Below are 288,358 nucleotides of genomic sequence, written 5' to 3'. Positions count from 1 at the left end.
TGTAGGCAGTCAGTAAAGAGCATTATTTCTATATTCTTCATGGCCTCAAAGCCAGAGAACCCTGCTCCGTTTGGATCACTGAACATGTCATTTCTATTTTATTTATAACCTGGTCAACAGGAAGCTCAGCGAAATGCTCGGACATGCATGTTTGACCAGTGCATGCCAAGCAGTTGGTGTAATTTGTGTGTTTTTTTTTTATTACCACCTCATCTTTGATGCCACACTCTCCTGGTCAAAGAGAGAACCGGTCTCAGTGGCTTCTTTTATGTCGACTTGAAAGAGAACAAGTCCGAGTGGAAGCATTATTAAATATGGATTCTGTTTGGGTCCCACGTTGGCTGCTTCCTTTCTCCCACCGACTCTCCGCCGGTGTCAGTGTCTTCATGTAGGAATCTGTGTAAGGGAATGTTTTTGTAATGTGAGGGCTCAGGAGTGGAGGGGAGCTTACCTTGGAAATGCTGTCTTATTAGCCAACAAACACGTAGGTCACACACACGCACACACACACACACACACACACACACACCTACACACACACACACACACACACACACACACACACACACACGCACGCACACACACACACACACACACACACACACACACACACACACACACACACACACACACACACACACGCACGCACACACACACACACACGCACACACACACAGCAATGGTAACCTTGGCCACACAGAATGATTCTTTGGAATGGGTGAGGAGTAAAATGCGAAATTCCAGTGGGTGTCTCTGTGTGTGTTTAACCTTGTGAAAACACAGAGCCGTGAGTTTGATAGAGTTATTACACATCTGTGCTTCTGCCTTTTGTGCGGCTGAATCCATCATCAGAGGGAGAGCGGCCTGAGCTCAGCTTCTGCTGGGACGTCTCATCTCCTTCGTGGCCCAGGTCAGCCAATTGAGGCACGCGCTGTTTGGTTTTCATTACCCAAACACAAACTTTAAGGATGCCTTTCTGTTTTCTTAACAGAACATTGTTTACTCTAGCAATGATTAGAGTGGTAATATTTCTGCTGTGCCTTTGAGAAATGACATTTTTGAAGCCGAGTAGGAACGTGTTGGCTTTTGTTCCAGCAGTGTGCAGCAGGTTCATTGTGGTTATGAGCGGGAAGAAAATAATTAGCAGAGCCCATGTTGTGTTTATTAAGTACAAGCTGCTCTAGCCTGGTCCCAAGAGGACATATCTGTTTGTGATGCACAGGTCTTTGAAAACGTTTTTAAGCACTACTAATATCTTTCTGCATTGCTTCCAAGCAGCCAGATATTTTTGAAATCCTTTAACGCTCTAAAAGAGTAATAATTCTCCTTATTTTTAAATTATGGAACATTTTCTGTCCACTTGTCAGGAAGCTCTGTCAAATGGACGAAGCCTTCTGTAAGTTCTCTCCTTGCATTACGTAAGTATTTTTTTTTCCATCATCAGGAAGTCTGTGGATATGAACCCAAACGCACCAAATGGCAGAGAACCACCAGTAATCATGGGGCCACTGTGGCACTACAGCACTCAAATATGATAAACAACAAGAAACAAAAGACAATGACAGAAACAGTGAAACTTCTCCATCAGCACACAGTGATGTAATGTCTGCACATTCCACCTTTATCTACTGCTTTTTATGCCTTTTTATATCACAACTTCCTCCACTTATGCCATGTTTGCTTTATCTAAAAGCTATGTTTGAATTTGGAGGCTAACTCATAACTGCCATCTGGTGGAAATAGTGCCTAACAGTCACTTTAATGAACACATAAAAGCATAAGGGAAGTGATGCTTAATAATGCAAACAGGTTGATCCATGCATAAACTGATCATAATTAGCATTTTTTCCCCCCAATTTTAATATCTCAGTCAACTTTCTCCTTATTGTTCCAAGTCATTCATATTTAATGATGTATGTTGTCCCTCCTTAAATTTCTGGGGATGCTTCGAGGTTTTCCTCTGGATGTGTGCAGGAAGCATAAAGGAGACGCATGAATCACCCCAGTTGACTAGTTTCAATGTGTATGTTTATGCTGAGACTACTGTCTTTTCAGTTCCTTGAATCTAGGATGTCAATTTTTTGGTAATGATCTGTGTGTCTTGACCTTCTGAAGGGGTTGAAGCATAGATAGACAGGGAAATCGACTAGCAGCCTCTCCACTCTGCACCTTTCTTCCCCTCAACAACCAACACCTTCATAACTGCACAGGAAACTTCAATTCATCCCCCAAAACACGGCATCCTGCCATTTCTCATGAACTCCACTGCTTACCCACAATTTAGAGAGATCTGTACACTCAGGCTCCCCGCTAACTCTTATTGCTTATGGCTACTTCTCGCATAGCTTCAAACAGCTCCACTAAACTTTAAAAGTCATGACTTGAAGACACAAATAGAGCCACATCATCTCTAAATATAGGTAATCCTGGTGAAGTCCTGCCAAGTAGATAGTTCTAGCATGATAGCTAGTTAAACAGCTAGCTAGATAGCTGTTTAACTTGCTATCTAGTTAAACAGCTATCTGTTTAACTAGATAGCTATGTAGCTGGCTATGTAGCTAGCCAGCTACATAGTAAGCTGGCTAGCTACATGGAGCAGAGCTAAGCAACCAACATCCAAAGCAAAGTTTAGAAGGATCTTCAAAAAGCTTACAGAGCAACTGATTAAGATGATGCAGAGATTGTATGAAATTAAAGAAAATGTGAATAAAAGAGAAATGAAGAAAGGTTTTTGCAGAGTGTTTCAAACAAAGCAAAAGCTATTTCTTTCCATTTTCAACTTAACACAAAAAAATTCCTCTAAAAGGAAATGTTAGGATGCTTTACATACAGTTAAGTGACATATTTAATTATCTTATGCAACAATCTCTTCCAAAGTATGTTGCATTTCCATAAAGGGAGGAAATGGAATGCTGGGTATCGGTGCTTGAGCTGATGGGACAACTGTCCAATTATGTCTGTCCCACTCTGCCTACTGTTTGCACTAGAACTAATCAATAAAGGATGTGGATGAGTGCACACACATTTTGGTGGAACCAAATGCATGAAACCTTCATCATTCATTGGGATGGTGGGGAATCAAATATAGGTGTGGAACAAGTCATCTTCACGAGGGGAAGCACTGATTAGTGATTGTAGCCTCAAGTTTGATTTGGTGGGAGGTGTTCTCTCCTCACGCTGCTAATGGAATGGATGACAGGTGGGCACGGGAATGAAAAGGCGATCCTCCGTTTCATGAATAAATGTAAACACAGCACAGTGCAATTACTGCAGCTGGTCATCTCTTTTGGGTTAGAGTGAAAGAGGGGGGAACTAAACCTGGGGCTACATCTCTACACGTCCAATCTGATGAAAATGTGCAGGTTACTGGGGCGTTTAATTGTATATACGGTAAAGCTAATACTAAGGACTGTCGTGGTTTGTTGCGGATGAAAGCCTAACCCCACAACTGGAAAATTTGATTCAGTTTAAACATAGCTTTTCATTTATCGATCCGCTGTGGAAGGTGTGATTATCACAGGAACGCAACCTGAGCAGATGGATTCATTTGAACATGTCATGAGAACACATGGGTCTTGTTGCTCTGCAAGGTGACCTGTTAAACAGACATGAATCAGAATTTGAGAAGGCATTGATTTCATTAACATTCTGGGTTTTAAGTTTGTTTAATCAAGTTTGTTTCCAGCAGTTCTTTGTTTTTATACATGTCCAGCAGATCATTTAGCTTAAATTAAAGATGTACTGCAGAAGATAAGGCAACAATTAAGGTAGAACAACACAATAAACCTTTTTTGATGTTTGCATTGACAGAAAACTGGTAAATAATTGTAATATTTGTAAAATGCTCGCGTCCAAATTCCAACTACACCATCATAGTGACAATAATATTACTTAAATTGACTAAGCTTGATATCTGTTCAACAGGATTGAGTTTTAGCAAACATAGGAGGTCAATTCCAACCCCAAACATTGGTTAACGTGACGGCTGTCTGGTGTTCAGAATACCAATGGTGGGTAGAACGCAAAATTAATATTCATTGCATTCAAATTTCATCAGGTATTTCATTGAGCTCTCTTTCTCCCAGAACAAACCTACCTTGGTAGGAGTTCTCCAACGAGCCTAATTAGCCAATTAAATGTGGGCTTTGGGCAACAATTTCATTTTTTTATATCACATTCTACAAATTCAATCCATCCATCCATCCATCCATTGTTGATATTCATATGCATATATTCTTGCATCTCATCACAAGGCAACAAAGAAACAGAAAAAACAGCCATTCAGACACAATCAGACATAAAGGACTGGTTAACCTAATGGCAACGTTTTTGGACTGTGAGAGAAAGACAAAGAACCCAAAAAGAACCCATGGGAGATGGGAGAACATGGAAAGTCCATACAGAAAGACCAGAATCACAAAATTTAAAATAGATTTATTTCCAAAAATGTATTTTTGAAACATTGGCTTCATGTATTGAGTTTATGATCATGCAATTAGTCAAAGTGTGAATGTTGAACTTAGCTAACATTAGCTTGTGCTAGCAATTTAACTGGCAAAAGTTTAGTGTCATCAAAACATTGTTTATGAACCAAAGTCATTAACACAACACAGTAAAATTAAAGTAATTCTGCTGCACTTTTTCACCGTCTAAAGATTATATTTTGCAGCTGTGAAAAATATTCATCAAAATCAGATGATTAGTTAAATTTGTTGATCTTTGAAGAATGATCAGACTACTTCTCTTGCCCAAAATACTGGGTCATCATTTTTGATCTGATGTTCAGCATCAACTTCACGTTAAATAACAAATAACCCAATAGTTTTCTGTCTGCTGGTTGCAGTTAGATGAAGTATTGACCAATGTATAATTACAACTAACATAGCTATTGTAAATTAATATTTGTCAATTATTTTTAAGTCCAAATAAACCATTTCAACATATTATTGTTTATAAGAAAGTCACTCCTTGGGGGACACCTGCTGCCTTTGGGGTCTTAAGTCACAGCTTAGCTCTCTTATGCCTTGGGCTGATTCTGTCTCTGAAAATATAATGAAATCACATAGACCAGCTTCAATCGTGATCCAATTTGAAATAATTCTCATGAAATCCTTCATGTGTTTATGCATATATGTTTTATATTAAGACTTATCCACGATGGTAGGCACAGGTCAAAGCACACCACACCTATATCTTTTCTATTACCAAAGTTAATTAATAATTCATGGGTCACAATTGGAGGCATCGGGAGTCAGGGGGAGGAGCAGTGACACCCTAAAATCCTCTCAGCAAAGCAGGCCCAGCCTCAGAAACAGCAAGAAGAAACGAGAGCCTAAAATTATCTGGCACAGAAAAAAAAACACTGCAAGTTAAAGCGAATTCACCCTCATCACCATTGACACCACAGTGTCTCTTCAGGCTTTTTTTCACTCAGGCAATAACCTTTTCTATCCTCTCTTTCCTTGCACTAGTCTCTGAGTACCATCCACGCCATCACTTAGGGCATTAATCAAAAAGCAAATGCCTAATGGCTCCTGACAGGCAGCACCCATAATGGGCTGCAGTCCAGGCCTGAATTCTCCTTGAGCATCTGGTAACACTGACAGCCGTGCAGCTGCCTGACCGGCCAGGAGGAGATTGTTAATAGCAGTGTGTACGGTCTTACTCACCATAAAACACTTAGGGCCCCGAGATGTTACCGCATCACGCATGAAGAAAGCTTTTTGATAGTATGCTAATCTCAGCCATTAGAGGGGGATGATTTACAATCACTTAAACAGCACATGAGGCGGCTGTGGAGACACTGGCTGGCTGGGATAATAAAGACGCTGCAGCTTGTTGATCATTAGAGAACTCGCTCTCTCTTCCTCTGTGTGTGAGCATGCACTCTGGATGCAGTGGCATTTGGTTTAATCACTCGCTGATTTTAGCACAGAACACAAAACGAGGAAACCGTGCAAGGCTTTGTTGTGGTGCAGAATTTTATGTTATTTTTTGTTTTTAAATGTGTCCCGGCTAGTAGTGTAGCAGTCAGAAATGTTGTCTGAATGCCAGTTAGAAGGCTTTACCTTCACAAGTGGTTCATTACAGCTTTCCCTATAATCTTCCACTTGACTTTTATAAAAAAATAAATAATAAAAATTCCCTTCTCACCCTCCACCTTTCATATATATGAAAGGTGAAAGTTCACTCGCCCTACATAGTAGAAGCTCAAAGTTGCACAAACTACGCAGGTCGCCCGGCTGAGAACAGGCAATTGTTGCCTCATCGCACAAGTTCCATTGAAATGAATGAAGAGATACATTTCTAAATTACTGTTTAACACTAAATGATTTCCTTTACACTTTCCTAAATATAAGGAGGCTGAACAGCTGCATAGTCATGAGAAAACCACCAATCATTGATGCTAACTGGGGAAAAAAAGGCTAAAATTCAAAAGGATTGGACTCTGCAGTGATGTAAGAAGGTCATGTGATCTAATGAGTCCAGATTTATCCTCTTTCGGACTGATGGGTGCATCAGGATGAGAAGAGAGGACGATGAAGTGGTGCACCTATCATGTCCAGTGTCTACTGTAGCAGCCTGTGGGTTCAACGCTCTGACCTGGGGTGCAGCAGTAGGTCAGGTCAAAGTTCAGCAACATTATGAGGTCAGCGGACTTCCTGAATATTCTAAATGACCAGTAGATTCCACCAATAAATTGTTTGTTCCCCGATCACACAGGGATATTCCTAGATGATATGCTATGACCAAAGAGGTGGTCCAATAAAATATTAAAGTGTGTGACCTTTTTTTTTGAAGCAAGTCTTATTTTAGGCAGGAAGTGTCTATTTGATCTATTAATTAAATGTTTCTTCTATAAAACCTTCAAAAACTTCTGTCTGATCATTCTTACACCAATGTGTTATCAGAATAAGATTTGTGACAATCTTTAGAATGTTTTCTATTCTATTAACAATAGTTGGTGTCAAAGTCATATCTAACATGAAGAGCCCACCGTCTTTCCAGAAAAGCGTGTGGTGGTTTGTTTAGCCAATGTTTAACAGTCTCACAGTCTATGTTAACATGGGAGATCCATGCAATTCAGCAACCTGCTGCGGGCACACAATCACACCTGCATTTCTGATTGCTTCTTCAACATGTAAAGCCAAGAAATGTCATGAATATTTCATAGGAAGCAGTATTTCATTGCACACAGATTCAATGGGCAAGGAGATAAACAGCTGAGTATTAATAATGCAGTGCGGTGACACTGACCTTATTTTGTGCCTTTCAACCTGTGCTGATATTTTGATGCGCCGTGCCCCGCCACTCTCTGGCACACAGGAGGGTTTTCGCGCTCTTTCTTCAAAGCCTCGAAATAACAAAAAACTTCCTGTTTGACAGAGGTTACATCACTGCCTCAACCACCAAGACATTAATGAAATTGCTGGGGCTATGTGCTGTTTTTTTGTTTTTTTCCTACCGATTCACAGTGGAAAATACACATCTTCATTTTCACAGAAACAATGTGAATGCAAAGTGTCGGTTTGACAACTGGTGCTGACAGCTGAGCAGATGCCTGGAAGGTGAACTGTGAGAGGCTTTGAAACGGGACTGAAAAAAAAAGGCAGAGCTGCAACCTCTTCTTCTCTGCAGTCAGACAAAAACGATAAGCAGTCAGGAGTGAAAACATTAGTCCAAGTCAGGGCACCTGTTTGAATAAAAAGTATTAAACCGAAATAGTCAGAGAAACACTTTCCTGTTTTTCACGCTGGTTTGTAGATGATGCAATTGCTATTTTCCAGTTTGCATAATAATTATTTGTCTCAATGTACACAAGAAGTGATATTCTACTGCAAATAATATTATATCCAACAGCCTGGACACATTTTTTTAGATATCTTACATTGGCCGTGTATGAAGAATACAAAGTAGTGAGAAATTCCAAAATTATTTTAGATATTGTAATAACTTATTAAATTTCATTGGATATTTTTACATTTATGACAAATATTACCATAAATAATTTAATTTCACAATGCAATGAATGACAAATTAATTGTCTGGTCCCCAGATGGTCAGGAACAAAGTTGGCATAAGAAAAGCATCTTTTAAAATATGTTGATGGCTGTTTTCTCTCTATTTATTAAATGTATGTATGAAATGTTTTCTGAAGACCTTGTGTTACACCTCGTTTACGTTGGCTGTTGTTCTGGTCTCCATTTGACATCTATAAGATATGAGATTAACCTCCTGATAGATGAAATGGAGATGAAGTTAAATGACCCGAGAATTTATTTGTTTACAAACAGGAAAATGGAGTTACTGCAACAAAAAAAAACTAAAATAAATGAATTAACTCAAACAACAATGACTAAAGCAACCAATCGAAGGAAAAATAATCAAAAACGAGTATAGCCTACGGAGTTTTAGGTTTAAAGTAGTTTCTAATTTCACCGGCGTTGCTGTCTGGAAGCTATATTCATGTTTTGGAAGAGTCCAGGCAGAGTCCCATCCTACATCCTGGGTAATCTGTGGAGGGATCTAAAGATTAGGGTGATGGTAAAGAGGACTTCCAGCCTCAAAGACTTGGGGCTCATTACAAAATATAAATCTCAAATTACAAGCTGGTCAGCAATTATAATTAGCATCTGATTACTATAATGTCAATATCTGAATGGTGTATCTCAGAAATAAGTATGAAAATAACCATAGTGTTATGTGTTACTATCTGGATAATAACAAAAAGTATAAGAAGGACTTAAAAATAAGAAACAAACCTTTTTGGTTGATTGAAAATGAAACAAAATCTGAATCCACCAGGACTCTGAATAATTTAGGGATAAACTGTATGCTTTAAAAGTGAATGATTTCCATATACGTAGTTGTTGGAAAAAGAAAGTACACCAACAAAGTTTCTGAGATCTTAGGGGTGCACTTACTTTTTTTTCAAACTTTTCCATGTTGTCTTCATCTTATTTCAACAAATAATGATTGCGACATCTTTTTGGGTTTGTTTTCATGGATTCAAGGTTAGATTTAAATAATTTTAGAATCAGGTGAAGAACAGATTAATTATTTATTAAATCCTCAGGATGGACAGAGGCTGTTTGTGTTGAATTATTAGAGATTTTGCACGAGTTTGTGACTCATCCTAAAGAAGAGGCTGCCTCAGAGACAACATCCCTGAGTTTGTGTTTCTCCTGCCACGTTTAGCCCCTGGTTCACAAATTTACAAAGGTGACAAACAATGACTAAGTCTCACCTGCCAGGAGCTTTTACTCTGAGTCTTATAACAACCAATAATAACTGTAAATAATAAATGGACCGTTTCTTTCCATCAGGGGGGCCTTGGCTGCTCTGCTAAACTATTTAAGGTGCCTTGTTGATGGGAGTTATTTTTTGCTGAGGGGTTGTGGAAATTCTCTGGCTTCCCAGTAGAGTTTTGGCCTGACAATAAACAACAGTTTAATACTTTATCTAATCCCTGCCAGGAGGTAAGTCCAACTGCAAGCTCTTGCAGATGTTCACATCCAATAATCTATCCATAATTGATGAAACAGGGAGGTCAGATGTAATGGCTGCTGCCAGTCCAGCAGCAAATAAATGGTTATTGACAAAACAAGCCAGTGTGGCACTGAGTGGGCTGTGAGATGACAGGCACGGAGAGGCGTGGAGACGGTGCAGAAAGCAGGGCGCCGAGGGTAAATGTTGAAATCTGCAGCTTCTGGGTACGTGAGGGGGGCACCAGCGAGGACGGAGAGCGAGGATGATCCTCTGGTGTAAAGCGGGGGACACACCCATGAGGGGTTGTCAGAAGAGCGTAAACAGGAGGGGAAGATGAGAGTGGAAAAAAAGGAGGGGCGGGACGCTGAAGGTGTGTGTGGAGGGGCAAGGGGCACGGCATGGTGAGAGCAACTGCATGCAGTGTGCTGAGTGCAGTGGGCCAGCTGTCCGCTTCCCTTTCATCTCCAGGCTTTATGTCAGATACAATCTACCTGGCTGTCAAGCCTCAGCAACCATCTCACAGCGCCGCCCGCCTCCTCCTCCACTCGCTGCACCCACACCCCTACCTCATGGCTTTCCCTCTCTTTCTATCACTCTTCAGTTCTCTCTTTATCTCTCCAGTGGCTGCACAGAGGCATCCACCTCCATGTCCTCTGATTCTTTGGGCTAAATCACAGAACAGTCTGCACCTTGCTTCAATCTCTGCTCTAAAAATCCCTGCCGCTCCAATTCGTAAAGGAACATTTTCATTTAGAAACTGGAGATTTTGCAAATAGTTCAACAACATTTTTGAAGATTTGTGTGGCAAGTGCATTAGCGAGGCAAATTTTTATTTCCAATAAAATCATGTCAAATAACGTTAAAACACATGAGTATTTTAGATTCTCTAATCAAAGATTGGAACATATTTCAAACAATTAGCACAGATTAAAAAGGGAGAAGCAGGTAAAATGTAGATAAGCATTTTAGATAATGGATGAACATTTTGTGGAAATAAAGAATAAAGTTTAAGTGTTCAGGGGATTGTTTTTAACTTCTTAAAGCTGAAGGAGGGAGTTCTGAGAAAACAGTGGACTTAGTGTGAAAATATTAATAAGTGCACTTTGCACAGCAGCTCTCACTCAACTCTTCTCTCCTCTAAAGTTGGGTCTTTTCTCTGCCATTAACACAGCGACAGGTCGACGGCAACGTTGAACTTGGACGACGAAACTCACTGAATCAGTAAACCAATCGTGATCGGTTTATTTATGTAGCACATTTCAGCAACAAGGCAATTCAAAGTGCTTTACACCATAAAAATACAAAAATACAAAATCATAGAACAAGAATGTGAGCAGAGTGTACATCAGCTTGTTTGACAGCGCTAAGACCGTCCTCCTGGCTCTGATTGGTTGTTTCTGAACGGGAGCAGTGCATTTCTGCCAATGGCAGTGGGAGGAGCCAAAGGAGCTTCATTTTGTTTCACAGATTATCTGTGAGTGATAAAAATTTGCAAAATACATTTTAGAAAAATTACCTAACGCAGCTTTACGACTCAGCAGCCAATTTACAGAGAAGAAATTAATCATTTTGCATTCGGAATGTCATTATTTATTTTTCTTACACTTCTGAGCAAGAATTACTTTTCTGTGTTATCAAATTTGAATTTGTATTGGGTAAAATTTTCATCAGCATCATTTGATCTTGTTACATGACAACTTAAAAAAATCCAAGCAGGGAGAAAACAATTCTGTATCTTAAAAACTACAAACTATTATTTACAGTAAGTCTGACTGATCAGGCGAAAATTTCAGAGGCTTTTCATGAATAATTTCCTAATATACATTTATGAATTGTAAAAGTTACATGTGATTTTATCAGAATGGGATTCAGATACACAAGGTGTAACAATCCAAAATAAATTTTTATTTATTGTCATGTTATTTTAATATAATTTTCTGATTATTTTTTGCATAAACTTAGTATGAATGAGACAAATGCACAGATACTGAGCATAATACTCAAAATCCTGGTATTTCTACTGAAACTTTTGTAATGACAGGTAACAACTGATGAGGTGCAGATGAAAATACCATCTCCACGTCACACTGTTGGCTCTGTTAAGTGAGAAAAGTCTTTCTAGCAAAACAGCTTTTATTTAAACCTCATTAACTCTTCCCCAGTCAAGTGGCTCTATGATGTAAAAAAGCACACAGAAAAGTGGAACCGCTTAGAAGAAATTACAGAGAAAGCAAAAGGACAACAAGCTCCTCCGCTGCAGAAACACGGCTGTTTTTAACTCCGACAGAGGGGTAGTGACTACCATGCAGACTTCCCTTCCCTATCGCTTAATTACTGCATGCAGTCATGAATATTTCAGGCATATGCTTTCCCACTTTGTCATTGGAGTTCAGAACTAAGAGAAACAAGTTCATATGCATATTAATGGGGGAGGACAGGGGCTGTGGGCGGAGGGGGACAGGAGGACTAAGGGTTGCCAGTGTGCTTGTGACAGCAGGAGGAAATGGCACTCATTCCCCAGCAGCTGCTCTTTTTAGATCCCCCTCAGAGGGAACTGCCCGAGGAGGGCTTCTGCCACAAAGGGGATAAAGGAGATGAGGGCTCTTGATGGAAAACAGGCAAACAACCACTGGGACCCCTCTCTACCCCTTTTCTTTCCCCCCCAACTCTAATGTGAGCTCACATTCACACACACAAACCCTTGGCCCACACTTAGCCGACCCCCAGGAGTTGTCAGGACCTCTTTAGCATTTTTCCATGGTGGCTGCTAAACTGTGCATTAGTAGGTGGCTAACGGGAACCGCTGTAATGACAGCCTGAGAATGAGCAGTTTTGTTTTGTTTTTTTCCAAGCTATGTATCATGACAAATGGGATGCAGTTTTGAGTTAGGGGAATGAGCTCGGGCCCTCAAAGCATCTGAGGCCCCTCTCAGATAAAGATGGGCACACTATTAACGAGACAATATAAATGTAAATCCTGTGCAATAATTCTTAAAAATGGTTGACACAAACCCTCCCTGCATCACGTGCGTCACTGCCATCCAGGGGCGGCGTTAAATATTGTTTAATTGAATTTATGGACCCTTAAAATACCACTCAGCACCCAGAAGAGCATAATGACATGCTTTATTTAACATATCTAAACAAAGTCGATTACAGCATTGTGCAGGTTTAATGGAGCACAAAATGTTCCCTTTCCACTTGATAAAGGGGGCTTTTAGCTCTCATCCTTTGCACATAAAACTCTTATTTATTTGCTTACGGTAATGAGAATACAACAGAAAAGCTCATTTAACACTGGTAAATGTATACCTTCTTAAATTAGCATTTCTGAACGAAAAAGTTAATATTTGGCAGCACATAGGAAGCCCTTGATTAATTTGAACTCTGTCAGTCTGCATGGAGACGCCATGAGCTTTCAATGGGAGGTTCAAAGGGAGCGCTAATTAGCTTGACCTTTCCTGTCATGATTTGCATGCCCACTCAACCTCCTACAATTTACCAGGAAGAACAAAAGTGGAGACAATGAGGGTGTGTTTCTGGGTGGAGAGCGTTCTCTTAATTGATGTCTTAAAGCATATATGACACTCTGTTGGAGTCACACACACCCCATTGGCACAGATCTTAGCAAAATTGTGTATTTCAGCAGTTAGGTGCTTCAGAAGGCTAAATTAATGCAATACTTAAAAGCATTCCTGCAATTTTAAAGGACAGATGTGGACAAAAATTCAGTCACCACTTTCAGAAACTGGGGATTTATCCACTGCATTCATGATAAATGATTATATGGATAAACACAATAACTATTTAATCATTTTCTCAGGATTAAAATGAGAACTGTGTAATGTAACAACTGCAAAGCCTACAGTTTAATGCAGTGATAGGATCATTAACCCTCTTTAAGGGATCTGAAGAGAACCAGCAGCAGCCTATGGTCAGGATTAGAGCTCGAGCCTCACGCTCATATCTGCAAACACATCAGAACGACTGCCACTGCTACAATAAACCCTTGTGATCTGTTTCAGATCTTGTTCTACTTAGCCATCAGTCATCATCACAGCCCTTTTAATTCCCTTTCTTAGCGCCAGGATTTTGCCGTCTTTCTTTCTTTTCTTTTTTTTTTACCCTCAGATTGAAGGCACAAAGAGAGTGGGACGGAGACGGGTGGCTTTTGTTTTGGTACCTCTGTGTCTTCCCCCACTCTTTTTCCTCTTCTCTTCCCTCTGCAGGGCTCTGGTGTGATTATTACTTTCAGTGGAGGATTTAACCATGGGCCAGTTGGGCCATCGCCTCGGGGAGGCCCCCATTTCAATGCGTGTGTGCTACTTTTTCCCCCAGTTTATTGCCTTGCCTTTTATTCTGCCAGGCAGTCCCACTGACATCAGGGGGCTCTTAGAATAACTTGCCTGAGGCTATCAGATCCCTTAACCTTAAATCCGCCACTGTATACTGGTATAGATTCCAGATCTGGAAATGAGGCGCCGCTAATAGATAAAGATGAGTCAGATATTATTTAGGATGAAATTATTAATTTATTATCTACATTTTTATTTAATAATATATTGAACGCTACAAATTGTGGTTTGATCCAGATTGGTTTTGCCAGGCATGGCCATTAGATGCCAGTGCATCATCACATTTTCAGTAACTCAGACACTCAGGTAATTTCAGCATTTAGAATAATATTTTTCCCCACAGCAGCTCAATAAATACTTCTTTCTAATAATCCTTTATAGTCCCAGGGGGAAAAAAATAATCTGTCTGCTTACAAACTTGCTACATTTCACGCCGTAATACACAATTTTATGCAATTTTATGCACAATTTTTCCCCCCCTCCACACAAATATGTTGTGAGTATACAGAAAAAAGAAATGTCTTGCGATTAAATCAGTTGTAGACTCAACGTTAAGTCCTGATTAGCTATAGCTAAGACTAAAGTAGAGTTTCTTTTGCATTGATGTTCCTCACTTTCTTTCTACTGTGTGAATCAATGTGACAAGATCAGCTCAGATCAAGAAGATCCCAGCCAGTAATCACAGTAGAAATTAGGAGCTGCATCTCTTTATCATTTTTCCCCATCACCATTTTCTGCCAGAAAAGTTGCAAAACATTTGGTTATATCATGTTCAACATGCTACACTATAGAAGATTAATGACGCTGCCACAGAGTCTAAAGAAAGGTCTGCAGTCGCATCCCCTGCCCTCCGGTCCAGTTTATTTTTAATGTGAATACCCAGGCACAATAAGAGGTTCTAATGTCTTTCCCATTTTGAAGCTCAGCTAGGGGAAATAAGTCTCTATATCACATTATATTTTTTTCCTAAGGAAACAGAAAGTTAGTATTACTATTTGGTAGTTTCCCTGTTGCTCTAATCAGCCTAAAAAAAAAATTTTTTTTAAAGCTTAATACAATGATTTTGCACTAAAGCAAAACCACAAAAAGTACATCCAATTGTTTTTTCCACTTTGAAAAATGTGTTGAATCTTTTCAGTTTAGTTGATTGGAACAATTTGCAAAACACAGTATGTCAGTATGCAAATATTAACCTTTATCAGCTCAGTAAAAACAGTAGTTCATGGTCAATGTACCTGCTTTTGAAAATTAACTTATCACACGTATTATAGTATGTTTAGTCACTATGAATATGGTTGTATTTTTGTTTAATTTTTTTCTCTGTTTTTTATATTTTTCTGTTTTCTGTTGTATGATGTTTTCTGAACAGGTCGTTGTTTAAAACTGAGAATTTGTTCTCGAACGAACGAAACACGGTCTCATCGGAGTTCTGAGAATTTGTAGCCTGTTTGAATACAGGAAAATTAAATAGCTTCAGTTTGTTCAGACATCCGTAATGTGGTGGCCAATCAAGAGTGGTGGATTTTAAAGAATAGGTTCATAATCTCAAATGTATAAGAAAATGCAATCACTAATCCGTCAAAGAAAATCAAGACAGACGACATCACAACTTTCCACAGGTGTAGGACGATCAGGTCCTAAATGTAAATCAGTCAAATTAATTCAGAGACACAAATTTGTTCAATCACATGCAATCACCCCGATATGCATTCAGTTTATGACTGCATGCCAGAGCTTGTGTGGTTGGTGTATATAGTGCAGAGGCTCGTCTCTCAGCGGTGAGCGGTGCTGATCAGCAAATCTCTGAACTCAGCAGGACGCTGTAGCACCAAGTCCACCGCTGGATCAACTTCAGTCATTTGCTGAGCTCCCAGGTCTCCTTGCTAAAAGAAGTTTAGCATGTGTGAAATTGATGGTTCCCCCCTCCAGGTGGAGGTGTATCAGGAGTCAGAGCTCTAATAAGAAGTAATTGTACTCTCGCTTCACCCTGGCACCCTACAAGGGATGCAGGTCAACAGAACAGTTGGAACCTGGAGACTGTCGAAAACAAACACGATAGCTTGAGGTTATTTTGTAAATTGCCTTCAGTGCGAGATGAATAGACTGCAAGTTTCTTTCAAAGCAGGGGGAGGGTGCAGTTCACAGCAAAAGCCAAGACTTTAAATCTCTGATTGCTGTGGGGTTGAGAAGTTTTGCATAGAGAAGAATGTGCAGTTAGATTCTAATGACAAAAAAAGAAAAGCTTTAAAAAAAAAAGAGAGCAAACATTGAATCATTGTCGAGATGACGTTGGGTTAAATTCATCAATATTGAAGCCTCGGCTTTGTTGAGGCAGTTTTAAGTCACAACATATCTGCTTTCTGCATCTGAAGTTGGGTTTTTATATGCAGTTTATGCACGCAAAAAGAGGCCTCCGCCACATTGAGCTTTTGCCTCAGTCCTTATTGAAAGCTTTCTTAAAAACGACGGATAAAAGCCAAGGGCGTCTTTAAGAATTGACACACTCTTTAAAACATACATCTCATGAAAAAGACTTTAAAAGGGCCAGTTGCAATTTTAATATTACTTGGGGGATGCAGCAGTGCAATACCATCAGTGTGTGCAGGCTGCGGCTGTTCACAAAGTAACCGCCTCGGTCTGAGAGAATACTATGCTCACATCACATCTGAAAAAGCCAAACACACTGGCAGACAGAAGCGAGGCGGGCAAGGCAAGGCTGATGAAGAGTGAGGAGACAAGGCAGGCTAAATTGAGCTGGAGAGATATCCCCGTATTTCACCTTTTTGCATCATTTGCTTTTGTACAATATGTCCATTCTGACAAAAGCCTTTTTATGGCATGAGAGTGAGAGTTTGATGAGTTCATCTAAGTAAATAACCACAAAAAGACGAGAATGAGAAAAAAAAGTTTCATCATATTCCTTCAACACCCACCAAAAAAAAAAAAAAAAAAGAAACAAAGACAGAGAGAAACCTGGACAAAGAATTCTCAGTGTTCAGAACAAAACAAGTTAAAGGCTTCTAAAACATGAGAAACTTCAGTGTAATTCTCTGCACTCCTATTTTGGTGCACTTTTTTTTTCTTACCTCTTAATTATTTAATGAGAACGGCCTAAACTAAAGTCAAACAACTTTCCTCCGTAAATCAGGCCATCTACATTATGGTTGTGATTTCATTCACCTAAATAAACACAAACTAAACACTGATGACTGAGTGAAAAAATTGGGGTTGTCCAACAGCAGCATCCCCGCAACGTGGTTCTCAGTGGTTTTTGAAAGGGAAAAAGTCCAGAAGTGGTGGACATTGCCAGACAGCAAAGAAAGAAAGATAGACTTGTTGTTGGGGAAATTCTGCATCCCCTCACATTTTTAAAAACTTAGACTTGAGCTCCTTGAAAAGTTTATACGTTTACTTGAGGCATTCTGCAGGCATTGCAGAGAGCTATGGGTATGGCAAGAAACATAAAATAAAAACTGTTGAACTGCTGGGAGTATGCCATTTGAAACTATTCTTAATGCTGTAGAAACACAGTGTCCAGAAAACAAATATCTTACAAATTACTGCCGCTAGTTAAACTGCTGTGATTTTTCTGTGGCAAATCTTGAATGGATAGTTCAAGATTTAAAAACTTGCTTGAAGTTTTTCATTTAGTTAGATTCAGATTAGTTTCTCTCTGCAGGCTAAAGCTAATAGCTACTTTGAGAGGAACCGAGATCAAAATGGATTCCTCACAAATAAAAAAAAAAAGAAACTCAAGTCTCAAAAGAACGCTATAGCTATTTCTACAAAATGTGTTTTATGAACTTTAAACTATACTGTCTTAGCTGCCATATTTATGGTTTATGTTGGATGGTTAAGGTAAATTAGAATAAAAGTGATGATATTCTGGAAGGAACACGTTACTTTTGCTGTGAGTTCACATTTTCCATTTTGTCCTTATGCTTAATCTTATATGGGCCAGAGTTCAATACCTTATGCAAAATATATGAATGGAAGTGCTTCCATATTATGAAAAAATATTTTAAAGCAAGTCTGGTTTGACTGTACAAAGGCAAGATAATAACAGCAAACAATGCAAATTGGAGAGCAGTAGAAGAAAAAAAGTGAGAAAAAGTGGTCAGTTTGTCCTCCAGTGAACTAAGCCAATAGCAGCTTAACTACAGAAATACTAGAGGATAACTTAAGCCAGTCTAACTAAGCTTTATCAAAAGCATAAAGCTTAGTTAGACTCTTGTCACTTGAAGTCCAAATAAGCTGCTCCTGGCCACACCCCCACACTTGCATAGTAAAGTATCTCCAAACAGATGCACAATTATGCAACTGTACATATTTGAAAAGGAGAAGTGGGGCATCCTGCACAACTAACAAGAATGCAGCAAGTGGTTTCTGAAAGGTAAGTCAACAACAAAACACTTGTCCTTTCCAGCAGTCATTGTACAGCGCTTTCAGCTGTAAAACCAGCTGACCAAACATGCTGGAGCTCTGATTGCATTGGTAGGTGTTGGGCTGAGATTACTAGGTAACAGTGCCTCAACAATCCGGCGGTTTTGGAAACTGATTATTTTTCAGACACCATAAAACATGAACTTATTACCAGCAAACAGCTGGGTGTTTTTTATTGTTAGGCATTTGGGCTGTTTTAAATCTAATTGAGACCCAAATGGAAGTATAAAAAAGTACAAAAAGAGTTCTACATGACATGTCCCCTTTACATCTCTGCAATTTTGAGTTCATTTGCAACTGGCAGGACAAACTATTTCAAAGACACTTCAGGTAAAGATAAATTAAAGTACAACTACAAATGGACAAGGACTTCAGCAGCTGCTTCGCTACTGAAGACAAAGTCCATGGCTTCAGGATGGGCCTCAGGCATATCCCAGCAGGAAAAGTTTTGGAGCAGACACAATTAGACAACTTATTTCAGCCGCAGAAAAAAATTGTCAGCTCAGAGAGGCACTGTACCTGAAAAGTTGAGTGGAGCAGAACTTCGTCTCATTAAAACCTTCGGCTATCATTAAGGTCTTCGCCTGAAAACTCTTTATGTCGGTCAGTTCTTCTCAGATCTCCACCGTGGGGCCGCTTTCTGATGAAAGTTAACATAAACATGAATAAATAAGTTTCCCCATCTAATCCCGCTGCTGAAAGAATTCCCCCACACTCCCACCTTCCAGCCATGTTTTATTCAAACAAAGGACATCATAAATGAATGATAAATAAAGAGCTACTCCATGTGAATTGTTTTAAAATGTTAAGCCATAACTACAACCTAATAATGAAGCTGATCCGCAGAGACCAAGGTCAAAAGTAAAAATCATTTTGGTAATCCGATGTACAACTGTTCCCTCACACAGTGGCATAATTAACTTGAATATATTAATTCTTTAGTACACTGCTTATTGAATTATACATTCTCAATTTGCCTTCCTCAATAAAGAATAGTGAGCAATGCTGGTGGAAGAGGAGTTGTTGTTAAGACCTGTTGGCATTTCTGGAGCCCCTGAGCATGAATTATTATCTCCCACTCACTGAAGGACATCCTCTCAGGTTCAGGAAAACCATGAACTCCATCTGAACAGGCCGATTTGTCGGAGTGAGCTGTAATGGATTTCCTTGTATTTGTAGTTTGATTTCAACTTTTATAGGAAAAACTGTCAAGTCTGAGTAGATGATGAACAGATTCCTGATTCTATTTCAAGGATTTTAAATTACTGATCAAAGCTACTGAATATTTTTCAAACGCTCCCTTGAAAAACATTTTCAGACTCGGCTGTCGGTATCGGTCCATCACAGTTTAACTTTTGGAAATGAATCCAAACATAGGTAAAGCAGTTATTCTTTAAAAGTTATTTTTGATCCGGCAAAAATGTAATTCTCCACAGCAGAAAAACGTCAGAAGGTGAAATCAAAGACACCTAGAACTGAGTTTAATCGACACATCAGACTGTTTCACATATCTATGAACCAAGTGGCACCAACATACTTAATGCATGTAGACATGAATTTCCAAAGGACCAACCAGAGAAAACATTGTTTCCCAGCCTTTAGTTGGTAACATGTCCACAGCTGCAAAGTCAATTTAAACCGTCTTAGACTGAATGAATAAATAACAGCTTAAAGAAAAGTGAAATATATATTTTTTATGTCACCCAAAACCAAAAGTACTCACAAAACCAAGAATTATGTCAGGTAAAATTAATAATCTCCTTTATTGCCTAAGGCAATAAAGGCAGAAAAGTCAAAATAGAATAGAGCAATATTTGATTTTGAAATCATAAGTTAAATTTGGTTTTGTGATTCTTGTTTTGTAGATTATTTTCTTTATCTTTGACTTCAAGTTGGAGAAAAAAATAGACACTGAAAAAAATACAACATGGAAGACATTAGTTTAAGGCTTTAACCAGTTAATTATTTGATAAAGACTAAAAGATTTTATTGATTTTATTTTTTACACTATGTACTTATTCATTTAGGAGATAGCCCCCAGCACCTCTTTGGACCCCATAAGGCACGAGCATGTTGGATAAGGGATGGATATTTATTCCTTTATCTTTTTAGCTTGTCTTTAATTTATCATCTTTTTTTCTCTTTAGCTCTTAAAATGTTATTAATTATCCACTTTTTGTAGTTTATGTCACTTTTGGTTGACTGTGGACCCAAATGTGGACAGTGGAGAGGTGAAGTATAGATGATGAAAACATTTAATGAACAACAAAAATCTTACAAAAAAGTGCAGACTGTAAACATGATCCAAGGAAACAATAACATCAGGAGACACGAGGGGCATCGAGGGGAACAAGTGAGGAGTGACTGAGAAAGAGGTGAGTAAGTACTGGGAGGGCTGACCTGGGCTGATGGGCAAACGGGTTTCAGGAGTGAGAGAAGAAAGCAGAAGGCAGCCTGAGGAGAGAGAGAAACAGGAAGTGACATAGGGGGCGAGGGAGAAAAAATCCAACAAAATAACTAAACAAAGAAACACAATAGAACTAGAGTAACTTAAAAAGGGCAAGATACAAGAAGTTAACATAACAAGAATCACTGAGTCGGAACTAAAGAAAACATAGAAACAAGACAGAACTGATAAGAATAAGAAATTAACACAAAACACTACAATCACTAAGGAAGCACTGAACCAAAGTGAAGCAGAAACACGGCCGATCTAACAAAGGAAAAGGAACAAAGGAAAACAGAAATAAACAAAACCCAACTAAACAACCAGACATCTTAACAGTTAATTTTTTTCTTTGTGATGTTGATATGCCTACTTAGTGAAATTTTATTTCCTGGTATTACTTGTTTCTAACTAATGTCATAATTTTATACCTTGAATTTAACAGTTTATCTGACTGTTATTTTCCTCTTCTGATGTATTTCCAGAGTCTCAGGTTGCATTTCTTCTGTTTCCCGAAGCCATCAGTGACTCTGTGAGTTTATCTGAAGCCTCTGTGGATGTGAGTTTATCTGTGGGTGCTTTTTTTTTTTTAAGTATGGGTAAAAAACGGCTTGTTTTTAACCGTTGCTTTTTCTTGGCTTCTGTAAATCACTTGCCAAATGTCTTCAGACTAATTCCATCCATCCATCCATCCATCCATCCATCCATCCATCCATCCATCCATCCATCCATCCATCCATCCATCCATCCATCCATCCATCCATCCATCCATCCATCCATCCATCCATCCATCCATCCATCCATCCATCCATCCATCCATCCGCTGGTGCCCATCTCCAGCGAGACATTTCAGGCGAGAGACGGAGTCACCCTGAAACTTAAAGTCACTTCTGACACATTGAACTTGAACTAAGCTGTCCTGACAACACTCTGCATTGTGGAGTGAATGAAAGATATGACAAGTAATTTTTAGGCAGAAAAATTTTAAGTTCTTTGAACATAAAAGTCTCATTTTGATGCCCCTTCACCTCGAGGTTTTTCATGTGCGTCATGCTGGAAGAGACTGACTCAGAACCCGGATGGATGGATTTAGATTTCGCACCTTTACCAAGTTGAATTTATCAAGATCCAGAAGCCATATTTGCCTTTATTTCAATTAAGTGAGCCCCTGTTAAACTATAGTCCCATCAGTCTGAATGTTAACCATCAGATAACAAAGCCAGCAGTGCTGTAAAACTTCCCCCATTGTCTTGTCAGTCACGCCTGAAGAACTCACGCTCACATCTCTTATTCTCACTTTTTGTTCCACAGAAAACTGGCAAAGATTCTTTTATATTCAAATGAGAACATTAACATTAGACATCTAGCATCACACAGTCCCTCACTGTTAGCATCTCATTTGAATATCTCATATCTTCAAGACACGGCTCAGTTAGAGTCATGTGGGCTTTTGTCCCCAGCACAGGACACCACAGGCAAGTCAAAGAGGTGTCACACATCCCGCCTCGTAATTTGTCATGAAAGAACCTTTTTCTGGGATGAAGGTAACGAGCTGCCAGGCTTATAATGACTGGCATAAACACAGCTAATTAAATAGAAACCAACAGAGGCAGGGCAAACCCGCACTGCTGAGAGAATCTGTAATTAGCTAATATGTTACATACATATTATAATGCTAAGAAGACAAAACAGTTATATCAGTGTTGATAATGACAAGGAGATACTCATACGAAGCAGCTTCTCAGTGGCACCTGTTACAAGCTCAAAGAGAACATGCATTATAAATACAAAAGGCAAGACATTCTTTATTAGAGATGAAGACCGAAAAGGGCCTCAGACAATAACATGTCAGCATCTTTTTAAGTGCACACCAGCTCCCTCAGACGTGTCAAACCTGCCAAACAAAATGAAAATGACATGGTTGAGCACAAAAACTTGCAAAAACTGGAAAACTTTCAACAATGCTTTTCTCTGACGACTCTGTTGGGCTTTTTGAGTTGTGAAAAAATGCAGCCAATTACATACAGCTATGGAAAAAATTAAGAGACCACTTAACATGATCAGTTTCTCTTTTTATGGGTATATGTTCGAGTAAAGTGAACAATGTTCTTTTACTCTATGGAGTACTGACAACATGTTTCCAAAATTACTGGCATTTATTTGCAGAAAATGAGAAATGGTCGAAAAAAACGAAAAAGATGCAGTGCTTTCAGACGTCAAGTAATACAAAGAAAACAAGTTCATATTCATATAGGAATAACAATGCTAATGTTTTAACTCAGAAAGAGTTCAGAAATCGATATTTGGTGGAAAAACCATGAGGTTTTCAATGGGGTTCAGTGTAGTAGGCTCTTAATTTGTTCCTGAAAAAAAAAAAATATATATATATATATATATATATATATATATATATATATATATATATATATATATATATATATATATATATATATAACATATACATATATATATGTTAAATATATATAACATATAACAGTGGTGGGAAGTAACGAAGTATAAGTACTTCGTTACTGTACTTAAGTACAATTTTCGCGTATCAGTACTTTACTTAAGTAGATTTAATAATGGGGACTTTCTACTTTTACTCCACTACATTTTACAGTAAGTATCTGTACTTTCTACTTCACTACATTTCTACAAAACTGTCTCGTTACTCGTTACATCCAAGTCGCGTTGCGCTTTTTGTCCGTTAAAATGTGAAGTTCAGGGATTTAAGGTGGCGCCGTGAAATCCAAGCAATAACGTGACTTAGTGTCTGTTGTCACCCATCGCCTCCACCTTTTTTCGCACGCGGCTCTGACACATGCGCAGTGGTTTCCTCTGAGCGGGAGAATATGTCTAACTAATCGTCAGTAATATAATAGCGCTGCATAAATCATAAAATATGGCGACATGTAAAATCAGCAGCGCTTCGTTTCACAGTCGGTGGGACTTCATCCAACTTTTAGCGTCACTTGGAAGGAAAGCTTAAAGAAAGGTAAGATCTGTGGACGTGATGCTAGCTAAGCTAGCTGTACTGAGACACATGTTGCATCCACGATGAAAAAAAGTTGTCACTCATGCGCTGAATTATTGTGTGGAGGTTTTGACTGAGGTGTCGCAGATATGGAACAACGCTGTGACCAAAAGTCTCCATTGATGTGACATTCAGCAACAATCCGATTCTTCTGGACGCATCTTTACTGATTAAATTTATTTTAGCTCCAAGTATTTAATATCTAGGTGTTTTATGGGAATGTGAATCTTTAAGATCAATTTGAGAAGCAATTTTGATAGGTAAACTTAATTTTTTTGTGTCACGTAGCGCGGGGTGCTGGTCTTGACTTGGTCTTGGTCTTGACTACAACACTGCTATTGGCTCCTTGGTTGCCTGTCCTCACCCACCTTCTTTCCATCCCCTTTCTGTTGGATTTCTTTATAAATAAATGCCACTAGTGGCAAAAAAAAGTGAAGTTCATGCTATGTTAGGACAAGAGACTCAATGTTTCCATCCCTGAAATTATGATGCATAGAATCACATATCTAAGTCTAAACTATGTTACAGAGCGTAAACATAATAAAAACATGCTTTATCTGTGGCATTGTTCATTAAAATGGCACATTTCTAATGTATTAAAATTGAATACGATCGGTTCACTTAATGATATTGTATTAGCGATTAGGTAATCCATTCAGCAAGTACTTTTACTTTTAATACTTAAGTATTTTTAAAAGCCAGTACTTTTTTACTTTTACTTAAGTACAAATGTTAATGTGGTACTTTGACTTTTACTTGAGTACATTTTTGTCTGTATATTTGCCTCTTCTAGGCATTTTTGTCTGTATATTTGTACTTTTACTTAAGTACATTTTTTGAGTACTTTTTCCACCACTGCATATATATATAAAACATATATATATATATATATATATATATATATATATATATATATATATATATATATATATATATATATATAACATAACAGTTGTTGGTGCCATGTGTGGTCCAACCAGTTGCTTGGTTTATGGTCCAGTTACTACATTTTTTTCCTCAGTGAATGAAACAATCATGAATAAGTGATGCTAAAATGTATTTGTGGACTTAAAACTTTAACCATGCCACGAAGAAAGAGCAAAGAGACAATAAATTAGTTAAGCAGCAAATAAATATGTATTGTAGATCATTTCTGACCTATAAAAAAAATAAAGAAAATCTCTTTCAGTTAAATGGCATGTTCTTGTCTTTACCTTGAGAAATGGACCTCTGTGCCATGAGTCATTTATATCCCACTGTGTTTTAGTAGATAACTAAATCAAACTCTCCAGATTGAGGCGACCTTAAAATTATGAAAGTATGCACTAAGAAATCTTCTAGGCAAATTTATTTTTTATAAACTTTATCTGCATTCTGGAGTAATTCACTCCAATTCCCCACTAAAACAAAAAAGTCCGGGACACAGAACTGATTTTATCCTGCAGATAAAATAAAATCTACACCCAACAAGTTGTCAATGAAGTTCATCAGAGCTGTGGCAGCTACGACAATATTTTCCTCAGAAGTGCAGATAGCTCAGATGAAGCCATTTCCATTTTTCTTCCCTCAGGCTCCTAATGTTGCTGCCACTTTGGGGAAGTCTCCTCACCCGTCTCCCCCCTCATTTACCTGCTCCGTGGTGCAGCCCGGGCCACGGTCAGGAAGTGTTGAAGCTGATCCAGCTTTTCAGACTTGCTCCTTCAGGGGCTTCAGCTACCATATGGCTGACCCAGGCCCTGCAGCCTCCCCAGGGGTGACTTGCGCCTGGATCAGAGTAAAGATTCTGGGTATCCGGCTGTCCACATTAGCCCTCCATCCCCAGCATGACTACACAGATGTTGTTTCAGCAATTTGGAATCACAAACCTTTCAACATTTTGCATCACCAAGCTGAAAAGGGAGAGTTGTCTGTTTTTATTGGATTTTATGGGATAAAAAAATGGAATAGATTAAAAAAAAATGTAACGCATAAATGGTGCAGAATGCCGTACCTGTGGCACTATTCAAGGTAATACTTGCAGGACTATGCGGGAGATGCACTTTCCAACTGTTCCACTTTTCCAGTCAGTGCCCTGACATTTTAAATAGGCTTTCACCAGTGGTTTCAATAGTCCTGTGCCAATATTTGCATGCCTTTTTGTCCCCAAAGGCAACAAAAGAGGGTAGAAAAGAAATAGAGGGGGAAAAAGTCAACAGTTTTTACACTGGCCAAAGCTGTATCTCAATGTGTCTTACATCTCTGCACCCTGCCAGGCCCCCCCATCTCTCTTATCCCACGTTCCTCTCGCCTCCTGGAGGGCAGAATGATTGAGGAGTGCTACCCCGGCCTTTTATCCTGCCAGCGAAGGTCTACCTCTCTCCACGGTGAAAAAAAATCAACCATAGAGGCGTGGTAAAAACGAGGAAGGAGACGGGGAGAGATGTGAAGCGTCACGTACTCCCCTGCAGCACAATAAACCATGCACAGGTTAGATGTAAGGATATGGAAAGTCATTATTTGTGGGCCTAAAGGGATATAGTTGTTACAGGAGCCAGATGGTATATAAACAACAGGCAAAAAAGACCAACCTATAGGAATCATCTTAACATAGTCATGTCCTATCAAAGACCTACGATGAGCCACATTGTGGCAACCTTGTTATCTAATTTGTGTTTGTTTATTTATGTGCCAAATACTCTGGTTCCCACGGGAGTTTGAAGATGTAATTTACATGTTGAAGGAAGATTTCAGCTGGCTTTCAATTACAGGCCTGCATGAACATGTGAGTAAATGGAAATGCAGACAGAATTTAGTGACACATACGAGGAGCACACCATGGAAAACCCGGCACAGGTGAGAAAATATCAGGCGATGTTGCAGTTTTATTGTCAGTAGATTTCTAAAGTCAAAATTCCCAAATCCAAGTGACCAGGTAAAAAACAAAGGAAGAAATGTTGAGTTCCTTCCAAAAATATTCATACCCATTTATCCTCTTGCATGAGAGCCCCCCTGTTTGCACAGTTGTAATAGAAAGAGGATAGGTGTAACACAGAGAGGTGTGTGACGCCTATCAAACCCCTGCTCAGTTCGGGGTTTGAATTTGAGTCCTTGGGTAAAACATTTCACTCAATTTGCTTTCTGGTCAGAGAGTCAGATCAAATGGTAGCCCATCTTCTATCAGCTGTGGCTACAATGTAGCTTACCACTGTGAATGAGTGAATGAATGATTGAATGACTGATAGTTTAAAGCAATTTGGACTCTTTAAGGTGTTTTTGTACCTGACAGTCTGGAAGAATCTGTTTGATTGGGGACCAATGTTACCACATTTGTTATATTTTCAGCTGGTGCGGTTCATGGTCACACTGCAGTGTGTCAAACAAACAAAATGGTTTGAAAATCCTGTTCCCCTCGTTGCCTGTGGTGACCCTACCTCAAGAGCCACTGAAGGAACCAACACAAAAACAAGAAAACATGAGTGCGACTTCCTTCTTCATGAAATGCAAACAAAAATGGATTAGCGTCAGATTGGAATAGTTGTAGGACTTCACTTTTCTCATTGGCAAAAGACCATGCATCATTTCTCCCACTAGCTCTAGACTCGGGCATTTGTTTGGTTATATTTACCCAGAATGCCCTGTGCTATGTCCACTTCCCGCTTCTGGATCAGTCTCCAGTCTGCTTGTATCCACGTCTGCATTTAAACCACACAGGAGTTCGCTTCAATTGGAAAGTTCGATTGGACGTTCACATCTGTCCAATGAACTGAACTTTATAGGCAAATGAACTCAAGTTTGATTAAAGCAAACTAAACAGGGCTGAAGTAAATACACCATTAGACTTGATAAAGCTTTATACAAATGCAGGCCATTGTCCGTTTTACCATTTAGGTTGAAAACTTTAATTTAGGTGTCATCTCATGAGAGCACCATGTGGCTGTCTTGTCCTTCTTCCATGATGGTCAGTCAGTCAGGTGAACAATAATATTAATTTGGCTGCTGCTTCTCTGATTGTTGCTCTCCTTGCCTGATCATTCAGTTTAGGTTTAGGTTTAAAAGTGTTCAAATAAAATCTCCAAAGCTCTGGAGAATGTTTTATAACCTAACCCTGCTTTAAACTTCTCCACAACTTTTTCCCTGACCCATTTGTTGTGTTTGTTTTTCTCAAGCAAGTATCTTCAATTCACACATTTGGCCTCTTTTTGCTTATTGGAGTCCAATAAGTGATTATGAAAGTTAATTGGCAGCACATTTTATTTACGGATATCACAGTGAAGAGGACTGTTTAAATCTAAGTATCATTTTCTCTTTTTTCTATTTTGTGTCGTTCTGTTGCGTAAAATCCAAAACCTAATGTGAAAAACTTAACGGCATGTGACCTCTTTTGCAAGGAACTGCATACCATCTGTACATGCTTGTTGCTGGATGATTTCTGGCTTCCAAAGTAAAATCAAATATCACAGAGAGAGGGAGAGCAACAGTGAAAGCATGACGCCATTAACATAAAAATGCCCATTTCAGTTTTTGCTTTGCAGCCCATTCCAGTGGCTGTGAACAGTAAATCGCAGCGAGAAGACGCCGATTGAAGCATTAGCTCTGGGAATAGTTAACTGACAGGCGGACTGGGTAATATAACTGACAGATGAGATCTGGAGCCTGCTCAAGTTTTTAATAGGACGTCTGTTGTCAAATGACATGATCAGAAGTAATCCTTTGCCACTATGCAGAATTATGTCTCAGAGTTTAACTTAGCGAGTTCAGGACAACGTCATCTTCGAGATTCATTTGTGTTTTAGATTTATGTGTTTTCTTCCCAATGTTGTGCCTTTTCTATTGAACTGTACGATTCAGTTTAATATCATTCTGAATTTTTAAATACTGCATAATCTGTAGATTTATGAATTAATCTCATGTTTATTCAGTTTTCTCAGCAACAGTGATTTTAGGCTCGTTCAATCCTCTGATTGACTGTAAAGATACGCAAAAAAGAAGTTATGATAAACACATTAAATGTAGAAATTAAACAACTGGCCACTCTGGCCTCTGGTTCTGTCACTGTGAAAAGGTTGGTGCTGATTGTTTTGTCTACAGTCACAGCAGTGTGACGCTGCAGGCGGCTGCAGCGTTTCATTGGTTTGCAGGGACACCTATTGGCCAAACGTGACAACTACACTACATGGAGCAGATGCACACGAGATAGAAATGTCCTCCCTCCCCAATCAAGAGTGCACTGCTTTTAATTTGTGTGGTTCATTAACGTTGAACAACAAACAAGATTCATCATACATTAATGATAACAATTAAAGCGCGTGGGATGCTATGCTGCCTCGCTTTGAAAAAAAAGAAGTTTCGCTACTTTTAATGCAGAATGAAGTCACATATTAAACAGTCATGCGCTGCTTCCTTAGGACATACTAATGAATCATGTATAAAAGATAATCATTATTGGTTTATAAATGCAGGCATCTTACAAGCTGCAAGCACACATTTCTGTCCCAGGATATGCAACAGCGAGTAATATTTTAATTAAGACTAGAAACATCCCTGAAATTGTACGATTCCAGACAGCAGATTAGGAAAATAGCACTTAATTTCACACAAAAAAGTTGAACTGATTGTCTTTTTAAAGGCTGAATTTCATCCTTTTGACCTCTTGTGCCTCATTCCTTTCATTCAACCTGCTGGTCAGTTGTTTCTGTGCAGAAGTGGAGAGGAAAATTAAATGAATTTCAATCAATTTCTAACAAGATTCTTTGAAACGCGGACATTAATTAATGAATATAAATAGTTTGTGAACACATTTCATCAGCACAATAATCCCTGTGACATCTACTTTATGCATTAAAATGTATCCTGGTAAGTACCACTGTCGATTATTTAGAAAATAGCATTATAGATCAAAAATAATCATTGAAAATATTTTATTACTTGATGGAAATTAAAATGTACAATTTGAAAGCATTTAGTTTGAGAACATTTTTAATTTTACCCAAAAATTAAAATCAAGGAATAAATAACACAAAGTATCTCTACTTAAAATATATTTTACTGTGTAAAAATGACCTAAAAATGCTGTAATATTTATTTTGATGTATTCAGATTTTTCACCACAGTGAAAATGAACAAACTAAATGTTTAAAAAATAACAGAAATAAATCTATAGTCAGAGAAATCATCGACATACTTCAAGTTTGTTTTAAAACTATTAAACTATGCATCGTCTAGTATTTTTGTCATTGTTGTTATATTGCCAGAAATTAATATTAAATCTATTTGAAGGTATTTAAGATATATTATAATAGATTTAATGTTCAGTATGTAGTTGGCATTTTAGTTTTGCTCTTCAGCAAAAGGCATAAAAACACAACAAACACAGGCATAAAGTCACATATGTATTTAGTAGGAACCAATGGTGTGTGCACAAATAATTAATTTGAAATAATTTTTTTTAAAGCACAAAAAGCATCCAGACATAATATACGTGCATACAGTATATAAGCTTTAAAATAAATAAATCCGGGGTCTTACAGTTAGTTATTTGCCTACATGCTAAGCTAAAACATAAAATGTGGAGTGTTTACTTGTTCTAATATTTAACTATACTGACTATATTGCAATATTATATGTCATATTATTGGGTCAAAATTTCAAATGCTTAGTGCATTCATATTTTTTTTTGGTTTTTTTTACTGATGAAAAACATTAAAATTCACATAAACCGAGACAAAACACTGGTTTTTACCTTTTTGGCTACATGTTTTTGTGATTTGTAAAATGGCACAAACCAACTAAATGGTTGTTGTATATGTAATTTTTGCTATTTTATTAAGCTGGTTTCCAATATTTAACAGTGACACTGAATTCATATTGAATGTACTTTATACATTTGAGATACTGCATAGACAACACAGTAAGCATCTTGTCACTAAAATATGTTAAGAGAAAATGTTTACTTCTTGAGTGTTTCATTTTCAGTTGTTCTCCAGAAAAATATCAGTTTTTAGTGGCTAGAAAACCCAATTCTAGAGCTGAAAACGGGACAAAGAATAAAGGTTAAAGGTTAAAATGAGATCCAGCTGGAGTGTAGAGATGAGGAATTTAACACTTGCTGTTGCTGTTTCGCACTGTCCTTACCATCCTTGATTTAAAAAAAAAAAGAGATTTCAGAGGAACTTCATGTAAAACAAAAGAAGAAAAGAAAAATGTTAAAAATAAAATAAAACCCTTTAATGTTGCTCTCATTTAGCTCCTGCTCGTTTCTGCTGCACGCAACAGGTGTCATTTGCAGCCGCTAAGTCCTAGTTAATGGCAAGCAGACTTTTCTCCTGGTTCAGCTTCACCTTTCATGGACCAGATACCTTTGAAAGAGTAAGAGTACACAATAAATAGAATAATTCATGATTTTGTCATTAAAAATGAAAAGTTTCTTTTCCTCGTACTTGGGGATGTGTTTTGAGATTATACATAATGGACCGTGGATGTTCAGAAGTTTTCCAAACCTCCTCTAGCTACGTTGGGAGATGCACATAAGTCCTCCCTTGCATTTCACAGGAGAGGGGTAGCGGGGCTTTAATTATGTGCAGAGCTGGGATGATTAGCATGGATGGGGGGGCTTCAGCGCCAAGCAGAGTGGAGAGGGGCGCCCTCGTCTCCAGTCAAGGCAGCGCGCTCTGAGTCGACCACCCCCTCCTTTCTCCTCCTCCCCTCTCATGTAACAAACGAGCTCAACCTTGTTACTGAGGCACAGGTTAACAAGCTCTGGCACAAGTTCATTCTGATGAGCTGTAAATACGTGGAGGATCTGGGATAGCACATCTTACACGCAGTTTATTCAGAAGCAACTTTAGAGTTATTATCAAAGATGTTTCAAATAAAATAAATCCTGATTTTTAGACGCTACGACATGCACGTTTATAAAAATAAACATAAAGTACATAAGAAAGCATTTTTGCTATTGTATGCAGATGTTTCCCAAAACATTTCTTTGTTGAGACCATATATGATCAATCCACTTAATTCCACACAAAACCGCTGCACAGCTGGAAACATTCAAAGTATTACTGTGACACAGATACATCTGACACTCATGCACATTTGTCTCAACCCAGTTCTAAACTTTCTCAATTATTCATTAATATGAAATTGTGTTTGTCTCATGTGGAACAGTGCGATTTCCTCCTGCGACACGCGAGGCATTGTTTGGCCCTTCTCCAGAGCCACCGTCACTCCTTTGCCAATTTCTCAGTTGACACATAGTGTTCAGGAATCCATCTCCCTCCTGATAGTTTGGAGAGCCCTGATTTGTCCTAATCCGGGGCCATTTGTAATACAGAAGACTGGGATGAATTATGAATCGTGTGTGACAGAGTCAAAAGAACCCAAAAGAAAATGGAGCCGGGCGAACAAATGGTTTGCTTCATGGTTGGGAAATAAAATGCTTCTTTATTGTTGCATTATCAATACATGATATGTATATTCACAGCAGAAATGAATGAGAATAAGGGAAATGTTGGAGAAAGATGGAGATGGAAGATAAAATTACTGTCTGCCGAGATGGCTTCATAAGTGTCACTGTGAAGCAGCTGGGAGGAAAATGAAGGATTTTGTAGAAAATCTCGAGGTTAGAGCAACTTCTCAGGCTTCCTCACGAGAGACCGCATGACCGTTAAAATTCAGAAACCATTTTGAATGGATGTGAATGTTCATCAGTCTGTTTCTGAAAACTCTTATCATCCCATACGAGACAGCTTCTAATCATAGTCTGCACTTTCTCGGAAACCTTTTATCGGAACATAAATGATGAAAAAATGTAGTTCTACCCATTATCTCCCACTAATGGGGATGGTGCCTCTCTCTAATGGTGATTGGGCAGGAGGAAGGGAGGACGCTGGACACGTCGCCACTTCATCACAGGGAAACGGAGGACAGAAACCACACACACACACTCTAACCTGAATGCTATTTTAGAGAGGCTGATTAACCTCAGCCATGTTTTCGTATGTCGGAGGAAGACGGAGTACCTGGAGAGAACCCATACATTCAAATGGAGAACATGCAAACAGAGCTACCAACTGATTAAATCTAAAGATATTATTTTGTTACAAACAAAAAAGAGTGTAATTAACTGCGTTAATGTGTGTCTTTAAGTATTTTATATAATAATTTTGTTACATGTATCATATACTTGCAGATAATTCCTAGTAAACTAGAAATTAATAGAATAGAAATATTCTTTATTACAGAGGGATATCACTTATTTCTGTTTATTTGAGTGATTATGAATTATTACATGAGACCAATAGAATATATCTAATACAGAATTTCTTTATTTTAGCCTACACAATAGTACTGAAGACCACTGACTGAAAGTTGTTTAAAAGTAAACCACAAAATGCTACAGTCATTGAAACTGACAGCGTCATAATCAAGCATACAAATGAAAAGTTGCCTGGAAGGAAAAAGTTTGGTAGAAAATGCTGTACAACATGAATCTATTAAGTTTAACTCATTTAGTTGAACCACCTCAGTTATTTTTTTTTCTTTTTTTTGTTTCCCCTTATTTAAACTTTCTTTATAAAAACTGGATAAAAGAGAAAAATTAATCCAAACCTTCCAACAAAATCATATACTGAGATGCATCTGCCTGTTTTCTGTGATTTAAATTTCTGTGTAGAAATAACCCAGAGAAATTGAGAAACATTTTGCTTCAAATCATTTTAATTATTTTATCATCCAAACTGATCAAAATCTTGTTTGGTAAATCAGTCCATTTTTTGTTTTCGTTCTGAATCCGTCATAATCCACAATACAAAATGAACATTTATTCCTCCCACTTACTTTTATATCATGTAAGCAAAAACAGTGCAGATTCAGACAAAGAGCTCTAATTTTAATTGTCAGGTTTTTACACTATAGCCTTACAAATCTAAAGTGACAAAATTTCCCAGTAGCATTTTTATTTTATTTTATTTATTTTTTTGCCACGTATTAGAGCTTCAAGCTGGGTATTAATTCCTACTTAATTTGGAAACGCTCTTGCTCTGAGCTCATTCAAATCTCACAAAAGGCAGCAGAAAATCTTTAATAAAATGATCACGGATGCTAAAGACTCGCTCATAAAACAACACTCATTCATTTTAATGCTCATAAATTTCCATTCCCACTTTCTTTGTAATTGAGATTCATCTTGCAGAAACTAAATTAGTTTGAATTGTATGATTTGTAAATATATGTTAATTATCCCACTTTTTCCACCTCTTTTCTTTAGAGGTTGCAGAAGCCAAATTAAATTCAAACTTACCTGCAAGGCAAACCCAGGACATGTCGATGAATTTAGGCAAATAAAAACACTCTACTGCACAGTTTACTTTTTTTTTGCACACTCAGTTATTTCTAGGTAGGCTGAGGTTTTAATTACATTGTTTAATTGCTAGAGGAAATTTAGGCTGAGAAGCGATGCAGGCGTCCAATGTGTGTAAAACCTGCAAGAGGAAAACCACAGGAAAAGGGATGCCCACCACTGCTCCTTAATTTACGGAGAGATTAATAAAAGAGTTGCTAGATTTGCAGTTTGTTCTCCCTTAGGGTTGTATTAAGACTCTCAGAGAAGCAGAGTTCGTCTGTGGAGATCTGCCCCAGCGAAAGGCCGACACACTTAAAAGGCTTGTCTTAAAACATCACTGATCTGCTGCTGTTACTTGTCGTCCATAATTTACTTTTAGTTTCATGTAAATTAAATGTTAAAAGAGAGTCTATCGTTACAGTTTAAAACAGTATATGGTCTGGTGGATTATGCTGCAAAAAAAAAAAAATAAATGAGGGGTCTCTGGATGAGGCAGATGAAGTGATGTTAAAGCTGTTCTGGTTCTATATAAATTCATATAGAGATGATAGTGGAGAAGAAGTCCAGCAGCTTCAAAGACTGAGATGTCCTGTGGCTTTTACAAGTTCCAACAGCATGGGAGGAAGTTCGCCTACTTTAATTTGCAGTTTATACAAAATCATAAAAAAGACTGCTCAAAAGCAAACACACACTATGATTTTAAGACATTTTTCAAAATCACTTGATTTACTTTTGATCGGTCGGTTTGAGAAAAGTCCACCATGCGATTCTTTGGGAAGCTGCACTGCAAAAAGTGATTCTGGTAAGTGTTAATCCAATTGTTTAAATTACGTAATAGATAGTTGGAAAACAGAACTTTTTCAGATCATTATGCGTCAAAACCTATAATCAACAAACCTAACATTCACAACATAATGCTGATCACCAACAAATATCCATAGGAAGAGTGACATCTATCCGGTTTTTCATCTTTGCAGAATCATTCTTCTCTCTCTGCGCCTGCTGCAGCATCAGGAGAAAACACATCCAGGCGAACTCCAACTTCTCTGTCTGGTGTTTGATCCAAGGCTGTTTGTCTGTGAAGCAAATGTGCTGGTGATATTTATCAATTTACTTTAACTTCTGTAGACATGTATCAAACTGGTCTGTGAGACGTATATCAAACATTGTGCAATTTATATCTAAGTATCAAATGAAGCTTAAATCACTTCAGAAGCGTCATAATTATTGTAAAATCTATTTCAAAATAGCTGAAAATTGCAGCCAGTGTTGCTCACATTAATCGCAGGGAGCACTGGTAAATGGTTAAATGGAAAGTGCCCCCAGGTTTTACAATTACATTGTCATGGAAGTAGATATATCTTAATTTTCTTTTCTAGCCAAGAGTAGAAATGCTTTATCATGTAAAAAAAAATATTTAAAATATAATTTTCACATTCATAAATTTAGTGTTACTGTTACTTTTTATTTAAATGTAACTGGCCTGTTCTCCTTTTGAATGCATGAGTTCTCTCTGGGTACTCCAGCTCTCTCTCAAACTCTGAAAACACAACAGATTACTTGATTCCTATTAATTGCCCTTTGGTATGTGTGTGTGTGTGTGCGTGTGTGTGTGCGTGTGTGTGCGTGTGTGCGTGCGTGCGTGCGTGCGTGTGTGTGTGTGTGTGTGTGGTTGGTCGGTTGTTTCTTATTTGTAAATAATGACTCAACATGTTTCACTGTATTACCAAAAACCTTAGAGATGTTTTTGTAAAACTCTGACAGTCGTCACTGACTTCCCCTCAGATGGATTCCTGAATGTATGCTGTTGCCTTTTAGGATCTTTTGGCCGATGGCAGGTTGCATTTGTGTGGTTTTCTGATTTTACAACCAAGTAGTAATAATTTATTGGTGAAACTGAACCAAAAAAAATGCAGTTCATTATTTTATGAATTAACCAGTAGAATAATGACTTTTTCACATTGGGCCTGGTTGCATTTTACACAAATGATCTTCCTGGTAGCTCTGGGTCCAGGGTTAAAACCCAGCCATGTCCGAAACATGCATGGCTGTTTGTCCTTTATTTAACATTCTTGTCTGGAGGCAGCTTTATTTTAATGCGTTCCCAACCAGATTTCTATGAGTTGAAGAATACTGCATTTTAGTTTCTTCTTCATTTCAACTAGCCTGACATTGATTTAAATGACCAATAAACAAAAACAAATATTCCATTGCACTTCATTGATGAAAAACTTAAAGTTGATCACTTTGTGGTTACTAATGACAACGCTTTTCTAACACATTTTATAATAATTTCCACATTATATCAGTGTATAATGGCTGTATTATTTCTTTATCATAAAATGATTACATTTTTCCATTATTTGAAGAAGACAAATGACTAAATTTTATTACAAGCACCATCTATAAATCATGATAATGAGACCATGTTCACACATTGCACTTTTGACCACCTGTTAGGGTGCAGTGTTGAATATTTTAAAGCTTTTCTCATGTTTTTCCCCTTTTCTTTGGCCCTTTGATGTTTTTGTTCCACATTCCTTCCTCCTTTCTCACCCTAACTGGAAGAGCTGCGGAATAATCCTGCAGTTTTTGCCTTTCATGTTTGAAACTTTGCATTGGATTTTAACATTTGTCTAGAAAACTCCTTTTTTTTCCCCCTCCTTGGTGAAGGAATCATTTTTAATAATCACAGAGGACCACGATGAGTTGTGAGTCTGTGCTAACCCCACAGCACTGAGGTCTCAAGGAGACTGATTAGCATTTAGGAGACAAGATGTTACATCTTTATAATGAGACAAAAAAAAACATGCGTTGGTTTCATCAAACCTGTCTTGACCCTGATGCCATATTTCTGTTTGCCCTGGGTTTGTTAAATCCTCTTTTCCCCACAATATTTAACATGACAACAAATAATGCAAGCATTTCTTATAGGTTTAATTAAAAACAAAAAAACAAACAACAACCCCATCTGACACAGCGTACCACAAAATTAAGAGGGCTCAATAATAATTAGTGGTCACCAAATAACCACTGGAGATGGACCCAGCTGAGATCCTGCCAGAACAAATGGGTATAGACGGGACGGACGGACGGACGGACGGACGGACGGACGGACGGATGGATGGATGGAATCCATCCATCCATCCAACAGATGTGTTGAGATTGATTGCAACCAAAATGTCACTTTTTCTGCAGTTCTCTAACACAGATTTGTTGATTTTGCTTTAACTTCAATTAATAAATCATCATTGGAGGATGATAAGTCATTCGGCCTTTTTTGTTACATATGTCATAATCTTTGACACCTCCGACATTAGATAAGAGAAAATTTAGTCAAGTATTAATTTTCTTGTAGTCTTTTCCTGACTTATAAATACTTTCCCTTGCTTTTTCAACATTTTAAGAAGATGTACCAGTATTATGTTTGTACTCCAGGGAAAAAGGAGGCAAAACATTCCTCCATAAGCACAGCGTACAATCTGCAAAACTGCTTAGGTTAGCTTTGTCTTATGAAAGCAGATAAGAACCGTTGGAATACAGACTGCTACAGGAGATCATTCCATGGCCACAAACAAAATCTACGACGATGAAGAAAGTTGGATAATATGAGAAACAACAACATTTAATTTCCATTAGTGATTAATAAAGTATTTTTAAATTAAACTGAATTTAATATTAAATTTAATTTAATTTAATAGCGAGTTTGGAACTTCTTGAAAAACGGTGTATTTTCTGACATAATTGTCTATTTTGAGATGCTTTACTCGAGGTTTTGAGAACAATAGACAAATGCAGTTTAAAAAAAGAAGAATACACTACTGGGGCCCGGATAATAAATATTTAAAATTGATAAATGGAAAAAAAAAAAATTGTGATCTGTTTAAAACTGCGTGAGTGCAAAATCCAAGTTTTAAATTGGATTTTAAAATGAATTTTTAAATTTTAAATTGAATTTAAAATCCAGGTTTTAAATTCCTGTAGCTTTCTTCTACATTAGGTTATAATTTTTTATTCTTTTGTTTAACTGCCACGTGAAGTAGACTTTATTGTGAGCTTGACAGTGATTTTGATGCATCACTACACTCCGTTCTCAAGTCTTCTGCCCTGGTGTCAGGTTTGACTCCATGATGTAGCGCTATATCTGTGATTCCTTCCTTTTTTTTTTATTCCCCGGACAAAAAAAAGAAAAGAAGAGAGAGGGAAAGATCTAAACCTTTTCTTTTCCACTGAATTTACATCTCCTGCTCATTTCTCCCGCTTTCTTATCAAGAGAATTGTAATGAAGGGCAGAGTCGGAGATCTACAGGGATCCGAGAGGACCTGAAGACAGGAGAGAATGCAGCCACTGATGGTAAGAAATTTCCATAAAAGTACAATCAGGTTGGAATTTTAAAAGTGAATGTTTAAGTAGTCTAAGAGATGGGCTTTGATTCGCACTCTGATCAAACCCGAGACATCTCATTCTGAGAATAATGATTTTTTTTTTTCCCCCCTTAATTTTTCTCTGTTTCTGTCTCATCTGTGAGCTTACAGGTAGAGCAAAACCCAGTGGTATTGTTCTCCCTCCAGTGGTAGAGCACATGAGCCTTTCTTCTGCCGGATCAGACATGGCCAAAAAGAATGGCAAATGCAGATGTGCAACGTTATTAAAGGTTGGCAACACAGTGGAAATCTAGGCCCAGCCTGCTGAATACATTTGCTATTCCTGCCGACACTGAATTGCAAGAAAATAAATGTTTATTTTATACGCGGTCATTTGAAATGTAAAGAAAACTGTGTTTTTTGTGGATTTGTTTGTCTTGACTGGATTGTTGACTCAAATAATGGACAATAAAGGACAGAGATGGAAGAAGAGTGTGTTTGAATCTGGGCCACAGGATTAACAACCTTTATATCACATGTATAGGTAAAAATATAAATGAATATTACTTTTCTGCTGCTCTACAGCTTACTAATTTGGTCATAATTAAAAAGTTTAAGCAGGGATTTGAAGATGTTTTATTGTTTTGGCAGAACGTTGCATGATGGGTCTCAAAGGTATATCATTTTCCTTTAAAATGTATTTAATATCAAGTCACACCTAAATAAATTAATTAGAAACCATGCCATTTGACCATGGCACACTTCCCTTGTTAGAGGAAGCAGCTACGTTTCCATTACAAATGTAATGTCGAAATGATCCTACTGTTGAAAACACAGGGGTGTTTCTATATTAAATAAGAAATGCGATTAAAATCACATGTGAATAAGAAAGTTCACATGATGAGACATTAAAAAACATGATCTTCCTTCCACTTCCTGTCATCTTCTTTGTCTTTGTCGCCAGTAGCAGCATCCATTTGTTGATCGCGTGACTCGTGTGATGCAAAAAAGTGTTTCACTTGCAGTTTTGCTAAACATACTTATTAAAACCACCTTTATCCTAGAAAAAAAAACTTATCACAAAGCTTGAGTTTTTTTTAATTGCACAAATTCCAATTTGTGCATTTTTATGCTCAATAGACACCCAGCTACTGCCATCTGATTTGCTGTTTTATTACTCGATACAACAAATAACCCGACAAGCGTACCTAAAAAAGTGAGTGGTGATTGTAATGTCACTTCTGGTCGGGGAAAACATAGAAGGTTCTCAGATTTAGCTGGAACATGTTGCTGGTTGTCTAGGTTTCCCTTTACGACCCAGTTTCGGGAAGGCAGAATGCAGTGGATGGAGGTCATGATATTTCACTCTCAAAACGGCTCTAATGTGAATAAATGTTACTCTAAATCAGTATTTTGCCTTCACTTTCTTCTGCTTTCATTTTGGCATTGCTAATAACTTCACATTTAGTTTGTCTTATAAGAGACATAGAAAGTTTAGGATGTCAAGAGATCCAGATGAAACACTTTTTACCAGAGGAGAGTTGATAGAGTAAAGGAAACTTTTTAAACTAGGCATAAAATTCGCTGTGCACACTGTTTATGTCTGTACATATTTGGCTTCCAATATGGCCTGTCAGACATGCATGTTATTGCTCCAAGCTGTTATTCTTTCATAGTCCTTTTTCGTGGGAGAGAAAGTTCTCAGCCAATTATTTCTGGTCAGATGCAGAGATGCAGAATGACTAGAAGCATCAGGTTATTTTTTTCCAGATGATGCCTAAGGTAAGGGGAGAATGGCCAGAGGCTACAGCAGCCCTCTGGGGACAGAGAGGGCTTATAAACTGTAAAACTGACATCTCTCATCCATTACTTTACCTAAGTAAAGCTTTAAAAACCTTGACAGTCCTCTCTATGTTTTCCCAACTTGTACATATTTAGCATTAAATGAATTTGAACTCACTCCTGAAGTATCGACTATGTATAATCTTGCTATCCAACGATCGAATCAAAGTGCTAAAAACTCTGTGCACTTCTTCATTTGGAACCATTCATATATTTTTTACTACACCTTCTGTTACTTTACAGGGAGTGACTTTCCAATAAACTTTTAGGACAGACAAATGTATTTCTATCAATCAAAGCTTCCTGCACAAACCATTCTTTACATGTGATAATCAAAGTAAGGCAAGCCAGACCTAGCTGTAGTTGTTTGCTGCAGCAACTTTGATATAATACAAGAGCATAAAAAGCCACTCTTATTGCCACTACGCAAGTCCCCAGGCTCTCCTGTACCTAAAAGCCTTGCAGGATGCCTCCAGAAACGTTCCCGCAGTCACAGGGATGCCAGTCACTGCTCCTTCTCACAAGGTCAACGTGTCTGAATGCTGTCACCTCCACTTAGAGGCAAGGAAAACTCCCTGTAGCTTCCCTCTAACCCTAGCACAGACATCTTTGTGTTTGTTATAAATATAGCAGACATTTATTCAAACATCCGAAGATAAACTGTATCTTGCCTTATATTTGCTTGGTTGTTACATATCAGAGAGAAACTAATCGTCTGAATTGTTTTGCAGCCTTTTTTAAACAACAGGTCACTTGATTGACACAGTTTTGAAATACATTTAGCATAAATAGGACTGGGAAAAACTTGAAATTAATCATCCTGTATTAGATGAGGAGCCAAAGAACCAAAGCCAGCACCGATGTTATGCGATCGCGTTTTCTTGTAGCTGTTGGAAGACGAGTGACAGATTATTGACTGACCTGTAATGGGGGAACAAATCTAAATCCTTGAATAAAGAATTGCAGTAATCTACATGTGTCATAATAAAAGCTTGAATGATTTTTTGAAAGCCTTTAGAGAAGAAAAAGGACTTTACTTTAGCTTAAAGTGCTCAATAGAACAATATATTTGGACAACTGAACTGATTTGTCAAATTTAAGGGAGGTGAGAGAAACTATCAATGTTAGCAAAGTGCTTATTCTCAGTGATGCCAGCAAGGAGAAAATTAAAAGAGTTACACAGTTGGTAGGCCAGAGCATTTTCTGTAAAACAAAGGAAACAATCTTGCTTAAATACACTTCCCATGTCTGTAGATATTTAGCAACCCTGCAGAAAAACCTAGAAATGTTGGTTCCTCATATTTACAGAAAGCCCTAGTCTCAAACAGGAAATGGACCTATGATCTAAGTTCCCCTACATACTATAATGCTGCACTGTGTAAGTTTCTCTTCAACCGTCACTGTCATGTTATTCTAAAACCAAAATATGTCTAGAAATATAAGGTCAAAGGGCAACAAATGAGTATATGACAAATGAAATCAATGTAATCCATATATTACAATTTTCACAGTGGGTCTGGTGTATTTAAAATGATGCATTGCTGATAAGCCAGCATTGAAGAATGTGTTCAGGTCTATTAAGGAAATCCAGCAGATGGTATTTTGGGGATTGACTGGAATGTTGTAAAGTTGTTGACATGCATCTCCACTAAAGCACAAAACTATACAGTTTTGTGCTTTAGCCTTTAGAGCCTTTAGAGAAGAAAATTAAGCAACTTTTCTGTTTTATGACATTATTCTCTGTGTTACGTGCAGTTAGTGAACATTGTATTGGTGATCAGTAAGTTAAAGAAAGATACACAAACAAAGAAGTAAGGTGCACAGCTCCGCCATCTTACTACTACACTCTTAGCGTTTTGTGTAACACCCACTGTTGACGATGCATGTTTGGTTCCCCAAAAAGGTGGAAACAGGAATCTGCTGTCAAAGTATTGAAGTTTGAAGACAAACTATTCAGCAGCAATGGAAAAAGGTCAGTTTGTGAGTGAGTTGGTGTCTGAAGGTGTTCTTTTCAATTTCTTGACTCCTGTTGGCTGGCAAATGTCTGGTTTTGCTTAACTGCACTTAATATTATCTCTCCTAATCTGGTTCACATTCGAAAGCAATCTGACTCTTTGGTCATTTAGTCCTATAGTGTGTATATTCAATACTGGTCAAGTCTTACTCAGTTAATCTTCATTAATTAATTAAGTAGCTAATTAATTATTATTAAGCTTAATCTTACCTAATTTCCCTTTGGGATCAATAAAGTATTTGTGAATTTGTCCCATGTAAGATAGTTGTTGTCAGTCGAGGGTTACCTTGTTTTCCCTGTTTGTCAAGATAGTAAATACTAAGCATTATCTGTAATTACTACTAAATTTGACTGTAATGAAATACTTTTGATATCAATTTTGCTCATAACAGATTAAATGGGAATGTCTTGAATGTTTTTACCTTCATGAAAATGAACTTTTTTTTTCCTCAGGATGCACAGAGACCATAAAAAAATTATGTTTCAGAGAAATAGATGAATGGCAAAGAGAAGTTGTTAGGCAGGAAATCCTTCAATGTTTAAGATTGTACAGACAGAAACAAAGTGTTTTCTAAATGTGTTGCAATGTTTTTGTTTACCTTTTTGCCATTTAGACAGAGGGGGAAAGCATTTTAAAGTTTCACTTCTGTCTGTGAAGTTATTTTTGTTTCTTTGCCTCCAACCAGCTTGAGGAAAATAAAATAACATGTCCTATCTGTTTCTTATTTTATAACACAATATAAACTGAACAACGCAAGCAAACTATCAAAACGCATACACAACCATTCCTAATCAAAAAAAGATGAGTTGGTCAGTACACACGTCTCTTTGCTTCAGAAAAACTTCCCTCAGTGACTTGGACTGCAGCCTGCCTAGGCCACAAGAAAGCCCCTGGAGGCCCACATTTACGTCACCTGTCTATCTGTCACTCTTTTTTCCCCTCCGACTCGGAGACTCACTTTATTGTCTCTGTCAGTTGTGAGCCGGCGGTTTGCTTCCACTCACTGTCACCCCTCTGTCAGGCCCTGACCGATAAAGCGCGCTCCAGCGCCAATCTCCTTTCTTCAGCTCCGTTGGCTGTTCCTGGACTCCATTCCACCACTAATTAGCTCTTCAGAGATTTCTTTTCATGGAAGCTGGAGGTTGGTGGTGGGGTGTTGGGGGCTTGGCGGGTGAGGTGGGGTAAGAAGAGAGACACAAGAACGATGAGCAGTGGAGCCAGTCGTGTTGGATGCTGTGCTCCAATGACAAGGCACTGACACATGAATCTCACCGGGTGGATGGATAGATGGATGGGTGGATGGATGGGTGGATGGATGGGTGGATGCTCAGACATCCAAGCAAGTGTTTCACTAATGTCCTGCGTCTGTCAGGCCAGTGTGACCACTGCAGCTCTCCAGGTGATTATCATGTTGGCAGGGGCTTCTACATGAAAACACCCCTGTTTCTTTGTCTTCAGGTGTGTAAATATTGTGCTAGTGGAATATGAAAGTAGTGCAACTATAAGGTACAAAAACATAGGGAAAAAGATCAAGAGTGGGTCTCACATCAAGGAGGACCCTGAGGATGTCTTTGTTGTCAACTTCAGAAGGGGGAAGAGAGTAGCAGAGGAGGAAACTGGCAGAAGGGGGAAAGATGCCAGAGAGAGCTCAAAGGATTCGGTCTGGGCAAGGTGATCGGTATTCCTCGGCAGTCTGCCTTCTGGCTCAGATCAGTGGGAGTAAGCTGGCAGCCAAGCCAGAGGGCATAACAGCACAAACACACCTTCAGCAATACACTGCTAGAGGCACGGCTTCACAATCTGCAGAGGCGGGAGTTGAAGCCAGAGACACGAGGAAGAGCAGGAGAAAATAAACACGCTGTAATTACCTTCAGATCATCAACTGCTGACATCTTTTGTAAATATGTGGATGTGTAGAAAAGCGTCGGTTTATCACCCATCAGTGAGTCAAAGCAATAGTTCATCTTATGACAAACGGCCATGCAATGGCAGCGAGGAAGCAACCAGACAGTCAAGCTCTTCCTCAGGCCATGGATGTCACATCATCTCACATCATCACCTCAGACTTTGGATGAGATCCAAAGCAATCCGCAGCGTCTGCTATGTGTTGAGATGCTTCCGGCTCTTCAAGGACATTTTTCTGCCACCTTGCTGCGACACAGGCCTTACACACTCCTAGGATTAGATACCAAAATAGTGCCAGTCAATGCTGTTTCTGCTCTGACTAACAGTCTAAACAGGTACCTGATGGGTGGGCAGAACCAGGAAGGTCCTGCCAATGAGAAACTCTTGCGCACACACACACACACAAAATGATGTGACAGGTACCAGATGTTCTGGCAAGGGCCAGCTGCCTCTCTTAGTGACCACCTCCCACACACACACTTGTATGCACATTACATTTGGATGTAAGGGGTGTGTTTCCATGCAGAAGATGTTCCAAACAGCTGTGAGCTATAACACAGAGCCATGGTATTATGCTAAAATCCACAAATTATTCATTTTTTGCATTTATCAATCAAAAAATTAGGGGAAAAAAAGTATACTTCTCTCTTTTTTTAAATAACACCCTTAGAAAGAGAATAGAACTTTATCTAAAAGTCAAAAACCACCCAGCTTTTTTTGACAATAAATTAATGTTTTTTGGTGTCTGGAAAATTAATCTTATTAATATAACATCACAAATCAGCAGGCACACCCCCTCATCAAGCAACTCCAGTGAAACCTAGTCCCTTACCCAGTAATCCCAGCAGAGACGCCCGTCACCTAGCAACCCAAGCTGAGCTCCAGCACGTTTTGTCAGCTGGTCTTACTGTAATATGTGCTTTATAATGGCTGCTGGAAAAAACAAGTGTTTTGTCGTTGACTTACCATCCAGAAACCACTCGCTGCATTTTTGTTGGTTTTACAGGAGGCTCTACTTCTGCTTTTCAAAGATGTATGGTTGTATGATTAAAAATGTAACTGTGTTTTTATATTGATTTAGAGTCTATTTGATTAGGTGTTCAAAATCTAAATTGTATAAATTGGTCAAACCTAAGTGGATAATTCTTCACCCCCTTGGAACTAAAAAAAATATTACATTCAAGATTATTCTTAGAATATTTCACTATCCCAATAAAAACATGTTTTAATATAGAAATATTAAGTTAGGGGAAAGTATGTTTAGTACCTGCTTAACTGGTATTATTACCAAAGGCTATTTTTGATGGACAAGCAGATAAAAAATCCAGTAAAACCAACACAGAACCTTAAGTTATTGTCGACTCGTCTCTGCTGAAATGTATGTCATTTAAAACGTTAAAGCATTTTAAATGACTGTGTTTAATGCATTAAATGTTTGTACAGTTTTCACTGTAGCTTCATACTCTGTTTTACATCCTACACTGAAATCTGAGATATAGCTGGTAGCCACAAAATTTGCAGAAAAAACCCTAATTTCCTTTTTTTTCTCCATGATTTCAACACAATATCAGCTTTTCACAGGGAAACAAAAGGTAAATATCTGTTTTATGCTCTTCATGAAGATGTAGAAAATCAGCCAATGGTGACTCTTGGCTAGATCTGCAGGTATTTGTTAAGAATACTGCTGAAAAAAAAACCCTTTTTAGCGAGGTTGTTGCGGATTATTATTTTGCTGCCAGCATATCGAGGTTAATATAAGCGAAAACATATGAGCTAAATGTATTTGTGTAGAGTGTGAAGCTATGATTTTAGACAAATGTGAAGATTAAATTCTTAGAAGAACTACTAAATCTACACGTTCATTATTCATCCCAAATGTGATTCCAAAGTCAAGAGACCTTGAGTTTCATTTGGAACCATCGAGTAGAAAAACCAATTTAGGAGCTATGAATACATTTTTTAAGCCCTTAAATCCAATAGACCTTTAATGATGAATAATCTTCATTATTATTCTATATCTCTGATAATGTGGTGTTGTAGTTAATCAATACACAACCACCCTGAACCTTCAGAAATGTCCGTGGAGACTCTCAAGAAGATTGCTCTTCAAGGCTGTGGTATCATCTGATGCTGTCTCGGATCACATTGCCATTCTGCTGGTGCTCTCCAACCTCATGAGATCATAACTAACCTCTATCCTGCAAACTGAGAAAAAGACAAGTCCTTGCTATTTTAATTCATTAAGTAGAATCTCAATGTGCGCTTTTCCTGCAACAAACAACCCTTACATTTCCTTCAGGACAAGGTCAACGCATTTGTGTGACCAGAGATGGAAATAAATAAATAACTGCAAGAAACAATTAGCAATGCATCAATAGTCAGATCAATAGTGATGTTGGTAATTATCACTTCTGGGATAGGGGAGATGGCCTTTCCTTATTGATGCGCTCTAATTCACGGGTATAACCTCAGGGCCCGCAGAATAAATCAAAACACATCAAGGTAAACCACATTCCCAATTCCTTTATGGCAGAAGTGAATTAATATTGCCCTGTAACTTAAAATATTAAAATAGTAACTCAGGTTGTATGAAACTGGTATAAAAGTGCAGTCGTGGCCATGAAAGGTTAGTTTTAACATCAGTGTTGATTAGGTCTTTGGGGTACAAACACAGACTTCTGATTTAACAATAAGGAAAAATATTTAAAATTGAGCTTAATTATTTTTTATTTATTAGCTTAGATCAATTATCTTCTCTTGAAAAAAAGATACATTTTAGATATTTAATCACATTTAGTAAAGCTTGTTTTTTAAAACTTTCTCATTAAGTTGTGAAACACATTGTTAATTACACACATACCATTTTCCAACTTTTATTTCTATTTATGATGATTTTTCCTTTACAGCTATTGCTATTTACCGTTCTACGCATCGCTCGATAAATATGTGTGTGTTTGTAAGTGCAAATGTGTGAATGTATCTACTGTATAAAACACTTTGAGTGGTCAGTATTACTGCAAAGACGCTTTATAACTTCAGCCCATTTACCTTTTTTCTATAAATGAAAACAACATTTAGGATAAGAACAAAAACATTCTGCAAACAGAAATGGCATAAAAAGCATGTGTAAACTCTGCTTACAGGTTGTTATGGTGACATACTTTTAACCCGCATGCTCTATGAAGTTGAATGGAGCTGCATTTTAATTACAAATGTATGACTTTGTCAGTATTCCACTAATATTAAAAAACAATTTTGGAATTATGGTATTTCCATTAAATAAGAAACAAAATCACACATTAATAAATTTGTTTACCCAATAAGTAATTTAAAAACATGTCAACTTCAACTACTTCCTGTTTTCTTCTTCATGGTTGCACCAGTGGCAACATCTGGATGATGAACCTGTGACTCATGCGATGCAAAAAAAGTGTTTCGATTGCTGTTTTTTTATCAAATAAACCAATTTCAATACGACCAAAAAAATAAATAAAAAACACCTATACTAGCACCAAAACTTTTTATTGAAAAACAAGTTTTTTCAAAATTGCATGTTTCCATTAAGCAAATTTATTTTTGAAATGTCAAATTGCGCAACAATGGTCAATGGAAATGCAGCTATTGACAAACTGTGCAAATATTTAGTGAGATACCAAAACACAGAGTAGCTTTCTTAACCGAGCAAGCACCTGTCATATTGTTTAGGTTTGAGGTCCTCGTAAAGCAACAACTCTCGACAGTACGGAGAAGTCTGAAAAGCTACATGCAGGTGGATGAAGGGTCCCTCCAGTTACATTGGAGAAAATCATGAAGGTACTGAGGAGATTCTGGGAAGGAATATTGAGATGAGCCACAGCATTGAAATCAAGAAACAGAGAACATTTTGGAAAATGGTTGTAAAGCCTAGGAAAGCAGAAAGAGAAGTCGATGCCGGGATCATAATTCTGTAGAACAATCTGGCAGCTGCTGCAATTAATCTGCTCCTTTATAAGCTCCTCCTGATTGGACCTGATGAGCTCCAGCTGTGAGGACACCCCTGCTGGGCACACCCTGCAAACCGGCTGTAGACACACACGCACACCAAACTGCACCCAGTCCCGTGGCTGTGACAACACCATGCTGGAGAGCAGCAGGCTGTCCTGCAGAAACTCCTGTTGGGACAACATACAGTAGGGTTTATTATACCCGTTTCCACACTGTCTGTTGGATTCCAATCAAAAATGTTACAATCACATTAATGTGCCAAACAGGTAGAAAGAAAGACAGGATAAACAACATTAACTCAAAGATCCAGAACATGTCAAAAGATATGCTGGGTTAAAGATGACCGCTTCATTTGAAGCTGAGTTCAGTCAGCAGAGAGTCGACACAAAAATCTGTCAGATGAAGACTGGAGTCTGCAGGTGTGAGAGGAAACTGACTTAATTCACAGCCAGACAAACAGATGGCCTTTATAAGAAATCCTTCATGTTTATTATATAATTTGCATTGTTGTCTGCTAAGATATAAATATACTCATTTTTATTAAAGGCGTCCTTTAGAGTCATTTCAGAAACCACTATCAACCTCACAGCTCCACAAATAAACAATTTTTTTTAATTCTCAACAGGATACAACAAAAAATCCAACCAACACTTTCCAAGTCATATTCACTTGTAGAATAAATTTAACGTTTTTTTCAATAGGATTCCTTTCATTTTATTGGAATTGAGACAGAAATACTTGAATTCTTAGAAACAATTCAAATCATCGCCACCTGATGGTATGCTTCTTGTTTCCAACTGTTGCCCTTCTTTAAGTTTCCACAAGAGCTTTTAATAGTTTTCTGTAAAACCTTGAAAGTCAAGGTGTGTCCTCAGATTTACAGCAAAGAAATGGCAAGAATGAATCTGCCTTGGCCTCTGCTTTGCTCTTTCTGAGAAATAATGAGAATCTATTGTGATATTTAAACATAATGTCTCTTCTCTGACTTTAGCTGAAATAGGTTGTGGAAAGAAGTGAAGGAATCAGACTTACAAACAGAGCTACAAACGGAAAACAAATCAGTCGTTATGTTTTTACACTGCAGTGAAGTGACAGAGGTTGTTTGTTGGTCTATAATCACAGGTGATGTCTAGTTTTGATCTGAGCTAAAAGCTGAACCCTCCTAAGAACCAAACTCTCCACAGACATGACGGAGAAAAATGCTTGTGGTTCTTCTGAGCCTGAAGGCCCTTCTCTATCAATAATGCAGGCATGACCAAGCTGATTAACAGAGAAAACCAGTTTTTAGGACTAAGACCCAGCAGAAATCACACAAGTTCAGTCCACTCTCTGTCTGGTGATTTAACACTTTCTTTTTTTCTTACTGCTGACACAATTGCTTTGCTTTCTGCAGGAACTTTGCTGTTTTAGATGTTTTGCTGCATAAATGAGCAATGAGAGAGAAGCAAACACGCAGATTCAACTAATACACAGACTCAGTTAAGGACTGACACCATGTGTATACATAAATATGCATCTTTGTATACATTTGTATGCACATAGATGGATATCTTTCCAATGTCTGATGATTTGAGGTCATTTCCTGTTGACCTCATGATCCATCGTATTTTCTCAAATAAGGTTCAGCATCAAAGTCCCTGTTTTTGGCTCATATACAATCAAAGAAAAGATTTTCACCAGCCAAAATGATCAAAACGCAGCACTTGAACTCTATCACTCTGTATTTAATTAATTCATATTAAAAAGACTATCAAAACTTTAGCTGCACCATCTTGGAGGTGTTTTAATTCTTGAAATTCCTGCTGATGAAAAAAATGCAACGCTCCTTCCTATCAATTAACCAATCAATCAAATTTTATTTGTATAGCACATTTCAGCAGCAAGGCATTTCAAGGTGCTTTACATAATTAAAGAAAAAATAAAACATGTGACATTGAATAAACAGTAAGAAAGAGAGAGAGATTTTGAAAAAAAAAAAAGAAAAAGATAAAAACATATGTTTGTTACAGAATTCAAGCGCCTGTCGTCGCCGGACTCCGCCGTCCTAGAATCAACAAGCACATGTACTAATTTTTTGCATCACTCTGGGATCTGATTTTGGTGACACTATGAAAGAAGGTTGCCCTATAAAACCTGTTTGAAATAAGACTAAGTATAAGATTCTGCAAGTATAACATTGACACCTGGCTCAGGATGCATTTAGTGCCGTCATAAACAACTGTGCAAAGCAAAAAAATAAAAATAAATGGAAATGAAACATGCGATCAAGAGGGATTAGAAAACACTGCTGGGCTCCAGCTAAACAGTGAGAAATGTTCTGTTAAGGAAAATGCTGGCCATCTGAGCCCTCATGAATAAAATGTTCTCCGGCTACAATAATTTAAACTTGTGGATAGTTTTTGCTGTTTCTCAGTAGAATAGACAGGACTTTGAGTTCGTATAAATTGATGTTTAAGCTCATGTAAAATTCTGTCGTCCAGTCGGTGTTTCTGAATGTATTCACTAGAGGGAGCAATCACTTCACTCTTTCTTCTGTGAGAGAACAGGAGCAAAGCAAAAGCGCCCCAAAGAGTTATGGCGTATTTTTGAAAAAGGAATAAATAAATAAAGTCCATCAGAAATTTACAAATACACCTTTCAACCGGCTGAAAAGCAGAAAACATTCAATCTCTTCTCGGGTTTTAGACGCAACTTCGGCAACAAATTGCTGGTCTTTGAGAGTTTAGAAACTTCATATTGGACGCTGAACATTCACATAAAGCAATGTTTTCACCAAACCTCGTCCACTCAACAGCTGTGCCTCCCAAAGATCATTTAGCAAAGGGAGCACCGATCAATACTGCATGCTTGTCTTTTTTTAATCAGTTGATTTAGCAGTTTGTCCAAAAGCTGTGATGCCGATGATTACCGGATAGATGAATGAATCATAAAAAGACACTTTAGAAGTGTCTCCACTCAGGAACACGTCCACTAATCTACAGAGATATCCCTAATACATTTTTCACTTTTCTCTGAATAATTAGACATATTGATGAATATTAACAATTAAGTCTTTCAAATGTCTCATTTTATCTACTGCCAGATAAAGACTGGGGTTCTTAGTGAGTGAATTCCTGAGTTGCTCCTTGCAGAAACATCTAAGATCCACCCAGAAGTCTGTGCTCCGTTTGCTCCAGCCGTGTTGCTCTTGGCTTCCTACCCACCCTCCATGCACACATCCCTCATCCCTGCCACTTTTCCCCCCTTTCCTCTCTCAGTCTCCCCCCTCCATGATTTTTTTTTTTTTTTTTTTAACTTTTTACTTGTTTGATATATTTCTTTCCACCCTACCACCACAATATTCAAAGACTTATACAATATACATGTTCCATCTGGTCAAACTTGGTGAACTTAAATATACCTGTCAAGTGCAACTTTAAAGTTTCCCCCTCGAAACCTCTACTGGGTCTCGCCCAATCCACCAAGGCTTTAATTAAAAAGCAGCCCCAGTTCCAGGATGTGCTTCTAAATGAGGGAGTTTGCGCTGGCAGACGAGTAGCTGGGGTCTTGCAGTGGGACCCGAGCTTGTGGCTTTCATCACTTCCACTCCACGGCTCTGAAGTTCCGGAGAGGCATCTGTCTGACTTGAATTGGAGAGATGGAGAGATGAGCTGCAAGAGAAGTGTAGAGAGAGAGAGGGAAGAAATTGAGGGAGCAGGATGGAGAGGTGGAGGCAGAGGGGGGCTGAAGCCGAAGAGGGGGCAGATACCAAGCTTTTGTTCTGACTCTAAGGAAGAAGAGTTGCAGCAATAGAGACTTTTCTCCTTTTTTTTTAGCTTTTACACAGAGTTTGACAAACTGGTTTGTTAGTTACGATAACTGCGGTTTAATTCCTCCATATTTTTTTTTATCAATATTTAAGGTTATTATCTCTTTTATTGCTTCTAAAAGGCCAAATATGGCTTTTCAGTCCATTCAAAAAATTTCAGCGTAGATTCACAAGTCCCTTCATTAATCTTTAACGCTTAAAATGTGTGTTAAATTATGGAAAATATCTGTATTTTTAGCAAATAAATACAGAATTATTGTCATCCTTCCTGTACGGCTAAATAGGTTGCAGTCTATTTCAGTGCAAAACTAATAAACATTAATAAATTAATATTACATAAAATGAGGATTTTCAGTTCTGACACAACCAAAATAAAAAAGACACAGAGTTAGATGTTTTGTGCATTTAAATACTACACAGAACAATTTACTAGAAATATGTTCATTCAAGAGGAAGAGCTTTTGCTGCAAAATCTGAATCAATGCAACGGAGTTTCCTTGGTTGGAAAACCTTTTATCAATTAGAGTAATAGTTTTAATAATCAGGTTTTAACTTTAATGCATTTAGTTGAGTTTAAATCTGGATTTAAATTAAACTTTAAACTCATTTAAACTCATCTGTTTACTTAAAACAGATGCAGTTTTAAATAAACTGCTTCTGTTCGCTTTCTGATTATAGCGCTGATCTATTTTAAATTGACAATAAACTGAATTAACCTGGAATTAAATGAAATGCAACAAAAATTCACTACAATTATTTGCTAATTTATCTGCAGATTAATATTAATTTAGTCTTAGGCACTTTATAGGTTTAAGATTTGTAAAATGTGACACTTCCGACACAAAATTCTATTAAAGTTCTAGAAAACAGTTTCTGCCTTGATTATTGTTATTTTTTGTGTGTTTATTAGAAAGCCTGCAGCAGTGGGATAATACTGCCCGACTGTCTAGAAAACCAAGCAACCATGACATCTAGTGGTTATTTCCTGAAAACCAATCACCATGAAAAAAGAAAAAAAGCCTTTGCATCTGTTTGTCAGAACAAAACGAAACACACAAACACAGGAAACAACACGTTAAATGAGGCGTTTGGGAGAGAACGCTTAAAGCTCATTTTCTGAATGGGCTTCAAAACTGAACACCTACCAGGGAAAACAGGACAAAGAAAAAGACTAGAATGAGAGAAGCACGGTAGCTTTAATTTAAATAGTAAAAACAGTTTATAACAATAAATAAGATCTCTCTCTCCATGTATTATATTTATTTTTGTGCATTTTTCAGGACCTTTCTTCCAAACATTTAAACGGCCTGTCATGCAGAGCTTTGGGTTCCAGGCGGTGAGCCAAAGCCCACTGAACCCTGAGAGGGGTTAGAAAATTCTCACGCATGTCTTTAACCGATCTGCAAACAGGCCTTTTACTCAAGGTCTTTACAAAGCCCTGTACTTTAATGAAAATAACTGAACACAACACAACAGCGTTTCCAAATCTTAAAAGCACATCAGTCTGACGCACAAAAATAGTTCAAAATTATTCCGAACAGATTAACCAAAGAGAAGCTGCACAGCTGACTTTAAATAAGCTTGATGATTGACTTGTTTCTAAATATATGCATTTTATGGAAACGATGTGCTGAAAGCTTCATTACACATCAGCTGTTCCGCCTCCTGGGGAAAGCATCAAGGAGATCAGATTCCTCGGACCGTCCGATGCGTCCGCGGACATGTGGAGATGATCAGTGCTGTTGCTTCTGCATTGTTGTTTTTGCTTTGCTGCTGTTTTGGGGAAGAGTCCAGATTTTGACCCTGGAGCTGCTCTGTCAAAAGTAAATTTATTTCAGATGCCGGGACTCAGTTTACCCATGCTGAGGGTTTTCTTCTTTTATCTTTAGTTCCTTTGATGAAACATTAGCCACACAGGCTGTGAGGTTATTTATTAGACAGTTTCATTTTTATTTTATTTGTTTTCTCTGACAGTAAATCTGCAAACATCTTATATTTCAGAAATCAACCTCCCTCTCAAGATCACAAACTAAATTATCGAAAGAAAAATAAACAATTTTCACTTCCAGTTACGATTAACATCACAAAATAATATATCTGATATCTGCTACGTCTGTATCTAAAAACATATTATGACTCTGTTTGGATGCTAACACATTACATAAAATGTCAGCCCTTAGAGTTTTCTTTCCATTAGATGTCTTATCTTTAATCCCTGCAGTCGCTGGCCGAGCTCAAAGGCTTTACCGATTAAGTGCTGCCATGTGTAAGTTCAGGAGACTATCAAAGCTCTGAGATGTTTGTGATTACACTCTATGGGAGAAATCACACACTTAAGAGGGTTTTGAGGATTTCTGTTAGCAGGAATTTTGAAATGTGCAAAATTGTGGGAAAGTGATGTGTAAAAATACAACATGTACTAAATGTGTTCCTCAGAATGCAGTTACAAATAAAAACAAAAATACTGGGACTCCTGTGTGCTCATGGCTGGAAGAGATTAGTGGCTCGTGGATAAAAGTGATATTTTATCAGTGTCTGGACTTTTGAGCCTTTTTCTGTCAGAGTGCAGAGACTTGTTTTCACTTTATGAGCTCTGGGATTCATAACCAGCCATAACACTGACATGACTTTCTCTGTTTCATGTTTCACTGATTGCTCCGTGCACCTTTGTATTTTACGACATATGGAAAAATTTTAATGAGGATAAATTCATAAATAATAGGAAATAAAATAAAACCTTTTCTCTTTAAACTTATAATGAAAAATAAAATACAGAAATACATGTATGTGTAATATTTATGGGATATAAATATTATTATGATAGATTAAATTTGTAACATGCATCTCTTTGAGATACTGACGAGATTTTTTTTTCCATGTTCTAGTCATGTTTGTGTTTTAATATTTATTAGCTATTATCTTTCAACATTTTAACAATTAATGGATTATACAAAAATAACAGTTGAATTCTGCCTGATATTATTTTAAAAATTGATCAAGTGTTTTAATTTACCCCATTAGAAATACAAATATGTATTTATGTTCAAGGAAAAATAATAGGAAGCGGTTAAAACTTATTAATTTTGAATTTCTGAATGCATTAGGCAAAGTACTTTTGTTGTTTTTGTAATGACTATTCCTTTCTTCATATTGTCTACTCAATTGTTATATGTTGCACTAAATATGGTTTGGACAGTTTTCTTCTTTTTACACTGAGCTGGATAATTTTTCACAACAATGTGAAACCATTCTCCAGATTCACAGTAAAATTCTAAATAAGACGTTAAACTTTAAGGTCTAAATTACACATTATGAATGAGACAGGGTGCAGTAAGCAATTAAACAGGGTGCAGTTTAATTGAGTGGTTTTATTTTTATACATGTGTCCTTGTATTATTGCAGTTAGCTCAATGGTGAAGGAATGTCACCATTAAGTTTACTTTGTTTCCTAAGTTATTCAAAGTTGTTTAGTACAACGTCATGTTGGAGAGACATTTATCTGGTCATTATTATGAAGCCACAGCTAATATAAACAAGCTGTTATTAGCTAATAACATCCCATAAGCCACAATCATCATTGAGGATTATGACAACTGAGGTTTGGTCAATCGTCATAATCACTCTTAATTATGAGATAAAAACTGTAACAAAGAATTTAATCTCAGACCACAAGTCAAGTCTCAAGTCTTTATGGCCCAGGCCTCGGTCCAGTCTTTCATTTTAGCGACTTAATTCCAAGTTGAGTCACATTTTTAGACAAGTTAAAAATGTATCTTTAAGGCTTTATTTCCTGTAAAATGCTGACAAAATAAAAAATACATATATTTAAATTGCTAAATGTACAGAATTTATTTAAGCTTATGTGTATTTACCCATCAAATGTATTTATATTTAATTTTATCAGGAACTTTGTAGATGGCAAACGGAAAAATAATTCTGCGACTGACTGGCGACCTGTCCAGGGTGAACACCGCCTTTCGCCTGGAACGTTAGCTGGAGATGGGCAGCAGCAACCCTCCCGACCCCACTGAGCAGGACCGGCCCAAGCCTCCATGGGGCCCCAAGCAAAATGTGGTTTTGGGGCCCTCTAGTTCTGCTAACAATGTGGACTGGCTTCAATCAGCAGCCCCATCATTAGATCATTCACACACCTGCTATAAACTTATTGCATCTCTGACAGTCCTGTTTACATTATATACATATATAATATAGGATACATTTATTGGCCAACTGATTTATCAACCAGTTCATTTCTTGGCGACAATTTCCTTAATTTTGGGGGATCGTGATTGGCCGATACTTACATGTGAAGCCCATCTTATCCCCTAATCTTATCTTTGTCACCAAAGGTTTAAAAATCAGCCTCTGTCCTCTTTTGCTCTGCAATGAGAGCTTTGACTCTCAGAGCGGCACCACCAGGTCAGGTCTGCACGTCTGCTGTTGATAATATTCACCACACCGTTTCTTGTTATATTTAGCAACATTTCAGACAAAAAGAAATTCATATCAGCCAAAATCAACTCATTTAAAGTTTAAACTCAGTTTCACACAAACACAAAGACCCTAGCATAAATGTTTGGCTGCTGAACTGGACCGTTCCAGGTTGCTATCAAGGTAGCAGCTTTACAAATCTTTTACATGACATTACATTACCAAGGCTCATTAAAACAAACCTTTATCTTGGCTTTTTTCTATTCTTCCTCTTTCTTTTCTCCCTCCTTGAAGGATAAGTCCTTTTTGAGACATTGTTTTGCTAACTTAACTTCTGACCGGAGCTTTGGACGCTCTGCACATCGCACAGCAGCTCATGTTACCGGCAAAGCGTATGGTACCTACCGCGACCACCACAGGCCCCCCAAGAGCAATTCATTTTTTTATTTTTATCCATAAAATAATGATTTCTACATACATTATCAAATATATATTATTGTAAAAACAAATAACTTCACAGTGAAATTGTGTGTTTTTGATATTATAATGACATAGAAATTATTTTTTTTTAAAATAAAAAATTAGTTTTACTGAGGGGCCCCTTAGTGGCTCTGGGGCCCTAAGCGGCTGCTTAGTTTGCTTATGCCTTGGGCCGGCCCTGCCACTAAAGGTACAAGGGTGTACAGAAAATGGATGGATGAAATGAATGAAAAAAAAAATGTTAAAAACTTGTGTTATCCCTTTGTATAATATCAAAATTGTGTCATCAAATGTGTGTAAACTGAAACTTGAGATTCTATTATCATAGAACATTTACATTTCTTAAATCGTGTCTTTATTTTAGTCCATTTTACATTACCGTTTTTCTTTGGCAAGAACAAAAGCATAAAAGAAGATGAAGCAGTAGGTTATTGTGAGATGTTCACAATGACCCATGACTTTCAGTTGCATCAGCTTTGACTCCTGAGCCTCTTCTGAATGTCTGTTCTGTAATTACACACAGCAGACCAAGCTGCTGTACACACTCACACAGATTCTTCATCTTGATACAGTATTTATGTCACACTTCTTATTCATGTGTGCAAGTGGACTATTTGAAAATTAGAAGACACATGAAGAAGATGAATAGAAACAGGCTCACTTATTTCACACACACGGCCAAACTAAGGATGGAAAGCATAACATGGCTGCCGATGCACACACACCAATATATACACAGTGTTTTCGTAATGTAATTAAATCAGCCCATGCTTGGGCTCGGAGACATCCCCTGAGGATTTAAAAGCCCACACTGACTGTCCCTGCAGGTCACAGAGGTGCCTGTTTTTCTTGGACATATTTCATGAGACTCCATCTCTTCCTGATGGGAACTGAGCCTTTGGAAGAAAAAAAAAAAAGATTTGCTTTTGACAAAACCAGCACAAATGTTTTCTAACAAGCCAAGATCCTGATGCTGGAGGCAGAATGGAGTAGATTTACTTTGCAATGGGATAGAATGGATGATGCAAAATGACTTGTATCCCTTGATCTTTTTTACATTTTGTCAATCACAAGTATTGATGTATTTTTGCTGGGATTTTATGAGGCAGAACAATAACAATAATTTGAAGAAAAAGGGAAATATGCTGCACAGTTCACAAAAAAATAAATGTTGCATTCATAAGTATTGAGCCTCCATTTAGTCTACACTTTGTACAATACAACATCTTTTCAGGCCAAACATCTCTGCTGGCTTTTCACTTCCAGAAAAACATTTTGCTTATTTGTAAAATAATTAAATCTCAGTTGTTTTGGATGAAGAGAACTTTTTATCAACTACCACAGATTCTCAGTTGGGTTTGAGTTTGTCCTTTGACTGGGTAATTTTAACTCATACCATTGATCTTAACATCGTCACTCTGCTTGCATGTTTAGCGTTGTTTTCCAACCCAGCCTCAAGTATTTTCCAGCTTTAACAGATTTTCTTGTTGGATGTTTCTACTGAAGAAAAGCAACCCTTCATCATGATTCTTCCACCACAATGTTTCACGTTTGCGGTGGGGTGTTCACAATGATCTGTAGTGTTAGTTTGCAGCTCAACCAAAGTTGCCATGACCCAGAAAGAGGATTGTAGCAGCAAGGGTCTTGAAGAGGACTCTAAAACGTGAAATCATCCATTCTAATAGTGGACAAGTTGTGTCTGTTTAAAAATAAAAAAAAAAATAAAATAAACTACCAACAAGCACTGGAAAAAAGAAAGATGCCAACCAACGTCTCCAAAAACCCAAAATCTCATCACAAGACCTACAGCAAGCTCTTGCTTCTTCAATACAAAAATGAGTGCCTGCTCTTTCAGAAAAAACTTCACAACTCTCTTGCGGGAGGTGGGCAAGGAGGAAACTTTGCTAGCTAAAATAAAAAACTCTCTACCAAAGAACAGGACTTCTAAGTCTCAAATTGAATTATTTAGACACCAGAACAAAGGACTTACTTCATACAAACCAAACACAGCTTTCCAGGAAATGTCAACTGTGAAGCACAGAGCTGGAAGAGTCAGCTGTTTTCATCTACAATGACAGAGCTGAGGAAGAACTGGACATGACAGTGACTCAAAACTTACCAGTAAGTCTACCAAGGACTGGATGAGAAGTAAGACGCATACAATCCTTGGCAGAGACAATGCCTTGATCTTAAACTCACTGAGATGCTGTGAGGTGACTTAAAACAAGGTGAACATGCAAGAAACACCTCCAACATCCAGACGCTTTTCACAACTTTTTGCAGACAAATGTCAGAGACTGGTAGATGTCTACAAGTCTCTCAAAAGTTATTTCAAATGTATTAGAGGGTTGGGTGTCTTTCCTCAGGAAGAAAACACACCTTTGTAGATACATTCTGTTTAATAAAAACAAGTATTCATGGAATTAATAACTTAGAATTATTTATGAAAAAATTGCCTATTTGCAGATTTCTTTAGAATAATATTAAAAGAAAATGAAACTTAGAAAGCTGAGATACCCGAGTGCAATTCTAGGCATCTAGGCACCTGAGACGTTATTAGCTGGTGTTTGCAAATGAACCAATCCCGGAGCAGCATTCATTTTCTTTGACAGTGATTGGGTGTTCCCTGAAGAGCAGAGAAAACGAAAACCGTGGATTTTAGCTTCTGCCATTGTGCCAAGAAGGTTTCCACTATGCCCATTAATAAGTATCAAGGCATATTTGGTGTGTGAACTATTAAAATAGGCAGCTATAGGCATTTTAGAGGGGATGTGGATTTCAGCTGTTGTGGTCCCCAATATTTGGTCCAGGTTTTGCTACATTTTGGGTGTTCTCAATATTTGCCTAGTATTTTTTTTGTACAAGTGCAGAATTTAGACTGAGATTGACCCTAATCCAAAGGTATGTTGGATTTTTACATGAAACTTTTGTATAAACTGAAACGCTGTTAAATGTTATAGTTCAAACCAATTTGGACAATAACTGTCTTGAGTTTCAGACATGGCTGAAAGTGGACCTCCTGCTGGTACTAATCAAGTCCATCCTCAGGTCAGACGTATCGATAGCTGCAGCCTGTTTGAGCCGAGACCTTGCAGACTCGGGTCATTATCCCGGCTGCTGAGGCAGGTGGAGGAAAACGGCTGTAGGCTGTACTGTGATCCAAGACTTCTAAACACATAATCCGCTTTCCACTGAGGGTCCCTAACCACAGGAAGCCTCTCATGCAGCAGCTCCACAGATCTCCTGGCCTCAGCGCATCTCATCTCATCTCCCTCAGATAAACAGTCATATTTGATTGATAAAGAAATGACATCACGTTTTATAACAGCAGTGATGAGTGAAGTTTTCCTTGCACTGATGGCTTTTAGCATCTTTTGTTCTTTACGTCTGTGTTGTGTCTGTGACTGGAGTCAACGTATAGATTTTTCTTTTTCAACAGATATAATCACATTTCCTTTAGCTGGTCTATGTAACATTAGAGTTTTATGAGATTCAGAGCAGTTATGAGAAACAGAGTCTTTGCTTTGAGAAGCGCATGAAAGGGGTAGATTATGAGAATCCTATCTTTCACGTCAGTCAGACAATTTGTTTTGAATGATTGAACATTTTCTAATAATTCACTTTTAAGTTTCTGATTCCACAGATTACTTTGGAAACAATTACTCAACAGATGAATATAAGTAGTTTTCACAATAAACAATGGATGCATTGCATTGGAAATACATATGAACTGTGGCTTTGGAGGAACCCGGAGTATCCTGAGAGAACAAACATGTACACAGGGAGAACATGCAAACTCCATGCAGAAAGAGTCACAGCTGACCTTATTGCCTGAAGACTCGTCACATGGTTTCAGAGTATTTGTCTATGGGGCTCTGATGTTAGAAGCAAATAAAAAACAGATGAATTTTTAAACCAGTTTTGATGTCACTTTCATCATTAGAGCCACACAAACAAAAACACTTCTCTACAAATAGCAGTTTTCAATTCTCAAATAGCCTTCTTCTGTGCACCAGCTGCTTTAAGTAGTACAGTTGTACCTCCAACCAGCACGCAATAAATGATTCAGTAATACTTTAAAATGGATTTATATTTATTGAAGCAGTACTAAAATGTCTTTGGACAGAAAAGTAAAAATTTCAATCCATTTTTGGACTTTCTAAACATGATGATTTCCAGGTTTTCACTATAAATGACCACACAAACGCATGTAATGCAATCCATACTCTACAGCTTAGAGGTTTTCTTTTTGTTGGTTAGTTTGCTTGTATCAGAAATAACTAGAGGTTTCTAATAACTCACTATAAGGGCATTACTTTAAACTCAGCATGAGCCATCTATCATCATCATCATCAATGAGCTTTTCATTTTTATTTACTTCACCAAAACACGTGTTGCGATTGTACAATCAGTAGCTTCACCAAAAACTGCTTCTAAATTCTAAAAAACATTATTTTCACATCTGGAGTCTACAAGCCCCCTGATTGGACAAGCCCACTTTGCTCATCCAGCTGTTGTGAATCACAGACACAGAAACAAACAATTTGTGACAGACAGACACTCAGACAGCTTCACTTGAACTTGTATTTATAGGTAAACACTCCCTATGTACAAATACTAACTTGCACTCCTGTATAAAATAGACAGCATTCACATTGCAGCAGATACTTGAGCCTGTACAGCCCCAGACTGCTTACAGGTCAGTTCAGTTTGTATTCTGAGTCAGGTTACAGTATTTAATTTGTTGATTTGATGAATAGACAGAAATCTACCCGTAGAAATATGCAGCATCTAAGAAAATGGATTTCGGCCTTTTTAATCCAAACACATGTTGCTTGTGCTCGTCTCGCTCTGAGTTTACCACAGTTTTGGCAGTGGTGCATACACATCTCTGTGCATATGCTAAATGAACTTTAGCTCTGGAACCAGAGAAACAATCCGCTTCGCTCTCGGCTTGTCTTGGCACCGTCACATATGAACTCTAAACTGTTATCTGACATTTTTTAAACTCCAACATTTCTGATAATCACAGCAGCCGTGACTTCAGCTGGAACGTTCAGTGTAAACAAGCTCAGGAAATGAAGCTGACGAAGATGGTGATGTCCACTCGTTATTTTCTGGAACACCGTTTTGGGCGTAGGAGTCGTTAACCCTTTGTAAATCACTTGTTTTCTGAAATACCTGCCATTTAGCAGTTCTAAGACCTGTTGTAAATACTCATTCACTGATTGTTTTAATATAGGAAAACTATTTTCAGAGTTTGATGGTTTAAAATATTGTAGGAAATTGTATTTTGAGAAGATATCTGGTCTAATATATATACATACATTTAATACATACATTTCTAGCAACTAAGTTTAAATGTAATGCTTTTCACAGATAATGTTCTCATGATGGTGTTTGTTTTCTCAGATGTTTTTCTAATCAACAAACCTCTCAGAGAAGCCCACCCAGCAAAATAAATGTTGTATCATCCAAGTGCAACTTCTGCTCTTAATTACCCAAATCTCCAAACATTCTGTGTCTCAGTAGCTCAACCCAGGCGACGCCAATTTCCCATCCTTTGATGATCAACCACCGCTTGACGGGAATAACTGCACGAGTTTTGATCTAAATGGATAAAAATCAGTAATAAAGCAAAGCAAGCTTATTTCTGTAATAATATTTATAGACGACGTAACCCAAGATGTTTTGCAGAATAAAAAAAACACAAATTACAGTGAAGGAAAAACACACATTCAAGCATTTACATCTAATTTGTTGTAAGAATACAATGAAGATTAGACAGATTTACCTGGCAAAGAGGTTCGTCCTAACTGGTGAGATCCAGAGTCTAATGAACCGTTTTAGGGTTCAATGTGATAGAAATCAAATATAAAAAATATATATTTTTCCATTTTCCACAATAAGAAAGGCAGCAACTGTCTGACATATTTTAAAATACGGGAGAAATGTGTAATTTAGGAACAAGTAGTAAACCATTGAGGAATACAGAATGGGAGAAATCACTTTCCTAAACACTTCCTGTAGGTCCTGGCAAAAGCTTTTTATTTGTCCATGTAAGCACCCCTCAATGTGTTTCTGTTCAATGAATCAAAAGAGGAACATGTATAAAAATAGTAACATGTTCCAAACATCTCAAAGCTGCCTGCTAGACGTGTTACGATGAGATTTTGGCTCTTGTGCCTCAGTTAAAACAAGTTTCCTGTTTTTAATTGTCTTCACAGGTGGGCCTCTGAGTGTCCTTTGACCCCGAGGGGCGTTTAAGGTTCCCATTATAACAGTCAAAGGTCAGTTTTGCGCTTCAGGCTAATTGATTTTAGTGAGCTTACCTATGCATATGTGCTCATGAATCACAGCGATCGCAGCTCATCAGTGTGATTGCTTCTTTTGGATGTGAGCCCATCACTCCGCAACATTTAAGATTTTGTTGGTTTTCATCAATCCGATCATTAAAACAATGGATTCTGTAGAAACAGTGTAATGAGAAGGACGTAGTGAAGAGGCTTTCTCTGCCTGTTTATATTAACTATTAAAACTATTGAGTATGACGTTTCAGAAGAAACAAAACGTTCAGGCATTCAGGCAACACTGAGGATGAAATCTCTCTTTTCAGAAACATAATCAGAGCCAGATGGTGTCGATCTTCTCCCCTGCTAACCTTTGACTCCCCCTCTCTCTGCCTCCGACTCCTACACTCAAGGGAGAACAACACAAATCAAGCAGTTGCTCCCCGATCTGCTGAAGGAGTGAAAATCAGGAGTTTGCATCAGATGATGCAGGGAAACAACTATGACCTCTTGATTAAAAAGCAATAAAATGAAAACGAAAGATCGTATTAGATACCTGGGGGTGAAATTTAGAAAGACTTTGGGAACATTATGAGTTTTATGAAGTTTGAAATACAATATTCTGTGTTTTTATTCCTGCTATTTATCATAGCATAAAACCCTGCTACTTAAAAACTGATGTAGCTTATTGTCATCAGTTCCACTTTGAACAAGTTACTAAAATCAGTTATTATTGTTATATTTAACTTGATGTAAGTCAGTAAAGAGTAAGTAAAACCTAACATAGTACAACACTGCGGGTCATTTAGTTTGTCATCAACAGAACATGCCGTCATGGCAGATTTAATTCAAAAAGAAAAGTTTCCATGCGTGCCGATGTAGTCACTGGAAAAGATAACTACGTCACTTGATTATGTCATTTTTTTTTTACTCCTTAAGCATCAATAATTTGAATTTGTCATTTTTTATCTGGCTCCATCACACTCTTACATAATTTTGGAGGAATGTTTTCCTTTTTATTTCTTCCAGGCATTAAAGTGGAGGTTAGGGACGACAACCGTCCGTAAATAGCTAAAAATGCTTAAATAGCTCAGAGCCCCTTTGTGAAAATGCTTTCAACTGCATATTTTAATAGTTTAAACACCAAATATACCTCAATAAGCAGTAATGCACACAGCGGAAACCGTCTTGGCACTACTGCAGAATTTAATATCTTCAGTCTTGCCCATCTCTGCTCTTGAGAGTGCAGCCAATCTGCATCAAAAGTTAACTGTGCTAATGAATTGGCTTCTTTGCAAGCATCAGTCAATAGTGTGTCAAGTTTTTTTATGCCCCGTTATTTCATATTCCCTTGTGGCATTTTCACAGAAAGACACACAAATGGGTGAATCTGTGAATACTGGACCAAGAACAGGCCGGGATCCACTGCACTTCAGTTTGTCCAGTTTTCCAGACATCTGTTTGTTACCACAGACCTGAATGTTCTGGACCACAAAGCTGCCAAAGATCCTACTTTTAAAAATCTGAACCTACCAGATTTTCAAAAGCATAAGCATAATTATCAGTAAACCAAGAGCATTTCATTTGCAGTAGATGGTTGCTCATTTTCCTCATCACTGTACCTGCAGCAACAGTATTTTTAATTTTTTTCCGAGGCGGTAATATATGTTAGGACTTTTCTGAACAGCTCCACATAACATTTTATTTATAACACTTTATGGCACCTCAGTAATTTTCTTGTAGATTTACTTTTGCATTCGGAGTCAATAACCCAGTTTGTTCCAGTCTTCTATGATTTCATATTCGACTCACTGACTGCAAAGTGTTCAGGTTCTAAGACAAGTTTATTTATACAGAACAAATTATACATGAGGCAATCCAAGAGGTTTTACTGGACATTAAGCAAAAAGGATTGAAAGCAGATAAAGCATAAAAGCATTGTGTTTAAAACACAGATAACAAAGCCGTAAAAAATAAAACGCATCAAACAGTTAATTATTCAGATTGTTTGATAAACAAAGTTACAATAAACAAAACTGTTTGTTTCAGAGCAGAGGAGCAAAGAAACTAAATTATGAGAAAATCTTCAGTCCAACAATTCTGCTTGGCTGTTGTTATGAAGCATTAGAGCATATTATGTGCTGTGTTTGTTTATCAACCACAAAAAAAGTATTGTGTTGTGGTGAAAATCTGTTTCTGTCTCTCTAACGAACATTGTTTTGGAAGTCTTGTCACAATGTTTGCAACTTTGCAAGAGTAAGTTGTGCTGTAATGTCAATGTCAAATGTATTTATATAGCACTTTAAAACAGGTATAAAACTGCACCAAAGTGCTGCACAAGAACAACACAAATAACAAAACAGAGCACAAAACAAAACATCAATTAAATGCCAAAGAGTAAAAATGAGTTTTAAGAGTATACGAGTAAAACAGGTAACCCTTTGAGTCTAAAAAAGCAAACTGTTAAATTTAATATACTAACTGAGGTTCATAGAGTCTAACATGCAAAATTCAACTCAATAAAATACTTTATCTTGCAGGAAAACTAAATGTTCTTTTTGCTCACTGTACTATGATGGACTTCAGTTTATTTGAAAATGGCATCACAATTTTCTCAAACTGAATGACAGCAATGATGGTTGCTACTTAATTATTGTCAAAGCAGCAATAGAGTTTTTCTATGCTCTGATATGTATCGGGGATATTGAGCTCATAATCTGGCACCTTTAATTAATTAACAGATTATTCATGTTAATGTGTGCATTCTGGAAATAAATGTGGATTAAATAATTGTTATGATTACATTGTTCTGATAACAGAATAGACATTGTTCCCATCAGTTACACTTAGCTCACCACACTCTTTTTAACCACAACAAAGTTTTCTGATTCACTTTAATCAATATCCATACTGCCATTACAAAAAGCATTCCAAGCTGTTCTGCTTGGCGTTTGTAATAGCCATAAGCTTAAAGGGTAGATTATACTTATATTTGGGTTTAGATATATGCATCACAGCTGCAGGCGCCATACGCAAATTGATGTTACTATTCTTGTTCCCTCTAAGGGGATGTGATGACACATGGGCTGCTTTTTATCCGAGTTGAATGACATACTGTGTGAACATTATGAAGCAAGTGATTATTTTGGTCATATTTTCTAACTCAAAGCTGAATAAATTTGAATTCTTAATGATTTAAGCATAAAAATGCTGTGATGAGGGAAGATGTGGCCTAATCAGACCAGCACTCTATATCAAGGTTTGCATAATTATTAGGCAGCTTCTTTTAGGGCACAATAGACCAAAAATGGACCAGATGAACGGGCCTGTGCTTGGATAAGTAAAGGGCATCAAGCCTCACTTCAAAGCCCATTTCTGCCATGAAAGAAAAAATAAAATCCCAAAAAGAAGTCATAATTATTGGAATAAAAATCATAATTTTGAGAATAAAGGTGAAAATGTTGAGTTTTCATGTCATAATTACAAGAATAAAAGTAATAATTTCATGATAAAAAGGCATACATTTGGGAATAAGTCAATTTTTTGTTTTAAAGTGATCATTTTGAGTTTCAAAGTAATAATTATGAGAAGAAGAGTCCATTTTGAGTTTTAGAGTCATAATTATGATAATGAAGAGCATAATTTCAAGGATAAAAGTTAGAATTTCAAGAATAAAAGTAATTTTGAGTTTCAAAGTCATAATTATGAGATAGAAACTCAAGCTGCTTTTGTTCTGCTTCAGTATCTTGTATTTATGACTTTAAAACTCAAAATGATGACTTCCTGTCCAGCTTATATCTTTTATTCAGGGCAGAAATAGCCTAGTAGAAACAGCCCAAGCACCTAAAATAAATAATAAAAAAAGAAACACTAAGCCATTTTTGGCTATAAGTGAATGTGTTTTGGTGCCTGGAAAGTGAGGCGTTTCAAAAACTTCTAAATTATTAAATGACGATCTACACTGGCACATTACTTAGCAACCCCCAGCTGAGCTTCGCATGTCACCTAGCAACGCAAGCAAAGCTTGTTTGCTAATAATAATGAGACAATAATGTGCAGGAAAAGAGCAAAGTGGAATCTCATCTGAGAAAGATTTTGTGCAATCATGGAAAGAACATGAAGAAAAAAAAAACTTGGCTGTTTTAAGCTTTGGTGTTTCTTGATATTGATGAATACTGTTCCTACAGCAGTGCACTGTTTTCCAGCTGAACAGACGAACATGTCAAGAAGTTAACATTTCCATTTCTGTTCAGGTATTCAGCAACTTGTTAAGACAGCATCAATTAAGCCTTTTTTTATCTCACCATATACTTTTCACTGAAAGTACTGGCTTTTGAACCTTTTCTTATTTACTCAAGACATAAAAAGCATTTCCTTCAGTGGTTCCCTTTCTTCAGGCACACAAACAATCCAATCCAAATGGGCTCAGTGCCAAACGTCAAGCAGCAACAACAACACCGCTAGCAATCAAGGGAAATAAGTGGAGGGATTAAGTGTCCTGAAGAGAGGGGAGGAGAGTAAGGTATGAGTCTCTTCCAACCAAAATAGCAACTGGATCTGATGGCTAGCTGCAGACAGATATGGAACAAGACAAGAGGTAGGTGCAGGCTAACCTGAAAATAGAAAAAGACTAAAGGCACATTTTGATTTATTTTCTTTACCTTTCTGTACATGATATAGAAAAACTCATTCAATTCTGAATGTAGGCTTACAAAAAATACAAAAAAACTTTTTGATTTTAGTACATGAAACTGTGCTGAAATGTGTGATCTTACATCTCCATCAGGTGACTGAACTGAGCAACATCTGGAGTTTCATTGTGGAAATCTCTTCAGTTTTTCTTGACTGATGTTTGTTATCTTTGGTCTTGGCCGCTTGGCCTTCACAGATGTGTTTACAAGTAGCATGCTATGTTCAGATTGTCCACAGATGTTTTTAAAAAGCCAGCCCATCTGAGGAAAAGACTGCAAAGTGTTGATCACAAAATCAGTTAAGCGTATGTTTTATTCCTGAGAGATCTGAAAAATAACATTAAGAACATAAGAGAAATGAAAGATTTGTTAGGAAATGAAAGTCACTGAAGATAACTTTGTTCCACCCTCCAAAACAGTTTTTGCTGGTCCCCCTGATATGGAGATATTTTGAGACATTTTGAACATGCACTTGTGAACTTTGGGCTTGTGTAAAGCCAAGCGAGATGAACCGAGCGTCCTGCTGCCTATCAGTGCTTTCAGGGTCTGTCTGACGAGAGCCAGATGAGAACTAGGAATGCGTCAAGGCAGTAACTGCTCATGAGAGAACAACAGACACATATGATTTAGTAATAGGTTTGGAAATTATAGCAGTAGTCCTGCTCTGTATGTTTTCAAAAGTCGGTTTGGTTTATATTAACATCTATGCGCTCTCCAGAGAAGGTCTGAGAATGTGTCATAGCCATAAATTTGAAAGCTTAATAACCTCCACTGACTCCTCTGAAACAGGTTATGCAAACAGCAGAGATATTAGCTTCATTCCTCAGAGTATTTGACCTGAATGACATGAGTTTGGATATTTGCTTCAAGCTCCACGGGTCTCATTTATAAGTGTGATGTACACAGAAAACTGGCCCTGAAACTGACCAGTGAGAGGTAATCTATAAAAAACACATTTGACGTGAGAATGTCTGGCTCATGCAAACTGTGCTTAAAACATTTAAATACCGTGGTGATGACATTCATGCATAATGATAAAAAAAAAAGATGAAAAAACAAAACAACACAACAGAGCTGCTCCACGATGCTGTCGCCAAAGGTGGCGCAACTCTAGGATAACAGGCTGCCTGATAATTCATATGCTTTCCATTCATATATTTTAAAATATTCCTTCAACAGGAATCATAACTCCTCTTTTATTAGCTAATTATTACATTTTTCTTAGAGGTTCCTTGCACATTACCTTAAATTTTATATTAACAACACAATGCTTACATCCAGACTTGGCTCCTCCCTGATGTAAGATGTTGATAAAACTGAGTAATCAGTTATACCGGCTTGTGTTTTGGGGTTGTAGGAGGTTGATGCTTGGTATGCAGCTGAGATACGAAGCAGAAGTTGAATATCCTTTAGTGCAAAACGTTTCAGTGCCTTATAGTTTGCACTGCAGCCCTTTTACTGGTGGGAGGACACTAAAAAATACATACTGTTTATTTAAAACCTCTCTGCAGAAATAACACGTACAGACAGAGAGAGTTCGGGTGGGTGCTTCAAATACATGAAGATGCTTGAATTTCAACTAAATTCTGGGGTTCTGTATCAAGTAATTGAAAGTGATCAATATTCTATGGACACAGTTTTGTAATAAGGTCGTAATAAACATTTAGAGGAAAAGACTCTGAAGTCAAGTGATTATGTGCTTAAGAAAAACACAAACAGGTCTGTTCAATATAATTAATATTTATTGATTGTCATGGCTCAATGACTGATCTGTGTAGGTGAAATAAAGGTTGTCTTATATTTTATACATTAAAGTTACTGAAATTGGGGGATTCTTTTCTTAAATTTGTATTTTGTCCTCAGACCAGTCAGGTGTGTGAAGGAGAATTTTCAAAGCATAAAATGTTGTTATATTTTAGTTCGTCCCAGCTATGCAGAATACTATCACAATACATTGTCAATAGCAGTAATAAGTGATGTAATACAATGGCAACATTAGTTTATTTGTATTGTTTTTATCTCCATAGTGTGGTGCTGGAAAAGTTTGAAAACTTACCATGAAAATGCTTGAAGAGAGATTAAATTTTACGAAAGTGTATGAAAGTTGAAATGCTAATTGCTGACATGCATGCTCACTATAAAGAATTAAAAAAATGAACATAACCATTTATGACTTGTGATCCTCCTGAACAGGCATTTAGGCAGTTTTGGCAGTCATGTTGAACATTTTTTACTTCCTTTAGTTTATGGCCAATTTACTATTTCCAATGTTTCAGGCCTTTTGTGAAAAGTTTCAAACAGGAGGACAATCGCATCCAAAGGCTCATTTCATCACTTACAACTACATCATCTCATTGTTGTCAAGAATTCACTCCTTTTCTAACTAATCTGTTAATTTTATCTTTAATATTTCATTTTAAAATGAAGTGCTTGCGGTAATCAGAACATGAGGGAAAATGGTTCATGAAGACTCCCAGTTTCTGTTTTTGTCTGTGCTGTAACTTTTTGTTTGTGTGAGCCATATGTCCCAAATTAATGAATCCAGGCAGTAAACTGAGCCCTCTTCACTCTGTCACTGCTTCTTGTCACAGTAGGATTGGCCTCAAACTCTTTCTCTGAGCCTCCCTCTCCATCTCTTCTTCTCCTTACTGAGTCGCTCCCCGCTCTGTTCTTTCTGTTTTTGCGCAAGTGTCCCAGTTATAAAATTGCTTACATCCTACTCAGTCTGGGGCTGGATTGAAATTTCCCATAGGGTATGTACCAATATGCAGAGAGCACACTTCGACAGATGCCATCAGAGAACAAGCATATGAATTACCAGGCAGCCTGCCATCTTTGAGTTCAGACAGAATGGCATTAATACCTGATTGCGATCCAAACAACAACACAACAACAACATGAAAGCCAAAGCAACTGGGAGCAGGTAAAGGTTTCATCATTTATATATTAATGGATTAACTAACAAAGACTTTTCCAACCCCCCCACACCCCCCGAAAAGTTAAAATGTCACGGAAGCTGCCAGCATTCAGAGGACGTTTGGGAAAAAATAAAAAGGAAAGAAAACAGAAGAAAAAAAACTAGGGTTAAGTTGTCAGCAAATTACGTTCCAATAAATACAATATTTACAACTGCTGACCATAACTAATTCAAAGGCTTTGAGATATTCATGAATACAATTAAAGAAAACATGATTCCTTTCATTTCAAATAGTGGTAAATATAGGCATTACCTAATTACCTGAACCTAATTACCTTGAAGGTAAACTACTCTCATATTAACCAACGTGCAACAATTTTCTATTTATTATGAAAGAAACTATAAAATGCTTCATGAAAGAATAATTATCAAACAGAACTTAGTGAATTATGCAACTTAATAGACTTTCTATGCATCTTATGAAGTAGTTTTTGCAATGGGCTCTCCGGCTAAATCAGTCTGCCACAGATTTTATTGACAACAACAACAAATTCTTTGGCATGAGCATCACAACGTAAATATACCACACTGCTGCTGCTGTGGAGATTAACTCACTTCGGTGTGCTGAATGCTTGGAGTGGCTGCTATAGTAGGGGAGTTGAACTTAACCACTTGAGGGCATTTATGTGTATAAGGGTTAAATTCTAATATGCATCATCAGTCATACACACAATTGTTACTATATAAACCTGATGGACTTTTTTTCAAAAATATGCCTCATTTTTTCATGTTAAGATGAAGCTGGATCTTAGAGTTGCAAAATAAAAAAAAAATAGAAAGCAGCTCCGCAAACAAACCACTTCGTAATCTTAAAAGTTAATTTTAAGCATGACACTAGAAATGAAAAGACTTTATGAAGAGTTTGTGTTCATCATGAATGCATTCTTGTGTGTTTTTATCCCTGAATAATTCCAAATGACTTCACATAAAGTAATGCAAAAATGTGTGACTGTGGATCATTAAAGAAATATTCATGTTGTGATTGAAAACTTGTGGGTTTGATTCCAGTTTTCCTACCACATGACAGTATTTAACCCCAAACTGACAATGTGCTTTCTGCAAATGAATGTGTGAGCAAATATGACACAGTGAATGCTCAGTATGACCGGAAAAGAGCGGTTTAGGTTTTGTTGCACCAGCCTTTCAGACCACTCAAGTCTTCTCGTTCTGCTCTACATCCCCAGAACCAAACATGGAGAAGAAACATTGAGCTTCTAGCTGCCGCAAATCTAGAACAAACCTCAAGAAAACGGCAAAACAGCCAAAAACACAGTTTGTTTAAATTAAGATTAAAAATCTAGAACTTTTAGTCATAATAACTGGAACATTGATGTAGATTTTTTTGATGATTGTGACGATGGAATTTAACAAAAAGTAATGGTTATAGTTTTATAGTCGTTTTTGGTTTAAAGCACTTTAAACTGTCTTGACGCTGAAATGTGCAATACAAATCAACATGACTTGACTAGATTACATGGCATAGTCCAAACTGACACCAAGCATTTTGAAGTGTGAAAAATAATCATAATTAATTAACAAAAATAAATATGAAGAAATTGCAGCTTGTTTTCTTAACACCATTTGACTTTGACGAACCTCAGCCATTCGCAGTGTGCCAGCGTATGTTTGGCTGTGTTTCTTCCTTTCTTTTACATTTCTCTTTCATCATGTGTGGTCAATAATAAATATTACATTTTTATCACACCTTGTTTGGAAAGGATCTCAGTAAAGGCTTTGATGCATTGCTGTGTTCTGTTACAATTAGAGACAGACTTGGTAAAGAAAAGCCTTGAAATAAATGATTGTTTTTTTTTTTTATCATGCCATTTTCTTGACCATCCTGTCCACTGCCCCCGGTGTCACCCTTGAGTTTCACTTGTTTCCTAGTTTTCAGTGTGAAATAATTGGAATAAAAGATGAATGTATTTTACAGATTCCAGAAATAAGAGAGAGTACATTTAGACAAGTATGTTGATTTAAAAATTAATAACTTTATTCTGAAGGGGATTTGAAAAACGTACAAACGAATAGTAAATCCTGACAAGTGTTTTCATTTTTAAATCAATGGCTCCACTCATCCAGCATTTTGCTGCATCAGCCTTTTTGCAAAGCCAAAGACACATTGTAGTGAATCTGAAAGCCTGCTTCCTGCTCTCAGCTCCCATCAACATAGATGGTCCATTTTGAAATCCATAACGCTCGCTGATGTAAGAGTACTTGACATTTAACTGTTTTTTTCTTCCCATCCATCACTCACGGATCTCGTCATCTCAGGGAGCGCGCTCTCTGTTTGGGATTTGTTTGGCTTTGTTTGACATGTTCTTCTGTTTACTTTGGTTTGTTTTTGTTTGTTAGAAACTCGACAAAGCGGCGTAAACTGGTGTTGTAATTTGGCCACACATGGAGCGCGTAAGAGTGGAGACTGATCGATTGTGAGCTTCTGCTTTTTTGTTGCATTTTTATTTCCTCTCTCTCAAATGACACAAACATTAACTGAAAGTCTCCTTTTCTAAAAGTCTGACCTTTGTAGCCGTTTATGTGAGGAAATGGTTGCATGTAATGTATGCAACTCATAGATGTGAATGAGGAGGGGGGGTCAGTTGGGGAGGTACCAGGGATTTAAGGAAGGGGGCATAGTAGTGAAGCACTGGGCTCCCAAATGCCTCCCTATATCAGTGTGTCCATGTGTGTGTGTGTGTGTGTGTGTGTGTGGGTGTGTGTGTGCTGCTGTTGGATATGACTGTCAGCAGGCGGTGCCTCTGAGAAAAAGGGGAAAGGAGGGTGATGTTTCCAAAGGGGGCCCAGTCTGTTACCGAAGGGAGGTGGAGACTACTATCCCACCCAGTCAAAGTGTCTTGCTGGTGCTCTCACACACGCATACACACGCACACATATGCACAATGTTGCATACACACTTAGACATACTGCAAACTCTCCACAGGAAACTCTGAGCCATAATGTGAAGGCACCTCAGAGCAGACGGGTGCATTGCTCAAACCAAGTGGGATACGGCGCAGCTTTGATAGTGCGTTAATTACTCATGTGATGTGATACAGATGTCTGGGGGCTTCAGCTGAAAGTTTGCCTGACGGTTTCCAAGGGGGCCAGGCAGGCGTTTTAGAAGCGGTAGGTGAAAACCAAACGTATTTATTATTTATGCATGGATCAGTTTGCGTGCTGTCACAGATCCCAGCAGTGTCATGCTGATGCTAAACTGTGATGCTACTTGAAGGGCTGGCTGCTAAATAGTTCTTTGTGTACTTGGTGACAGCAGGGACTTTGAACAGGAAGAACTCCGGGCTATAAGACTTGCCTGCACCGTGACATGATGAAATGGGCTTCGGTGTGGATCTAAGAGTTTGAAACTTTAACAAGTCTTTACTAACAGCATAGTGTAATGAACTGCTCTGTATTTTTCAGGAAATTTGTTGACTTTTTTTTTTTTGGTGAAAAGGAGCGTAATCCAAGAGGAAGTTAAATGTGTTGTTTTTCTCTTTGTAATTTAGCCTGCTTTGTATTTGAACTTCAGTGCTTTTGTTGCTCAGCTTACATTAATTTGTTTAAACAAAGTCAGAACCACATGTTTAAACTTTTAAAATCAAAAACAGAGGGAGAATGTGGAGCAGTGGGAATCAAAAAGTGCAAACCCGAGAAATGGACATCCATCCAAACAGGGCATTACAGATTGAACTGAATTTTCATACAGGAATTAGTGAGAGCAAAATATGTGCTTCTTACACTCTGTTGATGTCTTATATTGAATGTCTGAGTATAACTATAGGTGGCATCTCCCATATGTGTGCCCCTTTTTGAAGTCTTAAATACGTTAACCTTCATGAAAACTCCTGATTGAGACAATAATGCTTCAACATTTATTCTAAATGAGTATTTGTATCTCTTAAACCTTCTTAACTTTTGTCTTTTTACATCACTGGAGAAGCTTTGGCCTTCTGCAGAAGAGAGGCTAAACTTAAGAAAAACCGTCCAACTCTATATGTGGTAGAAAACATTCACTGAAATGAAACGGATTATACTATTCTCACAGAAAAACATAGTGGTGGCAGTATCATGCTATGGAGATGCTTTTTTCATTAAGGATGTGGAAGCTGGTTGTAGGTGGAAAGTGCTAAATACAGAATGATTCTGGAAGAAAACTAGTTGGCCTGTTTGCCCTTCCACTTTACCACAATGTATGACAAGAAGATAAATTGATTTAATCAATTAATCAAATTTGCTGTTCCTGAAAACTTCATTTCTGAGAAAATCTGGATTTTTTTCATATATGCACTCCTTCAAATTCCATAGCTTAGAAAGGAATTGAAGAATTACAATCTTTTCTAGACAAACAGATTTACAGTTTCTATAAATTTCAACTCAGAATTTAGGTCAACTCACAGAAGGAATGATTGAAATAAAAGTCCGATTTGTAAGATATTGTCTGTCATTTGTATTTTTTAGTTACAGGAAAACAAAATCAATTAAATTCACAAATCAAAGTTTGAAAAAAAAAATGGAGATTTTATTTCTAGGCTATATCACGCAACCATTCCACAATGTAGAACTATTGTATTAAATACAATAGTTTGTGTTGACACATTGTGGAAAAGTGAAAAAAAAAGGGTCTGCACCTCAAATTTCTAATTACTTAGCTTTTAGTCTTTAGTTTTAATCGAAAATATAACCTGTTCTTCTCGTTTCTTTTTATTCCAGCTGTAACATATTGAGGCAGTCTTCCAGTCAGTGAAATCAAAGAGCTCGATGTATTCGATAATGGGGACCGCAGCCCGGCATATGCTCATGCTAATGGCCTGTTTGGCAGCCAGAGGAATGTGCCAGATAAAGGAAGCGGAAGCCCAGGACTCTCTGCCAGTCATCCACTCCACCCTCCAACCCTCAGGTCTCCACAGCACCGCCAGTCCAGATCTGCCTTCATTTGTCCCAGGAGCTCGGATGCAAGCTTTGGGATCCAGCTCTGCTAATAATACAGTCTTGAAGAGACCAGTGTCACCTCCAAAGTGCGTTGCATATCCCTCAATTAGCAACTATTTTAAGTACATCAACACCGTCATTTCAGTTATCGTCTTTGTGGTCGGCCTGGTCGGAAACGCCACCCTCCTGAGGATTATATACCAGAATAAGTGCATGAGGAACGGGCCCAACGCCCTCATCGCCAGCCTTGCCCTGGGCGACCTCATCTACATTTTCATTGATATTCCAATCAATGCGTACAAGGTAGCACTCTCACTCCCCTTGCTGTGTGTTTATGTTTGTTCTTAACTTTATCTCATAGCCAGACTGCTGAGTGACTGGTTGCATACTGTTGATATGATGAAAAGCAGCAACAATGAGGGAGACTTGCTCAGATAAAACAGGAATATTACAGACGGGAAAAGGAGGGGGAGGCGGTTAAAGGGAGACGGGAAAGCGTAATCAGTCGAAGGGTCGTTATCGGTTTCATGAAGTCAGATAAGTGATGAGAGGAGAACGGATATGACTGTTTAAAATAAACAAGAGTCAGGCTGGACTCAAGCATGCCGCTTGTCTTTTACTTAACTATCACACAAAGACTTCTGTTAATTCTTCACTTTCAGTACAGTAAAAATTAAGTAAAAAGTATTTTCACAACTTGCAGACTTTTTTTGTTTGTTTTTGGTTCTTATTTAATTTCTTATAGAGAACTTATTTTGCAAAATTCACAGTCCACTTCCATTTGGGTACCTACTGCTTCTAAAACCAAAAAGTTACATTTTTGTGGTGTCTGGATAATGATTAGTTTCATATATCTCCCAATTTTTGAGTGACACTGTGCCGTTACCCAAGAAGATATCCAGGAACCTCATCAGCTGGTTTTAATGCTGTACAATGGTTGCTGGAATGGTTGTCGTAAAATTACCATTAAGAAACCACTTGGAGAATTCTTGTTGATTGTGCAGAAGGGTTTACTGGTGCTTTTCAAAGTTTATGATTGCATAATTATGCATCTGTTTACACCCACTTACACTTGCAAGTGTAAAATTGAGTTAGCAAGCAGCAGCTTATTTGGATTCATAGTGAGACCCTATAATAACTCAATCTGAAAGGAGCCCAAAAGTGACAGAATTGGGCAGACTAAAATCTCATAATCAAAGAATGATTTTATGCAAAAAAAAATAAAAAATGCCATAGCCCGTAGACTAATCCTAACCTGTTCAAGAAAGCGTAATAGGTAATCTCTAAATATTTCAGACAATGAAACAAATCAGACAGAAATAACCTGGGTAAATACAAGAATAATTTTTCAAGACAGGTAACCTAAGCTGGACCTATGTTTGACCTAGGAATTAACTGATATGAGCCAAAATATTTGGTTCAATTTCACTAACAATGCTACAACCTAGCCTGTAGAATCAAAAAGTCACAAAATAGAACCTATTTTACTGCATGAAGTAGGCTAAAAGAGCTCAACTAGCGACACATCATGCCTCAGTCTGAAGAACTTCAAGTACATTTAATGAAGTCACTTACACTCATCTGGTTTTAAAGGCTTAAAAATAATTCAGGCTTTGGATCTCTAGCAAATCACAGTGAGAGCCAATATCCACGTGAAACAGCAGTGAACCTTCCCAGGAGTGGCTGTCCTGCCAAAATATCTTCAAAAGTGCTTCAGTCACTCCTTCAGGAGGTCACTAAAAAAACCAAGAAAATCTGAAGCACTGCATGCTTCACTGCCAGTGATCACCATTTGTGATGCAACAAGGAGAAAGAGACAGAAAAAGACATCCAATGGATGCTTCGTAGCTAAAACCTCTGCTAACCAACAACAGCACAAATATCTGTCTCACATTTTCCTGTAAAACATTTTAATAATCCCAAAGACATGGGGACATATTTTATGGACTGATGAGACCAATGTGAAGTTTGCTGGGAGGTGTAGCGTTACTTTAAAAAAGGATGTTAATGCTTGAAAACCCTCAACTGTGGCTGAATTCTCCAAAAAGTGGACAATAACCAGTTATTAGAGACCAATTACTTTTACGACCATGCTCTTTTTTCATAGCTTGAATTTTTGGTGACCTGAAACAAAGCAGAAGACAGAAATCTAGTTTTCTAGACTAGATTGTTTCATCTCCTTTTGTCAGTCAATAATGACTGACAAAAACACATGGCACATAAATTATGTGGAGATTTCAGTTAGTTCAGGCTGTAGTTCTTTTATTCCCGTGTTTGTGTAAAGTATTTACGACATAAACTTCAGTCATTTAAAGGCACTGATTTATTAGTTGCTAAGAATTTGCATGAGAGTAACAGATCAAATCAGTTTTTTTTTATTTAGAAAGGTTTCTTTGTGGTTTCAAGTGACTCACAGCAATGTTGTTTGCTTTTACAACCACTTGAAAATATGAAACATTGCGTGACTTATGTGCTAAACAGTTGCAGACCCTTTTCGGCCTAACTCGATTTATGCCAGTAAACACTGTCAAGCTTTGTGTAGTAATAAAGAGCGATGGCGGGATTGAGGGATCAGTCACACCAATCTCTGTGCAGCCACATTAAAAGAACGTCATTTTGCACAGAGAGAAGTCAGGAAAGCCACCTGGTTAAAATTAACTTGGGACTCTGAGGGGCACAGCGACTTTGTTGTCTGAGCAACACATGTGCAAAGAGGAAACTAAAAATCTTCTGGGGGGAGCAGTCTGCGCACAAACAATGAGTGAGCCACGTCCACAAGGTTGCAACCCCCCTGCCCCTTCTTCCTGGGGATAAGGACACCGTTTCCGAAAACTCTTCCTTTGTTTTTATGTTGAAGAGAGGAAAGTACCTGAAAAGAACAAAGGTAAAGTTTATATGAAGATGTCCTTGATTAGAATATAAACTTTAATGGCACAGAATGCAGTTGAACTTTAGATGTTAGTTTGGTCAGTTTGACTTCCAGATACCTTTGTTTCCCAACGAGCTCTGTAGTTCCATTCTCGCTTCTTTTACACCACTCCTTGAAACTTTTTTATTAACTTTACTATTTTAACCTGCATCAGTCACAAACTACAATGCATTTGAATGTAATTTTAGTTAATATTAAGAGATTTCTGAAGGCAGTGGATTGCCCTGAATCCTTTTTAGGAGGGGTCAGAGCATAAGGATCTAGTTACAATGCATGCAATTAAACGATTACAAATAAACCTTTACGAGTTTGAAAACCATTAAATTCCCCTTCATAATGATGCACTGCATTGTGCATACAATTATACAAAATGCATTGACATTTATAGTTGAAGCATGGCAAAATGTGGAAAAGTTCAATACCTCTGCAAGAAACTCTAGTCTGAAAGCCAAAAGAGAAAGTTTGAGACTAAAATCTGGGCCTGAATTCACAGAAAGAACAGTTTGATTCACCTTTCCCCAATTTTTCTGCTGAACCATTATCATTTATATAAGAATGTCAATTTAATTAGATGTATTAAAAAAGACTTTCCCTTCTCTATTAAACAGTATTTCACAGATCTCTAACTTGTCCTGACTTCAAACACCTTCACACACTACAATTGTCTAGAACAGAAAAGAACTGTATCTTTCCGACTGTTTCCGAATTTGTTGCCATCAGCATGTAACAGAGTGGCTCCGCTGCTATAGATTTTAATAACTACACATCAAAAATATGGTGCAGTGGCCCAACTCTTGGCTCATGTTATGCTACGCAGACAAAGGGTGCATTCACAACAGCCCAGTTTATTGCGCTTTAATCCAACTCTAGTTCATTTGCCTAGAAAGTCTGATTTGTTTGTGGAAGTGTGAATGTGAAATTTAACTAATGTGGGTCAAAAAAGTGAACTCTGGACCACCTAACTGCATATTTGAACACAAGCGAACCAGAGATCTATAACGTACAGATATTTGATACAGATTTTTTTCAGATCAGTCAATATGTGCCGAGAAATAACCAGCAGATTGTGTAGCGTTGTTTAAATAATGACTCTTTCCCACAGCTCCTGGCATCCCGTTTTCCCTTTGATGACCACTGGTTTGGCCTGTGTCTGTGCAAGCTGGTGCCTTTCCTACAGAAGGCCTCCGTTGGCATCACAGTGCTGAACCTGTGTGCCCTCAGTGTGGACAGGTCAGTGCTGTCAGACTCCTCAGTAGCACAAACATATGAAACATATTAACCATAATGTAAATCTGTTTGAAATGCAGGGAAAGTGAAAAGGAAATTAAGTTTAAGAAAATATATGTAATCCAAATGCCTTTATACTGTCATGGTCATGTCTCCTCATTTGTAAAGATGCAACATATTTTTTTTTTGTTCTTGAACAAAGTTACTAATTACAGCTCAGAATTGATGCTATAGAAGTCCAATTTTTAGAAACAAATTATAATTTGATTTATTTGGCATCCCTTTGGCATCTTTTTTTCACATAGAGAGCAAATGCTTTGCTCAAGATTTAGTTTTGCTTTTGGCTTATTTATACAAGAGACCACATGGAAAACATTCCTTAACAATGACAGGAAGACTAGATGATCGCTTTTGGGAAAGCCATCGACTCAGTACTACTTATGAGTTTGTTCTGCTGAATTACAAAATATCCCTTTGCTCCTGTTAACCCCTCTTGCAGCAGTTGTTTATAAGATCATCCGAAACCCATGGTAAAGAAGTGTACAATGCTTTAGAAATTAAATTGCCTTTATGGACACTTTGCTCCAGTTAGTAAAGAGATGAGCAGATATTAGTAGATACCCGGGGGGACGCACAACAAAACCAAAATTCAGAACAAAGGAAAAACAAATAAGTAAATAAATAAAAGTTGTAGCTTCTTGAAAAATATTGCAGCTTTTTTATGTGGGGATGGAGGTTTTCTGGAAATTAGCACGACTGGCTGGTGAGTCCAAGCTGCCAATCTGTTTCAGTTCACATCTTAGGGCACCAGAAACATGTAAATGATGAATATTTTGGAAAACTATTTATTAGTTTGCACTTTGTAATTTCCGTTAAACAAATGTAAAGCATTTTGCTCTAAAACTGTATTATCAACTAACATTTGTCATTAGCCATCTAAAATGTTGTTTTAAACATCTTCGGTGGGAATTTTGGTTTTGGTTTTGCAGGAAAAAAAGCATGCTCTCCTCTCTTTCCCATTTTAATTAGAATTCAACATAAATGTGTCTATTATATTTATATATCAGGAGTGAAATAATGAAAAGAATATTCTAATTATCTCATAAGCTCGGTTCATTTTTTTTCCCACATTATGCATTTATATTCCAATTAAAGGTTGCATTTTCTCCTTGTGTGAAGCTATGCTTCTGCACTATATGGCTTTACACATCTTTACATGAAGCGCTACTATGCAATATGTACACTTTGTGAAATCAACTTTACTTGCTGTGTTGATAGCCAGCATGCTAATGAGTTTGATAGTGCCTTAAAATATTTTTCTAATGAATAAGTTATGGTCCTGAAGTGCTGTTGTTCATTTGCATGTCACTTAATGCACTATCCAGCTTCGCAGATGCCGTAAGACATTCAACCTCATCCAAGAGGCTCTGAGGTTCAACCAGCCAGACAGTTTTAATAACTTCGATTATGAGGAAGGTCCAGGAACTGTTCGGTTGCATTCCTAAAGCACATCATCTCCATTTGTTCCTGGAACTGCATAGCAAATCTATTTGAGCACATATTACAATCTATCTTTGTCACCTTTGCATCATTTCACCGCTACAAGTAGAGGAAAAGGTGGATACATTTCCACTTAGTGAAATATAAATGCCGCCATGTTGTTCAACAGGGAAATTCAAATGTATCATGAAAAATATATTATTTTTGCCATAAAATCTTGATGCACGGTTTTACTAAAACATTTCGACAAGTGGTTTCCATTAATGAAACAAACAAGCAAACACAAGCCAACACAGAGAGACCTCGCTGCCAACATGGGCCAGCCTGTTTGGAGGCATCACAAAAATATAAATATTAGATATTAAAAATAAACAATTGATCATCTCGCCTCATAAATTCCTAAAATTCTGATTGTCTGCTGACTGAGCATTTTGTTGTGTTTGGCATGCTGGCAGGCAGGAAGTCACTTTTGTTAGCTGTTGCATTTAATAAACAAATGGCATTTTTCAGTGCCGTTCATGAATCAGTGACTGAAAACAAAACTGAGATTATTTGCAGCTAAAATGGACATAAAAATCAAATTTATGTAAATTTAAAAGTTAATGTTTAATCACACATTGTAGATGGAACACAATAATAGAATGGATATGTGAAGTGGCGCAGTTGGTAGAGCTGTTGCCTTGCAGCAAGAAGGTTCTGGGTTCGATTCCCGGCCCCGGTCTTTCTGCATGGAGTTTGCATGTTCTCCCTGTGCATGCATGGGTTTTCTCCAGGTACTCCGGTTTCCTCCCACGGTCCAAAAACATGACTGTCAGGTTAATTGGCCTCTCCAAATTGTCCCTAGGTGTGAGTGAGTGTGTGTGTGCATGGTTGTGTGTCTCTGTGTTGCCCTGCGACAGACTGGCGACCTGTCCAGGGTGACCCCGCCTCTCGCCCGGAACATTAACTGGAGAGGCACCAGCAACCCTCCCGACCCCACTGAGGGACAAGGGTGTAAGAAAATGGATGGATGGATATGTGAAGTGGTCACCCCAGGTTATTGAAACCTTATAGGAAGCCCACATTCTCACAAATAAATTTAATCTTAACCCTACATTTCCAGTATTCAAATTCGAAATATCAGATTTCTATTCATCCATCTATTATTTTTCACTCAATCTTGTTCCTGAATAATATATTTCAGCTAAATTAACAGAAGCAGTTAATCATGAATAACCTTTTGGTTATCCGTGCATCTGCCTGTCGCGCAGGTACAGAGCCGTGGCATCCTGGAGCCGAGTGCAGGGAGTGGGCATCCCTCTCCTCACAGTCATCGAGATCGTGACCATTTGGGTTCTGTCTCTCATCCTGGCCGTGCCTGAGGCCGTCTGTTTCGACATGGTCACCTTCAACTTCAGCAACACCACCATGCGCACTTGCATGCTTAATCCACAAAGCGATTTCATGAGGGTAAGCCATTATATTCCTTTTTTTCCTGTTTTCAATTCAACTTGAGCTTAACAGAAAAAGTGGTATTTTAGTTGGCTGGTAACTTGGCATACAGTAAGTGATCTGTGGGGTGATGTTTTACCAAGTTGATTTTTTTTTTTTAGATCTTTTGCTTTTTCAGCCCATTAATATGAATGTCCATTTTTTACATTAAAGAAAAATAATAAAAGCCCAACAGATAGTCATCATTTTGAGTTTTAATGTCATAGTTTAGACTTTTAAAGTCATAATTATGATATGAAGCAATAATTTTGATCTACAGAGACATAATTTTGATTTTCGAGGTTATAGATTCAAAGCCATAATTTTGAGGTGGAAAGTCATAATCTCAACTTTAAAAGACATAATTTTGACTTTCCACATCACTTATATTAAAGTCAAAATTTTTACATTTAAAGTTACAATTAAGAGAAAGTCTGTTTTGAGATCCAGCATCATAATTTAGACTTTCAAATGTATAATTATGAAATTCTAAGTCATGATAATGAGATACTGGAGCAAGCCTCCATAGAAAAACAGTGCGACTTTCTATCTTTGAAAGTTAAAGTTATGATTTTTACTCTTGCAATTATTACTTTTGTTCCTGTAAATATAGTTTGAAAAATCTACATTTTATGATTTTAAATCTTATGACTTTCTGTTGCACTTTTAATTTTTGTCTTTAGTGAAAATGGACAGTGTACAAGGAAAAACTGAAAGATTATCAGAAAACATTGAGAACTATTTATAAAAGATTACAAAACTATGTGGCTTCTTGGACGTAATTTAAAAAGAAATAGAAATGGCATAAATGCTAGACACTTGTCTTAAACACTTAATTAGTCTTAAGCTGCTTAGAAGCAAAGTACGCTGCACTTGCCAGTGGCGTAGAGTTTAATGCGTGGGAGAAGGCCACCCACCTCAAAATTGTGCCGAGGCTCTGTGGTTCTTGGTTGTTGCAGCAATAAAAAAAAGGGGAGGATTTTCTTCATACTGCAGTTTTACCTCAGCATTTAGCTTTCGGACAGAAGAGAAGCAACAGGAAACACCAAGTTCAGAGAGTTTAGGCTCTTTACCTAAAGGATATCCACTTCCTGTCTGTGCCTCTTGTTGCACTACAAAATAAAATTTTTAAATCCAGATTTAGTGTGATCAGCACTCAGCGATATGTTCACAAGCAAACAAACAAATTCAGATTTTGAGTGTTCTCAAATGACTGGTAGTACAAAAATATTAAACTAAATGTAAGTATATATTTAATTTTAAAATGTTTGCTACACTCAGAAGTATGTGTGGGCAAAGTTTTCTCCCTTCATAGGACACATTCACCAGATTTGGGTTCTACCACTTCCTATGTTACACAACCTCATGTTACAGATGGATCCACTTACACTGGCACAGTTCCTACTCTGAGGTAGAAACTAAAATAGACCATTTAAACACTTTTTATAGACCACTTTAGGTTGAAGCTGATTTAGTTAACATGCAAATAGGAAATACATTCTCCAACTGCTTTAAGTGCAGACTGCAGTAAACCACATTTCAATCTTCCTATAAGTTTAAATACTGCAACAATGACAGAAAAATTCACTTTCTTCAAACATCTGAATTTCTAAAAAGAAAAAAAAATCAAATAGCACAATATTTCAATAATTTTTTTCTTTGCTATTTGACAGTTTATGAAACTAAAAAGTCAAGACAGTGAACAATGGTAGATATTTAAAAATTTGGAAAATAGAACTGAAACATCACTGAAGAGACAAAAAGTCCAGACCTGCATTGAAACTACTTGAAGTGAAAGTTAACATGTTGAGTAATGTCTCCATCATCTCAAAGACGTAATATTTCTTTGAAATAAGTTTTTTTTATTTTTTTTATGGACAGCTGACATGTCCATCAATGCAACACTGAAGCAATCAACTCCAACATTATGCGGTTGTTCAATAAACAACTAAAATTATTGCTATCCATTGCAATTACATAAAGAACATGAACGAAAATGTGTAAAAAAGATATTTCAGTGTTGGAAAATAAACCAACTCAGCCAATATTTTGAGTAAAGTCTCACTTTCAGATTTGAACAGAGTAATGTTTCTTCCTTGTTCTCTCTCTTTGTGATTGTGGCCTTTCCACATGCCTGACACACATAATTGATTGCTGGCCAAGTGCAATTATGGGGGCCTTAGCCCTCAAGTAGCCACATGTGCTTTTCCACACACAAAACTGCTGTAATCTCTCCCAGATATGAATATAGTGTCAACTTCTGAGAATGTGTTATAGTTTAAATGCTCGTTTTACTTTTGAATTCTCTACACGCTGCATGATGTATGGGGTGGTGGTTGGGCAGTGGGGGTACTTTGATTTAGGATGGCAAAATTCCCCCATAATGATCGATTTATGAGTGGGGTTATGAAGTAAAACAACTATTGTGTGAGAAGGCCAGACCAGATCTTCTCGGTTTTGAAGATAGCACATTTATCGTACCTTTTCAGAACCACAGGCTTGTATTATACGCTGCATAATTGGAACCAGCTTTGTTTGCTACTTCTGACCAAAATTCCTATAAACTTCACTTCACATCAAAACAGCAACCAGATGGTGTTTTCTGGATAAAGAAAAGTGAGATTTATACTGTTTCACCATGTCACTGTGAGTAATGATCAATTTTGACTTAAATACAGTTTCAGGTATAAGCCATAGCTGCACCATGAACATAGTTCAGTTACGATGTATACACACCCGGCATATTTAGTCCTCTGTAAATTAATCAGAGTTTGTTTTCCCGTTGGGTCAAACCTTTTGTGCATGTGTGAATACAATCAAGCAAATCCTGGTGAGGACCAAACAACTGTACCACCTCCAAATGAATTCTAGTGCAGTTTGCTTTGGTTGTGAACACAGATTGGCCTTAATCCAGACCAACTACAGGAAATGTATGTCAGTATGGTCTTCACCAGCCACTGTTGCCATCTTTCCCTATTCAGCTTGCAGCTGAATTTGCAGATGCCTTTCCAAAATTAATATCACACCACAAACCTGTATTAGCTGTTCTTGACAAATATTGTTCTTCACAAATACGTGCAAAAGAAATGGGCAGCATGCAGGACTTCCGAAGTTAGGTTTTTCCGGATCTGTGATCTGTCCCGACCCCCGTCATTTCTGTCTAGCAGGAGCAATGTTTGTCATCTGTGTGGCTTTGCTTACAAATTTTTGTTCGGATGTTAAAAATCTCAATTTAAATGCAATCCACATTAAATTAAAAAAATAAAGTCCGCCTTTGGTCCTGACCAAAGGACTTTTCTAGTGTGAATATGCCCTTAGGTAAGGATTTGTGTAAAACATTGGCTGTTGAGATGCTTTCAGCCCCACAGATACTCTATTCTAAGGTGACCAAACTACTGTAAACCTTGAAATAAATGCAGTTCAAATGTAACAGAGTCCATCACTGTGTTTGCTTCTCTCTAGTTCTACACAGAAGCAAAAGACTGGTGGCTGTTTGGCTTTTACTTTTGTGTCCCACTTATCTGCACCGCCATCTTCTACACTCTCATGACCTGTGAGATGCTGAACCACCGGAATGGCACCCTCCGCATCGCGCTTAGTGAACACCTGAAACAGGTTGGGCAATACTTTGATTCCGTCTTCAAATAAACTATGACTCTACGCCTCCTCTTTACAAGGTGGAACCTCATCTTGCGTTTCTCTTTGCAGAGGAGGGAGGTGGCCAAAGCCGTCTTCTGCCTTGTGCTGATCTTCGCCCTCTGTTGGTTCCCTTTGCACCTCAGCAGGATTCTAAAGAAGATGGTCTACCGCCCGAAAGACAACATGCGCTGTGAACTACTCAGGTAATAACTGTGCTTAAGCCTGTTTTGGATGTCTTATGGCTGCGACATTGTTTTGCTTCTACCTTTTCAGGCAGTTGTATTGCATATTTTTTCCCTCAACAAAATTAATTATTCATTTGAAAACTACACTGTGTAAAAAAAATAAAATGATCCAAAACATAACCTGTCCAGGATGTACCCTGCCCTCTTCCAGTGACCGCTTGACTTTGCAAGGATAAGTGGATACTGATAATGGATGGATGGATCTAAAACACTTTCAGTGTAACAAAAACAAAACTGAAAAATGCGTGGGGGCAACTATGTTTTGACGTCACAACTTTCACAAAAAATGAGTTCTCCAAGAGAGAATACTTTATGATCTTCAGATATGTTTATCTTTTCAGCTTCCTGCTGGTTCTGGATCACCTCGGCATCAACCTGGCAACAATCAACTCCTGCATAAATCCCATCATTCTATACTTTGTCAGCAAGAAGTTCAAAAACTGCTTCAAGGTGAGGTTCTCTCTTATTACACATACACACATATATACACATACATGATTATGTTTAACACATAACCCCCACATCATGTTTGTTTTGAGCTAAACTGGTCTGTAGCACAAACAGTGAACTCAATCCTCTTGTCCATGACTCAGAGGCCTCGTAGTGATGACATGCCATGAGCAAAAAGCCAAAGCAGCCTGATGATATATGTAGTCACTTCACAGGCTGAGGTCACAGTCTGTAAATGTCTGTCAAGGGAATGTTACCCAAGATAAACCTTTGCCTGACTTTGGAGGTTAAAGGGCTTTGTGGGAACAAACAAGAGATAAGTCCACATATGGAAAAACCCATGGATAAATACAGCCATGCTAAAATGTACATTTTTCTCTCTTTTTATGTTTTCCAAGTCGTGCTTGTGTTGCTGGTGTTACTCTGACAACCAACTGAACAGCATTGGACTCGTGAATGGTACCAGTGTCCAGTGTAAAAGTCCAGAACCCAACAACCTCCACACTGACAAAAGTATCAGGAAAGACAGCAACTGATTGCTCTCTGGAGGTTTTAATGAGTTCAAAACGCAAGTATAATGTAAATATGAAAATACAAACGTATATGAAAGCATAATTTGTACTCTGAGGGCACAAATCCATCTGGAAGAAAGAATATTTGGAACTGGAATACAAGGAACCAACCATGGAGTGAGTTTCCTGAATCTCAGAGAAGGGCCAAGCTTCCTGAGAAACCCCACCCCTCTGTTCCCACACTCACAGGCAGTGACACAGCAGCCTAGGAGGAAGAGAAGCATGATGAGGAAGAGGAGGAGGACTCTTTAAAGGGATACAGCTGAACTCTATAAATTAATCTATCAGGAGCCAAGCGTGCTGTTCCTGTAAAGGGCAGCACCACTGGGAAGGATGCAACAAGAACGAAAAGGCCGTCTCCTGGCGGTCGGAGAGAACGATGTTGAGACACGTGTACATGCTGTTCCCAGAAGTTTACTACTCACTGGGATTAATAACCAGGCAGGCATGTTACTGACTCAAACGACAATAATCGTCAAGACAAGACTAAAGGTTTGCAATTTATTTGACCTATACTCACTGCATTTAGCTGGATACTGTTTCTTTTATATCCCTCAAGATTTTTACAAAAATAAAACTGTGCCAGAAGAACAATTTAAGTGTAATGTGAACACAGATCTGTGTATAGTAAAAGTAAAGGGTTACAAGATTTTGCAGTGCTAAGAATCTTTCCAAGGAACTGGCATAAATCTGTAAGATTATCAACTACAACCCTGTTATTTCTAAACTCTTTATAAAGGTCATGTATATGCAGTCACTTTTACAGCTTTTTATTTTAGTTTTGGGATTGTAGCTCATGCCAGTAATATTAATTTCCATGTATAAATCTGTGAAATATGTGAAAAAAGAAACGGTGCAGGTGAAAGTTGCTAAAGACAAAATCCTGGCAACATTTCTAGATTGAATGTGAGCTCATATGGTGATAAAATAATGCTTTTTAAAGCAAGTGCCCAGTACAAAGACGGAAGTTAGGATAACTATTTCGTGAGAGGCAGAAGCTTGGAGATCTAATAGACAGGCAACCTGCAAAGGGATTAAAAGTGCGCTATGGCAAGAGCAGTGCATCTATAATTCACCCTAATAGCAAATGGCCACTTGTGTCAAAACTAGCAAGTTTCTTCTGACTTTTTTACTTTAACCAGCTATGACGTGGTTGTGTAAAAAATATTAATGGAAGCAGAGTTACCATGTGCTTAACTCATGATTGTTTCAAGGGCACCACCAATAACACCACTCACACTCCATAAGTCCATCTACTTATAAACTAATGCTGGACATGTGATGGTTGAAAACTAGATCTGGAAGGAAAATACTAATAACAGATCAGATGGCCAGTACAGTCAAACACTCAGTCATTTAGCTCAGACATTGAGGAAAAAAAAACTTGTCAGTGTGCAGCTAATTTTCCTTAGGCATGGAAAATCTTTGGAGCAAGTGGTTATTGATTTCATTTAATAATGTAACTACGGTTTATTAGTTCATGTTTGTACTGAAAGCAAGAAAAAAGTAAAACAATTCTTCCTTTATTGAGAGAAACTTTATGCTAACAAACAACGCAGCTGCCTGAATTGTCTGGCTGCCGAGTCTCCTTGAGCTATCTAGTCCTTGAATTGACCTATACCAACTATCAGCTTTGGGTTGTTCCCTCTCTTGAATGTTGGCGTAAAAGGTATTTGAACCACTTTAGCTACTTTTGGTAGGTGACCTAAAACCTGCCCTTGATTCTTTCATAATTGTGCACCACTGTTCCTGCAACAAGAATCTCTGGGTAAAATACAAGAGCGAACTCTAAACGTTTCTCTCGGTTTTCCAAGAAATCAAACCATTTTCTGTTCAAATCGTTAAGAAATCTATACTGAAAAAAAGACACAAACTAGCTTTTTAATCACAACACTGTGAATTTTACCATAGAAATGCAACAGTAAAGTGTCATCTAAGCTTGTATAACCAAATGAACATCAATCTCTTTAATAGCTTCACTTTTATAAAGTGTTATATCATAGTAGTAATAAGTATTTTACTCAGGCAACATTAGCTTCATTACAATACTAGTATGCTACAGTCAGAAAGTAATTTTGCTTAAAATCCATACAACCACCAGTTGAAATAAAGACATGTATGGTAATTTATATGAGAGGAAGTAAGCTTAAATAAAATATGGGTGGGTTGTGTAAAAGGAAACAAATAGCTAACAGTTATCAACCAGAATCATATGTAAAAGTGAAGGATTTGACTAATTATCAATGTTGTGCACAATGTAACTATATTTTTGATTCAATACAAGTACAGTGGAAAACCGGTAAATCTTGCAAGGAGTTAGGGATCAAAACCAGCTGTAAATGGCTGAAACACTGGAAACCCTCTTTAAAAATTTAATAGTACAAACACCAAATATATCTTAATTTGCATTTTATTTTCTGCTCTGAGGGTACAGCCAATCACTGCCAAGGAAGATGAAAGCGGTTCCTGGATTGGCTGCTTTGCAAGCAAGAAATAGTGCATCAAATAGGTATTTCAGCTTCCCCAGTTGCACTTTTTTTCCAGAAAATTTTTTTCTACAAAAAAAAAATAAAAAAAAAATACAAGATAGCTGAATGCTCCATAAATACTTAGAGTTCCGTTCCATTGAAAAATCTGCGAGTAAAAAACCACAAATAGGCAGGGGTCCACTGTACTTCCTTTGTAAGACAAAATAATGGTAAAGCTTTACATTTTAGCCCCTTTAGCTACAATTTCAACATGAGACTTGGAACAAATACTCACCTACTTAACACTAAAGCAAAACATTAATGTTTTCTGTCAAAATAGCTTCCTTACACACTGTATATATACTTGTATTTTCTTTCATTGATATGTGAATAAATGCAAACCTGTGAGTTTGAATGTATACTTGCATGAACGTGCGCCATTACTTGCACACCTTGGGTGTTTTGCACACTTGTGTACAGAAGAACAAGCAAAGTCTTTTAGTTGAAGTATTACTTATACCACTATTCAAAGCGATTTGTGATAACCTGTGATCAGTAATGTGTGTTCATTGTTTTACATTCATGTCAGTGATGCTGCTTGAACCAATAAATCGCTTTTCTCTTCCAACAGTCTCACTTTTTATTTTATGAAGATGTCATGGTGGTTTGTCAAAGAAATCAAAGCGTCTTTTCAGTTCCTCATCTGTGTCTGTGTGAAAGAGGCGTCTGGGAGCGATTTAAAGCTCACTGTGACCTACTCCCAAACTGAGCCCTTAGGGTTGCTAATGTCAGCAGAGAGGATGTGAACCGCTTGGATGGTGGGAATTCGATACTTGTAATTCACTTCGCATTTCTCCCGCCCAGACCAAAGTTTGACCACAGAAAGGTTTGCATTAGTCTACTAATGTCATAACAGCATATTGCACGCCTCTGAAACCGAGTAACAAAAGAGATAAGAACCTTTCTTTCTAGAAAATAGTTTTCTAGACACTTTTTGAAAGTGTTAAGCCTATTTCTATATTATTTTTCTCTCAAAAGGAGACATTTAACAGCACCAAGTATGTCACCTATTGGTAAGCCAGCAGGTCGTTGTAACAGTGACTTTATCACACTTTGTTCTGGACATGAACCTCAGCCAGGTCACAAACATTTTGTTCATATTGTTCATATAAAGTCATTCATTTTTATCTTATCGCAACCCTGGAGGACCTGTTAATCAAAACACTGGAAATCACTGCTTTGTAGTCCATGATTAAAGGAGGCACAGAGGAAGAAAAATAAATAGACAAATAAATATTAGTAGACTGAAGCATTGGAACAAGGCTGGATAGAGGTGAAGGCGAATGCTCCGAGTGTGAGAAAAGCCTAAGGAGAGGGAGAATGATTTATTTCTGGAATTTGGTGGGAACCTTGCTTCCTGCCAACAATGAATTGAAATAAACCCAAAAACAAATAACAGGGGATCTCAAAAGGCCGCAGAGCTTCTCTGTACAAAGCTCATAGATTTGGTTGTTGTTATAATTAATTTGGACGACAGCAATGAATGACAGCTGAACAAAATAAACAATTAGGCCCAAATGGGGATGATGCTGTGTAACATGCCTATTTCAGCTCTTTATTTGGAAGATGTTTGGGGGGGAAAAGAAATGCTGTATCAGCACTTACTTACTTCACATTACCACAATCTTGGCTACAAAGAGCCAAAGGTGATGGAGATCATAATGTGAGGAATCATTTTCCTGTAGCATCTAATGCAGATCAGTTAAGCTTTACAGTTGCATTGTTTTTTTAGCCATTGTTATAAATATATTTAGTTGATAACATCAAAGTTTGAATGTGAAACATTTTGCTACTAGTCAGGAATTTGGCTTTTAGTTTATTTTAGCTGATTCTGGTGTAAAATCTAACATTAACCATAAATAATAATAAAATCATAATATTTTTTTGTAGTTTATTATTAGTTTATTTGGAACATGCAATTTGTATGTCATCTGAGCAACGTCATAATATTGTCCAACAGCTGGTTTGGTTTGACTGTGAATAACTAAATAATACTGAGGGAAAATATTAACAAAATTAGTCATTTCTAAAATGACCAAGTCTGAGCACCATCTGATTATCAGGTAATACCCAAATAGTTTGTTCATTTTTATGAATGATTGCTTGAAAAAGCGTAATTATTAAATAACAATACAATGAGTTTAAGTTCAACACTGGAACTTGAACAGCAAACTACTAAACTAAATACAAAGAGTAACAATCAATTTCTCTCAAAAATAGATGGATTCAGCTGTAGTTTAAGACAGTTAAAACTACAGCAAAACATGGAGAACAGCCTCACTTGAGATTAGCACTGACTGTAACGTATATATAGGACACAGAGGGACGTAGGGGGTCATGTTGTTGTGACCTAAACATCAGAGACACGAGTCTCAAACTTAAATGTTGAGGATGTGAAGCAGCTGGACAGAATGTGGTACGTAAAATAAACTGGGGATGTTACCTCTCTAGAGAACTAAAGAGGCTACATGGGGCACTTCAAGGACAGAAACAGAAAGTTTTATCCACATTCTATTTTTTCATCAGACACTTTTCACATACACCAAAATACAAACTATCATCCGCGGTCTTGTGTCGTCTTATAGTCTCTTCGGCTAACAGTTTAGGATTCATATCTGCGGACTGACTCTGCGGACTGACACGACCGTGGGAAAAGCTTGACTTTGTGTTTGAACCATTTCTGTCACAATTTGGCCAATCCTATCCTGCTGAAAAGTGTGATGAGAAGCCAGTAAAGTTTTTCTGGCACAATCTAAAAGTTTTATTTAAAATGTCCTGATACTTCAAAGGGTTCAAAATGCCATTCGTTTTAAAGCGAGGTTTCCCAGGGCCTTTGTGAGGGGAGGAGAGAAAAGATTATCCCCCCCTGCCCTTAAGTTAACTTATTTATAGAGCTAAAATATTTATTCATTTGTTATATTTAGGTCATATTTAAATTATTTATAATTTCAGACCTGTGTTATACATTTCATACTCAAAAATTATTCTATTTATATTTGCAAATATGTAACACTTTGGATGGGAGTAGCTTGTCAACAAACGAGCCATTTTTCCTTTGGGATCAACGGATGGATGTCACGTTACATTTTTACCCCCAGAAGAGGAAAGTCAGCAACTACTAAAAGCTCCTATTATAGATATTCTTCTGATCAGCTGAGAAATATATTACAGATAATCATATGTTAACAGTTAGAATGAAATACATTTAATAGTGCCGTTGTAACATTTTTATTTTTCATGTTCATGTTATGAGACGTGCAATTCATGTTAAGGTTTTTTACACTTAGTCATCCGACAGTAAACACATTTTCAAAAAATAAATCTCACATTATTCTGTTAAGAAAAATCACTTTCAAAGTGACAAGACTGATTTAGCAGAAAGGTAAGGATGTATTTTTTTTATTTAGCAACAATCACCTTTTGACATATTGACAAGATTCACCTCCCCGATTTCTCTTCTGCTTTTGTTCCAGAATAACATCTTGACTTTAACTGAAACATTCCCACTAAGTCGAAACATTTCCCAACCGAAAAAGGCCGACATCTTAAAAATAAATACACAACTGTTTAAAAATTGCTGCGTTTTGTAAATGTTTAAGGAAGGAGGTGAAATTTAGCTGATAGATTGTTATTTGATGTGTTAGATGTGTTATTTAGACAGGATGTCTCCTCCTTTTGCTCTATATTGATTACTGTTATTCTTCAGACCCATCCATTCTCTTTATCTATTTATGCACATTTCCTACAAGACCCGTCCTGCAGGAGCTCCTATATGATTCAGCCAGACGTGAAGGCTGCGACATCCTTCATGCCAAAATGTGCATGTAGGTTCGATCAAATGCAACATATGTTTATCTACCCTGCCCTTAACGTCGCTGTACACTGTGTGCCACTTCACACTGACAATCCCTCCGAGCAATCAGCCATGGACTTGTGGAAAGGACCATTTCTAATTTATAAAAGCCAAAAGGATCGATTCAAAATTCATGAACAATCTGTCCTGCAACAACCAGTGATTTCAGTGACTGTGGGGCTGAGGAGATGTGGTGCAACAGTAAGGAAAGTTCTGCCTCCCCTCATATTGCACAAAACTGTGCGAGCAAATGTATTTATGTATGCACAAAAAGGAAAACAGGCTGTCGGTATGTTCAAATTGCACAGTGAATGTTCTAGAAACCTGTATATTCTAAGCAAAACACTAAAAGTGACTAAAGAAGTCACAAAGTTGAACATTGTCATGTCGTCAAGTATATAAAAATATATATTTTTACTTCAGTTTATTATATTTCCAAACTTCTTGAAAACAACATTTAATTTTGTATTAATTTTTTAAGTTCTAAACCCTAAGTGCAAGCTAGCCAGTTTGATGAGTATGTCTGTGTAATTTCTTACTCTCTGTTTGTGCAACTGTACAATATCTTAAGGTTAAGATATGGGTAGTTTAATTGTCTCAGTTATAAATGAATGCTGACAGAATATGAGGCCAACCAATACAGTGCTGTTCTGATCCCGTCTTGGCCTTTACAGAATTATATTTAGCTATTAAAACGATATTTATTTAGTTAGGTGAACAGAAATGCTTTAAAAAATAAAATAAAAACTGCCATTTGCTGAAGATCATACTGGGCCAAGTGTTTTTTTTTTTTTTTTTAAAGATTTACCAATAAAACAAACAGTCATACTGTCACACAGATCTTTTAAGTAAGCAATACTCTTTTGTTGTTGTTGCCAGCTTTAAAAACTATTTTTAGGCATATTTGTATCCAGGTCAAGAATGAATAATAACAACAACAATAATAATAAATAATAACTGAAATTGTTTCTCTTCATACAGACAATTAACATTGAGAAAAGAAGTTTATTCGATGTGAATACCAGCATTTAAAAATATGCTAGAAACTTAGAACTGCCGGACGTTTTTTTACATGTATAAATACTGACATCACAGTGCCATCTAGTGGTTTCATGCAATAAATGAAGAACGGGTGCAACGTAACTTGACAAAATGACTGGGTTTAGTCCATTTTCTACAGCCGGTGTCTGAGCCGGTAAAAAGGGAGGGGCTTACCGCTAATGAAGTAGGAGAGGTTCACTGGAAGAAGGAGGCGTCATCTTCAATCTGAAGTGGATCAGAAACAGTCCAAGTTTAATATGACATTCAAGCAGCTGCTTGTAGATGTACAGCAACTGTCATTCTGAAGATTCCCTGATTTTGCTGAAATTGTAATGTCTGCAAATTACATATATCAAGTTGTCTCAGGTCACATAACCTCATTAAATCCATAATGAGGATATGTGAAAATTATGTATATTATAGACTGAAATAAAATAAGACAAGTACAAAAAAAGAGAAAAAAATCCAACATGAAAAACCCTTTTTCAAAAGTATGAATAATAAAGTTATTATTTATACCACCATGGCATGATGGTCAAGATGAACAGCGCCATGATCATCTACAGAAGACCCAAGTATCATTTGCAGGAATATTCTCAGTTTCATAATCACTGATGGTGCTATTTTCATAAAACTATTAAGTTTCAAAAGCATGGCAAAGCTTTATTGCTGAAATGCAGGAGGATTATTCTCATGATCATCAAGCACTCAATTTTTGTTTTGCAGCAATGCAAGCGTGTCTCTAAGGGTAGGTTTGGGAAGTGAATAAATAGTTTTTGGCCATCGTTAATGCTAAAATTAAGCTGACCGAGTGAAACCTTAAAACTTTTCAGAAGGCATTTTAAAATCGAGCTAACAAAGAGCACATAAGGCCATTCATCAGGCTGAAAAGAATTACAGTCTAAAAATAATACTGGAAAAGGAGCAGCACCCTTTCCTATGAACTTTCCACAGAAAAAGTTCTCCAAGTACACAAAAACAAAACCGCAAAATAAGCTAATGAAACTGCTGTCGCCATTTTGCCTGCCCAATAGACACAAAGTGGCCGCCAGCAACAGTTAAGTCGACCAGACTGGTTTGGCACTGCAATATTTGACAACTAACTAGTTATGTGAACCACTCCAGAAATAAGTACTGTCCGGGTTAACACTGGAAAAAGAAAAGAGAGCAGCAGATTTACCATGGAAAAAAAAGAAGAAAAAACTTCTGGCACACAATGTGAAGTCTAGGCGAGAGAAACTGCCGCCGCCATTTTGCCTACCAGTAAGTAAAGGAGACCAGACTTAGGTTGGTGCAGCAATATTTCACGATTAAATATGTGAACCACTATAGAAATAAATAAATAAAAATACGACTATACAAAGGAGTTCTTTGTAGTGCCTAAGGTTGTTTGGAAAGTTTTGTAAAACTACTTTTATAAAAGAAAGGAAAACGGTCAGATAACAACCAAACAATAGTCAGAAGTGTGCACTTTCTATAACAAGAACAAAAATAGAAATTTGGCAAATAAATAAATAATGACAGCTTTAAACGTTTCAAAAATATAAAAACTTTTGGTGAACATCAGGTCCGAATATTCTAGTTTGGACTTTCAGACTACGTTCACTGGACGTCTTTCAAAGATTTGTTTTGCTACCTGGGAAATAATTAATTGAGTTGCATTTATTATTACCCTTTTATAACACTTTCAAATATTTATATTTGATCAAATTTATTTGGAAAAAGGACAGACCGACAGACACTTTCTTCATTCGGCGAACCGACAACGAGCGGACCCACTCAGTGTCCAATCAAATTGAATGGCGGAACTGTAACCAGAGAAACCCGGAAGAGTATGTTTAGTTACGGTTACTTCTTGATAAGAAACTTTTAGTACCTACCAAGGTTAACTTGCTTTAAAGTCTGTTATTGCTAAAAAAGAAAAAAAAGAACGTATATGATGATTTTGTAGTCTTTAATCCGACGTCTTTATGAGTCTGTAGCTTTAACTCGTCCAGGAAGCATGGATCGTTGATGGGTTTGTTTACATGGTGAATCAGCTGACGAGCTAACGTTAGCAAACTTGAGTCACATGAGTTGCTAATAAAACACCAGTTGTATCTTCTTAGATGAAACGCGGAGTTAGAGAAGAACTTACCGCGTAGATGTAGAATAGAAAGATTTGCTAGGAAGACACTAAGTGAGACATTTTATGTATGTTAATGGGAGACTAAAGCTGCTACAGAAGGTAAAGGCGTTAGCTACAGGTTCCTGTGTTTGTCATCGGATCAGGGGACTGTTTTAAAGGCCCTGTGGGGACTTCATGACAAGATGCCTTGCTCCTGCGGGGACTGGAGAAGATGGATTCGGCCGCTGGTCGTTGTGTTGTATATTTTGTTGCTAATTGTCGTTTTACCGCTGGTCATCTGGGAGCTACAGAAATCTGGGGTAAGTTCATTTTCATTGTTATATGCAACACGTAATGGTTATTGCGATACAAAGACTTAAGAAACATATTTAATAAACACCAGATTAATTTAGTTGTATGTTTTTAAACATGGAATATTGTACCTTTTTACTGTTGAGTTCTTTATAGAGTAACACCGGTGTAATTAGTCAGGCAATCTGCTCAGGTAGTCAGCTCCTTAATAGACATGCTGTGTGTATTCTGTTGTGTTAAACACAATTAAGTCAAGTTCATTTGTACAGCACATGTCATCAACAAGGTAGTTCAAAGTGTTTTACATAATAAAAACATTATATTGTCATCAATTATTAAATAAGTAATAACCATTACATTTTGTCAAATATTGATCAATGATCTAGTTATTACTAATCAAAGATAACTCTAATCAGGTTTAGCCTTTGTTTTTGTTTTTTTGCAACAGGAAATATTCATAAACTTTCACATTTGTCTTTTTCTTCTGTGAGGATAAGTGTTGGAGCCCTGTTTCAGTCAGTTGATTGGCAGGCGGAGAGCTCTGCTGATTTTATGCTCCATACAGCCGAACAAAACTCTCTGGTTACACCAACTCTTTCTTTTGAATTTCATTTAAATGGTTTTAAAATTGAGGAAGATTATGTGTTAAAAAGCTTATCAATTTTTAATGTGAAAGTTTTCCAAAACTCTTTATCCTTTGAAGCTCGGTAATCAGCTGTTGGCAAGCTGTTGGGTTGCCACTCTGTATGTTATGAAAACTGACCCGAATGAAAAATTGACACACTGTTGTTCTATTTATGCATTTTTCTCCATCTAATAACAGGTTGGAACTCATAACAAAGCATGGTTCATTGCTGGGATTTTTGTTTTCATGACCATACCTATATCATTATGGGGCATTCTCCAGCATCTGGTGCACTACACCCAACCAGAGCTCCAGAAGCCTATTATCAGGTAAGTCATGTCTGCTACAAAAACCCAATATTACAATGACATGTTTTTTTAACAATATTTTTACTATTATCACACTTTTTTTTTATTATTATTTCAGGATATTATGGATGGTCCCAATCTACAGCTTGGACAGCGTGAGTCAAATTATTTTACAAAAGTGTTTTTATTTGACATGCATAGTTCTTCAGTATGATTATAAGAATAAGAAGTATGACATTATCTGCAGAATTGCCTGAGGCAGTTGTCTATTTTTTTTTTTTTTCCAGTGGATTGCGCTTAAGTACCCCAGTATAGCAATCTATGTGGACACGTGCAGAGAATGCTACGAGGCCTATGTCATCTATAACTTCATGACTTTCTTGCTTAACTACCTGGAGCGTCAGTATCCCAGCTTGGTGATGATGCTGGAGGTCCAGGAGCAGCAGAAGCACCTCCCACCGCTCTGCTGCTGCCCACCTTGGCCAATGGGAGAGTGAGTTCCATTAGTAACAAAACCAGTTTTACAGTTGTAACAAAAAAATATGGCGCTCCCCACTGTGATACTATTAGTTAAAGAATAGATTAGATTTAAAATATGTCTGAACGATTGGTGTTTTTAAAATGTAATTGTCTTAATAGTTGAACTCCAGATCTTTTCTCCAACATTTCAGTTTGGAAAATAATTTTTTTTTTGCTTTGCATAATATAAAACATATCTTGTTTTTAAGAATTTTTCCGACTCTGTTGGTGAAAATTCAGTAACTTTACCAGCTCGTTTGCTCAGATTTGTCCTATTTGCAATAAGTTAGCCACAGTGAGCCCTGTCACAGACTAGTGACCTGTCCAGGGTGAAACCCACCTCTCGCCTGGAACGTTAGCTGGAGAGGCACCAGCAACCCTCCCGTCCCCACTGAGGGACAAGGGTGTAAAGAAGATGGATGGATGGATGGATGGATGGATGGATGGATGGATGGATGGATGGATGGATGGATGGATGGATGGATGGATGGATGGATGGATGGATGGATGGATGGATGGATGGATGGATGGATGGATGGATGGATGGATGGATGGATGGATGGATGGATGGATGGATCTGTATTGGTTACAAATGCAGTCATGGTGAAAAGAACGCATGTTTTATGTCTTGAGACATAAGAAATAAAAATATATTTATCTTATAGGTCACCGCTGAGCACTTTACATTTTGTCATTTAGCATGTTTACTTATCATAAAGTTTGACCCAATACAGAAACTGTTGGTGGAAAAACCAGCAGAGTGCACCAGGAAGCTAATTATTTAAAAACACGAAGGCATTTTATTAAGTAATCATAAACAAGTGTAAACAGCTCTTTAAACAAGTTTGTAGTCTGGTGATTTTCCACAATGTGACGAAGGAACGATGTCAGTAACTTTAAGAGACGCATTAAGAATGGCTGTCAGTCAATCTTCAAAAGGTCATAAAGGCAATTCCAGAATATTTTTGAATGCAACAAAACTTTAGTTTAGTTGGGCTTATTGCAGCCACACTTTTCAGGTAGTAACCATGAACTTATCAGTTTGTTATCATCTTTATAAGGTCATCCATGTGACTACTGAATTTAATTGAATAGTTTGTTGTTGTTCACGTCAGACAACAGTTCACACTTACTGAAGATCACCTGACCTTTTTCTGTAATATTTAGATTTTGTATGTGAAACATTTATATTTTAATAGACTAGGCTAAAACATTTCACCTATTTAATTTGATCATTTCTGATTCAGTTTGAATATTTCTCACTTTGCGTTTCTGATGGTTTTTGCGAAGGCTCATGCCCATCAGTAGTTTGGCCTTGTCTTCAGTAACTTCTACTCTTTTCTTGTTTAACCAGGGTGTTGCTGTTGCGATGTAAACTGGGAGTCCTGCAGTACACGGTGGTAAGACCCGTCACAACAGTGATCGCTTTGTAAGTAAATTCTAATTCTGTTTATGCTTAACTCAATTTATTTGGCATGTGATATAGTGACAAATAAATGTGTGCGTTTCTTCCTAGGATCTGTCAGCTGTGTGACGTTTACGACGAAGGCAATTTTAGCTTTAAAAATGCCTGGACATACCTGGTTATTTTCAACAACATGTCACAGCTGGTAAATATGTTGCTATTATTTCATATAATTGGCTGTATGAAACTTTAGGTTTTTGTTGACATTTCTCATTTTCTTCCAGTTTGCAATGTACTGCCTGGTTCTGTTCTACCGGGCTCTGAGGGATGAGCTGAGCCCCATCAAACCAGTGGGGAAATTCTTGTGTGTCAAAATGGTGGTGTTTGTCTCTTTTTGGTAAATCTCTCTTCATTGCTGATATTTCATGTCAATGTATAGGTAGTCTGTATCTGTTTGAGGAAACGGAGGCTTTGTAAATGTCCCCAGGCAAGCTGTGCTGATTGCTTTGCTGGTAAAAGTGGGAATAATCTCAGAGAAACGTACCTGGGACTGGCAGAGCGTGGAGGCTGTTGCTACGGGCTTACAGGTAGGCCAACATTGTTAAAACGCAGCTGAAATACCTAATTATTTAATAGTGCTGTGAAACAAACCAAGCTGCATTGTTTCCTTCAGGATTTCATCATTTGTGTGGAGATGTTTCTCGCAGCCATTGCTCATCACTTCAGCTTTACCTACAAACCTTACATCCAGGAGGCAGAGGAGGTCTCCTGCTTTGACTCTTTTATGGCCATGTGGGACATCTCAGATGTCAGGGCAGATATTTCTGAACAAGTTCGTAATGTTGGTAAGTCCTCCATGTTCGCTGATGTGCAGGCGCATCTCATTGAACTAGAAAATTATGAATCGGTGGATTTATTTCCATAACCTTATTCAGTGTTATAGCTCATTACATAGAGTCATAACACAAAGTGTGAGGATATATTTCAAACATAATTTTGCCAAATTTTTTGATTAAAATGTGATTCATTGCAGAGAGTTAGTGAATTCCATACCTTTCAGTTAACACAGACATTGATTCTCACCACTAATTAATATACAAGTAATAAAAAGGGATTTTTAGTCCAGGCACATGAAAAAATGTGAATGTCATGAAAAAAATTTTCATTCCAGAAAGTGAGACTCACCTATTATATAGATTCATTACGCATTGCGTAAAATATTTCAAGCCTTTAGTTTTTGTAATTTTGATTATTATTTCTTACAAAGAATGAAAATCCAAAATGTACCAGAAAGTTAAAATATTGCATAAAATCTAAACAGAAATGTCAGAAAAGTCTGTTGGTTTTACTCTGAATAGAGGACTTTGGCTCACTGAGCAACAGTTCAGTTGCTTTTCTCCTCTGCCCAGGTAGGACACGGCTGATGTTATCTCTGTTTAGGAGGAGCTTATCACTAGGACTGACAGATGGAGCCAATTTTCTGGATTAATGTGTGGGCAGAGTCTCTTTAAGTACCAACACCAGTCACGGTTAATACCTTATGAATAGTACCCAAACTCTCTCTAGAACAGTGGTTCTTAACCTTTTTTGAGGTACCGAACCCCCCAGTTACATATGCGCATTCATTGAACCCTACTTATTCCAACCCCACCACCCCCCACCCCCGGACACAAAATAATTTGATTAAGTAATGTAATTATATTAGCTGTGTAACCACCCCCACACCAGTGGAGGCAGTACCAACTCCGAAAAGATGCAACCAAGGAGCAGATTTAGACTATAGAATTTGGTCAACACTGTGAGCTTTGCTGAAGTATTTAAAGACACAAGTTCAAATTCATGCTGAGAGTGGAGCTCCTTCAATCAGTGCTCCTCCGCAGCTCTGATTAGCTAAGCAATGTAACGTGATCCTCTTGAGCAAGTGATGGCAATTTTGGTAATTCTGACTTAAAAAGAGAAGTTTACTTTGATTTAACTTTAGATAGTAAAAAAAAGCCTTATCATTAAATATCTGGTTTCAACTATAAATAACTCTTTCCAAATGAAGGCTTTTAAATCAAATGTTAGATGGAAGTTTATTACCAAACTGTGCAGTTTGAATGTCAAGCACTTTAAAGGACTTCATACAGAAATCAAGCACTTGCCAAACCTTGAAAACATCTGTTTGAAATTCATTCATTGGATAAATGGATAAATACACTTTTAGGGTTGAATTAGTGAAATACATTCACTGAGATGCACCTTTTCTTCAGACATCTTTGGAAATAATCTTTGTAAAACCCTTAAATGTGTTGTCTTTGTGGACTCGTTTCCAGGAAGGACAGTCATGGGTCGCCCAAAGAAGTCATATTTTGGCGAGGCGCAGAACGACGGCGAGCGTTCTGGGCTTCTGTCTTCGGCGTCTCAAGACACCATCACAGAAGCTGCAAGCAACCAAGGTCAGTACGAGGGGCTTGGAAGAACTCTCACACCGCATTCCTTATCAGCGCCGGCAGGGTTGGACTCGGCTGTGTGGGAAGAAGGTCATGAGGCTAGAACTGACTCAACCCAAGATAATGCAAGGACGAATCACACCAAAGAACCAGAAGAGGCTGATCTCATAGTCATCACTTAGGTTGGTCTATTGTCATATGACTGGGCAGGTCCCAGCTCCAAAGCTTAGGCAAACAAATGACACTAAAGCTGATTAAAATCAGCAAGACATTTTTCAGCCGGTGAAAAATGAAAAGGACCTCTCCGTTAATGACAGCTGTATGAATGTTCTATGTTGGGTCTTACATGGCTTATTAACACGCATTTCACTGTTTTATGTTGTATGAGAAAAGGGAGAAAAAGCTTGTGCTCAAAGTTCCCACAATGAATCCATTATAGCCGTTAAAAAGCCAAGAGCATGTCTGAACCCAGGATTGTTTCTGTAGCCTTTCAAATCATTCTTTCTTAGCAATGTCTTTATATGAAGTCTGACAGATGAGCAGCTTTCAAATGTTCTTTTTATTGGGATGTTCTTGACTTGCAGGGCTACATTACTTAAAGGAGAGTTATTATGTAAAGTTGACCTTTAAGTGCTTTATATCATGTTATATTTCCTCATCACAAACATACCCAGAGTGTTGTCTTGATTCTTTCATACATGTTTGAGCAATCCTTGTGTCTCCCATGGCAACTATTTGGGAGTGCCTAAATGCTTAGTCATACAAAGCTCCGCCTATTTAGCTTAAGCTCCTCCCCCTCAAAGCTCTTCTAGACTAGCGGCAACTGCAGTTAGCAAACATGTGGAACTGCACGACTGCTGAGCTTTTGCTCATTACTTCTTAGTGAAAAGCTTCACAGAATGATTATAGACAATATAATGAAGGAGAATTATTGTCATGATGTCCTGAAGGTGAGCTGTCAGAGTAGGAGCTTTTTAAAGAGACAGAGGCCAATTTCAAGGCGTCAAATTGCAAAGTCAAATTTCTTTTAAGTTATTTTTGATATGTACAGCATTTTTAGACCTGAAGGTAACATTGTTACTTGATTTTGCTATAAAATGGCACTATGTGCTTGAAAACTACACAATGCCCCTCCTTTAAAACACATAGATTTTGGAAATATTTGGAAAAGGGCACTGGAACATTTTAAAATAAAAATGTTCCCAGATCAAGGAATGAAGTAAAAAGGCAACATTTTTCTCTGTGTATGCAAACTGTTTGCATGGTTATATTAGATCAATGCAAGATAAACACACTCGGTGTGTACTGCATTTTATAATGGTGTCAAATGTGAGAACATACAGAACTCAACTTGAAATAGTACAATCAGCTCTCTGTAGTTCAAATACTGTAAATGCTTTAGCCTGTACAACTAACTTCTGATTCACTTTTCCACCCTGGATAAAAAAATCCATTGATTTTTTTCATTAGTTTAGCAAATATGAGCAACACCAATTAATTGATTTCATAACTACATCTTGAATAGATGTTTTTCCCTTTAATATTTTAATTATTTTCAACTAATATGGTGATTAGAATGTTGACGTCTATAATCCTGAGCTCATGCATGTTGTTGCCTTTTTTATATATATATGAACCTTACTGGAATATATCAAATCTGATGTAAATACCACACTCATGAAATGTAAAATGTAAATATCAATAAAAAAATGACCAAAAACAAGTTTTTCATTGTGTATTAAAAAAATTCCACATGCATTGGTGAATACACTGCAAAAACACAAAATCTTACCAAGTAATTTTGTCTTGTTTCACTGGCAGATTATTTCACTTCTAACTCGTACCTTTTCATCAATACTAAGAAATTATTCACTTAAAACAGCTTCCTATATGATTCTGAAAAGTTACTTTTAAGTTAGTTTTGTCTTATTTCAGGTGTACCAAGATATTTGCAGTAGATATTAGACCAAAAATACTTCTGATTCTGTTTTTGCAGTGCAGTTTTCATAATAAACATTTTAACATCTGGGTCCATAAGGACAATTTCAATACCACAGTACATTTTATATGTACTATGAAACTAGTCATACATGAATATTACTAGAAAATTCTATCGCAGTTCCGTCACAAGGGCACTTAAAAACTTTGTCATGCAGGTCATTGCTAAAAAAAAAACAAAAAAAACTACAGCTTAATATTTTCTTACCAGAATAAACAAAATGTGTCATAATAGGTTTCCTGCAGACTCTGTAACAATGGAGCTCTCCTAAAATCGTATAAAATGACGGTACCACATAGGTTTTAGTCCATCTGCACAGGAGCGTTGTCTAAATGAGCGGAGATGGAGATGGTGCTCTTGTGCAGCTTCACAGCCAGACGGATCCAGTCTCCAGCTTGGACTTGCAGGGGATCCTGCAGAACGGCAGCGGCCTGCTTCCAGTGGGAGTTCCGGCTGAGGGTGCTGACGCTGACATCCGGGTCCAACTGAATCTGGTACCAGAAGGGAACCGCAGTAACCCTGCCTCCACAGGTGGCCTGCACCTGTGTGGGATAGGAATCAGTGCTTAGAGAGGGAGAGTAATTTCACTATAAAACTGTTTTTTTGGGATAAAAAGCAACAAAAAAAAGACTCTTGACACCTCAGGCCGTATCAATAATGCATGTTTTACCTTGACTTCCCTCTCAATGTAGTTTTTGTTGACATCCATGAGGTCCAGAACAAAGAGCTCCAGAGCCTCACTGAGATGTCTGCACTCCAGAGTGGAGAAATCCAAGAAGACATGAACCGGAACCTGCAAGATGAGGCATTTCATTTGAAAAACAAAGAGCAGGTTAGGATGTCTGAGCTTTCTCTAATGCACATGGGAGCAAAAATTATACACAGAGCTGGTAAATCACTAACAATATAGAAACCAATTCAAATACATATTATTATTTCTGATACAAACAGTGAGTAAACATCCAGGTGGTGATTAACGTTTAAGTTGCCAAGAAACATTTATCCAAATATTAGTAGGGGTGTATGTATAGGGTTGTTGTTTCAGATTATAAGCATATTATTTATGTAACTTTCTCTAATGGAGCAAAGCTGTGTTTTATGTGATAGTGGGGCTTAGATGTGCCTATCATTTATGGCTTCAAAGAGAAGACATCTGCTAGAACAAACAGCCGTCCCCCATGAGAGGTCAGCAGAATTACAAGCACAAACATGGCGCTGGAGGAAAACTGGGATTTCCAGACCAAATAAAGAAAAGGAATTTGCAGGAATTTGACAGCTGGGAAGCACAAATCCAAGAGGAGCAACGAAAACACAATTCTAGACATCAGTACTCTGGGAGAATTACTTGCTTAACTGGAAAAGGCATTAGTTAAAGTATGTTTTTCCTAGGATATTACAGTGCAACAGTACATTTACTTAGAGTGGTGTTAAACCAACCACAGAAAATCCAGTAAATGTTCGATAACATGTGAATGCTGATTATTCAACGGTTAAAAAAAGCGTGTAAAAATGTAATATGGTAGTACTAAGGGACATCTGCTCTGTCTTAAGGCACTGTAAATAAGAGATACTAAAGAGTCAAATCAGATAAATACCCTAAACATGTTTTAAATGGGATTATTAAAATAGCTGCAGCAATAATTTCCATAACGCAGTAATGTTACATCTCCAGAAGGAAATGTTTTGGTTTTAGATGCATTAAGAAGTTATAATTTTTGAATTTGTTTCATAAGTTTTTATAAACATCTGTTTTTTTACATCTACAACTGACTCTTAAAAGTTACTATTTGCAAGCTACCCTACCTTCCTTTCTTCATTTTCCATATTTATACAAAAACGCTCAAATCATTCTACTAAATTGCGTTTTGTAATAACAGGATTCACTTTGTTTTAAAATCTGAAAATAGAAATACATTTTAATTTCATTTTATTAGTTTTTATAAAAAAAATTGGAAATTGTTTTTGCAGCTTCAGGCAAATTTTATTTTGTAAAAGAGGGGACAAAATAGGTTCTTTAAGTTTTTATTTTACTTTTTATTATGGTGTGTTTTAATGTACAGCACTTTGTATCAGCTGTGGTTGTTTTAAAGTGCTTTATAAATAAAGTTTGGTTTAAATAGAAAAGCCGCTGACCTCTGGCTTAGAAAAATATACAGTTTAAAGTAGAAAATGCTTCAGCACTGCCTTCTTACACACACAGCACCATAATCTGGAAATCATCTCTTCTTGTAAGTCAGCCTACTGTGGATTGTTTTGAGAAAAATTTAAGGAAAAAAAATCAATGGAATGTCTGAGATGTTAAATATGCATCACTGCTACTCAGTAACTTTATCTCTTGCTACACTATGCAAATCCTTTGTCTGCTCCGATGAAGCCTTCAATCACCTCCAAACTGAATGCTAAGTGCTTCAACTTTAACTGATTCACCTGATAATATTTAGGTATGTCAGAGCACAAAGAGCCAGCATAAGTTTTTCATCTTCACCATGATCAGGAGTTCAGGAGAGAAAATTAAACTAAACTGTGAGGTCTGTACACTGAGTGTGTGAAACCAAAGGAGGAATACTTACAGTGAACTGATTAATGAAAGGAGCAATATTAAATCCCAGAGTAGGCTCCCGGCCCTGGACAGCACTTTCCAGTAACAAAGTGTCAGACTCCACCAGCATCCCGTATACAACAATCTTCTCAGGAAAAATACGCCCTCCTTCTTCCAGCAGAAACCTAACATGGAAAACAAGAGAAAAATAAAGCAATGCATGTTTTTTATTAGCTTTTTTATGTCAGTGTCCCCAGGGTCGAGTCCTTTTTAGTGACTTTTTAAAGTATAGTTACAAAATTTCAACTACGGAGCCTTAAAAACTACTGAATGATCAAAAGATGGACAGACAACTTTCAGACAAGTGGCGTCCAAACTTTTTGCAACAATTGTGAAAAATTCTCATGGAATAAAAATGTTCTTTTCCCCATTTTAAAATGCAATCATTTCTCTTTTACCTACACAACATCAAACTAAACATCATGTAAAATTTTCTGTTTGCCTTAATATTTAAGTATTAAACTTTTTTGGGGTAATTATTTTTGAATCTGCTGGTCTATAAAATGTTTTTAGCTTATTCACATGTACAAAAATGAGAATTTTCTTCTAAAACTTTTGCTGTATTTAGCCCAGCATAATAGTTTGGTGTATCCAAGTTGAGTAAAACGTAGCTGGATTTATGTGGCACAACTAAAAATAGAGGAAAAAAGGTTAAAAAAAATGAAGAAAAAAAATTGTAACATGTTCTGTTTAAGAATTTATAACCTTATCAATAAAAATCTCATGCTAAAAAATGTCAGAGGTTCAAATTTGTACCATACTTGTGGTAGGGGCCACACAAAATTATCCCAAGGGCCATAAATTGCTCCCAAGCCACACTTTGGACACCTCTGATTTATACATGGGATCTAAAATATATATTTACATTTATATATACCACATAATTACATTCCATACTTTTGCGGAGTGAAAATAAACCCTGACAATAACATGACAATCTGAATACAAAGCAAAAAATGTGACTCAAACACTTATTTTTAAAGGCGAAACAAAAAAGAAACTGAAACAAGGGACGTTTTTATCTTCAACTGAAGCAATCTGAACACAGATTGGTCATACTTTGAAGCTACTGTGGACTAAAACAAATACTCTAGTCCTGACCTGGCCAGGGAAGCTTTCTCCATCAGCTTCTGCCTAACAAGCCCACATGTTTCCACGCAGTCCAGGATGATGGCGCTCCACAGCTTCTCACGGGACGGCCGCTGTAACATCCCCTGCTCGTCCTCTGTGTGGTTCAGCCAGAACTCCAGATGCTGCTCAGATACGTCGTTGGAGCGAGCGAGTCTCCTCAGGACGTTCTGCTGCTTGCTCTTCTCCACAGAGCTGTAGGCCTTTACTTGACCCTGGCGGGCCGCGATGAGGGAGAGCAGCGAGAAGCCCTCAGACACATCCAGCACGTAGAGCAGACTGCTGTCTGCCGCAAAGGAAGCCGAGCCAACCGTATTTCGATTTGCATTTTTAACCTTCAGTTCAGAGATGAGCTTGGCCAACGCGGTGCAAAAACTCTGATGGTAATCCTGATTGTTTAACAGCGCCATCTCTGAACACTCCAGCATGCAGAAGTCTTCGGACTCACTCTGACTCGTCTGGAGGCACGCTAACGCGCTGCACAGTTCCACCTCTGGGTTTGGGTTTGGGATGGGTTTGAAGGAGTCCATGCGCTTGTCGAGGTAGATTTTGTGTCCGTTTCTCAGCACGGCGACGCAGCTGAGCCTCAGGTAGGCGTCTTGGCAGGAAACTTCAACTATCAGCTCATCCAGAGGCTTTAGCACAAAACCTGTGAAACGGAAAACATTTAACTTCGTCTCATTATACAGCTGCAAAATGAAAACACAATATATTTTTAATCTACGGTCAATTAGGACAGAAACTAACGATTATCTTAGTTATCAATCAATCAATATAAAATTGCCACATTCTGATGATTTTTAATCCTTCTTTATGCGATAATGGAAATACATTAAAAGATCAAAATGAACAAATAATTTAATTTCTCTTTTTAAAATCTCACTTTATATATGAGCAAAGTTTAAAATGATGTTTATTTTACAACAGCAGCAAAACTCTTTTTTTCTTTTCCATTTGAAAAACATTTTGAAAACCACATATCCTTTTCATTCCACTTCCCAATTCTGCACCACGTAGCTGTTGATTTATCATTAAATGAATAATTAAATGAATTTGATCATCCTGATTGTGAAAAGAGATCCAGGAGAGCAGACAATGAGAGGATTCCTACTGGGATACCATCTGTTCACGTCATCTCCAAGCTCGTCAGACGTATTTGCGGGAAAATGCAGATTTACAGCTCATTAAAATTTCATGAACACTAAAGAGAGTCGCAGAATTTCAGGGCGTGCTGGGTGACGGATGTTTATCATCCCTGGGAAAGGTGGCGCCTCCTTTGAGCCCATTTGAACTAATTAGCAGAGGAGAGACATGCTGTGCAGTCTGGTCTGCAACTGGGACATGTCACCTAATGTCAGCAGCTCTTCAGCTCAGCGCTGTCTGCAATCACAACAAAGTGAATCAAAGGGCCTTTATGGATCAGGACACTGCACAATAGTGATCTAATTTTAATCTCACACCTTTAATGCAAACTTTTAAGATTACAGAAGTTGATTAACAGGTGACTATAATTTTAGCCATTTGTGCAAGTTTTCAAATGAGTATAAATGAAGTTCAAACGTTAAACCAACATTCTATTTGATTTCCAATGATTTCAGAGAGGAAAATCTGTGTGCATTATCTTTTGCTCTCATGGTGAACAATATGTTTTCTGAAGGTCTCCCTTTGGACTTTCTTTACTTTTTTATTCCGTTTCATTCCAGTACTTGATCATTTCCATTGAACTCTGACCTTCCAATCGTAAAAAGGCTCCTAGACTAGAGAGATGAACCAGAGCCTTGTTGAAACATAACAAAAAAAACATTTTTTTTGAATTATTGGATCTTTAGACACTTTGATACCAGTTACGCCTCCATCTTGACTAAAATATATAAAATAAACCCTCCAAAGATCAAAGAGCGCAACAAAAGTTTGAAAAATAAACAAAAAACGCATGAAGACCAGATGGTGATAAATAATAAAACAAAACTTATGCTATGAAAACATAAAAGAACATTTGTCCATCATACTCATTGCACTGTGGACAGGGTAGATGGCTTGCTCCCAGCAGGTGTCTTCCTGCGGTCCGGTGGACAGACTGTTCTCCTCGTCCAGGTGGAGCTGGAACCAAACAGCCAGAGCATCCAGCTCTCCCTCCTGAGTGACGGGCAGCCGCATCTCTCGCACCTCCCTGGAGCTCAGGCCCTCCAGTTCCTGGGAGTTTCACAGCCATCAGAGTCAAAGGAGAGACCAACAAGACTTTAACTAGAATTCACAACGAAAATACCTCCAAAAGGGTTGGTTCTGATGGATTTGATAGACAATATAAGCACAAACAGTGCATTTAGTTGTTGCACACTCTTGTTCAAAGTAGCAGTGGGTGATGTGGACTTAAAGTTTGATCACAATAAAATTAATAACTATTCATCACTTATTTTTTAGGCAACTCTGACTGCGATCATAACCCCACAAACACAGATACTGTTATTGAAAAACACAGTGCACTTCTTTAGGACACCAATTACATGAAAAAGTGAGATTTTAACCACAAAACTGAAACAAATTTATCGATACGCTCATTCAGAAAGCGGTGGAGAAAATGGTAAAAATAGCAATTCTGACTATACGGACGTTTTTTTTTTTTTTCGCTAAATATCATGAATGGCAATTTAATGTGAAAAAAATCTAAATTCTTATTGTGATTAGCCAATTGCTGTTATATTAACTCTTTCGTTGAAGGCAGCCTGATGACAAAGAGTCAACAGAAGTTTACTTAAAATCTTCAACTTATATTTATCACTTTGAAACCATTTAAAAACAGTATGGAAGATTACATTTTCCTCATTAAATATAAATAACATTAATTATTTCAATTTCATAAGCAGGATATTTGAGGAACATTAAAATGCTAGAAATGACCAAAGGGAATAGAAAAGTTAAGCTATTTAAATTGACAGCACAAAACTCATTGTCACAAACTCTGAGTTACTTTCTATCTCTGAAATATTTTCTGAATTCGTCCAATAAACTAAAACCTAAGAATAATACTTCTGAGGTTGTACAGTCTGTTTTTAGCTTCAGAAAGTGATTTTTCTGTCACCTGAACATTGTTGAAGTCTATGGTGAGGGCCGTGAACGGCTCTGTGAGCGCTCTGTATGCCCCGGGCAGCCGGCTCAGCCTCTCTGTGGTGTACGGCTCCGTGGAGTCGTCCTGCTCAGGGCTGCAGCTCACCGGACTGCGGAGTTCCCCTGCGGCCGCCATGGACAGACCACCCACCTCTGCAGCACACAACCTGAACCAAAACACAGACACAAGCAGACAAAACAATGTGTGGGGAGTTCATCTCAGCATGCAGTGCAAGACATTTCCACTGTGCATGCTGGTATAATCATTTCAAATAAAATTGAAGCATTTTGTATGATTGCTGTTTGTAAAGAGCAGGGTAAACAAAGTGACCTCAGGAGTTTACCTGTGATGCCGGCGGATCTCCAGGCACTCGACGGCCATGCAAAACACAGCGGCTCCGGCAGGAATGACCCGTCCTGTGGCAGAATCTTCTCCAAACTCACCCTGACCTCTCTGCAGAAAATAATCAATTAAACGTGAATCTCAGAGAAAATCAAGTCCGTGCACGGAAAACAATTGGTGCTTCATAGATCCCCCCCCCCCCTCCCCCCAACCACAAAGCTGATGTTTTGCAAATCTTAGCGGAGCGTGTTAAGACTATACCAGGGAGAAAAGACATCAATCAGTACTGTGCAGAAACAAAAAACAACAATTAGGCAGGAAACGAGAGAAAAACTCAGACTCTCTCTGAAAAAAACATGGAGCATGGTTTGCCTGAGGTTTGAAGAGAAAGAACAAGAAGACTTCTGGGAACAATATCTTTTTGACAAATGACACAAAAATAGAGATGCTTGGCCATAATGAAAAGCTCCATGTTTGGAGAAAACCAAACAGAGAATACATGCAGTAACAACTCCTACAAATAAACTATTATTAGTGGTTGAGGGCTGCTGATTTGGGGCTTATTTTGCAGCCACCAGACTTGGACACCTGACCATAAACTCCTCTGGATAACAAAGTATTCGAAGGTAAAATGTGGCGCCATCTGTCTTGACTGCTGGAGCTTGGCTGAAACTGAGTCATAAACATAAAGTGATTTAACGGCCTAGTCAAAATCCAGAGCTCCTCCTGATTGAAATGCTGATTAATGAGCTGTGCAGAAATTAATGTCTGCAGCCTTCAATGAACCGAGAAGAAGAATGGGACAAAATTCCTCCAGAACCACACGAGAGGCTGATCGAGTCATACAGGAATCTGATGAGAGTTGCCGCTGATCTACGTACAACCTACTGGGGTGTCCAAACTTTTTGCCCTGACAACATTGGCAAGTCTGAACAACTGGGGGGCATAAAATTTAATTAATTAAACATGCGAAAATGTGTTTATTGTGATGCATATATATTTTTGAAATTTTTCCTCCTGAACATTAAACCGGATTTTTATGAAATCTGTAAATCATTAAAGATCCAAAACATAAAGAACCTTATTAAAAGAAAAACAGATAATTTCCAATTTGTTTCCAATTGTTTTCCATTTTGTCGGCCAAAGTTTTCACCATTCTTGACCTGTCATCAGAGGCCGAACAAAACCATTCCAAGGGCCACAACTCGCCCCCAGGCCACACTGGTTGAAGCTCAAACTTGAGGATTTTTTGGCTAAAACATATTTGCAGACAAATGTATTTTTATCTTAGACAGTTTTGGCTTAATTACTACTATGAATATGTTTTTTTATTTTATTTTTTTGGAGACTGAACACTCCAGTTAATGATTAAATTGATCATTATTTAGTCAACAGTTATTTCAATAATCAGTTAATCACAATTAATCAGATTAATTGTGATTAATTGCAATTAATCCGATTAATCATTTCAGCCTTGCATAACTGTGTCATCGCATACTGTCTATCTGCGTTCCAGAGAGTTAAGGTTGTCCTTTTTCTGCATGTTGAAGGCATTCCACTCAAAATATCACTTAGAAAATGCTCTTTGCTCTGTACAGTGTTACCTTTGGAGGCAGGAGGAGGTGATGCCAGGCGTGAATAAGACTCTCTATGATGCCCTCCCCAAACAGCCCTGCGTCCACAGTCTCAGTCACCACCAATGAAACCCTGAACACAGACGGAAAATTAATTTATGGAGTAATGTCGAAAAATTCAATATCACCAGCTAAGATTCCCACCTGTTTGGGATGTCTGTTGGTACTTCCATGTCGAGGGATTTCTTATGGAGGATTTTGATGCTCCCCTCCATCCCGTTAGCAGCCACCACCTCACAGGCCAGTTCATACATCGTCTTTGAAAGCTCACAGGCGTACACCTCAGCAGCACCAGCTTTCTTAGCACACATACTAAGCAGACAGAAAATAAGCATCAGAACTGCACTTTTTGTTATATCTAAGTTATTTAATCAGTTAGTGATTTAGGGTGTTTTCACACCTGATAGTCTGGTAGACTGGGTTCGATTGGGGACCAAAAATGTAATGTTTCTTATATTTTCAGCTGCTGTGGTTTGCTTTCACACGGCACTGTGTCCAGACTAATGAAAAGCACTGCACCAAGAACTACTGAAGGAAATGACACAAAAACCTATAAAGAAGACACTCAGTGCGATTCCTTCTTCACGTAATGTAAACAAAAATGGAGTAGAATCAGATTCTGGCGGTTGCAGGATTTCTCTTTGTCTCTGGTAAAATACTATGAGCAACTTGTGCCACTAGTGCTAGACATACGGATTTGTTTTGGTTGTATTTACCCAGAATGCCCTTCACTATAGTCCGCTTCCTGCTTGTAATGTGGTCTCTGCATTCAAAAAGTGCCAGAGTTCACTTAAACCAAACCAAGATGTAGGTTATTAGGCAGACTAGAGTTAGCTTTTTCAGTCAACTACAACCTTAAAAAAATGTTCAGGTCTGTAAATTGTGATGGAAAATGTCTCACCCAAGGATTCCAGTGCCAGTACCTATATCGAGTACGGTTTTGCAGCCATTCTGAACAGCCTTCTGAATGGCCTGCTGGTACTTTCGGTTCCTGCCATGGTCGTTGAGCATGAGGAAATGCCAGCGCTCCACTAGCCAGTTGGCAACACGGTAAAAATTCTCCCTGGCTTCTGGAAAGTCTGGCTTCAGTTTTAAGGCCTTGTGGAAATGGCCCGCAGCTTCATCTCTAAATCCCATTCTGTATCATAAAACAAATGAAATTGATCATGTGAAACTGAATACTGCAAATATTGATAAAAAACAGTTATGAATGTGTTATCATGTACCGGAAAAGGTGCTCTCCCATGCTGTTGAGGATGACCTCATCAGCAGGGAAGATTTCCAGAGCTTGTTCGTAGCAGTCGAAGAGTTCCTGAATCCGTCCCACAGAGTCCAACTCTTCGGCCCATTTAAACAGAGTGAACCTGAAAGAATCCTGAAAAAGAACAGTTCACTGTATTTAGTTTTGCTAAGCCACGTGGATACAAACACAATGTCTGCAAATGGTGAAGAGAACAGAGTGAGAACCACATGGCACGAAGCTAAGAGAACATTTCTGGGAGCTGCCTATATAATCATCATCCTCAAGAAAACAATGCTGTATTTTCAACAAAAAAAAGTTTCCAGTCAAAAGGTGCCACAGAACATCTAAATTAGCTACTGCTTTGCAAAACAAAAAAACACATTTTAGGAAAAAGTGAAGCATTTAAAAACACACAGGTACATTGGAGGATGCATACAGCATAGGTCAAGGGTCACAACTATGAGTAACAGGGTTTTTCAAAGAGGTACTAATGGTTTTTAGCTATGTTGGGTGACTGAGCATATTTCTTTTCTTCTCAACAGAAATAAAAAAAAATAATGTACAAAATCAAAGTTATATATTTCAGTTTATACCACACTTCATAATTCTAATTTGATTATAACCGCAAAATGTACACAGGCTGGTCTAGAAAGTATTATACGCATGCTTTACCTGTGCAAAGTCCTTGAAAACAGGTGCAAGGTTGAGCACAAGGAGGTAATGGACGAAAGCTGTTCCATAATCCTGGTTGAGCAGACACTGCTGGGCGCTCTCCAGGGAACTGGAGACCAGCTGGTCCCTGGCAGGGTCCACTCTGCGTCGCCTCCGGGCCCTCCTCCCATGCTTGGGCCTTGCACTGGTATTTGGCATCCCTAAACGGAAGGGAAAGTGAAATACAAGATTTCAACTTGCTGAAACTTGCTTTAACTGCTATAGCCGGTGCAAATACCATGTAAGGATGCACTCAGATTTTACAGTTATAGAAATGAGGATCATATTTACTTGGCTTTAAAATAATATCACTTGCTCACTTTCTAATCTAGTGTCTCGAAAATATTTTTAGTACTGCTTTGCAGTAATGATTAGTTCAGTTCCAGTTCGTGTTGCAAACTGAACAGAAACCAATTCAGTGCATTTAAAGTGAATATTAAAGTACACATATCACTGTCTAGCCTCAATATGCCATCCCATGTTATATATTTATGTTATTCCTGATATCAGAGCACTTTCGGTTCTGTTTCCTAATATTCAGAAACGTGCAACACTTACTCTGAGCAGAGTTAGATTCCAGGCTAGTATATGGGTTGAAATTGCAGCTGACCAGCAGCTGCAGCCAAACACAGAGGACCTATTAATGTTGACAGCACGCAAACCTGACCATGACGTCCATCAGCGGTTAGCCTCACTGTAAACAAAAATAACCCTGATAACAAAAAGACTGAAGGCCGCGCAATAATATCCGCTGTGACTATTACTACAGAAGTTTATTTTCGTGCTTGGTAATATTATAGTTTTAACAGTTATCTGGATGATACCCGACGCAGTTTTTAAAAATGAATCACATTTACAAATATCCAACTGAGCGGCGCAACTGTCCGCTTGAATAGCGGCTCGGTAGTAAACGTGTCTCCAATTAAACGTTCCGTACCTTCACTAACAAAAACGGATATTAACTTGCCTAAAGTTTAAAAAGGACAATTTTGCTAGTAAAAGTGCATTTATGAAGGATTTATTTATTTTTATTTATCTACATATTTATCTACAATAAACGTGTCTGTCTTAGTTTTGTCTTTGATGACATTGAGATCTCGCAATTGAAAGACAAAGAGTACAATTGATCAAGATGGTTCAGTTTTTAGAAATGTGGTCCGAAAGAGCCTCATTGCATCTGAATATGCCCAGGGTCGCATATCAATAAAGGCATTATCTCAACAGTAAATGACTGTTAGTTGTATTCAATATGTTATTAGTTATACATTCAAATTCTGCATACCAGTAGTAAAAAGCAGTTGTCTTAAGGATACACACCCATGTTTAAATGCTAGGTTTGAGACTTACACATAAAGAATGTGAGAAATAATTTTGAAACTTTTTTTCTATACTAGCATAATATGCTTTGTTATTATCGGGGTTAAATATTTTTTTTTGCATCTATCTATATTTTATTCCAATTGTTATTCTACAGCACTATGTTTGTGTTAATCACTACATGTTTGTGTTTTATGTAGTAAGTAGTGGTGTTGTGCCATTTGATTCATTAGTCACAAAATCATTTTACTGAAAGTTTGTGATTTCTAATAATACTAATATGAATACAGATCTTCTATTGTGGAATGCCACCACCCTATATTATTTCAGTTTGGTTTTATAAATGTCTATAAAATTGAACTTACAAATTGGATAAAACATGTGAACTACTTTCATGTCTATGCATATTTTGCAAGAATAACAGCATCCAAATTTGAAATGCAACTTTATTTTTGATTTTATATGATTATTCAGTACTTACTCCGCATGAACTGTCATTTTGTGTTTTTACTGCTCAGATGAATAAACTAAACAGCTGTATTGACACTACTTTTTAGTAGCCTGCTGGGAAGTACTTTATGTTAAGTTGCAAACACAAAACGGAAATTCGAGTGACTGAATTCGCTTGGACCTGGACATACTCTTTGAACATGGCCGCGCATCATTTGTAAGCCAGCAAGCAAGGCGCCGCACAAGGAAGGCGAAATGTACGCTTAATTTCGAGATAGAGACCCACACCGACCATGTGACAGACTGATATAAACATATCAGAGGTGTTTCCGTACAAACACACACACACAGGAAGAAAATGAGAGAGAGAGAGAGAGAGAGAGAGAGAGAGAGGGAGGTTTTCTTTCATGTAGCTTGTTCTCGATATGCCTTTATTGTTCAGTGTTGCCTTAATGACCACTATTACTAGCACTAGAATAAACATATAAATAGATTCATCTAAGTTAGTTGAATGCAAACTGCAGTGGTAGCAACTACTGTTGCCTTGCAGCAAAAAAGGCAACAGACTGGGCAAACTTAGCCTGTGGTTGAATCCCAGGCTACGTTTTTTTTTCTGCATGAAGTTTGTTAGTTCTCCTTGTACATGAATGGGTTGTATAACAGGGGGGCAAACAAATATTTGCACACAGACACAAAACTAAGGACAAGCCCCAAACTGTGGAAGGAAGCGCAGTACCAGAAGAGAAACTACGCATGCATATCAAAGCATTTTACGCATTTACACCTCCCTCGTCCACTTCCCCCCATGACTTCAATCGAGCCAACCGCCGGCTGGCTGTAAAGGGGCGCACCTTATTAAGTTTTCTACACGCTCTCAGATGTCAGACTTTCTCAATCTGTCACTTTACTAGGTGGAGTTCCTTTAAGGACAAAGGGAAAACTGGACACCGCACCCGTTACTTTCTAAAAACATATTTTAATTGACTTTCCAATGAGTCTCTAACTTAAAGGCGCGTTGTTGCTACCCTTTTAACGGTCCTACCTGTTCGCCCTTCGTGATTTTATTTGACAGCGGTGGAGCGGGGAGCAACACCCATGCAGCCGTGTCAGAAGTTACAATGCTAACAACTGTTAGCTGCTGCTTCTGCTACCTCACAAAGCTATGGTCCATCATTCTGACCTGAAACCTCCGGGAAAAACAGCGGCGGTGTGATCGCAACCGTTTTTGTTTTCACAGCTACAGAGTTTGCGTAGCTTTCTTTTTTTCCCCCCCCCATCTTTCTTTTCCCCTCTTCTCCCCCGTCGTTTGGAGACGAAGCTGTCACAGAAATGGGACTAACCCCGCTGGAATTCAGTGAGTGCTATCTGGACAGTCCCAGCTTCAGGGAGAAAATCAAGGCACAAGAAGCTGAGCTGGACAAAACCAACAGGTTCATCAAAGAGCTCTACAAAGATGGGAAGAACCTCATCAATGCGACTAAACGTAAGTTGTTTGGAATCGAGCTTTTGTTTTACTTGAGGGTAAAAGTAACTTTATTCTTTTACTACATCATGTTTTGATGAGGTGGCTCGACTGACGGTACAGCTATTGTTAATGGATGTAGTCATGTTTATCTGATCAGATCAAGGCGTTGTCTTTTTTTTTTATTTGTGTCATTATTTATTCTGTAACATGAAACCGAATTTCAAGCAATTATCCACTAACAGTTACAGACACCATCAATTAATAGATGGCTGTTCTTAATCTAATCCTGAGTGAAACGTCATCTTAAAGCTGCTGGGCAAATTACTGCAGAATAATCAATAGTTTGTCACTTACTGGAGAACATGTCATGATGTGACTTTTCTTTGTTTCCCCAAAACAAGTTCCCATAATTGATGACATCATTAGCAACAGATCAGAGCTTAGTCATTTTTCCAGTTTGCTTCTTTACTTGTATGCTTTAAAGCTGCTGCTTAAGCCTTGAGCAATATGGGTCATCTGTTGAATTTAGCAACAATAAAACTCATGAAAGTTCTTGGAATAGGACTACGGCAGACTGGATTAGAGTTGGACCAATTAGGCTTTTTCTTGCCAGTGAAGATTTGTTGTTTTTATTTTTTTCTAGTATTTTGAGGACTACAACAATAAAACAAGTATTTGGTTCAGACGCAAAAGAAAATTAAGGATAACTTCGTTGCTATATTTTGTAAAATTTCAAACAAATCGGCATTGGCCAAAATCGGAATGGGTGATTGGCCGGAAAACTGCAATCAGTGCACCCCAACTTAATATTTGATTTTTATTGAACTGAAAAAAAGTGCAGTACCAGAAGAAAGTACAACATGATGGTGCAAATGATGGAAGATTTTAGTGTTGATCCGTTTTTTTTTTTTCCCCATGTTCGACAGTTAATTACAACTTTCTGGCATGTTTATTTTGAGATGTCATTTCAGAACACACCAGAAGAAAAAAGTAAGAATAGTATGAGGTGATAAGGTCATAAACCGTTTTTCATCCAGTCAGTTCACACTGTTGTGATGTCATTGACCCAAACATGCACAAAGCAGAATTACCTGCTGGGTTTTCTGGTGGACTTTGCGTAAATTTGTACTGCCAGCATCTGCATTTCCATTGGCCGTATAATTACATAATTTGGCATTTTGAAAATAAATGTGCTTAATGGAAACAGCAATTTTGAAAAAACACATTTTTTGATCAAAAGTTTTGACACTAGGATGAGGTCATTTTTTCTCCACATCAAAATTTGTTTGCTTTACAAAACTGCAATGAAAGTATTTCACATTACATGATCAACAGTCAGATATTGCCACTGATGCAAACCACAAAGACGACGACGACAGGAAGTAGTTGGAGGATGATGGCACCGCCGGGTTTTTTTTAAAGATATAGTGTAAACAAACTTAACCACATGTGGTTGTATTTCTTTTTTTTTCTTTTTTTCTTTTTTCTTTGGGTAAGGTACATTTATTAATGTTGCACATTTTCAGCAGCAAGGCAATTCAAAGTGCTTTACATGACTTAAAAGGAAATACAAAGAAATGGAAAGAGCAAAAGAAGAAAAAAATCTAATAATGTTGATCCAAAGTATATAAACTAAATATTTATTCAATGGAAACACTGAAATTGTTTTTTTTTTTTGACATTAGCAGAAAACTGCTCACATTTGTAATGGAAACACAGCTACTGTGGATTTGTTCAGGAAAATAAAAAGGCACACCTCAATATCATCATATACTGGTCCTTTACTGGAAAATGTCTTTGACTTTTCTATGTTCTCCAACCCTGATCCTCATGGCACACTTCCCTGGACGCTTCAGATGTTTTCCTGCTTTAACAGACGTCATTCAGATGATCACAGTTCAGCAAAATCCCGTTAATCAGCCATCACTTGATTTAAGGTGTGCTGACACTGGAAAACATCTAAAGCATGCAGGGCAGTGTGCCACCAGGACCAGGTTTGGTAGTTTAACCTGTTTTTTTTTATCGTGCATTGAAAAATGCTGGAAAAACTTGGTGGCTCGGTCTTGCCCTACGTATCCTGGTCTGTTGTAACCTCAAAACATCAGCCATGCTTTCTTCTGTAAAACCTTCTGCAGTGTGTCTCCAAACATGTGACTTATGATTTTCATTTTGCCCGAAGCACAGCATGCAGTTAATAAGTGGAAATTTTCACAAACTTGCAACGTTCTTCGTCGCAGAAGGTGACTTCAGTAGAATTCCAGCAGCATAATTAGGGATGTTAGTATATTTTACTTAATCACGACAGAAAACTTCACACTGACACCATGACCTTGGTGTAGATGTAGATCTCTTTAAGCACATGGACACTCACTGTTTTATCAGTTAGTTTTGGTTGAACTGCAAACATCTCAGCTTTTACAGCTCAACAACAGTTAAAGACAAAAAAATGAAGGCACTCCACTTTAAACCTTTTTATTTCAGAATCTACAGTCACTTGCATCATTTTTAAAAAAATTTTTTTTAGATATTTGTGCTTCCCTTCACTCCTTCAGCAGATGATCCTTTGTTACTCCTGTTGTAACTTGATTAGGAAATGTTCAGCTTAGCCTGCAGCAGCTGTTGCTCTTTTTCGATCATCCAATTCTCCGCTACTAGCTGCTGTTTTCATACTCGCCATTCTCAAATTACCGTACATGACTTCTTATGTATGACACATCATTTCAAATTTAGAGTAATCTTATTAGTGAAAGGGAAAATGGTGGCAGTTGTGTTGGTAAAGTTCTGAAACTTTACATGTTTTCTAAGAAAAAAAGGTGTTATTATCCGGACACTATTTAATTTACTCGCTATAACCATTACGAACGTTTTGCATTCCTCTTTGCAGCAACATGCTTCTTCCAGAGGAACCCCCATGGAGTGATACGGCAGATTTTGGCTGCCATTCTCAGGTGGATTCTGATTTTGGTTCAGTGTGTTGGTGTCAGACTGTTGCATAGTGTCTCGTTTCAGGAGGACAGGCCACGTCTTGCATTCTCTGCTGTAAGTGGCTGTAGCTTAAATATGTAATCCCAGCTTCCCTTTTTTCTTTTTCTTCTTCTTCTTCCGTTTTAAGTGTTTCCAAAAATTTGCCCTGAGATGCCTCATCTTCTAATTCTCATTAGGTTTGTGAAAGTTTATGAGAATGTCAGTGAATAGGAAACTCTGGTCATGGCCTCCCACTGGGACTATTGCAAAATCAGTTCAAGTTTCAGGAAGGAACTGATGTTCATCTTCTTCTGCTGACATTAAATTCTCAGTGTCAGTGTTGTTGCCAAAGCTGAGACAGTTTCTCTGAAAATGTCAAAAACATTGCATTATATTGTTTCATTGCTCTCATGGTGACACATTTGCCAGTTTTTTTCCTTTCAGTTTAGCAGCTGGAGCTTTCAAAATAAGAGCTGCATTTTCTTTTTGTTTTGTTTTTGAAACATTAATGGATAACAAACCCTTAAGCAATACATCTTATAAAGAAACAAGATCCTAACTTTGAAAGATGTGAACAAATTGTTTTAAGGTCATTCTAGATGCCGTGACCATCTTTGTATGGCAATGGTGAATGTTTTGTTTGCTTCCAGATGATGTCTAGTAGATTTTTATTGAATAAAACTGGAACCCAGATCGGAACCTTATTAATATGTTGGCATTAATTAGAAACCCATCCTTCATTACCCACCTAATCAGCAACTTTACTTAAATTCTTCAACCTTCCATCCAACCACTTTACAAACCTAGTTTGGCTATCCACATGTCCACTTGTAGCCCATTTTACTAATTATCTACCCACTTTACAACCAGTTCAGTTAATTTATCCCCTCCCTTTCCAGCTGATTGAGCCACCATCTCTACCAAGCAGTCTATTAACTTTGCCCAGCTTCTTTTTTCATCCACTTTGCCTGCCTCTTTACCCTTTGACCTCCCATCTTCCCACTTTACACACCCACTTGATGCTCATCAATCAGCATTACCCCCATTCACCTGTTACTAACTCTCTGTCCATCTGCTTTAGCCACTCCCCAGCTCCCTTTAACCATTAAACTCCACCTGTGTTAGCCATCTGTTTTACTGTGTAAGCCTCCCACCTTTAACTATACAGTCACCCAGTTTGCATACCCTCTATAATGTCCCCACCAAACTTCATAAGCTTCTCAGCCACTAAAGATGGAGTTTTAGTATAGCTAACATCCATCCAAATGGTCAAAAATTGCGTCCAATTGAACACACTATTTCGACCTACCTACTTAACCAAGCCACTTTAACATCTTAATCCAGAAAATACTGAATTATTCTCCATTTTTTACAGTATATTGTCAGTTTTAGTTTTAATCTCCACACATTTTTAGACTGATAATTAAAAGTGAAAGACGCAGCCAGAAGATCTCAAATGTGCAACGTTTTTATAAATCCCATAATGTGAGGGTTGTAACACACATGTTGAGGGTTTTTTTGTAGTCTGCTGTCCCTTTTTTCTCCTTTTTTTTTTAAAACCTCTGTTGGTTTTTAGGTTTTTCACACATCCTAGTCGCTGCTCAACCATGAACTCGACTTGCATTCTCATTCAAAATTACTAAAAGGTCTTTCAAAGCAAATATTTGTAAACACAAGTATAATACTCGCATTTAAGAGCAAGCACTGAATCTTTAACCCCTTCAACAGGTTTTAGCATTTGTTTCCTGACAGGCTGGGACGTTCATAATAAGTCTCTTTCTTTTAGTGAATCAAGCCTTGGGTCATTTTGAGTTGAGTATAAGCAAATAACAGTGTTGTTCTTGCACACACTCGGGGTGGAGCTCAGCGCCAGCCTACCTGCCATGTGGACATTGCTCCTAATGTAGAGTCCCGTGTGACTGTGTTGCTTCTCTGCACAGATCATCCAGATTAACAGAAAGTTTCCTCCTTTAAATGCATGCTATAATTTGCATGTTCGGATTGTTGCAATGTCACTGCTAATTTTTTATTCTCTGTTTCCGGCCATTTTTGTTGATTAAAAAAATAAGTTGAAGTGCCAAGCAGAGAGATACATGTGTTGACCTGTGTTCCTGCAGTAAATATTGACTCATTTCAGGGCTTTTGTGACTGTTGAACCAAATTTGCATGGTAATGTGTTTCACTTTTTGTTTGACCTCAGAGTGAGCTAGTGTTTGGGCAGCGAGAAGCAGAGCTGTTATCTCCCTCGGCTGCCACAGCTGAGAGGATGTCCCACTATGGAAAGTCCTTGGTTGTGGGAGGAAACTTTGAAACCTGGCCCTGAGCCAGAGTCGTGACATGGAAGTGCCCACTTGTACAGAACGATGCAGATGGGCTTCTGTTTCACAGGGTTTCCTCCATCCCCTGTCTCTACCCTTTCATTGTTTTCTGAAACCAACATATCATTTCTTTTTTTTTAATGCAGTAATATCCTCATTAATATGTTGATGATGCTCTTTTAGGGTTGTTATTGCTGCAATAAAACCCTCAAGATGACATAACAGATTGTTGCTTCTGGACTTTCTCAAGAAAACTGGCGATTTATTTAGTGGATTTGTCTTTGTAAAGGCCGGTCATGCGATGGTCTCCTTCTCCTTGGCAGACAGGTTGAAGAGTAGCCTGTCAGGGTGTGCTTTGGCAGCCTGCTCCTGTCTGTAATCACATTACTTGGTCTGCCAAAGAGCCACATCACAATCTTTCATTAAAATTGCATTAGCTCAAGATGTGAGCTCATTTGGGAGGAAAGGATTTTATCGCTTTCTGCAGAAAGACGCTCTCTATGAAGGTGTTGCTGCTTCTTTCTTGGTGCAAATGTGCGCAAATGTTTTGCATTGGATGTTTTCTAAAATGCCATCCTGATTTTGTAACCAAACGCCTGGTCAGGGCTAACCGGACGCAGCACTCTGCAGCCTCTCCCTGCACACTTGTTTTGAGGATCAGGAAGCCATGAATGAAGTAATGCATGTTCAGTGGGCAGGGAGCTGAGGGGGCAGGGACACGGTGGGAGGGGATGTTCGAGCCGGCTCTGTCCGGGCCAAAGGTTGGAGTTGAGTGGAGCAGCAATTCAGCCTGGAAGAGATGGGGAGAGTGAAACAGGAAGTGCTGTGGAAAGGTCCACTGTGGAAACACAGAGGGCAGCTCTGACCTCAGTGGCAAATCTGATCATGCTGTAGAAATCATAACAAACAGCCCGCCTACTAGTGCCAATTAATACACTGCGGAGTATTTAATAGCGGCTGCTCTTTGACACGGACTTGCATTTTATGTTTGAGGTTTAGGAAAAACTTTGGTGGAGCGTCCATTACATAGGATGCTGTTTCCTGCTCTCCAAGCTGGACATTATGAAACGATGGGAATAAGACACTGCACCCTGTTTCAATATGTTGGATTTTACAAATTATTTCTAAATCTCTGATCTTTACAGAGTTAAAAAATTAATAAATGTAACAAAGAGAACAAAACGTACAACAAATTCGACCCTGTCAGTATTCAGTAAGAAAAGATAAATCTAAATTAGACAATAAAACATGTTTGGAAAGAGTTGAGCACTGGCTCAATAACTCTAGAACCACCTAGATTAATAACCTGACATATTTGAGTTTATCAATATGTCAGGTTATCATTATGGAGAAAATTTAGTCCACATTTTTATATTACTTAATTTTCTTGAGGATTGTGGGAGGTTTTTTTTTTTGTTGGTAAAACTCTTTGAAGTTTCTGCCACAATGTATCAAATGGATTTTTATTAAAATGATAAGTGTGTTCTGACACGTGAGGCATTTATTGATGAAAAAAATAATCAGAGTTCTTAGTTTTTGTTAGATTTAATAAGCAGCAAAAAGTCCTCGTTATCTGACCTGTTCACCAGTCAGAGCCGATCAGAGAATGTTGTTTGTCAGATTGTTTAATGGAGCTGAGCTTTTTAAGGCCTGCGGTGTTTTTATTTAATGGATCATTTCTGTGGATTTAAATCTTGAGGTTAGATTTAAATAACTGCAGAACCTTTTATTATGCCCCGAGATGTAAATGCTTGGTGTTGAAACCAGATTTACTGTCTTTTTCTATAACTTTAGTTTCATTACATGTTTTTATCATCACTTCAATTCTGAAATTATTTTTTAATCCCAAAGGAAAATTAAATGTTGTTGTAGCTCATATTGTAAATATTATTCCAAAATGTGCTGCTGGGTTTACTTTGTAACACGGCTGCAAACAGGGAAAGTCTCGTAATGCTGTTGGTATGAGCAGACGGGCATAAATCGAAGCGTAATCAAAGCACAATGTCACAGCAGGCATGAAGTGAGAGCAGAGCATGTGATAAATAACACTCCAGGCTAGAATTGAACTGGTATGAAGCTTTCATTTAGCATCAGCACTATCTGTTTACTGTCAATTCAACAATAAACACAAACAAACTCACCATGTTCTGTTGTTGTTGTTGCACAAAATATGCATTTATGGTTTGTAATTTAAGTATGAATTAGATGGTCTATGCAACATTTTTTTGCTTTATCAGTTCGCCTGTTGCTCTGCGAAACATTTACTTCATCAACTTACTTTTAGAGCTTAAAGCTGCACATTTTAGTTAACATTGATTTGGTTCAGTTTTTATCAATAAAATCCTTCTTCTGTTGTAGCGACTAGAATGTGAGTGTACATGTCAGAAACCCCCTTTTCTGGGAAACTGTTTAAGTGAAAAGTGAAAACTTGGGGCTTTTTTCTCAGAGGAACGTTGCTTTCAGTTTCAGATAGACGAGGTGGGGTCTGTATGAGTCATGCTTCGAAGCCTGGACTCTGGGGCCTCTCTGGTGTTCAGCCTAGAAACTAGCCAAGTTTGACAGTTCCCAGGTTTACTCCGAAATACCTTGCTTTAAAAGGCAAAACTCAGAAGAAGACTTTGCCTTGAACCGCTGTGTGCCCTGGACTGTGTGGTATTTCTGTCTTGTAATGCTTCTTTTCTCTTGGAGAGGCTTTCCTGTCCATCTCTCGCACTTTTGTGTTTATGTCTTTGCAGTTGCTTTTTTCCCCTGCCCTGCTTGTTGTCTGATTCTCATTATTGCTGGAGCATCATAAAAATCAAGTAATGTTCATTCTTCATGTTTTATGTCATAAGTTTCATTGCTGGGTTATATTTTAACAGTCCACCCTGGTGCAGTTGGGCTGTTTTGAGCACTCTGGGCATATGGCTTTCATAAAGAGCCAGCATGTTTATCCATTTACATAAGTGTTGTTGGAATGCACTTAAGTAATGTTCTGAGATGTACAACTCAAACCTGTCTTTCACAAAATGGAAAAATAACCATGTTTAATTTATTTATAAAAAGAATGCCAAAAACACAAAGTTGTTCTTTGTTTCACCATAATGACAGAAAAAAAAACATATTGCTTAATGTGTCTGTTCTGCACAATGACTGAACTGTTCATGAATCTCTGAAAAACCGGCACATTTCAGCAACATGGTGAGTGACGCATAAGCTTGTTGATTCACAATCGTGTGACATTTTAATGTTTTTTTTTTTGGTAAAGTGCGTCAAGGTTCAGTGTAATGTTGTCAAAACATGTTTTTACCATGTTGTGAAGCAGCTGAAAGGTGGCTGAAACAAGGACTGTAATCACGTCTTCACACAGCATTACAATCTTAAAACCTGCCATGTATGTGGTCTTTACAAGTATTGGTGAGGTCTTCTGGGAACTCCATTGCACGTGATGGAGTGTGTGAGTTTCCTGATTGTGTCAAGCATGCACAATAACATCCATAGTGACGTTCAGGTGCTTTACTATCATGGTGGCGGCATAAGAGGTTCTGGGCGGAGCATGTGGGAGAGATCAGATCGTATTAAACACGTGGGACTCTGTGCTCTCTCGTGTTTGTGATTGGGGATTTAAAATGGGAATGACCGTGCTTGCTTCCTGCTTTGTCTAAGATCTCATCCTCTATACGCTACAGTAGCAATGATCCAACTCAGTTACAAGTACTGTAAGACCATTTCAGCTGCTTTTCTGAGTTTAAACTCGAAGGCTACAACATGCTCTTCTGGTGCTTTTCACCCTTTTCTACGCAATTGTATTGAAATGAAACATCAGACTTACATAGGGCTCTATTAGGACATTCTAAGATGCTTTACAGGGAAATCGCCCATGTATGCACACATTCAGACGCTGATGACGGCAGGTAACTAGATTGTAGCCACAGCTGCCCTGGGCCAGCCTGAAGCGAGGCTGCCATACACCGGTGCCACCGGACATCCTGATCGCCACCATCAGGCAGGATAGGACACGACGACAGAAATGAACCGGCAACACACAGATTGCAGGACGAACTTGTACCTCATAAACATTTACCTGTTACTTCTGCTTTTCAACACACAAAAAATGTGACATAAGAACAGAGGTGAAAAAAGTGAGAGAAATTTCAAACGGTATCAGATATTACAGATCCTGTTCACCGCTACTTTTGACTTTCAAATTGCTTGATTGCCTTTTCACTTCATCTATTGACAGTTTGTCAAAAAAAATGTGTCACCTGTTTGTGTGTGGCTGCCGTCATTCCACTTACTGTGAATAAAACGATTAGAGGAGGCTCACCTTTTATGGACTCGCCCATGCCGGTTTGGATTCCTGCTGTCTGTTTGGTTTGGATCCTCTTAGATTTATAGTCGCTTCAGATAAAATGGATACATCCATCTTTTAACTGCCTCAATAATCACCTCTGGTGGTAGACTTATGTTTGCCAGAATACTTTCTGTTGTTTAGATCGATCAGTAACCTTCACCAGGTTACTGATCTGACAAAGGTTATGGGCAGAAGCAGAGAAGATTTAGTGTAATGTGTTTTATTATCACACTGTTTTCTCATGTTTATTATCTGTATCTAAAGAATGAACGAAAGTGTGCCTTCTTTTTTGTCACATTAAGATGAGGAGAAAAATCCCGACTGATTATACTTCAAAAGAGTTGATTATATATTTATAGCCAGGCTTTTTGCCAACATGCGCTCATGAAACATTTCCTCTAAAGGGATATTTAAAGGATTTATCAAAACACAAATACATATAAATGCTGCAATAGCTGCCCTGTTGTTAAAGAAATCTTCTCAGCTTCCTGTACAACAAGAACTTTGCAGACCTGGCATTAACCGGCATCATGACTGGTTCTAGTTAGAAGCGGACAGACAGCTTTAAGCATGAGTGTTTACACTTATTTATTAAAATGTGAGTAAATATTGCTGTTTATTCTTTAGATTTTGTCCAGGGAGGAGAATTAAATAATTTGTGACTTTGCACAATTCACTATAACTGAAGACTTTGACCGTACAACACCATGGAAAAACAGCCGATGATGTCTTGCTGGCAGTTCGGGCTGAAAATAATCTAAAATATATATATATTTTTTAAACTTTTTTTTTTTCAAAATTGTTTCCGATGAGCAAATTTATTTTTGTAATTGCAATTTGCGCAAATTTTGTAATCAACAAAAATGCAGCTAGTAATGCCTTACCTTTGGTTGTACATTTTAGGAAGCCTATTGTCTACCAGGGCATAGATATTTGTCTTGTTTTGTACAGATAGTCATCTTTGATTTACTGGTTACTGTTGAATTCCTGAGTACATCATGTGATTTATTCAGATGTCGTTACACTCACTAAGTTGTTTTCTGTCTACTTCTCAGCACCTTTATTATTATTTTGGTCTCATTTTGATTCACAGCCATTAAAAAATTTTGCAAATAGACCTTTAAAGAATAATATATGCATTTTTATTCTATTTTTTGTATTTGATATGGTAAGCATGCTTTGACTTTCAGTAACAGCCTTTTAAATTGTCAAATTCTGGAAGCATTTTCTTCACATGACATGAACATATGCATGTCATGTATGCATGTTCATTTTAAACAACTTATTTTAAGTATTTTTGTGATGACAGGAGATATCCACATGATAACTCTTCTTTTTTTTAGGGGAGCTTGCATTCAAAATACTGAACTAATGCAGACAATAATCCCAAATTATCTCTGAAGGCGTTCTGAGCAAAGCTGTCCTCAGTTGATTTTGGTTGTGTTAAAACTTGTACGATTAGATTAGCCAAGACAGGTGATTGGGCCAGCACTGAATGGGTACTTAAGAAGGTTTAAAAGTTATTACTAAGATAAAATCCACCCATCTAGTTTCAGACTCTGGCATAGTTCTCACATGTTTAGCCAAAAGAATGCAACTCAGAAAAAAAATGACATTAAAAATAAATTAAAACAGTGGAATTATTTGTTAAAGATTTTTGACTGTAGTCAGTGTAATAAGTCTGTCAGTCCTGTAAAACAAAGTGGGATTTAAGGGCCAAAGAACATGAGCAGATGTGCCATGATATATACTGTGTGTGTGTGTATATATATATATATATATATATATAATTTTTTTTTTTTTTTTTTTTGATGGTCTGTCTGAATTTCTGAGAAGATGCAAGATGGTATCTTATTCTTTTTTTTTTTTTTTTTGCAATATATTCTGATTTCGGGAATTATGCTGAAAATGTACCAGGGGTGCACTGACAAATCGGCTGGCCGATGCGTCCACGTAAAACCGATGCACCGATCTTATCTGCCTCTGCAGAGTCTGGAAATCAGCCACTGCCAGCTGTTGCTCTGCTGTGTGAGAGGAATGACTGGTCACAATAATCATCCCATACAAAACATCGATATCTGCAAAGACTGGTATCAGTAGGTCAAGATTTTTAAAGATCAGTGATCGACCAGAAAACAGCCATCGGTTGAGCCCTAAAATGTACTGATGAGTTTGACATTGTCTATTTTCTCCAATACTTTAGGTTCATGCTGTTTACATTATTAATAAATAACACAAAGATTCAGTAATCCTAATTGATACAATGTTTATTAGTGGTAAATATGTTTTTTTTTTTGCAGAAAACGTAATGAGTTGAAAATCCTCTACCACATACAGTTGGATAGGTGTACTTGGTAATCTAAAGTTGAGGTTTTTGCTTTTATGGGTACAATTTGCATAACATCTGGCAAATATGTTGACAGCTGTCTTTGGTAACGTTTTGCTTGCAGACAGATGCCAAGCTTGCTCTTTCTAGTGGTGTCATCTTCTGTACATAGATGTGTGCTTAACAGGATGTAGCAGAATATAGTCAGACAGGATGTTAGCATTGTGGTCCAAACACATCAAACCTACTTTTCAAACACATTAAATCTTTTGACTGTAAATGATTTCCTAGCATCGACTCTCAGCACAATATTTGATTTAATTTATGTACTGTTGTATGTTCTTATAACTGTGAATGTAACTTTTTTTTATAAACTTGCACTAATTAAAAGTTTGTTTTTTTTCTTCTGTTTGCAACTACCTTTCAGAGCTCGGGATGGCTCAGCGAAAGTTTGCCCAGTGCCTGGGAGAGTTTCAGTTTGAGTACATCGGCGATGCAAAAACCGACGATGAGAAATGCATTGGTGAGAGTGGTTTCTCCCTTCTCGTGTGATGACAGAACTAACCACTGGTTTTGTCACGGTCTTTATAGAAATGCACTTCAAATGTTTGTTTACTCTTCTTTTTCCACCAGCCAATTAAGAACAGCCACAGGTAGAATTATTCAACCCTCACTGCAATTTCCTTTATTTATTTTTTGGCTAGTTTTTTTTTGTTTTTGTTTTTTTTCCGCTATAATATTTTATCTTAATTTTACCCCACTTCAAATCAGGTTTCTAGACAGATTAATACAACTAGCTGCTGCTTGCAATATAAAAGAATAAACAAGTATGATATAAATTTCTTGCCACCTTATTACAAGTGATTTTCTTTTTCAAATTAAGCAAAAAATTTCCAGTTTAATGACTACTGCAGTAGTCTACTACTACTCTTGATGACCAGCGTCTTCAGTACTTAAGACCTTAGACATTTTAAGTAGGATGTAATGCTAAATTAAGATAAAATGCTTCGAATTTAATTTTATTTAACTAGTTGAGCTGGGTTTTTTTTATTGCAAACTCTTAAATAATTTTTTTTTTTTATTGCAAACTCTAAAATAATTTAGATTCTTCTCTGGAAACCTCATTTGCAGCAGATGTTCAATAATATTTTATGAAACTGATTGATGATCGTAGCACAGCTGAGATGTATTGAGACAGAGACAGACGGGTTTATTGGTAATAAGTGATTCTAATTATTGTTGTTTTTTTTTTTTAGATGAGTCTTTGCAAGAGTTTTCCATGTTCTTGAAAAATCTAGAGGACCAAAGAGAGCTGATGGTGAGAAGATTTTAACTCTATTTACAACCCTGGGAAAAATAAGTGTGGGTCTGAGACCAGATGCACACAATGTTTTGCAATTATTTCTTAACTGCCCACATGTGTAATTTTATCAGTTTGTGTGTGAATTAGACTTGGGCTGAGCAAAGTGTTTCTTATAAGGTTATAAAACAAAAATGTTTGCTGGCAAAAGTAGAACTTTGCTTCCTATAATTTAAATGTTTTGATTCTCTTTGTCTCACATTGATTTACACATCGAGTCATAATGATGCATTTTAGTTACATACTCACAAGATTCTGTGAGAAAATGTGGTTATGATTTCTTGATTTTTTTTATTTGAGACAGAATAGCAGGAATTATTCACCCTGCTCTTAAATTGATATTACACTGAGTGTTAAAGTTATGTGTACAATTCATTTAGATTTGTTTCATACATAGACTTAAATTTTGATGTTCTGTTCTTTGTAGTGTAATGCCACTATAACAAATTAGCTTAATTATTGAGATGCACCGATCCGATATTGATATCTGTATCAGTCTTGATATTTAAAAAAATTCTAGATTGGGTATCGGTGAAAATGTTGCAGTTTTATCTTTACATATTTGGCTAAAGTAGTTAACCTATTTTTGCCAGTTTATTTATTTTACATTAACATTTACAATCCTAATTGCACTGAATGAACAAATTAAAGTTGTTTTGTTTTTAAGTTGGACTAAGCTTGTGAAACTATTGGTGTATTTAAGTGTGCTGAACTGGTCCAGCGTTATCAGATGAATTTCTAATTCAGTACAACTATGTCTGCATTCAGAAACAAATTTAAAAAAAGGAAAAAAAGAAAAGTTTAAAGTCAATTCAGCACAGTTTTTCTTTATTGGATCTGTATCGGCCGATACTAAACAAAACAGTGAATTTGTGCATCCCTACTTAATTAGGCTGGATTTGTAAAGTAATGTTACCTCAGAACTTTAAACTGAAGGATTGGAACATATAAAAAAAATTAAACTGGAACTACTTAAAACTTTGGTGTATATTTATAGAGTTAACCATTTGTGCAGATGCACCTCACTGGTTTATTGGTTGAGTGTACCAAGGTGAGTCGAGTGGCTGCAATAAAAAAAAAAGGCAGAGTACTGGAATAATTTACCAGCTGCTCGGTATTTTGGCCCACCTTCACCATAAAGTATTTATCTTCAGTACAGTTTAACATTTAAAGTACATGTATATTTGATCTCCATCTGATTCTGAAATATGTTGCTTTTCATCTTATATATTTTCTTAAGTCAGACATGCTTTCTGTAACTTTTTTTCTTTTAAAATTTAAAATATTAATCATGTTTACCCACCTGGACAGTTCACTTGTCAATTTAGAGAATAATTAACTATTTCTGATAATAGTGTCATGTTAGAATTGACCTAAATTACTGTTTCTTAAAATTATATATTTTATTTTTAAGAAGCTATATTATATTTAGCTGGACAAACACATGTATATATTCATACTTCCTTTAACATTTGCCACATTTAACCTGTAAACACACCAATAATATGTAGGAATTGATTGTAGTTTATGCCAGAATGCAAATCCATTTGTGTCTCATCTCTTCTGTTGAACTGAGAATCCTTTAGCTATTCAATAATCGCAAAAAGTTTTGATACATGCTCGGAAGATATTTATTTTGAGTATTTTTCATACCCACATCATTCAGGTGACACAGTGAACTAGTTCCTCTATTATTGCTAATGTTTGACCAGTTTTTCATCACAGTGCATGTTTCTGGATCAGCTGCCTGGGAGTGGCTGCACAGTTGACTCCATCGCAGTTGGACATTATAAACATCATAGGTTTACATAACAAGACAAATCTCATAAGGAGCAACTGGGAGCAAGTCCACAGCTCTGCGACTCCTTACTCATAAAACGAACACGTGACTAAGGTAGCGCTGTTAAAGTCAGGTATTTTAAGAGCTACTGAAATCACACCTCAGGTAGTTAAGAAGCAGAAGTACTTTGGAGTCATTTGAAGACTTTTGTTTAGTGATATAGTGATAGTTGGTGATACTTGCACGCTTCTACAGTGCCTGAGATTTTGTGTAAAAGTCAGTTTTCCAGGTAATGTCTGTCTGTAGCGTCTGAGGTAAAGGTTAGAACCCGTCATCAGTGGCTGACTGATATGATTGTTGTGCCAAGCCTAGACCGCAGCGGTAAGCACTGCTCAGCACAGAGTGATGACGTCACACTGCAAACAGAGGAAAGCAGTATGCATGTGCAGACATGCCTTGCAGCCAGCGCAGCAGAAACGACAAAAACATTAACTGGTTACATCAGAAACTCTCTGTTCATGTTTATGTAAAATGTAGTACTTTACATAAACAGCCATAAAGGCATCAAATTTTATTTACAAATGTAGTTGTAAATAGATTCAAAATGCAAAAATACAACATAAGTAATTGTGTTAGTACAGTGTAGACCTGTTACAGTAACACATTTTTATTGCACCAGCGGTTATTGCAAAACAACTATAACATTGTTGTTTTTAGATCATTTTCAAGTAATATAAAGGTAATGGAATAGTAATCCAAAAACACATTTTCAAAGATAAATAAACTTTAAATTCTAATGAACATTTAACACTGAAACTGAAAGACATCTTAAATGTCTAAATTACAACAAATAACAACAAATAAAATGGAAACTGAAGTCTGTAAACAAAATTGTCCTTCAGAAAAGGACTAGTTGAAAAAACTAGAAGACTTCTGTCATCTAGGTTTTGTTAGAGAAAAGAGAAAAACAAAAAATCATGCAAATGGAAATTATTTTGATAAATGAAAACAAGCTCAATGAAAACGAGCTCATTAATTGATTTATTGATTTATTGATTATTGCGACAGGCCTGTTGGTGCGGTGCCTTGCAAAGGACTTGACACCTTTTCAACATTTCATATTTTTTGTTGCACTGAAACCAACAGAAAGCAGGATGGATTTCAAACGTTAATTTGCAGATGAAAATTTGAAAAGTGGGATGTAGTTTTGTAGATTAACCCCAGAACAGAATTGTGAAGACACAAGGATCACAGCAAACAAGTCTAGAAATGCCCTTTTGAAAAGGTTTAAAGCCAGGTTTTGTTCTAAAACACAAACCCTGAGCTTTGAATCGATCTCCCAGAGCTCTCAGTCCATCCTCCAACAATGAAGGACACAACTTTAAACTGACAAGCTGGGTGAGAAGAGCAATAATCAGATCAATGAACCCCTGAAGCCCAGAAAGACTGCGTTACCTTCCTCTACTAACCCTTAGTCTTTTTTTTGCCATGCTAATGACAGGTGTCATTAGCATGGCAACTGTGCCAGTCATTAGCACAGTTGCCATGCTAATGACTGGCGTTTGCAAGGCAGCCAATCCAGGCACGGCATTCATTTTCCTTGGCACTGATTGGCAAATTTGTAGATGATGGATATTTATATAAAATGTTGAAAAGCACCATAATTTGGTCCATCATTTGTTGTTCTATCACTTAAATTCCTACTTTTAAATCTTTGTACTGTATAAACCAAAAGGATTATTTGGTTTCCACTGTTTGTTTGAGTTGCTGGAAGTGCTAGAAAGTAATTATATTTTATTGAGATAAAATTATATCTGTTCTCTCTATAGATGCGAAACATCACAGAAACTTTAATGAAACCCCTCGAGAAGTTCAGGAAGGAGCAGCTCGGTAACGTGAGGGTAATGTATGATGTTTCATTGCTTTTTCTCCAAATTTCTTCTTAATTTTAGTGGATCTATTTAAATCTTAATGATAACCTTTTAGATTGTTTGCCAGCTACAATTAATGATTAAAAATGGAGACCATCTTTATTCTTTTGAATATTGTTTTTCTGAAACTAATCACACTTTTTTGTGTTTTTTGTTTTGTTTTTTCTGGAAGGCGGAAAGAAAAAGGTATGAAAAAGAAACAGAAAAGTACTACAGCTCCCTGGAGAAGCTTTTAAATTTGTCGGCAAAGAAGAAGGAGCCTCAGCTGCAAGAGGTATTTATCTTTCCCAGAACATAACAATAAAAAAGAGAAAATCTTTCTAGTTAGGTTTTTTGTTACAGTTGCTTGTTTACTGTGTTTGGTTTTCACTGACATGTTGGACTTGGGGCTACTGCTGCTTTCTGCAGTTTCTGGATCAGTCGTTGCTATACAACCTTTAGTTGATTATTATGAACTGCTTGGAGACCAGCAGCGTTTTATGTAACCCTTCTGACATCTTGTTTTTGTCCGTCGTTAATGCCATGTTGTTTGTATTGGCCAGCCAGCAAGGAGGCTTGAACTTGTGAACATTACTTCGGCAGCCTGTTCTGTTCTGATCCACGGCTAACAACAGCAACTTCCGTCACACATTATCAACAGTCCTAACTGTACCAATACTTCATTCACGACATTCAAGATAATCAACTTACAGAACAGTGATGATGTCATTGACTCCTGCATGTAAACGTTCAGCTCGTGTGTTTTACAGGAACTAATGGTGGATAATTCGTGGTTCAGTAATTGTGTATTTACTGAATGCAGCTCCAAAATATTCTAAAGAAAATGCAGCTTGGGAAGCTGAACTGCCTAGGCCCCATTCTTCCTGATTTTCTATTGGCTGGTGTTTGCAAAGCAGCCAATCTACGAGCTGTATTGATTTTCCTTGGCACTGATTGGCTGTGTTCAAGAAGACTGTAGAGGTTAGCTTCTGTTGTACAGTATCCAATGTGTAGCAAATTATATTGAACTATCAGCATATTTTATTTCTTGCTGTAGCACAGAAGTTATCAGTAAGCCTATTTCTGCCCCGTTTCTCATTGTAGTGCACTGTTGTTTATTTTAAAATCCTTTTCATTGACAAGAGTCATGGTTTCCAGTTCCCAGTCAGGAAATGGTGGATTAAAACTGAGGTCTGTGTAATTTTTACTCTTGGTTATTATAGATCCCCTACCAGGCCCCTAACTTGCTCTTAGTCTCACTCTTGTTTGTATTCCTGAAAAACACACACAATTACAGTTATTACATTGGTTGCCCAGGATCAAAATTGTAAATGGATTATAATTTTACCCATTTTGTTTGTGCTTTGCAACATTTTTAATGGTATAATGGAGTGTGGAGTTCAGGGAAAAAAAGAAATGGATACAAAAAATAGTTTGGGAAATATGAATAAGATTTTGAGATTATACACAACGGCTACATTTTAAGGTGTTTTCCACATTTCCAGTTTCCCGTTCATTTCATCTTTCCGGCATTTTTTTGAAACTTTAAAGTTCACTTTGACACTGACTACTGGAGCCTGTCCCGTCCTTGGCAAAGCACTCCTTAATATGAACTTCCTTAGACGTCCTTCTGTCTTTCCTGTTAGGTGCCTGTGTGCGTGCATCTCTGATTTTGCTTTGCAAATTAGGAGTCTGAGGCAGTGTGCTGAGGCAGGCCTGCTTTCCGCAGTTATTTTTATGTGAAGTTTACTGACAGCAGTAGATTTACCCACTGCAGATGTGTTGAGGAATAATTCAGTCCCATACTTTGAGGGCAAAAGAAGACGTTCAGTTCTCCAAGCAGCAAGCGTGTGTTTCTTCCTTTCCTCCACATGTCTGTAATTATCATGGTGTGTGTTCTCCACCTCTCCAGGCAGACAGCCAGGTGGAAATCATGAGGCAGCACTTTCAGGAGGAATCACTTGAATATGTGTGCAAGCTGCAGGAGATCCAGGAGAGGAAGAAGTTTGACTGTGTGGAACCTGTGAGTGACTAACCAAACTCATGCAGTTTTGATTAGCATAGCGGTGATTCCTCACTGGGAGAACCAGAAACTGAAACTGTTTAGCAGATGTGATCCATCAACACATCAATCCAACATCAATCTAGTTAAAACTTTTTAGCCATATTTAGATAGTTGGGTTAGACAAACAACAAATTAATGCTTTACCACTAATAACTGATCAGTCATAATGAAAATTATCAGTTGGGTTGAACTCAAGTCTTTTCAAACCTTGTAAAGAATATTAACGTTTTAAGTTTGTCCCCAAGTTGAGACTCAGAAAAACTTCAATTATGGATAGAAAGTCAACATGTCATAAAACAAAATTAATCTTTCAACACATCACAAACACATGTATGTAAGAAAGCCATACAACTTAAATTATTACTCAAATATAGGACCCTAATGCAAAAAAGTGCTCTAACGCGGCAGTTTGGTAAAAAACCGCTTTCAGAAGAAACTGACACACAAAAGCACAATCATTAATCACTGAAAACTCTTTCTGACCTGATGGATACATCCGATCTCATGAATTTATATGAAGTAAAGTGTGAGATTGTAAATGTTTAGTTTATTTTTCTAATTGGTTGGTCTCCTACAGTAAAATTGTTATATTTGTGAAATTTGTTACACTTTATTAACTCATATTTGTTTCCTTTTTTGTAGATGCTGGCATTCTTTCAGACTGTATTCACCTTTTATCACCAGGGATATGAACTTGCCAAGGACTTTGACCATTATAAAACAGAGCTGCAGATCAATATTCAGAATGTAAGGAAAAATAAACTATCCCGGATGAATAAGAACATGTATATTATAAAAGTCCTTCCTTTTTTGTTTTTGATTGAAGGTCTAATTGCTTGTTTTTGTGTTTTGTAGCAAATTTGATCAAGTTTGCTGTGTTTTTAGAAAAATCCATGCTTGTTTTGAAATGCATAGGCCTTCTATTAGGAAGGTCATCCTACACTCACTTCCTGGGGTGTGTATTTGCTTCCTCTCCCACCCAGACAAGGAGTCGATTCGAGGGCACGCGGTCAGAGGTGCATGAGCTGATGAAGCGGATCAAAGACACACCACAAGAATACAGACAGACCAGCCCCATCAGTTTTGAAGGATACCTCTATGTGCAGGAAAAACGTGAGGTCATATGAATAAGCAGAAACTTAGAAAAAACATATTTGGAAATAAAGTGACTTGCGAAAGTATTTCTGTTCAATCAGATTTACTTTTAGATATTTTTTCACATCACAGACACAAATGTCAGTTTATTTTAATTGACCTAACACTCAATCATCAACTGTGAAGTGGAACTGAACTGAAAAGTGTGGCGTGCGTTTGTATTCAGGCCCCGAGAGTCAGTGCTTTGTTTAGCCAGCTTTATTTTTTAGCAAAATTGCTCATTCTCAGATTGAAGGCATCTGTGAATCGCATCATTTTGTCCTGCTGAAAAGAAGCTTTCCCGCAGCACAATACTGACCTCAGTATGCTTTATCATGTCGATGCCGTGTTCATGCAATGTCTTTGTCATAACTGTTGTGAAAAAGACTTAAAACCCGAGCTGTTGTATAACAATCAACCCCAACAAGTCAAAATTTGTCTCACGAAAACCAGCTTAAAGTATTATGAAAGACACCTTTCACATTTAAATTTCCTGTGTTGTATAATTTGTTCAGGACCACCCCCCTTTGGTTCAAGCTGGGTCAAACGCTACTGCACTTTTGTCAAAGAGCAGAAGATTCTGCACATGGTGACGTTTGACCACAGATCAGGTGGAAAGATTGTGAGTAGTCACAGTATTTAGTGCTGTTCCTTATTTATGTCACACTTTTTATAAATCTAAGCTATTGCTTTAGCATAGGTATTTTTTTTTATGAAAACCTTTCAGAGTGTAAGTAATAAACTCATTTTAGGGTGAGATGGAGTCCGTCACACTCAAATCCTGCGTTCGCAAAACAACAGACATGTGGGACAGGAGATTCTGCCTGGAGCTGGACATAACAGACCGGTAAGATGTCAATTCAGTTTATTTTTATAATGCCATGAGTCGTCACAAGGCACTTTACAAAAACAAAAAAGTTTTCTATGTCAGGAAACCAAGCACACTGTATGGAATCTGTAACTGTGTTTCCATTATCTATGAAATTGAGCAAATTGGATCTAATGGAAACACGCTAACTTAAAAAAAACTCATGTTTTCAATAAAAAGTTTTTGCACTAGAATGAGGTGTACTGGTGTATTTCACAAAAAATGCTATGGGAACATCTCTTAATGACTTGCCGTGTGAGAAAATGTATCCATGTACGATTTGAATTGCGGTTCTTATTTAATGACCTGGAAAACACAGCAATCGCAAAATTGTGTTTTTTTGATGCAAGCAGAAAAGTTTAGCAAACATTTTCTAATGGAGACACATCTATTTACTTGTAGCATTCCCTCCTCCTGGGCAAGCATGTAGCAAAAGTAGATCATTGTTTGCATTGTGTTGTTGACTATGCAGAAATCCCGACAATGGAGATTAAAGACTCCCCTTTAACAGGAATAAACATCCAGCAGAATTTGACTTTAAGTCGGAGCATATTCACAAAAAAGAAAGAGAAGAACTGATGTAGGAGCACTTAAAGAAAAGTAAAAAGTTGATAGCAGGACAGGGAGAACGTTTGGTTGTTGGCAGCGTTGTCTCAGCCGATACCCCCTCCAGCAAGGAGCTACATCCAGTCAGAACACTAGAGATGTTCTGATTGAATAAACACTGAGAGAAGAAATAAAGTTATATGTAATTACATACATAATCTAGCCCCTTAAACTATGGGAGAGACTGAGCCAGTTCATCTTGTTTTGATAATGAGAGTTGAATGAAGGAAACTTGTGTTGACACAACTGTGTTGACAGCTATTTCCTCCTGCGTGCCTTCAGTGACATTCTCATAGGTCACAATTAAACCACATCAACGCTTTTGTCCCTTTTCACCTACATTTCATCTTGGACTGCAGAGCGTGTAAAAGCAGGACTTCTCACCCCTGCAGTAACAGACACCCATTCAGTCAAACAACTTAATTGTGCCCACCCTCCTTTCAGCAGTATTAATAGATGAGCAATGCCCCTTATTTAGAATGGAAATTTGAGTGTGCGCATCCATTCTAACTGTCGCAAATAATTTGATATCCATCTGGCCTTACATGATTATGGATGTCATAAACCAGTTGGAGAGTCTGAGGAGGCTTATGTTTGTAGTTACAGTAAATTCAAGGGGAATGTGTCCTTGGCAGGAAGTGTGTATTTTTGGCATGCATGATGCTAAGCACCCTGAATGTTTCATCCTTACACTTAAATAGCTCAGTGTCTTGCTGTACAGTAACTCAATGGCTTTGTCTGATGCTAACGTGGCATGCCTGTCTCACAGGCCTGGGACGGCGCTAACTGTGCAGGCGCTGTCAGAGGATGACCACAAGCTCTGGATGCACGCCATGGGAGGGAAGGAACCTGTGAGTCAACCTCATGGTGTTATCATATACATCACACACATGCCACGTTTTAGAACAGAGCAGACTTTTGTGGTTAACTTACTAGACGCATATGTGATGCATTTTTCATTTAAAAACATTATTTTTTCATCTAGCTAATTTTTACACCCTTACAGCATTTAAATAAAGGGAAAAATTGTTTTTTTGCAAGCAGTTCAAGAAAGTCGGAGTTTATACTCATAAAAAATATTTTTAAACAAATCAAATAAAATAAATGTAAAATCACAAATAAGCTATAAATTGCTTCCAGATGCTTTTTTCTTTGCATAAATAATTAAGCACTGGCTAAAATATATCACAATTTTGATGTCCATTTGGATGGACATTTAACTTTTAAAAGGATCCTACTATTTAAAGATGATTTTAAAATAACTTCAGATTTGTTTCTTTATTTAAGGATCTTCATTAGTCTCTACCATAATAGAGACTATTCTTCTTGAGGTCCACACAACAAACATTACATTAAAATCAAACTTTTACAAACCTTACAAAAAAAACCATGATGAAATACCGTAAGGCACAAACAAAATCAAAGCACAAAATTTAAATCAACCACCTCAAGAAACTAAATTACAATTTTTATTAGCTTTAATCCATAGTCGTCAAGATTAACAAAGCCGAGCACTTAATATGTATCAATTTGTGTGATATGTATGAATTTACATATAACATATGTCCACTTTTTGATGGGAATTGCTGAAAGAAGCTTCAGTTTTTTTTCTATTAAAGAAAGTGTTTTCCTTTTTCAGATTGGTTGCTATCTTGGAAGAACTCTCTCTAAGGAAAGAGGAAGTAAGTTTCTAGCAGCACAAGGTCTGAAGGCGTTAACAGATTCTGAAAAAATGTTCTTAAACTTTTCTTTTCCCCAACTTGTAGTCGATGCCCAGCTGGATGACGTGGGTTTAAGTTTTGTGAAGAATTCCATCACTGCAATAGAAACGAGAGGTGAGTTCAAAATATTTTTAATCTTTACTTTAGGACAAGGGTGTCTAATTCCTGTCCAAAAGGACTTGTGTCCTGCATATGACCCAATTATGAGATTCAAGTGTTGACAGAGACGCATCTAAAAGTGGCAGCATGTCGGCCTTCGAGGACTGGAGTTTGACACCAGTGGTTGGATAAATGTATCCATGAAAATCTGCATTAGTTATCAAGGGCAAAAGTACCATTATCCATCCAGCAAATGATTTATCAGAAAACAATTCAACTAGCATCTTAATAAATGCATTTAGATAAATACTATAAGTGTTTATGTAAATGTCAGTGATTACGTTCAAGAATTAGATAATCTAAAAAGTCAAATAGACCCCAACATGTGATTGGTTACCTTGTCTTTAACATTTTAATCTCACCATCTTACTTTGATGGTCCATTACATTAATCAAACATTAAAGTTTCTATTAATTATTTCCACATGTTATTTATTTATGGGTTTTTCTTAAATAATTCTTAGTCTGTTATTTATGTATTCATTGCATTTAAATCATTTTATGTACCAAGCTTATTTCCTGAATAAAACACTTTTGTGATTCATAATTAGTTGTCTGTGTAGTGTGTCTGTTTGTACACAAGGGGGCAGACTTTCTCCAACTTTTAGAGAACATGAAGTGAGCAGGTGCTGCAGGCAGCTTGCCTTGTGGATGTACAAATTATGTAATTCATCTGTTTGAGATAGTTTTTCCGATTCACTTTTTGTTTCAGTGAACTTGTTTAAATCTCCTAATGACAAAAGATTTGTTTTTTAAGCATGTTTCTGCATCTTTTTATTGTTTTTATCCTTGTTACTCGATAGGCATTAATGACCAGGGTCTGTACAGAGTTGGGGGTGTAAGCTCCAAGGTCCAGAAACTACTCTCATTAATGATTGGTGAGTAACATCAAGCATTTTTCATCACTGTAGTCAACAGATATGTTTTTAATGACATCTTAGTTTATTTGCATGGAGTTAACCTGCCAATATAATTGATCTGTCTATTTGAAGCGATTGTAAAAAAGATAACAAGTGTCTTAGCTTATTTGTACCACTTCTCTAAAATACAACAAGTGTCAGAGTGATTATTTGCCTTGCTAAGGTTTGTTACCACCCCCCATCACCTTTCCAAACACCCAGTCACGGTCCATCCAATTGGTATTCTTGAGCTTTTTTGGGCTTTGCTTCATCAACACACCACTAAGCCAGCCTCTCCTGTTCTCGTGGCAGGCTCATTCTGTCAGTTGCCTTTCTCAATCACCCTTATGCCTCTCGCTTGTCTGTATTCCCTTTCAACCAACTCCTTACCTTGTCCTCTGTCCTTTCTATTGCTCTCTGTCGGCTCTGTGGTTTCCTGCTGTCTCCAGCAGACACCAGCTCACTTTCAGCTCTGTGTTCAGAATGACAACGAACTCAGGCAGCCGCCAGACTGTCTCAGCTTCCTCTCTCAAACCTTCTAGTCTGCCAACCTGCCGATTCATGCTGTAGACACCATTAACACTTTGCTGCAAAACTTTGAGAAGTTTTACAGCCTGATTATGGTGCAAGTTTTGAGCCTTAGTCTTGGCGTTCCACTGCAGCACAGATTATTGTGAGGGAAAGAAAAATACATGGTGTTTGCCCATCTTCTCAAGAGACGCGTAAATAAACTTTGTAAACATGAAGCAGCTCCCATTGAGTGGGTGAAACGAGCTTTAGACCCTGAAGAAAGACTTGAGATTCTTCCACCATACTTCATTTCGTCTCTTAGTCATAGATATGGCCACAGTCCAGTCAGCAAGGACACGCTGATTTATGAAAAAAATCTTCTCCCATCCCATTACAGTGCAAACAAAGAAAGCAGCCCCTATTGAATGACAGGCAGGAAGAAAACTGTTAAAGTGAGCTTGAATCTGAGTGTCTGGTGTGGACAGACTGGTAAACAGTAATATTTCACAGCATTTTTCTGTAAAAGCAGCTGAAATACAGGTTTTCTATAATGAACTGAACAATACAGTGGAACATTTGGCTCTTAAATTGCGATAAAGATGGCGTGCATTAATACATCCAGCTCAAGAAACGATTCAAATGATACACATAACAAGATGAGACAAGATTAATAGTTACTAGTGTTGTTAGAAATCAGTGTAGGTTTTAGTATGACAATAGAATAAGCTCATTGGACATTTTATGAGGTACATCTTGTCTTCTAAATTTCAATAATTCTTTGCTGCAAAGATTCGAGATGTTGGAAAATATCAGAAACTTTATTTGAAATTGACATTTTAGAATCACACAGTTTCTGCAGATTTGTGCAGTGCAATTTGAACTTTGTGACGTGGTGTGTATTACTCTGCAATTAAAGTAGTAAAGCAATCAGAATGCTACACTGGAAACATAAAAATCTTTTATTGTTTTTAAATGAAATGTACTGAAATTCTGGCACCTTATAAAATCTAAACCTGTACAATCTATTTTCAAATATTAAAAAAATGTTTTGTGACAGAGAGAGGGGCGATAATTCAAGAGAAGGATATTTTAAAACCAACATATGAAAACAACCAAATAGTACAATAGATTGGTAAATATGTTGGATAGGATGGGTGTCTCGAAAGGTTATTGTTTAAGCTAATGTGTGAAATAGTTGAGCTTTGAATGATGGGAAATGATGTGTGGTTTAAGTTTAATTTAATGCAGGGATACTTTAAGATGTGGGAGAGGAGCAGAAATTCATAACATGTTTTATCTTCTACCTGCTCCTTTTGGAAAAAAAATGTTTAAAATAGGCAGTCCTGTTTGTTTTAATCGTTTCTGTTCTTATTTCTCATTTTTGCTAATGAATACATAAAATTATATTCACTCTGGTCATAAAGGAACATAGTTAGCAACAAGACAAAGGCAAATTTCTGGCTGTTTGCCAGAGATTTTCCAGCAAATAATCTCTTTACCTGTTCTCCACCATTAAACCTAGAGTCCTGCAGTTGCTGCAGATTTATTGGCTGTACATTTGTGATGTGACTTTCTCAGTCCAGCACAACCAAAGATGCTCTTTTGATGATTTGATGACTGGAGATCACTGGATTGCAGTGATCTCATTTTAATGTTTAATAACCCAGTTTGAGATAATTTCAGCTTTGTGGATTTGACTTTCTTCTAGTGAAATAGAAGATGGCTGCACCATAGAGTATCGTGTGATGTTGAAGCCATATTTAGTGATTAAGGGTCTGCCAGGAAAATTTGTCCCTCACCATTACACCACCAGCACCCTGAACTGCTGATGCTTTCATGTTGTTTATGCCAAAGTCTGACCATCTGAATGTTGCAGCTGAAATCAAGACTCAACAGACCAGGCAATCTGTTATTGTCCGATTTTGATTAGCCTGTGGGAATTGTAGCCTTCGTTTCCTGTTTGTAGAAGAGCTGCCATGGTCTTTTGCTACCTTGGTTGAAACATGAGATTATTTGAGTTGCTGTATCCTTTCTATCACTTCAAACTAGTCCGCCCATTCTCCTCAGGCTCGTGACGCCAACAAGGCATTTTAATTCACATAACTGCAGCTTACGGGATGCGTTCTCTTGGCTGTGTGAAAACCCGAGTAGATCAGCAGATTCCTGTTCCTGTATGACATCAAAACTCCACACGCAATGTTCAAAGTCACTGCAGTTTCATTTCTTTCCCAATCTGATGTCTGTTTTGAATGTCAGCAACTCACCTTTCCCAGTTCTACATGCCTAAATACATGGAGTTGCTGCTGTTAGATTTGCTACCCAGTTCAGGTGTAATCAGTTCAAGTGTGATGCATTGGATGGTGAACTATTAAAATAGTCATTTATAAGTGTTTTTAGAATTATTCAAAGTTTTCAGCTTTATGTAGGTGGTTGTAGTAAAATTTTGGACATCCGCTCTATTTAAATTTGAGCCATTTATTTGAAAATGTTTGTTCATTACATATCTTCTTATGGTGTTAAGGGGCTTTATCTTCCCTTTAATTGTTCTCATTATCCTGAAGTCATCACATGGTATTAACTTGTTATTTAATGTGAAATAATAACCAAGATGAATGTTATGGTTTCCTTCTGTACTGTACCTGGTATTGCTGCTCCATCTGTCTTTTTTTTTTGTTTTGTTTTTTTGAATACCTGGCCTGACTGTAACAGGCAGGTCTATTAGTGCCAGAAGAGTGTGTGCAGACCCCATCAATCCTCAACACAGAGACACACTCGGCTTCAAATATTTACTTCTAGAAGTTGACATTAGACAGGTCATTTTTGTAGAGAGTGCAGCCAGAGAACCTCACAATCCTGCCTGCCTGCCTGCCTGCTGCAGTGCATAGATGAAATAAGGAGGAAAAAACACACTACTACCAGGCCAACTGCCACCTGTCATTGTGACTCAGGCGTCTATGCATGTTTTCTACTCAAAACACTTCACTGACTCATTGCACTTCCACATCTCCTCTAATTTGTGAGAGCTTTCCTTATGTATGACTACAGCTCCCTGAAACTTCGGTACCACACACCTCTTAAGTCCCCGTGGAGTCAGCGAAGTAGTAAGGGATTAATTAAACTTATAATGAGTATAGAACTAGCCGCTCTCTACAAAACTGCAACTTCTTTCTGCGTCCACTGGGAATACAGCTGGTCCCCAGAGCTACCAACAATGCTTTTATCCTCAAATGACTAACAACATGTTCATATTTATTTTACATATTTGGACGTTCTGGGCTGCCCACAAACTAGGCCACAGTTACTCAGTGCAACTCAATACTTTTTTCTACTTTGCAGATAAATAAAAGTAAAGATTTGCTTAATGTTTTGCTTAGATGAGAAGAGTAACGAAGTGGACCTATCAGCCAGTGAAGACTGGGATGTCAAGACGATAACAAGTGCACTAAAGCTCTATCTGAGGTAAGATTCAGTCATATGATGTACAAATACAGGCTCACATATGCAACACAATTTATGCTTAACATATTCTGAATTTGAAAAGTATACCAGGTGATGTTTTGCTTAAGTAGGATTTTTCATTCCTGTTACCTTTTAGGTTTTACAGGGATTAGCCTGAGTTAAGAGTCTTGTCCTCATTATGTCTCTCTATGCTACTGTGATGTTTGCGCTCATCTAAAGCCTTAATTATAACCGTATTCCTTACATCATGTCGCTCTACTTGAATTTCTTCCTCAGCCTAAAAGTTCATCACTTTTACTTTTGCCTGCAATTTTCCCATCCTTCAGAAACTGTGAAGCTGGAATAATTATCCCCCATCACTAGAATAAATCAACTTGCTTAAAATCTCCTTTGTCCTGCTTTTTATCTTGCCACAGAAATTAAATAAAACACTTTAAGCAGGTCCAAATGTAAAGAAATGAAGACCATGTTGTGAGAATTCCTTGAAATTTCATAAAAGGCTTAAAATATACAGTATTCCATTATGTTGGAAGCTGTTTGTTGCTTTTTGTCTTAGAGTCATCAAATAGGATTACTAGGTCAAATTTTAAATTTTAAGAGACAGAGATTAGCTCAGTAGAGGCAAAGAGTTGTTTTTACTGCACATGCAAGTTGTTTCAGCTTTGTTTGGACTTCAGGGTGAATTGAACAAGACCTTATAAATTCTCTCAAGTGAAATTTAGTTGACACTTTATGCACCGTATCACATGAAAAGGAAGACCTTTGTAACTTGCTGCTCCTCTCTTTAAGGTAGCAGTTACAGTAGCGTCTGCCAAAGCAAGATGAGGTTTAGATGAAGGCGTCATGTTTTAAAAAGCTACATAAATGTTGTAAATGAAAAAAAAATGACCACTCTGTTTTTATTGTTTTGCTCATGCTTAGTCCTGCATTGTGATTCTAAAGGTATTTTAAAAGCACTATCACTTCACTTTACAATCTTGTCATTTTACCAGTATTGTTTATGGTCTTCTAAGAATACAAGAAAATCCAGTTTCTGACGCTATCAATCTATTTTTTAACATAAGTCATTAGATAAGTTATTGTCACATTGTCCACCCCACAACTCACACACTTTGTCTAGGTTTATATTCAGCATAAATGGTTTACAATTCACAAAGATTCAAAATGTACTTTGGCCTCAACAATCAAAGGCAGTTTTATTTGTTCTTGAAGGATGTAAGAGAAACAGATCAAAGAGGCCTTGTTGGTCGAGGAAAATTAAAACTGTAGTCTCAGTTTGTGTAGCCAGGTTGGCCATGCAGGCATGTGTGTACAGGTTTGTTCAATTATAGTGAATTTTTGACCGCCCTCCCCAAATATACCACGTTCTGAAGCTGCAAATTGCTTTTACAGGAAGAGAAATGAACCTCAGTTTTCCAGTAAATTCTTGACTTTTGGTTGCTGCTGATTCCAGCCCAAGTATTCTTTCCTACAGTCATATGTTACCATTTTATTAAGTTATATTTTCTTCTAAGTTAAATTAAATTGCATTGTATTATCAAATAGTCATTTTTGGGGCTGTTCTAACCTACCAACTTTAATAAACAATAATGTGTTGCTGGCTTACACAAAGTCATGGTAATATTACTTTATAAATAATACTAAACCTGGCTAATTAATCTGAAAGTTTAATCAAGTTTTATGCTCAAATCAAAAATAATACTACTCATAATAATATTAATATTCATCATAATAATGGAAATTCTTCCATCTTTCCCCCTTATGCTGCAACACAATGTTACTGCTGTTTTCCACTGGTGTATCTGCAGAGTATGACGTAGTTTGGTTGATATTAAGAATATGCTAAGAATTAAAACACATTCCAAAGTGTTTTTAAATAAATATTTTTTCAAAGCTCTAATTAAACCTGTATTGTTGCACCTGCTGGAGTAAAGCAGGTCTGATGCCTCAGTTTTCTCTTTAGCTAAACATTTTTGGCTGTAATCCAGCTGCACTGTGAATGTACCTTCAGATGAACTTGGTTATATCAACCCGTGTACCTTGTAATTCCATCCCGTGGCCTAGTCGCATTAATCACTGCTGTGTGCAGCCACTATAAAACAATGTGCCGGCTATTTCTGTCCCCGCTGCTCATTTCTTCTTTCCTTCTCCTCCCCTCCCATCCCTGCTTATCCTCTCACTGTCTTGTTGAAGGAGCCTACCTGAGCCGTTGATGACCTATGGACTTTATAAGGAGTTCATCAACCCAGCAAGTAAGTTTCAGCATCCCAATTGTTTCACCCAGATGAAAACTACGTCTCAACAGCAGATTATGAATTATCTCTCACTGACAAGAAGATCAGAATAGGTCATTTTACACATTTAATCTGAAGTACACAAGGGATCATGGGGTGATATAAAACCTGTTGTTTCTGTAGCCAAACCCAGAGTCGCAGAGGAATTGTGTAGTGTGGTCCAGTCATCCAAGGCTGGCATACCTGATCACAGAGGCTGGAAGTTGACTCAGTGCAACACAGATGTGAAGCAGTTCTCAGAAATGAGTTGGTTATACAACTTGCTTTGGTGTCCCCCAAGGCTCTATTTTAGGCCCCATACTTTTTAATTTGCACTTGATCATCAGGAGGCATTTAATGAGCTTCCACTGCTACACACAAACATCTTTATATCTCCTAATGATCCCTGGGTAATAAATACAGTTTTATTATTATTTTGTCTTGGATATAAACACCTTGATGGCAGAAAACGGTCTGCAGTTCAATCAGAACAAAGCTCAAGTTTAAATCATTGGACATGAGGCCAAGAGAAATTAAAAATCCCTTCATAAACTGTGGGTTCTTAACTTATTTTCAGCCCTGCACTTAATTTTATAACATATCAAAACAACATGTTAGTAGTTTTTATTTTTTCAGGGTTGTTGTTTTTAATATCATACAGCATTTTGAGTTATGTTTGGTATGAAGGGTGCTTTAAAACAAAAAGTTAATAGATTTGATCCAAATGTTGGTTCAGTGATTTGTAGCTAAATATTCATATATTTATGTTTATTTATACAATAAATATTTGAGTTTGAAAAAGAAATGCAGTCACTAGTGCGTCTGAACAGCTGAATATTTAATTCCCCTCATTTTCTGTAAACTGATTCCAAATTGTTAAATCATTCTTTAGGTTGTAAGTGGGAATAGAATGTGTTTCTAATGCATTTACATTTTTACAATTTAAATGACATCATAGTTCGTCTTTATAATTTTTTTGTAGAAGCCATTAAGTAGCTCTGTAGATATTATATTGTCATATTTGACTTCAGAAGTTTTACTTTATCAATCTAATTGTCCTCAAAATTAGAATTATTCATATTTTCCTGTAACTTTTGTTGACAAAATCTGCATACCTTTTACAACTTTAACATATAAGCTAATGGAGGTTTTAGATCATAATAGTCCGGTAACCTTCAGCTGTAAAAGCGGTAGTTTTTCTCCCACCCACACAGCATAATTTTTTGCATGAATTGCCTTCAAAGCGAGCCAAACTTGAGTCTTATTACAACAAGTGCTGTAATTGGATCAGGTTGATGTTTTTATCAGGCACTCGCAATGCCCTCATAACGAGGGGAGGAAAAATGGATTAGCAATGAATTTTTTATTTATTTTTTAATTTTTTTGATGGATGACAGCATCCATAAGAAGCTTTTTTTTTCCCCACATGTTTAAATCCTTGTCGTTCCCATAGTAATGATATTTAGTGTGTCTGTGTGCGCTGCAGCGTGGGCGTTCAGATGCTCACATGTGAGGAAATGTTTAAGACTTGATCTCGGAGGTTTTTATGCAACCTTATTTTAACACGATAGCGACAGCAGCGTAGAGCCGTCTCCCTCCTGCCAGCGATTTGGACTCTGTTGCCAAATTCAGAGAAGGTTCAACTCATCGCACCTCTTTGCTTGAGCAGCAAGGCGTCTTCTTGTAATCTGTAATCTTTCACACTAAGGGTGATCACTCCTAATACGGTGTTCTGAAAAGTCTGCTTCAATTTGAAGTGTCTAGATTAATAAAAATAAACAAATTTTTTTTGAAGTGATAAAACTTGGATTTTCTTCACTCTTATTTATCTCCTTCAACTTCAGTTCAAAATCTGTTTATGTACAGCTCAGATAAACTGAGTATTCAGCATTGAATCTCCTGTTTGAAGTGTAATATTTGATCTGAGCAGCTCTGGCTCTTTGCCACTTTAAAAATCCTTGTAGTTTAAAATGAGTGTTTGGCTGTTTTTTCTTCCTGCGTTTTGAATAGAGGGCGGCAGTCCCGAGTCTCGCATCCAAGCCGTCCACCACTTGGTCCACAAACTACCGGAGAGGAACCGACAAGTCCTCGGGCTGCTCATGAAGCATCTGGCCAAGTGAGTGGTCATAGTTCACCCAATCTCCGCCTCCTCTCTCTCAGTTCTCTCTCTCTGCTCTTCATGTCTGTCTCCTCGTTCTCACTCCACATGCTTTTTCTCTCCATCTCCCTCACTCCCACTCTCTTCACTCCCCCTTCCCTGCTGTCACTCCATCTCTTCCATGTCTACTCACTGCTTGCTAACAAATTTGACTTTTTTTGCCTTTTCTTGGGCAATTTTCATGCAAGTTGCTTAAGGGGGATAATTATATCAGCTTATTGTACCTGTTTGCCATGCCCATTTGTTGCCTCAGAAGAACAATAGAGTCAAAGTGGAGCTTTTATTTATTTATTTATTTTAATCAAAGAGCATTATTTTCACCCCTGGTTGGCCCTCTATTATGAATCACTTATTTTTTTTCATTTAGATAAAAGAAAAAGATTTAGGAAATAATGTTTGCCAACATTACAAGGTTTTACCTCAGCAAGCTTTTTATAAACTAAATATGAGCAAATTGAAGATAAGTAAATAATCCCTCTTCCCTGCGGCAGTAGAAGTCTGGTGAGTCTTATTTCATTGAAACCCGCTGTAGAATCAGGCTCTAGTTTAGAAAAAAAATAAGGCAGCGCTATTGAAATTGAATTTGGATTATCCAGCGTGAAATTCTCCAGACTGGAGACTTGAATATTTTTCTAAAGTTGGCGTGTGTGCATGTCCTGCAGGGGAAGGAAGCAAAGCCAGAATTTCACACTCGTATCTGAAATGGTTGCAGAGATGTTATAAATGTGAGTGTCACCAATGTTTTTGTCTTCAAAGGCACTCTTTGAAGCTATTTAAACTGTCTCTCTTCAGCTGTGACACGCATCATCGTGTCTGAGTGTGAAATCTCTTCACCGGTCTAGATAACTTGAAATTAAGGTTTTTTTCCACTACTATGACCACCTTACTGTCCTAGTTTTGAACTGGAGGTTCAAAGTATTCATATTTCTTGAGTTTTTTCCACATTTTTAAATTTTACAACCACAAACTTCCACGAGTTTAGTAGGATTTTTGTGCAACAGACCAACAGAAAAGTAGCGTAGTGCTGCATGATTTTGTATTCATTTATCTTTTCTTTGTCTGTAAAAGAAAATCCAATGCAAACTATTTCCATTGGTGATCAAACAGCATAGAGTTGAAGTCAAATACTCAACAAATCTGTCCTTAAGAAGAACAATAAAAGCTAAATAATTGCTAAACAAAAGTTGGTACACTTAGAAAATAGCGTATAACAAATCACCCTGAACACTCGATACCCACAGCCAAACATGGTGGTGGTAGCGTTATTATTATATGGGATCCTTTTCTGAAATAGGGTTGGGAATAGAGGTAAGAATTAATATGACGATGGATGGAGCTAAATACTGTAAATCCTAAAAGATCTTGTAAAACTATCCAAATTTCACAGAGAATCTGTGACAAAACTGGAAATTTGTTGGTGTCTTTTGGATCAGTTCCTGCATCTACTCTTCCTAGGTTCCACACGTTCGACTTAAACGACTAAAACATATGGCACACATAGCCCAAACATATTCAAAACTAAAATAACTACAAAAATAAATAAATACAAAATAGATGCCATAGATCAAAACTAATGAATTACACTATTTTGAAAACATTCTACAAAAGGACATTGACTTCAATATGTTAAGCAACCCGTTTATGGAAAACATACACAAGTATATGATACAATATAAGATTAAGAAGGAGTAGTTTAGTTAGTAGTTTTTCTTGTAAATACCTTTTTAAAGCATTTTTTTTTCTTTTGCATCTCCAATATGTTTTCTGTTATGTGTTCCATGTGAACATAACACTTCAAAGAAATTGTATGAAATTTTGGAAGTATGAATCTACTTTCTCTATATCCAAACTGAATCTGAGGTATTTTACAGAAAAGAATTGGCAAAATATTGGTTGAATAAAAATGGGCAATACTCTTTTCAGGTTTTTATTCATGAAAATATATTGTTTCTGCTTTACAAGCATTCATCATGGTTTTTGTGTGCCACATAAAGTCCTCTCAAAAATTGTTGAAGTTTGTAATTGTAAAGGGATCAAACCTAAAATAGGTCAAAGATACGACTTCATTAAAGCTGACCAGGGGTGTAGTCCTGTGATTAGTAGACACTTGCACTTTTTATTTTTATAGATAAAACTCAACCTCATGGTGCAGTATGAATATCTGAGCAAAGTTGGATAATTTATTTGATGATGTTGCTTTTTGGTTGCAATTTGTTTCAATAGAAAAATTCTTCCCCTGCAGAGTTCTGTCTCTTATTAGTGTGGCATAACATTGAATTGGGTCGTTGAGTTAAAATGTTAAAGGATCTTTCTTTTCCCTCAGCGTTGCAGCTCACAGCAAACAGAATCTGATGACGGTGGCCAACCTGGGCGTGGTGTTTGGTCCCACGCTAATGAGGCCGCAGGAGGAGACCGTCGCTGCCATCATGGATCTCAAGTTCCAAAACATTGTTGTGGAAATCCTCATTGAACACCATAAAAAGGTGGCGCAGATTTATCATTTACTTAGAGCAGTTCTCACTTACCTTTTCTATGGGACGTAACTTAAGACATTGGTTATGAAAATAACTATTTGATCCTTTTTCTGATTTGAAAGATTAGCTCACATTGGCAGTGAAAATGTGTTTTCCCTCTTTCTCAATTCCTTTTTTTTTTTTTGCATGTTTGACACACTTATGTTTCAGAACATTAAACCAATTTAAATATTAGTAAAAGACAACACAAGTGTTTTTGAATGAAGGTGTTTATTATTAAAGGAGAAGGAAATTAGAAACCTACATGGCCCTGGGTGAAAAGTGATTATCTCCTCAACCTAATAACTGGTTCAGTTACCCTTGGCAGCATCAGCTGCAGCCAAGTGTTGGTGATAATTACTGACTCGCCACCAGGTGGGACTGTGTGTCTGACTCAGACGGTTTTATTCCCGAATCGGGCTGAGTGACGTAAAGTCATACCATTTTAAACATCTAGGAGAATTCACCTGTTTAGACCCCGTTCAGCCTAAAGAGGCCAGCACTGAGACGGTTTTATGCAAAACAATGCAAAATTACACAAAACTGTACAAATTTGCACAGAAACATAAAGATGGTACCAAAGTAACCAATTTAGGCAGTTTTTCAGTTTGGGGATTAATTACACTTTAAACGTCTCCATTCCCGACCCTTAGAGGGCGCTCTACCCTGTTCTCGAGGTCTTGACTTTCTCATCTGATCTCTCACTGACACTAAATATAGATAATTAGAAGTCTTCCTTCCCATTATCAGCTTCCACATTGAAGGGTGTTATTGTTACCCATGACCCAGTAGTGCTAAAGGCAGGGTCTGCTCACTGATCAGATTTGTTTTTCATTCTGACTCTGCTGTCACCACTCAGGGCCAATCAAACTGACATGCTGCCTATTCCAGTCACCAGCCTGCTTCTTGATGCGTCTCTTGTGGGAATGTTAGAATGGAAGAAACCGATTCTTTGGGTAGATGTTCTTTAGTAACATCATTAGGGTAAGGTCAAGGCTATCTATAATAAATACATACATTGATTGATGGTAATTTGTGTGCTACAAGGGCACATGATGAACATGAGATCCAGAATTGTGGCTGGGCAGCAAAAGATATAACACTAATTAATCTTAGTTACATAAAAAAACTTTTCTTTTCTGTTTTTGGATAAACAGACAATAAAAAAAAATTGGGTCTTCATTTATTTCTAAGTGAGCAAACTTACAAAATCAGCAGGAGATCAAATAACTGCGTCCCCCACTGTACGGAGCTACTGTGAGACTTTGATTCATCTTGGCAGTGCAAAATTTTCTTCATAATTGTGTTTCGACTTGGCATTCAGAGCTATTTTTACTGAAGGCAATGTGTCCTGTGAAACTCAAGATGAACAAAAAGATGCGGAAATATCAGGTGACAAACAGAAAGCTGCATGAGGCGGCTATGTTTACCACCTTTGGTGACATATAATTACTTGATACTGAAGGATAACGAAGGTGCAAGCAAAGCAAAAATATGTTTGCAAGTCTTGTTTTATTTTTATCATGTTAAGTTATTGCTGGTGACAAAGACAAATCACTTATTTTATCAGAAACCCAGATTGTACGTGACTTTCCTGTCTTCTGTTGGCAGCAACAAAATCTTTCTGTTTTGAACAAATGTTCAGGAAGTGAACTTGAATTATGTGAAATTTTGTAAATTTTGTCTGATTCTGTGCAAATAATAAGTGACATAAATATGCTTCTGGCACAGCAGCAAGAAAGGTACCAATTGAAGTTCCTAAACTTTCCAAACTTTTCAATCTGACCAGTAGGGGGAGCTCCAAGTGCTTAAACTTGGCTGCTACACCTGGTGTTCCGATAGTTTGATTAATGATCAGATAATTGTGTATATTTTCTGTATTTCTGAAATTCTCAGTCTGCAATAATTAAAAAAGGAGATGATTTTGTGATTTTGTGTCAAAGCAGAAAAGGTTCTGAGATTAGGTTTCTAATCTGTTAGGAGCAGCAGTTCTTCTTCCACAGAGTCAGATGAGAATCTGAGCTTTAAAAAGTTTTTTCTTACCCCCTTCCTGTTGGTTCATTAAATTGAAGATATGTGTTGTGTATAATATTTGTACCCAAACTCACAAATCCAAAATTGTTTGCGAGCCCCACAGAAGGCAGCTAAAAACCGGTAGAGTATATAAATGTGCTAAAGCAAAAGCATCAGCAGCCCTGCGTACGTATACAGCTCCACTCTGAATCTACCCAGTGTGCCCGATGCCGGCCTGGTGATAAAAGATGTAGTGTTAGAATGCAGCAAGAGCATTTTGGAAAGTACAGCATGTTGGAGCAGGGGAAAAGCTGAGCAGAGAGACAGACAGACAGGCATTAACTTTCCTCACAGCTGAGTCCCACTCCAGACTGTTGATACCCCCAGATACCAACACTACACTCTGTTTTACATTCACCTCCATCTGCAGAGCGAGGCAGCAGAAACTCTCAGCCATATCAGATTTCTCACTTCTTTTTTTTTTTCCTATCTGCCTCTTTTCTACAAACTTTCTCTCTCATGCCCTCCCCTCCTCTGCGTCTCTCTCGTTCACACTCCGTCTCACTTTCTCTGCCACTTTCTCTCTCCTCCCTTCCCTCTGCACCCCCTCCTCCCCCCTCGTCTGTGATCCTTTCCGAGGCTCTGCTGAGACTTCCTCTCCTCTGTAGCCCTATTCTCTTTCAACTCCACATCTAAAGTTTATATGTAAACATGGTCCAGTGTAAACAGCCTGCACCACTTGGCCAACCTTTCTCAAGTCCAAAAGTGTATTTATTTTATTTCTCGCTCTTTCAGAGAGTGGGTCAATTTCTCTGAGGGGAAAAGTCACCTTAACTTAGACCCAGATTTTTGAATAGGGTGTGATTTATGGTCTGTGTGGAGCTGCTCTTGTTTTCTCTTTTTTTTTCAGGGAGAAATAAAATCTTCTTAAGCGCAATATATATTTTTTGTCCAGTCAATGTGCTGTGCAACTTTTTTGAAAGCTGTAAATACTTTTTCCCCATCTACCACAACAGAAAGACTGAGTTTTCAAACTTGTGAGGTCAGTTGAGGATGTGCTGCTGCTAATAGAGTCTCTGTGCGATGCATGTTGTTTGGTTGGAGACTTACTCACTTGTGCATTGCAGATCTTCACAGATTCTCCAGAATTAAGCCCCCTGTCACCTGCTGGCCCAGTGTTATCTGCTCCCACAAGGCAGTCCAAGAAAGTGAGTCGACAGAATCGGCCTTTAGCCGTCTACAATCCACAAGTCCTTGACATTCAGAATGGTAAGAGATTTCTGAGGTTCCGTCTGCATCTTTTCACATTTCCTGGTTTGCTGGAGAGGTCATGAAGGGTCACTGCAAGCATCACATCATATTTATTCAGTTGCACACGGTAAAATAAACAGCAAGCATGAAGACGTATGCTTGTGGAATACACCAAGAATTTGTAACATTATGACAGCTTATGTTGACAGTAGGGCTGTAGCATAAACTGATTAATCAATCTTTTTGGTTTTTAAAGATTTCATTTTTGAAAAATCTGGATGTTTTCCCCACCAATGCTCTTCTTGAGTTTCTATAGTTCAGAGTGATGACGGCACGCCCAAAGCCGCCATCTTGTTTGACAACCGCATTTTACAGCTTTTATTTATTGGATTTTGAATTCAGGTCAACTCTACGACAAAGCATAACGGTCAGGCTAAGTTTTGTACGTTTGCCGTGTTTTACATGAATAAAGTTGAAATAATATGAGAATAAAGTGTTAATACTTCCAGAATAAAGTTGTAACATTAGGAAAATGAAGTAGTAATTTTATAGTAACTCCAACACAAAAAATTACTTATCCAAGCTTTTCTTCTTATAATTTCAAAGCCTTCTTCTGGTAACATTGCATCTTTATTGTGCTAATATTATGACTACATTCTTGTAATTAAATAAAAATTACAGTAGCCTGTCCCAAAAATGTAAAAACATAAAACTCACAGAAGGAATGACAGAAATAAAATCTACTAGTTGAAAGTATTTTCTGAGAAAAAAAAATTATTAAAATCAGAAGTTAAACTTGGGAGGAAAAAAATTTGAGATTTTATTTTTAAGCTATATTGACCGGCTCTAATGGAAAGGAAACGACTTTAATCATTTCGTTATTGTGGCACCTGTCAGTTGATGGAATATATTATGCAGTATGTTGATCAGCGATGTATTAAAAGCAAGAAAAAAATCTGGCTGCTGAATGAATGTCTTAAAAACTTTATTTTATTATTGTACATTTATATTTTAATCATGCAAATTTACAACTTCTTTGACATCAGAGAATATCCAAGTTTTTTTGTAAATTTGTGAAATGAATCTCAAAATTTTAATTTTCTTGGGACAAGTTTTATACTTTGTGACCAATTATTGTACTACGATCTTATTTTTTCAATTGCATTGCGATCATGACGGTAGAAAAATAACATTTTACTAAAAGACGGCATCTATTTAAGCTAGCAGCTAGCTGTGTTTCCCTCTCGCTTCCTGTAAGCCTTAAAGTCACTCATTCAGACTATTACACAGTGCCTGCTACAAATAAGATACTATCTACACATGACACACTAAACTCTGCCACCTCCTGTCTGTAATACCTTGTAGACATAATTGCATCTGTGGCCTTTACCTGCCCTTGTGTACTAATGTTTATTGAAACAGGACACTATAAGAAGCTCCCCCGGGGCTTGCATCAGGAAAGCAGATCAACCGACCTGCTGACCCAAAATCTAGCTTCTGCAATTTCTGATCCAGGGTCGGTCGAATCCCTCCCCACCCCCGTCTGCAACACCAAAGGAGTCTAAATCTGCTTACCAGATTGCCTCTGTTTGTCTTCTTTGCACCAGCTTTAGTGTGGCTTATTTTAATATCAGGAGATGGAAGGCGTAATCCTTTTTTTAACCTTTGTGTTTTTTTATGTGGGTCCAACTTAATGAGGTCCAAATCAAATTTAAGGGTATTGAAAGGCTGAAGAGCGATGCATGCAGAAGGCTGTTTTTTTTTTTTGTTTTTTTTTAAATCGACCTGCAACTATGTTGGTGGGGAGAGAACACACAAAGTGTGGAGAAGTGCATTTAGTTCACTGTTTGTGTCAGAAAGCCTTACAGTAAATAATCAAATTTGGAACAGCTATATTTTATGTTGCAGTAGGTTATCAAGCTGCATATTGTGTCTAAAAATCTGGTGAATTATAAAAATGAAAACAAATTTTAAATGTTATCAAGTTTTATATTCACAACAAAATCAAATCAAATCATGCTTAAATAAGTAAATGAATAAATTATATCTCTTTTGACCAGGTTAGACTGTTTAGTTATTTTTAGCATTTTTACTGGTTATTACATTACATAGAGGTGCAATAATTTTGAAAACCACTAAAAAGGACAAGAAGTGATACTCATGTTCTATGCAAAGTGATATGTTTTAGGTGTGAGCTAATACTACTTAGATCTAACACAAAACAAAATATGTTTTTCAGGAATTTAAAATATTACAAAAGACCAATAAAATTAGATCTTTGTTATATATTTTATAAATAAAAAGTTGAGTGGAAGGTGAAAGGTTTGAAGGTTCTCTTCATGAGGCCTGGAATGTCGCTGGAGTCGATTCTTTAAGATTCAACATTCACAGACTTAATGGACTAGAACCAAACACAACGTCAAGAGTCTTTCCTGCGCTTCAGTGGACCCGAGTTTTCTTTTCAAATAGTATAGTAATAAATTTTCCATTGTATTTTAAGATCAAAGTTTCAAAAGTTTGCTGAGAGAGTGGAGAGTCACAGAATCAAAGTTGCTTGAGTTCTGGCGTGCATTTTCCACTGCAAGTGATTGTGCACATCTTCACACTTCCTTCTGCTGACGAGTTTTATTGAAATGCTAATTTAATTTCTCCAGCAGCACCATTTCACTGCCAAAAGTACCAATACCTGCTTTATTGACCATGATATCACTCTGCTTGAGTAGCCAGCAAACTGCTCCAACCTAAACCCCAAAGAGAATCTGCTGGCTGCTGTTCAGAGCAGGAGTTTGCAGCTTTTACTCTCCAAAGAGCCTTTTTTGCTGCTCTTATTTTATGGAACAATTTACCTTTCCAGATTAGATCTGCCAACAGCCTGGATCATTTTAAATCGCTTCTTAAAACTCATTTTTACTCTTTGGCATTTAATTGATGTATTGTTTGTGCTCTGTTTTGTCATTTGTGTTGTTGTTCTTGTACAGCACTTTGGTGCAGTTTTATATCTGTTTTAAAGTGCTATATAAATAAATTTGACATTGACATTTTTACCTTCACGTCAGCTAAATAAAGCTAATTTAGTTTCACAAAGTACATGATCTGTTCAAAGATGAAATATTTCATAATTTACCTGATGGTATTTACTTTAGGAAATTAGCTTTAATGTTTAAAGCTTTGGATGCTAACATGCTGAGATGCAGTGCTACTTGAAACACTATTGGCTGCCATTAGCACAGCAGCTAACTCAGTAGCAGCATTCCATGAAGGGGGATGATGAAGAAGACCGTAGATATTAGCTTCTGCGATGGCGTTTTTACTGTGCGTATTAATGCATAAGCTATATTTAGCTTTTGAATTATTACAATTGGTCTAGTCGTTTTTAGAGGGGAGCTCGATCATTTGTGGATTTTAGCTATTCATGGTCCCTATCCCCTGCAAATACCTGGAGTCTGCTGAGAATGGACAGATGGAACAGAAGCCAACATTCCCATATTATAAATACTTTTAAGTTAGTGTTACTAAAAAAAATACATTCTCTCAGAGTCCATTTTCATTAGCTGATCTATGATCACCAAAATAAACAGAAATGCATGCTGAGTCTATAGAACATTCTTGAGTGAACTTTAAGTAAATTAACTGTTTTACATTCTAATTTCAGAGGCAACCATTAAATCAATATTAGAAAAAGTTTTTACGCTGCTTTATCCATTTATTCAAATGAGGTATGCTCGATTGACACATCATGAATTTCATCCGTCCCATTTGTTTCGGAGAGACTCCATGTGTTTGTTAATAACAATTGCATTAATAATGCAATTTTGTTCTCTGAGAGACTAACAGACATTATTTTTATAAGGAACACCTCACAATGCAACTGGAAGATGCTTTAAATATCCAAAATAAAACACAACCAGAAATGAAAATGACAACCAAAACCATAAATGAAGCATATAGTCAAGTCTCTGTAAACAAAATTGCCTGTTAAAAAATGTTCATCATAATTTAATAAGTTCTCTTTTTCCAAGACTGCAACTAAATGCTATTTAGTTAATTTATTATGTGATTAGCTGAACAATCAATTCCAACAGGCTTAACTGTACATACATCATTCCACATAGTTGGAGTATATTTGTATTTACTTGTTGAAAAAGAAGTTTGTTTGTACTTGAATGTTTTTTAATAAATAAAATGGATAGAAGAAGTTGGTTCTCCCAGGTGTCTCTTAGGTTCCTGCCTTTGACTGCATCACCAGGAACACAGTGAACTTTGTTGTCTCGCTTGTTTTGACAAAGGTTTGGTTTCTAAAGACCCCTGATGATACACTGTTCCCTTTGTGTTGATTAATTATTCAGCTGCTTTATCAAACAAGCTTTCATCACTGAGCTGTATGGGCTGAGTCTATGTGGAATACAAACAATAAAAACATGTTATTAACAAACTTGTTGATTAGACGGAGATTATTTGTTCTTATTGTCTGTTTTTGTGCTTTCAGCAACGGGAGACGGTTCCGCCCTGACAGCAGATGAAACCTCGATGGGCAGCAACGAGTCCGTGTCGTCCCAGTCGTCGTCGGCCTCCACCTCAGAGCTGGAGAAGCCAGACCACCCACCGCTCACCGCCAGCCCCAGCTCAGGCAGCAACTCTCGGTAGGGGCTTCTCTTTACTTTAACGCAATTTCTGTGCACATTTTTCAGTTTATTTATTTGCTTCATGTTACTGTCTATGGTGTTTCATTCTGTGTGTTTTTATATATTTTATTTACTGTAAAGTACTTTTAATTTGTCATTATTTTGTATGCTAATTATTATTTATTTTTATTCATTTTAAAAGTGTGCTGTAAATAAAGTTTAGTATTTAACGTAACTATGTAAATGAGGTGAAATAAAACATTAAAAAAACTGACAGAACTCAGCAATGCATCTAAGGAAATATATTTTGCCATTTTTCAACAGTGGCTTCATGCAATACAAATTGTATTTTGCATGAGCAATTAAAAATAAATGCTGTTTCTAATGCTAATAAAGGAAAAATAATTCATAGTATTAAGGTGGGCTGCCTTATGAATTACCCAGCAATAAACAGGTATAGAAAACACATGAATGCTATTTAAGCATATAAGCAAAACTGTGTGCTCATAAATTATTTAAATACTGTTTTTTTTGTTTACCAAACATCACAAGGAGTCAGAGATGGAGACTAAACACCTCCTGTTGTAGCCTCCCATCAACTAATAGTCCCAGATTTGATTTTATTTTTCACCTCTGCAGCTGCAATAACATCTGTATTTCATCCAATTGTCTTACGTCACCTCTTAATGTTGGTTTTGAGTTTATTTTTCCATGTAAGATTATCCTGCGAAACAAAAAGTTTAATTTGTTTAATCTTTTTTAAAAAAAGCAGTTTATATAGTTTACATCTAAGACCGTTTACTATAACTCGTGTTGTGCTTGAGGATTTACCATGTTTGGGCAGGAATAAACACAAGACGCACGTTTAGAGTAGAAACATTTCGTAGCTTTGCTTAAACTTTTAAGCAAAGCTACGAAACGGAGGCCGTCTAAAGCAGAGAATATCATAACGTAATGCCAAATATGCTGACTTTGAACACTTTGTTATGCGCAGGTGGGTGAGGTCTCTGCTTGGCCCTCTTCTACTACAAGGCTAGAAATGTTTTTGGTTCACTGATCAAAGATTTCAATGAAACATGAGAACAAGACTGTTTACCAAACTGTTTGGTTTCTTGCAGTTGAAATAACCCTAACAGACTGAAACTCATTTTTTCTGGTTAGAAATTGATTTTTGCTTTTAACTTGTAGCAGAATAAAGCCTCTTACTTGCTTCAAATTTATTCTGCTGACTGTTTTTTTTCTTCTTCTCATTCCTTTACCTTCCAAGTTTTCTCTAAAACTCAGACAACTTTTTTCAGGCAAGTTTCATTTCTTTACCAAAGTTAATTTTCTTCTTTTTTTTTTTTTTTTTCCATGTTTTGACAGTCCTCATTGATGAACCTTTTTTCATAAAAGTCATGGAAAGTTTGTTGTCCTGCTTCATAAAGTTAGCATTTTGCTTTGAGGATTGTAGCTGAGCAAGCAGAGCAGGTCACATTACACATCTGCAGCAATACAGTCTCCATTTTACTGTCACTGTCAATGCAAAAATGATTGTTGGGCAACAAAATAAGGCTATGATATAGTTTTACAAGCTGTGTAATTTTTAAAGCAGGTGTTTGATAAAACTAGCTGGGCAAAGCGCAGAAATGTGATTCGCAGAGATGCAGCAGAGAAAATCATATCGAAGTATCAACAGAGATCTGGATTAAATTTATGTTGAAATTCTGATACAGATTATCTGAAAATGTAGAGCTCCAGATCCTGATCAGTTATCTAGGATACAATCAGGTTGAAGGAAAAAGAAAATTGTCATAGTTTTACACAAATTAACGTTGATTAATGGTAACCTGTCATATTGTGATTCACCAAAGTGTCGAGGCTTAGCTCACATCTCTAGCTTTTCCATTCTGTCCTCAGTCCCTCCAAGTCCTTGGTTCCTTTTGTTGTTTCCAGGCCAGAACTTGCCTTGAATGCTGATGTGGGAGATGAATTATTGGGTTATGCTGCAGATGTTAGACTCTCTGCTGTGTCATGTCTGCAGACTCACCTTGAAATAGACTTTCTCTCATTCATAGTCCATTCTCCCTCTGCTGGGGGAAAAAAAAGAAAGAAAACAAATCCACCTCCCGACTTGACAGAACCGAGTGATTCCTTTACTCTGTGACCTCTGTGTGGGGCATGTCTTTGGAGTTGCAGGAATAAATGGACAAGACTATATATTTCTTATGTAACCTACTTTTTTTTCCCCTCTGTGTGTGTGCTTTTTGCTTTCCCACGTATGTGGCATCACGTCGGAGGACGGAAGGAGCGAGCGGGAGGAGGTCGTAAATCTCGGGCCTTATTTGTTTGGAAGACAGGTGGCCGTGCGTTGGCCGTGTAAATCGTATTGACATTGGAGAGATATTCATCTTGTTTACCCTTATAGCCGCAGCCCCTGTCCCTTTATGAAGACTTGCGCCATATGTCACAGGGTGTCGCCCTGGCTTTGCTCACTCATAAATCTGAGCATGTGAGAGGGTGAGACCTGTTAGCACAGCACCTCCCTGGCGTTGGACCCAGGGATTCGGCGTCCAAAGCGAGCAGGGATTGCAGTTGCTAGATTACTTCCATGCAGTTCCAGAAATGTGATATCTGTAGTCTGCTGTTCCCAGAGGCACACCTGGGCAACAATTTCCTTTTGTTAGTCTTTTTTATTTTAGTTGGTTTTCTGTAAAATCTGCCTGGTCCTACACAGGAGGCGTCCCCATTCACAATATCTTACTTTTTTTTTGTGCTCTTGCTTCATTTATCTTCTCTGGCATTTTCAATGACTCGCCTCATTTCTCTTCTTCTCCTCAAATTCAGTCACAGCTTTTCTCTGCTGCCCCAAGTCCTCACAATTTGGATATTCAGCCATTTTTTTTCCCTGCTTTTTCCTCTGGACTGTCTGTCTTGCCTTTAGATCTCCAGGCCTTTTGCAGGCAGACAGTTGTGGATCATAAGATTGTAGATCTGAGCTGATTTCCTGCCCACCCAACTGGCAGTAGCCGGGTGGAGCCTGGCTGTAGTTTTGATCCTGCTTTCTACTAGAGACGGATATGAATCCCACCACTGGCCTTCTTTGTTTGCGAAGGCAGTCGATAGTCCTGCTCATCCCCACGTTAGCTCCATGCCAGGATCAACAAGGCTCTGACGCTTCACGCTGGAATTCCTTCAGTAATGAGAAGGCAGCAGTTCGCTTGTCTTCTGCAATCCCTCCTGGTTCTGAATTGTTTGTTTTGTTGGAATGATGGCAAAAAATTGCTTATATATATATATATATATATATATATATATATATATATAATCTTATTAATACAATAACAAATATTATCAAAAAGGTTTGCAATTTCTACAGTTTTGTTTTCTCCCAGATGCAGGAATGTGGATAAGAACAAATATTAAAAAACAGTTTTATTTGTTTACTGTCTAAGGTCACACAGTTTGGTAGACTCTGTTTGAATGGGGACCAATCAGCTGGTGCGGTTCAATTTCACACTGCACTGTGTCAAACTAACCAAACCCTTAGAAAAATTTGTTCCCCCCCTCGACTGTGGTGGAGCTGCACCAAGAACCATTGAAGTAAATGACACAAAAACCTCTGAAGAAAATATGATAGAAACTTTCTTAATCACAAAACGTAATTAAAAATGGAGTGGTGTCAGATTTTAGTGTTTGTAAGATGTGTTTTTTGTCATTGGTAAAAGACCACATGCCATTTATCCTGCTAGCATGTTTGTTTTGGTTGTATGTATCCAGAATGCCTTGAGCTGTAGTCCACTGCCTGCTTTTGGAGCGGTCTCACATTCGAACTGTGCCAGAGTTCACTTCAACCGAACCGATATCTAGGCTTTTAGGCGGACCACAGTTTGCTTTCTTTTTCATAGTCCGCATCAGAGTTTAGTCATTCACATCTCCCCAAACGAGCCTGACTTTCTAGACAGACAAACTGGAGCTTGATTAAAGTGAACTAAACAGGACTGGTGTGAATGCACCCTGAGATCTTCTCTTATTTTCTAATGAGTCCCTCAAGACGCTGACGGTAGAAAGCTCAGTTTAATGGTTTATAAAGAACCAAAACCACGTAGTCCTTCCCCAAAAGAGTCAGAACCAAGTATGATCACCCACAATAAATCTGTTTGGTTGCATTTTACACTTTGTGCAAAGTTCTTACAAGTTTTTCTATTGTTTGAGCTCACAGCATAAGCTGGTTTTACATTATCATTTTAAAAATGTAATGAGTCAAAAGGTAAATGTAAGGTCTACATCTACAGCGAATGCTTGTTTGTATTAGATAATTATGAAAGAGTAAAATAAAAGCATTTATTCTGGGAAACTGTCACAAAAACTTCCATTGATTATTTTGGTATTGCCTAAAAGTGTAGCAAGGACATTTTGAGATCTTGAGAAAAACATTTGAAGTAGGGTGAACGATCAAACCTGGAATGTTGATGTGATTTTTTATTATTATTACTTTGGCCTTGCCTGTGTTTTCAGTTTTATTTCTTGTCTGTTTAATCGCATTTACTAAATAATCTGCTTTGTTTGTCATGGGTGAAATCATCAAAAAGCAATCTAAAGCTTGATGCCATTTCTGTTGGAGAGACAATTTCCTTTGCCCGGCTTTCGCTGTAATTGTGAAGACAATTTTAGCTGAAGTCAATTTGCCTCTCATAGATTTTAGGACTTTCCAGAACATTAGGAGGGCACCTGTTGGATATTCACTGTTTATTTTCTGATTAGTCAAATAATTTGTTCTTTCCTTTGTTAATTAGTTTTACTTGGGCCACTACTAAAGATGGTGATGGAAACACATATGACATAAATGTTTGTGCTTTCATTTTGAAGAAAGCAAGAAGATGGAGACATGCTAAAAACTCTTTCGATTCTAAGATTGGATATTAGTCAATTCTATTAGGAAAAGTAACACCCAGATACTGCTAGTAAAAAATAAAATACAGTACACTTGGATAACTGTTTAAATTCATCTGAAGCTACAGGTGTGAGTTAACACAACGTCCAGGTGAGAAGCAATCAATGGCATCAATCATTGAAGGGTTATTGGGCCATTTCCAATCAATCTGAAGTCTATGACTATAAAGAGAACAGTGATTCAAGGAAAAACAGTTGACCCTTTCACAAATTATTTGCGTCATAAACCCAACAAGATGAACTGAAAGCTGGAGGAGGTTAGGACTGTGTAAAAATCTGCATTGCGTTCTTTTCAATACAGTAATAGGAGACTAACCAGGTGCGGTGATCCAGATTTTCCAAACAAATATCTCACTTTCTTGCTCTTCTCATCAGAAATTATTGGTAAATAATTATTTAATATTGACAAAAAAGTACTAGTTCCATTAGCAAATTATTTCACTTATAATGTGGGAAAATGTGAAATAATTTGCCAAAGAAACCAGTAATTTTTCATCAGTATTAATCAAGTTTATTTGTATAGCACATTTCAGCAACAAGGCAGTTTTAAGGGCTTTACATCATAAAAACGTGCCGTCATTACACATAAAAACGTTGGTTAGTGTTTCATTTATTATGGCTCAAAAGCAACTCTAAACTGGTGCGTTTTAGTTGTGATTTACAGGAACTCCTTGAACTCAATTAAGAAATCCTTGCCTCTATAGATTACTGAAAAGTTACTTGTAAGTTATGTCTTATTTCAAGTGTATAAATATATTTACACTAGAAACCAGGTCAAATATACTTGGTAAGATTTTGTGTTTTTGCAGTGTAGTCGTTGATTATCTCCCTGTGCAGTTCAGATGAGCCCACCTGGTTTTAACTGCATGTAATTCAGTTCCTCTGCAAACGGGTGAGGTGTTGGTGCTACTCTCCCCTCCTGGCTGTGACCCAGGGAGACAGTGATTGTACTTGGGCCCAGGTTAATGAGTGGATTTGCTGCACTGCAGCGCACTGTCCCCCCATGCTGATGTGGAGCAGCTGAGCACCACAGCACTTCCACACTGCTGCAGAGCCATAAATCACCCACAGTCAGGCCCGAACTGAGCTGAACAGCTACCGCTGGGGATGGACAAGCGCGCTGAGAGAGAGGCAGCAGAAGAAACGAAAGGCGAGGAAGCAATGCAAAGCGGGGAATGAAAGTGTGAGCATAGTACTGCGTGTTCACCTTCACAAAATACCCTTTAACGTGCGCTCTCTCTCACCACCGCCGCTGCCAACGTAGCCACTATTCACAACATCCTCCCCACCTCAAGCCCCTCCTCAGCTGCTCCCTCTAATTGGCTTTATTAGCGTCTCTATGGGAGCGGCAACTAGAAGCAATTTGCTCATTATGTGCTGTATTAGCACTGGCCCCGGGGCAGGCATGCAACACAGAGGGAAGCCTGGCTGCACTCTGCCTTTAACAGGACCCCTGCCTCCAGCCTTTCAAGCAGCTGCAGACCTGTTGGCCCTAACAACAAGCAGTTGTCAAGCACAGCTACTACTACTGTACACCTGGAGCACTTTGAAGCTCTGCTAAAAGGGACATTTTGACCTTTCACCTTTTCACTTTTTAAATAGTGTTGCACACATCCAAAATAAATTCAACACAAATTATAATTTAAAGTCTGATTTTAGGCGTGTGTGTGATATAGACTTTGACTTTTATTGCAAATTTTTTGGCACTATTGAGACGATGATAAAAATTATGATGAAAACTATTTTTTACTTCTGCGTTCAAAGCTGTTCTTGGAAAACGTTCCCATTTGAAATAGTCTTCTTCAGGATGCCACTGACAGAAGATTGATTGATATCACTAACCTACACACATTTAATCATATTGACACATTTACTGAATGTTCCTGGTGCTCTTGTAGAACAAACTGTGAAGAAAATGGTAAAAATTGCCTTTTCCGATGATACTGTCACAGTTTTGTTTAACATTATTAATTGCATTTTATCAGGAAAACTGTAGATCTATAGTTGTAAGAAACTTTTAAAATTCTTATAATAAATTCTTCACAAAACGGTGATAAACAACATATCAGTATCAGTCTAATTTGTATTCGACATTTAGTTAAAATTCACTGAATGCAATCAAGCATATTGGTTGTAAAAATAAGATTCATCTGATTATTCCTGTGTAATAATAATCAATTTAATGATATTATATTTAACTGTTATCTGGCGTCTCAGCACTTTATATTTCCTGCTTTACTGCTGAAAATAAAGAATCATTTTCTCCAACTTTGTTTAAAAAATGTTTCTGCTGCATTTGTTCGGTTCTGATCAAAGTCTGTTCTTGTCCCAGAGGATTCTGTGGATGCTTTGGCCTAAAGAAGCGGTGCATTATTTTTACACCCTGTGAACAATAACCTTTCTGTTGTGATCAATTGCAGATCTCTTCAAGCATCTGGAGCTTCTGGGGACAGTCTAACAGCTGGTGCTGACAAAGAAAAGCAGGAGCAGAGGTAATACTGGGTTTTAGTTACATTTTTCTGAATTCATTATGATGATTACTTCTATTAAAACTTCTCACTTCATATATCTGGCTCAACATTATAAATTTAGGCTCAAATATGCACATACAGTGTGATAAAAAGGTTTTTACCGCCTTTGCAGTGGAGTACCCAGCGAGAACTCACGCACGCAGGTGGAGAATACCCAAACTTTGTGCAGGCTGGGATTTTGAACCCAGAATCTTCTTGCTGAAAGGCAACAGTGTAATTTTAAAGAAAAAGAAACAGGAGAGATGTTTAAGGGTGCAACAAAACTCACAGCACTGCATGTTGGAGAAAATCCACCATAAATGCTGGTTTTCCAATTAGTTGAATTTGTTTTGTGAAATCATTCCACACTGGAGTGAGGACTGTTTAAATAAATCCTTAAAAGCCCCACAGTTATTCAACATCCATGTAGAGTAGCTTTATAAGGCAAACTATTTGTTGAAGTGTTTGTATCTCGATATTTCCCCTCCGGTTTTCATTCTCTCCCTCATGCTTTTATTTTACCTTGAACTTTATCTGTGGCTGCAATTGGAGCAAAAGCTTCATCCCTCCCTCCTCCCCGAATACAAATAGTCCCTGATTAAAGATGACAGAAGCTGCGTCTCTCTGAATGATGACTCTGTCTGCTTTGGAATAAAATATAAAATAATTTTCAATGCCATCAAATTCTGCCGAGGAACATGCAAAGAGGTCTATTCGGTCCATTAGGGGTATTTTCATGTAAATGCAAGCCCTCATTTCTGCAAAATGCCGCTCTACTTTCTTGTAAAAATCTCCATATGAGGGCTCTGCTCAACGTTATTGTATTGACAACTCTGTGACCAGACTTTTTTTTTCTTCCCCTTGCAGTTTTTGTGCCTCCTTTCTCCTTTTTTCATCCTGCGTTTTTGCTGCCCAGTGCAGAGAATATGAAATATTTATCAGGGCATCTTGTGTTGAAGCCAAGATTCAACATAATAATGTTGCCGAGCTTTCGAGATAATAGTTTGCAATGTCGTGCAAAACAGGTTCCTCTGCAGGGACGGTTTTTATGTCGTCAGGGGGAGAAAGAGCATAAATATTTTTTTGTCAAAAAAGTTTGCTGCGTGATAAGCATGGTTTGTTTGACTGCAGTCTCTTATATCAAACTGATTTAAAATTCACTTTCCGAACTCACAAATGTGACTTTGAAAAGCTTAAGCACCGTCGAGGGAAACGTCTGTTTGACGTTTATTTGTGTGTATAAACTCTCTTTAGAATCACGCCGCCGGTTTTTAATTATCTCCCTTGATGGTTGTCAGCAGTGTGTCCTGATGTGTTCCTGCTGTACCAGACCTGCATCAAGCGCGTCTCAAAGCGTGCGCATGCACATGCAGCCTGCTGTAGCACTCGTGTCTGGGCTACCAGAGCATTGTACCCAAGCCCCTTCTGTTGCTACTTTTTTTTTGCTTATTTTCCAGTAAAAGCCAATTTTTGCTGTTTCAGACTCGTGCGTGAATGAACGGTTCAACCTGTGCCCAGATTGAACCGTACGGTAATCCTCCCCAAAGCCTCCGCCAGCTCGCTGATTGCCTTCATTTTTCAGTGTCACCAACAGGAAAGCCAAGGCAGTGTACCCATGTGAGGCCGAGCACGAGACGGAGCTCTCCTTCCAGGTCGGAGCAATATTCAGCCACGGTGAGTGTTATCTCCAGCTCCAGTCGCTCACTCACAACCCGCTCTGGAATATTGGATTTAGGCAGGAGGAGGGGAACTGGGCTCTCAATCTGATCTGAAGTTGGAGGGAGTGATGAGGACAGTGACGGGGAGTCTTCAATCAGCTTTAAGCACTTCCACAAGAGAAAACAAACGGTTGTTTTTCTTTTAATTTACCAGAAATTATGTTGTTTGAACAGAATCAAATTATTTTTTTGAATTCCAACAACTCTGTTCACATATTTTTTTACGATCTGGGATCGTCCAACTGAAGCTAATTATTTCCTGCTTGACTGAAGACGTTCTGTTTCTGATAAAAAGATTTAAGGACCGAAAAGGGAAACCCTTTAATTAAAACAAATGCTTGTTAAACACTGAGAATCTGTTGGGCTCATTTACAATTTTCAGCAAACTACCAAAGAGATAACTTAAATTATTAATGTAAAGGGGACCTATTATGTAAAATTCACATTTTGTACTTTTTTATACTTCTATTCTGGTCTCTATTTCTTCTTAAAACTCAAGCACCTCAAAAAAAATCACCCAGCTGCTTTTTAGCAATAAGTTAGTTTTTTCATGTCTGGAAAATGAGCCATTTCAGAAACCTTTGAACGTAACCCCATCAAAGCCCAGCCTGTCAGCTAGCAAACCAGCATGTTTTACTGCTGAATGTGTTGTACAATGGCTGCTGGAAAAAACAAGCATTTTGTTGTTGACAACATCCAGAAATAACTTTCTGCATTTGTGTTGGTTGTGCAGGAGGCTCTATTTCTGCTTTTCAAAGATGTACAGTTGTATAATTGTTCATCTGTGTGTTGCAGGAACATAAACGTTGAATGGGGGGCGTGGCCAGCAGCAGCTTATTTGAATTTAAAGTGACAAGAGGCCCTAAAAAACCTCAAAATAAGCAGAACAAACCAGATTAAAATTTCATTATCTAAGAATGATTTTGTGCAAAAATACATGTTTTCTAAATCCCATAGATCTATGCTAACCTGTTAAAGGAAGAATACTAGGTCACCTTAAACCATAATAGCTGTAAACCAGGAAATGTTTCTTAGTTTAAATAAAACACTGAAGACAAGTTCTTATGGTTAACCAATAGAAGAAAGGAGAATGACTGAATTGAAATAATTAAACTGCATAAACTCAGTGTAGCCTCTTTAAATAAATGTCTGATATTCTCACTATCTAACACTGAGCTCTTTTGCTTTGTGTCTGTTCCTCGCCTGTCTGTGGTCTCGTCCCCCTCGGTGACGCTCTCCCGCAGTGACCCCGTCGAGAGAGCCTGGCTGGCTGGAGGGGGAGCTGGAAGGAAAGAAGGGCCTCATCCCTGAAAACTACGTGGAGATGCTGTAAAAAAAGATGATGGAGATATTTATATAGAGTTTTATCACACCAAGGATTCACAGCAGAGCTTCTCTCCAAGTAATAAAATCAGATATTTTTACAGGTAAATCATCCCAGACTCCACTATACAAACTTTGACGGCCAAGTAGACATGATGATGCATTTTAGAGCTTGTTTTAGTTAATTAAGTAGTCAGGTGTTCACATTGAGACGTTGCATTTGTGCAGTAGGGTTTGGCTTACAGTGTTCTGCTGTACATTACATGCTGTAGTCGTAGTGTCCAAGGAATTTAGCAGCAGCACCAGAGAAAAGGTGTCTGCCTGAGCTCACTCTCCTCTGCCCTGTTATACATGGTATCCATGAGCTCAAAGTCAAAGGGAGATCCTCAGAAACTCCAGCACTCGAACCGCTTTAGCCTTTTACCCCTTCCACCATTAATTGTAGACCTTTATTTTTTACTAGATTAGAAATACCTGCGTGCCTTAATCACAGAAACACAGAGTGGTGTATGTCTGTTTACGGGTATGTCTGAGACCAGTTGGAGTGGGGCAGCGCTCACCTATAAAATGTTTTATTTGCACCCTTTGTTATTAAAACGAGGCACGCCGCCGCTATAATTTAATTAAATTGGCACATTTATTGCATGAGATTTGTATTTCAAACACACTTTGTTCTCTGTTTGTTGTTGATGCACCTAGAAAACCAGTGAATTTGCCTGATTATCTTTCATGTTGAACACTAACAATTATCAGGGTCATCAGAGACTGAAAGCCAAGTATCTTTCCTTTCTCAACGTTGCTCCAGTTGTGAGCAGAAAAAAAAATGATACACTCCAACAAAGCTGAATTTTAAAGTACCTCAGAATATTTTACGTTTTAAACTTGTGTTGTGTTCATGTTGGAGATATAAAAAAGGTTACAACCAAGTACATTTCATTCTGCTGTGTGATAGACTGGTTTTTATCTTTTGCTTAGACTGGTTTTAGTCTGCAAACATGTAACATTGCATTTTATCTCCCCAGTTCTTGTGCTAAACACTGTAATTTCTCTGTGAGCTTTGGTTTAGCATTCTGTTTTCAGCTGTGGTTGCAGTAATTTAAGATGATTCTTGGCATTCTTGAAGGCCTTTCACTTTTTTTCTAATTTGATGCATTTTGTTGATCAATGTTAAAGAAAATAAAGATGTTTTTTTCCCCACTTTTTGTTCAGTGTTCTGTGTTTTTGTTCAATTTAGGTCCGTTTTTTTCTTATCAATTAACATTTATTTTACAACTGATATATTTTGTTTCTGTTTTTGTTTTGTTTTGTTTTTATTGAAACAAAAAATGTCCAGACATTTGTGGTTTGTTTTTAATTCAGTTTATACATATTATACAGTTGAAACCAGAAGCTTACATACAATGAATAAAAGGACACGTGCACTTTTTTTAAAAATCCGACCAAACTTCTCTTGTTTTAGGTCAGTTAGAATTACCAAAATTATTTCTGTTTGCTAAAAGCTACAGTAATGAGAGAACATGTCTCTCATTATTGTCTGAATTATTAATGTCTTCAAAATCAAACGTTTACATACAGAATGATTTGTAATAAGGGGAAAGCCCAGACGATGTCATGGCTTTGGAAACTTCTGATTGGTTAATTGAGTTAGTTGAAGGCACAATTAACTCACTGTTTCTGGCTTCAGTCAAAAGAAATGAGTCAAGATATCAGGAAGAGAACCGTGGAGCTGCAGCATTCTGGTTCACACTTAGGAACAATTTCTACATCCTTGAAGGTGCTTCGTTCATCTGTATAAACAATTACAGGAAGTATAGTCATGATAAGAATGTCCAATTGTCAGTACTCGGGAAGGAGATGGGTTGTACAAATCAACCACAGAACTAAAGCCTGAGACCTTGTTAAGTTGCTGCAGAAGCTGGTGAGACCATGTAATTATCCACAGTGAAACATGTTCTGTACCAGCATGGGCTGAAACTCGGCAAGGAGGAGCCCATTACTCAAAAAGAAAACGCCAAATTGTGCTTTGTACAAAGAGAGAAAGAGCTTCATTGTTAAAGTTTCCAGTGGTCTCATGAAACTGCAGTGGAACTGTTTGGCCATGATGACCATTGTTACATTTGGATGCCTGTAACCCTGGGAGCACCTTCTCAACTTTCATCGAATATATTGCATCAAGGGGAAACGTAGAAACACAGAAACAACATCAGCTACAAGAACCAAGATATTTTTAAATGATTCAAATTCATTTTCGGTATCCTGTGCCAACATGGTGGCAGGGAGAATCTCTGGGGTTTTCTATCTTTTTTTATTATTATTTTTAAATATGCCTGTAGTTTTGTCATTGAGTACCAATCAGAGCTGGAATACATTTGTCCGAATAACGTCAAATGCTAACAACGGATTTGAATTACAACTGTGTCATTGGCATAGAATTGGCGAGATGCACCATACGCAGCAAGTCCCAGCTCATTAATGTGAATTGCAAAGAGAGTAGTACCCAACACAAAGCCTTGAGGCACACTCTGTGACATCACAATAGCAACAATTGAGGATTTTGACACACTTGAAACCAGAAACGTAGTTTAAAAGCTTGGTCTGAACTGCTGATTTGAAAAAGTCTGTGACATGATCCACAGTGTCAATGCTACAGAAAGTACCACACGGTAATCCTTGGCACTGCGTTTTCAAAGTAATTTAAAACTTTTTATGAAACAACACCAGTCTATGTTGTTTTCCGAAACCAGACTGACAGGTAGAAAATACTATTAGAGTCCAAATGTGTCTTTAATTGGTCATTCTCCAGTTTCTCAAGCATTTTAGCTAGGATGTAGAGTCAGAAATGGGTCGATAGCTGTTTTGTGAAGTGGGATCACCACCTTTTTAGTAAAGGTAGTACAAAGGCTCTTTTCCAAATCCGAGGAACAGTATTGCTTTGAATAAAAATATGTGACACTGACTGAGCTGTGAGACCTGCAGTGAGGAGCGAGGTTATCAGTACAGGCTGATTTCTGCAAAACTTCGCAGACAGACAGAAATGATCAAGTTAAATAATAAGTCGGTTTGTGATGACTCCTTTGTTGCATCACCTGAGAGGCTGATTTACAGCTACACTGAGCCAGCTATGAAGTGAAATGCAAGTCTTACTTTTTAATGTCCAAACACCTAAAGGCTATATAAAAAAAGCAACTAAAAAGGATTAAAATTAGATGAGAAATCACTAATTCTCTCCTCAATCCCTCAATGAAGCAAAACGTCCATCCATGTTAATTCTTACTCTTCATGTTTGTAATTAACACAGCGAATGGCCTCCTTGCACAGTGCTTTGACCTTTGTTACATAATTACCAGGAGGCAGTGATTTTTAATGGACCTCCTCTATTTGGTTACATAATCACACAATGTGAGGAGTTACCAGCTACCTGAGGAAACTGCGATGATAACGTAATGAAATGAGGCAGGGCTAATGAGAGGGGCAAAGTATTCCTCCACCACCGCCCACCCCGCAGGGCCCTTCATCTTCTCCCCTCTGCCAGGATGTTGCTGAATCATAAAGACGTCCACCCCGCCTGCCTCTCACTTTGCTTTGGACTGAAAGCATGCCACGTCTCTGTCTGTCCTCATTTTTCCCGTTTCCTCTGCCTACCTGCCTGTCGCTATGTAGTGTTTATCCTCCTCTTTTCTTTTTTTTCTGAACTAGCTCTCATTTCTTCACCTTCCTGCTGCTCTTGTAGACACTTTGACTTGAAATTTGTTCATTCACTTCTCCTTGTGAGTTTTGGGAAGTGAATGATAGTGGTACTTCAAATAATTCAGCTCCACTTTTTAAGCTTTTGAAGTGAAATCACTTGACGCTGGGAAATCTATGCTGATTTTTATACATGCCTTATTCCAGATTTACCGCACGTCTTTCATGTCAGAGCTTTTTCAAGTTGACATTTCCAAACTTATTAATCATGTTGTTCAGCCCCTTTTAGAAAACAAATGTAGAACATCACATTTGAAATCTGAAAGGTTGATGTATCCATCATTAACGGTTGGATAAATAATAAATTCATTTGTAGATGGATGAACAGTTGGATAAACAATGAAGGGGTGCATGGATGGAACAATGGACAGATGAATAAGTGGAAAGTAGATTTGATTGAAAGATAAAAAGATGGATGGATAAATGGATAAACAAAGGATAGAATGAGATGGTTTGATGTATAAATGAAGTGGGTGTTTAGTTTATAAATGTTTTAGAAGATAGATTAATAAATAATGAATGGCTGAATGAAGTGAAAGAGTGATGGGCAGATATTATTACTAGAGATGTGCCGATCAGGTTTTTTCTTGCCGATTCTGATTCCGATCACCCATGAGGGCCGATCACCGATACCGATCACCGATGCCGATCACATAATTATTATTTTTTTAATCATAAGCACTACCGGTTACATTATGTGGAAAAAGGAACCATGAATTCTCCTTAATATAGACAAAAACTTGTTTTTAATAACTTTTTCCAAGAAAAAAACAAAACGGGCATTGTGCAAATTGTACTGCTATAGTAATACTATCTTTAACAGATTGATAACATATGAAGTTTCTGAAGAGCTAAATAATGCAAAAAATTAAAATAAAACCTCTCAACATTGCCAAAAAATTCAAGTATAAAACTTAACATTCAAAGGCAAATACAGGTTCCATCACAATAAACAGTCCAGAGTTACTGAATGACAACTTCCTGATAGCATGGCGGCTAGCTGACTACTGCTAGTTCTGATTGGCTGTTTCTGACTGAGCGGAGTAATTATGCAGAGCAGGGAGGAGATTGATTATTTTTTTAGAGATTATTTGTATCATGTTAGGACAGCAAAAGTTTTAATACGCATGTAAAATGTATTTTTTAAGTTAAGTGCAGCAGCTTTAAGCAGAGGTTCGGTGTGAGAGTCACTACCAGGTGGAGCAGAAGCGGCGCTCCGTCTGTGAAATATTACTACCTGTAGCGTAGCAGCGGTTCAACAGCGAGAGCAGAACCAGAGTCTTACATCGCAGCTCGAAGACTTAAATTATTTTGCGGGTTATTTGTTTAGCTTTCTGACCGTCATGCTAATCAGGGTGAGTGTTTGTAGCTGTGCGCTGCTTTACCTGCCATCTGATCCTCCATATGTCTTTTACTGCAGTGAGCCTCGATGTAGCCAAACTCAGTCAAGTATGGCATTGTTTTTATGCCATATTAGATTCGTCGTGTTGATGCATTTTGACCTGCTTCCCCCCGAGCTAATTTTCCGCCGCAACACGCAAACGTCCCCATTCACTCAGTGCGTTATAGTTCCACATCGCTTAGGATTTGTTGCTGCGCGTTTGCACAGTGTGAAGGAAAGAGGAGACCAGCTGCACAGGCAGGATGATAAATGAGAAGCAGGTGATCGGTTTCTGTGATCGGCAACAAGAGACCGTGATCGGCGATCACCGATCATACACTTTTTCATGGAAATCGGCCGATTATGATCAGTGGCCGATCGATCGTCACACCTCTAATTATTACTATTATTATATTATTTTCATTCTGCTTCGTTAAGTTCAAGCGAAAAAACCTTTTAATGCTCATGAGAAAAATAAGACATATTGGTAACATTGAACATCTTTGAGATTGAAAGAACTGTAAAAAGCTCTCACTTTTGGAGCAACTTATCTACTTATCTTTAGAAATTCAGATTTCTCACAGAAAAAAAAAATCATCTAAATATGCAGACATGTTTTCATAATACACTTCCTTTTCCCTGCATATTCAGTTACTCTTCATGACTGTGAAGGAAACCTGTATATACTATGTGTTGATTAGATGTTGGTGTGTTTGCGTGAAACTCTCCCCTTGTCTTGTTCATCTCCCGCTTCCTGGTTCTGGCCGCGTTCCAGCTGTCCTCTGCTTCCCGTGATGCAGTGTCCTTCAGCCTTAAAACACCTTAAAACACACTGTGACTCAGCTTGGATCAAAGATTCGGAGCCGTTTACCTGCTACTGTGAGAAAATGACGCAACTGGACAATATGTCTGAATTTCTCCAAATGCAACTGCAGAGCTAACGCTAACCTAATACTTTCTGGTGTCTCCGTGCGTTTCCTTCAGGGAGCAAAGCTCAAATATAATCATAGTAAGACTTGATGTATTATTGAGGATGAAAACTCAGCGGGAATTCGCAGAAAAGTGAATTTCATACATAAAGGAGAGAGTGTAGAGAGGAGGGAAGGGAAAAAAAAAAAAAGCCTCGGCTCAGAAAGTGGGCCACAGAAGCTGCCATGTGCGCGGGTGCAGCCGTGAAATCAGCCTGATCCAATAGATTCTGTTTATCTGGCACGACTACAAGTGAAAGCAATTGGAAATCTGGGGGAGATTTGGAGAAGGCTGTGATTCAGAGAGAGGGGGGGCGAATGAGCAAAAAAGTAATACTGTCTGCTCTCCAGTCTGGCAAAGCAGGCGTTTGTTCAGATCAGACCTTAACAAGGTTAATGGTGATTTTTCTCCACAGGTTCATTTTTACTGTAAAAGTCTCCTGCTTTCTTTTCCTTTCCTCTTCGTTCCTCTCAGTCCAGCTCCTTTAAGCTGCAGTACCTGCTGCTGCTCCTCATCACATCCTGTCTGTGCCACCAAAGTTCGCTATTTTCCTCCAGGCACTAAATGCAGCTGTTTAGAATCTACACAAAGCAGGGGTTTTTGATATTTTTACTAGAGTTAAATTGCATTCAACGACTTTCATCTTCAAAAATCAGTCAACCTTAAAAATGTATTCAAAGAAGTGATTACCTCCTTTTGAGTGAGCAATCAATTTCACGTGTTAAAAGCAAAAAGATTTTTCTACATTTCATACTTGGAATAAAGGCAAAGATGATGCAATGAAAAGATTAGCAAATACTGATGTCTAAGATCAAGAATCAAATTATTAATGAGACAATATGTGTTCACACCTGAGTAACCAAGGAGTCAACACATTTATTATCATAATGGGATTTATTTAGCATAGAAAGCAAATTTTCTTTTTCCCCATATTTGATTATCTGCTAATAGCAAAAATTTTTATAAAACTTTTATACCTCCATATTGTAATAGTTCTAACACCAACACTGGACATACACTGGAAACCATCTTAGCATGGAAGTTCACAGTTGTGGTTCAGCCAATCAGCATTAAGGATATTTAATGTTGCTCCTGGATTGGCTGCTTTGCAACACAAGCCAACAGTTAATTCAAATGCCATGCTGCATTTTCTTTTAAATATTTTATATATCCTGACAAAAAATAAAAACAAATGAATGGGTTGAGTTCCAGCGTGTCAGGAGCTTATAGGCATCTCAAAAACATAAAGAAAAAGCTAAGTAAGAAGCTTATTTATGTATTTTTTACGGATAAAAAAAAATCAGTGTTTATAAATATTAAGACAATGAGTAATGAGTAAATTAAATTAAGCAAATAATTAAAAATATATCAGTATTGATTAAGAAATATTTGATTTATTCAATTTTTTTCTGATCAACAGTTGTTTTCTTTCTTAAATGATCTGAAACATTCAGGTGTGGCAAAAATGCAAAAATAGAGCTAAATAATCCTTAAAGGAAGAAACGCGGCTGAATAAAGAATACATTCACATTCAGGCCTTGCACACAGAGCCGAGTCTTTCTAAAAACAAAAATCTCCACCACATCATGTAAAAAAAACAAAACACTATCATGCACGATATCGGTTTCAGAAAAGACATCATCCACGTCACTGAGTGTTGATTTAAACATGCCAAACCTGTAGGGGGCAGTAAAGCGCAAAGATAAAAGATTGCTTCAAAACAACTACGAGTTCTTGTTAGGAATTAAACATGGCGCAAGGAGGTTCGTTTGTGTGTACAGATAGATAGCTTGAACTACGTGTAAGTACCGTATTAGCATATAAAGTTAGTAAAACACAACACAATGCAGATTGGGAGTCATGTCAAGGCAAGTATGTGGATATATTGGCGCATTGTTTGTCACAGACTTTAATACACGGGACCCTAAATCCCAATTTACCCATATTTTCTCAAATCTCCACTTTTGTCGGGGTTTCTATATATATATATATATATATATATATATATATATATATATATATATATATCGTTTGAAAGGCCAAAACGCATAAAAATGTATTTGTTTTCTTAGATATATATCTATATGTGGCATCAGAGTTTGAAATAAGCAAAATCATATTTTTATAAGATCTTACATTGACAATGAGCAAAAACCTTTTGAGAATAACAACCAGCAAGTTAAAATCATCTTCATGCTTTTTTCACCTGCATAGTTAAGGATTTACTTCGACTTGAACAACAACCTAAGACTTGTGGTTAGTGAAAGTTCATCAGTCATATTCAATAAATATGTTTGTATGAGGCTCGTTTGTTAGATGTTTTGAAAATAACAAACTTTAAAGAAATTAAAAATACTTTTTATTAAGCCCAAATTTCTGTGTTTTTTGTTGTTTTTTATTGGTCTGATGTAATACGCTAATCCCAAATGTCACGTTTTCATGAGCTGTAAGCAGAAAATCACAATTAACAGAAATAAAGGCTTTACATTGAATTAATTAAATCATGTAATGTGCTTTGCTGAGTGAATTAGGTTACTGAAACACGTGAATTTTTCATGTTTTCTTATTTATTGAATATGTCCGTTGGGTAGGCTGAAGGTTTCAGTTTTCTAATGTAAACAACACTACACAACACAAATAATCAGATCACAACAATCAGTCAGTGTAATGGTTTTATTAGAATCTTGCAATATTTCTGCAAACACAAGTATGGCAATATCTGCATTAAGATATACAGTAGTATCTGGTTTCAAAAAATGCTGAAGGAGGTTTGGTGAAGGAGGTTCACTGTATGTTTGCTAAGAAAACTTGTACTGAGTAAAAAGGTATTTTTGGATCTGGAAAAAGCATTTCTGTATATTTTTATATATATATATATTTATATATTTATTAATAAATAATGCACTGCCATGGCCGTGGAGATATGGCTTAGACTGTCTACACCCGATTCACAACTCTGAAAAACGGCAATGACATGACTCCATACACACAATGACGCAATAGTGTCAGGAAACAGCAGTTAGACTAATCGTGAGACAAACAAGCCAAAAAAGGAGAGTGAATTTAGAAGAGGACTGTTCAGAAGACAATGCAGCTCCCTGGAGTTTTGGGAAAGTTTTATAGCTGGCAGTAGGTAATGACTGATGGCCAAAAAATAAACTGTACATTAATCAGCTTCCCTCTCTTGGAACTAGTTTGACAGTTGTGAATATTCTTGTTTACTTTTTGCTGGAAGTTGGATGAGAGTGTCAATACAGCTCACAGGTCCGTCTGCTGACAGAGAATTGCACTTACTTGCAGAAGATTTTCTTTTCTCTCACTTTGTTAAAGTGACAGTTGGAAATATTGAATTACTAACAATGCAACTTGAGCACAGACAGATTTATATGCTCACTTATTTCCAACACTCCCCATGTTCTTGGTTCAATACTTTGCTGTCACACTTTAATCCCCCCACTGCTTGTAGCTCATATTTTGGCAGTAAAAAAATTTAAAGAAATAGTTTGGGAAAAATCTGAAGTGTGGATTTTGTGGATTTGTCATTAGTCAGTATGTTACCTGCTGAAAGCTTCTCAGAACAATTTCAGGTTGGGGAAACAGAAGTTTCGATGAAAGAGTCCTGCTAATGGCTAGTCCAGACTGAATTTCTGCTCCAGTCTTTGTGCTTTAAAATGGTTGTTTACTCTGAGATGTTCAAGTATTTGTATTGAACCACAACTGTGTAGTTTTCACAGTTTGGGGTAAACAAATTTAGAAAAGAGTCAGGAGCAATCACAAGTTTTTACCTGTTGTTCAATTACATAGTTTGACATCTCAACATCCATGTTTGATGCAAAACATATAAATGAAATGATTTCTAAAGTACTCTACGCCAAAGCAATGCAAGAATATCTGGGAATTATGTCACACAGGAACTTGACATTCTGTGTTTTACCCAGCAGAGTGAAATGGTTTGAAGTTGTGTTTGTCGTGTTTTGCAGCTTCAAATAAATGTGTCTGAATAAAAGCCAAAGACATTTAACAAGCAATTCCAGATATAAAAATGAATCGCTTCACATAATTGTATTTGACATTTTAATGGTTGTTTTATCATTTTGTTTGCATTGTATTTTTAAATTTCAATGAAATTATGGCAAAATTAATTTTACTGTATTCATATAAACAGGAACAATATTTGGTTCAAATTGGATGACATGTTTTTTAAGTGTTTTTAAAGTTAAACATCCTGTCTGTCTTTAAAAGAACTGGTTATGTTCAAATCTCATTTTGGGAAGCATCCATCACTCAAGTCAGTAAAAAGTTGTTTCTTGAAAACATTACATGGTCATTTGAAATCTATATGTTCCTTAAAAAAATGTTTTTCAATCCACTTTCAGATTGTCTTTACTTAAGAAATTAGCTTAGGTTTCTCCCAACAGAGATTATTCAGATTACTTTCTGCTGCAGGTTGATACTAACCATAACTCCACAGAACACCACATAAAAAATAAAAATCAGTTTTCCCTTTCACCGTTTCAAATAGCCTAATTTACAGTGTGAAGATAGTTTCGTGAACACATGGAACCAAACATAACATTTATTTTATAACATTCATATAATAGTTGTTTTTTACTCCGATAATGAATGAGACATCCAGTCTCACTAGGAGAGGTTGCAGAAGATTCAACATCCTGGATCTACCTTTCTTTAGGTCACATTATTTTTCTTTGATAGCCAAACCTTAATGCACATTTCTTTTCAATTGATAATTTGTAATAAAATAAAAGAAATAATAATAAATCCGGCGCAAACTTATGTTGAAGTCAGTGATTCTATGTTAATGTGTTCACCTGTTTGTATTTCAAAACTAAAAAGTCAATAACTTCCTTTAACATGTCCCAGTTCCAACAGTATGTGACTCCTTGGTTTTTATTATTATAGTGCTTGTCAACTTTGTCACCATGGTTACGATATCACCTCAACAGCAAAGAGGATCCCTTTCTTAATACAGCTTGTTACAAAATTTTTTAAAAAGTGCTTTTGATTTTTTTTTTTATTTGTTTAAGGAAACAATAATGAAGAAAATTAAAAAAAAAAAAAAAGCAAAATAAAAAATGTCCTCAGTGAGTAGATAATAAATGTACTCTCTCTAACATTCAGGTAGTATGCTCCATAAGTCTCTCACAATATATGATACATTCATTTCACTGTGCCAACACTTACTCTGTGAGCCAACAAACAGAACATGGCGAGTGGGAAACACATTTTTTTTCAGCTGTTTAACAAGATGGTTAAAGTAGAAATGTTTTATACTACACTCAACATAAAGACTTGCCTTATTATTTACAATATATACTGTAAAACTGTAAATCAGGTGAGATAAAAAGGCACAAGTTTCCCTTTTTTTTAAGTACATGTAAACATCTCATCAAAAAGCATGCAATAACATTTTGTTTTACAAAAAGGATATCATTTTTAGACAAAGTACTTAAATATTGTTTTCCTGCAAAATATAATTCTCTCAAAAATACTTTCCCATTCATTCTATGAACTGCTAGACATTTTTTATTCTTTAAAAAGGACAACGAAAAGGGGCAAAATAAAGAATTAAATGAAGCCTTTCTGGAAAGGTGCTGAAAATTATTGCAGTGGAGAAAAAAAACATTGAAATAATATTTCTGTAGAGTATATTGAAAGAGGAGAAGTTGGCCCCACATTCTTACCCAATATATATATATTTTCCCATAACTTATGGAGAAAAAAATCCATCAGGATGACAAAATTTGACACATCCACCTCAGATCTCCCAATTTGACAATAATAAGAAATAAAATACACGACCCTCTCCCTTTTCTGATCCCCGTCATTTAAACTATATTTACTAAACCTCCAAAGACAAACTAATTCTGGCTTCTGTTAGCCTGAAAATGAACAAACAGAAGAGAGCGAAAAGTCTGGTGGAACGGTTCCAGAGCCGACCCAAGATGATATGGGGCCAGGAGCAAAATTTAATTTGGGGCCCCAAATTAACTTGTCTGACATCTTCATTTGGTTAGGCAGCGCCAGAATCCTGCATTAAGTGAATGTTCATAGTTATTTATTTATTTACAGCTACAGTGTTGATTGAAGGTGATTCCCACACAGACACAAGCATGAGAAATGACTGAACTATGGTGACTTCAGTCATGCTCTTCCAAACTATCAAATTTTGTTATTTTGATAAAACATATGTCAAATTAAATTAAAATTTTTAGTTCAAGTAGAGATGCACCTATCAGATTTTTGTGGCCAATTTCATATTTTTGCGAAGTTCTGACCCTCAATTTTAGTTGATTTTAATTTCTCTTGGATACATTCAATCAACACTCATTAATTATTTACCTTAAGAGCAAAGGAACCACCTCAGTAGTTGAGAGGGGAGTTGCCCTAAAACTGATTTTTAAGAAACAGATTTAATTTTAGCCTCCTAAATTATCAGTTTGCTTTGTAACATCAGCTTCCATGTGTATTGGATAAAATGTGGATTTTTTCAAAAGCCAACATTATCAAAACACACCATGTTCCATGATAGAGGCTGAAAGCTACAAATGATAATAAATCAGAGCAACGTGGCTACAACACAGTCAGTCTTTCTGTTATCTGATTAAATTACTCGTTTAAATTAGAATTATGCCTGACATTATTGACATTCATATCTTTAAAGTGAAACATTTCAACGTTACTTATATTTTTCTTCTAACTGAAGCATAAGAAACATTTTGAAGTGGCCCAGCCAAAGTCCAAACATGAATCTGATAGAGGAGGGAGCTAGAGATTAGGGTGATGGCAAAGCTGCCTTCCAACCTCAAAAGACATGGAGCATCAAAGAGAGAGAATTATTTTTTTTTTCAAGTATACTCATTTGACAATGTTTCTAGTCTTTTGAGAGATACCCATATAATTTCCAAACATTTAAAATGCTTCTTTAGACTACTACAATTTACTAATGTTGAGTTTTCTTTCCTCAGTACAAACTTCCACACCAAAGGGTGTTGTAGCTAGCGCAGCCCAAAGGGTTTGGGCACAGCATGTCTGCTGACCCAAAAATGATCTGATGTTTTAGTTTCCTGATTTTGTCCTGTCAAGTTAAAACTCAGCTGATGGTCAGTGCATCCCGTTAGGGAATTAAGTCACTGATATTGCGGGCTGCTTAGCTTGCTTAAGCCTTGGGCCGGCTTTGAGAGGTTCTGGTGCTCTAATGTAGCACACCAGCACCAGGCTAGGTGGCTAATATTATGCTGTCTGACTTTAGGTTGGGTGACCATGCAGAAATTCCTCCCTCTGTTATCAGAGTCGCTTAAAGAAACAAACAATCCCTGCTAGCTGCGCTGATGCCTCATTTCACATTGTTCCTCCTCTGTGCAAATCTAAATGTGGAAACAGGATGTGGCTAAAATCTATGACATGTGTGCATAATAACCCACACTGAAAGAGCAGATAAACTATTCACATGCGTTCCGAGAGAGAGATAAAAAAAGAAAAAAAGATGCACACAAACTTCATACACACATGTAAATACACACTTACAGGGCACAATAACTGGATAACAATCACGCCTCCCCACACACTTGTTATCTTCTCTGTCGCTTTTCAGTAGCATCATCGTAGTTTTCCACAACCGTCCAGAAACCAGTGGGGTGTGAGACTATTAAATGGTCCAGAAGAACGTAGTGAAAGTAATACAACTTGGCCCAAATAGAGGAGGAAAAAGCAGAATAATCTGTTCTTCATCAACACGTACCTTAAAACATCTTCTGTACATCAACTGAGGAGAACGGTGTTAATACCTGTACAAACTCACTCGGTATTGATGTGTTAGCTGTAAGCAGAGTAATGCTCCACGTTGGATACTATAAACTTTACAGAGTATGTGTGTTCAGACTTTGAGTCCATATATATTGTAGTGTCTGGGCTGTCTACTTGTTACTGTACATGTTACGTCTCGCCTCGCTTTGTAGAAATGAAGCACCTTAATGTAAAATGACTGGCTTGTCAAAAAAACGAACCCTTCTATAAAATGCTTTTTATTGTCTCTGGGAAGAGTAGATAAGTGTTGGTTCACAAAGGGCTGGTTTAGCTTCATTGCGGGTAAAAACAGACATTTGGACAGCTGCTCTGGAGATAACACAAATGACAGCTATTACTATAGATTCACCTCAGTCAAATCCATTATCAGTCGACTCTTACTGAAATTGTTTCTGTAAATGCATTATTTCATCCTGCAACATTTTTTTAACTTTGTTTTTTATTTTTTTTGCAGAAAAGGTAAAGTGTTGCATCAATATATAACACAATGTCTCTGAAATAGTCACGGGAGTTTCATGTGCAAGCTTTCTTCACACTTGAGAGATATATTCATTTCAAAACAGCTCAAGCTTTGGACTTTTGCATAAGAGTCTTGATTGTTTCACTACACGTATTTAACCTTGTGTGTGTGTGTGTCGATGTCATTAATGGCCGTTACGATGCAGACTTGTGAACCGAACTTGGACTTGTTAGATTTGATGTCGCCGTTTAGCTTGTGATGATGCCTGTATAGCCCTTGGGTTACCTTCACAGAGACCTGCAGCCTCCACATGAAGTCCTTTGCTGCTACACGCAGAGCTAATTTACTAGTCTAAGCAGGATATTTCCAAGTGTGATTATTCTTTTTAAGACTGCATAAGCTAGATTTAATATTTGCAATTAAAAAAAAATCAGTGGGTTTGTAAGGGAATCTCAATATAGTGCAGGTGGAGGGCATTTACGGGAAGGCATGTAAGTTTGTTAATTTTCCATCTACTCCTGTGTGAATATATTCTAGGTGATTTATGGCTTTATCTCCACAGAATACTGTTTTCATCTTTGGGGCAGGGTTGCATGGGTGTACATCAGGATGTTTTCGTCAGGTTTGTTAAAAGTCAATCTTGTCGTGTCGTGCTCGATGTCTCAAACTATTCACAGCTCTAAGATGCTTATGGTGACTGCAGGGTCAAATCCTTCTCCTCACCACTCTGCTCGACGGCGATCCGAGGCGAGGACGCCGCCTCAGGGGGCGGCAGGGTGAGGGGCCGACACATCAGGCCTTTCTTGCACACGTTCCCTTCCCTGAACCTCGTTTTCCTCTTTCTTTCCCGGTTCTTAATGCCACTTCTGTTCCGGCTTTGCAGCGAGTCACTTCTTGTGGAAGTAGATAGTGTGAGTAAGGCCCGACTCCACCTTTGGTATCTGGTCACTGATGATCTCGACCAACATTTCGGGGAACTCCACCTTCAGGGCCTGCGACTCACGAAAGGTGTAGAAGCAGAAGTCCAGCAAGTTCCCAACGAGCTGCATATCACAAACACACAACTTAATGAAAACAGATCCCACTTTCATAAACTGGACTTGCAAAGATCTTATTACTGCTTAGATTTTTTTTTACATTTTACAGCCAAAAAGTTTGTTATAAATTTAACACAAATGCAGAGAATTATGTAAATTTTTCAAATCTCTTATAAAAATGAAAATGTGTGGCATGCATTGCTATAAATATGAGAATAAAATTATAATATTACAAAAATAAAATCTTATAACAAAGTCAAAATAACACAAGAATAAAGTCACAATAATAGGAATATACAGTCATATCACCAAAATACAGTTTGAATATTAAGAGAATGAAGTTTTAATTTTCTGAAATCTTCTACACGAAAAATTATTAAAAATATAGATGAGGAATGTTTGTAAAGTTTTGCTTTGGAATCAGTTTTACCAGTTAGGAAATAGATATAAGCGTTAAATTACTGTCACCAGTAGGACTTTAAAATGGTTGTTCATACATCGAGGAGAGAAAAAGATGGACTTGCCAAGTACGTCACGTCACGTCACATCGTGATTATTCTATTTTTCACCTTAAAACAATTTTTGTCTTATACTTTTTCGCTTTTCTTCTGGCAATATCCTATCTTTATTTTGCTAATAGTATGAGTTTATTCTCATAATATTATGATTTCACTCTTGTTATGTAAAGAAAATTCTCTTAATCTGGTCCTAATAGCCCTCTGTCCTCTAACATGCCTGAATCAAATGCAGAACAACTGATTGTCTTTAGGATTTAAAAATCTGCCTGTGTGTCATTTCACCTCAGCATGAATCCAGCTGTTCTGTGATAGAGAGCATTAGTAAACAAACAGCAGCATGGGGGCAAGTAACACAGCGGGCAGGTCAGGAGGAAAGTTGTGGAGAAGTTTAAAGCAGAGTTAGGTTATAAAACGATATCCAAACGTTGAACATCTCACAGAAACTGAGAGGCAGAAAACTCAGACTACACATCATATACACTGCAAAATCACAAAATATTTCCACGGATTTTTGTCGAGTTTCCACTGCAAATATTTTAGTACACTTGAAATAAGACAAAGTTAACTTACAAGTTACTTTAGCAATAAGTAGGAGATTTCCTGAAGTCAATAATTTGTTAATATTAATAATAAAAAGTTCCCACTTGGTGAATTATTTCACTTATAATAAGTAAATTGTCTCATGTTAAAAGTGGAATAATCTACCAATGGACTGGTACTTTTTCAACAATATTAAGGAATTACTGTCTTAAAACAAGCTCCTATGTCTTGCTGAAAAGTTACTTGCAAGTTAGTTTTGTTGTATTTTATGCACACTAAGATGTATAAGTAGAGACTATCCCAAAAATACTAGGTGAGATTCTATGATTTTACAGTGAACAATCCTTACAGTGAAACACGGAGGTGGCAGTATCATGCCATGGGCATGGCTTTGACATTTCAGCAGGACAACAATTCTGAATTAGATGTGCAAGGCAGGTAGGGATGGGACTTCCAGCTGTAGTTACAGCAAAATCTGGTTTTCCTAAATGTTCACTCAGTTTGGCTAAAGAAAAAAGTCAGATTTTGTTCTTTGTTAAAAGAAAGGAAATTATAGTTTATGGATTGTTTCTTGATTTCTTGTTTTTGTCTGTCACATAAAATCCCAGTAAGTTGACAAAATGGGGGAAACATTAAATGGTCTGAACTCTGTTGCAGGGCAGCTTCTTGTCTTCATTTGAAAACAGGAACATTTTATTACATTTCTTTCTGTTCAGGTTAAATTTCCTTTATTGCTCTATTGTGCTGACCACTTGGGGGCAGCACGTTTTATTTTTTCTCTACCCAGCTCTCCCTGAGAGAAAGGTCATTCTGTCAGCACAAACCCCAATTACTTAATCATAAGGCTGAATTAATTCTGGTCAGTTATCTTTATGACTTCCCGCTTGCTGATCTTCACCTCCAGGCTTTGCTTTTGCACCAGCCGACCCCGTGCATAGAAACGTGACTGTCATTTAGCACATTTCCCACAGTGACACCTCAGCGCCCTGATCCAATAAACCGAAAGCCGGTATCGATCCTCCTCTGTTCCGCTCACCAATACAGCGTGGCCACTGCCTCTTCCAAAATAATTCCCCACTCCCCCCTCAGGGATGCAATTATCCTCACTGCAAACCACACAATGCTATTGAACCGCTAACTAAAGCATTAACCAGAATCCACTATGTTGCCATTTTACTCAACTTTTCCTCTAAGAGCAGAAGCCCAAAGTGGCAGCAGTTCAGAAAAGAGGGGCTTTGCAGGGAAGCGTGCGCAGAGTGGACCGGGTCAGGGGAACTTACATCATGCATGGCGTCCAGCAGCTTGGTGAGCTGGAAGAAGCGCTGCCAGGTTTGGCCGGAGTTGTTGGTCGCCTTTCCCACAGAACGTCGCAGCTCCTTGATGTAATTAACCCTCATCTCCTCGAATGCAGCCTGGTTCTTCAGACCCTCTTTGGGAACTGGAATAGAAATGTTATTTGGACTTAGCAAAAAAAATAAAAGTAAAAAGATAAACACTTTCATACTGTAGATTTCTAATAATAATAATAATAAAAAGCTTTCATCTGTATGTTGTTGTTTGAAATGTGTCAGATTTTGTTTTTTATCAAATAGCTAAAAAAAAATTATATTTTCAAAAATGTATTTGGTCAAAAAAACAGACATTTGATATTTTTACCTGTTACCTCAGGTAAAACAAATATTGTCAAATAGGGTGCAGCCAATAATATATTCACTGGAAGCTGATCTGAGCGTGTGAAAAAGAATCCAAGGTGACTGAGGTCCGGTGTGAAGTTCAGTGATGACACGGGGAGCCAGTCATCCACGTGTTTTCTCAAGTGTCAGGTCTAAAGGTAACTGTAGAGCACATCATTCCTCCCTCTGCTGTTGAGGTTAATGGGCATTCAGACGTCATTCTCCTGCAGGGCTTGGAACCGGCTGTCAGAAGTACCAGTACCTGCTTTAATGACCAAAGTATCACTGTGTTTGATTTGCCAGCAAACTGGCCTGACCTAAACCCCATCGAGAGCCCATCTGCGCACAAGATGATAGGAGAAACTAAACCCAACGATGCAGACGAGCTGAACCCGAGCTTCTCCAACATCTCAGTAAATTCTCATTTCTGTAATAAACGGAAACACATTCTTTTTTCAATTGAATCTTCAAAAACACTTAAGTATTATTTTAATCTGTTCCCCCTCGTAGAGCAGCTTCAAAACTTCACAAATTCAGACATTTAGAGTTTGGAGAGACCCACTGCTTCAACCCTCAGCTCCTGAAGATGTCTTCAAAATACAAAAAAAGAAAACATTCACAGTTGAAAATCCAAATTTTAAACAACACGGAGTAAGCTTGATTCAGCTTAGAATTGGCTGGCAAGCTTTCGCTTAACACGATTTGCAGAAAACGGGCCAAGACATATGCAGCCACCAGTGTGCTCCTTTAATGACGGGATGTGGAACTGCGTAAAGGGTAATTAGAGGTGCTTGGTGAATTAGGCTTCAACTCCCACACACAAGACTGATTTGGGGGCATTTTCTCTCTGTTGGTGATTTAAGCCATTTTAGCAACTCGCTATAATCACATGCACCATTTCCAGCGGTAATTAGTTCTTCAGTTTACGTTCATGAACAAATTCATTAATTGAAAGTTCTCAGAAAACAATTATGTAAATCTAACTGTAAATCTTTTTGAACTTAGCCTCAGTTAGTGAACAAACAACTGCAACCTTCACACTAAGGTTATTAGCTCAGTGTAAAAAAAAAAAATCTACTTACATTTAATCAGCTTTAAAACAGGACAAATTCACTGCAAAAACACAGACTTTTACCAAGTTTTTCAGTCTAGCTTCTAGTGTGAATGTCTTAGTACTTTTGAAGTAAGAACAGAGTAACTTTTCAATAACATATATTAGCTTTTTTTTAAGTCAATTACTTAATATTGATGAAAAAGTGCTAGATTCACTGGCAGATTATTTTACATTTAAAATTGTTATTTTGTTTACAGTCTTTATCATTCATTTAATTTGGTCTTTCACTTGTTTTGTTCATCTATTTTGAATATTTTAAATGTGTTAAATGTTCATAAGAATTAAAAGTTTATTGATCTTTCAGAATGTGATCTTGCAATACTATGCAAATACCACTACACCACTTGTAAATGATCTCAAAACAACAATGTTATTGTTTATCGCAATAACTTCTGGGATAATTTATCATCCAGCAAAATGTGTTATCATAACAGGCCAAGTTGAAATCCCGACTTCTTAATTGGAATGTTGTTAGCTCAGTCTGTTGTCACACCCAGCGTTCCGATTTCCGAGGTAACTGGAACGCAGCATTAGTCCCTGCTGGTCCAACACTGGATTGCCTCATCGGCATGCAGCCAAGTTCTCCGGAGTCCTGCTAATGACCTCATTATTTGATTCAGGTGTTGAAGCAGAAACACATCTGAAAACGGTGGGACACCTGCTCTCGAGGATTGGAGTCTGACACATATTCAGCTTCTCATATGAGACCCACATATGTTCACATGTTGGCTGAAAACTGAAACCATCCACCAAGTTGCAACAGGAAGTAAACACAACGCACCGAGACAAACGCTCAGACTGAAACCTAGTTGTGTTGTTGCACAGCAGACTGCACTATTCTCAGCTCTAATGGGTTGAAAGAACCGACCCCAACACACACACACACACACACACACACATCCAGTCACAGACAGTGTTAAATTGGATTATATTCTTCTGTACTTGTAAGTATCCTGTGAACCTCGGGTGAACTAAAACTGCTTGTAGAAAAAATTTACAAAATAACACAACTGAAAGGACGTGTTTGAATTGCAAGTCTCAGAGGATAAAACACTGTAACTGTGAAGATGTGTGCTCTGTTGCCTTCTTCCCTCGCTGTGTTATCCTTTTCACTGTTTCTTTAACACACAGACACCTCCAGGCCTAACGTACATGGAGCTGAGAGCCGATAGAAAGACAGATTGTTCTCCGCCGCGGAGGCTGGGAGTCCTGCGCTACATTTCATGGCTGACATGATGAGAACGTGTTAAAACTGAGGGCTACATTCGGACCTTTTGTTTGTCTCCCACTGACCCAAATGGACCTTGCTTTGAAAATGGCCTGGCCTTCACAGGGTTTCTCCACATGTGGCCCAAAAATAGGGCGTTTGTATAATTTGGTATCAAATAGATTTTTGTTTCTGCATTACCCCTTCAACAAGGCTGCAGTTCTTATTTATCGACATTCCTGCAGGTCCAGTTACTTACTGGTTACTGGTTTTCATAATGGGCATAAAGGCCATTAATTTTGGGTTTTTAATAATTTCTTTCAATAAGCGGTGATCAAAGTTGCAGGGTGTCTTAATGTGACAGGGCCGGGGCCTTTTAACTTTTAGTATGTGATTAGGATTGACTGCCGCTGGTGGTTTCCATTTATCAGAATAAAAAGGATTTGTTTGACAGCATTCATTTGGATTGATCACTCAAAACAATAAAAGCGCAAAGAAGCACAGTGTAGATCTAATAAAGAGAATTTTACATTTACACAAGATGGAAAAGCCATCTGAACTACAAGTTAATTGGATGTGATGTTATTTGGCAAAGCTTTATGCTGAACTCCAGAACTGTGTGGCTCATAGTGGCAGCTCTGATTTCTTCTTTTTGTAGACTTTAATGCGTTATTTTTGGTAGAGCCATTGCTTTTGTGGACAATTTTTCCCTTTGGTTTTGGATGCTGTGAGCTGGATGGATTTTTACTCTTATTTTTTTACTCAGTTGTTATGATGTGTAACTGTGGCAACACAGTGTTTCTTTTTACAATTTTTTTTTTTTTTTTTTTACAACCGGGAGCAGCTAGTTAGCATCTCAAAAGCTCAAATAATACCTGAACTACGACCCCAGAATCCCAGAGGAGTCTAAAAGGACGTTTTGAGGATGCAGAGAGAGAAGGAGGAAGTTCAAAGAGGAGGATGTTCTTACATCGATCGTGTCCCAAACTCCTACGTCTCTCTGCCTGGCATTCTAACCAGACTACCAGACAGATTTAAAGTGAAGCGGCAAAAGCAAATGAGACGGATTAGTTGTGTTTGCTAATAACCAGCAGTGTCATCCAGGACATTTTACTGTGAAATATTATCTTTTTTCCTGTCATTCAGTCAGTGGCTTCCTGCCCACACCATCACCGTCTGCAAAACCCCTTTTACATACTTTGATGACACGAGTAACAACAACATTTTATTTCCCTTTGGGATAAATATTATTTTCAAATTGAACTAAATGAAACTAAATTTCTTTAGCAGAAAGGATATTGGTTGTTATGCTGAGAAACACCTGCATGATTCGCCTCTGGGAAGTCAGTTTTAAATCACTGCGGACCAAATCATTACCAATTAGGAAATTAAGCTGCTCAAAAATTTACACCTTCAAGCACAACTAAAATTTGTAGCTATCCCCAAGGAAAAGCTAAATGTTTCTACCTGAGTCATGTGCTGGTTAAGGCCTTACAGAAGACAAGTAAAACTCTTCAAAAAGCAAATATGTATTAAAAACACCAAACCCCCCAAAAAATAGTTGTACTAGGTCACATAGCAATACTTTGTTCTGCAAACACTGAAAAACCTACCATGATGTGTAGTAAGATGTACAGAATAGGCAAGTTGGCTTTTTTTTAAAAAGGTGATTTTCTTCTCAGTTTAATTACTATTTAAATGGAAACAGATTAAAAAACTGATTGTTTTATGTGATTTTGAGTGATTTTTTTTAGCCAGATTGTTTAAAGATCAAGGTTAGAGACCTAATGGAAAACAAACGATTTTAATCAATACCAAAAAAAAAAGGTTAGTAATTATCCAGACAGAATGCAGAAGTCAAGGGCATCTTCATAAAATATATTTTAACAAACATGAGTTGGACTGAAAAAAATCCACAACAAATTAAAACTTCTGGAGGACAAAACTATTGTTTTTAGAGATCAATGCAGCTTCATGTTGCATTATTATTCCACTCAGGAGAAAGAACAGTTCAAACAAACTGTTAAAAGCCAGCAATTAATGCAACATTCATGGTGACGATGACTGGATGTAAACCTTTGACCTTCAGACTGCATGTGCAGCTGAAGCAACCAGAACAAGGCTGCAGTTTAATGCATGTGAGAGATAAGATCAGCTGTGTTTAGCAGTGAATGTGTGATGATCAAAGCTCTGTTGAGTCCAGTAAAGTGCCTGAACACCTGACCCACCTGCTCTTAGTCTGATTAGTAAAAAGCACAAATTCAAGCACACGAACAAACCAAATGAATAAAGAGAATACTTTAAATGCAGACCCTCTGTGTTCGTGAGGAGATGAGGAGCTTAACTGGTTTGAACAGGCCACTGCTTTTGTACCAAATCCAAATAGGGTCATAAGACACCGCAGGCTCAGTGAAACCTTAGCCAAGGTCACAGAGAAATAACAGCCCTTGTCTCTTTTCTCTTTATCCCACTTTTCCTCTTTGTGTTTTGCTCGTTCACCTTATGTAGCATACAAATGTACTTTTACAAGCCCGCCCAAAGGCGCACACAGCAGCCCTGACTCTGTAGTGCTTCCTCAGCTGACGGGTTTTGACACCTCCTCTGTAAACAACGTCCAGCTATCACATTTGAACAAGGGCTTCCTACAATGCCTGCAGTGGAACCAAGCCAAACTCCTCTCCAGTATGGACACTTTGTCATGCGGGCTTTGGACCATCGCAGGATGATTATGTTCCTCATCTTAATCCCTCATATTTCACAGTTTTATGATGACTAAATTTGAAAGCACAAGTAGGGCTGGAACGATTCGGCAAATTATTAGAGTGTATTAAAATTTCTTGTTAAATTTGACTAAATTAGCTCCCTGTGCTCCAGCCGGATGTTTTTTGGGTTGCACAACACTCTCACTTCCACCAATGAGCTGTTGATGAATGCTACGTGCTATTAGTAGCTAGAAAGAGGCTAAAAGTTCGTGTGGAATGTAAAATTTTGTGTCATTGGGCATGATAATTTGTTTAAATTTTTCTTGTTTTCAGTTTTTGTCTGTTCGAAATAAATAAACTAAATTAAATTAAAATTAAAAATAATAAACTGGTACCAGTAAGAAAAACTGGTACCAGTTTTTCTTCATAAGTAAGAAAAACTTATGAAAAACTTATGAAGAAGTTTTTCTTACTTCTTCATAAGTAAGAAAAACTGGTATCAGTTTTTCTTACTTATGAAGAAAAATAATGGCATGAAAAAAACAGCAGATTATAAATATCTATTTTGTAACAAAGCTCTTTCATACTTCAAACTTTAGGCTGAAATTGTGTGACATAAAAGACTGTGTTTGCTAAATCCTCATTTTAAGTTTGTTTTTTTTTATTTTAAAAATTAATGTGAAATGTTTAACCTTTTTGTTGTTTTTGCACTTTAAAATACTTTTTTAGAATCAAAGCCTGGGACTAAAATGGTTGTTTTAATGTTATTGTATTTTAATCAATAAAATGTGTTCTTGTTAAAAAAGGAACTGAACAGTTTACTTAACAGCATTTTCTCTTTCATGTAATCTTTTACTAGCTTAAGTAGCTACTGCAGATTATTCGATTTATCAGAATAATCAATAGACACTCAATTACTAAAATAATCTTTTCTAATGTGAAGTATAATGAACCGTCTGTGAAGCACCTCCAATCCCCCGTTTTCATTCTGCATCCACTCCTCTTTTATCTCCACTCGCTCTTTCAGAACTCCAGTCGGGGTTTTAAGGAAGTGCAGAAAAATAGCAGGTCTTGGAGCCTTGCCTGGCGCTTGACTGGCCTTTATTAAGTGCAGCGGGGCTTTCTGGAAAACCTCCAGAGAACCAGTGAGGAGAGGAGAGGGAGGCCACAGCAACAGAAGGAGCCGTTCTGCCATCCCGCTGCACTCCTAGTCTTTTCTTTCTTCCTCCCCGTTCATGTGCACCTGTTCTCATTTACTAACACTAACTCATCTTCTGAACCCGTGTTATTTTTCATGTTTATATATTTTAGCTCCTTACTTTCTTTCTCCTAATTAATCTCTCCCAAAACTTAGGACTTGTGGTGCTAAGTAAAAGCCGCATGCTACTAGGGCTGTAGTGATACAATAATCTCACGATACAAAACGCGATATTCTGCTCACGATGCGATATACATTGCGATATTCAGCAAATAATACAATTCAATACACTTTTGAGCTTTTCTGAAAGATTTTAGAGGGACAGAGTGATTTTGGTGACATTTTGTGGGTTATCGAGTTGGACTGAATAAATTTAACTGAGAACGGATTAAAAGCACCAACTACACAATACCTGGCTCTGGTTGGACACAGACTTAAAGTCGACAACAGGACAAAATGAATCAAAGAAAACATGATTCTTTTAATTGAAACGGTACAAACTGTAGCTTGTATGCATTTGTAAAGTAAATAAAGTGCACCAAGTACCTGCTCTGAATAGTTTGATACCTTTTTAACCTTGACACTTAACATCTGAAGGAATCACTCTACGCCTGATGACCTAATCACTCTCCCGGCGAAGCAAGCAGTGAGTGAGCAAGGTGACAGTTGGATGTTACGATACTTGTGGATGAATATCGATTTTTTTTCTAGGAAAGAAAATATCGATATATATATCGCAAAATTGATATTATTACACAGCCCTACATGCTACCATCACCAGCTATAAAAGGATAAAACAATGTTACATTCAAATATGGCAACTAAAACTAAAAAAAATATTCAAACATGAGATTTTGGGAAGAAAATTAAAATACAACAAATATAACTGGATGGAGTGAAAATGCTCTTAAGGTATTTAAGATTCTGAAATGAAATTGGAGTCATGACAACAGAAAAATAATGCATTTAGCCCCAATAATAGTCAAAGCAAGTAAAGGTAAAATACTCCACATAATAACGGACACTCATCCCAGGATCAATGATGTTGATTAAGTTGTTCAATAAAGTGATGAAAATGCTCTTAAAATAAATACAACAAAAACTGAAGAGATTGTTTCAGGAACACTATCGGATTCTCATAAAGTTCCCATTACCATTTATAATGAAAAAAATCAATCAGATACTGTTGTCATGGAAAAAACACACTGAACTTGTCTGTGAAAAGACAAAACAACGGCTATGTTAAGCAAATCATTCCTTTGTTTTATACCTCAGCGATAATGAATGTTTTTTCCATTCTGTAATACCATAGAAAACCATGAAAGTCTGAAAAACTGCTTCTCCAAATGAAAATTTGTTCTACATTATAGGGTGATACAGTTTAAAAGCTGTATGAATCGTTGTACTATAATAATATTGTAAGATTAGACAAAAACCATGAATGCAGACTAATGCCGACAGGTCAAAGAAACAGTTTAATTAAGTGAGAATGTCATGATCTGCTCATCTTACAATGTGTATTTTTCATGCTGTTGGTGTGTAAATTCCATCTTTATTCATAAATCTGCACTGATCACCAATCTTTAAAAAGTTTGACCTGCTGACTCCAACTTTGTAGCACAGATTTGCTCCAAACAGGTGGAATAACGGCATATTTCCCCCCGTTGCACATCAGCCTACATTCATTCAAAGGGACAAAAACCCACACAGTATTTAGGCTACTATGAGAAGAACAATACAAAAACTCATGTTTAGCCTTCAGTGTTTCTGTCTTAAATGTACTGAGGAGGAAAGTGAAATACCTGGACTAATTGTCACCCTAAAACCCGTACCTGACATTAACACATTGTGGCTTCTGCAGGTGAGATCTAACAGCACAAGCACAACGTTTGCCTAATTTACATCTTGAAGTCACAAACTAGGAGCAGTGTTAGTGAGAGGGAAGGAATTTGCGCCAAAACTTCTCTTAGCTTCAGGCTAAAGCAGGCGCAGATAATGAAGGACAAAATTCAACACAGCTCCTAAAAAGTTCCAAAAAAGAATATAGAAAACTACTGGAAATGATTCGATTTTCAGTCTGTGATAAAAAGTACAAATGTGCAGTCTGGCACATTAAAGACTTGAGCAGCAGTAAGCATCGTCACTTGAAAACTTCCAGCCTCTTGTGTTAGGTTGATTTTAACAAAGTGCTCTTGTGTTAATAGTTAATGACCTGCAGCAGAATATCAACAGATCTGCTCACCTTTTTGCACTCAAACATTGTTTCACTGTTGATTTAAAATGAGATGGGTGAGGGTGCTTATACACCAGCGCAGTGTTGGAGGGTTGTTCTTTGAAATACTCCCCTCTGCATTATCTTCTGGTTTGTGATCTGACACAATTGCAGAAATTGTTGTAGCTTACATGAGAAGTGAAACTGTTTTCTGTTCACTACCGACAACGTTTTCTGCATAACTTTGCAAAAAGGGTGACGTCTTTCATCACAAATTAAAGCAACTGCAGCAAAGAATTCATAATGTAAGCTGTTGTAAAAGTATCAGTATGTAATATTTATTTAATAAAAGTTATCACTTTGCAACCAAATTACTTATATTTATGTATTTGATTGAGATTTTGTGACAACAAAATTATCCACTTCGATTGTACTGCATACATTTGAAGTGTAAAAACAATGGTTTTATAATTAAAATCTTAAAAGTGTGGCGTGCATTTGTATTCAGACCCATTCACTCTTGTAGCCCTAAATGAACTCCACTGCAACCAGTTGCCCCTATAAGTGCTCTAATTACCACATACACTACAAAAGCAATAAAAAATAAAAAAAACTCAGGTCTTGACAAAATTTCAGCTTGCAGCACAAAATGCTTCAACAAAGTACAAACTCAGCAAAGCTGAATACAAATGCACTTCACACATTTTTATTTGTGGAAACTATTGGAAAACCACGTCTCATTTTGCTTTCACCTCCCAGTCTGTCACATAAAAATCCAATTTTACATCTTGAACTTTGTGCTTTTAACATGGCAGAAATACGTCGAAAAAGCACAGTAACTAAAACTCTCACTCTTTTTTATTTATCTATTACAATTAAAATGACAACAACAGTCACTAAAGAAGAAGCTTTATCTGTTCAACTATGGCTTCAGAGTTTGTGGGTGTATTTTGGCAGGAAGTGGCATCAGGATGAGACTTCCTGTTGCAATGATGTTGGTTAAAATCAAACAAGAGCAGAAAACCTTTCCGTCACAGAGTGGCAAAAAGTCGCCCTTTCCTTTGCAAATAGCTAACGCTTCTCTGCAACATCAGCTCTGTTTTCACAGTTTGGATCTTTGTTAACGGATTACTACGAATGAGATTAAAGTGTGACCTCACAGACTTTATAAAAGCCTGACAGTGGGTGCAAGAGGAGCTGCTCCTGCCAAAACTGTCTCAGGTGTGTGCTGGAGCAGAACACCAAACACCTTATCAGTACACTTCCTATGTGAACAGCAGCCTTTTGGTAAAAGCAAGGTGGGAGGTTTTTTTTTAACACAGACATCCAAATTATAACTGCTCTAATTTTATTCATACAGTTGAGAATTTTTTTTATAGAGAATTATGCATAAATTACATACAGAGACATTTTTAGGCATGATTCTGCTAAAACAAATTTAACTTGTTTCATAGCTAACACTGTGATTTTTCTTTTTTTCTATTTTGGTAAAGTGGGATGCACTTGAAGCATACGCCATAAAGAAGTGGATGCCACTTTTTTTTCCTGAAAGCATAATTTCTTCCACCAATCAAAAAGCTGCAGATGATCCTCGTGTTAGCCCATATGTACATCATATTGCTAAAAACATTCACTAACCAGTGCAAATGATTGACCTCAGGCGTTCCAGTCTCTTCCATTGTGACAGGTGTGTGACATCCAGCGTAGGGCTGCGGCTAACTATTATTTTAGCAATTAATTATTCTACAGATTTTTCATTCAACTGCTTTATTACACATTACAAATACTTTAAAAGCGGCAAATAAATAATTAATTTTTAAAATAAGAAAATAAACATTTTATTGTCCAAAAAGCCAAAACAGGATTTCTTTAGTGAATTTGAACTGGGTGAAGCTAAAACTATGTCACTTGAGGAGTTTTGTTCAGCCATTCTGGAAACAGCCACATCCAGACAGTGGAGCTTGGATCATCACTCCTCTAAAACCCTTCTCCACTTCTTCACACCGCTGCGTCTCACGCTTTGCATTGAACTTGGCGATGTACGGTTCGGATGCAGCTGCTCCCTGTGCACTCTTCCTGAGCTTATCTGACGGCCATAAGAAGTTTTGAGGTCTTTAGCGATTGACTCTGCAGAAAGTTGGTGACCTCTGCCTACTCTCCCCCTCGGCATCTACTGACCTTTCTCTGTGATTTAATGTAGCCTTCCACTATCCTCTGAGAGACTGTTGTTGCCATTTCCTTCGGCTGCGTAATAAAATCATTTGCAGTTGACTCTGAAATATTTAGTCACGAGGAAATTTCACAGCTGGACTTATTGCATCCTGCCATATGAAATTCACTGAGCTGCTTTGACTCAGTATTTCAGACATGTTTGTTGAAACATCTCTACTTCAAAGGTGCTGGAATGATTATCGGATAAATCGGAACAATTATTGAAATAATCATCACCTTCCTAAGATTATAGCCTAAGACATTTTTTTTTTGCCAAAAGTGTTTTAACTTTTTGACTAAATCATCTTTTGGCAAAAAACAGGTTGTGATTTATTTTGCCAAATTCCCTTTTGACCATTATTTTAGAAAGCTGACATAATGTGTTAATCGATTAATCATTAACTGTAAATATACAGGCTTAAAAAAGGTCCATTTGATGAAAAATCACACACTATGCAAAATATATATTTACAAGTATATACATTTTGCACTTAAGATAACAAGTCTTGACTTGCTATTGGCAGCTGTCAGGTGTAAATGTTGGTGCACACGGTATCATGGGTTGGAGCTGCTTTTCAGGATAGGGTAACTTAGTCGTGGTTCAATATAAATGTATTCACCTATTCACAGATTTTTCTGTGGAATATTACTCCAAATTATTTGTGGAAAATTTGCCTATTCGCAGATTTTTCATAGAGCATGTCTAAAATATTCAAAAGAAAGGTAAAGTAACTTGACACAATCCGACTTGACTCGCTATTGGCAGCAGTCAATCCAGCATCAACATTACTGTACAAAGAGAGAATAAATGGAGCGCGGCGTGAGGCTGGCTGCCTACCTGTGCTGAGAAGTAGAAGCACCTTCATTGAGAGAAACTCGTCGTAGGTTAGCTGCAGCCGAACAAACTCCTGGCTGACTTGCCTCATGCCCAGACACAAGTCATACATGGCCGACTGCCGCATGCGCTCCCTGTGGAGGGAAACAGAGAAAGGACACATTTACAAAAACTGTTTATTTGAACTTGGCTGCTGTGAGTTATCACTCATCCATTTATTTTCTCCTAATTTCATGAATTATTTCTGTCTGTCTTTCCAGTTGCATTTAGAACAAACTAGTTGAGTCCAGGAAAAGTGAATTTCCACGAAGTTTAGAGGAGAATCCTGCTTTTCTGGGCTGAGAGTTGAATACCAAATCCCCCCAGATTGCAGAGATCTGCGTAGAGTATCGCAGCACAGATGCACTTCTTTTTCCAAAGCTGTGGCTACAAGAAGACCTAACTATTCCTGGTCACCATGGAAACACTATTAAAGAGGACACATGTGATTGCTGACAGTAATTACACACATAAACTTACTTTGCTACATTCATGTTTAGTAAATTATGTATTAAAAATCCTTCATACAGCGCACCAAGTGTGCATGGTTGTTATACAAACATTTCCCTCCTCTTTTCTTCACAGACATTTTATCAGTGAAGTAATCTTGCCAACACAGAGTCTGCAAAAACAGGAAAGAAACAGCGGAGGGGATGAAGCACGAGCCAATGAGAAACGTGCTGTACAGATGCCAAGGATTTTCTGGAGCTGCTATAAATCGCCACCACATCAGGGAAATAGTGGTTAGAGTCAAGCCGTGTGCCGGGACTTTAAAAAAAACAACAACAAAAAAAGCTGGGAGTTTTATCCACAACAATTATAAATGTTTTCAGTCAAGGAAGGAGAGATGATTCTTAAAACAACTGCATTAAATGATGTCGATAGACCAAAGAGCATCTGATTGAAAACAAGTGTTGACATGAAGGCATCAAGTGCTTTGCAGAATTGAATGTAACACAAAGCCAATAAAGTGTGACAGAAAGGAGCTGCTTCCCTGCTGAGTGGGAAACTTTGTGGTGAAGTTTGTGAAAGTCTCACACGTTTCCCTCCCTCCTCCTCTCTCTCTCTCTTCCTGAAATCAATTTTGCTGAATCACTGCCCAAAAACGAGCTGCTGGTTTTCAGAAGAACCAAAAAAAAAAACAACAATCATAACTTCTTTCTCTGAGTCCGTCCTCCTCTGTCTTCCTCTCTCTGCTACTAAAGTAAAAATATGTATTATAGAACACAAACCTGAGGACAAATACAACTTTAGTTGAAAATAATTTTACAGTAAATCAGTCACTATACAATTAGCGACAGTAACATCCGTCGTAATAAAAACAGATAAATGTTTGTGTAGATATATGAAGGTGTGTGTAGTGTCCAAGCCCCTGAGGGGGTGTGCAGTGTATGTGTTTGACTGACAGCTCAGCAGCAAAATAATGTAAATAATATTCCAGTTTAGCAGTTTTTTCAAGCATTACAGAAATATGTTTACATTTTCATCCACTGAGGTGTTAGAAATGCAGATTTTTCTGAGACATGTTTGCCAGCTATATATCTGGCTCAACAACACAAAGTGAGTCATTTGGGAATTTTTTATTTTATTTTCATGTCTCTCAATTCTTGGTAGAAAAATGCTAAAAATCTAAATTTTTTTCCCTAAATTTTGCACCCAAATAAAGTTTCTTTTAAACAGTCCAAAGTTTTGAACAGCTGATGCCAAACGACCTTGTTGAGCTGATCAATCAGATCCGATGGGGAATCTATCAAACTTTCTTTATTTCTTTGCAGCTTGATGTTTTTATTTTCATTGCTGAAAGGATTGAGGAAATACAGATAAGAACATTATATGCTGATTATGGGTCATAAAAGCAAAAAAATGTTTAAATGATTGTTTTTAGCAAAAGTAATATTTGTTGTAGTTGTAGTTTTAAAGAAAAAAAAGAGAATAAAATTGGTTACAAGGTATTTGTTTCCCTTTAATGATCCTACTCAGGATATTGTCAAATCAAGGAACTAAAATTGCAACTAATGACTGCATACTGTTGCAGTTTTATGGTTACTGTTTAGTGTATTATTCTAAATTTAGTTTTTTTTTTTACACATTTACCTTTGCATGGATCTGCATTCTATTATATTCTTCTAATAAATATAAAGGAAATCACAAGTTTATTGACTAAAAACTAGAGAATAATAATAAAACTGCATTCATTTTAATGACGTAAATGAGGTCAGCACTGTAAAAAGCCTATAACATAATAAAACCATGTTGGATTTTTTTAATTGCTCATCAGTGCAATTATACTGAAATTAGAAACTTTATGCTGAAAACCAAACCAGTGGCCAGACAGACCTGATTCTTAGTTTTATCCAGAGATTTGCTCTTTCTTTTAAACACGTATATCAGCCAGTTAAAAGTAAAAAGAATATTGTGCAATGGAAATTAGAGACAAAAACAAATAATGCAGTCTTCCTTTGAGTTTAATGTGAAAGAATGATCTGATTTTTTAGTACTTATGCTCCATCGAATATAGATTTCAGTCTAACATTTAAATGGATGGCCTGTTAAAGGAATTGCCTTATAGCCCAGAACCAATGTGAATTAAAGTTTGTAAAGACAAGTGGACGTTGTTCTCCTACCAGCAGACTAAGTGGGTTTAGCCAAATTACAGACTCACTTTGGCCCAATGTTTGACTAACTCTATGAGTGACCTGAAAAACTCTGCTGCACATTAATCAGCATCAACGTCACTGAATTCAAAAAAGCAGTGAAATCCAGGTTGGTTAAACTGAAACCATGTGACTCTCAGCATCCCGTCTGCATGTCCTCTGCACTCTGCAGACGAATATTAAGCTGCCAATGAGACTGACTCACTGTAAGAGAATAGGTGGTTCTGAACGCATCTATAGGTAAAAGTTCAGTTACACAAACACATTCAATGAAGATGAATGAGGAAAGAATCTGACTCATTTCACACAAATAAGTGAAATGAGTCAGTTTAAATAATAGAAATAGCTTCATTTCACATATTTTTATTACCAAAAATTAACTGTAACTAGAAAATGTTATGTCTTTAATTTGCTAAAGTATTAAACTATCTTGAAACCACAATATGTAGATATATGTTTTACCTTTTTTGGTAATTTAATTGTTTTGTAGTTCTTTTTTTACGCTATGACTGCAAATTGTGCTCTGCATGTTTAAAAATGCATTTCTACACAATCACAGCTTTTTATTTCCCCAGCTGGGATACTTTCCTGCCTTCCCACTCACTCAAGAAATAATTTAATCTATTAAACAATTCCATAAAGTATTGAATGAATTTTCTTAGCAGTTAAACCGAAACTGCTACAATTTGTTTTTTCAAGAATATTAGATTTGATCTAATTCTTCTTTTGTTTTATTTGAATTCTGGACTCTCGTACTGCAGTGACCAGTTACACTTCTGTAGTAGAAGGAGGATCTTTTCAGATCCAATAGACATAGAATAAGATAAAATTTTAAGCAACACCGGTAATAAAAAAAGTGAAAATGTTGTTGCATTTCAATCAGAAACTCTAAAAATCTTCAGAAAGCCTGGAGAAACAGTGCTTGGAAGCTCTTTAGCATGAAAGTTTGTTAAGTTATCTGACAGAATGCAGCAAAACTCCTAATGAACTACGGTTGACTTGGCAAATAACTGGGAATCAAGTGAACAGAGACGCTCCAGTGTGGAAAACGACTGCTGTAAAAATTCACACAGTGATAGAAACAAAGACATGCAGTTTGTGGGCTTGTTTTACAGCAATGTTTGCTCTGCCACTTCTTTTTTCGTTTATCTGGGACAAACTGACCCATTGACATTGACTTACACAAGCTATTAGCTGGAGCTTTTAAACATGACCCAGACTGAGCCTCCTCTTCAGCCTGCAGAGGTTACTATTCTGCACTTTGATCCATTCCATAACATTTAAATGATCACCAGATTAAAGGCTCACTAACAGCAGCTTTTAAGCTTCCTCTTAACACAATGAACACATATTAAGGAGCCTATTGTTCAGACGCTTTGATCATCTTCACCTGTAAAGATTTAACCATCAAAACAGAGCAAATGTCTCTCCATTTTTTATTTTTCTGTAATTCTGTGATTCTTCTTTTGCTTTCAGTGCATTACAATAATCACTGACTCATGTTGATCTGAACATTTATCATGAAATAATTTCATCCATGGTTCTGGAGAGAACCTCAGACTTTCACCACTGATAAAGTTAAGACTTATATATTAAAGAAATAACAAAAAGGTGTAAAAAAATAATCTAATACAAGTAAAAGGGATATAATGTACCTCCAACTGGTAACTTTTATGCTATTTAAACTTCAGATTATCTTAATTTGTTGGACTAAAGTTGCTCTCAGGTAATCAGGATTGGGAAGTGTGGCCTAATTAATGTATTTGAACTGGATTTTTAAAATTAAATCTCACTCTTTGGAGAATATATATTGATTAATTATAATAAAGCAGAAATAAATCCATGACCATCTTTCTTTACCAGCATCTAATAACAAGTTAGCTGAGCTAAAAAGTTGCTTGCAAGTTAGTTTTGTCTTATTTCAAATGTTCTAAGATATTTGCACTAGATATTTGCACTAGAAAGTAAACAAAAATACTTTCTAGTGCCTAATTTAGTCAGAAATCACACAGGACATCAATCAGTAATCAGGCCTGGGTGTGGCTAGAAAAATGGAGCCCATTAATAAATAAAACAATAATTTAAAATGTGCTTCTTTTCATCAGTTTATTTTAGTCTTGTTTTAAAATTAGTTTGAGGAGCTATAACAGAAGAAATCATTAAAGGGCAAATACTTTTTTTACAGCTCTGCATTTTATGTGAATGTTTAAAATATATAATCTCAGAAAAGATAAATCTGTTGAAAAAAACATTAAGTGTTTTCCTAATTTATTGTATAGTAATAAATTGATTTAGAGTAGAGCAGGATAAGGATAGGAACGTCTGGCTCGTCTCGAAGGTCACCAGCATACAAGGTCAAATGGGTCTCAGTGCTGCCAACTCTAATGCCCTTAATGTCTAATACCTCTTAATTGAGTTTGCTGAGGACTCTAATGCTCAGTGGACAGTGGATTGCCTTGGCGAATTGCACATCCTACAGGGAATAAATTGGAGTTATTCCAACATGAGACCATCAAAGGCTCCGGATCTGCAAACTGTCTTTTTAAGAGATAAAACTAAATTCCAGCGGAAATCATTAGCAACTCCCCATGTAATTGTTGAGATTTATTATTCTAAAACAAACAACAACAACGAAATAAAAGTGCGGTCCTACTCGTTGAAGATGAGATCCGGGGCAAAGTAGAGCATCTGACCATTGGTGTGTTTGTAGGAGCGCCAACTGAGGCAGAAGGAGGACAGACACATCCATGAGTACTGGATCAGGGTGATTTGGTCCTCAATGGGCAGGCCCCGGAAACCTGGCACACAAACACCATAATACACACATCATAGGGCAACATCTCGTTTAAAGGAAGCAGAGATCACTTAAAACTGAGATAAATACGTTTGGAAAACCTAATTTAATACACAGAGTTTGTATGTGTGTGTTTATGGAAGTCACTGCATTACACACTTTGCTAAAGTGTGCATATTTGTACCAGCGTTTGCTTTGACAAGATACCCAGTGACAAGTATTCACCCATTCTTTTTTTTATGCAAATCCCACAAGGCCTCTGGTTATTGGCGCTTTGTGTATGAAGCTCCAAAAATAGTCAAAGAGGAAAGTTGCCAAACTCTCAATCAAACTCTGGCAAGAATCTCCTTCTCATGCAGAAACGTAGGCCAAGTGAGGACGCACAAGTCACTTATAGAGGCTGAGGGAATATTTCCATCTAAATACGTGACAATCTGCATTTATTTGAGGGGATTTGTGAAAAATGTTTGTCCAATGGCTTGAAGGCATTTAAAATTATTACTTTTAAATTGATCTTGAAGTGTAGAAAGTCTAACAGTTTTTAAAAAGCAGCTGGGTTTTTAGTAATGCGGCTCTAAAAACCTGAACAGATCAAATATAGGAGAGACACACATTGTTGGCAATGGCACAACTGGTTCATGCTCCTCTGTGTGTGTGTGTGTGTGTGTGTGTGTGTGTGTGTGTGTGTGTGTGTGTGTGTGTGTGTGTGTGTGTGTGTGTGTGTGTGTGTGTGTGTGTGTGTGTGTGTGTGTGTTTGTGTGTGTGCGTGCGTGCTCTGTCTGAACCGAGGGCAGACTGTGGCATATCTGAAAGTCGAAGGTACTCATTTTGACCCTTCTGTCTGGCTTCTATTTATACTTCCGGATATAGCAAGCAGACACCATTGGAGGTATCAAATATTTGCAATACAGCAAATTAAACATGCTCGAAGACCTACCTGTGATGCACCTTTCCATACGTATGCCACTGACTGGGATTTTAGAGGAACTTGTTTATCTCTTTCCAAACATTTTTCTCATTCTAGGTTGCGGTTTTATCCATAAAATTGAATAAGATCTTCCACACAGACAATGGTCATGTAAATGAGTTCTGTTTGGAAAGCCTAATCCTGATTCTATTTAACGGGTGAAATAGGATTCATTTATAATCTTGTTGAGCCTTTGAAGAATATTTTCCTGACCTAATATTCAAAATTGAAATTGTGGGCTCTGACAAAACTAGCAGTGCTGCATCTTTAATGGATAACGAGAAAAGATCTGGGAATTTTGTCTTTTTATACGGAGAGATGCAAAAGTTTTCAACTCTTCTGCATTTTATCACATTATCACCACAAACCCAAAAGTAATTTAGAGAGACTTTAAATTATAGACCAATATGAAGTGGTGCATAATTATGACTTGGAAGGAAAATAATACATGGTTTCCAAAAGACAGTTCCTCTTAAACTGATACCCGTAAACAAAATTCAGTGCAAGCCTTCACCTTTATAAGTCACCAAATTTTGAGCAGACTTTTGAAATGTCACAAAAAGGAAAAAGAAAAGAAATTGCAAATTAAGTGTGTGTCCCTCTACTGGCTTGGAGTGAATCAACCAGGTGTAGTTTCTTCAGATGTTTATGTTTCGGATGGCTGTAATGAACAGGAAGTCACAGAAATGGAGAAAGGTTTTCAGGGATGTTTAGCTACCGGACAAGTTGTAATTGTAATGCTGTGTGGAGATGTATAGTAAGAAATTACATTTTAATGATTCTAACAGCAGAAACATGAAATCAGTCACATGAGGTAAATGTTTGAAATTATTCAACAACCTTCCCCCTTTCGCGCATCAACTCGTTTTCGAAAAAGCCAAAACAAACCATAAAATGAGCATTAAAACATTTTGCAAAATTGATGTCGTTTTTTTTCTTATGCTTTTCTAATGCGATACTTCAAATACACTGAAAGAAACGCTGAAGGAAAAACAGCTTTTGAAAGAAAGTCAGGAATTCCTGTTTCCAGTCTGGCACAAGGAATGTAGGTGACAGTGTCAATACGTAAAAGAAGAAGAAGAAGAGGGTCTGGTCAGATGAGTCCAGCACTGATTTGCACTCTGAATGAGCTTGAGCTGTTTTGCAAAGAGAAATGGGCAAAACATTTCAGTCTCAATTTTCAGAGCTGGTAAAGATGCAGCCTGAAATACTTGGAGCTGCATCAGAAACAAACGTTGTTTCCACAAAGCATTGTCTCAGGAGGGATCAACATAATGCATGTCAAACTACGTAAGACTTTTCTTTGTAGAAGAACTTAAATACAATGAATTATTTTCCTTCCACTTTACAGTTATGTGATAGTTTGCCTATATCTGCCTCTGTATCACATTCCAATAAAATATATTGAACTTCGGGATTGCCAGATGAACAACTGAGAAGGTAAGGCACTGTACTGAATTTTCATAATCAAACACTTTTTATCTCTGATATGATTTCTTTATTTGATGGATTCATAAAAAAAAGTGTTTTCATGCTTTAATGTTAGTAATAACTTTGAGAAAGAATATGTTTTTTACATATTTGCTGAACTCATGACAATATGATATGAGAAAAACAATGTGGGGAAAATGTTTATCTTATTCATCTCCTCCCTGAGCTGCTGTTGTTATCTGAAGAAATGCACTGCTGCTCCCAACCAAAAACAACCAATCAGAGCCAGGAGGAGGGTCTTAGCGCTGTTAATCAACTTCATGTACTTACTGCTCAATTAAAAGCAGAATCAACCTACTGTTACTGGAAAACCATTTACCATTTATCAATGACTATCTTTAACATTTATGACATTCTGTGCATAGCAGGAAGCAAACGGGGGAGGGAAAGGAGGATGAGCAGCGCCACACAAATGGTGACTGACAGCACTATGTCCCTCCTCCTGGCTCTTATTGGCTGTTTCTAGTTAGTACTGAAAGGCAGATAATTCACATATTATCTGTCTTATAGCAAGTTGTCATGAATTGGTGACAGTTTCAACAAATATATAAAACATATTTTAATTTTTAAGTAACATACTGCAGCTTTAATGGCACATTTTAATCAATATCGATAACATTTTTACCCTCAAGGGGAAATATTTTTAGAATACATTTATTAAATGCATTTGAATCGTCCTATAATCCAAAATCTGCCTACATTTGTTAAAAAAAATCAAAATCAAATTAGGAGATTTTCTAAAAATATCTTTGAGCGCTTCTTAAGTCTTTTTTTCTAATCCCTGCACAAAAGCAGCATTTAGACCTCTGCTGGTCACTAACCTGGAAGTACTTTGGCCCACTTCACCATGCGTACCATCTGCTTTCCAGCCAGGCGGTTGAGACTGGACAGCAGGTGGTCAGTTGTGTCTGGCTGTGTGTTGTCATAGCCAGAGTACACCTCTTCGGGCTCGATCAGCTCCAGCACGCTGCAGATGGAGGGCGGCAGAAAAGGTGTGACCACCCCAGGCCCGTGGGGCACCAGGGCATTGGCAGCGCTGGCACTCAGCTCCTTCTCTGAGGACAGGTAGCCGCCTCCAACGCCACCTGTGGCAATCTGGGCATCTTTGGAGCTCTGCAGGTCCTCGTTAACTCCCTTCAGTTTTAACTTTTTAGACTTCCGTGCTGTGGGGAACAAAACAACCGTATTAATGGAGAATTTATGGCTACATTTCTTAAAGCTGCAGTGTGTAACTTTTATAAAATATATATTTTTTAACGTATTTGTTTTGTGACAGTTTGCAATGAGATAAACTGTGAACAGACCGATCTCCAGAAATGCACAGCTCCTAATCAAAAACAACAAATCAGAGGCAGTAGTAATGTCTTTGCGCTGTCAATCATCCTTGTGTACTCGCTGTTCTAATTCTAACTGTGTTAATGATGGAGAAACAACTTACCGTAACAGGAAAACAGTTTATCAGTCTTCATCAGATAACTAGCTTAACATTCATTACAGGATCTGCTGCACACCAGGATAATTGACAGCGCTAAGACCCGCCTCCTAGCTCTGATTGGTTGTTTCTAGGTAGCACTGGGAGAAACTAGTGGAGCTTGACTTTTTTTCACAGATTATTTGTGTCATACAGTACCTTACTGTCATGACATGGTGATAGTTTCAACAAATATTTAAAAATATATATATTTTAGAACGGTTGCATATTGCAGCTTTAATCTGGAATTATGAGATCACAGCTATTTAAAAAGCAAAGACAAAAAAAAAAACATCCAAATATCAAAAAATAACATGGTTTTTTTTTGTTTGTTTGTTTTTTGTGGAACTTTTTAACTTTGCTCCTCACATAAAGTACATATTCCAAGAAAGGATTCCCTATTTCTTAAAATAATTCAGTTTTGCTTGAATTTTATGGACAGCCTGGTCATATTTGAGAATATTTTATTGGAAAATTTATTCATAAAATGCAACATTATTGAGCTGATCCTCAACTTTCCATCCACACTTGTTTTCAAGCTCTCATTAACAAGAACATTAGCTTGTTAAGATTATCAATAAAAAAAGCTTATTTTAAATTCCCTGAAGTCAAATTAATTATCTATTTTAATGTCAGCTCATGATTAAAGTGCATAATTTTTATATATATTTTGAACTCCATAATTGAATTTATTAAGTTTAAGCTCTGTTATCATGTATCAATAAAAATACATCCACCAATTAAATCAGAGAAGAAGCTGTGCAATTCTGGCACTCACACATTTTACAATACAGGAATGTATAATAAATGAAAAAGTATTTTAGTCTTTAACAGTGATGGTAATTTGACAGCCTCACTGATTACGCTGCATGTCTGAGACAGAGTGAGTTTATTTCACCAAATAACTGTGAGGAAGGTCATAACTGGAGAAGGATTTCCAATAACCTTGAATGTTCAGACCTGGTTAAGATCTCAAAATAAAAAACGAACAAGCAAAAAAACATACCAGACATTTAGGAGATGTTTTATATCCGCCATATGTTGTCAAGTCTGGGTTAGATGTTTTTTTTACAATAAAAAATAATAATAAAAAAAACAATTTGAGCACAATACTATTTCTCATTCAACGTTTTAACTACTGCAGTAATCACAATATGTATGATTACAAAAACTTTGTTGAGATTTCTAGTTTGCTTATCTCTTTATTTGCAACTTGAAACCTATTAAATGGACTAAAAAGCTGCTAAAATGATGGAATATGGACTCATTCATCATCCGCTTTGAGCTTTTATGACTCATTCGTTTTCATCAGCTCCTGTTTTATCATCTTCTATCACCTCAGTTGGAAACTGACCTCTGTGTGTTGTGTTTATTTAACTCAGAAGTCATTTGTAGTTATTCAGACATTATCCTGAATCATGAGAGTTAAATTCTGAAATATTTTCTTATCCTGAACGTTCAAGCAGTGACTGGTGGTATTCAGGTGAACTCTAGAGATATACAGCCATTTCATAGTTTGATTGTTACATAATTAACAATATAGTGTTACTACTGAGCCTGTCGCATGTTTAACATTACAAAAGCTTTTTTATGACTGACAGGTGGTGTATTGAAACCGATCATGTTGTTGGTATTGGTTTTCTGCTTCAGAACCCTCTTTAACACTCGTCTTTCTTTGTGTACAATAACTAATAACTTTAAGATGGTTTAGGTTTTCTAGAGTCATTATTAATAAATCTACTTTAGAAATATTCCTCTAAAAAATGCCTATTTTCATTTTATTAACTCTTTACTGGTTGATTATCACCAGCGTTTTTTTCTTCCGTTTATCTCCCAGTAAATCTCTCCAGTTTTTCCATGATTCCATGATCTCAGAAATTCACACAAAATCAACAAATTTCCAAATGTTTCCACGCCAGTGTATGCTGATATGACTTCATTGCTAACTTTCCGCAAAATTGTAAAAAAGAAAAAAATTAAGAGACTGCAGGTGGCACTATTTCTTACTTTTACTAAACCGCTCCGTTAACTTGACTTGATATTAAGTTGTAGATTGATATGGTAACAGAAATCCAGATATTCTTTAAAGAATAAAAATGGTTTTTTGCTTTTTTTGCTCATTGTTTTTCTTCTTCTCTCCTCTATTATTTCAACTTTATTATCTCAAACTTTGTTTTTGTAATATGACTTTATTCTTGTAATATTATGACTTTGTTCTCATACGACTTTATTCTAATAATTTTCTTTCTATGGCCCTAACACACCATGAGGACTCTTCTTAAGCAGCAGTGTAATTTTTACTAAAACACAACACAGAGCCTTCATCAGAACATGAAATACAGAAGACATGATTTAAACTCATGAACATCTAATGACTCAGCATCTCTCGGCCTCCTGTGACTACAGCCAGACCTACTTTTCCATATCTATCACTCCCTATAAACAGACTCACGCTTCCTCAGGTGTTGACATGTGACAGAGCAAATCTGGAATTTGAAGCAGCTCACCTCCCAGGTTCATCCCAGCCTGAAGACACTTCCGTACGCGACAGGCTGGGCAGTTTTTCCTTCGGATCTTATCAATGATGCAGTCATTTCTGCCAGCGCACAGGTAGTTGTGCTGACCTGAAAGAACAAACAGACCTTATGAATTTGTGGCCTCACATGACGCATCATGAAAAAAAAAGTGCTATTTGACAATCATGGAGAAAAATCACCTGGAATTAAAAAAAAGAAGTAAATTATCTGAAAATTCATAAACATCCTGGTGAAAATGAAATGACTTAGTTATTTTTCTCTTGCTACCAACCATATATGACTGCTAGTGCGTTATACAGTAAATAGCATGAGGGATTTGGTGGAAGCAGGGCACTGGCTGCAGCTTGGCTATTTCTGACAGTGATGCTAACATGGCGAGAATCCCTCCTGCCTCCTGCCTAGCCCTTAGCTAAACCCAATGATCTCCCATTTCAGAGTGCTTCCTTCCGCTCCACTAGCTCTTCACTGTACAGCTCCCCTCCTCCTCCTCCTCTTCCTCCTTTTTTCACTCGTCTTCTCCTCTATAACTGCGTCTCAATCCCTTTTTTCCCACACGTCCGCCAGCCTCTGAGCACCGTACACCCACACACAGGCATGCTCCTGCCTATGCACAAACACAGTCATTCACTCAAAAATGCACACATGCATGAAGGCACACACACATGTATAGATATTTTTTTATATTTGAAATAAAACACACATTCAAAAAACAACACAGCGCTCAGACTGAAAGATACGCAGAGGCATTGTGACCTCAGTGACCCCCAATGCAATGTTTACTTCCCCCAGGCTTTTAGTTGACATTGTGTTAATATAATGTTGTATAAATGTGTCCATGTTCATAAGTACCTTCCTGTATGCTTATTTCATAACTCACGAGATTTTTGCACTGACTGAATGTCACGTATGAGCATGTTTGTTTGTTTACTTGCAGTTATCTGCAAAGACGACATTCTGTGACTTATCCTTACAATATACATCATGGGATTTATGTTTTTCATGTACAGGACGGAGCAGAAGTTGTTTTCTGAGCTAGCAGGAGCAGTGCGCAGTGTGTCTGTCTGGCTGCTGCCAAAAGCCAAGGAACCGAGCTGCAGGAGGAGAGGCAGCAGCTGTAGCCCCACCACTATTTCTGGCTAAATCACATGACCGTTACATAAGCCCATTTTTCTTGCTCTAAAAAACAGTAAACTGCGACACAGGAAACACAACGGAGCCATATCCTTCCCCACCTCTCCCCCATCCCCCCTCCTGCGCACATAGAAACACATGCACTTGGAAAGGCCAGGATGGGAATTCTGAAAAACTCCAAAGCTTTCCATGTCAAGTGAATTTGCTCACTCCTGCGAGTCTTGTCAATTACTGTCAGAGTGAAACACACTTGAAGAGCCCAAGTCAAACTGTGCCGCTTTGGATGGATGTGCGTTCGGCAGTGGGTGTATCTGAGAGGGAGAGAATTTGTTTATTTATTCACTGTTTGCATGCACTCACGCCGCCTGTTTACCTCTGAATATATGCATTTTCCTATCAATCCTGAAAGTGGCAGGCTTACAGGCAGGAGTTACTTTTTCAGTCTTACTCTAGGAAAATGAAGAAAATTGATTTTCAGGATTACAACATCAGATTTTATATTCGCAATTTAATGTACACATTATTCTTCTAAATATTATCTCTATTTCTAGAGATAATATTAATATCTGTATTGGTCCTGATATTGAGAACACATTCTGAATGTACCCAATCCACATTCAGTCTGATTCTATGCTTTATTACTTATTTGATGTTTTTAGAATTCCCAGCTGCACTTTCTGAACCATTTGAAAAAAAGTTTTGTTTCCATTCATTTTTACATGTTTCACTAAGACAGTCCACTTATTGTTTTTGTCAGTTTCTTGATTATTCATTGTATTTTGGCTGTTATCCTCCTTATTGCAAGTTAAAGTTGTTTTTACATGTTTGACCAATTTTGTAAAGCTATTGGTGTATTAAAGGCTGCTGAACTTGTCCAGAGTTACAAAATCAATTTGTAATTAAATGCATTTATGTCTGTGTTTTAAAAAAGAACCATTTTAGGTCATTTCAGTTGTTTCTCTGTACCAGATTGGGATCGGCCGCAGATGTCTGAATCGGTAACCCCATGGTTATTCCACTAAATATCTATTTCTGAAGTCTGCCTGAGTTAAAACATTAGTATTGTTGTTTCTAAATGAATATGAAGTTTTTTCTTTGCATTAGTTGAGGTTTGAAAGCTCTGCACCTTTGTCATTATTTTAGACCATTTCTCATTTTCTGCAAATAAATACTTTGTTTTTGCTTGGAATTTTGGAAACATGTCAGTAGTTCACAGAATAAAAGAAGAATGTTAATTTTACTTAAACATATTCCTAAAATCAGAGAAACTGATCATGTTAAGAGGTATCTTAATGTTTTCCAGAGCCGTGTGTGTGTATATATATATATATATATATAAAAAAAAAAAATCCCTTCTCACCCTCCGCGGGTGGTCTGTTTCATCCTCTGAGCTCGGGTCCTCTACCAGAGGCCTGGGAGCTTGAGGGTTCTGCGCAGTATCTTGGCTGTGCCTAGAATTGCACATTTCTGGACTGAGATGTCTGATGTTGTTCCTGGGATCTGTTGTAGCCACTGCTCCAGTTTGGGGGTGACTGCCCCGAGGGCCCCGATGACCACAGGCACCACTGTGGTCTTCACCTTCCAGGTCTTTTCCAGTTCCTCCCTGAGGCCCTGGTATTTCTCCAATTTCTCATGCTCCTTTTTCCTGATGTTGTAGTCACTTGGTATTGCTACATCCACCACAACAGCTTTCCTCTGTTCTTTATCCACCACCACAATGTCCGGTTGGTTCGCCATTACCATCTTGTCTGTCTGGATCTGGAAGTCCCACAGGATCTTAGCTCGGTCATTCTCCACCACTTTTGGGGGTGTTCCCCACTTTGATCTCGGGGCTTCCAGTCCATATTCTGCACAGATGTTCCTGTACACTATGCCCGCCACTTGGTTATGTCGTTCCATGTACGCTTTCCCTGCCAGCATCTTGCACCCTGCTATTATGTGCTGGACTGTCTCAGGGGCCTCCTTGCACAACCTACACCTTGGGTCTTATCTGGTGTGGTAGATCTGAGCCTCTATTGCTCTGGTGTTTAGGGCCTGTTCCTGGGCGGCCAGGATGAGAGCCTCTGTGCTGTCCTTGAGTCCAGCTTTCTCCAGCCATTGGTAGGTTTTCCTGACATCAGCCACTTCAGTTATTTGTCGGTGGTACATCCCATGTAGGGGCTATATATATATATATATATATATATATATATATATATATATATATATATATATATATATATATATATATATATATATATATATATATATAAAAACCTTAAACTGCTGCTGCACCAGATTGTCGTTAGGCAACCAAAGATAGAGTGAGTTAGTTGATACCACCAACCTAGCTTAGCTGGTCAAGAGAGGATGAGCAGCTAAAGCCTTTCCTCTGCCTACATCCCCCAGAAAGCCACATGGTTCTGGATCAGAATTCAGTGAAATTATTGATTATGTGTATGTCTATCGCAATATATATTGTTATTGATTTATTGTCCAGTCCTAGGCTCAAAACTCTGAATAAACAACAACCAGCACTGACTCTTCTCCGGGATGCGTTTCATCTTCATAGTTTTTTATTCTGTACACAAACTCCTGCAGAAATTTCAAACACAAACATTTAATTAAATATGCTGACGACACAACCCTGGTCCAAAGAGGAGCATGGACCAGTCCTGGAGTTCTTCATCACTTTGTGCAAAAAAATTCTAACTATTTCAGAACATGACAAAAACAAAACAAACGACTATAGACTTCAAGAAGCTTCAGTCATTTTCCCACAAGCACCTGGGCGAGGTTCTGGACTGTCACTTCAACTAAGACTCATGGATTGACTTTATCAGAACAAAAGGCTTAGCAGAGACTAAACTGTCTAAATAATCTGGGCTCTTCAGACTCAATCATTTGAATGAGGCTCAGAAGAAATCATTGAAAAGTATAGTGACCACAGCCAGCAAACTGTTAGGAACCACTTTGCCAAGCACGACAAAATATACGTGGACAAAGTTTTGGGGAAGGCATAAATCCTCATACAGGCAATAAACACCATGTGAGATCCTCATTTGAGCTGCTTCCTTCAGGGCAAAGGTGCTGCCTTCCTCTATTCTTCAAAAACAATTAACATTTTTATTTCATACCCCAAGAGATAAAGTCATTACACAGTAAAAAGGTACCATAATGTCATTGTAAGGGTTTATGTATGTGTATTTTTTCATTTAAATATTTTTTATAATCAATGTTAGGAAATTGTTAACTTAAAACAAGCTCCTATGTCTTGCTGAAAAGTTACTTGTAGGTTAACTAGAGTAAAAACTAGACAAAAATACTTGGTAAGACTTTGTGTTTTTGAAGTACAGCCAATCATGGAGCTCTTCTTCAATGTATGATGTAAGAAAGCTACATCAGATAAGGTAATCCAAATCTCCGTCAAATAACTGAAAAGAAAACAAAGCACCATAATGCATATAATCAAAAATAAAATGATTTTTTTCTAGAAACAGAGAAGGCCCTCGTTTTTGAAGATAAAATAGCTTTAATCTGCCAGCTTTTGAGCATATTACCAAACCTTTTAAGAAATCAAGGCAGGAGTCCACTCACATCTACTTTTAACTAATGATCTCACAATCTGGCAGAAGCCTAATGAGTAATCCATGTTGTCTGTCAGCTGCAGCATACATCAGTTATGAGAACACTCATCTAAAAAGGAAACACAATACGGTGTCCCACAGAGAGAGTCCACTTTAACAACAATAATCTGCGCTGTGGTTTCACATTGTTCGGATAAAATGCAACAGATTTACCAAGAAATGTTGAGCCTCAACCTGAAACATGCAAATGCAGCAACAGCCACACACAACTGATCAAAGAGATACGTGGAACTGAATGACAACGACGCTAATGTAAGTCTAAAACGGATTTGGCAGTGGGCACAAATATGACTGTAGCTATGAGCTGGCTCTACTGACATGAGGTGGCTTAAGATATATTTTAGGCATGTGTCACCGTGTTTGTGGAAGAGGATTCAAGGAAAGAAGACATGTTGGAGATGGAAATGTCCTGAAAATTGCTGCCATGTCGATATACTGCTACTGTATTTAATTGGACATAAACAACCACAAAGTAAGGACAGTGTTTTCATGAATAGCAATATCATAGTAGCAGCATAACATAAACAATCTTTACTCCAATTTGTTTACTAGTTTATTCTCCTCTACGATATATAAAGGCTAAGGTTTTTCCATTTTGCTTTACCTGCACTACATGAAATGCATCCAGTCATCATTTCAGCCTCAGTGTGACAGGTGAGAATGTGAAATACAGAAACATCCAATGGCTCTCATATACCCTTTACAAAAAGATTTAATTTCCCAAATATGTACCTTTAATTTGAAGAAAGAAATTACAAGTGTCTCTGTTTTATTCTCCTGTCTTCCATCTTCTTCTAATGGTTTTAAAATACATCCTAATATGTATCTTTAGAGCGCAACATAACATGTTGTTTTTCTGCATTCGAACTGCGTCTTTAAAGTAGATAAAAAATTGCAGCTTGAGTTTCAATAAAAATATCCGGTTGGTGCAGCTGATTTGGTTCCAGAGTGAAGGTGTAACCCACACTGATGTCAAAGAACAAAGGGATCACCGGGGAGCAGGAAGAGATCCAGGTCAGATTATATCCACCAGAGAGACGTGTGGGTCGGTCCAGGTCAGAGGAACTGACGGCACGGAGGAAGCAGAGTTATGTTGTATCACTGCTTCTGAATCAAACATGGCAGACGTAAAGTATTTGTGATTGCCAGCTTCAAATCTTTTCAATTTAACTCTTTCTTTTTGACGAAAAAATACTTCTTTCATTGACAGATTATTTCAAGACATTTTCCAATGTTATATGGGAATTAATGCTTTTTTGACAACATTAAGGTGTAATATACTTAAATCCAGATCCTATATCTTACTGAATAATTACTTGTAAGTTAATTTTGTTTTATTTCAAGTGTACAGAGATATTTGCACAAGAAACTGACCAAAAATACTAAAGAAAGAAATAGATTTTGTTTTTTGCAGTGCATATAAATAAACTGAATTGAATTGAAGCTAAAATGGAAGTAATTTTACTTTCTTTTCCTAGAAAATTACAAATGTCTGATTTAGTAATGTCGCATAATATATTGTTCATTTAACCTTTAATCATGGAATATTGTAAGTTTTTTAGGAATATTCAAGTTTTTTTATTGAAACTATGTGAAATTAGTGCAGAAATTCTGTCTTTTTGTGTGTGAATATTTACTCCTCTATTTCTTTCTTTTAACCATCGGCCCTCATTCACCTTTCCTCCAGAAAGTCCGGAGAACCACAAAGTAAGACAAATTTTAAAGATCATTAAAAAAGTAATGCAGCTTGAAAGAACAGTACATAAAATTTAAAGAGCATGTTATTACTGTAGGCCCACTTTAAGACACACATTTGTCTTAAACTCCTCCTGAACCTTTCAGCATTCTTCAAACTTAGCAGCTTTGAGATTTACAAACTGACAGGGAGAGTGTTGGCATGTTGTGCACGCTTTCTATTCAAACAATATCTGGTGTGAGACAAGTTAAGAGCAGGGATCCAGATAACTCTGTTAGAGTAAATGGCTCTTTTCCAACTGCTGTCACGTGAGCATCCTGCACACACAACCGAAAGAGCTTAGGCAGCGGTGGGAGGCTTCCTACAGTCCAATCCAGCGCAGAAAATCACCTTATTGGACGGCTGAGCTGCCGTTCAAGCAGAAACTGTCCTGGTGTCCTCAGACGACCTTTTATGCAGAGCCAGTTCAAAGCAGGATTGACACGAGTGCTATGAAAACCGCAGTTCAGCCAGACTGTAGAACCAAACGAGGCCATAACAAAGTTCAATATATCTAATATGAGCGTCGGCTTGAGTGGAAGGAGCTAAAAGCAGGGCCTGGTGTTATTATGAAGAGCAGACATGCCAAGCCACTGATGACATGTGAATAATAAGCTGGCACTGAACTTTCCAAATGTGCTCCGCATGGAGCCGATTATTGAGTGCAGCTGTTTTACATCAACAAACTTGCCTTTTGTTAAGTGGAGGAGACAGCGCAGAAGCGCATATGAATGAATAATGGAAAATATAGCAATAAAAATAAAGGTCCATATTATACTAGCTGGTCTTTCTAACCACGTTTAAAAATCAATTATACATTCAGGGTAATTATTGGTTTAATGTGATGTGGATACTTGAGCATGCAGACTGTAAAAGACATGGATTTGACCACAAACACTTTGGTTACTAAGCATGCCTTGATGCGATAACATTATCCTATGATCTATTATCAGTAGCTCTAGATTATGATCCGCAGCAGATGTACCCAGCTCTGACAAACTAATTTAGCTCAATAAATAGCATACCCAATTCAGAAACAACCATGGCAAAAAGAAAGTGCACCCCTTAAAGGGGACCTACTATGCTGCCTTGAGCAGGTTAGCACAATAGGTACAACACATGTTCATCATGTTTTTTACACAAAATTGTTCTTAAACATTTTATTCCGCTCAGTTCTGCCTATTTTGAGCTCCTTCCAGACTGAACTGCTTTCGTCTGTCATTTTAAATCCAAATAAGCTGCAGCTGGATGTTCCCCCCAACTCAATGTTTACACTCAGACGTGAAAATGGCTGCAAACAAATGTGCAATTATACAATCACACATCTTTGAAAAGCAAAAGTAGAGCCTCCTGCACAACCACTGTTTAGAATGAAGAACTATGTACCAACACTAACTGAAAAACCATTCAGAGAGAAAGAAGCCATTACCAAAAAAAACCAAAAAACAAACAAAAAAAGATATGATGATTGTTATGATTCATGTCCTGTCCATGCTGTGTTAAGCACTCATTCAGTTCACCTGCCACGCCTGATTGCTTACCTGTTCCACCTGGGCCTTGCCCTACTTAAACACCCCTCAGCCTCTGCTTCCCTGCCAGATTATCGACAGCCACGAGCCAGTAGAGATCCAGCGTTTCCTGCCAAGCCTTCTGTGTTTCTTCGACCCCTCCTTCTGACCACGGATTTACCCCTCCTGCCAAGCCCTTCACGGATCCCTTCTATTCTGGATTTCTGGACCCTGACCCAAGCTCTGCCTCACGACCACCGATTACTGCCTGCCCCTCTAAGCTAAGTCTGCTCTCTGTCCTCCTGTGTATGACCTCTGCCTGTTTTTCGACAAAGTCTCTGGGTGCTGCATCTCGGATCTCCCCGTGGAGACCTCCCTTGCCTCCACAGAAGCCTGTTCCTCTGGTTTCCTGCATCTCCCTGTCATCAGACCCTCTGTTCCTCTGCCCCACCCGTCCACTGCTCTACAGGTCAGTTAAGCTGAACATTTCTAAGATACCCCTCCTTTGTCCGTGCTTCACCAGTCTTCTCCCCTCTCTCCTCAGTGCTGTGTTTGATGACCTCTCCCTTAGCTGAAACCAGTATCTGAAAAAATAAACTTTGTTTTCCTTTTTTACTCCTGTGTGTGGTTGAATTTCCGGGTCCCCTCTGAGTACCCTTACAATGATAGTTTTCATCATATCTTGAGATATGGTGAAAACTATTTTAGGAAATTCACACAGGGGCAAAATCCTTCAATTGTGGTGACCTGCTTTGTGGTTTGATGATGGACAAAAGGGAAGATGCATGCAACCCTCAGTAAACCATCCCAACTGTGACATACAGGGTGGCAGCATCAGGATCTGTGGACCTGAGTTCCTTCGGATCTCAGTCCTATAATAAATGAGCTAAAAGCAAACAACAACAAAAAAACATTTATGCCAACCCTGTCAGGGGAATGGAACAAAACTCCAGAAAATAATTTTATTAGAATAATAATCAGAGCGTATGACCCAATTTATAAGGCAATTCTATGAAAAAATAAGGCAATAATGGGAAGCTATTAAATTTGAAAATAAGTAAAAATATAAAGCTTTAAAACATCATGTTTTATTATTCTGGAATTTAACAAACGGAAATAATTTTGGATAAAGGTAACTGACCTAAAGCAGGAGACATTTAATCCGATTTAATGTGAGGTTTTAGCTGCATTTGCTGAACAAACTTAAAAAGAGTGAATATTTGTCCCTTTGAGTGGGACTATATTTGGACGCTGAAAGGCCCAGGTGGCCAATAGATGCTCTAAACAGATGGTCTCAATTTAAATACAGCAGGAGAGTTCAGGTTCAGCTCTGCAATACGAAAGCTACCTAAAGCTAAGCTGCCTGCCATATATAAAAGTGAAACAAGTTTTCCCACAATCAGAGCATTTTATCTGATTTGTTGTCTGCAGAATGCTAACCAGCTCGGCGGTGAAGGACTGTGAGCCACTCAGTCACCTAATGAACTACAGCCGGCTGGAAAGTTGTGTCCCCTGGGGGCCACTGTGCCAAGAGAAATTAGGCATGGGTCTGGATTGCACCCCATCTGCAGATGCCTACTCTCTCTCCTTCCATATGCTTCACGCCAAGTCCGTGTTTTGGTCGCCTTTTAGAGGAAAAAGGAGGAGAAACAGGAAGATAGTTGGGAAAGAGGAGGAGCAGAACGTCTCCTCACGTCCTAACTTACACCTCTCACTGCTGACACATCACTTTCCATCCCTCTCCTTGTTACTTAGTCTCCCGGCTCCTCCTCCCTTTATCTCTCCGTCTGTGTCTGACTTTTTCTTTGTCCTTCCTCTCCCCCCCCCCTCGCTGTATCCGTTTCACCGTCCTCTATCTCCCTTCACTTTGCAAAATCCTTCTCGCACTATTTTCATCCTTTGCTTTGCTTCGCCTTTCCTCTGGTTTTTTTCCGCCTCAGCAGCAGCTGTGGAGAGGTCAAATGAGGTAACAGCTCACAAGTTGACATCACTACGCTGCACGCTTTGCTTTCGGAGTTTGCACGGCTGCAGTTATTTGGCTGAACCAAATGTGGTTTTAATACTATAATTACACAGATGGGAGCTCTGTTCAGGGCCTCACCTGACTAGCGCACCGTATCGTTCACATCTTCCATGAGCTATCTGCCTGGCAGCCTTGAAGCTGCAGCTACGGCATGTCTGATTTAATAACCACAGACACATAATCTGGTTTCAAGTCTCGGCAATGAAAATGTGTAAATATCATTAAATTAGGGCATGATTTCATTGAGAATTACTGCAATTCCTCCAGTGGTCAGGAGATCACCCAAAGCGCTGGCAGGAAACGCATTTCTCCCCTTCACACAAGCGCTGGGGTTTTCAATGTGTTTTGCATTCAAACACTCTTCTAAATGAGTTAGGCCAAGGCCTCAGGCAGCAGGCGCAACATGAAAAGCACATTATGACTGCGGCTGATATTTTTCCCAAGCTAAATATAACTTAAGAGCTGTTCCCTACTGATTTTCCCCCGTTTTTCATTATGCTGGTGTAAAACAGGTCACACTCCCAAAATTAAAAGCTTATATTTGGTTATTTTAGGAATAATTTGGGATTTTAAAAAAAAGCACGCTTTCTCCAGAACCTCTCTTAAAAAATCTGAACAACCTCTTAAATATTCACCTCATTAGTTTGAAGGGAAAGGACTGGCTCAGGGCTGTATGAGGCACTAAGCAGAGTTTTATTTGCAGGCCTGCAGATTAGGAAGTCGGGGAGTTGGGCCAAGTTTAGCAGCTGCTCACAAGCATTGGACAAAAGACTTAAAGGGTGATATAATAACAAATAACAAATGTAAACCCAGATCAGACAAAGGCTGCAGAGACAAATAAATTAACATTAAAATAGTGAGATAAGCAAAATCTGCTTATTACAACGGAGTATTAAGGCTACAGATAGAACGCTGAGCGACATGAAAACATTTTTGTTCCTGTTGCCAAAAGCTACCAAAATTCAATTTAGCGTAGTTTTAATACAATTTTATTTCTAGCTTATTTTTATTTTTTACTCTTCTTCTAATGAGGAAGCTGTTTTAGAGGTTTTTTTTATTTGTTTGTTTGTTTTTTAAGGTTTTTAATCTTTTGAAGTATTGAGCACCAGATAATTCTCATATTATATTTATATCTATATTTATTGTTGATGTAAAGTTTGCTGTTTGAAAAGAATCCTGACTTATGTCATTGCAACCAAATTTGCCTAATGGTATAAAAAAGTTAGTTAATTAATCGATTGATTAACGTGATAAAAATAACAAATAAAATAACGAGAATAAAGTCAAAATATGACAAAAATATTGTATTATTAAGACAATAGTCATAATATTACGACTTTAGTCTCGTAATATTTGACTAATTTATGACTTTATTCTCATAGAAGTTTATTCTCATAATTTTCTGATTTCAGTGTTTTATAAGTCATAATGTTGACTTTCCTTTAATTTTATAACTTTTATTTTATGAATTGGTTCTCCTCATTTTTGTACTTCATTCTTGTAATTTGATTTAATTTTAATTTAGTTTTTTATATTAGTATGGCTCAAATACTCGGTCATAGCTTTTACATCAGGCCAAAACAAGAGATTTTCCTATATGCTTCCTGTGGTGATGAAAGATTGGAAACTCCTGGAATTAAGGAGATAAATGTACAAACAAAACTGTCAAAATAATTTCTAATAAATTATCATTCAATTTCCCATATTCCTTAGAATTTCTACCAACAAGGTCTTCTTATTTATTTATTTTTTTATATATTTAGAGAGAATGTATGTTTTTCCATAGTTTTTGTCTTATTTTTCGAATCGTGACAGCTTATTGGAGCAGCTCTATTAGGTTCATTCTGATTTGTTATTTTCTAGACTTTTGATCATAATTTGATTGAAAAATGTTTTTAGAGCAAGTTTGGACAAATATTTACTCTGGTTTTGGATGCTGTACTGCTAAAAGGATTTTTACTCTTTCAGACATTTGTTATGGTACAATAAATTATGTTATATAATTTTGACCACCTTATTAACATCCCCAAGGCTCAGGTAATACCTGACCTACGACCCCAAATCCCAAAGGAGTTGAAACAGAAGCTTGATGGATGCAGAGCAAAACCAAAGAGCTGAGAGAGAAGGAAGCTCAAATCATCTTTAGCTCTCTAACCCAAACAAGAGATTTGAAGAGAAGCGGCAAAAGCAAATGAGGTAGATTAGCAGCGCTAGTACTTTTGAAGTGATCTCAATCAAAATATTCAAAATTACAACATCAATTTATCACAGTAGTATTGGTATTGCTTTCTGGTTATATTATTTTATTTTATTTTTGTTTTAAATTCTCTCAATGAATTAAAAGCCGAACAAAAAAAGACTCAATCCAGTGATGATACGTGTAAAGATGGAAATCAGGTTTACCTTCCACGGCTCTTTTGAAGAACACTTTGCAGCTTCCACACGTCACCACACCGTAGTGACACCCGGACGCTTCGTCTCCACAGACCAGGCACACTTTGGCCGTTGAGGAAGGTTGTCTGAGTGCTGAGCTGAAAGGGCACACAGAAAAATGTTTTTAGAGCATACTTTGACGAAGGATTTCATTAAAGACGTCAACCAATTCCTGACTGACTGTTGCCTTATTTTTACAATTCAATCGACAGCAGCAGCACGATGTGGCAGGCCATAAAGATGTCTCTTGACAGAGAGAGGAGGAGAGAGATCCTCTGATTTATAGCTCCACTGGGCTTACAGAGATGACGCTGACAGAATCATAGGGGAGATTATTTAAATTCAATAGGCAGTGAGACACAGAACAGGATGTCAGACCTAAACCAAACCACTTGTCACTTTTTTCAGAATGAAATCTGTGAATTACTGGAAAAAAATGTTGTGAAATGGACAAAAAATAAAGATTAAATATTATTACAGATCAAAGATTGCACGGCATTCTCTGTGATACAGCAGGACTGCTCTACTTTCTCATTCACAATCAATAGAGAGGTGACTGAACTGATGGATGTGTTGAATTATTTCCTGATCCATAGCAGTGCTTATTTTAAAAACATTTATCCATTTTCCTGACTGCATTTTTAACATCTGGGGAGGATTTCCTCCAAATAAGGCAAATGTCTCGATGATGATGGAGTGTCAAATATCAATGTTGCTGATTCTTGGAGCCTTTTTAATACTTTCATAAATGATTCATTTGATTCCTATGTTACTATGTTGCACAGTCTGTTAGAACAAGGGCTGAAAAAATCACCTGATTAATTGCGATCAACCGATTATGGAAATAATCGTCAACTAATTCAGTAATTGATGAATTGTTAGCTGGAGTATATATACTCACAAACATGCAAATTGTATTCAGAGCTGTGATAATTTCAAAACTGAACATAAAACATATACACATTTTACAAATAAGATGATTTTAAAGAAATCTCTGCATGTAAATATGTTCTACTGAGAATTCTTCAAGTGGCAAAGTTTAGGTCTCACACGGTTCAAATTCTATAAAAAAAATAAAATAAAATCTCTTACTAAGCACCGTTTGCTATGTCGTTTTTTTTTTTTTTTTGTCAGAATTTTTTTTAAAATTATAAGCTGCAAAAGTTCTATCTAAGGAAACCCAGCAGATTGCATCGAGTCATTGCCTTGTACCATTTACTCCTGGACGTAGCAACAATAGACATGCGCTTGCTTAGTGTTGTTGAGTCTCCAGTAATCCTTAATACTGAACGTGCATGTGGCGACAGTGGAGAGGAAAACCTCCCCTTTAACAGGAAGGAACCGCCATTAGAACCAGAACATGGCTCAATGAGAGCAGCCATCACAATCAACTGGGGGTTTGAAAAGACAGAACAAATGCACAAAGAGAAACAGATGAACTGATGCAGGTTTATTCCTGTTAATGGAAAGTAACAAGTTAAAAGAAGGAGAATAATTAGTTAAAGGTTGAGAGTGGCTGTGCTATGACTAACCATTAGCTTTAGCCTTCAAGAGGAACCTGAATTTGTGGAAAATGAAGATGTCTAAACCTGACAGCATTATGAGATGCTCTAATTCCTACAACACCTGTATGTGCTTCAGCTTTAAAGGTGCTTTTACAGATAACATCTCCAACCACGGCCACTAATGCACCCCTATATATTATTCTGTCTCACTTGTTCATCGCCCATTAGCTGGAGAGGACGTCAAACCATAATTTTCAAAAACAAATTCACAATTTTAATCATCTGACCATGGGACAGTGTTTTTCACTTGGCCTCAGTCCAACCGTAAAAAGCTCATAACCAGGGAAGGATTTTCTGGATCTTTTTCAGATATTAAAGCTTCAAGGTAACTTTGTGGCTGCAGTAATTAGCTGTGATCACAGGATATAGTCTTCAAAAGTGTTCCTGAAAGCAAGCAGTGATTTATAAAAACGATGACTGTTTTCTGAAGGTAGAAAAATATCTACTGGTGATTTAAAGCTTCATCCTCCTCATACAGAAATGTCTCTGGAAGCTCAAAATATTTTTATTGACATAATGTGCCAGAGAAGATAAAGTAAATATTTTTTGACATTTTGTTGCTTGATACATCCATGCATATTTCAGAAAACTCTCTCTATGGTCACGTACTGATTCAAGACAAGGTTTCAGATGAAGCAGTGCTCAGAGTAGATCAGTGTCCAGTAAATGTTTGGTTCTACGGCAATAGCTCATTTTGTCAGTCTCTTTCATATGGGACCTTCCTTCTTTATATCATTACTATGATGTGTATCTGCAAATTTCACCAGCACAAATTAAAATTTTAAGACCCTTTTAAGACCGTTATATATGAAATATAAGACCTGTATGCAAGCAGAAATATACAAAAGAAAATAACGTATTTTATAAAGTTGTGCCAAGCTTTTTGCAAAGAATGTACAGTTTGGGAACAGAAGTAAGGCGATGGCAAAGAAATATTTTCCAGCCAACAGCCGATAAATTTGCACTTACCAAAGATAGACATAAAAAACTATCAAGCTAGCTTGAAAAGGCACATTAACAGTTAGCAGTAGCCTCAACCGCCGCGTAACGAAGAAGCCTGACTGTGACTCAAACTTTTCTCTGACAGAGAAGTCCTGTAAGAAAAAAAATACATGTAATATAGGTAGCCTGAACAGTCAGACCATATAAAAATTCAAGACCTCTGAGTTATGTATTTGAAGCCAACTTACATATTTTCTATTGAATTTATGACATTTTAAGACTTTTTTAAGGATGCACAGACACCCTGTGTGACTTATGATTATAGGTCAGGGTCAAAATGCAAACGGGCTGGTAAATTAAGAACTTCCTTTTCTGTCTATACTCTTTTTTCGAGCAGATAGAGCAAGACAGACAGAGCACGCAAAGCCCTGATTCATCTCTTTATCACCTCCTCCATCCCACAATCAGCCATAAACAAGACAAGATCCTTCAACTCCTCTCTTGAGACAGAGTTTAACTCTTGAACGGGAGAGAGAAATTCACCTTTTGGCATTTGAGAACTTTGTAATCAGTAAATGAATCGTATACCAGCTCCTTTGCATTCAACACAAAACACGCAAAAAGTAATGGCTTTATGACAGCCATGTGACCACATCAGCTCCCGACAGTCCAGTAGACTCCCTTCAATTGGGGATCGAAATTGCAACAAATTGCAACATCTGTTAAAATTTCGTGGTTTGTTTTCACATTGCCCCATGTCAAACTGGTGCTGCAACAAAGAAGTACTGAAGAAAACAACACAAAAACCTCACTGAGTGCAAATTCCTTCTTCATGAAATGTAAACAACAATGAAGTGGCGTGGGATTTCTCTTTTGTCATAGGCAAAAGACCACAAATCATTACTCCTGGTAGCGTTTGACATGCGTGTTTGTTTTGGTTGAATTTACCCAGAATACCCTGAGCTATTGTCCACTTACTACTTTTGGATCATTTTCCAGTCCACTTGGCGTTCATGTGTATTTGAACCGTGCCAGTGTTCACTTCAACCAAACCAACATCTAGGTTTGTAGGCAGACTGGAGTTTGCTTTTTTTGGTCATGTATTTGCTCTGCGGGAGGAGAACCCAGGTCATGTATTTGCTCTGCGGGAGGAGAACCCAGGTCATGTATTTGCTCTGTGGGAGGAGAACCCAGGTCATGTATTTGCTCTGCGGGAGGAGAACCCAGGTCATGTATTTGCTCTGTGGGAGGAGAACCCAGGTCATGTATTTGCTCTGCGGGAGGAGAACCCAGGCATGCACAGGGAGAACATGCAAACTCCATGCAGAAAAACCCCGGACTTTGAACCCAGGACCTTCGGAACAGTGCTACCAACTTCACAACTGTGCAGTTGTGGAAAACTGCACAGTTGTGCTACACACTGCAGCTTTAAGAGCTCTGTGTATTAATAGTTTGTTGTAACTATAAAGTTATAGATTATTCTTAGGTAAAGCATTTCCCATCAAGCTGACACACAAAACACACAAACATGTGGATGGGTACAAGGAGAGAACACTTTGTATCAAAACATCAAAAGTGGCCTCAGCTTCTCCCTCTTTTCTGTGCTAATTACCTCTCTTCCATCCCAATCAATAGCATGCAAGGTGATTGTCTGGTTAAAATTCTCCGTACAGCCTCCATCAAACCAGCTGCTCGGCTCTCTCTGCCCATCCTCTCTCTGTCTCTGCTCCCTGCATGCACATTTCCTCCAGGGGACGAGCTGGAAAGGTGTACCGCAGCAGCACACTCAGATACAATCACGACCACTGATCTAATTCCCTCTTGTCCGTCTACACACACATTCAATTTGTTAGGACGCTTAGAGGAGTCTCTGGTGAGTGTTTGTCTGGCTTGATCTTTCTGGCACGGGGCCTCGTGGTTTCACCTGAGGTGAGTGTTTGTGTGTGCAAATTCAGCCCATGTCAAGATGTGTTTTTCAGCATGTTAATGCACTGGATCCTTCTCTGTACGTTGGCCTTCTCACATCAACACAAAGTGGTGTTAGGAAGGAGACAACACAAGCCAAGAGAAGCAGTCCTGGAAAGATTTCCAGCCAACAACAACAAGAGCAGCAAAAAACGAGATCTGTTTCAAAGTCTGCCTACCATATTAAGTCTCTGCTCAACTCCTTTAATAGTGTCGCGCATTAAAACCTCATTGCATGCCGCATGCCTGTTTCCTGGTCAACCAGCAAGGTGACTTCCCCTCCCTCAGAGAAGTATATAGGTCATTCACTTTCTGCTTATGAAACCGGAGCAGACAGGCCAGGCTGCAGTGACTGTGCACCAGGAACAGCTGCCGAAAAGCAACCAAACTAAAGTGAGCAAACAGTCACAAAGTCTTTTTACAAAATGAAAACCTCACACTACAGAAAGAGGTGGAACAAGATCTCAAAATATTAAAAAGTCACCATATTTCTCATAAAGGTGGTAAAGCACTGTCTAAACTGGTACCACTTTGTCTTGGGAACCCCAACGCTGGCTAACGGTTCGTCGCTAACAAAGCTAAAATTAGCATCAGAGCCTCCTGTCGACATTAAAACTGAAGATCTTTACTGAAAAGTTTTTTTTAATGCTCTCTAAAATACATTTTTGGATTATAAAATCTTTTCTTTACTTGTGAACCCCGAAGACATAAAAATATTGATAAAATTTAATCTTTTACAATTGCACCCAATCAACTGGATATATCATACCTTTTTTTTATTTGTTTCGTTAATTTAAAAAAGTCTGGTACATTAGCAGTGTTGTGCTAGACTTTTGAACTCTGTACAAATTAATATGAGGCCACTAATGGTTCACTGAACCAAAAAAAAACAACAATTAAGAAAAAGATCGAAGAGCATAAGTGAACTACATCATATTACATCGCTCTAACAAGCTCTTTACATCCAGTGGTAATCGACTCAAAGATGTTAGCTACACATTTCTGCTTTCAGAAAATGTATATAAAAGCCCAAGAGTTTAAAGTTCTGAATCTAGAGGAATCATTGGGCTGAGTTTGAAAATCAGGACACCTATACTTTTTATACCTTTAAAAAAAGTTTTAAGCATACAACATCAAATTAAAAAGAGATTTTCAAAGGGAAAACATGAATAAAAGCGAAATTTTTAAATAGTTTCAATGTTTCCTAAATGAGTCCCAATTACAAATTCTTGTTAAAAAGTGACTTATTTGAAGAAAGCCAGCAAATCAAAATAAAGCTTCAAAGGGCATAATTATGAGGTCTCTGCATCACAGAGCCTCTCTGAGGAAGAAAACGAAACAAAAACATTTATATTTAGATTTCATTTTGTCTGAGAATAATTTAGGTAAAATTTGCTTAGAAATAACTGATGTTTTAAAATTATGCTGTACAAGTTCCATTGAGAAGTATAAGACATAAGCTTGAAAATCAAAACTGAGATTTTACCTGGAACTGTTTGTTTTGGTCAGATGAGATTTTAAAAAATGTTTTATTCCAATGACGTAGAACATTATAGCAGCATCACCTTCCCACACATTTCAAAATATACCAGTGGGAATTGATCACTCATTAATTTAGACCCTTACACATCGTGTACACCACCACAGCTACAGAATCAGCACAACTGTTACTAAAATACTGCAGAAGTGACCAAATAAGAACATTATTTAATGTCAATCCAGACAAAGCTTTATGCACAGGTAAAGATGAAGAAACCCAGCATCACACTAACACCGAGTGCTTCAAACTGAAAGTGAAACTCACAGCTTGACCTACTTTTTCATTACTTATGTAAACTATGTAAGCTATGACCAATTGGACCTATCAATGGGGCATTGAAATTGTATTCAAAGACAGGCCAAATACAAAACAAAATGTAAAGGAGGTAGTGTCATCATGGCAAAAGTAACATATCCAATCCTGATGCAGTGAAAGACCAATTTGATCCCAATATCCATGTGATAATTAGAACAAAAGTGCATTAAAACTCAAATACTTCAAATGTTGCATGACTTGACATTCCACAACATGCTCTTCCTTTATATCTCCATAATAAGTTTTAAATATGGCAGCATCTCATGCATGTATCAGACATGAAAGAGCATGTAAGGGTGTTTAATCTACATAAGACAAACCCTGGAATTACAAAAGGACTTGGATTAAAACGACCATTTACCGTTTATGCTGTGATTCGATCTCAATCCGACACGTCTACTAGATGTACTCTGCAAGCGTCAGCTAAGCTCCTTCCAGTATCCAGGTTTGCATTGCTAATAAACAATGCATTGCTGCTAATAAACAATGCATTGCTTATTGAATACATTGCTGCATTAGCAGTGTAAACAAGTTAATAAACAATGGTGATTTTTGTAAGGAATAAATATATATATATATATATATATATATATATATATATATATATATATATATATATATATATATATATATATATATATATATATATATATATATATGCCAAATGATTTTCAGAAGAAAATCATTTGGCATGTTACGGAGTGAAGCTTCTTCAAACAAAACGGAGGCTCGTATGTCTTTCACTGAACCTTTCTGTTCAGTTCTTTATTGAAGAGCGAAAACGGCGACAGCTGATAACGGCAACAGCTGTTCGTATATATATATATATATATATATATATATATATATATATATATATATATATATATATATATATATATATATATACTTTCTTCTGAAAATCATTTGGCATGTGTCTTGGAAAACCTTCCCTGAAATAGTACTCAGAAACACATTTATGATGTGATTAAATTCGTTTTCTACTGGCTTGAAACGCAGCATCTGCTTCCTGTATTTACATCTGGTTCTCCTGCTGCAGACACATCTGTCTGAGAAGAACCCAAACCTCCGAAAAATGTTACAGGTTAACAAAATAATCAATTAATTTGTACCAAAGTAAACAAACTACAGATTTGAACACACCCAAAGGAGCTTTTGACTAAACTTATTGACAGCAGGTGTCCCAATAACTGTGACCCCAGTGATATTGTGAAAAACAATAACGACGTAAAATTGGATTTTTGTTCTCTTACTGAATAAATGTTCTCAAATTAAAAGTTGATCTTCTTCAAAGTTACTGCTGCTTCCATAAAAGATTAATTTATGTTACAGTTTTGTACACATATTTAGGAGTGGTGAAAATAAATGTAAGATATATTTTTGCTGCAGCAAGTATTTGTTGAAACAGTTCCATACTAAACTTTTAGCAAAATTTTGTTAATCAAATTTATTACATGTACATTTCAGAAAAAAAGTGGGTTTTTTCCGTGCTTTGCATCATAAAAACACAAGAATAGGAAGTCATAAAGGAGAAACCAGTGACATTATTAGAGATTATTAGAGAGCACTATCTGTACACAAAGTTACAGAGGACTGGTGACTACCTCCAATTCATTTCAATTCAAAAATACTTTATTAATCCCAACATAATTGCTGTTGTAAATTCATTCAAATTTTTTGAAAGAGTTGACTGTGGGCAACTGTGGGCAAGATGACTGTGGGCAAGAAGGCTCTCCTGTACGTAGAGGTTAGTACTACAGCGGATCCATAGACGCCTCTGACTGAAAGCATTTATGACTGATGGAGAGAATGGTCAGAATGGTTGTTCTTCATTTTTGAGGAATCCTTTATGACACAATCTCCATCCATCCATCCATCCATCCATCCATCCATCCATCCATCCATCCATCCATCCATCCATCCATCCATCCATCCATCCATCCATCCATCCATCCATCCATCCATTTTCTTACACCCTTGTCCCTCAGTGGGGTCGGGAGGGGTGCTGGTGCCTATCTCCAGCCTACGTACCGGGTGAGAGGCAGGGTCACCCTGGACAGGTCAACACAATCTCCCCCAGATGAAAAATTAGTCCATGCATTTGTGTACTTTAGGGCTAGACGACTGCTGTCAGGGAGGCCACAAAATGCAGCTAAAACCCTTTAGCTGATCGAAAATGCTGCAGTAATCATGCTGAAGTTTCTATTTTTCATATTTTAGCTTCCCTTCATTGTTTCCCTGTTAAATCCAGAGTAGAATTTGAGATTTTTCATCTCATATATACATCCTTTAACAATCAGCTCCACCATACATCAGAGATCTGATTGTTCCTAAAAGAAACTTCAATGTCAGACTGCAGGTTTACTGGCGGCTCCTAGAATTTCTAAAAGTGGAATCCTTTAGTTATAAAGATGCTCTTTGGTGGAACCAGCTCCCTGTTTTAGTCCAGGAGGAAAACGCCCTGTTCACTTTTAAGACGAGGTTTAGGCTATCCAGGGCTATTTCTGTAGTTATGCTGCTACAGATTAAGGCTACTGGAGGACAAACTGACCACTTCTCACTTTCTTTTTCTACTACTCTAAAATTAGCTTTCATTTCTGTTATTTCAACTATTAACTTTTTGTTTTCTCTCAGTTTCTTCTCTCCATTGAAGCTACACCTGGATAGGTGTAGCTTTAGCTGTGATACCTTCCAAGAGGAGAGCATTGGCTAACATAATGCTGCCATCAACTAATTGTTCTCCCTCTCCTGCTTTAACTTTTTACTTTTATGAACATTGAAAATAATCCTACATCAGTTAATCTGTTTCTTTTTGTGTATCTGCTCTGTTTTCTCAGACCTCCAGTTGGTCATGGCAGATGGCTGCTTGTACTGAGCCAGGTTCTGGTTCTGCTGTAAGTTTCTTCTTGTTAAAGCAACGTTTTTCCTATCTACTGTCGCCACATGCATGCTCTGTATAAGGGATTGGTGTAAAGAACTTTCATTCTTGGCTAGATAAGTTGCTGTCTGATGATTAATATATTTTGATGGTCAGTTTTGTTTGCAGAAACTTATCCAATTTATTTATGATTTCATCTGTGAGTGTTTCTTTTATTTCTGATTTATTTATTGCTTTTGATTGTCACGTTTTTATTTAGGATATTTCAAGTCTCTTCCAGTTCCACTGTTAAATGTTCTGTACAAACTTAAAGTTTATTGGTTGTTGAGTAGGAGATCTTGCAATATTATGCCCTTTTCACTATGTTACTTAAAAATGATCTCAAATTGACAATGTCATCATTTATCACAATAATTACTGGGACAGTTTATCATCCAGCAATATTTGTTACTGACAGGCTTTCCTTGGAATGAAACATTTTAAACCAATTTTATTATTCTACTTTTTTTTTATCACTTGTGAATTGGTGCTATATACATAAATTGAATTTAATTGGGGAAAATATACAAACTCCATAAGGAGTTTGTATATTTCCGGCTGGGATTCAAACCTTCAGATTGTCTTGCTGCTCCACAGTGAAACCCACGAAATATCTACCAGGTAATATTCTGCACTCAGTTGTGGCCAGTTCAATGCACAAAGTGTTTGACGTCTTTTTTTCTGGACTGCTCTCCTCTGTTTCTGGGTACGGTCTAAGACTCATTCACTGAGACTAACTACACAGATCAAAGAGGCCTCCGTCTTTGCTCCTGTTGCTTTTTTCTCTCTCTCTCTCTCTTCACACAGAAAACCCCAGGGCAGCAGTTTCATTGTTTTCAGTGTCCTTTCATCTTTAGAGATAACACACAAAAGCTAACAACTGATTTAGTTACTGTTTATTTCCCATGAGGGTGCAGATGAGTACACACACGGCTGTTTATATTCACCCAAATTTACAAGCAGCTGTTTTAATCTCCCCACTCTTTTACACCAGCTTTTACTGCTTATCCGCTTAGGGGAAATATGATTGAATTATCAAAAGATAAAAGGAAATTTGTGAGGACGAAAAACTTTGGACAGATGTTTGGGCTTAAACTGCTCTCATGTCTTTCTAGAAGCAATTCAGATGTCACACTGGGGGCATTCTTTAAATGGCTGAAATGTCTGCGCTGTCTTGCAGCAGCGGAGGGAAAGCAAGAAGCAAAACAGAGCAAAAAAGATCATCATTAAAACAACACTGGTTAAAAAAATGAAAGCTGTTAAATGTATTCATGTTTTATTGCAGCAGCTGAAATATCCAACATTGAATTGAGTCCATTGAATCAGAACAAGACAACTATTTTACTTTTATAATGCAGGTAAGTGTGCTGTAACTTTTTGTACACCTTCTGCTAATACCTCTGACCAACAAATAAGCACTTAGTATTCTCTTTTAACATTTTTCACAATATAAAGAGAAAAACGCTTTTCTTTCTATTATCTTTTTATGAAGCCTTTCTGTGCTAATTTATCCATAAGTTTTTATTTAGCTTGTTGAAACTCCCTATTTTTTAGTTTTCAAGCAGAGCACACCTGATTATTTTATTAGAGAAACAGGCCCACAGCATCACAGATCCACTACCGGACACTTCTGCTACAAAACAAAAGCACCAATATTTACATTTGTGATGGTAAGACAGCAAAAACAAAAATATGTATTCCTTTGCTTTATTCACAAAAATCTGGTTTATACAACCTGCAGTGCAGTTCTCTGAAGAATTGATGGCATTTGGAGACTTTTCATTTTTCGCTTTGACTGTAGATGTGGAAAGCTTTGATTAAGATGACAATCTGAGATCTCTCAGAGCAAAAGTGTCCAGTTTCACCGCCAGGCACATAGTTTTGCTTCTCAAAAATCAAGACAAAATATGTCTGCATAATAAAAGCAATTAAAGCAAAAGTGAACCTATTTTATAAATGGTTTGCATTTGCTTTAATTGCTTTGTCCCTTTTTTCCTGATAAGCAGACCAAACCAGTAAGGAAATGTTTTAATTGACCATGTGTTTATTATTTTTGTTTTCTGAAAACAAGCATTAAATGTTATTGCAGCTTTGTGTTGCAGATACGTTTATTAATATTAAATGTTTTCATATCGTCTATCATTAAAATGACATTTGTTGTCAATTTAAATGTAGAATCTGTTTTATATTTTTGTTCATATGTCAGTGATTTAATTATCCCAAACAGGTAAAATAAAAATGCTTATAGTATTTTTTTCTGCAGACATTTCCAGATTTAAAACCATCAAAAGACAGCTGCCTTAGAGTTGAATGTGAAGTTTTTTTTCTTTCCTATTTTGAATAATGGCTAAATAGGTCATATTTGTTGCCAAAAGTCCTGGATGACTAAATAAAGGTTCCTGGAAACTCTGATGAACTTAATAGAAGTTAAGAATGAAATAATGAAATGCTTCAACTCAACAACATTTAATTTTTAGGGCTCGCTAATGAGTGCTAATAAGTGTGTTGCTGGTAATGTTGTTGTTACTTAATGAGTTCTTATTGCACACTGAATAAATGTACCCAAAATAAAGGGTAGACTTTCCTAATTTTTTTCAGTGTGAGTAAATGTAGCTGCAGCTAAAGATTAATTCGCTTTAAGGGTTGCTGAGGAGCAGGGAGGTCGCTGAATTTATTAGGATAATATCATTCTGAGTGAATAAATGTAGCGAATTGGCTATAAAAAGTTGTCATAGTTAAAAAAGAAGCGCGTGACCCAAATAAGTACATTAGCATGGCGGCGTCAGTAAACAAGCAGCTGAACGGTACAGAGAGCTCTGTTGTCATGAAAAACAATGTCCTCATCATGCATGTAACACTGCCTGACACACACACACACACACGCACACACACACACACACACACACACACATGCTTGCTCGCACATGTTTAGAGCTTTGTTTGCACTGCTGCAGAGCCAGCCGCTCACTGTAAAGATAAATGTGTGCGTGCGTGTGCGCGCGTGTGCATGTGCGTGTGTGTGTGTTCGGGCAGACACACCGACTCCCTCACTGTAGAGGCTGTTATAGCTGGGATAGTTCAGATTAGGCGCCACAACCTCCCAGAACCAGCCCTTCATGAAAGAAAAGCATCCTTGACTCTGACAGGAAAACACACACAAACACACAACTTCTCCACAGTCTGGCCTGCAATTTTTATGTAATACACACTCCTGGCACACTGAGAAACCTTATGCTAGACCCGTTTCAAAGAATATTTACGTAACACACAACTTGGCATGTTGGAAAGGTAAAGGTAGATTAGTTTGAAAGAGGACAAAATGGCTTACATAACCATGAGCAGACAGTATAAACAGTAGGTTGACACCCACTCACCACCTCTCAAAGGGAGAGAGGTCTTATGGGTAGTGTAAGAGAGCCACAGGGGATTTATTTTTCCTAGTGAAGGTGACCCTGGCATTGGGCACTGTACCTGAGCATAGAGAAATATGAGATTTCCTCTTTGCATGGCTTGTTTTACACTTGTATTAGGGTTACAGTATAATCTGCACTGATTAAAAAAAACTATAACCTTAAGATGCTGCATGTCTAATAAATCAAGCATTTTCTGTGCAAGGTTTTTTTCCTTTCCCCTCCCACGCTTTCGCTTGCAAACTTTGAGTGACCTTCCCTTATATTGGCCAATCAAGATTACCTTTCCCCTATAAATCTCCTGCTTTGACTGTAAACAAAGAAAGGAGACAAGCTAAATACACACTCACTCCTTTAAGAAGTTCATGCAGGCTCGGTATATGCGCTGATAGAAACTAACTACAGTTTGATTCTGAGCTGCACAGTACCCAGTTTGGTCCCAGCATGTCTGAACATAAACATCCACTGCCTGCCTGTCTCTGCTGCTCTTTGTTGCCTCTTTCTATGGAGCAGCTGCAGCTGAATTAAATAATTAAGGCCAGCAGGAGTACAACTCATCACTTTCTAACTAGCTGAGTCACTTGACCATTTTGACATAAATTATGTACTGTCATACAAAATGAATAAAATTAATCACCTGTGATATTTTGGCCGTGCTTTAAAACTGGCGAGCATAAATCTGTGGGAGACGTGGCAGGATGTTATTACGGGGTGGGGAGGATCATCAGGGATGGGAGCAACCTTAATTTGTGCCTGCCAAGGGCAGAGGAACCGATCGCATCCAAACAGTGTAAATTTAGGCTCAAGACGCAACTGCTGCCAAATGCTCCATTCATACTTTCCACGTAGGAACTTAACTGAGTCTGTGTTAGTGGAAATAATAACTATATACAATAAAATTAAAGTAAAGGACTTGTCCTGTTTTAATCGCCCACCATTATGTTCAGCATTACGGGTGCAACTGTAAGAATATTTTACTTATCTCTGGTTCTTATGACAGATGGGTGATATGGCATGAATATAAAATCTCCATTTTTTTTTTACACAAGATGCAATTTTAATAAATTACTTTCTTCTTTGTTTTCTTTTCTGAAAAAAAAAATTACAAGTGGTTTTTAATTCAACCATGCTTTCTGTGAGATCATTGAAATTATTACACCCTGGCCTCAGAGTATCTGGGGGAGGGTGTAATCATTTTTATTTAATTACCAGAATGTTGTCGTAATATTAGCAGAATAAAAACAAAATTTTACCAGAAGAATGTCCTAAAATTACAAGAAAAAAATTTGTTTTAACAAGAAAAAAGCTAGTTTAAAATCAGATTTTAAGGGTTTCATTGTCAAAATTAGAATTTGGATAAAGTTGAACGAAAACTGAGTTGTGATAATTCATAGATCTTTTTAGTTATTCAGTAATATTTGTTTAAAAAAATGTGCCAATGGCTAATTTAGTATCTACACACAGTTTAAAAACTACAGGTCCAGCTTAAAATCAAGTTTGAACTTTTTAATTGTTGAATACTGAGTAAATATTTTGTTTTATATTAAATATAATTAAATAAAACATAATTTGTTTCCAGCTTGAACCAGTTTTTACATTTTCAATAAGACATTTCTGAAATAAATCACCAGTACAGTTATAATTAATAAACTAGAACATGTGTACTACTGAGACTCATCAGATCAAATGTATTTTTTGAAAACAACCTTTAAGCAGGCATAATACATACTTTTCATTTAGTCTATTTCTGTCTTTAAAAAATGTTTTTTATTGGTCTGATGTAATATTCTAAACAGACATGTTGTTTTTTTCAATAGCTAAGTAGAAAACCAACATAACTTACATAATTAAAGGGTTGAAAACATCAGTCTAATATGTTTCACTTAATGAACTACATCTGAAATAAATTAATTTTTCAATAATATTCTAATTTATTGATTATGTTTATAAGAGTTCTGTCAAAAGATTCTCCCAAATGAATTGTGGATTTCTTCCAGAGTTAATATGGCTCTTTACAGATTTATTTAAATAAATTTTGAATCCTGAAAGACATAAGCCAAAATTGTTCAATAAATGAAAACTCAGAACAGGTTCAAACAGTCCACAATAAATCCATGCAGTGTCGTTTTGACTGACTGACGCGAAAAAAACCAACAGCTTCTACAAAAAAATTCCTCAAGAGCTCAACTTTCCTGTTTTAGAAGCAAGTTTTCAAGATCATTTGATCTACTAAACAAAGCCAGCTGTAATACAACGTGGAACAAAGCTGACATGCTGAGAAATACTTAGTCAGGCATCAAGTTGCTTTCCAGACATGGGAAATCGAGAAACAATGCAAACAAGAGGCGGGTGATAAACACGACATGTTTAACACATGAAAGAACATGAGATATCAGCTCAGTGGCCTACATCACGTCCCCCATCTGAAGCTAAGCTATGTGAACACAGCAAAAGCAAGCACAGTAACCGGTTTTGATCTCACTAAATACACACAAGGAAATCTCCACTCGACACCTTTGTGGATCACTTCAAAGTGACACTTCTTAAACTGGTTTTGTTACACAAGCAAATCCTTGGGTTTTGGTAGCGTGGATGAACTTTAGGCCTGATCACCCCCGCTGTTCATGTTTCAGCTGTGTTTACAGCTGACTTGGTTCCCTCCCACCAGCTTCACACAATACCTGGCACCGCACAAAATTTGCCAAAAGGCAGATTTGGATGCCTTTGCATGTGCAGGAACTGACCTCTAAACCTAAGGCTAAGGCTAAGAGGCCCTGGGGCAATTGAGAAAAACAAATCCCTTGATAGGGAGATTATCTTTAAGGGATCAGCCCTGACCTGAGCCACCTCCACACGCACCTCACACTCCTTACCTCTGTTCTCCGCTTTCTAACAACAGCCCACCAACACCTGACTGCCGTTTATTCTGACCTCACATGTGCCTGGAAGAATCATCTGGCTGATAAGAAAGTACACAGAAAGCTAAAGGTTGACATTTAATGTATCAGACTTAAGTTTAAAGGGGCAGCATTATGTATTTTCCAGCCACACAGTGCCATTTTGTGGCACACTCAAGTGACTATGTTATCTTTAGTTGTTGTAAAAATGCTGTACATATAAAATACAACTTAAGAGAAATTTGACTTCATAACTTTACGCCTCTGTCTTTTTAAGAGGCTCCTGCTCTTCCTGAGTCTCTGCCTTCAGGAAGTCATCGCAACATGGCTCCTCTATTAACTCTTAAACAACATTTTTACCAGCGTTGCAGTAAGAAGTAGCTCATATAATGATCTCAGTAAATTCACAGTTCCACCAGGTGTTTGCTAATTGCTTCTGGCTAGTCTGAAGGATTTGAGTGAGGGAGTCGCAGGGAGGGCTATTCTGTGAGGCAAAAGTTTGGAAGCTTGGAAACTGCAGCTCAGGGGAGAAGCTGTGTTTCAAAGGCGTGGGTAGGTCCTCCCAGGCGTTTTACATGGCTGAATGGTTGCCATGGAGATTAGGGGATTTCTCAAACATGCATGAAAGAATCAAATCAACACTCCTGGTATGTTTTTGATGAGGAAATAACATTATAACACAATGTAAAGCTAAAAAAAGTCTATGTCTAGTCTGACATAATACTGGTCCTTCAGGTGATCTATTATGCTTCTTTGAACGAGTTAGGATAGGTCTATGGGTGAAAGAAAAGAAATTCATCACATTGTTGCACAAAATCATTCTTAGATAATGAGATTTTAATTACATTTAGCTAAATTTATATATATATATATATATATATATATTTATTTATTTTTTTTGCTCAGTTCTGCCAATGTTGAGCTGTTTTAGAGTCGCTTGTCACTTCAAATCCAAATAAGCTGCTGCTGGCCACACTCCCCAACTCAACATTTACAATGGTTGAAAACAGATACGCAGTTATACACACAAACATAATTGAAAAGCAGATGTGGAGGCTCCTGCCCAATCAACAAGAACGCAGAAACTGGTTTCTAGATAGTAAGTCAACAGCAAAACACTTGTCTTTTCCAGCAGCCATTGTATAGCGCACACAGCAGTAAAACCAGCTGATCAAACGTGTTGGAACTCTGCTTGGGTTGCTAGGTTACAGCCTGGGCTCACTGGGGTTGCTAAGTAACGGTGAAGTGTGACCCAATAATTGGCAGGTTCATTTTCCAGACACCAAAAAACATTAACTCACTGCAAATAACGACTTTGTGTGCTTTTTTTCAAGTGTTTGGCTTGATTTTAGAAACAGTGAAATCCAAATGGAAGAATAAAAACATGCATAAAGTGAATTTTGCATAATAGGGCCCCTTTAAGTCCAAAGAAATAAAACATGCCAGGTAAAATTTCATTCAAAAGATGACCTTTTCTTTTCGCCTGTGAATCAAAAATGGCCCCATTCTGAATGTAGGTTAATGTACACTGGCGCTAGCACATGTTGCCAGAAACCCTACGCATTATCTGTCACATGTGATCTTCTTCAACACCCACAAGTCATTTACAATTCCACATAGGACGAAAAGGGAAGACGGGCTCTGAGTCCAGCACATGCAGAAGGCAGCTGCTGCACACACGAACCACAGAACGTTAAGGTATACGCCGAGGTGCGAAATTAGCTGTGCAGCTGTCAAGTAAAGCAGTTTATTACGTTTGTACTTAACAGTGAAGTGGCTCAGTAAAGTCACTGGGTATGAAACCACAACCTCAAGATGGTTGCTGTGGGAGCCAAATCTGAGGCTCCACATGGCAAAGATCCAGAAGTTTTAACTCCGCAGCTCACTTTCACCATGTGCGCTCCATCAAATCGCTCTCCAGTCACACTTTTTGTAGTAATTTTGAGGTTCAGCCACATCCTTATGCACAACTCTACACTCTGCGATATGGCAAATTGTGAGAAATATTCTTTATTTTCAAAAACATTTAAAGTATTGAGGGTAAGTTTGAATTTGTTTTCCAAATTTGAATGAATTCTTTGTGATTATTTGTGGGGATTCAAGCCCACATATGGTTTACATTTCCACGCACAAAAAAATATATATTAAGATATATAGTATATAGTTACCCAAACACACTAGACAATAAATAATTTTTTTCTTCTACCATTCTTAGGAGCAGGCAGAACTCTTGATTTGCATGATTTTATATAACCCATAAAACCGTTTGCATGGAAAAAAATCAAAGGTTTATGGGGCAAACATGCTCACTTATAAGATACTCCCACACAGACCACAGAGTTCACACAGAACTCAACACAAGTGTAATTGCATGGTGTATGTCCTTTGCATGGTAAACTAAACCTATGCCCAGAAACACCTCAGAGTCAATTCATTGCCCAATTTCATGCCAATTTACTTTATTTTTCCTGGAACTTAGGTGTTTACAGTGAACTATGGAGATTAATATGTACAAAATATCCCCCAATCTCGCCATTTAAATGTAACTGAGGCCATTTTTAAATATGGCTGCCAGTTCTCATAGTCACTTTGCTCACCCTGCATCACATATGGTCGATCTGTTTCCTTTTAAAAACAAGAAGGTAAAAATAACATCTGTCCTCGTAACCTTGGTTCAGGTGAGTGCTGGCTAAGAGGTGTAGCTGACTTTTGATTCATATTTAATAGGCTAAAAGATTTGCAGTGATGCATGTGGATGCCCTTTCACAGCTGGCATCCATGCTGCTGTTTTTCTGGTTACGCTGCTGCACTGTTGCTGAGTGCGGCAAGGATGTGGCGCTGTTGAGGAGAGAATAGAAAATACTTCCTTTCAACCCCCAAAAAATTCAGGTTTGTGGTGTAAATTATTAAGAGATGTCAGTCAACAAATTCTCCCACCTGAGCTATGGATCCCTGAAGCTCCTCCTAACCCAGCGGATAGGACGAGTTACAGGAATCCCCAGACTGGGATTCGAACCCAGGACCTTCCTGTTGCAAACTGTGCAGCCTTTTCAGATTATTTCTATTTGTTTAAAATCTGAGCAATGTACGATTTTTCTTTCACTTTACAGCTTCACACCAACTCATAAGATTCAATAACATAAGTTTGTTGTTTTAACCGTACTTTTTCTGTAGACACACAAGACTTGGGCTTCAAATCAGATTTTTGCTGAAATTCGATTTTTTATTTTAACTTGTTTTGCATTTACTAATAAAATTCGACTGCAATCAGACTTCAGTGTGAATGTTTTACAACCCCAAAGTGAGACACATGCACAGAAAAATAACATAGACGTCGCAAAGCACCTCAGTAGTTACACAAGTAATAACAGAGGGAGTCATTTATGAATTGCTTTTAAAGTAATGAGAGCCAATTGTATTGTCATAAGATCATAACATGAAGGAAGCTAATAAAAAGAAAGCACAACTCATAGCAACAACCTTTAGTGGAGCACTGAGTGCAGCTTCTGGAGAGAAGTCAGTTTGGATGTGTAGTTGGAAAAAAGGAGTGATGGGATTTTGATGTTAGGACACAGAATTCTTTCAGAACTTCATGGTTATAATTTTCAGCCGTTATTTACGTCTGGATTTACTGTGTCTGCACAATTATGATTCATGTCTCACATCAATGAAGTGAAAATCAGGTGAAATGCTTTCAAAAGTATCAGATAAGCATCAGATTTAATACAACATGTAAAACTGGCACAAATCAGATTTTTTGCAGGGTGAAAAATTGGATTTGGGTCACATTTGCCTGCTGTGTGAACGTAGCCAAAAGGGGACTGTATATGAAGGAAGACAGAGTAATCTTCCTTTTTAAAATCAAGTTTAACATCAAAGAACTACCTGCAAAACGACTGTCAGTAACTGATGGCCTCCATGCTTCCACTCAACGTGTCCAACATGAAATCTGGGCACACATGAAATGCCTCCTAATATGCAGCATGAATGAAACATTACATCATAAGGCCTTCATAATATTTTCAGGAAAATACTGTTGATATAGAAGTGACTTTTCTTGCCATCTGCTGATGCCCTTCCCTTCAGACAAAGTGTCACTGTTTGAGATGTGCAGTATGAAAGGAATAGGAAATTAATGTAATATCAAGCTTGATGGGAAAGCACTAAGAATAGGAAACATGTCCCAAGAGGAAAAGAGAAGAGGTCTGAATTTATCACGGTCTAGCAAACATTAAAAATAACAGCATTAAAACAGAATCTTGATGCCAAAACATAGTTCCTAAAGTCTCCCCATTAGAAAATAAGTTTAAAGGTGTTTAAATTAGTTGTTGTGAACAGCAGTTAAGTCTCAAGTGACTTCTGAACAGACAGCTGTGGGGAATTACGCAGTGAACAAAAGAAATCCCTCTGAAACGCCTCTTTTGTGCAGCAGAAAACCAGAATGCAGCTCTGCATTTTGAAACTATTCACTGTTCTGCTTCACGTGGCGAAACCCATCAGTGCTAATGAGTGGCTTTACAAAAGGAAATAGAGCGTAATAGCTTTTTCTGGAAAAAAAAATGACAAAGTTAAGGATGAATTGGAAAAGATGCTTGTCAGTCTTTTCTCAGGTCTATAGTTCATATGCCTGATTATAACGCCGAAGCTAGATCTCTGACAGCGTGTAGGTTGGCTCCTCTTTATGTTCTCTGCCCTCAGGATCCTTCTGTCCACAGAGACTTTATTTGAGAGAAAACCTTTCATCATGGCCATATTAAAGGGTGAGGTATGCCCATTTGATCAAAAACACCCATCAAAGCATCTTAAATTCAGAAGAAATGCTGTGATCTGCCGTCACTCCATATATAAAGTAAAACAAAGAAAGTTTTCCAGACAATTAAACTTGCTTTATGGTGTTTGATTCACACATATAGGAACATATTCAAATATATGTGTGAATCTTTAAAAAGATTGACTTCCATAAACTTCCATTTATTATAATAAATGGAAGTTTATGTGGAACTATGCTTTGATTTTAGTTGTTATTCTTCCTTATTTACCCGTCCATCCATCCATCGGTCGTTGTGATGGTGAAAAGTTATCATCTCTTAATTATGCCTCCTGCTGCTACGTCAGACATATAAGGCAGCACAAAAATATTTCCTCAGATTTGATGTGTTAGATGTAAGAAAAAGTGCAAGAACATGATTTGGGATTTGATAATGCCAAAGCAATCAAGTCTAAAGAGGTGTTTTTGGTCTGCAGAAGTTTATATATCTATCAAATGTGATTCAAGGATGGAGGACGACAATGTTATGACTAAGAATGTGAACAATTAATCGATGATTAATTGTCAGTTTATGATACTAATATCTGGTTAGACCTTGTTTCAGTGTTGTAGTTTGGCCGCCATCCATTACAGGTGTAGCAGGTCATCCTTAAGCAGAGCCAGTTGATACAGAAATAAAGATGGCAGGGCCATACCAGAGCGGGAAAGAGAAATGGTTGAAAAACAGTCAGGTCTCGGCTGTAAAATGCACTTTATTCTTACGTTTTACCTTAATAGTGCTTCCTTCAGCCGAGCTGAGTGGCAGAGCAGCGGCAGAAATGATCGAAAAACGGAGGTCATAATGCAGAAAAATTGTAACATGATGGGGAAAAAACATTGTGCCACGGTTGATTTTGAGGACTGTCAGGAGTTAATGCCCTTCATGGAGAGAAGTTATAAGTTTCCCTCAAGTGCAACTACAGACTGTACTTCTGTATGAACATCTTTCTGTTCATGAGGAATTAAGTGTTTCACATATTTTTTTCCTTTCTGTGTGTTATTTTTCTATTCAGCAATCTTAGAGGTTCCAGTTCTGTTATGTTTTTATTATGTCTAAGTTTAATAGTGTGAGAAAAGTAGAATTTCCTGTTTACTTAATCAGTATTTAACCAAAAATAATGTTAAAATGTAATGTTTTTACTTTTATTCAGTATATTATGACACATCTAGCCCTTCATATTATGAATAGATGTGATGAGTTGACAGATTAACTCAATAATTGATCACTTACATCCTTAGTCGTGACTTCTGGAGCTCACTGATCCATGGAGGTGGAGGCCCCACTTTGCAACTTAAAGAATTTTTAAAGGACAATATCTAATCTCCTGATGCCAGATACTGCAACATGCCTTCAGGGGTTTAGACCCATGGCGTCAGACGTAGCTGAGCTGATTCTCATCCATTTCACACTCGGTTCTGGTGCTTTAACGCTTAAAGATGTTCTCAAGAAAACCTCAAACTGATACTACTATGAACATCCATGTACTGTGTGATCTTGTTCAGCAAAAATCGGCAATTGCAAGAAATATTTCAGTTCTCCAGTTCATACCACACATGAGATTGTTTTGTATTTCAGGACAGATCGGATTCTACATGCAAAACCCTCGTCTTCAGGTCGACGGCTAACACTGGCACGCCTCTGAAAAGTCTTTACTCCAGCTGCTGCTTTCACAGTTCCTCCGTAAACAATCCTGCTTCCTCAGCTGTTTTTGTCAAAGCCTCCCTGCTTCTCTCTCTCCCCTCTGTTCCAAAAACAAACTGTGTGCATTATCCTTGTAATCTCTGCCTCCTGCTGAGAAACTTCCACAAATTTGAGTGGATTAAAGCCATTTGTTGCACAAGGGGAAGTTTGCCACAGTGGAGTTGAGTTGACCGACTGCCCAATTTGACAAATAGCCCTGTTTTGAATACTTGCATCATCTGCCATAAACTGTATGAAAAATGGAAGAAGAATCAAAGATCCTTTAAATTTTAATACTTGGAAACATTGTGCATTTACCTTAAACCAACATAATTTACATAAAATCCCATGCAACTATCTTCAAAGTCAAATATAGAAATTAAAGGTGTAGTATTCTCAGAAGTGACCAGGCTAGCAAAAGACTGAAGAAGTAGTTTATCTGACTTAATTTGCAAAATTTATGAAATTATATGGAAAAAATGTAAATGGTGTGCCAATTTTGGTCATAATAATGGATTTTATTTAGAACACATTTCTATTTCTTATATAGACAAGTACAGAAATCTCAAAGAGCTGCAATCAATAAAACAGTTCAAACTGAATTTTAAAAAGCAAACAAAAAACCCACAACAGGGACCTTAAAACACTCAGAATAAAAACATAAAAACTGAGTAAAAATAAACTATAATATTGGAAAAAGCTGATAGAGGTTGACCCAAAAAGACCTGCAACTGCAAAAAAGAAAGTTTTTCTTTTATTCTTTCATTCACAATTAGGACACACTTTGTACTGATTTAGCACATGACATCCCAACAATGCAGAAAAATACAGGAATATTAACACTAGCAAAAAAAACAAACTAGTCATGTATTTATAAAAACTGTTACTAGCCTCCTGCTGTATTCATGGTATTTCCTTAGCCACAGTTCTAAAACCAAACTGAAAAATAAGCAGAGTAAGGGTGTAATGAAAGATTTTCACCACCGCTTCTGAAGCTGTGCTGCACACTGGGGAGCCTAGTCAAAGCAAATCTATCCTAGGAGACAAGGTAGCTGTAAATATAAACCCTCTCTGGTTTGTATTTGCAGTATTAGCAAACATTTTGTTGGTGTTTGGCCAGAGTAACAGGAGAAGTCATTTTTCTCATTCAGCTCCAACAAAATCAGCTGATGCTGTTTGACAAACAAACGTATGAGAGATACAAACTAATTCGTCTCGACTGGGGGGATTAATGTTAGACGCACAACTTTAGTGAAGGTAAATTTAGCTTTACTTTCAATATATTTTTCTCATTTTCTTTCTTCACATTACACACAGTCACATAAGAGTCCCTTAGAGATTTTTCTCCTTTTCAATCGCTCTCTCTCTCCGACCGTTTTATTTTTCCTCTCCCACATCAGTTGTCCCATTCATTCTTCCTGGTTGTTAGTTTTCCTCTCACTTCTTCTCTTTTTTTACTCCATCCTCTATATGCATGCAGAGGAAGTCTTTCTTTACATGCCACAGGGACTCAGCGAGATCTGTGTTTACAGCAATAACCAGCAAATGAATGTGAGACAGGATCAATCTGAAAGGATTGAACCAATACAAGTTCCAGCTGTTAAAGAAAGCCAGCAAACAACTTGCTTTTTCCTGACCAGTGAGTTAAAGAAGAAATTGAGGCGATATGTCAATAATTAGTCATTCGACATCAAAGAAATGCTGCTCCCTAAAGCGCAGTGGATGTGGATGGAAAGATGCTGCACGGCTTAAAACAAGCTGCATGGTGAACACACAAGTCTGTCGGTGTTTTTGGTAAAATAGGCTTGGGTATTAATGTGCAAATGGACATTTGTGCAGTAATCTAATGGACGTCTGTTTTCAGATGGCAGTGGCGGCCTACATTCAGCAGCAGCTGAATAATAAACTGAGTGTGTAACTAGGATAAAGGAGCAAGGTGCTAATAAAAGTTTTAAACTCCACTGTAGAGCAGTGACAGCGATTAATATGATTTTCCTCTAAATTAATCTTTGATTAATCGCTCTGGATAGACATCCAGACAAAAAGGAGTAAAAGCGGGGAACAGTGTGGAGACTGGAGATGTCACACAAAGGCTTTTGAATTCACCGTTTTGGAATAAACTGTCCCTGGCCATGCCAGGTCAGGGAAGATTATCCCCCTTTTTGAACAACTCTTTAATAGCTGCTGTTACATTGCTGCGCTAAAAGCGGGCAACTGAGTGCATGCCAGTATAAACAGTGGCGGCACTGTTGCTTTAAGGGTTTTAGTATGGCTCCCTTCCCGAATAGGGGCCAAAGTTTTTGGCACGATGAATCCCCATGAGGCACTAAAGGCTAAAGGCTTGGGACAACCTGGTCTGAGGGATTCTCAAGGTGAAAGGCAGTTTTAACCTGCACAATGAGACTGGGATTCATCCTTAAGGGAAAGTTATTTAACAGCAACATCCAACAGGATGCCAATTTGCCATTACTTATGGTCACAGCACAGTTTCCTACAGACTTAAGGAATAATAATGAGTACATTTTAAAAAGCCAACATTTTAAGATGTAATTGTAAGAATCCACTAAATTAAATGGAGGAGTTCCAGTTGTATGACAATAGGTTCTGAAGCTCAACGTTGATGTTATAGTGAGTTTGGAACTAAATTTATAGAATACAACCATCAAATTAAAGACAATAACTTTCGAGGTCTCATGGATTACAGAACGTGTAGATACTCATCTATGAACAAAGTTGCTCACACAACTTTAATTTCAATTGATTATGTTATGCGAGAAAAAATTTGCGTTCCCATTACAAATGTGTACAAATATTTGTTGATATTCCTCTAATATAGAAAAAACACAATTCTGCAGTTATAGTGTTTCATTAAATAAAAAGCGCGATTAAAATCATGTGATCTGGTTGTTGATCATGTGACTCGTGATGCCTTTTGCAGGATAAACCAATTCCAATACGGCCAAAAAAACCAGCTCATCATGGCGCCAACAACACTTTTTATCAAAAAACAAGTTTTTATGATTGCCGTGTTTCCATAAAGCAAATTTGGAAACGCCTTTAATAAAACCTTCATGCCTGCTTGTACAATGCACCTGACACTTATACACACACACACACACACACACACACACACACACACACACACACACACACACACACGCACAGTTCGATTGCCAACAAAGCCATGCTGCTAAGATTTTTTAGACATGTTGAAAGATTTTGCTGCATGGACGCTGCAAACCTCACATGAGCACAACCGCTACAAAGGCAGGAAAACTGTCCACTTTGCAATGAACCAATCATAATATTATTCAATCTCATGCTACAGTGTTTCACTAACCTCAGGATGCTCTGTGCTTAAAATTATAACTGGTTATGTTGCTTCCCGTCTGATTAATTCTGCTTACAGTTGTTTACTTTCCTAAAAATGCTCATAAGTTATTGACATTCCATCACTACACGGTTTGGTGATCCTTTAAGATAAAATATATATATATATATACAATCACTGAGGCAGCAGTATCTCAGGATAGTAACATATCAGGTGATTTTGCAACAGAACACTATAAATACCGCTGATCCGAATATAAGAGCATTATTTAGAAAAATCAATATCCAATTTACACTAAAATATAATAATGAGAGCTATAAATCTTTACATTTTAAAATGAGTTACGTTCCAGTTAAGCTGACTCTGAGTCAAGTAACTAAAAAGATCAACAAAGAGCTGCCATTAGAGCACTTAATGAATTTAATCTCGGAAAAACCTAAATACCTCCTCCCTACGTCAACAGGATTTATAAAGGAAAGTGTGGCAGCCAGGTGCTGCTATTTAAATCCACTTGATTAATTTATCAACAGCAATTGTGACCACTGCTATAAAGCTGGAATTTTAGTCATTTGCTGCTCTGGATCAAACAAGAGTGTGTTGACAAAGAGCCAATGAGCAAAGACATCAGCAATGATCCTAGAGCAGCAACTGTTTCTGCTAATCAATTTGAGAGAGGTTATGAATACATTTCTAAACGGATAAGATCCATAATTTTACAAAGAGAAGGGTTATTATAAAGGACATAGTTAGCATATGTTAGACTAAAAATAAACAAGTAAATAAATCATCTTATTTCCAATAAGAAAATAGCAGCACGAGTACGGTTTGCAGTTTTCTCTGCGTAAACTACCCCACTTCTGTCTCAGTGTCATTTGAAGAAATTAGAGATGTTTAGCCATTATTGCACCTGAATATGTCTGGTGAAAACGATCATTTTTGTGTTGTGGAAGGCTGATCAAGTAGACTTTTTCCACCTCCATATTACCTGAGTACCTGGGAATCAATAGGCTGACCATGAACTTCTCTGTATTACAAAGTATATCAGAATAAGATGTGAGGATTTCTCTCTGACAGCTGGAGTTTTGTCCAAACTGGATCATCAACAGAACCGCTTTGCACACAGCTCAAAATCTGCAACAGAACGACTGAAAAACAAAATAATCATGGCTTTGCAATGGCCCAGTCAAAGTAAACAGCTTGACCTCCTTGAAAATGATATGGTGGGATGTTAAAGCTGCAGTATGTAACTTTTAAAAATATATATATTTTTTACATACTTGTTTAAACTTGTCAGTATGTTGTGAAAGTATGGCATGAGTCTAAATCTGTGAAAAACAAATTAAGCTCCACTGCCTTCTCCCAACACTAACTAGAAACAACCAATCAGAGGCAGGAGGCGGGTCTTAAGAGCTTTCAATCACAAAGTATGTGGCGCTGCTCATCACCCTGTCTTTCTCCCCTGCTCGCTCTCTTTTACACTGCAGCTGGCAGAGTCTGTTATGAATGCTAATGCTAGTTAGCGAAGCCGCCAGTGATGGTGGATAGATGGTATTCCATAAAAATAAGTTGTTTCTTCGCCATTACCACATTTAACAGCAAGTACATGAGGTTGAGTGACTGCACTAAGACCCTCCTCCGGTCTTTGATTGGCTGTTTTTGGGCGGGAGCGGTGCGTTTCTTGAGACAGCAGTAATAGCTCAGGGAGACAGTGGAGGAGATCATCAGATTTCACAGACGATCTGGCTCATAGCAAACTGTCAAGACATGGTGACAATTTTAACAAATATGTAAAAAAAAAAAGTAAATAATTCTTTATAAAAGTTAGGTACTGCAGCTTAAGAGAGTTGTGCCGAAACAATTGTTTGCAAATCTCACTGAACTAACGGAAGGTTGTAAAGTATGTAGACTCCTCCACAACGATGTGACAAAGTAATTTAGAAATAAATGTATATATTTTTTCTTTTCTTACTTTCATTTTTAATAAAAAGAGTTCATTTGATTGTCTTCAGTTCTCCCTTTCGACATAAACAACCTTCAACATGGTTCTGAAGGACTAAAATGGTTTAGGTGTACAACACGGATCCATACTTGTCTTTACGACTAAGCTCAAACAGATTTTTTGTTGAACTACATGTCGCTTTTTCCAGGTCAGACAGCAAAGTGTGGACCACATCCAAAGTTTACCGCAGAAACCAGCTTCTCTAACTCTGAACTTCTGCTGTGCAATACAAACATTGAGCTTGTACCCGTCTGTCAGCTAGGAGCGAGAAGGGCATCGATTAAAACGTCACATCGGAGTCTTTTTGACATCCCGGTTCACCGTCTCTGAGCACGCAGTCACTGAGACCCTCTGACTGCTTTATTTCTTCTTCATCCGCATTGGCTTTACCCCCCCTCAGTCTTTTTCACTCTCTCTAAAACCCCTTATACCATCCTACGGATTTAAGAGCTTAAATGTCAGTCTTATATCAGTGCCACTCAGATTAAGCGTCTTAAATACGATGTAAATGTAGAAATGTGGGCCAATGAGTGGGCAGCATTCAATCCAATTAGCCATAATGAAGGCGGCCTCTCAGAATCTAAAAAGAAATAGTATCTAATCATTTTTCTTAAGACCTATTGACTAATGCACTCCAGTCAGGAAGATGAAAATACCCTCATTTTATAAATAATTTTCATCTGTGAGCCAGACATGTGAATACAGTGCAAAAACACAAAATAATGCAAAGTATTTATGGTCTAGTTTTTAGTGCAAATGTGTAAGTAGACTTGAAATAACACAAAACTAACTCACAGGTAATTTTTAGCAAGACATAGGCAAGCTTGAGCTTGTTTTAAGTAAATAATTCCCTAATATTGATTTAAAAAAAAAGGTAATTGGCAGATTATTTCACCAAGATATTTTTCCCACATTGTAAGTGAAATAATCTGCCAAAAGAATAAGAACTTTTTTTCATCAATCTTTAAAAATTACTGACATAAAACAAGCTCCTTAGTCTTGCTGAAAAGTTACTTCCAAGTTAGCTTTGTCTTATTTTAAGTGTAATAATTTTTGTACACTCAAAACTATACCACAAACACTTATTGCACACTTTTGCACTGCATCTCCTTAAAACTTGAAAACATTACAACTAAAACAACATTTTATTTAAGTAGGGTAAGAAACCTGACCTAACCAAAGTTAAAGAAATGTGCAGCAGAATTAGGAGTATTTCAAAAATGACAACAACAATTCTTTGTCCTGACAATGAAGTGATAACGAGGAGATCCAGAACATTCACAACTACCAGGAATTTCATTTGTCCTCAGTGTTTAGCTTTGCTGTTCTGGCTTTCGTAACTTAACCTAGAGCCGTGAGGAAACATCAACGCTTATCTGCAAACATTCTATGTAGCAAGTGGCTCTGCAACAAAAGGGAAAGGATCAAACCTCAAATTCGTACAGTGAGATAGTAAAACTCAGTGCTACAGGAAGATTTAACAGTGTACTGCACCAAACGGGTGTAAATGTTTTACAAATCCCAAATTTTGCAGAACAAGAAATGCACTAATCAGAGTTTTAAGGCAGATTTCTAAATTGTACTTTTGAAATTTTACCTGCTGATACTGATTTTAGCTGATTTCTAAAATATCTTTAAAACTACAAAATAAAATTTCTAGCATTCCTGTTTTGAGAGGGCATAAATTAATCATATTAAGACCACACCATGTGAAAGTAGCCACATTAAAAAGCTTTTTCTAATAATAATAATAGTAAAACATTTAAAAACATTTAATAATTTGCAAAATCTTGTATTTTTTTCAAACAGATGGAGGTTAAGCGATAAAAATTCTCCAATGAGGTCCAAACTGTGCAATTTTCTAATATATTCAGCTATGATGCAAAGTCAATGTTATTTTAAGTTATCTTTGACATTAATATTATTAATTTTCATTAGAACTGAATGTTACTTGATTTGGGCTATAAAATGGAAAATATAAAATACCTCACCTTTGAGTTTGGTATTTTGGCTGTCCTCAGTAATAGTTCCCTCACCGATGAGTGTTGTTAGCGTTACCGGTTAGCACTTATGAAAAAAGTCACATTTTTGGGTTTTCAATTGGAAAATATTTGACCATGGCTACCCAACCTGAAGATCAGATTTTTGGATGGAGTTGGAGATGATCAAATGCAGTACTGGTCCAGATAAAAGTGGTAAAAGAATATAAAAATAGCTAAACTATGTCCATTGGTTAATTACAACATATTAAATTAGACAACTCTGCATTTTGACTTGAGCTGCACAGTGGCGCAGTTGATAGAGCTGTTGCCTTGCAGCAAGAAGGTTCTGGGTTCGATTCCCGGCCCCGGTCTTTCTGCATGGAGTTTGCATGTTCTCCCTGTGCATGGTGGGTTTTCTCCGGGTACTCCGGTTTCCTCCCACAGTCCAAAAACATGACTGTCAGGTTAATTGGCCTCTCCAAAGTGTCCCTAGGTGTGAGTGTATGTGTGTATGGTTGTTTGTCCTGTGTGTCTCTGTGTTGCCCTGCAACAGACTGGCGACCTGTCCAGGGTGACCCCGCCTCTCGCCCGGTACGTTAGCTGGAGAGGCACCAGCAACCCTCCGGACCCCACTAAGGGACAAGGGTGTAAGAAAATGGATGGATGCATTTTGACTTTTTCTTTTTACGTTTTTCCGCCCCAAACTGTAGAATTGCTAATTGTATACAACAAATGAGGGAAAAATGGATAAAATCCATTCAAGTCAACATAATATTTCTTCAGTGGTATCCACAAGATATTCCTGGCAGAACAAATTACCTTATTTTCAATGTTCCACAGTATCTGTTGAAGAGAGTGAGTCTCTCAGTGTATACTGTCTGTCAATGGGAGGCTAGGTTTCTTTTTTTTTTTTTTTTTTGGAAAATCAAATATTTGTAGGCTGCATTGATTTTGGAAGAGTTCTCCACACTCTTGTGTGAGCTCAGTCTTCCTGCCAAGTTTGTCTGCTCTGTCTGCACACAATTCCTTTCCAAGCTGAGGAGTCACTTGCGCTGAGAAAAAAAACTGCTCTACGTGTCCTCTTTTTCCCAATCTTCCTCTGCAATGAAATTACTTGAAGTAACACTTGCTGAGAAAATATGCATTAATACATCTTTTGAACTAGCATCCCTTCTGTCATTTGTAAGATTAGGTGTCTGTTTGAAAAAGTTAAAAAGGTGAAACTGAAGGAGTCGGTGACGGCTTCTTCTGAGTTACTGGAAAACAGACTGTTACATTTAATTGGAACATTTTTTAAGTCACTAGCAACCAGGAAATCGAAGAAGACGACAGGAAGGACAGGAGACTTTGTCTGCCTTACATCCCTCTCTCCCTTCAGGCATCTATTATGGAGGGCATTTCCTCTTTCTGTTTAAAATAAACACTGTACAGTCTGTGCTTTAATAGTTTCTCTATTGGTGAACCACAAGAACAACCAGCAAAATCATTCAGAAAATCTAAACTGACCAATTAAAGCCACTGTGATCGTTTGTATTTCCGGACACTTCAGAGAGCCTCCATCTCCATCTTTCACATTTAGGGAGCACGGTTCATTTGCAGGATAAAGTCATTTTTATGTAATTAAGAGGATAAGGATGAGTTCAGAGAATAATGGATTTATGTGTGAGGATTAATGAATGAAATATAGTCCTTTTCCTACAATTTAACAATCTGTTACCTAAAAAGAACAACACAGAATGAATACAATGAGGGATTAAATAAAAATCCGTTTTAACTCTTCCTGATGGTTTCTCTGATTGCTGCTCTCGTATTAAAATTCATCCCACTTTAGTTTTCCCAATCTTTTTTCCTGTTCATCGGAATACTTCTCTAGATATTTCAGAAGTAAAGACAAACCTGATCCCCTTTTAGGTGATTGTGGCCTGAGTGGAAAACATGTAATTTATAGTCAGATTCCTTAAGTAGCGTCATTTTTTTAGTTTCATAAAAATATATCACTAACAAACGCTTGTTCAGTAAATCCAGTAAAACAGTTTTCCGTCTTACTTGTTGATCCTTAAAGTAGGCCTGTTGAAATAAGCAATCAATGAATTAATCTTGTAATAAAATAAAGCAAGCTCAATATTTTCCACTTCCATGATTTATTGTTTTTCTCTTCTCTCTGTTTTTCTATCAAAAACTGGATGATAAAATTCTTCAGTCTGGTTCTATGATCTCAACTAGCTTTTTATTTGAAGGACTATTTTGTGTATAGAGGCTTCATAATTCATTCTATTTGTTGTTTCTGTTATTTTCTTTATTCATTTTAGATTTTTAAAATGTCTTCCAGTTCCAGTGTTAAATGTTCATTAAAATGTAAAGTTTATTGATCTTTGACAATGTGTTCTTGCGTTACTATTCCATTACATTTCTTAGAAATTGTCTCAAAACAGCAATATTATCATTTATTGCATTAATTTACGGGATAGTTTATCGTCCAGTAAACTTTGTTACAGTGACAGATCTACCTTAAAAATGCTGGATATGATGCAACGTAAATAAATAACAAAGCATGTCAGTGGGCCGTTTAAGTTTATGAAACATATTTGCCACCATAAATTCCAAACTTCATCCGGATGCCATGAGCTTGAAGAATCGTGTCACATCAAGGCTGAACCTGGACATTTTGTCCAACAGTATAATTCAGTTTAGACAAGTGGTGAGAGTTAACCCTGTAAGGCTGAAGGTTAATTCACACTCTGAACATTCAACAATAGAATAAAAACTGCTCAATGATGGACGATATAGATGCTCCAATGTCCCATGAAAGCATGAAACGAGAGAATGAGGCATGCAGCCTGTGTGCTGATAACAAGGGGCCTCTGGAACTTCACAAAGGCTGAAATTCCTTGCAGACGGATGTTATGTGGTCTTTACATTGATGTGATGCCTGTGTGGTTTGTTGGAGGCATTTTACCCCAGATTGTAGTCTGCAAGACTTCCAGAACTGTTGACACAACAACTGTGGCGAAGTAGAAAATCTAATCTTGGTGTGAAGGCAATCATGGGTCCGATAAATTGCCAAAGAGGTCTTCCGCTGGTGCTTTTCCAATCATCGTACCTTAACGTTACTCTAAAGGACTAAAACGTTTCCTAAGCATTTGTTTGGGTTTTCTGCATCTTTATGTTCAGTTTCTGCCTAGTTGTGGAGGAAGAAACAGCATTTGTTGATATCCCGGCAATGTTGAAAAAATACAATTTCATAATTACTGTGTACAAAATTAAATACAAAATGCAATTAAAATTACGTCAATAAGTTTGTTAATCCAGTAAATCATTACAAAATATGCAGCACCTACATACTGATTCTACTATATGTTATGCTATTTGACTCGTGATGTGAACAGTGTTTCCATTACAGTTTTGCAAATTACACTAATTTCAATACAACCACAAAAACCACCTCATCCTAGTGCAAAAACATTTTATCGAAAAACTTGATTTTTTTTAGAAATTGGTTTCCTTCCATTAAGAAAACCTATTTTTGTAATTCCAATTTGTTCAATGTTATAGTCGATGGAAATGCAACTAGAAACAGAGGAGCCGTTCAGCACAACAGTTTCAAACTGGTGAGTTCAGTCATAATTAAAAATAACTGGTGACTGTGATTTGATCATTACGCTTCTGGTTATGAAGTTTTATTTATTATCCATGTTATAAATTTACTTTATAAGCTTTATGACTTTGTGATTTCTGGCTAAATATAATTTTCTTTGGCAAACGGGCAAATAAAATCTGCATTTAAACAACCTAAAAACTGAAATTTGGTCTCCCAGCAAGGAGAGGTTCAGCCAATCAGCACCAAGGACACTGAATGCCGCTCCATGATTAGCTGCTTTGCCAATATCATATCAAGAAGCATTGCACTTTGATGTTTCAGCTTTCCAAGCTGCATTTTCTTTCAAATATTTAAGAAATGCTCTGCGAAACAAAATCTACAGATTAAATTTTTTGTTGCGCTTCAGAGAAAAATCCATGAATACTGAACTTTATGTTTTCACCATGCAACATCGGTCTTCTCATACGCTCTAAAATATCAATGTTTTACCACTCTAGTGATGTTCTGCAGCTTTCCTTGCAGCTTACCACTTCAGTAAAGAACCTTAAATCCGTCTCATTCAGCTAAAAATCTTCACCTCTTTTAGCTGAATGACAAACTGAGACAAATTCATCCAACAAAACATGAGCAAGAGCAATAATCAGCCAACGAAGTAGCAGAGATGTGCTGACACACGTGAGCTGTGAAGCTGAAATTTTCCCCACTGGCACACTCTTGTGTCTACCACAAACAGCCTAATCTGATTTTAATACAGTGTAGGGTTAACAGATGCTGGAGGCAGAGTGAGCTGAACTCTGAGGACAAATCAAATCAATTACCTGATCCACAGACAGCCACTAGAAACTGCCTCTTCTCTGTGTGTCAACGGGCTGAAAATGTGCTTGTTTAATCTGTTACTCCAAGCTTTTTTCTCTGAGTAATCAGGTGCAAGAGAAAGTAATTGGAAAGACTTAAATATTCTGGATTATTGTTCAATTACCAAGTAACCTGTTAGCTTAATTACTAACCTAGCTTAGCTTACTTATGTTGAACCAGGATTGTTGCCAGGTGTGCTCGTAAGTGAGTATTTGAATGAATAAAAAGTTAATATATAATCTTAATTCAGAAAGTAAAATTTATACTTTATAGATTCATTCATTGATTATTATACACAAAGAGAACTTGACCAGATGAGATCCAGTAACTTACTGTTCACTTCTCTTTTAAAATGTATAAGTATCCATCCTGCAAATATTAAACCAAACCTCTTTCCCGGAAAGTCTTATTAAAAAAAGTGCAAAAAAGTAAAATATTGGCATTTACAACTAAAAGGTGTAAAACACCAAAAGCATATTGAAATATTAAAATGTCCAGTTAGCAGCTGGGGTTGTTTACAAGTATGCATCTATGTATGATGGCGTGCGTGCGTGTGTGTGTGCGTGCGTGTGTGCGTGCGTGTGTGCATGTGTGTTTGCACACCTCGAAAGGAGCCACATGGGAGATGAAAACCAAAAGGGAGCCACTGATGGGACATAACTAAATCACATAGCTCACAGATGTTTGCTGAATACCACTAAAACACAAACAAGATGGTTTAAAATGGCAGATTGTTGATATCTTATTAACCCTGATATTGATATTGTGTTTATAAAATTCTGTTCTGTAAATAGTTGTCTAGAGGACAAATGTGAAACTAAACCCTGTGTTGAATCCGTGCAGATAAGACTAAGCAGCCTTGTCCCTGACGTCTGCAAGCTTGCATTTGTTACTGGTTGGATCCAAGCAAGAGAATAGAGTCAAAACTCCACAGTGAAAAGGAAGTCTACAGTTTAAATTAGTTTCTGGTTTTCGAAGAAAACGTGCACATTTAATGAGATTTGGTCCAGATAAGTTCAGGTTCGAGATGGAAAGGCAACTGCATCTTAAAAAGAGAAACTTGTCACAGACAATATGCAAACATCTCTGAATGGACAACAAATCTTTAGGTAGACGAGCTACAGCAGAGGAAGATCACAGTAGAAATGTGCACAAAACGTTGTCACTTCTGCTAATATCGAAAAAAAAACATAATTTTGCTATTGCGGTATTTCCATTAAATAAGAAACTCAATTAAAATCACGAGAATAAGTTTGTTCACATGATGTCATTAAAAACATGCCATGCTATGATCATCCTCAAAGGGCTTCTTGGTTTGCGCCAGTTCCAACATCCAGTTGTTAATCATGTGATTCGTGTGATTTTAAAAAGTGGTACCAATCCTTTTCTGTGAAATAAACCAATTTTGATGTGGCCAAAAAAACCTCTATCATCCTAGTGACAAAACTTTCTATTGAAAAATAAGTTGTTGTTTTTTTTTCAAAATTTACATGTTTCCTTTAAGTGCATTTATTTTCTAAATGTCAAATTGTATCAATGAAAACATAGATAATATATGCCATTCCTATCATCCTAGAACAGGAAACTGAGGCTGTAATTCGCACAGGGTTGTTCACATGATGTCAACCCTGTGTGAATTATACCCTGTTTGATGTTGGATGATAATTCATTGAAAAAAATGTGATGATTCTCAGTCTTCAAAAAAACATAGAAACATGGATCCAACCTACCTTATATTCGAAGGTTATGCTAGCGTTTTGTAATGTGGTGGGTGATGTTGTTGAGGCAGTTTTTAGGCTCCGTAATACCAACTAAGCATCATATAAATCCCACAGTCTTTCTAAGTTTTGCTCACCACCGTGTGCATCCCTTTCTGGCCAAAATGTATCTGTCTTCTGATGGCTACGTCTAATGGCTTAAAACATGTCGAACTAGTTGCTTAAATTTTACAATAAAGTCACTCAAATGACCTCCAACAGCACTAATGGGGTATACCTAATAAAGTGGCCAGTGACAGTATCTAGAAGAGTCCCTCTGACTTCCTACAGCACCAACATTTGCACATCTCTACTATTTTGCAGCAACCTAATATAATCATTTACAGCAACTCTTGAAACACTTCAGAGCACCTGACTATTAATTTGCATTTCATGGTGTGAGTAGCGCTGCATTGTTCTTCGAGGAAATAATGCCTGCTGTTAGAAACTCTTCAATACGACTACCGGATGGGAGCTGAAATGAGTAATACCAGGGTCAAGAGAATTAAAACAACATAATGGGATGTTGTTTGCTCTTGTTATTTTTAAGTTGGTGAGGAAGCAGCAAAGGCAACTATGCTGTAAATCTCAAATTAAAACTATCTGTTTTACTAGTACCAGAACTTACGTCAGTGAGCATTTTTTATACGCTTCTTTATTTTTACCTCTTGTAACCCTTTGCTGCCTATACACAACAAATCCTATGTAATTCTCACCCTCACTTGGGGTTTGGTTGTGCATGTGTTAGTAGTTTAAGTGTGTTTTCACACAGTCAGGTAGTATCGGTTTAATTGGAGACCAAAATTACAACATTTGCCACATTTTCAGCTGGTGTGGTTCACTTTCTCACTGCACTGTGCCAAATGAACCAAACCCTTTGAAAAACATGTTTGTTTCAAAATAGGCATCAATTTCATTCACTTTAAGAAATTTATGGACTATATGGGGGTTTTTGGGCCAGGCATGGCTGTCCTAAAATAACTTTACTTAGTACTGGTTGTAAAAAAAAAAAAGTTTCCTAATCAAAATCTCAAGACTTTTTGTGGAGAGACATTATTAACAGATCACATTCCCCTGACTCCTGTTTTACAATTTATTAAACTCCAATCTTATGATGACTTGTGGCTTCAGATTGAGATCTGCATATTTCCCACAGGAAAATGCTCTTATAGCACCCAAACAATGCAACAAAAAAAAAGTATTCTATTAAAGTAAATATAATTAAACACCCGAGCTTTAAGTAATCATTCACAGTGATATTTAACTGAAAGTGGTTTTATTCAGTGAATTCAGAAGCACAGATGTTAAGATTTGATCACTGATTTGAATGTCAGAAAAAATGAAGCCTTGGCTTTAAATAAAGTGTTGAACTTGTCTATTCTAGGACTCTGAACTTAATTAAAAATATGAAAGACATTTCAACACTGACTGTAACTTCAAAATATGTATTTATCCAATACATCCTGCTAACTTAAGTGAATCAGCAAAATAAAGTAGAAAATCATGTGTTAAAGTTTTGTTAAAACAAAAACTGTTATGCATATTTACACAGAGCTCCAACACGGTGGCTCTAAAAACGGTGTTTTGTCAACATCTTTTTGTTTCCAAAATATTCATTTGTTTTCATGGTAGAAAAACGATTCGCTATCACTACACCATAGATTAGATTTTCTAATATTAAAAACTGTAACCCATACATGTGCAGGTGCATAAGGTGCTTCTGAAAACAGTTAAATGTTTGTGCCAAAGGTTTGGTGATGTTAAAGAGGAATATCAACAACAACAACAAAGCTAACTTTCTTTTTTTTTTTTTTTTTGGCTTAGCACACATGTAAGTACCCAGTCCGACCAGCCACTGCACTGTTTTGTAACTGGGACTTCCACTGTCTGCTTGGTTCTACTTACTTTGTTTTGCTTTTGTTTAGCTATTTCATGTTTTTATCCATAAAATCAAGGGCAAGTAATTTTAATCAGATAACTTTGCTCACCAGGTTTGGGAGAACAAGATCTCTCCTTTACAAAACCAGCAAAGAAATAACAGGCCCGGCTAAAAACTAGAACTGTTTTGGTTTTGTTAAGTTTCAGCATGGAGCTGAGAAAAATTGCTTATTTAACAAAAAAAATGGTTTTAATGGTATTACTGTGGAGCAATAACTTCCCTAAAAAGGTTTCAATACTCTACAAAATTCTATGAAATTATACAAAATTTAACCTTTGTTATGATACAACCACTATGTTGCTTTGCTAAAATTTTTCATTTGAAATCTTCAAACCTTTCTAGAAACCTTGCAATGGTTTTCCATTTGGGCCGCTGCCTTGCATATCCAGGTGTTCAGCATTGACTCCTGAAAACGTTTTCACTTGTCGAGAAACACCACAGTGGCTATGACACCTGGAAAAGTTTGTAACATTTCCAGGTGTAATAAGGATCACCAGCTTTTCATTGTGTGATGATGACCTTCACATATTGTCAAGCTGAGAATCATTGAAGGATTTTATTTTATTTTGCTGCTCTACAGCCTGAACCATTGGGTGAGCTACCGTCTCCACACAGATCAATTTAGTAAAGAATAAACTGAAGTTCTAATTTAATAATTCGACAAATAAAAATCTGTCTAGACGCTGTGCGAGTGAATAAAAACTGAGGAAATACTTTTGCATGAGATGAGAAACATCTGAAAGAGCGCTCAATTCAGAAAACGTAGAAATATATATTTAAAAGACCCAGGGACAGAGTTGAGTTTTCTACATTAAAGCAACTGACCAAGAATTTAAATGAAAAGTCCATGAATTCACATAAAAACAAGTATTTTAATCGAGAAAACAGCCTAAAGCATTTTGTTATTTGAGAAGCATGCTGCATTAAAACCTGAAAAACATGTCAACTGGAAAGCAGTTCAAGGAGTTTTTTCATTAATGTAGCAAAACCAAGTAATCTAAAGTATGTATGGCTATATTATATATGTAAATACTGCACAACTAAATCAAAACATATCAGAACAAATAATTTTATAATTGATAAATTCATTTTTAAATTAATAGAGGACATTTTGGCAGTTATATTCAGAATGGTTCAATAATTTATCCTTTTTTTTAATGGCATACGAGACAGGTATTAGTTTGCAAGAAAGACTGTCTTTGGTTAGCCAAAGAAACAAAAACAAAAATGAAGGTCTGAATGTATGCTTCTTCTTTTGCTTTGCAGAAAATCCAGCATTACAGCATGATGATGAGTCAGCTCCTTTTATTTTCTCCTAGGTCCAGCAGCTGTGCAAGATTAGGACCAAAAAGAGAAAGTTCCTGCTTAACAGTCAAAATCCAAAAAAGACTGACTCTCTTCTTTTCAGAGCAGAGTGAAACAGGCAGCTGTGGCCAAGTCGAAGGAGGCCAAGCCAAACAAAAAGCAGACACTGAACAGGGGAATGTTTGTCTATGCCAGCTACAGTGCTCTAAACTCCGCAGGGAGAGCTGCTACATTTGAGTGAATCCCGGACCTGCGAACATAACCGACTTCATGCCAAATGAACAGCTGAGAGCCTTTCTAGTTTCTTCCATTTTGAGGCCATTTTGTCTCACAATGATTGGTCTCAGCATTCATTAAAGTAAAATAACGATGTCTTCCAGCTTCATAAGTTTGCTTTTGCTGTCAAATTCAGCTTCTAAGACACTTGATTGAAATCTGGAGCAAGCTGATCAAACCAATCAGTCAACAAGATTAAAATATGGCACTCAGTTGCCAGCTGTAGGGGCTTAACAGACTCCACTGCTCTGCGCCAAAGACATATTTCTGCTGGAACAAAAATAAAAACGATGTTTGATAACCAAGCAGTCAGTTCTGGAAGCTCAGACTAATAGAGGTAAACAGAAAATCCCAGATCCGTTTATCAAAACAGATATTTATAGGATTTGAACAGCAAACCGTTCCTTTTACATAAAGCGTTTAAAGTAGACAAACTAAGCTGAATTAAATAAAATATGTAGTACATACATTGGCTCAAAGTTTCACAGTGAAAGCAATGCATAAATATTTTACAGTGTTGATTACCTGAGTGTTTCAGTGGCTTAGGAAGATATGCAGCTTTATTTAAATAGCAGTCCAGCATCGCAATCCTTCAACATATAAAGTTTGACCATCATCTTAAAAAGGATGCCTCCAGTGTTGAAAAATGAGCGCCACAGTTCTCTCACTTCTTTTACACTCACGCCTTTTCCATTAACCATGAAACTACCCAAACTGAACGGAAACACGCCAATTTAGAAAAAAAACACGTTTTGTTAGGTTTTTGACACCTGACAAGGTGGTTTCTCAGTCGGATCGAAACACATTTTTCACGTCACACGAGTCACATGATCAACAGCCGGATGTTACTACTGGCAGAAACCAAAAAAAAGACGACAGGAAGTGATAGGATGATGACGGTTTGTTTTTGCTTTTTTCTGATAATGTGCAGCTGGCTTCATCAGAGCTCTCACAGCATCACACAGTTCATAAAAAGTTGAGTCACTCAAACGTGTTGAATCCACAGCTCTTCTGTAAAATCAGCCACTACAACTTCCCCAAAACACCGCATACGCTCCCAAATACAGGGAGGCTGTCGCTCCAAAGCCTGAATAAGACGCCGACATCTCCTCTGATTGGCTGATAGATGATGAGAATAACGCCATGATTGAAATATGAATATACGTCTAACTGTTTACATCCGTTGCTGCCATGATTTTTAATAACTTATTGCATGAACAAGCTTATTCACATGATTTTAATTTCATTTATGTAATGAAAACACAGTGAATGTGAATATATATATATATATATATTTTTTCAAAATTAGAATATTGACCAAAGATTTGCACACATTTGTAATGGAAACGCAGCTACTGCTGCAGCACCAGTGCAACAAAGACTAAAATATCACAGCAATGACTCAAAAGTCAGGCTGCACCAAACCCAACACACCACCCTGTTCCCATTGCAGTAGACAGTTATTTTCCACCTTAACTACTGAAACGCCCTCCTAACTGGTCGCCGAGTCCTTGCTGTGAAACCTCTGCAGATGGTCCAGAACGCTGTGGCTTGTCTAGCCCTGTTACTGGCTTGTACAACTCACATAGTTTTTCCCTTTATTGGGAACAACAAGTAGAATAAACTCCAGCCCGGACCAGATCTCTTGGTCCAGTTCCAATAAATAGAGACAGTTTTACCAGAAGTAAAGATGCAATGGGTTGAATCCTCTCATCTGATAATTCAATTCATACCCTAAAGCCATTTATGCAGGCCTGAGGGAGGCTGAAGGGACCAGTGGGGATTCCCACACTGTACTGGTTGGAACCTGCTGATATTATTTTTATTGTTACACAGTCACATGATCTTTCACCATGGTTTCATTTCATTTTAACGCTCCGTCTTGGTACTTGAACAGAATATATTAAGCTAAATTTACATTTTGTACATTTTTATACATCCATTTGGGTCTCTTGAAAAAAAAGATCACTCAGCCGTTTTTAAGTTATTGTTTTTTGGTGTCTCCTCTAGAATGTAACACCACAAATCAGCAGGCACTGCCTGTTACATAGCAACCCCAAAAAAAGCCCAGCCCGTTAACCAGCGACCCAAGTTGAGCTCCCGTACATCTGATCAGCTGGTTTTACTGCTGCATGCTCTGTACAATGGCTGCTAGAAAAGACAAGTGTTTTGTGGTTGACTTTCCATTGAGAAACCACATGCATTATTTCTGGTTGCACAGGAGGCTCTACTTCTGCTTTTCAGAAATGTATGGTTGTATAATTTGCAGCCATTTTCACATATGAGAATAAAAGTTAAGTTCGGGTCGTGACTAGCAGCTTAATTATATTTAAAGTGATAAGATTCTCAAAAGCAGCGCATTCTGAAAAAACGAAGCAATCTTGGACAATCTTATTGTCCAAAAATAATTCTGTGCAAAAAATGTAATGAACATGTTTTGTATAGGCCATAAACCTATGTTAACCTGTTCAAAGAAGCATTATTGATCACCTTAAAGGTGATCAATAACTCATCTTTATATGATTATTCAGGTTTGACCTTTTAAATGCCAATGTTTATAAATGCATTTTTGAGATGTATTTGATTCAGTTTAGATGCTAGAATAGAATTTTATACATAATAGTACAAGTCAAAATATTCATCATTCCTTTTCTACCAGTTGTAAAGTTAACCACAAAGTTGTCTTGATGCAATTTTTTGCAAAATCATTGTTTTCATTGTCTTGGTTTTTCCTAACAATTTCTTCTTCACCCTTTGCAATGATTCATATCAAACATGACAGAATAAAGTGGGATGATCATTGATCATTGATGGGACTACTTAATAAATAGTTTGCAGTTAATCTTTGTGCTTTTACAGGTATTTTTCCAGTGCATGTCAGGGAATCAGGTAATTCTACACCAAACCAAGGAGAAATTGTAAAACAGGTCTTTGTGTTTGTGTGGGGTGTGGCTGCTCTCCCACCAGGTTGAGGCCACAGCTCTAAGTGACCCTGAACTACTTTAAAAAATGGACTTTTAACAATGAACGCATGTAACTGCACCGATCTGCATGACAAGACTCAACCTCGGGTTAGGGAGGAGAAAGAAAGTTTCTTGTTTTCTTTCAGTCTGTGTGTAATTTGATCCTTGACCTTTAACAATCGGTTCAGTTTTCTTTTTCACCAAAAAGTTGAACTTCAGATCATGTTGCACCACCTGACAAACATGTTTGCTGTGAAACACAAGCCCATTTCCACTGCCACAACAGGTTCGTCTTTTCTTCCTCCGCTTTTATGGGTCTTCAGAAGCTTCCTTGTAATATCTGGGTCAGTGTTTCAATGGGTGCTGCAGGCTACATTCATGATCAGTACTCTTAATGGAGCCAAGTTCTGAATAACAGAGGTTCTGCAGAACAGTGTTTTAAGGATTCAACTAAATACTTCAGAAAGAAGACACATATATCATTTAGACTTTTGCCCTCAAGCTGAGCAGGAGACACTAACTGCTTATGTCAAAAAAAGACATGTGAACAGTAATAGTTGTTTTTGTAATGAATAGGCAGGTGGTTAATAAGAATGTTTCCCTTTTAGCTTGTCAAGTACAGTCACACTGAAAACATCCATCCATTTTCTTTACACCCTTCTCCCTTTGTGGGGTCGGGAGGGTTGCTGGTGCCTCTCCAGCTAACGTTCCGGGCGAGGGGCAGGGTCACCCTGGACAGGTCACTAGTCTGTCGCAGGGCAACACAGAGACACACTACCATGCACACACACACCTAGGGACAATTTGGAGAGGCCAATTGACCTGACAGTCATGTTTTTGGACTGTGGGAGGAAACCGGAGTACCTGGAGAAAACCCACCATGCACAGGGAGAACATGCAAACTCCATGCAGAAAGACTGGGGCCGGGAATCAAACCCAGAACCTTCTTGCTGCAAGGCAACAGCTCTACCAACTGTGCCACTGTGCAGCCCCATATTGAAAACATTAGAACTGAAATGTTCATTTATTTCAGTAAGTCAATTAAATAATTCAAACACAATATATAGATTAATTACATAGACTGATTTTTTCAGGCGCTTGTTTCTGGTAACTATGATGACTGTCTGCTTAAATATAGCATGATATTTTAAATTATAACATTAAACTTTAAAGCAGAATTGTGAGCTTGATAAAAAGTCAATTGAAAACCTGCTTAAAGGTTGTTGTTTTTTTTGTTTTGTTTTTTTAAGTAGTTTTAATAAAAATGAGCCACATAATCTAATTTACTGAGCATCAATCTATCTATCATGTTTATTTGTATAGCACATTTCAGCTACGAGGCAGTTTAAAGTGCTTTACATCATAAAAACACAAAAATAAAAAGTCTTAAAACCATCATACAGAAACCAGTGATAAACATTACATTTTGATCAGTGCCATCGCCAAAATCATCAATGGACATTAAATATGTTGCTCAATGTTTGATTTACTATGGTTCAAAAACAATTCTTCACAGTTGGGTCTTTATCTGTGATTTAAAGGAACTCAGTGTTTCAGCTGCTTTGCAGTTTTCTGGAAGTTTGTTCCAGATTTGCTGAATGCTGGTTCTGGTTCTGGGTACGCACTTCAGACCAGAATATGACTTTATAACATTTCTCTGACTGGTTTGAAAAGAAACTCTTGACACAATTAATTTAAATCAAAGCAATTTTTTCTTCCTGTGAGAGTTTGCAAAAGACTAGAGCACAGCTTTACATTGAACTAGGAAAATTATAGAGACAGAGAGATACAATGGAATGCAGATCAAATTGTATTCATGTGATAGAATGGCCCAGTCAGAGTCCAGACTTTAATCCACCTGGGAATATGTCCCATGACTTTCCAATCTGACTGAGTTTGAGGAAATTTTTAACAAAAGAATAAGCAAAAGCTTCAGTCTTTAGATGTACAAACATATTTCAAAAGAATGCTTCTATTTTTGCCACATTGTTCAGATTTTAATTTGTTAAAAACTTTTTTTAAAACTATGTCTTCCATGCAATGCACGACATTGTGTTCATCTAATACCTAGAATTCTACTATTATACATTAAAGTTTATGGTTGTAATGTGGCAAAATGTGAAAAAGCCCAGAGTATGTGAATACTTTAGCAAGGCGCTATGAACTTATGCATATTTAAATGTTTTGTGTCTGTTTAGGTTAGGACACTTTTTTTAAAGAGAGAAATGGAGTGTTATGTAAAAGGCGCAAGAGGCCATTAATTCCACCCCCTATCCCTACAACACACACACACGCACACACACGCACACACACACACACCCACACACACACACACACACGCCCCTTTCTCTCACCAAAACACACAAACAAACTCTCCTCACTTTATTTGCGCCAACTATGCGTGACCTACTTTGGGAACCTTTCAAGCTGAACAATTAGCATTTTTGCAAAGTGTCTTCCTCTATATTATCCTTTCCATGGAGGAACGGGACAAACCGTAGGCTTAATTATAGAGGCTTGGCGCAAACATTTGGGTGAGTTATTGTAAAACATGAATGATGAAGGCATGTCTTGTTCAATCAGTCAAGTGTATCAGGCACAAACTCCATTTTGACTTAATGTCTCAACGATACGCCGAGACAGTTTTTCACAGCACAAAATTGTTCAAAACTCTAATTTGTTACAATGAAAACCAATTCTTCGCTCTGTGTGACTGATAAACAAAATCTCACAAGCCACCTGAGTGCAGAGCTCTTGTGAGAAAACTCACAGACTTCCTGCATGGTAGGTAAACAAAAGACAGCCATTGAACAACACAGATTCACACTGCAGCTTGCTATAAAACCACGGCATTCATCAGCAAACAGAAGCACGCACTATGCTTTGTTGCAGCCCTGGTATTCAGTTTCCACCTCCTTTATGCAGTTTGTTAATAACCTCGACAACATAAGGGAATGCCAGCAGTAGGTAACAGAGAGAGGATCCCCAGTTGCAAGCCAGGACTTAGAGGATTTCTGGCCCTCTGTCGCCAGCCTGTGAGTCGGGAAGAAGTTCAACTAAGGACAGGACAAGTTTTCAAATCAAAGCAGCGTTGCCTCTTGTAAAGTATCACACTTTTATTAGAGTGTTAAGTTTGGCCTAGAAAGTGAGCTGTTCCTGTTGTTGGCAGCAGTGTTGTGCACTTGTGCATAAGTGTGGGGGAGGCTGTGGAGATGTTTTAAGACGCCTTATTCAGATTTACCACAAAAGCATCTGGTTATTGTATCATCTCTTAAAAAATAATACATTGTTTCCATAACCGTAGCTCTTACAAAACATTTTAATCTGAAAAACATAATGGGATCATAAATGTCATGTAATGAGTCAAAAATCAAAAGTGGTAGGATGCAAAGGAGGCTCACCAGAAGCACAAACCCCACATAACTTATATCAGATAAATAAATGACTAATTTAAGCTCAGCCTTGCTTCTCTTAAATTAATATTTGTAGGGGTTGTCATTGTCCCCTCCCCCACCCCTGCTGCCCCAGTGGAAACTTTAATAAACCCACTTTAAACTGTAATTAGGCCATCAATCAGTTTATGATATGTTTTATTGGGTGTGAAATCTGTTTACTAATGTGATTGCCACTTTATCATCTGACTCGGTGTCAAATTTGCACCTGTTAAACTTTGCACCCTATGAAAGTAAGTTCGTTATTTATTGGATAGTTTAAAACACAATCGCTTAAAGTAAATGAATAAAACTACCAACATGTTTCTGCCTGTTTTAATTTGGTATATTAACAGTTACCTGTGGGCTGACATTTTACTGCAACAAGCAAAAAAAAAAAATTATATATAATCTCCTCATAAAGACACTAGTCAATGTGTTTGGAAAAGTTTATTCAACATATAAAGAATCAGAACAAAATAGTTGTGAACTTTTTCCCCCACTCTATTTTGTTCACTCAGAAACTGCTTAAATGTTTCTGGCTAGAACAAAAACATACAGAAAACTGTACGTATCTAAAAATGACCACAGTTTAACAGGTCAGTTATTAGCTGTTCTACTAGTTCTACTAATTATAATAATAGTAAAAAAGAAATTGCTTTTGTATTGAGTATTTTCCATGCACAAAGTGACATTTTATGCAGTCAAGTGACAATGTTACCTCCAGTTGTTACAAATAAAACTCTATCAAGTTTTTACCAGCATTTCACTGAAAAGTAGCTACTGTTGCGCTTAGCAGATGTGCAGATCCTGCTAGTTTGGGGGGTTTAGGTGGGGAAGGCATAGGGGAAGGATGCTCTGTGAGGCAGAAGCTTGACATGGATTCTGCAGCTCTAAGGAAGAGCTTCATGGATAGGAAAGATCTGCTGTAGTAGTTTGTATTAGAACAAATGTTTATATTTATATTATATATTTATGTTATATTTTGTTATAATTTGCTCCATGGAAGAAGACACTCGGAGATTGTTTACCTAATTGAACTTGTAGTGCTTCAGGTACATAGAAGACTATATGAGATACTATTTTATTGCAAAACAAAGGTGTAACACCCTAGATGTGCAACCCGGTTGGAATAAAAAAGGAAATTGTCACGTTGCTGGGGAACAAAGAGAGTCAGCTGGTGGGGCTATCATGATATCACCCGGTGAAATTTGCAGAGATAAAAAGCTCTTGGATCTGGTGCAGCACTGTGCAGCAGTTAAAATCCACCTAAAACTCACCACTATTCATCTCTTTCACTGTGACTTCTCAGCTCTGCTTCAGCCAAAGACACAGAGAGTCTGGACATCAAGCATGACCTTAACCTGTTTGCTTAGTTATCAGGTGCAAAAAACATGCACAACACTCCAATTTATTCCTATACACAAATAAGCTTAAACTTTATTTTGCTCAAGTTATTTCGAAGCATAATATTTTATATAAGTAGACAAATCCTGAGCAGCTGAGAAAGCACCGCTCTACAGATGTTAAAATTTTATCCTTTAGGCCCACTTCTAGTATTCAGAAAACCATTCACACTAGGGGAAACGCTGAAGGGTTTTATGTATTCATCTTCTTTAATGCAGATTGTTTAATTAATTTTAAAAGAAGTACAAAAGTCCAACACCTCCTCTTGCAATAAAAACAAGATACAGGTCTGTTCTCTTTTTAAAATGACAATAAAAGTCTGGAAGCTGAACAAGATCTTTTCTCTAAATAAAGGAAGCTTGTCTTTTCTGTTGAGTGGTATTATTTTTATCAGTGCATTTTTCGCAGCTGGACACAGTGACTAAAGAGTTAAAAGCATTTATTGAGCAATCTACCATATTTACTTACGTGCGCAATATATGTTGGAGTGTCTGAAATGACACAGTTGCTGAGAAACTGTCACATCTACAATTATGCAACAACAAAGTCAAAGCAAGTGAACAATTAAACACTTTTTTTTTTTTTTTCAAAAAAGCAACGTGACATAAAAAGACAACACAAACCTGTGACCTAAAGTTTATCTCAGGACCAGATTAGCACATTTTAAATGATTAAATATTCCCCATCTTACACAGGAATGTGCATAATTAAAAGTTAAAACAGTGGCGAGTCTGTCATTTTCTCCCACCTTCACCTGAAAGGTCGGTCCACCAAGCCAAAGATGCAGCTGCCCGTTTTCGAGTCAGGAACACATAATGCACTGGGAGGCCCTGTGCATGCCTGGTGTCGGGAATTTAATTGGATATTAGTATCCAACGGTGTCTGAATTAATCAAATCATTTCCATCCATTAATTTAGTGGAGGAACATACAATTAAAGTCTTGTTAGTGTTCTCTCAGGAGTGTGCCTTTTCATCCCTCTGCAGAACATTGAGAGTTGGCCACAGTCCAGGCGAAAGCATTTTTCCGGCTCAAATCTGATACTTCCTTGCGATGTCAAGTTGCAGAATCTGGTTTCAGGCGAAGGGAACAGAAAAATGTCAATCTGTTGTGTGGGTTGCTTTTTCAAAGGCTAGAGGACATGTTTAGATGTTTTAATTAGGAACTCTGAAACTAGACAAAGTATTGAAAGCGTCAGTTTGAATTTTACATTTTGCTGGATTATGATATTAAAAGACGAAAAGTTATCTTGGATTAATTCCGCCTGATAAAACATTAATGTGTAAATTGATGTCACATGAGGAGAAACTTTAAGAGACTGGATCAGCAGGTCAAATACCGAAAAATCTGATTTTTCTTTTCCTACGCTTGAAATTTATGAAATCCATTTTCATTGAATGCATTAAACAGCAGAACGCTCCATTCTGGTTTAAAAAGAATAAGTCATGCATCCGTTTTTCGTCCAAACCCGCTAATCCTTGCAGGGTCACGGAGGGCATGTGTCTGTCTCCAGAAGTCGTTTGGTGAGAGATCACCAGTCCATCATGTTACACACAAACACAACATGCACACACTCACTCCTAAATGCTAGTTAAAGAGACCAATGAGCTTAACAGTGAAAGTTTTGGGTTGTGGGAGGAAACTGGAATACCTGGTGAGAATCCATAACCATCTGCACAACTGAGAACAGGACAAAAACATGCAAACTCCCTGCAGAAAGAGCAAATTACTGCAACTCCATTCAGCTCAAATACCTCTATCAACTTGTTTTATGTGTTGTAGTCCAGGGACAGCCTAAATCGCTAACAAAATTGTCGATGACTGTGTAAAAAAAGATTTGTGTGTTTGCCAGGGGCTAAATTTCTTCATGTGACCATTTTGCAACAATTTTACTTTTAGTTATCTCAAAATATGTGCATCCATTTGCCCAAATGTATCAAATTAGTTACACCAGTGTAATGCTTAAAATAAATTCTGACGTGTAATGACGGCGCTTGGAAAGATTTAATGTTTCAATTGTTGAGTTTTGTGTTTTTATGATGTAAAGCACTTTGAACTGCCTTGTTGCTGAAATGTACAAATACAATTACAATTTGATTTAATTTTATAAATGAATCCAAATAATAAAATTATGCAAACCCAACAAATACAAAATGGCAATTTATATTGCTTTTTAAAAAATTTTTTAGGTAATTACCACCGTCGGCAAATAGAGAGCAATAGCTGTGCTTTTTATGGCTGTAGAAGCTTAAAAGAAAAGACCACAGCTGGACGCATCTCCTAAATTTCTAAACTGACCAAATCTAAATGTTTATATGTGAGGTAACACTTCTGATATGGACGGAAGAGGATTAAGTCCTATAAAACAATAGTTCTGACTTTAATCTCAGAATGTTTCTCAGAACTTCTGCCAAATTCAGATTTTTTTTTTCCTCTGAACTCAGACTTTTGATGTCAGAAAAAAGTCTGAATTTGAAGACTGAGTTTGGAATTCAGAGAAAAATGAGGAGAGTTTTGAGAGAAAAAGTTACAATTCTGACATTAAAGACAGAATTCAGAGAAAGGAGATTCTGAATTCTTGGATTTGGAGATCAAAGTCAGAATTCTGAGAAAAGAAAGTTAGAATTTGGAGATCAAAGTCAGAATTCTCAGGGGAAAAAAGTTAAAATTCAGAAGAAAAAAAAACAACAAAAAATTTTGAGATTAAACTCAGAATTTTGAGGAAAAAAGTCAGAAATCCGAGATTAAATTCTGAATTTATTTTTTTCTTCTGTGGTCCTAATCCTCTTCCACAGATATGACAAGAGACTATAGTAACAATAAGCTAATCATGTTGCTGTTTCACTCTACCTGGAACATATTTGTATCTATCTATAGTTTCTATATGTGTTTTATATTTGCATTGTTAAAGTATGTGTATTTTTTTCCCTTTGTGGGCTCCTGCCTCCCCACCTTGCTGCCATGTGGCCCACCACTTCCTGTCATCCTGTCTGACATTAGGTCTAAGCTGGATCTCATTAGGACCAAGGTGGCAGTGATCCCGTCAACATCGCTTTGGCTCCTGCCATATGGGTTGCCTCCAAGGCAACGGGGCTGTATCAGTCTCCGCAGAGCTGCAAGCCTTGTTATAGCACATGCACAAACACACACAGACGGAGTATCTACTCTTTAGACAAGTGTGCACAGCTCATATAAAGCAGAATAAACACGTCAAACCCAGAGGATAGAAAAATCATGATAAGGTGAAATGCAGTATAAATAAACTCAAACACAGATACGTCTGAGCAGGCACAGAGCTCACTGCACCAGAGCCACAAGTATTTGATAAGGAGCACAGTAATTAAATGGATAATCAATCTGCTAAAGATTTTCAAGACTAAGACTAAATCTAACCAGGTGAACTTGCTGGCAAATATATATTTTGCACTGCTTTGGAAAAGCACTCAACTCCTTAAACTTACATTTTTCCTCATAACCCCAAAGTTCAAAGCCGTTTTTTTTATGATTTCACATGTCAAACCAACACAAGGAAGCCCAAAGTTGTAAAGTGAAAGGAACTTAAACTGGGGGCTGGTGTAGTCTTTAGGCGAAAACCTGGTTACACCCCGGACCGGTTCATTACACGGCAACACAGAGACACACAGAGACACACAAACAACACATTCATACCTAAGGGCAGTTTAGACACCAATTAACTGAACAGTCATGTATTCGGACTGGAGGAAGCCAGAGTACCCAGAGACAACCCGTCCATTATTTATGCTCTCTACAAATTTGGCCATTAATATGTATTTTCAGCCACATGGTGCTATTTTATACCGCAATCAAATAGCTATGTTAACTTCAGTTGTTGTAAAAATGCTGTATATCTCAAATATAACTTAAAAGAAAATTGACTTCGTAATTCAGCATCTTGAAATTGGACCTGTCTGTTTAAAAAACTCCTGCTCTTTCTGAAACTCTGCCTTCAAAAAGTCATCACAACATGGCTACTCTATTAACTCTTTAAAGTTTTTACCAGCGTTACACTGAGCATCATTATAATAAATATGGAAGTACAACACAAGTTCATCTTCTTTCAACCACTAATTTCACTTCTAATTAAATTTCATTGCTTGTTTGATTTTATTAATCTTTTTTTTTAATTTGCTTTAAACAAACCTGCTATGTTTCAGATCTAAATGATTTATAGCTGCATTTTCTATGCAAACTTCTTTATTTTACTAAAATATTTAGTTGTGTTAGTCGTGTAAATAATTTTTTCTTGATCATTTTTTCTTATCAATCTTTTGTGGCCCTCAATTACTTTCAACTTGACAGTTTTGGACCATGGCGTAATAAGCTTGGACAACCGGAAAAGCTGAATAATATGTCCAGATCTATGATTGAATGGTTCAGATTTATACTTATTATTGTAACAAGATGGCCCAGTCATAGTCCAGATTACATTAAACCACAGAATTGTTAATTTTTCCCTCTTTAACAATGAAACGCTATTTTGTTTCAATCTACTTAAAATCTAAACTGAAAATGTACAAATATTTTTGCAATGTATTGTATCTGGCAGTTCATCCTGCTAAATCAGAACCAAAAATGATAGCAAATGACATGAAGACAACTTAAAAACTCAAAGGTACGGCAAGCAGGACAATCAGTGAGCTCTTCAGAAGGATAAACTGAGAAGGTAAATTTCCACTTCATGACTGTTGATTGTTTCTGTACCAAAACCAGTTACTTGTTCCACCAACACCATCTGAGCAGAGGTCTGTATACACACACCAACAGCACCTCACTGAAGATCTGCAGGTAAGCTGCAGGTAGTTTATGACTATGTTTATATTTCTTTTTTTTTCCCTCCGGCTCATAAAATCTGTGTCACTCACATGTCCTCCATAAAACGGCGATAATGTGTTTATCACCTGTCCAACTTCCAGAACATAATGACCTTAAAGTTCAGCGATTTTACTGGTATTTAATACGCATCTGTTTAAGTTTAGGGCTTTTTTCTTTGATGTTGTTTTGGTTTAACAGTTTAAGTTACAGCTTAAAAACATTAACACCTTTATTATGTACTTTCTTCAGATGAATCTGGTAGACCAGAACAAAACCGAACCTCAACATCTGGGTTTGATTTCTACCATCTTAGCAAGCTAGCAGATTTATTTTCCCCTAGGCCTCAACATAATCAGCTGTTTATTACACGTGTTTGGCAACAAAATCTTGTAATAATCAGACATTTATTATTTATAATGCTTCCAACAGACTACAATAAACAGCTATTTGCATTTTAGGAGATCTCAGCTAGACGACTTGATAAGAAACCAATAAAATAAGTCTATATTTATGGATTGCTTGCAGATAAGAGCTAAACTTTGCCTTGGTGTTGCAGTGCAGCACGGGGAAATGATGTCATGTCTGCGACCTGAACCTTGTTGTGTAATTCCAGTTCCCACTGTGTCACAATGCATTTTAAGTACTTTAAGTGTTACTGATTCCATTTTGCAGTTCTCAAGGTAAACATCACTTATGAAACATTCAAGAGGAATACTCTGAAAGACATAAGTAAAGCTGCTCCTCAAATTTCAACCAGAGACTCCTTTGAGACGCGTTTTCTTCCTCTTACCTTGACATGCTGTCAGCGATGCAGTTCTGACCCGAGAAGCCTTCACTCCTGGCTGACAGCGAACCCTGTGACAACCCTGGCCGAGATTTCCACGACTCCATTAACGCCGTTACAGGTGAAATTAGATTCAACAAAGGGTTGGACGGGTCTCTCATGTCATGCCGCGTGAATGACATTGTTCCTTGCGCTCCAATCTGGTAATGGAATGAGTGTCCGCCGGAATTAACTCCAACAATGGCGGAGGTGGACATGCTGTTATTCTCTTGGTAATAGCTGCCGTCATTGGACTCCTGTTTGACCCCTTTAGACAGTACATTGTTGGAGAACAAGTCTGTCTCATAGTTCCCATTCACAGAAGAGACTGGGGGTCCTAGGATCCCAGAGAGACTGTACTCGTCGATGTTGTTCCTCAGGGATAAATATGTGGTCTCGGATGCAGGGAAGAGGCTGAGGGACGGCGACGTCTCTCCGAAGGGCTGCTGGTTCATGCAACCCTCGTTTTTGTTTGGCTCACTCTTAATCTGCGTGATTAACGGCGTGCTGCTCACGTTACATTTGGAGCTGCCGAGACACATGCTCCGGAAGTCAGTTTCAGGTTCATTCTTGATGTACTTAACCATGCCCATCTGGTCCAGCCCCACGCTGAACACCTCCCCGTCCACCATCTCCACTTTAGGGAACTCAAAGTTCTTGAAATCTGTGTCTCTGGTCATCCCCTCCGCGTCCGGACTGTTGGTGTCGTTCTGAACCAAACCTAGCCCACCAGCCGGACTGGACACAGGAAACCCAACAGAGGAGGAGTTCTGGGGGCTGCTGGCAGCCATTGGGCCCCCAGAGGCCGGACTGGAGATGGACAGCCTTGCTGTGTTACTGTTATTAGTAGCAGCAGTGCAGCTGCCACCAGTGGGGCTGGAAACAGACGACCTAATGTTACAAGTCGTGCTGCAGGATGGAGGGGATCGCACGCTGCTCATACTCTGTGGGCTGGACATGGGGGACCTCATGACATTAAGCGGACTGGTCAGCGGGGGCGAACCAACTGTGCTGGACTCTACAGGGCTACATGTGACTGAATTCCTGCTCTTGATGTTGGCTAGAGTTGCTGCGCACAAAGTCTGGCTTCCAGGGCTGCTGACAGACGAGCATAGTGGTCCAAAGCATGTAGGGCTGGTTGTAGATGACACCATGTTGTTGCTGCCTCCGGGGCTTGAGATGCAGCTGGACGTCTGGGGACTGCAGGACAGGGAGGACACAAGCATGGACGCTGAACTAACTACAGTCCCAGTGGTGCTTTCCCTGGGAGTGGCACCTGGCTGTTGAAAGCCAAATGGCTTCAACTTGGGGCTCTTTTTGGAGCCGCACTGGTTCTCCTCCAGCGAGCGCCCACACACTGGGTAAGGTTTCCCTGGGCTTGAGCTGCCTCCATGATGGCTGAAAGCAAAGTCCGCCTCTCTGGCAGCGTTCATATACAGACCCATAGACTCAGCCACAGTCTTGGAAAGCTCCTTGGAGTCCATTTCCTGTTTAAGACCATGCAGGGTGTTGTTGAAGTGTGGGAGAACAAATGGCTGGCTCTGGCTGAGCTGAAGCGTTGGCTGCTCCTGCTTCTTGGTATTCTTGTCTTTGCTGTCGGCTGCCAGGCTTCCAGCACAGCAGCTGACATTGACTACGTCCATCAGGATGTCGCTGCTAGTCAGACTCGAATCCTCTGTGCTGCAGGAGTACTCCATCGTGCTCGGGGCTTCAGACCATTTATTCTCTGCGTCTTCTCCATCAAAGAAACTTTGGTATCCTTTGGTCTCCATTGCTGGCTCATTGAGTCACCTGGCAAACAAACAAAGCACTTATTATGGATATCAGATTGCAAATTGCTTAGTTTAATTAGACCTGTCACAATAAGCAATAAATCAATTAAATGTATGATAAATTGAAACAAACGCAATAATTTCCATTTGGATGATTAATAATTTTTCTCATTTTTTTTCTTTCTACCAAAAGCTGGATGAAAAACGTCATCTGTCTGGTGCTTTGGTCCTAAGTAGCTCTTTTTTTGAAGAACAATTCTGTTATTACGTAGACTGTGTTCATTTATTTTAGAAGACTTAAACTGTCTTCCAGTTCCAGTGAAATTTTCATTGTAGTTTAAAGTTTATTGATAATTGAGAATGTGCTCTTGTATTATTATATCATACCACTACCTGAAAAAGGTCACAAAACTACAACATTATGGTTTTTCACCATAACTTTTGGGACAACCAAAATGGATTATACTGTTTTTTTTTGTTTTTTTTTGTCAGACCAAGAGAAATTTTAAAACAGTAGCATAACAGGTTATTATTCCTGTTTTGTTGATATTTGTATTGATATTTCATACAATTTTCCAATGCTGGTGTATTTGTGGTTTTAAAAAAAAGTTTTCCACCTTGCTTCAATGAAAATGTAATGTGCTGTTTATTAGTTTTATAACAATGTTAATTTATTTGCTTTCTCCTCAAAAAGAATACTAGGAATTTTTTTTTAAAAGAAACACTTGAAACTAAGAGTTACCGTCACTCAAAAACCTTATTTCTCTTTCCACTCAATTAATACCCTGGTTTTAAATAAACATTGAGCAAATCACCAAATGATCCACTTTAAACATTATTTTAAAAAAATAGTCAAGGCATCTTGAAATAAAATAAATTTAGAGTTAAAAACAAATATGGACAATAACCTACTGTTTTTGCATAAAAGATGGCATTCTGAAGGTAATAAAAAAAATGTTTTGGAAAATGACGGGTACAAGTATGTGCATTAAACAAAAGCTGCACAAGGTAACTAATACATCATTATACAATCTGCCATAAAGATCATGTTGAACTACAGAGTCTATAAAACCAGGGATTTGTTATGATAATATATATATATATATATATATATATATATATATATATATATATATATATATATATATATATATATATATATATAGAGAGAGAGAGAGAGAGAGAGAGAGAGAGAGAGAGAGAGAAAAAATTACATGAAATCCTTAGAAAATTAATGCCTGATTTTTCTTTTTCTTTCTTAAAATGTGTCCCTAGAGCAACATAAACAAAGAAATAAGTCTTCTTCTGTACAAATCTGGATCATATTTTCTCTCTCTGTAAGTCGTCTTGTCGCTTAACTTCGCAATGTGCAATCTGACAGCTGTGCGAAAAAAGCGCAAACTGAGGGTTAATTTATATCCGTGACGTTGTCAGTTTCCCACCTCATCTGCGCCCCTATTGGACGGCTCAGTCTAAAATCCTTCAGCTTCATCAGGTCGCGCAGTGATTGGACCGAAAGCTGTCACTCAATAGTTCCTGCTCCGGAGACCACAACATTGCTGCGACACAACTTCAGCTGTAGTTTGCAGGCACCGGGGCATCAATATGTCGTTTGAATAAAACAATCTAACGGTTGAAATAAACGCATTTGCAATCATAGCACATCACTGTGTGATATATATTTCTTGCAGGCTGCCATGCACACATTAGATCACAGCAAGAAGGAAAATATGACTGAATTAAACTTGCTTCGACTTATTGCAAAAAATATTCCACTGCATTCATTTTCACTTTTGATAACTGTTGTACCCTGTTCGTTAGCGCCCAGACATAAAAATGTGAAGACTAAAACATCCTAAATATTGAATAATCCTGTTTATGGTCCGCGGCGGAAACTCTGCCTCTGGGACTTTCTGCACATCTCTCCATTTTGACGGTGCGCAGAAATTATAAAGCACAAGGAATACAGGCAATTTGCTAGTTTGTTGTGTTGTTGTTGCAACTATGAAGTTACTTCTGCGATTTTTGCTACTTCATGAATGAAACTAAATTTTTAAGCGGAAAACGGGAAAATATGAATGATTTAAATGATATTTTTGCTATTTCCAACAATCTCCAAACACAACAATTCATACATTTGAAATCTATTTCAAAATACCACTTTGCTGTTCATGTCTAAAAGATGAAGCGGTGTGCATAAACTTCTCGGAGAGTTTTATTGTGGAGCAGACGGAAAACTGGCTGCCCCGGATGAAAGTTATTAGATTTCTCTGACAGAGTAATCCGACCTGGGATGCGAGCGTTTAAACATCCGAGCAGACAGCGTGTTCTCTTAAATTATCATCCAAAAGCAGCGCCGAATTAAAATGCACACTGTGAAACGCGGAGCTCCGTCCTTCCTTACCTTAATTACGACATTCAGAGTTGTCAGGTGGCTGTGTTGCTGGGCAGCGGTAATCCAGAAGACAGGGGAGGAAAGACGCGCACTGCAAAGTGAATAAATATCAACAAACCCGCTCTAACTACTCTTCCTGACACATCGCTGTCAGTTTGACAGCTAAACGCACACCGTAAAAGTCTACTGCGTATTATCTCTAGTAATCCTCAACAACGAGCCGCTGCTCCTGACAAGACGAGCCTCAGCGATGGGTCGGGCGACAGCGGCGCATAATCTCACATTATGGCTGTAATTTCGCAGATTAACGAATCTGGGGCCCTGCATTTTTTTTAGTTTTTTTTTTTGTTTTTTTTTAAAGAGGAGTAATAAAAAAAACAAACGCAGGAGTCGGTTGGACTTGCAGTCAGAGCGACGTCATTCTGTGCACATGGACCCTCCTACTGCAACGAGTGCAACATAAACTCCGAGGAGCAAGAGGGGGGGAGGCGTGCGACGGAGGGAGGGGCTCTCCGAGCGCAGGTATAGACCGAGCAGTCTGGAAATAGGGCACCGCTCTCAGATCAGAAAAAAAGTCCTTTTCATTTCTGATCTGTTTGATTTCACTTCAACATAACCTCCAAGATTCTCTTCTGCTTCCCATTCTGTCTCATTTAGACATCACAACATGAAATGTTGCCAATTTTTGTTTTTGTTTTTCCGTTTCCCCAGCTTTAAAATAGATTGCCTTGCAGTTGCAGAGGAGGTGAGTCGAGAGCTGCACTTAGCAATTAACACCCAGTTTATGCGACCCACAAGTACAGAGAGAGAAGTCATTCAGCTCATGTGATGCTTTAGTTGCTGTCTCCACTAGGTGGCGCAACATTTCTATTGCAGTTCAGGGATCTGGTAATCAGGGGTTAAAGCAGCTGATGTCAAATTAAGACACAATACACAGACTTATGACTAAAAAATTCCAAAGAGGTAGAGGCACACTGATAAGTAAATATTTAAGTGATGATAAATATGTAACATTTTAGATAACTTCAAAACCTCATCTGTAAGATAAGAGGCTCACAATAAGTTCTGTATGAGGTTAGGCATCAGTCTGCTAGCAATTTCCATAGTATGGTAAACTTGAAATGGTAAATGAACTAAACTAATATCAATCAGTAAATTAATCAATAATAAAAAAAATAGATTTCATACTTAAAGCATCTTAAAGCGATGTACAGAATTATAAACAATAAACCCACAAGATAAAAACAAACAATGCACTCCCCACAGTCAACATGGAAAAACACAAACATGTATGGAGTCAGCAGAGATAAACTAGTTCAGGAAATGCAGTTAAAATAATTCAAAATAATTTTATAATATTTTATATATAATGTACTTTACAAAATGTGCGTTTTTACAATAGTACTTCATTAATACGCACTGTCCCATTTAAATAAAATCAATAAAATTCTTAGTTTTAATGTAAATATGTTCTTTGAGCAGAATATGCCATTTTGTTCAGTAGTAGTTGCTCATGGTTTGCAAACTCTCTAATAAGTTCTGATAATAGCTGGGTAAGTTTCAATAAGTGCAAAAAAAAAAAAACTTTCCAATACTTTCCAGAGCTCAAAAGTTACTTTCTTTACGTTACCAGATTCTTTTTATAAATTGGTACCTTTTAAATTCTATGGAAATTCAAGGAATGTAGATGGTGCATTGCTGGTAAGTACCTGGTGAGTTCTGGAAAGTATATGTGTAAATGGAAGATCAGTACATATTTAGTTTATTTAACCTTCACCACGCTCACGCCAAGTTTCTGTCTGCATTTTGGTTCTGCATCAACCAAGAATTACATGACAATAACTGGTTCTTAGCAAATTTTTTGTAATTTGTGGATACAGTGCTTATTTATCTTGTGAATTTGAGAGTCACATTGTGCCAGAATGATTAATAGGTCATAGTTAATGGACTTAACAAAAAGAAAAAATGAAAATAGCTCCTAAAATGGTTGGATAAAGCAACAAAATATATCTGCATTGAAATATGTCAAAGAGAAACAAACTACAAAAACAATCAATGTTTATTTAAATTCCAGCAGTATCATAGTGGATTAAAATGCTATTTTATGGAGGTACTTTTGCACCAAGAATACCTCCAAATATATCTCCATAAAATTCAGCCTGCTTTGATCAAAATCAATAGTCTAGATAGTAATTTGTGACTTAGTTGAGATAAGATCCTTAAAACTCACTGATAATGTCGACTAGTGCATTATTGAATAAAAAACAACAAAAAAAAACATTGTGTCTGTGCTTTTCCAAAACGTTCTTCTGATTTAGTTATTCAGATGAAATCATTATTTACATTTTACTGCCTATATCTCATGGCACCATCATGAGTGTAGGCTTTGGTTTCACTCCAGCAGTGGTCCAATAATCAGTTTAATCTCTGGAGTTGTCAGTCACATTCAGCCGCTGTTTCATGTGGCTGCACCACAGCCTGCAAGTTGGACTTAGGTTGGGAGAGTTGATTTCTATAGATTAGCTCCCACATTCCTCTTCACAGCTTATCTGAATGCTCCATAGTAACCTTTAGCTGTTCCCAAAGCAAGGAAGCATTGATCAGTCAAACTAGTCAAAGATTACTTAGCCTGCTAATTGAGGCTGTTGCTATGACCTACCTATTAATGATGCATGAATAAGAACTTGATTTGAAAAATCTGAATTAAATCAAAACAGATTTTTCTCTCAGATTTTGCTACCTTGTTGAGTTCTGTCAGGATCCTGGTGGATTGATCAGTTTTTGTGTGCGTGCGTGAGATCTCCCCTAAACAGAAGATTTTTTTACTGGAGATCCTCCATTTCAAGTGTTTGCAATATTTAGCAATAAGCTGTTAACATTATTGCGGAGGAGTTTTTCCCCACTCTTCCTTGCAGAATTGTTTTAAATCAGCTATATTGGTGGGATTTTGAACACAAATGTCCTGTTTGAGGAACTTAAAAACCACATTAATTAGTCCATAAGTCCATAACTTTTTTTCCAACTTGCTGGTATGTTTTGGACTATCGTCCTGCTGTAAAATACTTAGCAGACTTTAGCTTTAACAAGGTCCTGAAGTTGGTCTGGTCATACTGACAAATGCTCAGTAGAAAGGAAGAGAGTAAAGACTTCCTAAGAGTTCTGCACCCGAGTTCTTGTAAGATATAAAATGTCATGTGGAGTATCTACTTAAGGTCTCAAACTGGTGGTCAGACATTCTCGTTCAGAAAAGAATCCATGGTTTCATTAATGCAAAGGCAATAGTAGCTTCGTTTTCATGGACCATGTAATTATGCAAATTGGAATTACAAAAATATTGCTTAATGGAAACATGCTAATTAAAAAAAACTCATGTCTTTTGATAAAATGTTTTGGGCTAGGACGAGGTCATTATTTGCATCACACGAATCGTGATCAGCAACTGGATGTTACTACTGGTGAAAACGACAAAAGAAGACAACAGGAAGTGATTGGTGGATGATGGCATGGCATGTTTTTCAATGACTTATCGCATGAACAAACATATTCACCTGCGATTTTAATTGAGTTTCATATTTAATGGAAATGAGAAGAAGTGTGTGGGGGGGGGTTACGTCAGCTGAATATCGGCACAGTTTTGCACACATGTGTAATGGAAATGCAGCTTTTTCTGCAAGAGCAGAGGAGTGTATTTTACTCAAGGTGCCAAGAAGAAGAACAAAGACATAAAAAATACCTCACAAGAATAGTGCCAAACTCTTGGGAAGTCCTTATAGGTCCCTGCCAAAGTTGCATTTGTACATCAAGGTTGTCAAACACACTAAAAGATTTCTGCCCAGTTGAAGTGTAAATAACAAGCTGAAAGACACCAGGACTGCAAGAACAGAATCACATGACCTCTGACTTGACCTGAGGTAAATCCTGCAGTGCTTTAGATGTTGCTGTTGGAGTAACTTTGGTATGCCGGACACCTGTGGGAAAGTTCAGTGCTGTTTGATGTTTCCTCCATTTACTGACCATGATTCTTACTGGACTTCACTGGAGTCTCAAAGTTTTAGAAATGACTTCCTGCACTTTTCAAATTCAAAAATATTTGAATTGGAAAAAAGGACAGTTTCTTATGTCTTCTTGGATTTCTTTGTATCTGAGCATATTTGTGCCTACTTCATGATGATAGACAGGTCTTACCTTAATAGAGTCCAGAAGTAATCAGACATGGGCATGGCTACTGAAACTGAACCAAAACATAAGATTATTTATAGATAACTGAATTAAAAAGTGGGGTTTTTGTGTTTTCTCTTATGGATGCTTGGCTTGAATGGCTTTTTTCCCTCAGTAACAAAATAATATGCAGCTTTATTTCTAGTTTCTAGTAACTTAGTACAGTTGAAATAAGATAAAAACCAACATACATGTAACTTTTCATTAAGTCAGAAATTCCTTAATATTGATGAAAAAAATACTTGATCCATTGGAAGATTATTTCACTTATGGGAAAATATCTTACTTTAAATCAGTGGTTCTTAACCTGGGTTCGATCGAACCCCAGGGGTTCGGTGAGTCGGTCTCAGGGGTTCGGTGGAGCCTCTGCCGCGGAGGTAAAGACACACTTGTGTAAAGTCGTGATGACGCCCCGCTTTGCCATCACTTGCTGCAGAGGATCACAATACATTGCTTAGCCAATCAGAGCTGCGGAGGAGCCCTGATTGAAGGAACTCCACCAAAATCTATAGTCTAAATCTGCTCCTTAGTCGCATCTTTTCGGGGCTGGTACTGCCTCTAGTGGCGTGGGGGTGGTAACACATCTAATATAATTACATTATTAAATCAGAATACCGCAAAGTATTTGTGTGTCGGCGGTGGGGGCCTGGGGGGCAGTAGGGTTCGGTGAATGCGCATATGAAACTGGGGGGTTCGGTACCTCAAAAAAGGTTAAGA

General features: G+C 37.5%; 5 protein-coding genes and 1 long non-coding RNA gene across 7 annotated transcripts; 3 read left to right on the top strand and 3 right to left on the bottom strand.

Moving 5' to 3' along the window:
• Window positions 1-50,173: 50,173 nt before the first annotated feature.
• LOC145552931 (uncharacterized) lies at window positions 50,174-96,974 on the bottom strand. Its single transcript, XR_014089065.1, has 3 exons — window positions 96,440-96,974; window positions 95,434-95,484; window positions 50,174-51,849 (listed from the first exon to the last, which is right to left on the bottom strand). It is a non-coding gene; the product is annotated as an uncharacterized LOC145552931 (long non-coding RNA).
• Window positions 67,709-90,933, top strand: ednraa (endothelin receptor type Aa). 2 transcript variants are annotated; one of them, XM_008420281.3, is made up of 8 exons: window positions 67,709-67,805; window positions 75,587-76,108; window positions 79,837-79,964; window positions 82,712-82,910; window positions 86,394-86,546; window positions 86,640-86,773; window positions 87,157-87,265; window positions 87,664-90,933. In XM_008420281.3, the coding sequence occupies exons 2-8, from the start codon at window positions 75,635-75,637 to the stop codon at window positions 87,799-87,801; spliced, it is 1,335 nt and encodes a 444-aa protein (XP_008418503.1). In that variant the 5' UTR covers window positions 67,709-67,805; window positions 75,587-75,634; the 3' UTR covers window positions 87,802-90,933. The 2 variants fall into 2 exon arrangements, with proteins under 2 accessions (XP_008418503.1, XP_008418495.1); XM_008420273.3 differs by lacking the exon at window positions 67,709-67,805 and adding an exon at window positions 73,594-74,002.
• Window positions 96,975-97,114: 140 nt separating the features above from the next.
• tmem184c (transmembrane protein 184C) lies at window positions 97,115-104,690 on the top strand. The gene is made up of 10 exons (XM_008420294.3): window positions 97,115-97,686; window positions 98,502-98,632; window positions 98,730-98,766; window positions 98,899-99,104; window positions 100,485-100,559; window positions 100,647-100,740; window positions 100,820-100,932; window positions 101,023-101,122; window positions 101,209-101,380; window positions 102,851-104,690. The coding sequence occupies exons 1-10, from the start codon at window positions 97,570-97,572 to the stop codon at window positions 103,147-103,149; spliced, it is 1,344 nt and encodes a 447-aa protein (XP_008418516.1). The 5' UTR covers window positions 97,115-97,569; the 3' UTR covers window positions 103,150-104,690.
• On the bottom strand, window positions 104,688-117,849 carry prmt9 (protein arginine methyltransferase 9). Its single transcript, XM_008420314.3, has 13 exons — window positions 116,288-117,849; window positions 115,691-115,890; window positions 115,002-115,150; window positions 114,677-114,913; window positions 113,920-114,087; window positions 113,746-113,848; window positions 112,143-112,252; window positions 111,773-111,965; window positions 110,703-110,886; window positions 108,667-109,342; window positions 107,537-107,690; window positions 105,637-105,759; window positions 104,688-105,508 (listed from the first exon to the last, which is right to left on the bottom strand). The coding sequence occupies exons 2-13, from the start codon at window positions 115,886-115,888 to the stop codon at window positions 105,269-105,271; spliced, it is 2,535 nt and encodes an 844-aa protein (XP_008418536.1). The 5' UTR covers window positions 115,889-115,890; window positions 116,288-117,849; the 3' UTR covers window positions 104,688-105,268.
• A 470-nt stretch (window positions 117,850-118,319) lies between these two features.
• On the top strand, window positions 118,320-173,882 carry arhgap10 (Rho GTPase activating protein 10). Its single transcript, XM_008420325.3, has 23 exons — window positions 118,320-118,979; window positions 131,330-131,425; window positions 132,159-132,220; window positions 135,872-135,943; window positions 136,146-136,247; window positions 137,865-137,975; window positions 138,660-138,764; window positions 139,001-139,130; window positions 139,667-139,773; window positions 139,904-139,998; window positions 141,395-141,476; window positions 142,265-142,307; window positions 142,392-142,460; window positions 143,308-143,382; window positions 147,288-147,372; window positions 149,566-149,624; window positions 151,656-151,761; window positions 154,127-154,286; window positions 157,457-157,598; window positions 162,067-162,220; window positions 169,555-169,626; window positions 171,227-171,318; window positions 172,607-173,882. The coding sequence occupies exons 1-23, from the start codon at window positions 118,826-118,828 to the stop codon at window positions 172,693-172,695; spliced, it is 2,262 nt and encodes a 753-aa protein (XP_008418547.1). The 5' UTR covers window positions 118,320-118,825; the 3' UTR covers window positions 172,696-173,882.
• Window positions 173,883-181,437: 7,555 nt separating this feature from the next.
• nr3c2 (nuclear receptor subfamily 3, group C, member 2) lies at window positions 181,438-283,902 on the bottom strand. The gene is made up of 9 exons (XM_008420339.3): window positions 283,433-283,902; window positions 279,224-281,047; window positions 226,690-226,817; window positions 214,234-214,350; window positions 211,077-211,418; window positions 207,657-207,801; window positions 202,314-202,444; window positions 190,439-190,596; window positions 181,438-188,106 (listed from the first exon to the last, which is right to left on the bottom strand). The coding sequence occupies exons 2-9, from the start codon at window positions 281,026-281,028 to the stop codon at window positions 187,951-187,953; spliced, it is 2,982 nt and encodes a 993-aa protein (XP_008418561.1). The 5' UTR covers window positions 281,029-281,047; window positions 283,433-283,902; the 3' UTR covers window positions 181,438-187,950.
• Window positions 283,903-288,358: the final 4,456 nt, after the last annotated feature.

Source organism: Poecilia reticulata, chromosome 1 (genome assembly GCF_904066995.2).
Source record: "Poecilia reticulata chromosome 1, P_reticulata-male-v2, whole genome shotgun sequence".
NCBI lineage: Eukaryota > Metazoa > Chordata > Actinopteri > Cyprinodontiformes > Poeciliidae > Poecilia > Poecilia reticulata.
Note: the sequence above shows the minus strand (reverse complement) of the source record. Positions and strands in the feature narration are given on the sequence as shown.

What these genes read in the sequence shown, in the direction of transcription:
- ednraa (XM_008420281.3), top strand. Translation starts at nt 75,635, where the DNA reads ATGTATTCGATAATGGGGACCGCAGCCCGGCATATGCTCATGCTAATG. An exon ending in TTCCAATCAATGCGTACAAG is followed by an intron (nt 76,109 to 79,836) that starts GTAGCACTCTCA and finishes TCTTTCCCACAG; the next exon opens with CTCCTGGCATCCCGTTTTCC. An exon ending in AGTTCAAAAACTGCTTCAAG is followed by an intron (nt 87,266 to 87,663) that starts GTGAGGTTCTCT and finishes ATGTTTTCCAAG; the next exon opens with TCGTGCTTGTGTTGCTGGTG.
- tmem184c (XM_008420294.3), top strand. Translation starts at nt 97,570, where the DNA reads ATGCCTTGCTCCTGCGGGGACTGGAGAAGATGGATTCGGCCGCTGGTC. An exon ending in GGGAGCTACAGAAATCTGGG is followed by an intron (nt 97,687 to 98,501) that starts GTAAGTTCATTT and finishes ATCTAATAACAG; the next exon opens with GTTGGAACTCATAACAAAGC. An exon ending in TGAACAAGTTCGTAATGTTG is followed by an intron (nt 101,381 to 102,850) that starts GTAAGTCCTCCA and finishes ACTCGTTTCCAG; the next exon opens with GAAGGACAGTCATGGGTCGC.
- prmt9 (XM_008420314.3), bottom strand. Translation starts at nt 115,888, where the DNA reads ATGCCAAATACCAGTGCAAGGCCCAAGCATGGGAGGAGGGCCCGGAGG. An exon ending in CCAACAGACATCCCAAACAG is followed by an intron (nt 113,849 to 113,919) that starts GTGGGAATCTTA and finishes GTCTGTGTTCAG; the next exon opens with GGTTTCATTGGTGGTGACTG. An exon ending in ACATTGAGAGGGAAGTCAAG is followed by an intron (nt 105,509 to 105,636) that starts GTAAAACATGCA and finishes TATCCCACACAG; the next exon opens with GTGCAGGCCACCTGTGGAGG.
- arhgap10 (XM_008420325.3), top strand. Translation starts at nt 118,826, where the DNA reads ATGGGACTAACCCCGCTGGAATTCAGTGAGTGCTATCTGGACAGTCCC. An exon ending in TGCAGATCAATATTCAGAAT is followed by an intron (nt 138,765 to 139,000) that starts GTAAGGAAAAAT and finishes TCTCCCACCCAG; the next exon opens with ACAAGGAGTCGATTCGAGGG. An exon ending in GAGCTGGACATAACAGACCG is followed by an intron (nt 139,999 to 141,394) that starts GTAAGATGTCAA and finishes CCTGTCTCACAG; the next exon opens with GCCTGGGACGGCGCTAACTG.
- nr3c2 (XM_008420339.3), bottom strand. Translation starts at nt 281,028, where the DNA reads ATGGAGACCAAAGGATACCAAAGTTTCTTTGATGGAGAAGACGCAGAG. An exon ending in GTGGGCCAAAGTACTTCCAG is followed by an intron (nt 207,802 to 211,076) that starts GTTAGTGACCAG and finishes TTTGTGTGCCAG; the next exon opens with GTTTCCGGGGCCTGCCCATT. An exon ending in TGCTGGACGCCATGCATGAT is followed by an intron (nt 188,107 to 190,438) that starts GTAAGTTCCCCT and finishes TGTGATATGCAG; the next exon opens with CTCGTTGGGAACTTGCTGGA.